Below are 222885 nucleotides of genomic sequence, written 5' to 3' on the forward strand. Positions count from 1 at the left end.
AAATGCTGCAAATATGCAACATTCCCTTGGAATTAACAGACTATAATGATATGCACATTTTCTGTAAATGGGAAACTGTGTGGGACACATTTTTGATCACAAATTGACTTGCTTCCTTCTCTTTGCTGCAGAGTTGAATCAGACTACTTTAAGCAATGAAACCATGAGATTTTCTAATGTCCTTGCAATCTCTTGCAGGTTATGATTACAGCTCCACATAGATCCACATAGTTTCCTGACCACTCTTGTTTTCCAGCAACCATGTGAGGAAATATCACTAGATCATATCACTAGAATTTGGTTTGACTACACCTTGAGATTGCAAGAGCTTCATAGAGTACAATTAATAATATTATGCTAGGCTATTTGGTAAAAACTGTTACTCATTCCTCAATCCTGAATTATATATCATGATTTTGATTCTGACACTGTGCCTAAAAACTATTCAACTCTTATTAACAAAATTTAATTATCGTCACTTAGGGCAAGTAACTTTTCTTCAATATAACTTTTAGACATGGTCAATATAATGTCGATAAAACCCATTCCATCCATGTTTTGGCAGGAAAAGCCAGTGATAATAAGAATAGCGCCACACTAATCCATCATGTGCCTGGAAAAAATACAGCCAAGTTGAGCTAGGTTGGCTTACAAGTGAGGAACAAGGCAAGCAAACAAAATCTAAGTCAAGGAGAAAAAACATCAAAGCAAAGTGCTATCAAAAGTGTTTCTGTTTCAAGAGATGTGAGTACAAGAGAGCAGAAAAGTTTTTTTTGTTGTTGTTTTTTTAAGTGCAAAGGAAGATGCTGAAGAGTTCTGTTTTCAGCAGTTTTTTAAGCATTGCAAGTGAGGTGGCTGAGCGTGCAGGGTTTGGCAGCTCCTGTGGCACATGTGCTAATGTCTTGGCTACTGCAGCCTTGCACAGCAGTACATCAGGAGGAACAGCGCCACAGAAGAAAAAACAAAAAACAAAAGTGCAATGTCTTACAACAAAAAAACAAAAAGACACAGTCAGGTCACACATATGTGATAGCCTAGTTAATTGCAAAAGACAATACTGGTAAGCACGGTACAAAATGATCAATTTAAGTGGCTTTACATCTCATTTAGGAGTAAAAAGGAAGCTTTAAGCTTGATAGCTATAGTGATTCAACTTATATTTAGATATAGATCAATATCAACTGATGTAAAAAAAAAAATATCGTGATAGAATGTTTTTTCTATAGTGCCCAGCCCTATAGTCAATTAAATAGGCCTTTTTGACAATGATTAACAGAACCAGACTCTTCCATGCTAAAGTGCAAAAAAACTCTACAAAGGGTTAAAAATTGGACTATTAAGAATTTAAAGATAAAGATTAAAAATAGTTAAATAGTGCTAATGATAGTTAAAAGAGCCCAAGTTTTGTAAAATCCCCTTTTTTGTACATTTTTGTACACATACACACCCCTCCAAAAGCATTAGAAAATTGAGGCCAGATTTTTTATTTATTTTTTTACTTTAGACTGAAAACATTTGGAGCACAGCGCAGAATGCTGAATGAGGTAAAGAAGAATCCTAGAGTGTCAGTTAAAGACTTACAGAAATCTCTGGCACATGCTAACATTTTTGTTGACACGTCTACAATAAGGAAAACATCAAACAAGAAAGGAGTACATGGGAGGACACCACGGAGGAAGCCATTGCTGTCCAAAAAAATATTGCAGCATGTTTGAAGTTTGCAAAAGAGCACCTGGATGTTCCACAGCACTACTGGCAAAATATTCTGTGGACAGATGAAACCAAAATTGAACTGTTTGGAAAAAACACACAACACTATGTGTGGAGAAAAAAAGGCACAGCACACCAACATCAAAACCTCATCCCCACTGTAAAACATGGCAGAGGGAGCATCATGGTTTGGGGCTGCTTTGCTGCCTCAGGGCCTGGACGGGTTGTTCTCATTGATGGAAAAATGAATTCCAGAGTTTATCAAGACATTGTGTAAGAAAACGTAAGACCATCTGTCCGCCAAGTGAAGCTCCACAGAGGATGGGTGATGCAACAGGACAATGATCCAAAGCATACAAGTAATTCAACAAAAGAATAGCTTCAAAAGAACAAAATACACCTTCTGGAGGGGCCCAGTCAGAGTCCTGACCTCAACCCGATTGAAATGCTGTGGCATGACCTTAAGAGAGCCATTCATACCAGACATCCCAAGAATATTGCTACACTGAAACAGTTTTGTGAAGAGGAGTGGTCCAAAATTACTCCAGATCGTTGTGCAGGTCTGATCTGCAACTACAGGAAACGTTTGGCTGAGGTTATTGCTGCCAAAGACGGGTCAACCAGTTATTAAGTCTTGCCACTGTACTTCACTTGCCTGGGTCTTTGAGGCATTCAGAACTTGTGTTGTGTACTGGAAGTTTTGGAGAAAATATATGATGCTGCTTTATAGAGTAGTTTGACTTATACTTCTTTGACTTATACACAGTTCTGTTCTATGCATAATAAATAAAGGTTTGATTGTGTATGGTTACAAAGAACATGCACAGTTCTGCACATGAACTTTTGAATGGAAAATTACAAAATGGATGTTTACTGATAAAAAATGTCTCTTTAGGTCTACCACACTTAGGCAGTTGGGTGCTGCAGCCTGCTATGGTGATAACAAACACCCACTGCTGATAAAATACACTTTCTGGAGCTGGAGTCACTACTTTCTAATCTGCCAATAACATTGTTCAATGTTACAGTGTACGTCACTTCACATTTATCTGAGGCATCGTTATAAGATAAGGAAGACTTTTTTCCTCCATTCATCATGATGTATGATATAACATGCATTGCTGTTTATCAAATATTAGATCCAGATTGAATCCATAGTTTGTAAAAAGAATGGAATACAAAAGAAAATGTAATAGGCACGTGGTTGCAAACACAGTGGATGAGTACAAAATAAACTGCACCCACCTTGAACCAACAGTGTGGAGCACTGCTGAGCTACCTACAGTGCACCGAGAAAGTGTCTACAGTGCAACTTTTCCTACATTTTGTTATGTTACGGCCTTGTTCCAAAATGGACTAAAATCATTATTTTCCTCAAAATTCAAAAAAAAAAAAATACCCCATAATATCAGTAAAAACTTAAACAAAACTTAAACAACATAAAAAATGAAGAAATTTCATTTACATAAGTATTCACAGCTTCTCTCATGACACTTGAGCTCTGGTGCATCCTGTTTCCACTGATCATCCTAAGATGTTTCTAAAATGTATTTGGAGTCCACATGTGGAAAAGTCTGTTCATTGGACATGATTTGGAATAAGGTGTATAAGGTATAAGGTTCCACAGTTAACATGCATGATAGAGCACAAACCAAGCCATGAAGTCCAAGGAATTGTACATAGACCTCCAAGACAGGATTGTATTGAGGCACAGATCTTGGGAAGGGTACAGGAATAATTCTCTAGCATTAAAGATCCGAATAAGCATAGTGGCCTTCAGCATCTGTAACTGGAAGACATTTGGAACCATCAGGACTCTTCCTGAGTGGGCCACTCAGCCAAACTGAGCGATCGAGATAGAAGGGCCTTAGTCAGGGAGATGACCAAGAGAAAGAGAGAGAGGCTAAGTGGTTGAAATTGGACCCTTTTTCATGCAATATACTGTTGAGATAAGTTTTTCATATTGACTAATAAGCTGTGTGTCAAGGGAGAAAAAATGGTCACTACTAATGTCACACAAAGAGTGGCCAAATCCTGCTGACAGCTGACTGAGGCAACAACAAAACACAAGATGAGTAGTGTTCAGTTGTTCCATGAGAAAGTGAGGAGCAGCCAAAATGTCCCCACTCCTCTGCTAGGGTACACACACACACACACACACACACACACACACACACACACACACACACACACACACACACACACACACGCATAGACTGACTGAGGCAGTAGGGTGGAACAGTGACCAACCAGAGAGTGCAATTTATAGCCTTCCTCAATTCAATTCCACACAGCAGATACTATTTTCCAGAAAGCCTGCTTGTACAGTTGATCATAATTTACAGTAAACACTTGATAAAACACTCCAATGTATAAATTAAAGCTGTAAATGTAATAAAAAAAATCTTTTTTTGAATCTTATGTTATTTTATTTATTTATATTTAAATGTTTTATTTAATCCATTCATTACTGCAGAGGGCCAGCCTGACTTAGATTTTAACTACCATCTTCCACCAGTTAAAAACACACGTGCTCCACACATGTGACTGTGACAAACAGTATGTGTATGTGTGCGTATGAAGCTTTAAGTTTCTTCATTTGAAGAAGCTTAAAGATGGACTGTAAAGATTCTGACTGTATGCGACCCTGGCCATCATCGAGTGTTTGTCTTGTGTTTTTTATAGTTAATACCTTTTTTTTTATTGTGTATTGTGTAAAATTCAACTGTTGGTGGCTGCTGGCTCTACCTCAAAAACCTCTACCTTATTTTTGAGAGGGCCTGTTCACACACATGTTTAGACTGACCTCTCACTATAATCTACAGTATAAACAGTATACAGACACATTTTGGGTACTTCAGGGACCTGTTTTTTAGGCCCCAAATGGGCATGATATAGGCACTTTAAGTATTGACAAAAGTGCCAAACTAGTGTATTCCTACCACATGTCAACAGGTCAAATGTTCTATTTTGAACAATGATCCTGGGCATTTCTCCTCAAAGCAGAAAAAGAAAACAGATGTGTTGTTTTTTACATCTTACCACAAAGTCCTATAATAATATGGGTTTTTGCTAATATATATACTTTATTAGCTCTACCACTACTGGTGTAACAAATACCAATACTATATTTACTATGACTTGTACTAAGGCTATGTCTACTGCTGGACCAATTTTTCAAAATTTTCTAAAACAGCATCAGCCTTTTTAAGAAATGCCCCAAACCTTAATGTTTATTTTCATGGAACAAAGAGCACACTGCAAAACATTATATAGGGATTTACTAGTAGTGGAATAAACACAACACACAAATAAACACAGGGTGTCTGTGGCTCAATAGGTAGAGCAGCTGACTGCCAATCACAGGGTTGGGGGTTAGATTCCCGACTGCCACGTCACATGCCAAAGTGTCCTTGGGCAAGATACTGAACCCCTAGTTGCCCCCGGTGAGTCAGGTCAGCTGCATAGCAGCTCTGCCATCGGTGTGTGAATGTGTGTGTGAATGGGTGAATGAGAAGCAGTGTAAAGCGCTTTGAGTACCAACTAGGTAGAAAAGCGCTATATAAGTGCAGAACCTTTACAACTTTTCTTCTTACCTTGATGTAAATATCCTAGTTTTACTTTAGTCCATTCAACTTAGAATTTTCAATTTTCAGAACATGAGTTGCTCTGACTTGAAAGACTGAACCGCTAAGATTTCACACACACACACACACACGCTAAATTGAGTTTTCAGGAAACAACATTTTTTGACTGCACAACGTGATGATTTCCCAAGTTCAGGTAATTCTGTTTTCCAAAACTTATCAAAAAGTTAAACTAACTAGTCAACCTAAGACCTGTTAACTCACATTTCAAGGCAGCTGGTGAACAATTTTATGTTTTTAAGTTAAACAAACTCAACATGATTTTTGTGTAGAATCTGTTACAAACTGTACCATCAACAGCTGATACTATGTCCTCAAAGTGATATTTTCCAAACAGTAACCAAGTTGTATCCAGCTCAGTATGAAGATATTCAAAGCTGAATTATGGACCAGTGCCCTGGGACCATAAAGGGCCTTCAAAAAATCATGCAATGCTCTTCCTGAGGTTCCAGAAGGTTTCTGGGGTAGGACCTGAGATTCTCTGCAGCGCTTAATGTCTGCCACTTTCAAGCTACTGCCACAGCAGACCACAGCATAGAAGATGACACTGATTACGACACACTGAAAGAACATCCGAAGCATAGTGCTGCAGATAATATTTCAGTGTTTGCAACAAGACATACAGTGCATCCAGAAAGTTTTCAAAGAGCTTAACTTTTCCCCAACTTTGTTATGTGACAGCCTTATTCTTTGCACAATCCTTTGTTGAAGCACCTTTTGCACTAATTACAGCCTCAAGTATTTTTGAGAATGACGGTACAAGCTTGGCACGTCTATTTTTGGGCAGCTTCTCCTATTCTTCTTTGCAGTACCTCTCAAGCTCCATCAGGCTGGATGGGGAGCGTCTGTGCACAGCCATTTTCAGATGTCTACAGAGATTTTAATCAGGTTCAAGTCAGGGCTCTGGCTGTGCAACTCAAGGAAATTTACAGAGTTGTCCCATCGCCACTCCTTTGATATCTTGGCTGTATGTTTAGGGTTGTTGAAAGATAAACAGTTCCCCTAGTCTGAGGTCCAGAGCACTCTGGAACAAGTTGGTGTTCAGGTTTTATATGTCCATGTACATTGCATTCATATTTCCCTCTATCCTGACTAGTCTCCCAGTTCCTGCTGTAATATAATATTTAATATCCCCCAGCATGATGCTGCCACCACCATGGTTCACTGTAGGGATGGAATTGACCAGGTGCTGAGCAGTACCTGGGTTCCTCTAGATGTGACACTGGACATTCAGGCCAAAAAGTTCAATGTTTGTTTCATTAGGTCAGAGAATCTTGTTGCATTGTGGTTTCCATCTGGCCACTCTACCATACAAGCCTAATTGATGAAGTGCTGCAGAGAGGGTTTTTCTTCTAGAATGCTCGTCTCTCTCTACAGAGAAATGTTCTGAGCTGAGAGTGATAATTTGGGTCTTGGGCACTTCCCTGATTAAGGCCCTTTTCTCTTCAATCACTCAATTTTGAGTGTCACGAGAGAAGCTGTGGATACTTCTGTACATGTAATTTTTATATTTTTTTATTTTAAATAAAATTGCAAAAAAAAAAAAAAAGAAATCACTTTGACACAGTGTATTTTTGTAGAATTCTGAGGAAACTCATGAATTGTATCCATTTTGGAATAAAGCTGTCACATAACAAAATGGGGGAAAAGTTAAGCACTGTGAAACCTTTCTGGATGCACTGTATGAAACAATATTTATCTCCATTTATTTTTTCATTCAAGTAAACTGATGATTAAGGTATAGTTATAGCTGTTTCAAAAGTTTATGTAAATCAGTTGCATAAGATGCATTTAACTACTGTGTCTTTGTATCTGTTCAGCTCTGCTGGGGCCTAACTTAGACATACTAAATGTTTACATGCATCTGAAATGCAGAAGAGCGATACCACAAACATGGTTAGATTACAAAAACACTGTGGACACAAGCTTCTGCAAATCAGTCAACTTGACAATGTCAAAATTTTTCATTTAAAAATGATAAATGTACTTAAGAGGAAACACAGAAAGTATCAGACCATTAACTTTTTTCACATACTGTTATAATGATAACATAATGTTTTTGTTAAATGCTGTTCAAATGTCTCCTTGCTGACATTCTTTGGTAAGGCCACTCATTAGGTGACGGGGTTGGAATACTTTTTGAAGTGACTTTCCATTGTGTTCGAGTGAGAATGAAGGTAGTATTACCAATAAATGGTCAGAGAATGACAACAGTTGTTAGTGAAACATTTGTAATGCATTGAAACCAATAATACATATTTCAGTTCCTTTTGCTCTTGCCTTTTGTCTCTTGCTACACTATAACTCCTTAAACCTGCATTGTTTTTTTTTCTAAATGGACAAAGGTTGGTTTTCAAGTTCCTCAAAAATTCTCTGTCATCTTGTCCTGTGTGTTGCTTATTATTGTGTGCTATCCTCTTCCTTCTCTACTGTCCACTTAACCTAACCAGATGAGGCAGATGGCTGCCCACCCCAAGAGTTTTCTCCCATTAAGGGGAGTTTTTTCCTCTCCACTGTCGTCAAGCTCTTGCTCAAAGGGGACTGTTGGGTTTTGTATGAATTTATAAGATTCTCACCTTATTATGTGAAATGCCTTGAGATTATTCTGTTGTGATTTGATACTTTAAAAATAAACTTGAATTGAATATGGAGCATTTTGCTGGATGTTCATCTACAGTCCAATTACATCTTCTTCAAGTGGCATAAATGAAGAGACTGTTGATCAGATTTCCACTGTGACTGAGTAGTTTTTACAACCTCTATTACCATGATATGATTTCCAGACAATACATAGACTAAACTATGGTGTAAATTAATAAATGGATGAATGAATGAATGAATGAATGAATGAAAGTAACTGTCTGATGCAGTTCTTACTGAACCTACAGTATAACATTCTGCATTATGGTTATACAAACTACTTCAGTTTGAGATGTTTGCTGAATGCACCTCCAGTCTTTGAACATTTGGTTAATGTAGTCCACTGTCTCTAGCACAACTAACGTCAAAACAACAACAACTGCCCAGAATAGGAAAATTGACTATACTGTATTTATGACTTCACACTCCACTACCCAAATTTAATAACCTCAGATCACATCCAAACATTATACACATAGATTTCTGCTTGAAAATCCTCACATCGACCATTCAGCACATCACTGATCATTATCATCTAACACAGGCTCCATCACAGCAAGCACATTTACAACTGTTGCCTGTGTAGTCCAGACAAAGAAAGGCAGCCACAGAGAAGAACCTGGGGGCTTCTTACCTGTTTCCCTCACATCCTGCGCCGCTGCTGATGGTAAGACGGCTCCCGGTCTGCACTGAGGAACCGCTTCGAAAGAGAGGGAGGAGAGGGAGAGTGAGGTAGGCAAGGAGGTGGCAAGTTAATGGAAAGACTGTATAGAGGGTGGGCAGAGGAGAGGAAGGGGCCAGATGTATGGAGAGTGGGGGGAAGGAGTCACTGGCTGCTGCTGCATCTCATCTCTGCATACTGAGCCCCACAAACAGAGCAGAACAGAGTGCTGCACACATTCCTGCTCTTACTCCCCTCTCACTCCCTCCAGCTGCCTGTGTGTGTTCAAAAGAAAGATGCAGTGTGTATGGCATCATAGATTGATGAATAGATAGACACTGCCTTATTTATTCTAACTGGAAATTTCAGTGTTACACTGATGATTTTTAAGCAATAGGAACAATGCACAAATCTTATGAGCCAAAAAAATAACATGAAGATGGGATAGATAGCATAAATTTTACTCTCTCTGTAATGCTGATAGTAGCATTCTACTGTATAATACACTGTACATGAGTGTACAAGATTTACAGCAAGTTGCAGGATTGTATATAAAAAGTGTCTCCATATACTGTATGTATGTACACTTTATCAACTACAGAAGTACTTGAAAGTTTGTGAACCTTTTAGAATTTATATCAGTGTCAGTGATCTTCACAGGTCTTAAAAAAAAAACAAACAAATTGAACAGATAAGACATAGAAATTAGACTGCTTTGGAGATTAGTGACTTCCTATTTTTAACCGTGTCATGCACACCATTGTTGTTCAGTGTTCTCCTGATGGTGGACTAGAGAGGCCTTTAGTTTCTTCCACATGGCTTCCTGTGACCTCAGACTATTACTTTACACACACCTTGAACACTTCTTCCTCTCTTCCTCCAGCAAACCTCACCGTCAGGATGTGTTTATGTCAGTCTGTCCTCATACACGTCATGTCATATCCCTCCTACACATTAAAGCTCTAGTGTCATTTCTCAGTACTGTTTTGATTGAACATGTCCATCTGCATGCTTCGTAAGCATGTTCTTGTATACTTTCAACTGATAGCAGTAGCATCTTAAATGAGGAGGAGAAAATCACACTTGGAGGTGGTAAGTAAATCTAAATCTAAATCTAAAGATTAGCCTAAAACTGGATACTTTAGAATAAGGCATTTAATAGCCATCACTGTTATATTATCTGCTCCACTACCTTTTTCTCCACTAGTTGTATTTGACAGCAAGTTGCAAGTTAGCTCATATCAGGATATTAATAAAACATCAGGTTTCTGATTTTATTATGCTCCAGCAGTAATAACAACATTAAAGCACTGCTTACAGGTGAATGCATCAATATGACTATTACATGACATAATAACATTGACAGGGACATTATATATCAGTCCTTTTACTTTTGATTCTTGTAGCTGCTATTGCTTAAGTAACTCTTTTTGTGAAAAACATTTAATAAAGTACTTATAGAGTCTACTAAACTTCTGCAACTTCTGATTCGTAGCCTTTGATTTTCTTCCAGCTAATTTGTTTTTAGCAGGTATAGTTTTTGGCATCTCATAAAAAGGAAGAACAGTAGTGGGCTATACACCGTTTAAAAGAACACATGTGTGTTTTTAACATCTTCTCTTTATTAACGTAGCTTTCTCGTTCCGTGCAGCTCCACATTCATCACTACATTAATTTATTCAAGCCCAAAATCTCGCGGTGCTACCATTCAGACATCTTGCATTTTATTAAGTCTGGTCTTGTGGATTTTTTTCATTCAACGTACACAGTATATCCCCAAAAAGAATCCCGCTTTTGCAGGTTTTTCTTTAATCCAGATCATTTTCCCCCCACGCTAGCGGATGTGAGACGGCTGCACCGAGCCTTGCGTGCCAATCCCGCGGAGTTTAGCCAGTCTCTCACGGGGGCTCTCTAGCCGTATTGTGCGTCATCTCCATCGCTGCCGTTTTGTTATTTTTCTCCGTTGAGGAAACATGGCAACTCCCGCCGCCGTCAACCCGTCCGGTAAGTGAGTATCCAGTGTGTTGGTGGGCACGGAACGGGTGTTTTTATGTGCTGCGGTGCGAACAGTAACAGAAACTGGGTTTAGTTCAGTTGTAGATTAGGGCACAAACACCGACAGGCCGCCGAAGCCTAGCACCAGCATCCATCCCCCTTCCCCCACTGAGGCGCCGTCACAACGCGGCTATTCTTTACAGCTCTGCAGCCAATTAATATGGCCGAATGTCAAAACCACTTGCTGGTTGTGTAATTACGAGATGTATTCATATATTTTCCTATGACTTTGTGTCCGTTCTTTTTGTGAAGCTATCTTAATGTGTTCGCGGGGCGACCACTCAGTGTTCCTCAGTCTGATACAAAAGGTTATTTAGCATAAGGTTAACGCTGCCTTCGTGTTGTGTGATATATGGGACACGTTTTAGCGCTTGTCGTCCTGAAGAGCAGGCGGACTCACTGCTGCACTTAACTTACGATGTGTTGCTTTGTTGCTCGCCTGTTGATTCATTTTTGCTGAGAAAGGGTTCCGATCTAACGCCACCGCTTTCATGTCCGTATCGAAATGACCACATCGCATTTGGCGTTTAAAACAATGTAATAACGTCGTGGCATTTGTAGCTTGATGTGCGTTCCGGTGAGAACATAACACACATTTCACGATAGAGCTCATTTTGGCCGTGCTTACCGAAAATTCCCCTAAACTTTCTAAATGCATAATGCTCCTGCTGTTCACTCACTGCTAACGTTACCTCGGAGGGCAGTAACGTTACGGAATAGCGTGGTTCAGGAATAAAAGTGTGAATTGAAATTATACACGTTGTCTTTGGAACGTTAGATTTTGCCGTTTTACTAGATATCGACTTTATAACGTGTCATAGAAAAAGTGAATATATAGTTGCTACGTACGTTTCAGGGTAAACAAATAAAATATAAATTGTTACATTTTTAAATAGAGTCTGGCGCCCTGTTCTCTCAACGCAGAATCGTTGGGGTTTTTGTTAAAAATTGAACGTATCTAGCTAACTTAACCGAATCGCATTAAAATGTTCTGAATATATAAAAGTAAGTCAAACCAGTATACTTTAATCACTGCTGTATCCAGCTTTTGCTTCATCAATTTAATTTACTTGTATTGAATCAAGGCACAACAAAAATAACATTAAATCGTTTATTACAATAAAGTCATGGGTTTTAGCATTTGTATCTAGGTAAGTGAAAATACCACCTAAAAGGATCCATACCAGTAAAGAAGCAAAGAGTAATCATCCTTTTCCAGGGGACAGTCTCTTTGAGTTTCTAAGACCTGCGTATGAAAACAGGTCAACCTCAGGCTTCCTCACAGTCTGTGTCACTTCATTGGCCATGTAAATGAAGGCGTAAAATAAATAAAGAATTGTCTAGTTATTAGCACCTTGGCTGCATACAGAGTGTTGAGATGAGGTGTTGTTGGAATGAACAATGAACAGATGAAAATAACCCTGTCAGACAGTAGAAGGACAAAAAAAATAAATGAATAAAACACACAGCACAGAGGTTTGTAACATTGACAGCCAGGATTGTACAATTCTGGAAAGTTATTCAGCAGTTGTTGATGTTTTGCAAATTTTAGCATAATGTCTACTGTCAATAGTAGACTTTTTTTAGTCATCTAAAAGGAGAGGGTATGCACTTATGTATTGACGTCATATATCAAATCATCTTCAGATTTTGGAATCTTGAATAATGGGTTGTAGAAGAAGTTGAACTGAGGTGGCACAGTGGTGTAGTGGTTAGCACTGTTGCCTCACAGCAAAAATTGCCATCCATGAGTGCCAACCCATGGATGGCCCTGCCTCTCTCTCAGTGATGGCTGGGATAGGCTCCAGCAGTCCTGTGACCCTCCAGAACACAAATGGTTGAGATAATAGATGGATGGATGGAAAAAGTTAAACCAGAGCCAATCTTTTTCAAGAGATTCAAGATTCAAAATCTTGAGATTCAAGATTCAAAATTGTGAATCTTGAAGAGGACCCCTGCTGTGTAAACACACTTTCCTTGTTTAAAAAATGAGAAGCTAGCTATTGAGAATAGTGTATTTTTCGAGAGGATAGTTCTTTTTTACTTTTTGATCACAAATTCTATTTTTTACAGCCAAAATATATTTTTTGATTAATTTGTCATTAAAAAGAAATAAAATTACAACTATAGTGATTGTTGACCTGTACTATGCACATATGCACCAAAAAAAGAAACACGGGGTTCAGATTCTTGCTTATGAATACTTGAATGTTGGAAGTGCCTAGGGAATACTTGAATGTTGGAAGTGCCTAGGGATCAAACTATTGACCCCACACAGGACAGCTGCTCCAACTCTTCAATTATGGCTGCCTAGTCTTGAATGTGTGTTTGTGTGTGATTGTGTGTGCATTTCTTTTGGAGTATTAATTGTCCTTTATAAATGATAAATGTCCTGAGGCTGTTTGATAGACTTGGCGGTTTGGGAAAAGACATCTTTAGGGAAGAAAGAAAAGATGGCAGAGAAGAGAGAGAGTAGAAGTAACCTTGTCTGATTGAAAAGGAGAAAGTACTCAACATTCCCCTTGGTCTCCCAACAGGCTAATTAATGTGTTTGACCTCAGGGCTTTTTAGCCTTTGGCTGTGGTTTAAGATCTATACTTAATGTGACTGAGTTGAAACCAGGCCTCTGATCAATGGTAGTCTTGTGTCTATAAGACATTGCATGACAGAACACCTAATGTAAAAAAAATGAAACACAGAAAACATGATTGTTTTTTATGTGTAACAATTTAATTAGGTAAACCATCTGAAACTTTAAAAATAACATTTTGCAAAATATTTGCTAATCATTAAATGTTAAATGTGAAGACTTTGCAAAACAATCCAGTTTTTTCCAGAAATCCCACTATGGATGGTCTTAAACATACATGTCTATCACACTATATTTGTCTAATAGAAGTAAAAATGGCCACACAAAAAGTACTTTCCTTAGAAACCTGTCGGTCTATACTTTTCTAGAGAAAGAAAGGTTGTTCTCCTTGAGACATAGCCAAGAAATTAAAGATTTCTTTAAAAGGTTCACACTACAGTCTTTAGAGAGAGAGCTGCAACTGGATCCAATCAGGACAGAAGACACAGTGTAAGGCCCAAGTGCACATCTGTTCAAGAAGACATGTACTTATGAGTGTCCTCCTTGAGAAACAGATGCCTCACTGCTCCTGAATTAGCTGCATTGTTGAGTAAAACAAGAGAGAAACCGGTGTACAGTGGCAAGAAAAAGTGTGTGAAGCCTTTGGGATTACGTGGAGTTTTACATGAATTGATCGTAAAATGTGCTCTGATCTTCATCTAACTCACAACAATACAAAAACACAGTCTGCTGAAAATAATAGTACACAAACATTATGTTTTCATGTTTTTATTGAACATAACATGTAAACATTCACAGTGCAGGGTGGAAAAACGTATGTGAACCCCTAGCCTAATGACTTCTTCAAGAGCTAATTAGAGCCAGTGGTGAGCCAACCTTGAGTCCAATCAGTGTGATGATATAATTTTTTTTAAATATTATTTTTATTCAATAGTCTTAACTTTTTTTACAACACTTTACTGCAGTTAACCAAACAAGCACTGTGTGAAGACACAGGCAGCGAAGATCTAGAATTTCTGCAGATGTGCATTCTTCCTGTAACAACCGGTGTTGTTTATTGCTTGTACTTTCTTCATTAGGCCTGCTTTGTGCTTCGTGTGGAAAATGGTGCATAACCCTGCACCTCCCTGCAATCCTCCACATTATGTTATTGTAGTTGGGGTGTGGCGCAGGTTCAGACTTCTTGATATGTGAAAGTATGTCAAACTAGTACACAGTTGGTGACTGGCCTATTGGTTGGAGGGAACCTTGACCCAACTACTTTCTTTTCCACCTCTTTGCTCAATGCCCCGCTAATTATATAATCAATACATTTTTAAAGAACAGAATCAACCTGAAAGCCATTAGAACCCCAAAAAACATTTACATAACAAGACTGTTTTAACACAGAACCATCATATTCTTCTTTTTCTATAAAGTAGGCAAAGAAGAATATGACTTTGCTGTAGACTGGTTCACAGCGGTCACTAGCATGTACATTGTGTGGGACTCTTGTTGTGAATGTGCACACCCACGTGTAGCGGAACTTGCATGCAGTCTTCCACAGCAAACATGGTGAACCTTTTGCTATTTTATTTGGTTGCATGTATTGAGCATATTGTTTTGAGTAATACAACTTCCTTCTTTCCTTACTACGCTGCACATGCATGTTTTTCTTGCTAATGTTCCTAGAATATATTGTGAACAGTGACCTATGGTTCTCTCTTAAAATCCAACGTATTTCTTTATGATCCAAGTGGTGTCCACCATGGGTTTTACATTGGCCATGGAATAACATGCCTATTTGGACAGTTAGGAGAAGGGCAGCAGTGTGTGTGCTGCTCCTGCCAGACTGATTGAGTGCACTGCTCTTCAACACATTACTCTAGTTTAGAGCTGCATGTTACCTATACCCACTTTATGAATGAATGATGGAAGACTACTTCTTGGAATGCCTTTTACTGCAGTCAGTATGAGTGTTTCCGTTTCTCGGGAAGTGAAATCAGTGTTAGTTGGTGTAAGGGCATGCCGGTGGGTTTGTTTGGCCCATCTATTTCATCTGGCAGAATGAGGCAGGTAGTTAATAGAAGGGAGATGTAGAGGGGAAAACAGTAAGCAAACAGAATAAATTTGTGGATGAGTGGGGAGGACAATAATACACAGAGAGATAAAGAAGAAGAAAAGAGACAAGCTACAGATTTTTATTCAAGTCTCACAGGCAGGATTCTCATTTTTCAAGAGGTTTTTCTTCTTTTGAAATTACATTTAATTTACATTACATTTAGTGATTTGGCAGACACCAAACAAACTTACAAGTGAGGCACAAGATACAGGTATGTGTAAAAAGGGTTATGCCTAAGACCCCTATTAGATGTAGCATGGAGGGCGCTATTCAGCCGACTTTTGATCCAGTATATTAACTTAAAATGGTTTACATTTGGTAATACTGTGAGCAGCCTCTGAACTGCCACAGACTACCTAACTCTGTTGGATTATGTGATTAATATGGAACCTAAACAAAATAAAAATGTTGTTTACCTCTAATGTAAAATAGAGATTGGATGCACTCTGTGTTCTACTGGGAAAATATGGTACTATGAGGTCTTAAATCTGATGGATCTTTGATTTTATTAAGTGCTTTATTGTGTATTATGTATACAACACTTAATAGGGAATAAAGTGTTATCTTAGGAGATGTATTTTAAACTCTATTCTGGATTTTACAGGGAGCCAATAGAGAAAAGCTAATGTGGGAGAATTATGATTTTTCTTGCTAATTTCAGTTAGAACTCTGGCTGCAGCATTTTGGATTAACTGGAGGTTTTTTTAAGGAGTTATTGGGACAAACTATTAATAATGAATTAATAGTCAATTACAGTACATCCATGTTGTTAAAATATGACATGACTTGTGTTGCTGCTGATTGTGCCTGTGCATCCATATCCAGAAGATACAAAACAGATCTCAGATCCAGTGGGGAACATGAGGGTGTCAGTCCACCTTCGGAGTTGATGTTTTAATAGTTCTACAAAACATTGAACGTGTAATAGTAGTCCTACTGAATGTTGTGAATACTTCTGCTAACATACAGTTCTTATGCCTTACTGTTACTGTATTTTCCAGAGATGGGCAGTGAGTTGCCAGGGACAGTAGCGATGCCTGGAGCGGTTGGTGCCAGCCAGGTGAGGATGGGAGGAGCCGTGCCAGGACGTGGGGGCAAGCGGAGATCAGGAGGGTAAGTATCTTCAAAGAGAACAACAACCAGGACTGTTGTTATTGGGTCCTAAAGTGATTATATTCTGAAACATCTGTTTAACTGGTCTGGATTGCAGACACCTTTGAAAACAGTTTTCCATATTAAGATACTATATGTTTAGGATCATACTGTACTATTATCTGTTGTAAGAGCTTTATGTGTTTTAATGCCGGCAGATTATAGTGAGAAGCTAGCGTTAGCTACATTAGCCCATCAGCATTACTGGGCTGCTAATGTGGCTACATTCAATAAGCAAACCCATTAAACAGTGTTTGTAACACTTAGAACTTCAAACTTTGAATGAGACCCAGGTTTAGGTCACAGAGAGTCAGAATGAGTCCATCTTAAAATTAATCTAGCAACGATGAACTGGTTGGAATCTTTCACACAGGAGAGAAACAATAACAGACAATAACAACAGACAAGAAACAAACAAGAAAACATTTGGTGTTTGCAATGATTACAGTGTCAAGCTTTAACTAATCTTTAGGTTTGGGTCTGAAACAGTCTGACTTTGAGCTTCAGTCTTCAAGGGAATCCAGCAGCCATGAATGGTTGGACCTCAAACAACCAATACATCCTCAGTTTGTGCAGATCCTGAGAAGATGGGAGGAAAAAAACCTCTGTGTTAATCTATACATGAAACTTGTGATCATTGTCCTTGCTTTGTGCTCTGCTGCTGCTGTTTTGCTGTTTGCAGAGTGAGTCTGCTGTAGTGAGGACAGTGACAGTGGCAGACTGATAAATGTAAAAAAGGAGGGACTGTACTTCTATCATACTTGCTGTACGTCTACATACACCATGTACAAAAACAACCAATGAGTGGATTTTGCATAATATGGCCACACTAACTGTTTTTCACTGCATATGTAAAGATTTTAAGACCTATATTATGGACATTTGTGTAAAATCAAATAATCTTTTTTAGGAACCACATTAAGCAGTAGTTTTCATTCAGTACTTAGAAAGAGCAGGCTGGCAACCATGCAATGTGATATTAGTAGTCTACTAGTCCACATAAAGGTTGGATGGATTTATGTGGCAGGTGTTAGCTTACAACAAACTGTTGTCCATCTTATTAATGTTTTAGTCAAAACTGCAACAATTAAAAAAATAGATCACAAAATGGTCATCATGACTATGACTGCAACTAATGCTTATTTTCAGTGTCCATGATCAATGTACAACTAGTTGATGAATAATGTGGGCTAATGAACATTATGCTACATTATAATGTAATGTAAATTATCTGGTTTCAGAGCTACAATCCTAAAAGACAAAATAGCCACACAGATATTTCTTTTTCAGGATAATTTTCTTAACAATTATCTAAACTGTTGCCAGTTCACTTAGTGCTGATATATATTGATAAACTGATGAATCATTGCAGATGTAGTCCTGACAGTAGAATGTAAAGATTATCTTAAGAATCTTATTGTGAAATTGAGTCAGTTGAGTCAAATTCTGTATTTATGTTGAAAGAGATACATTAAAGGAATGAAGTAGTACAACAGAGGCTGTTTACACTGGGTATGTGCTTTTGTGTGTGAATTGGTGTAGCTGTACATGACACAGTTCAGTAATGGTCAGACATTTAGTCCGCTCAAAGATAATTTATTAATACACAGGGAGGCAAGAGGGTGCGTGTGTGTGTGTAGATGAGCTGAGATGAGTAGGTATAGTTGAGTAAGAATCCAAGATAACATCAGACACATAACAGTCTCCTCTCTCACCCCCTCATACAGAGAGAAAGATACTGTAGACTGGTCCACAGTGTGCCTTATGTGAGTATGAACATATTGGACATATGAATATGTTGTGGACAGTTACACATCATACAGTGTGTTTACATACACTTACTGTAGGTAAAATTAAGTCTCTGTGTGTCCTCCCTGTACTCTAAGTCTGCTGCGACACATACACATATCATTCTAAGAGCAGTGTGTTTCTGTGTTTCAGAAGATGTTTGGCTTGAGCTGAGCTGTGTGAAGTTATTTTGGTATCTAGTTTCATTTATCCATCTGACGAAATCATTGGGTGACAGGTGCAGTGGTAAAATAATAACTAATCAAAATCCGCACTTATTCATTGACAAATCACTGTTTTGGGCTACCAGTTTGCAGGACTACTCAAAAACAGACACTCATTCTATGTTATCCTCCACGTTATGCACTGCTAATTTCTTTATTGAATTTCCTAATATTTTTCCATGGCTGTACAGTGGATTGTTTACTTACTGCAGGTTCAGCCCTGTGTTTTGATTCCTGGCTCCTTGAGCAACACAAATCCTAAGTTGTCTCAACGCCTGAAATGACAGCGCTGATATGATCAGTGTGTCCTGAATTTCCCCAAAAATCAAAAAGAAGAAGAGTTTTATATATAGATAGACGTAAGATAGATTATGAATCATACATTGATTTCAACAAAAGAGGTAATACTCTTCAGAATACTTGAAGAGGTAAAATTCTATTCTAAAATTTTATTTGTATAGCGCTTTTAACAATTGTCATTGTCGCAAAGCAGAACAAAATGAGGATGAGTCATTGAAACCTCTCAACAAATGGCTTTATAATAGTAATCCAGCTTAGTGTAAAAGGGGGAGAAAGCACTGAAGCCACAAACCTGCATATTATTTTTTATTATTACATGGTTTAACCTAGGGTCTTACATACTGTTTTTTTAGATGTTTGGCAGATAGTTTGGCAAGTTTGATAACTTGACCTGGTGGAAACTGTGTCAGAGTAACAGACAAAATATGACTACTATTTAGGCACTGAAATAAAATATTGCTGTTCATGACGGCCGACACGAGCACAATGCAGAGAAACTCAGAGAGCCATCATCTTCAGCTCTGTAAAGAAGAGCCATCCACTGCTGGTCAAACTAACAAGTCTGTTTTACTTGTCTGCATACAAAGGGTTGTCACTTTGGAACAGCAGCACAGCCAAACGAGAAAGAACTCTCAACTGATGTGTGCTCTGAAGTTAAACCTGTGTAACTCAGTCTGAAAGGGATAACTGTATTTTCTGTGGTTGTTTCTCAGAATGGACTTTGATGATGAAGACGGAGAGGGACCTAGCAAATTTTCAAGGTGAGAACACAGAGCACTGGTCATGTCTAAAATATTTTAGAACAAATTCATAAACTGTTCCCATTTCAGGGTATCTGCTGGTACGTTAAAAAAGTTGTTGACATGAACATATTTAAATAGTTGGATCCTATTTTTGTTTTGTTCTTTGATTAAAAAAAAGTGTAGTGCATGAAGCATGCAAACAACTGAAACCTTACTTTGGTTCTAAACAGGTCTTAGATTTATTAAATGTTGCATTAAAGGTCTTAAAAAGTCCAAAATTTGTCTTCAACAACCCTGCAGATACCCTTTTGTTTGTAACACCTGCTGTTATGTGAACACCTCATGACTTTTCTTTTCCTCATCAAATACATGTGCTCTACTGTTTTTTTTTAAGACACTGTTTCACTGCATCTCAGTCGTCCTCTCAACTTTAATTTGTATCAATTTGTTTTCCCATTCTTCTCAATTTGTTCAGAGTGTAAGTCTGTAATATGTACATTGTGAGGTTTATTTCTGGCTGACAACATGGCAGTGAATTTTCTTCTATAAGCTGAGCGTTGACAGTGGAGCAGGAGAAGCTGCTCTCTGCTGGACACAGGCAGAACTACGGTTTTAATAACTTACCAGCATCACTTCTTTATTTGGCTACAGGAAAATATGAAAACATTTGGCACTGTACATAGATTTTGTAAACATGTAATTCACATAATATAAGTTATTTAGAACTGTCTCTCAAAGCCAGGAGCCTTAATTCACTATGCTTCTCAGTTTGATACATAGCTGTATAGAAACTAACTATATCTATAACTATAGCTATAACTACAATAACTAAAATGTTTTTACATGTTAAGAGGAAGATGACTTTTTAGGCAGTGGCATCAGCCATCAGCAGTATAAGGACAGCTGAGATTGTACATAAAGACTGGCTTGTTTAAGCCAATGTAATCCAGATATATAAATTACATCAACATAGTCAGTTATGCTATAGCCGACCATAATGAAAACTAATAGTGTGTATTTACTTATTGACTTTACTGTTCTAAAACATAATCCAGATCTCAGCTTGTCTCCATATCTCAGCCATTAAGGCAGAATAGAAGTTTTTATCCTGTTCAGTTCTACTCACTCATTGTTATATTAGGAATCTTGCCAGTTGTGACTGTATACCTTTTCTATGTCTCTGCTGTCCAAAGGAAAGTCTCCCCAGTTAAAGACAGTTTCTCATAAAGATGTTACTGGCTGGATCTTTGTAAGCACCTAGATTTCCCACAGGAAAATTCAAGCCCAGACATTCGTCTAAAATTAAAGAAATGAGCATCAACTAGATCAAAAATGTGGTACTATTACAGATTGTAAATTATGCCATTAAAGACTGATCTAATGGTAAAATCAGTCTCTAGCATTTGGACATTATAGGTTGCAGTTTTAAAACACTTGCCAAATCCTGTAATAAAGCCAAAAGAAATAGCACTAAGACTGCAGCCATACTGAGAAATACACAGCTGAACAAACTCATCATAGTAGCTGATAATTCAAAGAGTAGTCTCTAGTGGTAACCTGTCTGTATCCTCCAAGTGTCTAACTGCCCTTTTCTCTGTTTCAGAGAAAACCACAGTGAGATTGAGCGCCGCCGCCGCAATAAAATGACCCAGTACATCACTGAGCTGTCAGACATGGTCCCTACCTGCAGTGCCCTGGCCCGAAAACCTGATAAGCTGACCATCCTACGTATGGCTGTCTCCCACATGAAGTCCATGAGAGGCACTGGCAACACATCAACTGATGGAGCCTATAAGCCCTCCTTTCTGACTGAACAGGTACTGTACTTTAAAGTACTAGAGAGTATCATAGGATTTCATATCAAAGTAAAAACAATTCTTCCAATTCTAATCAGTTCAAAATCTACACAAAGTAATTGTTGAAATGTTGAGTTTGTAAGGCCACCTGGAGAGCCATCATCATCATCCAATGCCTACATCAATGTATAAAATGCTTTCTGTTTTGTTTTTTGAAACAAATAGAGTGTGTCCCACACATAGACTAAAATTCCCCACATACACTGCCCGTCCAAAAAAAAGTCACCACCTTGATTTAACTAAGCAAATAGTAAAGAGCCTCCCCTTGCATAAATACTGCACGAATGATAATGTTTCAGCTGGCAACAAGTTATTTAACCCTAATTAATGCAGTGACTAGCTTCTTGTTTCTTAAACAACCATGTCAGAAGACACTTCTTGTGGTTGTGAAAAAGATATTAATCTATTTCAGAAAGTTTAAGTTATTGACATGAATCAAGCAAAGAAAACATCTGAGATTGATGAAACTACTGAAACTGGCTTAAGAATTGTCCAATGGAAGAAGGTCATGTGGTCTGATGAGTTCAGATTTTTCCCTGTTCCAGAGTGTCACGGTAAGAAGAGAGGCAGGTGAAGTGATGAACCCATCATGCTTAGTGCCTACTGTACAAACCTGTAGGGGCAGTGCTATAATCTGGGGTTTCTGCAGTTGGTCAGGTCTAGGTTCAGCAACATTATGTGCCCAAAGAATGAGGCCAGCTGACTACCTAAATATACTGAATGGAGTTTATTTTTCCTGAAGGCACAAATATATTCCAAGATAACAATGCAAGGATTCATGGGGCTCAAATTGTCAAAGAGTTATTTACGGAGCATGAAACATAATTTTCACATGAGTCTAGACCTTAACAACATTGAGCAGTCCGACTCTCGCATCATCATCAGATAGATAGATAGATACTTTATTCATTCTACTGGGAAATTCACAGTTTCCACCTATTTCCAAAAATTACTACTCAAGGCATGCATTAAATAAAAACATAAATTAGCAGGTTGTAAGAATAAAAGTAGCGACTGTTGTAAGCCTTGACTCTTTCCTCCGCGGGTGGAATAAAAGTGCTGCATGCATGGGCTAGGAAAAACCTCCTCAGTCTGTCTGTGGAGCAGAGCAGTGACAGCAGCCTTGGACACTTAGAACAAGTAGTTGATTTCTCAAATAAACACATTTTGGGGTATTAATATCCATATCCTTAGGCTAGATAGTAGTTTTAAACTCAAAAACACACAGAGCTGCTGGAAAGGCTGCCACTCATGGTGGCACCATCTTACAGTTGTGAGATGGCAATACAAGATCAAGGGAATGAATGTTGAGACATTGCAAAAACTTATTGAAAGGATGCCATGGCGAATGTGTGTTGTAATTCTATTCAATTCAATTTTATTTGTATAACGCTTTTTACAATTGAAATTGGCGCAAAACAGCTGTACACAAGCAAAGAAACTATGGAAGTTTACATGAACAGTGAATGTGTATGAATCATAATAAACAGATTGTCCCTGATGAGCAAGCCGAGGGCGACGGTGGCAAGGAAAAACTCCCTGAGAAGGCAACAGGAAGAAACCTTGATAAGAACCAGACTCAACAGGGAACCCATTCTCATATGGGTGATTACATGCTATGTGTTAGGCAGCAGGCAGTCCAGTATAATAGTTAATGTCTTTAACTTAATGTGGAGTCCAGATAGTTATTGGAGGCTCTGATAGACTTGTAGGAAATTCCAGACCAGGACTATCGAGTGTTAAGTCAAAACCTCAGAGAAACAGCTGCCGATGTCTGCTGAGGCCAGGAATGTCTTCATGGTAGCGTGGAACATACCCAAGTCACCACAAGCATCCCATAGAGACCACACAGGGCATCCAAGCGACAAGATCTCCAACCAGAAGTGGGGCACCAGGACAAGTCAGACAGGTCCAGAGGGCAAAGGGTGGAACGATGTGTAGCCCAACAAAGAGACAGGAAGCGGGAAAGAGAGACAGGAAGAGGGAACGAGAGAGAGGGATAGAGAAAGAGAGAGGAGGAGGAGAGGGGAGAGCAGAAGAGGAGAGACAACAGTTAGGTGCGATCACAGTCAGATAATGTATGAGGTGAATGTATATTTAGTGTAAAGTGCAGCAGGGACTCCGGCAAACTAACTAAGACAGCCTAACTTAAAGGGTGAGCCAGAAGGAAACACAGACATGAAGGCTCCCTGGGATATAGAGCAACCAAACCCTTCACCAATAACAAACCTGAGTGATCAATGAGAGTGGGGGAGACAGCATCTAAACATACCAGTTCACCATAATGCTCTTCGTCCATAAGTCTTTCCCAAAGGCAAATCTATTTATAAAAATGCTTGATTAATTTCCCCCTGTGCTATGCTGTACATGTAGGTCACTCGTTTGCTGCTTAGTGTCAAAAAACTGATTATTTCAGTTACTGAAGTTATTGACATTGTATAATGACAGAATAACAGAAATGAGATGTCAATAAATGTCAATGTCATAAATCAAGAACTACTTTTAGTTTTGAATCAGGACCTTCAGTGTTTAAAGTAAGTAGTTAGTAAGTAGAAAAACAAGCTGTTCAAAGTCAGTAGGCTGTGAATGTGAAAACTTAATCACATACTATACAATCATACTGATATTGCTCTATACCAGGGGTGGGCAAACTTTTTGATTTGTGGGCCACAATGGGTTCTAAATTTTGCCAGAGGGGCCGGACCAGGAGCAGATGGATGGAGTGTTTTGGCAACCCCACCTCATAGGAGAATAAATATATATATCATGGGATACGGCGAAGACATGTGCTTTAATTTTTAAATGAAAATGAACAAAAGTCTTTGAAGTCCCACAGTATTTAGCTATTTATTGAACACTGAAAATTAAATCAATAAAAGAATTACTTTTAGGTTACTAACAATTGCTGTTTAAAGCACTGCAAGTTCTGTTATCTTCAAGAAATCATAATCACTCTCCTCCTGACTGTTTTTATTTCAAAAACAGTAAGAGATGCAGATTTACTTATTCTCCTCTTTCTAGTCAACAACGAGTCACTGTCCTACGTGATAAACTGATTTTTTCAAATTTGTCAAGACACTTGCTGTCTCTACCACACATTCTTTCAAAAACTCGCCTTCAGACAGAGGCTTGCTGGCCTTTGTCAGTATGAATGAAAGCATAAAACTGGCCTTGGTACTTGACTCCTGAATGCCAGTTTGGCAGCGAAAAAAATTTGGTTGAGCCTGTAAATTAGCTGCCAACTTCTGAGCAGTAGCTTTCCGTTCTTTTGTTGATAGCTTGCTAGCATAATTAGCGTGCTTTGTGGTGAAGTGATGGCTAATATTATATTCTTTAAAACCGCCACAGTTTCCTGACATATCAGGCATACAGCAGTCGATTGGTGTTTACTGAAACATAGTCAGTTGTCCACTTCTTATTGAACACTCGACATTCCCTGTCTACTTTCCTTTTCTTAGGTCCGCTCATCTTTACAGAAGGGCTGAGGGAGCAAAAAGCAAACATGGAGTACCCGGAACCTCAATAAAGTCAATTTATCTAAAGTACGCCATCTAATGGGAGCCCATTAGAATCACAGGGAAAATAAAACATTTCCAAAGTTTATTTATTTAATTTTTTCAAGTTCGGCAGGCCGGATAAAAAAGTATAACGGGCCGCATATGGCCCCGGGCCTTAGTTTGCCCATGCGTGCTCTATACTGTTTATACACTCCACTATAAAAGTATTGGAACAGTTAGGCCAGTTCCCTTATTTTTCTGTAGACATTTTAGTTTGACTTCAAAAGATGAATATGAGATAAAATATGAGATAAAAGATCAACATTTCAGCTTTGATTTCCAGGTGTTTACGTCTTGATACAATACACAACTTAGAAGATAGCACCTTTTGTTTGAACCCATCCATTTTTCATGTGAGCAAAAGTATTGGAACATGTGACTGATAGATAGATTACACTGAATAATCGAACAATAGATAGCACTGAATGTCTCAGTGTCAGATTTGAGTTTTGCCTGTTCAATTAAATTCTGTTTTATTTGTAAAGTGCTAAATCACAACAGATCAATGTATAATTGTATGGAAAATTATCTAGAAACCCAACAATCCCATTTGAGAAAGCTTTAGTCAACAGTGGAGAGGAAATCAGACTGCATTTATAGTTAAGAGGTATAACCAACATGAAAACCAGAGAGCTGTCTATGAGCATAAAACAAGCAATTTTTAAGCTGAGAGAAGATGGAAAATAAATCAGAGCCATTGCACAAACATTGGCCAGAGCCAGTAGAACTATTTGGAATGTCCAGAAGAAGAAAGAAACCACTGGTGTGCTAAGCAACAATCTTTAAATGAGTAGATTAAGGAAGACAACAGCAGTTGATGATAGAAACATTGTTAGAGCTGTAAAAGAAGACCCAACAACAAACAAACTAAAGATGCTATCTTCTAAGTTGTATATCAGATCCAGAATTAAACACCTGAAAAGAAAAGCTGAAAAGTTGATCTGGTGTCTTATGTTTATCTCTCTCTCTCTCTCTCTCTCTCTCTCTCTCTCTCTCTCTCTCTCTCTATATATATATATATATATATATATATATATATATATATATATATATATATATACACACTTATATATATATATATAAAGTATGTGAACAAGAAAAACTTTGTGAACACTTTGGGTGGAGTCACAACGATAGAAAACACAGTCTGCTTAAAATAATACTACACAAACATTATAGGTTTTCATGTTTTTTATTGAACATAACATAAAGTGCAGGGTGGAAAAAGTATGTGAACCTTTGGACTTAATAACTGGTTGACCCTCCTTTGGCAGCAATAACCTCAACCAAATATGTATCCTGTAGTTGCAGATCAGACCTGCACAACAATCTGAAGTAATTTTGGACCACTCCTCTTCACAAAACTGTTTCAGTGTAGCAATATTCTTGGGATGTCTGGTATGAATGGCTCTCTTAAGGTCATGCCACAGCATTTCAATCCGGTTCAGGACTGTGACTGGGCCACTCCAGAAGGTGTATTTTGTTCTTTTGAAGCTATTCTGTTGATGAATTACTTGTATGCTTTGGATCATTGTCCTGTTGCATCACCCATCCTCTGTGGAGCTTCAGTTGGCGGACAGGTGGTCTTACGTTTTCCTGCAAAATGTCTTGATAAACTCTGGAATTCATTTTTCCATCAATGACAACAACCCGTCCAGGCCCTGAGGCAGCAAAGCAGCCCCAAACCATGATGCTCCCTTCGCCATGTTTTACAGTGGAGATGAGGTTTTGATGTTGGTTTGCTGTTCCTTTTTTTTCACACATAGTGTTGTGTGTTTTTTCCAATCAACTCAATTTTGGTGTCATCTGTCCACAGAATATTTTGCCAGTAGTGCTGTGGAACATCCAGGTGCTCTTTTGCAAACTTCAAACATGCTGCAATATTTTTTTGGACAGCAATGGCTTCCTCCTTGGTGTCCTCCCATGTACTCCATTCTTGTTTGATGTTTTCCTTATTGTAGACGTGTCAACAAAAATGTTAGCATGTGCCAGAGATTTCTGTAAGTCTTTAACTGACACTCTAGGATTCTTCTTTACCTCATTCAGCATGAGGTAAAGAAGCACGACCACACCTAGGGAGAATAGCAACAGTGCTGAACTTTCTCCATTTGTAGACAGTCTGTCTTACCGTGGATACATGAACATCAAAGCTATTGGAGATACTTTTGTAACCCTTTCCAACTTCATGCAAGTCAACAATTCTTGATCGTAGGTCTTCTGAGAGCTCTTTTCTGCAAGGCATGGTTCACATCAGGCAGTGCTTCTTGAAAAGTAAACCCAAAAATGGTGTGTGTTTTTAAAGGGCAGGACAGCTTTCAGCAACACATCCAATATCATCACACTGATTGGACTCGAGGTTGGCTCACTCCTGGCTCCAATTAGCTCTTGGAGAAGTCATTAGGCTAGGGGTTCACATACTTTTTCCACCCTGCAGTGTGAATGTTTACATGTTATGTTCAATAAAAACATGAAAACATATAATTTTGTATAGTATAATTTTATGACCAATCCATGCAAAACTCCACGAAATCCCAAAGTGTTTACATACTTTTTCTTGCAACTGTATATATACTGTATATACACATATAATACCCTGTATATAATAGTAGATGCACAGGCATGCACAATGCTGGTTGACCTTGTACAAAACAGCAGCAGCTTGTCATGTTCAGCCACTGCTGATGCTTGTTTTAATCAGCTTCACTAATGATATGATAATAATAAATACTAGATTGTTTGTGAGGGAAAATGCTCCACTCTGTAAGGAGATACACCACTCTGTAGGAACCCTGTAAAGCTGCACCAGACTGAGAGTTACTGTGTTTCTACATGTGGTGCATATGTGAATGAGTGATGTCCTTTGCTGCTAGGGACATAAAGCAGACCTGCATACTATTCAATTATTGCACAATAAAAGCACAACAGAAACAAGAGCACAAGTTCAGTGCAGTACCATCTTCTTTCAAAGGTTGGGCTGAATTCAACATTCATTGTCTGTGTTGAAACTGAACTTTGCGTACTGTGAAGCAGTTGATTACTAAAGAGACCAAAACTGCTGGCTGCTTTTTTTGTGCATCATGGAAATTTTCCAAGAAACCTTTGACATTGGGCGACATGTAAAATTACTTATGTTCTCATCATTACCTACTAATCTAGAGAGTGGCTAGAAACACACCCTGGAAAAAATAAGAGGTTGATGTCCTCCTCCTGTTTTGTCACTTAACTCAGTGTCCCTATGTTTTAAGATACTCATTTTGTGAGTTGAAGATAATGAAGGTTCAGTGCTCCCTCACTATTATCTGTTTCAGTTGTTTGTAATTAAGGCTAATTAGTAAATGTAATACAAGAGGCAGCTGATTAAAAATACGCTACCGCCAACATGTAAACTCTGTCTTCATTGAAGTTGACAGTGGAATACTCTCTGATTTTTTTCTTTGTGTGTGTGTGTGCTCATATACCTTTTCTGGTCCCTGTAGGAACTGAAGCATCTGATTCTTGAGGCAGCGGATGGCTTTTTGTTTGTGGTTGCTGCAGAGACTGGTCGGGTGATCTATGTGTCCGACTCTGTGACGCCAGTGCTGAACCACCCGCAGTCTGAATGGTTTGGCAGCACTCTGTATGAACAGGTTCACCCTGACGATGTGGACAAGCTGAGGGAACAGCTGAGCACTTCAGAAAACTCCATGACAGGTAGCGGAAGCACTATCACTAAGAATTGTCTCTGAGCAGTCCATTTAGCTTTTTTTCTGATTTGTTGAACATATGTAAATGTAAACAGATTATATCTATGTCTATCTTCATTCTCTACTTGTTCTGCGGGTGGTTGGGTATCATGCATTGCCACAACAGAAGAAACACACGTAAAATACATTTGGCTCAGTTTCATTAAGTGTAAACTATGTCCATGATCTAGCATGCACAATACCTGCAAATTGTAAGTAGTAGTTAACTAAATGTATGCAGTTCTTTAGAATTGTTTCAGTTTTGCAATTCATTCCCATATTAAGACATAATACAAAAATATCTGGTTGAAAACACTAGTTAGTAGTTTCATTCTCATATGGTTTGCACATAGGTGCAGTTTGCATTGGAAAATATAATTAAGAAACCTGTTTTTCTCCTTCAATTTCTTTAGTTAATAAATAAAAGTAGCTGACTAAAATTATTGTGTCACAAGGCGCTGAGCATGAGACTGACATTTAGGATGTAAGCCTGCTTAGAGTGCTCACTAGAGGGCAACATTGTCGTGTTAATCTCTTCCTGTCTGTGTTACTCTGAATTCTCTACTGTATCACAAGTCTCTGAGTTTGTGTCTGCCAGTCTGTCCATCTGATCCCAGAGACCTTGTCAATTTCAGTATCCAGTAGAGCCAAGTAATCCACATAACACAATAATCTCAATGTAAAACTGTTATAGATGAAAATCCACACATGAGCATGGACAAATACACAAGCATATTCACAGCCTTTGAAGTCTTCTCAGGGTTTGCTTTCATTCTGTGGAACTAAAGCAGTGTGTTTTGGAAGCTCTTTCTCCATCTTGAGCCTGTCACTGTTGTTATGTGCCTTTTGCATGACTGCATGTTTTTCCAACTTGTTGACATGGAAGAACATTAATCAGCCAGAAAGTTATTGTTTTCTGCATGCCAGTTGATTTTGTCAGTAAGTCACTGAGATCCATCCAATCCATTCACACATGACATACATGCTATTTTTGGAGCATATGTTGTTGATATGTGCATTCCTTTAGCTGGTATTTGGAATAAGTTGTTGAAGCACAGTTTTTAGGCTTGTTTTACTGCAGGTTAGCATTGTGTAAAAACTACCAAAAGTCTCTGCACTTGGCTGTTGTTCAAAAAGAAATGGTTCCAGCACATAACTCACCCTAAAACCACATCATTATCATTTTCACATTTCTATGGCTAAAACAAACATGATACAACATGTTATTCATTGCGCTTTAGAAAGGTTACTAGGTGTATTTTGAAACTAGACAGAACCAGCACAGCTGTTTCCCTCTGCTTCGAGTGTTCTTGCTAGGCATGAACAACAAACAAATAGGTTTATTGCCTATAAATAGGACTACTCTGAGTGGATTTACTGATATGTTTTTCACTGATTAAGTTTTTAATATAGGTAAATTTCAGAAGCTATGCTTCAACACACTACTCCATCAATATTGAAGTGGCTTGCTGTGAGACACAGATAGCCAGTTGGAGATGAGTTTAAGATACAGATTACCAATACAATAAGCTCAATCATATGAGCTCTAGCAAAAATTGTAATGTGATTTTTACTGATAGAAATGTTATCTTCACTGTGAGATAAGGGTTTGTTTTGTCACTTCTGTATAGGCATCATACATATAGCCAGTAAACATGTTGATAACTTTAATATATAGCAGATGTTTGATCTGAAATGATCCCCCCCAGATTCCTGCTCAAATGTTGAAGTGTCCCTGGACAAGACACTGAACCCCGAACCCTTTGAGCCTAAAATGCAGCTGCCTGTCTTAATAGATAAGATTAATAAAGTTTTATTTATTTATAAATAAGTAGAAGGGAACAACACTGGTAGCAGGCGAATTCTACGTATGCAGCAGGAGAAAGTATACAGTGGTAATCAGTTGTGTTTTGTTTTCAGTGCATCAGTAGAGCAAGTCATGTAATTAGAAATGATGCTTTATGTACTGGACAGAAGCACGATCCAACAACAGAAAGCTGGTTTTTAACTCCTAAACTTTCTGGTGTTGTGTTATTAATAATAATATTAATTTTGTTATGTGGGTCTTGCTAGCTCCACGTCCAACTCTCCTCTAGGTTTGATTCCCAATGCTTTCTGAATTTCTGAGTGTTCAGTTTAGACTGAGAGATTATTAGCTAACTAACTAGATGTTTAGCATATGTCACAGAGAGGCACATAGAGGGGACAGAGAGGACAAGGTGCTTAAGTGACTGAGGCTGTGAAAGTCAAATGCAGACAGTGATCTGTTTTAGTGTGACAGTGAAGAAACATTTACATTCACATCCTGCGCTGTAAACCAGAGGCAGCAAAAAGAAGAGGATAAACCTCTACTCTTTTCTGCCTTCCTTTTTCCTCCACCTTCTGAAAGCTGCACCTGAGGGCCTGGATGGCCTTTTCATGATGGCAATATCAGTACCAAAAATATGACTTGTTCACATCTGTCATTAGGAATTGCTACCTGGGTTGAGCACTGATAGCTTGTCCCACCCCCCTCTTGCATAGTGCACCGCGCAGGACAGGTTTAGGGCCATGTTCTTTTTCTTTTCTGTTTATTTGGTTCTTTCCTTGTTTCAAGGCAGCATGAGGAAAGGGCACCAGTCAGTTCTGCAAATTATTACTATTATTTATTCTTAATTATTTATTATTCATTTGTTTATCTATAGCGCCCCCTGTAGCACATGCCACTCTAGGCGATTGCCTTTGTTGTTTTTATTGTTTCCACAATAAGTACTCAGTATCTTACCTTAATTTTATATTTTAATATTTAATGCCTTTTTAACATTCTTCAATTCAAATTGAGCCCTGTCAGAAAAGATATTAGCTTATTCGTATATTTGTAGATCATATGATTAATAACATTGACTAGTTTTGCAGTACAGAATTGTCCTACACAATCTCAATATTGTTCACAATTCTTTACAATTGAATTAAAGGATTAAAGCACACTAGGAGTGGATAAATAATGATTTCACATTAATCACAATTTTCATTATGTGTAAGTGTCTGAGTTAGAGCTGTATGTTGTGTTAAAAGACAACATTTAACTTCTTTTGTTTTTGATTAATCTATTGATTATTTTATTTAATAAATAATAATAATAAATAATTATTTAGCAGCAGCAGGAGGTTTGTATTATAACATACAGCCCTTGGGGTTTTCACCATTTTCCAAATCACAGTGGCTACACTGGCTGGTTTTGATTGAAATCAAAAATTATTTATCTGCAAAAGTTTTCCTACATCAACATACAACACAGCCTTAATGGAAATGCTATTTAGATTTACAGGCCTATATGTCCATGAAGAAACTACTTTCTACTTGCAAATGTGCTACAAAGTTGTGTTGGCATATTATCCATTAGCATATGTTCTAGAGAGTCCTTACAGAGATTTTGTCTGAATACAACAGCTAACAATATGAGGCACAGGCACTGATATTAATCAACAATCAGACAAAACTCCTTGAGACTAGAGAGGCCTAGGATGTTTTGTTTTGAGATGATTATACTGACTGTAGTATGTGCTGCTGGGGTCACGTTAGGCCAGTTTAATTTTTCAAGGTGTGCTGAGTGTCATTTTATTAGGTCTCTGTTTAAAAACTCCAACAATTTCAACAATTTTTGACACTCATTCTTTTTGATGTTAAGATGCATTTTGAGCATGCGTGGGATTGGTGGCACTTGGAATGGATGTAAACACTGTGAAGTATTGATGCATTCCATGCAAATAGACATAATCTTGAATGTTAGACACATTCTGTATAAGCCAGCTGCAGTTTAGAGTCATGACCATAGCTAGACATAACACACGAACTGTGGCAGAGTACTGGCTTCCTTCTTGCAACGCTGCCATACTAACCACTGTTGTGCAGTGTTCTCCTGATGGTGATTGATACATTGATACTGGCCACTGCAGAGAGTTCTTGAGTTGTCTAGCTCTTAGCCGGGGATCTCTTATGGCCTTCTTGTGATTACACATCTCCAACTTCCTATAACATGTTTGTCACATGTACATCCTCTGATTTTGATCATGATCAATGATGTAATCATTTACACAATAAATACCTGTTAAGCGCAATCCGGATCCCAGTTTTTCAGTTTGGTTTAATTTATGTAGATTCAGGGGTTGCGTGGAAAAACTGGTGTTTTTTCCCATATTTATTCCGATACTGAGAAAATTCACTAACTAAAACTATGTTCACTAAAATTTTCTTCTGTGTCATACATACTTTTGTGTTTTAGCTAATGTACACCACCATTACATGCCTGTTAATTTGTAGAACATGGTCACAAATTACATAGCAAACACATTATTGTTCAGAACATTTGTTTTTATTTTTCTGAAACCTTTGGCAATACTCATGCATGGTCATGCATACTGAAAATAGTTTGAGTGAAATATTTTTGTTTCCTGTGCTCTTTGAGTGAATAGTTGATTATGTAACCCTGTCTGTTATTTGTTTACCATGGTCATCCACCTTCTCTCATGTATTTGTTTGAAATAGCACTGTCACAGTAGTGGGTTTGCGTGTGAAGTTCCAGTTAGCTTGATATTTGCAAGAAACTGAGAATTATTTTTCCATCTGGAAAGGATCAGTCCTGTCCTGCTGATGATTCAGTAAAAATGCCAAGGTATTTGGTCTCAGTCTCCTTTTCTCCTCCATTCTACACAAACTCAACCTTAGTATAAACCTGATATGCCTGCAAGTTGAGACATGGCAACTGATTTTCTTATTTGTTAGGTTGAAATGTTTCACTAATCTTCCATGTAGCTTTATGAGTTTCAGCAAAGGTGTAGGAGTTTAGGCTGGTGTGGTGGAGCTCAAAAGGAAAAAGGACACATTGCCCCTGAATTTCCCAAAGCAATTTATTCACAAATGGTGTTTGGTATAGTCCCAAAAAATGATTTATTTCATTGTTATCATAGCCAATCGTTGTTAACAGCCATGGTGAATAACTAAACATCAGGGACCAAGAACAAAGTTATTTTAACCTGAGATAATAAAAAAGAATAAATAGACTTTTTATACTTTTTCTGTAGCATTAGTGCTAAATTCAGTTGCAGATTAGAAAAATGCTTTCAATAAAATAACTAAGGTTAGTCTCAGAAATCCCACACATGTCCTTGGACTAAATAAATGAGCAAAGTAAATCAAACTCTGTCTGAAAATGAGTTTTCATAGGCTAACACCTGTTAACTCATCAGATTGAAATACAAGTATGTGGTATTATGATAAGATGGATTATAGATAAGTATGCATGAGTGAAAAATGACAAGGTAAAATCTCAACATATGAGTCATAAGTTGTCTACATGTTGAAGTTCTCTGTTTAATTTAAGCTGCTTTGTGTGTGTGTGTGTGTGTGTGCGCATTAATAGGACGCATTCTGGACCTGAAGACGGGGACAGTGAAGAAGGAGGGACAGCAGTCCTCCATGAGGATGTGCATGGGCTCTCGACGCTCTTTCATCTGCCGTATGAGGTGTGTGTTTTCCTGTCCCTATATGTTTGTTGTCTTGGTGAAAGTGTCTAAAACACCTGAAGCAGTTCATTCAGTGTGACATTATCTTGGTTGTCATGTCACATTGTTAGAGTACTATATTTAATAACTTAACCCTAAAATGTGCTTTTTATCCAAGAAACCTGACATTTTTAAGTCAGGGATTTGTCCATTCACACATTTAATTCCAATAATGTTAGATAGATTTTATTGTAAGACTAGCTTAATTTGTCTTTGTGAATGTTACAGTTTCTTAAAATGCTTATAATGTGTAAAATAGGTGAAGTTGCAAAAAAAAAAATGTAATTAATTAGATATGGCTAAAATGAAGCATGCTGAAAACAAATGGAGCTTCTGATATACTATATGGTCACCTCTCTGGGACACAATGGCAGACAGCAGGGGTTTGTGTAGTATGACAGGTAGGTTACAGTGCGTAGCTCAAAAAGTGAAAGCCTTTACACATTAACAGTGACAGGAATGGCAGTTTTCTTACTTTCAGCCACTGCCTACACAAAACATTCAAGAGTCCTGCTGAGCTGTTTCTAATTAGTCTTACAGACACTTTTACAGCAGTGTTTTATTAGTGATTGATTGTGGTGTTGTGAATATTATTCCCACTATTAATCATAATATGCTGGTCTATGCAGAGTGAGTCAGAGGCAGAGGAGGAAATGAAATGGAAGATACTGTATGAGTGGAGGAGATAACCAAGGTTGAACATTTGAATACTAAAGCACAAAAAGGGTTTGCACACCCACATGAATAATGTTTCATTTCAATTCCTACTTAAACAAATACTTGCATTGCTTTTGGTAGTTAAACTTGGGGGTGATACTCATTTGAATAATAATAATTATAATGATCATTTGTTCACCAACAATTTACACTCATTGTTGAACAGCAGAGAGAGGACTATTGCTCATTAGAGAAAGCATAGCTGGAAGCTCTGGGCATATGCAGATCAAAAACCTCTTTGCCATATAGGGATATTATGCACAAGCATAATAATAATAATAATATATCACAAATTCAAATCTCATATCATAGAAATCCCTACTACAAGTGTCTGCATAGTTTTACATGATCATTCTGTTCATGTATCTTATCATGATCTTTCTGATCATGTAATATGAATTATAGCAGCTTTACACTTGTTTGTGTTAGTCATTCATGGGGGAAAAGTTCTTGAAATGCTCAAATGACCTAGTGAGACAGATTTGTCACCCCCTGTTACAACATTAAAACCAAGGTGGGGTTAATGTTGTGACTGATGAGTATATGATGAATATAAATATCCGATATATTTCAAACATTTGGCACTTTGAAGCCTTTAATTTCCTTAAAGTAAAGGCTTCAGACTCCTCAGGACACTTAACTAAGACCATGGAGGGAGCTCTGGGAGGCAGGGGCTGGAACAGATGGCTTGATCCTAAGAGCCAAACAGCTTTTTAAATGCAAGTTTAAGATACACTATTAGAACTGGAATTACTGTATCTTCTAGAATTTTAAATAAATGTTTGGTTGCACAGTAGAACTTTTTATTCAGTCTGGGTTTTTTTACACATACATGCATTGCATGTAATGATTTTTCAGGTAGTGGAATAATTGTTGTCCTGTAACAGTGACTTTGAACCTAGAGCTAGACAGCTGTGATGGTGCACACACCATGCCCCTTAAAAGCACATTGCAAACATGCAAAATATGAGTCATACCTGCTCTTTAAATTCAGATGTTCACGAGTCCATAGCCTATTTCACACCACAGGAACCTAAAGCCTTTCTATCCTGACACCAGGGTGCTGGTTGACTGATGTTTCCATACTTCATGGATAATAGGTCTTAGAAGGTTTACAGTTTATGTTCAAATAACTGTTGCCTTCTGTTGAACATTGCTCTGCTCCTTAGTTTGTGACCCTTACAAACCCATTTTTTTCTAAATTTGTCTCAGTCCTTGGTCTCTCTGTCTGTGCTTGCCCTACAGCCCTTAATACTCACTGGCTGCAAACTACATCAAAGCAGCTTTGACTGCTTCCAGGGCTTTGGAAAACTCATGTTTAGTTTAACAAAATAACATACCCTTTCCAAATTTTCTTCTGACATGCTGTGTTTGTATTAGGGCCAGAGCGCGTAGAATCATCAGCCTTGTTTTGTCTGGATCTATCACAAAGGCCTGTGAGTTGCACGAGAGCCATTATGGTGTTAGGAATTTGCTGGACTCGCATTGTCTTCTTTTATGATGCTATTCCGGGGTCTACATAATTCAAAAAACATGCTGCTGGGACAGTCTAAAAGAGACACAACTGTTCAAGGAAACAGTGAAACCAGACACTTCTGTGACACGTAAGTAAAGATGGCTGCACAGCATGATGAGCTGGCTGACATTTCAGGGAAGTCTTATTAGATCCAGCCCGGGTTATGTAACACGCAGAAAAACACTGACTGTATAGCCCTGACTTGAAACCCACCTGGGGGCAATAACTGCCCCTACAATTCAAACTGTAGGCTGTAACCTGTACACCTGACTTGGTGTTTGCTCTATACACTGATCAGCAATATTAAGTAATCGGGCCACCTTTTTTACTGTGGTACAGAAAGACCAACTGTGATGCCAGATATTTGCACAGTGGTAAATCACTCATGTATCAAACTGTGGAGCAGACCTTCAGTCAGTCTGACCATGCTTATGCATGTAGAGAGGGAGCTGTTTATGAGGACCTTATTTCACTGAATTACTTGGTTGCAACTGTCACCACTGACATAAACAGTATAAGAGAGAATTAAATTTCAACATTTAGATAAGCTGTTTTCAAACTGAAAAATGTTTTATGTTGCTAATTGAAGTCAGGATATTGCAAAGTAACATACTAAACATTTTTTTCCATCTGGGTAAGGGTTATGTTAGGGTAACCCCAGTCTGTGATCATGCTTTTAAACATTGGGGGAAAATCACTAATAGTTACTACTTTATTGATCCCTTTGGTGAAGTTGGGGTTGGACAGCTGCCAGACAGTACATATCGGCAGTACTACTTGGTTTCTGTGTCTTTACCTAGAAATAATCCTTGCAAAAATTGTAAGGTCTTATTGTCATACACATACCTTTCTTTGTTCTCACTGCATTAAAATGGACTTCCACACACCAATCAAATTAGACCATAAATTAGAAAATGTCCTGAGCTGATGTTAGGGCCTATTTTGTAACTGCTATTGGCTAAAATAAAAAAGTTATTTAGAAGATCAGCAGTGGCTAGTGTCCTGTGGATCTCTACTCTGTCTTGTAGTGTAGTGAAATAATTGATACCTGAATCAATTAACAGACGCTGGTCAATATCATGTACTAAAAGAGTGTAACATATGCTGTTGTCTTTGTTTTTCATTTGTGTGCAGGTGTGGCAGTGCTCCCTTGGATCATATCTCCCTGAACCGACTCTCGAATATGAGGAAGCGATATAGGTACAGAAACTTCTTCTTCTTCTTCTACTTCTTTTTTTTTATATGAATGTATAAGTACTGTTGGGTCAAATAGTTGTCTGTGGGAAATATGTTGAACCTCCTGTGTGCCGACTAGTATTGGTGAAGCATTGTTAAAAGTGCTACATAAGCTGACAACTTTACATTTATCTTTTTTGTTGTTGTTGTTTAATGTCAAAGCCCGCTTATGCTGAGATCTAAGTATATTTTACTTTTTATCAAAATTGTCATTCAGAGGAAATCTATTACGAGCTTGCCCTTGTTTCTTAAATTTCTCCAGGTTCATGGATAATATCTCTTAAATTGATTGTTGCTGTTGGGTTGACATGTCAGAATAAGAAGTAGATTTACCTCTCCTGTGGATTCATTTGGAAGCTCTTCAGTGATAAGGTCCTTATTTCATTGTGATGTCAAATAAGTATAATACCCTATTCAGATTTACACACACTGGAGGCTTTTTTCAAAAAGCTCTGTTTTGAGCGGGAGAAAAACATGGTTTCAACATACAAACAGGTTTGACACATAGAGGAAAAGATGCATTTGCATAGAAGAGGTGTGTTGTTTTTAAGTCAATTCCACACCTGTCTCCTAGTACCTAACATTCTGCTCTGTCTGTGTGTCTGTACTTAATAAACAGAAATGGCCTTGGACCCTCAAAGGAAGGAGAGGCTCAGTATTCTGTGGTGCATTGCACTGGCTACATCAAAGCCTGGCCCCCTGCAGGTTTGTACACATCCTCAACGCAGTGCCCTTATCTCTATCCCTGCTTAACCTAAACCTCACCTCTCTGCACGAGCCTTTACCCAGAGTGAATGTGGCTTGGTCAAACCTAAAGCACCTGTGTAAGTGTTGCACAGCTCTGGATAAGGACCCGGGTTCAAACTCGAATCCACAACAGCCTGTGTAGTTCTGGTGTCCCATCCATCCTATGTGTGAGCAGAACGGCATGTTTCAGTGAAGCTTTTTTAAAAAGTATGTGTTCCCTATATGTAAGCATCCCATGAGTGTTTTAAATATAGTGCAAAGCAAACATTTCATTTTATTAATGTGTGCATGTGCTGGATGGTGTTTGCTGTTTGTCTAGTGGCAGATTCATTTCTGAGACAGATTGATGTTTGCTGTAGCAAGCCTGTGGAGTGTATTTACCCTACCAACTTCTCAGGAAGTGCAGATGTTCTACACCTGTCTTCATAAACACTCAAGAGATGGATTCTATGCTCATCTACTCTGATTTAACAAATTTGCTGGCACCTTTTAAATTATGCTTCCTTTAAATACCATTGTATGACTGACCCTCAGTCAAAAATCTTTGAAGTCTGAACACTTTTTCTCTATAGGTTTAAAGCTCTCCTGTACCCATCCAATGCATTTTACGGGTTTGTTTTACTGACATGCAGTCACACACCAAGTTGAAGTTTAAAAGTTAATTAAATGCCACTATTTAGTATCTAGTACATCAGTAAGATAGCCTCAACTAATATGCAGTCTCACCTACTGATAGGTAGGTGAGACTGTGGTAGACCCCAGTCTCACCTACTGATAGGTAGGTGAGACTGGGGTCTACCACACAAGGGAAGAACCAAGGTGCAGACTGTAAAAAGAGACTCCTGAGACAATCAGCACACAACAGCAGGTTGCAAGATGATAGCAGGCAGTGTATGTGGAATGCCATAACCAAGTGACTGCATAGTGTACAGGGATATCTCTGGTAGCATGCCCAACCCTAAAGGACAAAGACACATCTTACATGTTACCTCTTATACTGTGTATGTAATACATGTACCATCTCAGCCTCAAACTGGTATATCAATGGTTTGTCTGCTATGGATGTGAGGCACACCAGTTCTGAGAGTACATGAACTCTCTGACTTCAACACACACACACACATACACACACACACACATACTGGAGTGTTTATAGAGACAATGATTGTAATTCAACCCCTGTAGATGTCTAGATGGGTAATGTAAAGATGTTAAGTGGGGTGATATAACTTAACAACTTAAAGTAAAAAATAACTAATTCCCCTATTAAAGGTTTGAGAGAATGCTGTAATATTTTGTTTCAACAGAAACACACAAACCATATGTGTTTTGAAATTATGGACACATGGCTTACTTCCTTGCACTAAAAATACTTATTTGGAATGTTCTGGACAAAGTACAGCTGGCAAACACACGCACAAACGCTCATTAATTACAGATGGATAACAGAGAGGCACGCGCTGCAAATAGTGATATGTTGCACATTGATTACAGGAATGTAGCCACAAGTGAGGACAGAGTCATGGTAATCTACATACACACATTCCAAAGTGTGTAAACTGCTGTTGTTGACTGGTTAGGAATGTTTTCTCTGATTAGTAGATATTAAAGATCATCTAGGTCAGTGCTCCCTCTCTTAATATCCTGTTTATACACTCTTCACTGTACAGGCATTTCAGTCCAGGTACATGGTTAACCTTACCTATCCTTTATTGCAATGCTAAATCCCTGAATCGAAGCTATGAAAGGCAAGCTATCCCCTCTTTCAGTCCCTGATGTAGGTTGAGTTTTATGTACAACCCACAGTTCTGTACCTAATCTTTACACCAAGGTGATTTGTAACACATAATAGAGGCATGAAATGCAGATATCATTTGTTAAATCACACCGATGTAGAAGCGTTTCACTTGAATGCTGTTACTTTGATAGTATTTTTCAGTGTTTGCTAGACTATCTGATAAAATTTAACTTCAGTCTTTTTTTAACATGCTTATATTATCCTGTGATCCTGACTTATCGAACAGGACTGACAACAGTACAGAGACATTAGCTTTGTTTTTTTAGTTTTGGTGCCATGCGCTCTCTCTTCTAACCTGTCAGAAATTCCAGTAATTTCGGCTTGATGAAGGAGTTATGGAGTTTTCTTTTGTATTGTGGTTTTATAATGATGACCTCCTGTGAAGTGTATTATGGAGAGTAGGGAGAGGGACAGCTGGATGGAGCTAAGTGAACTATGTTGACATACTCACAGTACTTCTACTGACTTTTACCTTTGTGTTACTTTCTTATGAATACAAAATGGCTGGTTAAAACACCTAATACTTCATTTAGCACAGAGCAACTGTGGAAGAGTTAGAGTGGTAGAAGTGCTATCAATATGTAATTGATATTTATCTTTGTCTGTTTCTCTCTTCCCTTTTTCTGGATTACTTTACAAGACAGAGAGGAGCAAGTGTGAATATTTGTTTGAATGAATTATGTCAGCAGTCTGGTATTATGGCTGAAGTCGATCTTGTGTGGAAGATTAATGGTGAAAAAATGGTTTATAAATCATTGTAGAGGAGCAGTGACTGTGTCAGCTAGTAGATTACCTCTCACTGCTGCAAGGTTCAAGTGGCAAATGGAAAGAAGAAGTGTAGGAGAAACTCTATGAGAAATTTCCATTAAATGGAATTCGTGGGCCTTCTTGGTTTCCCCTCTCTCTATATCTAAAAAAACAGTACATTGAAACCCAATCAATAGATTGATGTTGGTTTTGCCTGAGACACTCTTGTTGACTGTTGACAATGTAGTGGAGTAGCAGAGTAATGAGAAGCTAATGTTAATATGAAATTGAAGTTGAGGTCATTAAAGGACACAACACATGAGAAATCAGCTAGTTTTCATAAACATTTATGCTCAATGTGAAGATTTACATGTTCTTTAAATGAGCTTTTAGTCTTGGAATGAGGTTGTGGCTTGATGATCAGGTTAGGGTCATTTCGATCAGGTTGCCTGGTACTCTGCATCCGGACAGCTGATGGACATGAGCTCATAGATTGTTCTGACATCTTTTTTGAGCTCTACAGTAGTGACACATAAATATGTCTTTTAATTACAGTTGACCCTCTAGAACATGAAGAATAGAATTTACTGGCAGTGATGGTCTTTGTGTTGAATTTTAGCTCATGATTCAGGGCAACCAGTATTAAAAAAGGAATTGAAGACCAGTGAGTTTGTTGTGTGTGGACCATAAAATTCAAATCAAATGTACTGGCAAACAGACTGAAAAGTAATGGACCAAATCATATATTTTGATGAATCTTACTTTCCTGGCAGATGTGATGGGCATAATATATTCCTTATTCGTTATTCCTGGATCTCTGTACTTCATTAGTCTTATTTCTTTGGACAAAGAAAAGGCTTGGCGCGGTGTGGAACACCCATACCTGGAATATATTTTGTGCTTTAGTTGCTAATGTTAAATTTGGATTGAAAAATCCAATTAGTGAAGGAGATGTCTGAACTCTGAAGCATCTTCTAGACTGACATTTTTGCATTATATTGTGTTGCTCTGTTTCTCCAATGACAAACATCAACACACTGAGAATTAAGGATAGTATTTCTACAGTATCCTCCATCATATATGTCATACACATACCTTTACACATAACGCAAACTCAAAATTCTCTTTCTGTCCCTCAGGTATGACCATTCCTGAAGAAGACACAGAGGCTAGTCAGACCGGAAAATACTGCCTAGTGGCCATCGGTAGACTACAGGTGTGTGTTTGGCACAGTCAGTTAAGAACTGAAAAAATCATCACGTTGGATGTCTTCTTCTATCAGAACCTCAGAGAACTTAAGACAGAGATACAGTAGTTAGACAATTTGTGAATTTTAAAGAAATTGAGTTTCTCGACATACAAACACACATCACGTAGAGAAGTGGAACTGCTGTATGTATAGAGACTGACATCAGTGCTACCTCAGGCTATCAAACGCAGACTCTCACTTCATAGAAATGTACTGTTTTTGTGTTGTTGTTTTTTAAATATTTATTCACTCAATTAATTACTCACTTCAATGTCCTCACGTTTCTTTTCATCCTATTTATAGTATATTTTAGTATATACATTTCTTTACTGTATCACTATATTTTGCTGTTTGTTTTTCTTCTCTTAAGTTCCCCTCTTAACTTCATTCTTTAAAAATCACTGTATTTGCTTTCTAGCTCTCCATGTTAACATGTTTAATATGTCTGTGCCTTTCTCAGGTGACCAGCTCTCCAGTCTCTATGGACATGAACGGCCTGTCAGTTCCCACAGAGTTCCTGTCGCGTCACAACTCGGATGGTGTCATCACATTTGTTGATCCACGCTGCATTAATGTCATTGGTTATCAGCCTCAGGTTAGCGATGAGGATTAAAAGTAATAAAAATGGAAGTAGTTTTATCACCTGTTTTTAAGGGAAATTGACAGCATATTCATATTCACAGTATATTTCCAACATTGACAGAGTGAGTGTTAAGTACACTGCAAAAAAAGTCACCCAGGTTTTGATTATGGTATGCATTTGTCGTGACATTGTTTTAAAAAACATCTGAAATGTCACAACCTTTATTTCTGTCCATAGTTGCATTAATTTTTCCCCAAGATCATCATGACTGTGCAGTCTTCTCCAGCATATCCCAAAGATTCTTAGTGGGGTTAAGGTCTGAACTCTGTGGTGGCCAATCCATGTGTGATAACTATGTGTCATGCTCCCTCAACCACTTTATAACAATTTGAGCCCGAAAAAACCTGGCATTGTCATCTTGGAATATGCCCATGCCATCATGGAAGAAAAACTCCATTGATGGAATAACCTGGTCATTCAGTATATTTCGGTGGTCAGCTGGCCTCATTCTTTGGGCACATAATGTTACTGAACCTAGACCTGACCAACTGCAGAAACCCCAGATCATAGCACTGCCCTCACAGATTTGTACAGTAGGCACTAAGCATGATGGGTTCATCACTTCACCTGCCTCTCTTCTTACCGCAATCCGCCCATCACTCTGGAACAGGGTAAATCTGAACTCATCAGACCACATGACTTTCTTCTATTGAACAGTTCTTAACCCAGTTTCAGTAGTTTCATCAATCTCCTTAGATGTTTTCTTGACTTGAATCATGTCAATAATTTGACCCTTCTGAAACCGATTAACATCTTTTCCCCAACCACAGGATGTGTCTTCAGACATGGTTGTTTAAGAAATGAGAAACTACTCACTGCATCGTTTAGGGTTAAATAACTTGTTGCCAGCTGAAACATAATTATTCATGCAGTATTTATTCAATTGGATGCTCTTACCTATTTGCTTATTTAAAATTTTCCAGGTGCTCTTTTTTTTGGATGGGCAGTGTCTATTAGTAGTACATGTTAAATCATTTTATCTGCAGGGACAACTAAGTCCTCATTTCAGGGAGGTTTATAATTTATATTAGTTTCGTCTCCTCTTGCTGTTAATACAAACTCAACGTAATATGTCATATCACTGGAATGAAATTCATTTGTAAATACAAACTTTATTTTTGTGCGAAACAAAAACCACAAGCATCATGGTGATGATTGTATCACTCGGTTGCGCTGTAAAAATATGTATAGGTATGTAAAGTTTAATTTACCTCAAGCCCTCAGTTAAGTACAGGGAATTCTATCCCCCTCAATGTTTCTTACTTGCCATTTCCACAGATAATTTCATCAGCATTTTTTCACTTTTATAAATAACGTCATGATCAACTGAGCGATCTGACTAGCTCCAAAAACATAAAAAATAAATGCGTAAGAGCAGCTGGTCCTTTGAAATGAATATCTGCTGATTGTCAAGGGCTAAATGCGTGCATAACAAATGAGTTTGTCCTCTGACCTAAAGAGAATTCACAGCATGCTCTATGATTAAACTGCTCTGTGGCAATACCCCATCACATCCTCATGTTCTACATTAGGGGCAAATTCCATGACTTGCAGTACTTTTCATTATCAGCTATACACATGAGTTAATGTGAAAATAAACAGATCAGGATGAAAAACACTTGTTACGTTCAGTGGTATGTTAAACACATTTCTCTGCCTAGTCAGTTGGAGCCTTTATTGACTGATTCCCCCCATTACTCACTTAGACAGAATCACTGAATCAAAGAATTGCACCTCTGGTACATTATCACTCATAACAGATACATGTGCCACCTGTTTAGAGGAGGTAGTTAAACCTTACTTTTTGCACACCACTTTTTGACTTTGTTGGTTGCAAACCACTTACTGTATATCAGTTTGCATAGTACAGCCTTATGTCATCCACATTACAGTGCATCCAAAATGAGTTAAATTCATTATTTTCTTCAGAATTCTACAAAATAATACCCCATAATGTCAAAGTGAAAACAAAATTGAAATCCTACAGTTTTATTTAAAAAAAAAAAAAAAAAAAAAAAAAAGTGTTCCGTGACACTCAAACTTGAGCTCTGGTGCATCCTGTTTCCAGTATCCAGTATCATCCCTAAAATGTTTCTACAACTTGAACACATGATTTGGAAAGGCATACACCTGTCTATGTAAGGTCCGACAGTGCATGTCAGAGCACAAACCAAGCCACTAAGTCCGAGGAATTATCTGTAGACCTCCGAGACAGGATTGTATCGAGGCACAGATGTGAGCAATGTGTACAGAAAAATTTCTGCAGCACTGAAGGAAAAAATAAGCATTTAAAAGGGAAGGGCTAAGAACCCAATGGTCACTCTAAAAGAGCTCCAGCATCTCTCTGTGGAGAGAGGAGAATGTTCCAGAAGAACAACCATCTCTGCAGCACTCTACCAATCATGCCCGTGTAGTAGAATGGCCAGACAAAAACCATTCCCCAGTAAAAGTTTGCCAAATTGCACCCCAAGGACTCTCAGACCATGAGAAACAAGATTCTTTGGTCTGATGAAACAAAGCTTGAACTCTTTGGCGTTAATGCCAAGCGTCATGTCTGGGTGACACCAGGCATCACTCAGCACCCTCTGTAATATCTTCATTTCAATTTCATTTTTTTTTTTTTAACTTCTGACATTATGAAATAGAATTTTGAAGAATAACAAATCAAATCCAGACTGTGAATACTTTCTGGATGCACATCTGCAATTACCTCTTAGTTTAAACTAAAAGTTTGCCCTCAGTGTTGCCATCACTTTTGTTTACTTCAGCTAACGCTCCCTTGTACAGTCTCAAGTGTACCCCACCTTTGCTTTATTAACATGCTTGCTATCTCTGTCAGTAGGGTTGAGCTACATAACTGTGGTTGACTACAACTACCACAGATTTGTTTTCTTATTTTTAAAAACATCTGTGGACACAGTTCTTCTATAGGAAAGAATATTTCTAGGAAATATCTTATTCCTTTTTAAATCTTTATTCTTAACTAAATGTTATCCTGTCCTGTAGGACCTGCTGGGGAAAGATATTCTCGAGTTTTGCCATCCTGAGGACCAGAGTCACCTGAGAGAAAGCTTTCAACAGGTACAACTGAAGTTTCATTTTTTTTTAAAGATTTAAAAAAAACTGATCCTAGTGTTAAACTATACTAGAATGTTCATTTCCTAAATATGCAATGTGTGGTTTGCCTGGTTAACTATATTGAGGAACTACGCCATTGAAATTCCGTAGAGCTCGCACAAACATTTTCAACACATTTTCATTATCAATAATAATAATAATAATAATAATAATAATAATACATTTTAAAAAAACATAAAAGCTTAATAATAACAAAAAGTATAATAGTAATAGTAATAATAGTAATTTCCTCAGTAAGCTTGACATTTGAGAAACCATGTTTCTAGCTGTTTGCATTAAGGACTTATTCGCGGACACTTTTTGGTCGACACAAAATCATCTTGAGGCGACTCATCACTCAGCCTTCATCGGTTATACTTTGATGTCAGATTGCTGTGTCTGCACTGGGAATCTTCTACTGTAGGGTAGGTGACTGGGAGTTATCCTGGACCTCAGTTTGCTTGTGTTCACTTTCGTAAGAGTATATGTTTGTACACATATATACTGTATATAGAGCCAAGATAATCTGACCATTCTTTTAGGTTTGGTGCACTGAGAAAATGTGGACTTCTGGAAAACTCCTGTAGAACTCTGCCAGTGGCCGGTGCTCATGGAGACAGAATGAAATCATTGCATAGTTTTACCCTCCCTGGCCTGGTGGGTGTTAGAGAGAGGTGTGTTTCTAAACCCTGTAGTTTGAAAGAACGAGGCACAAACAACTTGCTTTTGGCTTGGCTTCAGGATTTAATTAGCATTTTCACAACAAAATTTTTTTTCACAAAACACAACACTTGGGGCGACATGTAGCTCAGTTGGTAGAGGCAAGACAAGACAACGACACCCCACAGTAGCTTCGTCATCTACTACAGCTGTCCAAATAACAATTTCCCCAGGTGGATTAATAAAATATGTCATTAATATAATTTTATAATTAACTATAAGGCTTATGTAACAACAGGTATGTATCATTTACCAAGAGAACTTATCATTTCCATCAGCTAACAGTCAATTTTCAAGCATTACCAGTGTTATAGCATCGCTAGACAACTGTGACCCCAATATATGTAAAAATAAAAAAGCATAAAAATCATCACATACATTTTTTTAATTGAATTTGAGCACAGGATGTTAAAGTGTACAATTTTTTTGACTTCCTGTTAAGGATAAATGTTTTTATCTTCTTTTTCCATGAATTTTTCATAATATGACTTCGTAACCAGTGAAACGACAAAAATAACCTACATTCTCCACATTTGGCTCAAAGACATTTTCATTACTTCTGCACACATGTTGTCTTCCTATGAAATAGACTGAACACAATAGCTAAACACAATTAACAACCTGTTAAAATATGCAGCAATAGCTCAGGTGGTAGAGCAGTCTTCCACGAAACCCAGGGTTAGTGGTTCGATGCCTGGTTCTTCACAGCTACTTGTCGAGGTGTCCTTGGACAAGATACCGAGATCCCATAGTAGTGCCGGTATGTACTGTCTGGCAGCTTTCCAACCACAATTTCCCCAAGGGGATCAATAAAGTATATCATTATTATTATTACATTTTTTTCACCTGTTTGTAAAACAATGGCTTTCACATTACATATATTACATATATTCAATAAACAAAAATGCTGTTCCATAAACCAGAACAATAGGAGTATAGCCAATTAATATCTCTGGCTCTTACTCTGACAACAACCCTTGGGGGCCTTGCCTTTGACATGTTTTCACTTCACATCACTTTCGTTTGTCTAACTGTAGACATAGATTTTTTGAAAGCTCCTTTTGGCGAGGCCTAGCTCACATAAGCGTATTCTGCGAGTGGCTTTAGTAGTAGCTCTAGTCCTTACCTACAAACTAATTTTTACCTGACTCCAATTAACTTATTCGAGATCATTATTAAAAAAGGCTTACATACTTTTTAAACTTGCACTGTGAGGTTTTTATTGTTTGTCTTAATAAAGACATGAAAGATCAGAATTTCCTTTTGTGTTATTATTTTAGGCACATTATATTTGTTAATATTCTTGACTTGGATGAAGATCATATGATATTTTAGGACAAATTAATGCAGAGGACTATGAAATTCCAAAAGGTTCACATACTTTTTTGCCATTGTAAATAACCTCAAGAACCAAAAGAAAATAGAACAAAATACTGGGCTTTCTTATTTTAACTGTTGTTAACTGTTTAATAATTATGCTTGTTTCATAATTATTGCTCTACCACCTGTCCCATTCGGGACAGGTGCCTTGGTTATAAGACAAATATTAAAAACTAGAGTCGTTATTTAGCAGTTTACGGATAAATGCAGATTATAACAACCCTACTAAGACTTCCAATATGTTTTTGGGTGCATACAATTGAACAGAAGCTCGGAATCCATAAAAACAGAAGTGAGGTCTTCATCCTGTGTATTTAAAAAACCTCCTCACCACTCTCAACAGCTTTATGGAAATTTCACAACATTATGAACATTTTCCCTATCTGCTGACTGGGTAACCTCTGGCTCTTACTGTATCTAGCACATACATACACTTAGAGAGCGTGTGTTTGTACACACACAATCCACAATATTAATTATTTAGTATTTCACCAGTAGTCTCCAAAAAGACTTGGTACCTAAATGATATGCTCATTTTGTTTCAAGTATATACAGTGGCAAGAAAAACTTTGAATTTCATGGTTTTCTGCATTAATTTGTCATAAAATGTGAATAGAAAAACAGTCTGCTTAAAATAATACTACACAAATATTATATGTTTTCATGTTTTTATTGAACATAACATGTAAACATTCACAGTGCAGGATTTTGTTTCCTGATGTATTTAATTTGGTTGTTAGATGATCTGTTAGATACATTCATTTCACACTCAGAAGACATGCAATGTAAGAGGCTGGGACAGAGGAGGAAAATCAGTAGTATAATTTTAGCATTGTATTAGTACCAGCTGCCTGCCACAGAGAGTACACACTACAGACACCGTGACAATATGACAGCTCAACTCAAAACAGACCAGTGTTGTCAAAATGGAACTTCAGCTTACAGCTGCTAATTAAAATGAAGTGGTTAAAATCAATGGTTCCCTGTCTGGTTTAGTGAAGACTGCTTTGATAAAAGATGGCTTAATGTCAACTTGAGAACAACGTGGCTAACTGAATGTTTCGCTCTGCATTTGAAACTCCTCACTCTTAAGAGATGGACTGGAAATTGTCAACACAGTATTTCAGTTCTTGTCTCTTTCTTCACCTCCAGGCTCAGTTCTTTAATAAAGACATATTAAAGCCAGTGTTAATTAGTGATTTTTGTCCCCTTGCAGGTGGTGAAACTGAAGGGTCAGGTTCTGTCGGTGATGTATCGTTTCCGAATGAAGAACAGAGAGTGGATGCTAATCCGAACCAGCAGCTTTACATTCCAGAACCCGTACTCTGATGAGATAGAATACATCATCTGTACCAACACTAACGTCAAGTAGGTTCTTCTTTTACCAGATGTGTGTTAAATAACATATTTGTTTTTATTGAAATATTTAAATGCATCTTCTGTCCTCTAATATAGTCACTTTAAGACACATTGACTGTATTACCACACAATGAGTCCACGGACACAGTGCCAATGAAAGCAGCAGATAAGTGATCAACTCTACAGATAAAGAGCAAAGATTTTCCCAAACACATAGCAAGTGAAAAAGTTAAACAGGGCTGTTTTCACAGTGGCACAAAGCAATGACAGAATATACACTACCTGATTCTACTTGTTACTTATGTCGTATGGGGTTCAGTTTAGACTGATGATGTCCACAAAGTACAAAGTGTTGCATAATGACATTCTTTTAAACCGAACTACATGGCTGAAACTTTCAATTGAAGGTTAAATGCATGTGAAAACTGCTGCAAATGTATCAACCTAAAGTGGAACTGAGAAAAAATTTGATTTTAATCAGATTCTACACAGATGTACATAATTTTCTTTTCCCTGTATATTCCTCTGTCCTTTTCTGACTTCTTCTTAGTTTATTTATTGGGTATTTACTTTCTCCTGCGCCAGTACACACTGATGTAAACATATGGAAGCTTCAGTTCATTTTTAATGTATTTGTTAGTCTGATTTCATATTGTGTTGTGTTTTGCAGGCAGCTACAACAGCAGCAGCAGGCGGAGCTGGAGGTTCACCAGAGAGATGGACTTACTGCCTATGATCTTTCCCAGGTAACGTGCTACCTCCAGGTAGCTGAAAGAAGTGAATATAATTACTACTGCAATGTTTCTTAACACAGAGAAAGTCTGAGCCGGTATTAATTTGCTATTCTTTATAACTGGATGCTTGGATAAAAAGCTAACTATTGCTATTATTCTAATGAATTCCAACTTGTCAGACATCTCTTGCACTTGTGTCCATGTATGTGTGTGTGTGTGTGAGTTGTTTGTGTTATTTATTTGTGACCTAAGTCACCCAAACTTCATCTCTTATGCCCTCCTCCCTCCTACCCCTACATTCACCCTTACCCTCAGGTGCCCGTGGCCAGTGTCAGCAGTGGGGTCCATGAGGCAGGGAAGAACATTGACAAGACAGAGGCCCTGTTCTCCCAGGAGAGAGACCCTCGCTTTGCGGAGATGTACACCAGCATCTCTGGCTGTACGCTGCATATACACACACACACACACAAGCACACACTAGCACACACTTTATACATTTGTCCTGAAAGTGTTGGGTTTAGCTTTGTATTTGTGTTTATTACCTGCCGTCACTGTTATATTTATAATGCTGACACCTATGTTTGTGTATGTGTGCTTAGCGGGAGATAAGAAGATGATGGTTCCCTCCTCCACAGCTGGTGGGCAACAACTCTATTCACAGAGCTCTCCCTTCCAGCAGGGACACTCTGGCAAAAGCTTCAGGTATGTCAGTGAGGTGTGTTACTGCATGTACGTCAAATCTATGCTATAACTTACTGTGTTGGTGCTGCAGTTTGATAGTAGTGTGTCTCACCAAGCTTAATCTTTTATTCTTTTCTTTTTGTTTATTTGTATTTGTGCATGCAGCTCTTCTGTGATCCATGTCCCCAGTGTGAATGACATCCAGCCATCAGGCTCATCCAATCAGAATCTGGCTCAGATCTCCAGACAGCTCAACACAGGCCAGGTGGCATGGTCAGGGAACCGGCCTCCCTTCACTGGACAGGTACCACACACAAAGTGTTTGCCGCTCAAGTGAAACTTTTGGATCATTAATAAAGTCAGCAGTCTCTAGCTCTATTGCCAAACTCATTTTCTCTTCCTCTCCAGTACCCCAGACTCCCATTCTTATTGCATGTTAACAGATGGACTTGTCTTATTTTCCATGCTTTCTGTCTCTCTCTCTCTGTGTGTGTGTGTGTGTGTGTGTGTATGTGTGTGTGTGTGTGTGTGTTTGTGTTTAAATACCCTGCAATAGGGAATTCACGCAGCATATGTTAGTTAACAGGCTCATCCGTCTTGTGCACACGCTGCTGTACTTCAGGTCAGGTCATTTCAATAAACTGAATTCATGTAAAGGAGAAAAGAGTGTTGAGTATGTTTACCAACAATTGTACCATGTTTCCACATGGTTTCCTGGAGAATAGGGATAATCTGCAGTTCTTTGGTTATTATTGGAAAAGCCCATTTGTCTCAGGAACAGTTAGTTGCTTTGAAAGAATTTTTTAAACTGTATAAGCTCCCAGATTATTTATATATGTAATAACACTGTAACAGTGTGTAATAGCACTTAATGATAGTACATTAATTTAGCTAAATGCTTTTTGGATGTTAAGAGGTGTTTATGTAAAAAGTTCTTACAAAAAAATTAAGTCTTTATGTTAAGTTTTTATTCTATTTTTCATCATAGGTCTATTTTTCATTCACATTCTGACCATGGCATGAAACACTGCCTGAAAAAGTGCCGCACCCATACTGGCTCAGCACTGGCTCATTGGGGGTGGCATCACAGGATGCTTTTTCAAAAAATCCAGGTTTGGCCTGTAAAATATTGAGCCCAGCTAAAGTTGTCGACCAGAAGTCGACAAAGTGTCATCCAGCATAATGTAAAAACAAATACAGTACAGTTCTGGCAAAACAAATCAACCATACATCCCTAGTAGATTATTTTTTGCTTACCTTGTAATCACTGTGATGAAAGATAACACAACTGCTGAAGTAACAACTTCACACAGTTATAAAATCAATCCCATAGTTCTAAAAAATGTGTGTGTATGTGTGTGTGTGTGTGTGTGTGTGTGTGTGTGTGTGTGTGTGTGTGTGTGTGTGTGTGTGTGTGTGTGTGTGTGTGTGTGTGTGCACTTCGCATGCACAATCTTTATTGTAGAGAGTCAGGAAATATAGACAAAAACAGAGCAAGCTGCATAAATGGTCTGCACTTATATAGCACTTTTCTATGTTATTGGTAATAAAAGCACTTGTCATTCACCCATTCACACACATAGTCATGCCATGCAGATGACCTGATTCACCAGGGCCAACTTGGTGTGTAATGCCTTGCTTAAGGACACTAAGGACAGGATGCGACAAGAATCAAACCATCAATCACAGAAGTGTTGGACAACAGCTCTGCCTCTTGGACGCCATTCTTGTCATTGTTATATAACCAATTTCAAACTTGTTTTAAGCAACAGTAAGCTACTCCCAGACATTTGTCCCTGGAGTACCGTAGTTATTGTAATTGGGAGACAATTGTTTTCAGTTAAAAAACATTAAAGTAACATTGACCAAGCTCATATGACAGGCCATGGAGCTTCATTTAGTATTTTGGCTACATCACATAGTAATCATGATGTGTTACAATGTTGAAACATTTTTCAATAAAAAAATGGAAATGAGCTTATTTTCCCTAATAGAATTTTCACTTAACAATACATGTACTATACAGTCATAACACTGAGAAGCTGTATGTTTAACCAGCTGTATATTTAATCTTTGCTCTGCAGTCAAGTAAAACACAGTCCAGTCCATTTGGCATTGGTTCTGGGCACAGCTACCAAACCGACCCGGCCTCCTACAGCCCCCTGTCGTCCCCGGCCACTTCTTCACCCAGCGGAAATGCCTACTCAGGACTGACAAACCGCAGCGCAGCTTTTGGTGAGTTTTATTTGTTATTGGGTGGTAGAAACATACTGTACAAACAGTACAGGTTATGTTCTGGACAAGATCTTAAGGTAGTGCTTGGCAATGATGAAATCAATACCACTATGTCTATAGGAATACAAACTAATAATTAAAATTGCATTTTAAGTAATTAAATAATTTTATCTGCTGGCCACAACATTTTAACAAATTAAGAATGTGAGTGACTGATTGGCTTCAATTTTTTATTAGACTTGGAATCATACATTTCCACTCACCACTTTAAACCACTTATCTCTCAGTTCTTTCAGTAAGTTCTGGAAGTGCTTTAATAGTTATATGTGTATATAAATCAGCAAACCTTGGACAGGACTGCTTAACACTGCCACTAATTTACAAACAATATAGAAATCAGAATAATACAGCTGAAATGTGAAACTCTCACAACGTAGCCATGACAGAGGCAGGTCCAAAACTAACTTTTAGCCCACCAACCATGGGGGCTGGTAGAATTGTTACCAGCCAAAATACTAAATTACGTTTTAGTGTAAAAAATACATTCGTCTCAGTATTTTTATTTAGATTTTATTGAAATAATAATAATATAAGATAATATAAATGATAAAATAGAGAACAGAGCAACATAACACCTTCATTAGATTCATATTTGCATTTCAATTTACAAACAAGTATCTGTCATACACCACACAAACACAAAAACCATCCATCCGTCAGTCCATTATCCTAACTGATTGTCCTCTCAAGGGTTGCAAGAGTGCTGGAGCCTATTCCAGCTAACACTGGGTTAAAGGCAGGAGTACACCCTGGACACGTCACCTGTCTGTCACAGGGCAGACATACAGAGAAAGACAAACATTCACACCTATGGGCAATTTAGAATCACCAATTAATCTAACATGCATGTCTTTGAACAGTAGGAGGAAGCTGGAGTAAATGGAGAGAACCCACACAGAGAATGGGAGAACATCACCTGTGCCGTCCACACGCCAACCAGCCAACAGATAGTGGTTGTTGACTGGCAGGTCATGTTGCCAGCTTACTATGTTTACATCAAGCTCCAACACAAACTTAGGACAGAAGCAGAGTGCAGTAGAGACTTTGTCGTACTGTGGTGTTAAATTACACAACTACAAGCTGGCCAGGAGACGAACCTATTCCTACTAGTGACACCACCTCTACTGGCTCAGTTAACAGAGATGTTTGATTTAATCACCAAGAAAAATAAAATAATAACATTAACATTCTGTGCAAATTATTTTGCGCTGAATGTTTTTTATGCCAACCTTAGTTAATTAGATTGATGTGATTGACTGGCAGTCATCTCATGGTCAGAGCTCGATTTCTCAGTACTCTTTCATCTTGTGGTTCTCAGACTTTTCTGCAACCTCTGTTCTGTGACAACAAACAGCCAAATACTGAGAAACAACAACAGCATTCCTTCAATATTCTCCATTGTTCCAGTGTGTGTTCACTGTTCCATGCATCAGTGAGCAGGTACTATATTTGAAACTATTTGACCATCAAATGTTAAAGCAATATAAGTGAATATGTTTGGGTTTGGGAACTGAATGTGTGACAAATCAAGGTGGACACAAGAGTTCAATCCCCTGCAATCAGGGACCAAATGAAATAATTAATGATGACGAGGAGGGCGCCACTCCAGTCGAGAACCAAAACTAGAACCAGAGAAAACAAAAGGTTGACAACAGGTTAATGTGTTCAGTCAGTGATGACTCATCAACCAGCTGCTCAGAACTCAGGCTTTGTTGTCCACATGGCTGTAGAATTAAAGCATGTCCAGCATGCAGCAACTACTTGATGGCCTTTTAATAGACACACATTAACCAAATGGACTGTCTCTCTTTTCTGCCTCCTCTTAAGCTCATTTTCTAACTTATAGTTTAGCATCATTTATTTTCACTTACGACTTCTCTGTCCTCTCTCTCATTTATCAGCAGTTGTTTGTTTTTTTTAACCCGCTTCCTCTCTGTTCAGTTACTTCTGTCCACAGCACTCAAGACAAGTGGTGTCTTGGACCTGGTATTTGCACCAGTTTACACTTGTGTGTAACCCTGTGTGTGTTTCCAGATGTATCGGGGGAGAGCAGTCAGGGCGGGGGCCAGTTCCCGGGTCGTCCCAGTGAGGTCTGGTCCCAGTGGCAGAACCAGCATCACTCCCAGCAGGCCGGGGAACAGCACACACACCCTAACCCCAGCCAAACAGAAGTCTTCCAGGTAACAAAAACAGTTAAAGACTGCTGAACTTTGGCAAAGTGTCTTCCAGCCTCTGGCTGCTGCCCAGTGTACACAGATATGTGATATGTCTGAGAAGAGCTGCTTGTCCTCAAAGCACATCTGACACTTGACCCCCCCATCCCTGTGTCTCTGCAGGACATGTTACCCATGGCTGGAGATCCCACCCAGGGAACTGCCAACTACAACATTGAGGACTTCGCTGATCTTGGCATGTTCCCCCCCTTCTCTGAGTAACACTCCCCCCTCTCTCTCCACATCGCTCCCTGTCAGAACTGGACTTGCATTCATCTCTCATGTTGTATCTCATTTTTCTATGTTGCTGGTTCACAACACACCTCTGATGTGCAGCACAGTGAATGTCTGCAGCTGTCATTCGCACACAGTCAAACACAGTTTACTAAGGTGTGGGCACAAGGGGTTCTACCCTGCGTTTCTGTGAACATACACATACCTCATTGCTGCTAAGAGAAACCTGACTGTCAGAATGAAGGAATGGAAGATTAATCAGCTGTGTGAGCTCTTTGTCCTACCACCCTGGTGGACATTGTCTCAAGCTCTTTGACTCTCTGCAGTCAGCAGCAGGAGCAGAGCAGGCTTTCTCTTCAACATCTGAGAAAACACGTCAGCATTTAGGCATTCTGCTCTCAAGTACAGTTACAGCTTGTTTCTGACAACTGAAAACACTGGAATTTGACCCAAATATTTACAGGAAATATATTCAGATGCTGACATTGAGTTTTGCTGTGCTCTATCTACACATTTCATTGTGGAGAGAAAGAAACAACACGATAATGAATCATTACTTATCAGTTTAGGAATTTAGGCGTTTTCTATTCGAGCCACATTTCCCAAATCTATCAGCGCTCTTGCTCAACTGGGATTGTGACTGAAGAGAAAATGATTGCAGAACATTGGCAGAACATTGTTGTTTGTTTATTTAATAGGAAATGATGATATGTGAATATGTGTTACTGTACGTTTGGTCACATTCTGCTAGTCAGTTACTGTAAAACTGTGAGTGTGACTACAGTATATTGTAGTATGTTGAGAACCCAGGTACATACAGCAGTGTGGCAGTCAGCAGCCTTTAATGTTTAAAGTTCATGTTATCAGCGCCAAATGTTAACTTTCAGCCAGTTAAACACATGCACATCATTTGACAGTGACAAACAGAGTAGAGAGTATAGTAGACACTATTTATTCAACTATATTTCAAGTTCTGCTTTTTTAATCTATTCATGTTGCCCCTGGTGTCAGTGTAGATAGGACATCACTTGCTCATAATAAGTGATCAGTTACCTGCTCTGTCAATACCTGCAGTGACTGTAGAGAACATCAGTCGAGAACACAATTGATGCCAACAAGCCCCAACACTATCTTTTTCCCACAGACACACAGTAAGATTTGTGAGTGTTGAAAGTGGACTCCTCCATCTAGCTTGTGCAGCCTCTTGCAAATCATCACTGACTCCTCCATACAACAACAGGAGAGAAGATGCTGCTCCTCTCCCCCCTCTGTTGACCTCGCTCTCTTAATCCACCTTATTGTGTAAACTATATGTAGTGATATCCGCAAGTCTAGAGAAAAACCTGACGCAAAAAAAGAAGGATTCTATGTATAAATGAAACAAAATTAAAAGGAAAAAAATTATTGTACACAGTTGCTAAGCTATAAGGCTTAAAGTGCACTTCATGGAGCTAACTGCTAATCTCACCAGCCTGCTTTAAAAGGGAGAAACCGCCATACCGTCTAAGCAAAGCGCAGTATTTACTAGTGCATTTGGTGTTCTTCAGCTCTTGCTACTTGACTTTATTATTTTATAATCTTTTCAACTATTAAGAGACTGAATAATACTTTCTAGTGGGGGTGATTTTACATGATAGATTGTATAATGTCTCTGACATGTGGATGGAAGAACCTCGATCAGACATCACAGTCCTTTTGCTAAAGATCTCAAATGGATGTTTTTTGTAAATAATGTGATTTTTATGTCGACTTGTGTTACTTTCACACAGTACATGTTTTTTGTGTAGGTTTTAATGATATTGTGTGCAATGTGAGTACATATTTAACTATTGGTATTTAGTTAGTCTGTTAATTGTACATTGAGTTCTAGACTTGTATAAATAGTGTAAATGTGACCTATTATTTTTGTGTAACTAATTGTGGTTGTGACAATAAATTCTTATTGGTTATGAAGTCTCTATTTAAGATTTTCTGTTGTTTAGACATGAAGGTCTTTTACAGACGTATTAAAGAAATAGTCAAAACCATTACAAATGAAGACGTAAAGTTTACTCAGACACTTAAATAGAATTGTTCTACTTTAAGTGCTTTACACTACCTGTCACCCACAAACTGATGGTGTAGTTGACCCACTGGAAGCCACCCGGGGCTCAGTGCGTTGTCCTAGGACACTTTTGCATACATTATAACAGGAGGAACCATGGATTAAACCACAAACCCCATGACTGGTGGTTGGTCTCAAGTATGGAAATGAGTATGTTCTCAAAATAATCCATCTTAATATTTTAAGCTAATGATTGACTTGTTAGTCAGCTATGGAGCGGCATGAGCCTACATTTGGAGAGATGCTTCTGGCCATCTGACAAATGAAAGTCCAGTATTCTTTTTGATTTTGGTCTCCACCACCTACTGAGGGAAATATCTGCTGTTTAGCTAGTAGATTTTCTACTGTGTCCAGCAGCTGGACTCCTGTGGTGGTGGGAGCTGTGCTATGCGACCGGTGAGAGTGAACTAAAACAGTAAAGTAGGTGTCAGAGTTTAGGTTTGAGTAGGTTTAGGGGTTAGGTAGAGGTTGGAGTTTAGGCATTTAGTTATGATAGATATGCTTGGGTTAGGGATTACAGAATGCCTTATGTTAATGAGGGTTATGAATTATAGAGAGACGTGAAAAATCCCTCCGGTTGTTGTCTATGACAGATATTTTGTCACTTTGCTCCATGAAGACTTGTCAAACAAACCCAAACACATAAATGTAGAATCATAAGGAGTGACAAGTGACTCAGCAGACAGCAGCTTTGTCGATGTCATTGTGCATCATAGTTGTTTGTAAGAAATTCAGGATCTGAAGTGTGGCAGCAGATCAAATCTAAATCCAATGTGTCAATATGAAGAAGAAATTTGAAAGGATAGAGGAGAGGAGCTCAGTGTATCAGTAGAGGTCCCTCAGCACACTAACCTATAGCAGCAAATGGTTCCGAGTCACCTGATCCATCTCTAACTATAAGCTTTATAAAAAAGGAACGTTTTCAGTCAGTGGTTCCACAAGGGAGGAGCTTGGTAGATGAATATGTACCAGTTCATTGACTGTTGCTTGGAGACGCTTGTCAATCTGATACCAAAATACATTCCTCTCATGAGTCTGTGTGCTCGTGTTTAAACAAACTAACGTGGTACCTGCTAATGTGCTGCACTAATCTATCCATGACTGTAGCTACATGGCTGCTGCAGTAACTGTATACACAGGCTTGTTGTCTGCTGGTACTGTGCTCTACAGGACATGTGTTACAAGTGTGCATGGTGTGTGTGGCAGTGGAAATTCTCAAATAAACATCTGATGGAAAGTTCAAGTGCCATGTTATGATAACAGTGAACAGAGCCCTCCAACATACACAGCCATGCTCTAGAAGCCAAACAGATGCAGCTGAATGCTAACATACACTGAAGACGACAAACCGCGCTGTGACGTAGGTTGTTAACTTTCAGTGATGCTCTTCTACTTTGATGTCCTGTAGCAGTTTGACTTCCCACTCAGCCTATATCAGCTCCAGATGAGTCAGGAAACTGTTTCTAGTCTATCAGCTACAGTCTGTGTGCAGTGCCAAAGCCCAGATCTCAGAAACCCAAACTGGCAGATCTTGGCATCTCTCCTTGGCACTTTAACACCTTCCTTCATTCTCTGTTCTTGAACAAACTGGTAGGAGATTTAAAAAGAAATACTTGTCCACGTTCCTTTTCTGGCATGACATGCACTCTGATGAGCCTCTGAAATTCCCCTCTAACATTTGCTAAGCTCTGCAGCATTTGTGATGGACTGGCAGGGAGCGGAGAAAGAGACTTTTTTTTGAGGGGTTGTCTTCATTCTGCATCTACATGCTGCCGTTGCCTGGCTCCGCTCCACGTTTCCTGCCTGATTGTCATTAACTGCAGAGATGGTGTTTATTTGAAAAAAGTCTCCACTCAAGTGTTGTAAACAGCAGTCGAATGGCATCTGGTGTCTTTACTGAGCCTCGCCTCGGGCCCTGGAACCATCACCGAGACGCTCTGCTCTGCTGTGCTGTGTGTATTTGAGTTTGTGTGAGATAGTGCCTCAATTTGCATAAGCCACTGAGATGTTGTGTAGTGTGTGTGCGCGTGTGTGTGTGTGCATTGTGGTTGGTGGAGAATACGTAGCTGCATGCTTGTCTTCAGTCAGCATGTCTCCATGCTGACAGGTCTATCTTAAATCATGCTGCTGTGAATCTCTTCCAACCACAGAGAGAAAAAGCAACTCAATGACACTGCTGCCTGTTTACCTGCAGTTACACAACCAACACAACCTAATTATTCCATGTGCACCTCTGACCTCCTTCATGTGCCCATCAGGTCATGTGGCTATGAGGTCATGTGGTGTAATCTGTGTGACCACAGGGCCTATGGAGACCAGGTGCTGTGAGGAACCGAGCTGTTTTCGAGTTCATGTCTCGTGAAACTGCAGCAGATGGAATGGAACAACACATACAGTATATTCCAGATATAGAATCCGGCTTCTCTCACTGTCTCACACACACCCTTTCAATACAAACTACGCTCCCATCCAAAATCTATCTTCTACTTTAACACTACTGACTAATGAAGCATTAACATACTGTCTAATTGACTCCGTAAGAAAAACTGTTGATCTTTAGTAGGTGACAGGACACTAGAGAGGTATTTGATTTGATTTTAGAGCAAATATTAGACAGTCTTCAATTTATGCTAACTTTCTTAAAATTGCTGTGTCTCTGTTGTTACTTTACTTTATTTGTTTGTGAACATTTCTCTCACTGAGTTAACAGCCATAGGCTGTTTCATTTTATTGCAGCTATTTTATGATCATTGTGTCAGTCCCATCTGTTGACTTGATTGTACGATTCTAAGAAGATATGAGCAATGAACACAGTCCATGTCAGTATGGAAAACTGACTCATGCAGCCATGCAGAAGAACTTTCATGGAAACAGAATGAACCCGACTGATGTGGATTTATGAAACCACCCTCTGGCCCAGGGTAGTAAACATTGTTTAAAGAGTCAAACTTAATCTTTGAAAAGTGATAGTTATTCTGAAAAACCCACAGGGCTCACGGTCAGAAGATGTCAGTACAAAAAGCACTGAAGTCCTCGGTGACGGCACATGCAGGGCTGGACAGGCCTTGACTGACTGATAGCAATTATGCTATTACAAAGTGCAGCTGATGTAGTGCAGCAGCCGTCAGGCTGCAGAATGGAGTCGTCATAAAACAGCAGCAGTTGCTTTTTACTTTTGAAATCCTCGGAGCTCTTGGAGCTAATTGTCTGTGATTAACAAGCCTCCTGTCAGAGCACTGATGGTTTCTGAGAAGAAAAAACCTACAAAACCAAACTTCTCTCACTTTACTCTGATAACTGCTTTAAAGCAGCAAGACTCTTTTGTTCAGCTGACTGCCTCTCAGGCCTCCAATTGCACTCAGTGTTACTGACTGCCATCATCAGCTTCATTATACTATTGCTGTCTGTTGATGTATTTCTCAATACAGAACTCTAACTTGTAAAATAGAAACACTTTTAGCTTTTTACATCAAGTGGAATTGATCTCTGTCTCGTGGCATCAGACAAATCAAGTAATACTTTTAGCTCATCTAGCTATGGACGACACATGAATCCATGAAACCTGGGGGTTTACATTCTGGACTATATATATCTATGATTGAGATCAGTGGAGAGTGCTTTCAAAGGTATGAAAACGGCACACTGGTGAGAGAATAATGCTGCAGACCTGTGTAAAAAGGGAGTGGAACAGTTAGGTCTGATTAGGTTGATTTCTGGGAGGGAGGCACAGACAGAGAGCTTTCTTTCCTGGAACAACCTCCTCAATGTAAATCAGTCTGGCATCCACAGTGCAGGGTGGAAAAAGTATGTGAACCCCTAGCCTAATGACTTGACCAAGAGTTAATTGGAGCCAGGAGTGAGCCAACCTTGAGTACAATCAGTGTGATGATATTGGATGTGTTGCTGAAAGCTGTCCTGCCCTTTAAAAACACACACCAGTTTTGGGTTTACTGGTTTCAAGAAGCACTGCCTGATGTGAACCATGCCTGTAAAACATGACGGAGGCAGCATCATGGTTTGGGGCTGCTTTGCTGCCTCAGGGCCTGGACGGATTGTTGTGATGTCATTGATGGAAAAATGAATTCCAGAGTTCATCGTGCATTTTTGCTGCCAAAGATGGGTCAACCAGTTATTAAGTCCAAAGGTTCACATACTTTTTCCACCCTTCACTGTGAATGTTTACATGTTATGTTCAATAAAAACATGAAAACATATAATGTTTGTGTACTATTATTTTAAGCAGACTGTGTTTTTCTATTGTTGTGACTTAGATGAAGATCAGAGCACATTTTATGACCAATTCATGCAGAAAACCATGAAATTCCAAAAGGTTCACAAAGTTTTTCTTGCCACTGTAGTTAAACTGCATATGGTCAACAGCAACCCTAACAACCTTTTGCAAGACTCTTCTAAAAATAATCTTGATTCCCTGATGAACATAACATAGTTGGCTTCACTTACTCCGGGCCTCCACCTCATGCTTCTGCATGTGGACACTCAGGACAGAGCTACCCCTGACTCTGTTCATGTGGGTTGTACTTCACATTCAAGTCTGACCTTTGATCATCAAATTTGAAGAAATTCAATCAAGGTGATTATGAGATATCATGTTCAAAAGAAAGGGACAGACAGACAACCTGAAAACGTAACATAAAAAATGCCTAATAATTCACTTTTACTGACTATGCATGCAGTCACTGATTGATTCTGAGACAGACCTCATCAGCTTATTATAGTTTGAATATATGGAGATGGAGTGGAGGCAGAAGAAGAGGACAAAAGACAGTAGAGTCAGGTACGTTAGAACTATTACTACTACTACTAATTGCCATTTCAAGGATCTCCTGTGACGTTCTGTGGAGCACTTAATGTTGATCAGTCTCTGGCTGAACATGCTCCTCTGTCCAGGCAACACACTGTGCAGTAGGTGGGAGGGATTGTCCAGGATTGAGAGGAGTTTGGACAGCATCCTCCTCTCAGCTACAACATGTAGAGAGTCCAGCTCCACCTCTAGAACAGAGCCAGCCCTCCTGATCAGAAAATGGGATTGTTGGCTTTTCTGTATAATTTTTTGTATAATTATTCTCTGTAAGGTCTTAAACACTGTAAAGTGCCTTGAGATAACTTCTGTTGTGAATTGGCGCTATACAAATAAAACTGAATTGAATTGAATCAGTTTGTTTAGTCTGTTAGTGTGTGCCACCTTCATGTTGCTGCCCCAGCAGACCACAGCATAGAAGATGACACTGACCACCACAGACTCATAAAACATCCACAACATGGTGCTGCAGACGTTGAAGTACAGCCGGCTCTGAGCCTTTTTGAGTAGTGCTGATGAGTTTTTAGTCCAGTCCAGTTTGTTGTACAAGTACACTCCCAGGTATGTGTACTCAGCATGTTTTTTTATTTCTCTCCCAGCAGTGCAGGCCTGGTGTTGAATGAACTTGAGAAATCAAACTAAGTCAAGGTGATGACAGTAAAACACTGTAGTTTGTGTGTGTGCGACCGTGTGGGTTTCCTATCACACAGCTGCTGACACTGTACATCGCACTGGTTTCATGTTGTTGCTAAGCCTTTTCTAAAGTATGTTGGTGTTCATCGATCTATTGACTCACACTTTCAGTTCAACATTTTCTGCAAAAACTATTATCCAGTAGTTTTTTTATTATGCTTGTTCTCAAACACATTCAAAGAAAATATAGTGCGTTAGCTATAAGAAGGTATTATAAGATCAAACAAATTAAATGTAAACATACAACTCATATGTTGAGTATCAGGATTTTTAAAACATGCCAGATACAGGCACTACATATAGTCTGGATATGATGCCAAACATAACCCAGCTTCTGCAGTGTTGTGAAATACTAATGTCATTTTTGGGGGATAGAGTTGCTTTGTTTTTTTTTTGTAGACATTAAACCAACAACATACACCAAATAATTTTATTCATTGAGCTTTATGTGCTGGTAGGTGAATCTTTCTACAAGTGGAGTGAGTCAGGCCAGTCATTAGCCCCTGTTTCCAGTCTCTTTTGTAATTTATGAATAACGCAAAACCAAAATCAACCTCGGATGTTTCAGCAGATTCAGTCACAGATAATGTAGCCACGTCAATCAATGCTGACTTAAGTGAAACTACTTAATTCAATTTGATCCAATTCAATTTAAATCATTTTATTTGTCCCCAAGGGCCAATTTAAAAGGATATGAACGTAGCTTGAATAAAAAGGAAGAAAAAAAAAAAGACTGAATGAGGAATGATTTTTCCTCATACAGTTCTGCTGAGAACAGGTTAGAACAGGCTAATCAAGATGTGCTTGGCCAAAAGGCAGAAGAGGAAGCTGACCATGTCTCCATCTTTTCTCCCAAGAATTCAAGCACAGGTTTTCACATGCTGTGTCTAACAGACCAGTATGCATCCTGCACTGGATAAGCAGAAGAATGAAGCTGTGGTTGTAAACATACGGACAGGGTACCATTTAATATAACACGACTGTGGAATAGCATTCCCCTATGTCAGTGGGGCATCCTGCCTCCCACATTAGCCATGTTTAAAATAGAGGACACTCAACAAATGCAACACAATTGCAAAAACTTTCACAGCCATGGTTTCAAACTCTAATTTGTCCACACAACTACACAACCACAAAGGATACTGAATTCTAAAGTTGGACTAAATGCATTTCTTCATCTAGGAGGAGTGAAAAATAGGAAACATGTTGTAATGAAATTCTTTAAGGTGACATGGTCTCTCAGTATGTCCAGAATCAAGGACTGTTTGTGGAATGTAAATATATTCTGCTTATCATCAGTATAGCCTGCTTGTTTAGGTTCTTAAAGCTTGTTTAAGATCTCCTGAGTCACAACTAGCAGTACCCATGTCTGTGATAGAGCAGAATTTAAATGTAGTGCTGCCATGTGAAGAGGTTGTGTTGGTATGTTAGAGTTCCAAATGACAGGTTACACCATTAAACTGTAATATGTAATAACTTGTTAGGGGAAGTGTGAACCCAAAATGTTCAACTGTGCAAGTGCATTGTCTCAATTCCTGTAAATTCTGCACACTAGAATGTTTTATTCACAGAAGATGAAACTGGGTTTTTGCCACACATTTTATTAATCATAGCTTGGTATCAGAGCGGTAGCATAAGGAGTGGTTAATCAAATTCTATAATGTTTTAGAGTCTGTTTCTTGGGCCTGGGCTTGTTCCTGGCAGGATCCCAAATTACTGAACTGGAGTACAAGATGGATTTTTTGCCTTCACCTGGTCTTACAAAATTAAAATCAACTCACTGCAGTGGAAACACCCTTGACTTGACTCTATGCAGAAGCATAGTGGTTTCTGATCTGACTGTCTCACCTGTCTCAATATGTAAGATCACTTTCTTATCAAATTTGAAGCATTACTGTCTTGTCCTTTAATCAAAAGTACAAATGCCTTTACCACCTGACACACTGGTGTGTCAGATCCAGACACCAGTCTCTAATCTTTAGTTTTTCTATATAGGAAATGTAGGAAAAGGTTGGAGCTACAGTATACACCTTTCAGCTTACATCTTATTATCTTATTACATTTAGGGGGTGACTGTGGGTCAGTTAGTAGGGCAGTTGTCTACAAACTCCAGCGTTGGTGGTTAGATTCCCACCCTCTCACTCTGACCACTGGCCACATGTCCACCTGTTATTACAAGCTGAATGAAAATTCAAGATAAGATTACCACTAAATGTTGTGTGTTCATGACCCAAAATCTTCCCCAAACTCAAGGTATTGTGCAAGGGGCCAGGTATGGCATATAAAAAGAAGCTCTCCCTGTATTGCAATATAGCATTGGTGTTCAATGTATAGTAGAATGCAGTTTATTACTGTATAGTAATTAAAGTGTTACACAATTATAGTTATATAATAAATAAAATAGACATGGTTAATTCAAAAGACAGCACATTGATACAAGAGTTAGCACTGTCATCTCAAAGTAAAGAGGTTGTGGGTTTGAGCCTGTCAGTCTGCTGAGGTCTTTCTGTGTGGAGTTTGCATGTTCTCCCCATGTTTGTGTGAGAACTCTCAGGGTGCTGGTGTTGCAATTTATGGCTGTCTGTCTCTCTGTATTAGCACTGGCGGGGGTGGCTGTGGCTTAGTAGGTAGAGCAGTTGTCTGCCAATCATAGGATCAGTGGTTTGACTCCTTCTGTCTCATGCCAAAGTGTACTTGCGCAAGATACTGAACCCCAAGTTGCCCCCGGTGAGTCAGATCAGCTTATCAGTTTGTATGTGTGAATGTGTGTGAATGGGTGAATGAGATGCAGTGTAAAAGCTCTTTGAGTACCAGTTAGATAGAAAAGCGCCTTATAAGTGCAGACCAGTTACCATTTCACTGTATTAAACACATGAACCTAGGTCTCACCCATGAAACCTGGGAACAATTCCAATGAACCACAATCGTCTACATGTCATGAGATCTAGGTAGATGGATGCACAAATTTAATGTTAGCAGCAGTTCTCACCTGGTAACAAAGACATGCAAAGAGACCTGATTTTCCCCTTGTTTTTCTTGTGATAGGGAAAAAGCAGTGACCTTTTTTAGATAACCTAACGAAGCTTTTCTTTTCAGCTATACTTGAACAGAAACAAAAGGGAAAAGACTGAGAAAATCATCATTTACATAGTTGGCTCAAGATTTCATTTAATTGGAGTTCCATCTAGCAGGTGTATGATCCCATTTTGTCTTGTTTTCTACTGAACAAATTGTGTAAGGGTTAAGTTAGGTGTCAACTCATAAGTATGCTACCCTGCTTGGTAACACATAACTTTACTTTTATCTCTTCCAAACATCAGACATATGGTGTTGAGCAATTGCCACTGTTTTTTTTTTTTTTTTACTGAATTTGTATTGGAAGCTTGGCTCAGACTTCAGCTCTGCAGTCTGCTAGATTCAAACACATTAGAAAATCTATTAATGGCCTCCTCCTCCAGGCTATGACAATTGCAGCCAACTCCTGTCTCCATATGGTTATTAGTGAAATGCTGATCTTCTTCTCTCTCTCAGATGAGTTTGAAATTCTTCGGCGTCTGTTGCTAAATCTAAATAGTCTGTGCTGGTACTATTAATGCAGCACTCTTCAGATATGATATGTACTGTAGTAATGACGTCTTGCATTCTGCATTGTGAGTGTACCATATGTTAACTGTATGAGTCACGGTATAAGATGGGAGTCCTAAGAAATAGCCAATAAAGACTCGCATAAATAAGTTGTTTTATGCTGCAGAAAGATAAGAAAGAACATTAAAACAGTCAGCCAAAAAATACTTGATAGGATAAAGTAGGGAAACAATAGCACAGAGATTACACATAAAGGAGGAGGATTGATTATTATAGCAGATACAAATAATGACCACGCACCACATGATAGATTTACAAGTATGATGTTGATGGTATGTGTACTTTTAAATTGAGCCTGGCATACAGTACACATATACATGGAGTTCTGCAATTATCTCTTTAATTTCCATTTACATTAAAAGTTGGGAATTAACTGATTCTGTGTCATATCATCTAACGTATTCATTAAATGTAGACCATACAGTGAGTGAAAAAGTATTTGATCCCCTCCTGATTTTGTTATGCCTACTGACAAAAAATGATCCCTCTATAATTTTAATGGTAGGTTTATTTTAACAGTGAGAGACAGAATAACAACAAAAAATTCCAGAAAAATTCTAAATTGGTTTGCATTTTAATGAGTGAAATAAGAATCAATCAGTAAGATTTCTGGCTCCCAGGTGTCTTTTATACAGGTAACGAGCTGAGATTAGGAGCACTCCGTTTAAGAGAGTGCTTACACTGTCTATGAAAAGTATTCACCCCCTTGGATGTTTCATTTTTTTATTCACATTGTAAATCAATAATAGTCAATAAAAGTTTTGTCGACTTTGATAAAAAGAAAATTCTGACAAATCCCTCATTAATTTCGAACTGAAAAAAGGTTTCTACAGAGTAATGTCAATTAAATAAAATTAAATCAGTGGTTGCATTAATAGTCACTCCCTTCAGGTCAGTATTTAGTAGATGCACCTTTGGCTGCAATCACATGGAGTCTATATGGATAGGTCTCAATTAGGCTTGCACATCTGGACACTAGAATTTTATGCCATTTTTTTTTTTCAAAACTGCTCAAACTCTGTCAGGTTGCGTGGGGATCGGGTGTAAACCGCCCTTTTCAATTCCATCCACGAATTCTCTATTGGATTAAGGTCTGGGCTTTGACTCAGTCACTCCAGAACATTTACCTTCTTGTCGGTAAACCATTTATGTGTAGCTTTTGCTTTACAGTTTGGGTCATTGTCTTGCTGGAAAACAAATCTTCTCCCGAGCAGTAGTTGTCTTGCCGAATAATAAATTTGGTCCTACAGAATTAATTATTTTGCTACATTCATCTTACACTCTACCTTAACAAGCCTTCCAGGACTGGCTGCTGAGAAGCTGGTGAAGAACCCCGATACAGAGTAGAACTGGGGCAAGTGTTATGGTCAGATGAGACTAAAATCAAACTCTTTGGAGGAGGAGGAATGCTGCCTATGACACCAAGAACACCATCCACATCATCAAATATGGAATCTGAAATATTATGCTTTTGGGGTGTATTTCTGCTATTTCATTCATTAAAATGCAAATCAATGCAACTGTTTAGAAATGCATTTATCTGGATTTTTTTTGTTGTTTTTTTTTTTAAACAAAACTACCATTAAAATTATAGACTGATCATTTCTTTGTCAGTGGGCAAAAGTATAAAATCAGCAGTTGTTCAAATATTTTTCACTGTACATCGATTAATAAAGTTAGTTGATAAGAAAAACTATTATGTCTACAGATCCTATGTAAGAGCAATAAAATGATAACCTTTTATTTTGAGTAATCAAACAAAAACGAACAAATGATCAAACAGCTTAATATTGCAGTGAATAGAGGTTTTAAACTAACAAACGAGGAGCTCTCTTGCACAATTCGTAAGTATAATAAAAAAAATCAAATCAAATCAACAAACAAAGGCCAAACTGGTCTCTTTGTAAGCTGGAAAAAGCACAGAACACTCACTCAGCTAAGGGTTAGGAATAACTGAGACACTTTAAAAGTTTACTCCATCATAAAGAAAGACAAAAGAGTCAAAATATCTAAAGAATTTCTCTTTGAAGCAGACTTTAATTTAATTACTTAATATTAAATAATATTGATAATACAAAAGCCAAACAGGATATCCGGTTGTGCCGGAAGACCGGTTTGTTCCTAGCTGGAGAAATGGCTGTTCTCTTTCTTACGATAACCTACAATAGCATCAAACATCGACGCATAGCAAGTAATCTGTTATAGGGGCACACTTGTCCATCGAGACTATTCGCTACATTGTGTTTATATCGTAAAATAATATTAATTTAAATGTTGCATTTATTTTTTGTGTAATTTACATGAAGTCTGTCTTTTGTTGTTAGCTACCTGCTAGCTCGCTAGCACGTTAGCTACGAATCCTAAAGTAGAAGCCACCTGTCATCTGACACTGTTCGCTACAGTCTGTTAATGGGTATAAATAGGACCTGAAGCCAGAGGAGCGTCAATATAGGTTATTAGACAGGGTAAAGTTAATCCCTCGCTTAAATGCCCGAGCAAGGCCCGAGGATGAATGGGTTTTCTCTCGGTGAGCTATGCTGGCTGTTCTGTTGTCCGCCTTGTCCCAGTCGCATCGCGGCAAAGCTAGCTTTCCTCCCACCCGAACCCACGTACTCGGTGCACACCGATGCTAACGGGGTAACTAGCATACATTTAACCGAGCGGGCGGACTGGCAGTACTCCCAGCGAGAACTGGATGCAGTGGAAGTATTTACTACCAGAAGTAGCAGGGGTAACAGGATTGGATGCATGTTTGTGCGCTGCGCCCCGAACAGTCGGTATACCCTCCTGTTTTCTCACGGCAATGCCGTGGACCTGGGACAGATGTGCAGTTTTTACATCGGCCTCGGCTCCAGGATCAACTGCAACGTGTTTTCATATGATTACTCAGGCTATGGAGTCAGCAGTGGCAAACCATCTGAGAAGAACCTGTATGCGGACATCGAAGCGGCCTGGCAAGTCTTGAGGACCAAGTGAGTATGATGGAGACAGCTGTTCAGTTGTTTGGTGTACATGTTGTAAGCTAATGCTTGTTTATACTGATCAAGTGCTGCACCAAAGTCAATTATATGACCGGGAATGAAATGTCAGCTTATTACTGAATAAATAGAAAGGGTATCTGCATGTTACTCCACTTAAATAGAACATGGAACAGAAATTCCTATTATGAGAACTGGCCTTGATTACAGTCCATGGTTGACTCAGTCTACTGTAAAAAACGATCCTAATCTGTGTCTTCTGGAGTAATAAGAAAGGAAGGGAAAACATGCTTCCTCACTTCCACCAATCGCATCTTTTCCTTACATCCTTGCTCCTCCCAACAGATGTGTGACAGATGGATGCAAGTCAAGTCAAGAAGCTTTATTGTCATTCCAACCGCATATAGCTGAAGCAGTACATAGTGAAATGAGACAACGTTTCTCCAGAACCATGGTGCTACATAAGACAGTAACAAGACAGAACATGGAGCTGAGGACTGCCCAAAGTTGTCCTAGCCACATAAAGTGCATCCTGTGCAACCTAGTGCAAACAGTGCAAGAACACAAAGAGAAAGAGCAGACAGACATTTGAAGACAACAAGAATACAAAAACAGCAGCGTCCAGTAGCTGAAATGTACAATGTACATCTGATGTACTGTAAAAACGATGGTGAAAATTATGTGCAAGAACAGCAAGTTGAACATGTCAAATCCAGTGTGTGTGTGTGTGTTGAGGAGCCTGATAGCTTGAGGGAAGAAACTGTTCAACAGTCTGGTTGTGAGGGCCCGAATACTCCGGAACCTCTTCCCTGATGGCAGAAGTGTGAAGATTGTGTGTGAGGGTTGGGTGGGGTCGTCCACAATGCAGGTAGCTTTGCGGATGCAGCGTGTTGTGTAAATGTCCGTGATGGAAGGGAGAGAGACTCCAATGATCTTCTCAGCTGTCCTCACAATCCGCTGTAGGGCCTTGCGATCCGAAACGATGCAGTTCCCGAACCAGGCAGTGATGCAGCTGCTCAGGATGCTCTCAATGGTTCCCCTGTAAAATGTAGTTAGGATTGGGGGCGGCAGATGGGCTTTCCTCAGCTTCCTCAGGAAGTAGAGACTCGGCTGGGCCTTTTTGCTGATGGAGCGGGTGTTGAGTGACCAGGTGAGGTTCTCCTCCAGATGAACACCAAGAAATTGGGTGCTCTTGACGATCTCCACTGACGCTCCATCGATGATCAGTGGAGAGTGGTCACTCTGTGCTCTTCTAAAGTCAACAACCATCTCTTTAGTTTTCCCAACGTTCAGAGACAGGTTGTTGGCCTTGCACCAGGCTGAGAGCTGATGTACCTCCTCTCTGTACGCTGACTCGTCGTTCTTGCTGATGAGACCCACCACAGTCGTGTCATCGGCGAGCTTGATGATCTGATTCGAGCTGTGCATCGCTACACAGTCGTGAGTCCTGAGTCCTGCATCCTTTCCTTGCAGGGATAGATCAATGGGATAAGCCTTTTGGTTATTATTACTTGTTAGACCTTACAAGGCTGCAGAATCAGACAAAACATACACAGAAAAACAACAGATGGAGAGAGATAACAAATTTTGGTGCCAAATGTAGCAATGTAGCAAGAGATTTTTTTATTGGGTAGCTTAACAGTAAGAGATACAGACAGGAAACATGGAGAAAGAGAGAGCGAAAGAGAGAGAGTGTGAAATGTGACAGCTGGACTTGAACTGGAGACTTTGCAGTTACGGAGCGTGCACACAAATCAATAGCCTGTCAGTGCGCTCCTTAAACAACTTCTTAATACTTAAATTTCTTTAGCTCGCCATGCTCTACTGGATGGCAGTGCTTCAGGTAGTGAAATGTATTCATAGTATATGTTTATATTACATTACATATTATGCAACATTTTTTTTCCTATGTCATTTTCTTGAGATCCCAAGTTAATTATCTGACTTTCATGAGAAAACAAAACTCATGATCTTGAGAAAATGAAACCTATTTTCAAAAATCAAAATCAGTCTACCTCACAGTTGGCTCATCCTTCAAAGTATGTATTTATAAAAATATAATTTTGCCCTGATTCAACACTGATTATATTTTTATAGAAATCTTTGTGTTGATATCAGTAGTGTTTAAGTTATCAAGCTGCTGAAATAAACATTGGTACCCTACTCCCATTCTTTCTGTACTTTCATGTGTCCACTTCTCTGTGGTGTTTAAAGAGTCCATTTCATGATATTCTGTCTTTCTTATTCTGAATTCCTGGAATAAGTCTATCCAGTAGCCTAGTTAGGTCACACTCTGCCTCTTGTAGCCCAACTACTACTGCTACTTGGTTTACTGTAATTCACCCTTGTAACTCAGACTATTGACATCACCGGTGTGATCCTATCTGAAGATGTAATTTTGCCAGAGAGCAGAGAGTGAGTGTGGGGGACAATCTGTTATGTTGAGCGTCAGAAACAAAACAGAGACCTTTGCCCATGAACTAGGCTATTAAAAGTCTAATTACACTTTAATGCAAATTAGATAGCAGCAGCTCATCTGTACTGTTTGACATTTTAGGCAGCAAACAAGTAACCAATAAGCACACCAGAGTAAGTCAAACTAATTTCGCTATTTTAAAAAATAAAAAAAACAAATACATTGACGAGTTGATAATGACAAGCTGTGAATTAAATAAAAGGTCAGACTCCATTAAGGGTCAGAATAGTAGCTAGACCATAAACTGGCTGAGCAGAAAACAAAAAACAAAAACTGTCAGCATACTCTTTTGTGTTCATAGGTTTTCATTTTAGGTGGTTAAAAAGGTTTGTTGTGTTGCCATCTGACATTAACTGTTTTTGCACCATGTTGATTTTGGAACGTGCAAACCAGTTCCATATTACAGATACGTTCTCTTTCAAGAGGCAAGTGCCATGATGCCTCCTGCTATGTTGCAGAATAGGGAAGTTTGGTTGGTTTGGCGCTGTAGCATGATACTAATGATCCCACTGTAAAGCCAGATTATGAAGACATATCAATCATTCACAAACTAACATCACACCCCCAAAGTCTGTGTGTTGAAAACTCTGCACAGTACCTCTGCTCTGCCTTAGGAGCCTGAACTAATAGGCTACAGGATGGAAATGTTCTACAAGTTTCCTGTTTCCCTGTCCCTCTTGAAGCTTCACAGAGGAATGGACACCTGAAAGTAGAGTTAGAGACATAGAGTACAGACCGCTGTTCGTTTTAGTAGCCCAATAACTTGACCACAATTGAAACATGAACACAAAATAACGTAAAAATCAAACTCATGCTTTGGGGCCTCCATGTCAGTTTCCACCATCCGTTGTTTGAGTCAGCATAGTTTATTAATGAAAACAATAGTGATTCATTTATTGTAGTTATGATTGCATAAGCAGGTGACATTAATAATAGATACGTTACAGCTGTAGTTCTGTGAGTTAATTTGCGGTCTTTGTGTAGCTTGAATATTGTTTTATTATAATTCATAACTGCAGGTATTTCTGGAACATTTTGGTATTTTGGAAATTTACTTTTGTCAGTTTGGAATGTGTAAAAACATTTTCATATGTGCTTGTCTGAGACAAGTATGTGGTGGACTCCTTACACTGCCTGTCTTGTCTAACTTTTTTTTAATTTAAGATATCTGAAGGCATTACAGATAAAATGATAGAAACTCATCAGTGTAATTGTCTTGTTGTTATTCTCACCTTGTATTATAATATAAGCCAAAGGCTGAATATTACTTTGTATAGTAAGATTAAGCAGACCAATGGATTTCTCCTTGTGATCATGCCTCAGATTAATGTCCCATTTGACAGATATCCTAAAGCAAATGAAAGGAAACCAAGAGCATCTCTTCCCACCTATTACTGAAACATTTCATTATTCCCTCACCCTCCAGAGAGTGAACTGCCCAAGCATAAAATAGTGTTAATCATTAGGCTCTCCTTAGGGGAGCTAAGCACCTGAGGAGGAGGTTTATGTTTATTCAATATCTTTTTAATTACATTTTGTGGGAAATCATTAAGACTGTGCCCTTAAACAGCTATTTGATTGTGTAATGGTAGTCAGCCTTTAGGGCTTTGCTGAATTAGAGCAGCTGAAAAGACTTTGAAAATAAAGATTTGTTTGTACGAAGATCAGTTGCCTCAACATTTCGATAATTGTTAAATACGTTTATTGTATTGTATTTGTCTTTGTCTTTGAGATAACTCCACTAGGGTTTAAAGATACAATCTTTCAGTCCACACATTGCAATGTCAGACTGTATCTTTATACTTAGTCTAGTCTATAGTGTAAAAAATGTAAAATATTTTACAGATTATTAGTATACATATTACAATTATATTGCTGTTACCCTCCGTGCTGTAGGCAAAACTTTGTGGAGTTCAAGACAGGTACATGTCTAGGCTAGCTGAGTCGAGTCGGTTTTGATGGAAGGATGAACGATAGAAGGATGAAAGGAAGAAGGAAGGTAATTTCAGAGAAGACAAAAATGCTGGATTTGGTGGAGTTCTATTAAAGCATTTGGCAAGTCTAGTGGCCAAGTCTAAGACAGGTCAGAGAAAAGATAAAAAAATATCTCTAACATCCATTCTTGACAAGGCATGCACAATCTGATATTAATATGGGGCGTCAGCAACGATGTTGTCTAAAGAGTTAAACTGGGTACTGGATCATGGGGCTGATCCAAATTGGCAAATCCCTAGGGCTGTAGTATCTGCACCACAAAAAGGTAGCACTGCAAAATACAACATACTTTCACCTTTGAGACTGTATGAGCAAGCAGTTAACTGGGAAAAAAAACTTTCATTTAATTTCATCTGGTATATAAGAAATAATTTTCACAGATCAATTGCTGTAACCAACCTTTGCTTAATTCCAGCGAGGGACGGAGCACCTATATAGATGGTGCGAGAGGTGTGACATGACACAGCAGACTTTGTATCAGGGTGTTTGTGGAATACAGTCCTGACCTCCACACTGTCTGCCGTGGATAATTGCGTTCTCACATGCAGTTTATCTGGGTAATGTGTTCAGGGTTCCAGTGCATGTGTGATGAGTATACAGAATTTAAAATTCCTGTTTGCACTTAATGTTTACAAAGACACTTTATTCAAATGCTGTACACTTTGGTTAAATGCTAACAAAGTTAGCAAAGGAGTGTTTAAGTCAAGGCTAATGACTTCATTGTAGTCCACCAGACGAGGCATACAGTTTAATAAATCAAAAATCAGCTCTGTATCATGAATCGGCTGATACACAGAGTCCGGGTATCAGTATTAGTAACAGAACTAAAAATGTTCAATTAGTGCATCCCTATTCACATGCTCAGGCTGGAAAATTAATTACTTGAGTCACTCTGATGGTAATATCTATGGTATAAAGGTGGCTGATGCTACCACGTTGTCATAAATCCCACTGCAGATTTGAGGAGTGCCCTATCTACCTTCACAGCTTCTAAAGTACAGACTTTATCTCTCCCTGTGCAGGGCTTCTATGTAAGTCCAGTACATGGTAAAGGTGAACCCCCAGCTATTTGTATGTGTAGATACACTCAGTGTCCATTCACTGAATATGCAGTGGTGAGGTCAAGGATTAAGGGAACCATGTTTTTTGTTTTGTTTTTTGTTTTCATTTTAATTATTTAAAATATCCTGTTAAATCAAGTCAAATTTGTATTTCTTTTTTCTCTTATATTTCTGTCTTTGTATGTATGTACACAAAAATATTTCTCTAATATGGTAAAATATATAAATAAAATATATTTTTCTATGGTATTCATATTTTCTTTGTTTTTAGGTCAGAGTAATGTTTTTTTTTTAACCCCACCAGTTTGTATCTCTTTCTGAAATGACAAGTTGTGACTTCCATACAGACTCAAACATCAAACCATTTTATTTCAGCATTTCATTATTTCTCTGATTTATTAGCAGAGAATCCATTACTGAAAATATTTATTTGTTGCTTAATTTCAGCTGACTCATTTTCTTCTATATTTGGGACATTTAACAACATTTGAGAATCCAGATAATTCTAGCTCTTAAAGCATCCTATCTTATCTTTTGTAGATCCACCTAAGCAATAACTCTCATTTTGTCTTACATACTTACATAGGCAGATATGTAAGATACATTTTTAACCTAAAACTGCTATAGCTTTGACTTCAAGCGTTTTCCAGTCCTGATTCCATGGAATTCCTGCACGGATGGATGGACAAGCAATTTCCATCTTGATCTTCTGAAGATGTGATTACTAAAACTGATCCAGTGTCTGCTATACAACATAACTAGGCCTTGATGCATATGATATTTATAATTCATATTTATTATACATATAGAAGAAGAGCCATAACAGGCAGCTGTTATTGAGAGCAGATAACTTTTATTACTTTAATTATAGGGAACCTTATACTACCCAATCCTATGTAAAATTAATGTCCAACAAAACAAAGTGTACATAAATTGAAGACGTTTGAGCACTGAAGCCACTGTATAGCTATAGTCATCCTCAGAGTTGTGTAGTCTGTTGTCAGAGGCTGTGCAGTGTGTATGAATCAGATGGCTGCCAGTGGGTACTTTGTTCATCCATGTGTGGGGTCATAATCTCCTATTGGGATGGATGCTCAGTTCAGTTGGTGCTTATCAGAGACAGTGTTTGTCTAGGCCAGCAGATTAGTCACACCCAAGTTGTTATCTGTAGAGCTGTTATGATAGCATCACTTCACAGGACATATACAATCTAGCACCTCTTGTCCAAGTCTTTGTCGTGGATGTCTGTTAAGCAAAAGTCTAATCCTTCTGTGTGTGTGTGTTGTAACAGAGGGCTGCTGGATTTTTCTGCTGTGCCTCTCTGCATTCCCAGCACTGTTATGAGGTGGGAGGATTTGCTTCAAGCTTCCTCTCCAGATTATGAGTACTGGCAAGGGAACATGCTGCGCCTGTTCTCCCTCTGCCTCCCCGACAAACTCTAGACAAGACTGTTTTCTGTCAGTGCTGCCTTTCACCCTGCAGTACTTATGAAGAGAAGCTGGGCACAGCCAAACCATTGTCCTGGTTCCAAATGATACAGTTATCTGTCGTATACCTAACAATGCATATCTGTAAGCAGGTGTGCCAGATGAAATAATGCGTTTATTGGACATCCAGGTGTCTATGAACTAACGCTGCACCCAATCAACTCTGCAAATCTGCAGAACTTCCTTTCTCATTTGGTGGTTTCAGTGAATAATTTACACAAGACACACGTATTTGTTACTGCACATAAAGAGTGAAGATGTCACTGACGAAGAAATCCGTAACACAGGGTTGCCATACTATGTTTTTTCCCAAATTTTCAACTTTTTTTTTTAATTTGAAAAAGTATTTTATTCAATTGGCATGGTTCGGTTGTCTGATGAACATATAAAATCTATAAAATATCATAAAAAGGCCAGCTGTTATAAGTGTGTTACTATCCAGTTCTGTCAGTCTGTTAAATATATACAGTTAAACGTGGCTGTGGCTTGCTTCAAATAAAATTTGTATCGGATCAACAAATTGTGTCTGAGAGTTGCATCTAACAGTTTTCGTAAGCTTCCAAAACAGGCAGTCTGACAGTAATGGGAACTTTGCGTCAATCAAATGGAACGCCATAAACGGATTAGATAAGAGGCTGTCCAAAAAGAATCCATCTTCATCCCAGTTTCTTTACTTTTATTGCATTAAGAGTGCAACAACACATACAAGACAAAGAGAAATTTCTCAAAGAGAGTGCTTTGAGAAAGACAGGCAGTGAAAACATACATTTGTGTGTGTGTGTGTGTGTGTGTGTGTGTGTGTGTGTGTGTGTGTGTGTGTGTGTGTGTGTGTGTGTGTGTGTGTGTGTGTGTGCGTGCGCGTGTGCGTGCGTGCGTGTGTGCGTGTGTGTGCGCGCGCGCGCGCGCGTGCGTGCGTGCGTGTTGTTGTTCTAATAGCTACTGTGGTATTTCCACTATCATTCCATTCAAAGCAGTCAATGCATTTCAGTTTGAAATTTAAAACTGAAGATCTCAGTTACCATCTAAATGAGCCTGTTGATGGCTCACTTTGGCAGCTGAGCAGAGGCCATAGTTTCACAGTCTGAAAGAGAAGCTGCTGCTCAGTTCGGACTGATCTGGAGAGCCCAGTAAAGGCGTTTAGTTTAAGAGCTTGATGTGCTTAAATATTTAACTGAAATAATCTGATGATTGTTTACTAAGCATTGGTGTCAGCTGTCATTTGGCACTTTACTGCAGTGTAAGTAGAGCATGCAGGGTGGTTAGAAAATTACCTGGACACTAACCTGAGACTTTATGAGAGCCCTGCTACCATTATTTCTTCTTATGTGTGTGTGGACATGTGCACAGGTGGGCCTAGAGAGGTTGTAGTGCAAAGACATCATATGTTTTACGTGAGTCAATGTAGCGCACATTATTTATTATCTATAATTGCTTTAGCAGCTGTGTTGTCCTTTGTCTTAAATGAATGGATTGTTATAAATGAATCGGGCTTGTCTGTGTGTTATACAGGTATGGCGTAACACCTGAGAACATCATCCTGTATGGTCAGAGCATTGGCACTGTGCCAACCATTGACCTGGCTGCTCGCTATGAATGTGCTGCTGTCATCCTACATTCACCACTCATGTCAGGGCTAAGGGTAGCCTTCCCTGATACACGCAAGACCTACTGCTTCGATGCCTTCCCCAGGTGAGTCACATCTACAAAGGCATACAGAAACACAGACTCACACAAGCAAAAGTTGCCTTAGCAAGAAGCAGTCATATTAGAAAATCAAGCTTCTAATGTTATCAACTGGGTGAAAATGTGGCCACCATTGACAGCTATGGTTGAAATTATCATTCTTGTCTGTTGCAGGGTTAGTGCTACTTCAGATACTGTTTATAAAGTCCATGTCATCTTGCCCTGCCTAACACAGCTCACTCTTTTTAATCATTTCCAAACTCTGGCTGTTTGAACAGAGCACTCACACTCAGCTAGCATTATCATATCTACCTGTGCTGCTCACTGCAGAGCTGTGTTAACTAGCAACATTAATCCTGCAAAACGCAAAAAACTAGAACACTAAATGGAGCAGTAGCAAAGTTACATGATTTTACCTTTTAGAAATTCTGGCATGGTGCCTGACTATTTAACAGTTTGTAACCACACTTTTATTGTTATTATTGAGGTCAGGATTAAGTAACTAAACTAACAATATTTAGAATATATAAAACGCTGGAAGACATTTTACTGATCAGGAGTTGTGTTACATTATATGATTTCTCAGATACATGCACAGCATTAAATAAGACTTTGTATTATTACAGTAATTAGTTGCAAGTGAAAATTATAATGCATTTTTAATATGCATAAAATAAATGTTTCCCTGGTTTATTATCATGTGTGCATTTTTACATAAATAAACTTCTACTTCTACTCTAACTTTGAAAGTGAATTAATTAATTTGTTAGTTTGCAATAAATACAACTCCTTAAAATGCATGTTTTGAATTTGAATGTATTTTTTGCATTTTATCTGTTGAATGTAATCCTACAAGTCTAGTTCAGATTTCTATGACAAACTCTCAAAGGTTAATATTATGGTGAAGTGCTAAAACAAACAAACAAAAACAAACAAAATACTACGGAGCTCTTTTACTTTGAGAGTTAGTGTCGCAGCTGCTGGTAAATGTGATGTGTAAATTTGTTGCTCCAGTGTCACATATGTCACCATGAAAGTTTATATTATTATTATTATTATTTATTATTATTATTATTACTGTTATTATTACTGTTATTATTATTATTATTACTGTTATTATGTGTAAGCAGATCAGACATGTGTGGGTGTTCTCAGCCACAACACATACATTCAGTTTTTAAGCTATTCATAGATATGCACACACCTGCAGATTGTTTGCTGTAAATTTAAGGTTTTTAGTTCTCTCCAGCATTTGTCTTGGTCTTTAAGATGACCTCCACTTTACTTCCAAACTGCTATCTTTTAGTTTTGCATTTGAAAATACTTTGCTGTGCTTTTGTAGCCGCCCTATGCATTGTGGGCATCAATAACTTTATCTTTTATAGTGTTAGATAGGTGCTTAGGCGAACCCATGGTAACTGAGCCTTGACACATGGTTTGAAGGCTAAAAGAATTGAAAAAGCTTTGAAAATACCACTAGCAGACATTTCCTAAAGATCATGGTTAACATTGCTCTAAGAAGCTAATTAAGGTCTAATACCTTGTTAAAGGAAACTTTACAGCTCTTAAATTGTCCACACCTTTGCCCATGTCACATATTTAATTAAATGAATAAATAGTTAAATGTATTTATTTATTTTCAATTTATAGCTGTTTTCACACATGCACTGCAGCCTTAAACTTATCTGGATGTTAACTGCAGGAGATGTGTGTGAATGCAAAGACGAAGACATTAAATTAATTCTATTACTCCACTTAGCTGTCACATTCTCCTCACTTTTCATTACATTCATTTCATGTTTACATCATACCTTGTAGATTTGCACTAAGGATTACTTTATGTACTCCATCTCCCTCTTCATCTCAAGCTTACCATATCTGTGTGTAACCATAGCTTACCGTGTGTGTGTGTGTAAACAAACACACACACATATACAGTCAACATTCCTGTTTTCCGCTACTCATATTACAGGTTGTTTTCGTGACTGGTTGTCAAAATTTATCAGGCTGGCACTAAAAACCACGGTTTTCTCTTTTAAGTCAGCAAAATGTAATTAGTGTACATTGAACCCTTGGGTTTTAGTGATTTATGACCTTATTTACTTGTAAATGTTGAATACTGAATGCTGTTAGTAGATTGTATAAGGGATTCTGATTTTATAAGCACATCAGATACTGCAGTCATTTAAGAAAATGCAATAAACCCCCGCCCTAATAGTTTCTCATCTGTAAACCAAAAACTGTCTGTGTTTTTCACTCCCTTGTCAGTTTGCTGTGTATCTGTGAGCTCACATTCATTCAAATGTCGGGACAGATAATGTGCATGTTTGACAGCCACGTCTGCTATAATTCAGTCTGTATAACCCAGCTGTGAAGTGAACAGGATAATAGTTTTATTCCATCTGGAATGAAATTAGCTCCCAATGATTTGCCTGCGGTAATCCTCCACCTAACCTCCATCTCAACAGCAGGGCACCATGGAGGCTGTGCTGCTACACCTAGTTATGGGTGAGGATGATTAGTAAGGAATTTGTATGCATAGCACGGACTGGAGCTTAGCACAATTTCATCCAGACTATCTGAAACATCTAAATAGGAGCTGAATAAGAGTTTTTAACAAGGACTAACATATTATAGGAGCTCTTGCCCTGTGTCTGGTTTTTGCATGAGCCTCCAAGTATAGAAACTCTTATTTCCATTATGGGCCATCAATGTATTATAGATAACAAATGTGATTTAAAAGTAAATTGGATTTACAATAAGATCATGTTTGGAGCTTAGAATTTGTGGCTTCGATGTGATGGACTGTGATCTGACTGTGACATGCTGGCTAGTGTGGTCTACATGCAGAACTGTAATACATCCCTCTAGTGGTACTCTAAAATCTTGTTTCTGTATTTGTGGAAAGGAACTAACACTGCCAAACTATCATTGATTATACTTAGGGATAAAACCTTTTAGTGTCCAGAGGTGTTAGAGCCGTGTGTTGCCCCTTAGAAACCTTCAGTCCAGCCCTGATGAAGCTCCTCTTTACTAGAGTCACAGTTTGACTCCTGACTTTCACTTGAACTTGAAGGGCAGTCATATTTCCATAGGGTGAACAATGGCTGCAAGTTCAATAGGCCTCTAATGAGTCAGTCCATCTGAGTGTAATGTCTTCTGAGATAGAAATAGTTAAGCTAAAATCACATCTCTAAATTCTCAGACTTTTAAATGATTACTTTCTCATTTCTAATTTCTGTCTATTTCCTCTCTGCAGTATTGACAAGGTATCCAAGGTGGCGTCCCCAGTGCTGGTGATCCATGGTACAGAGGACGAGGTGATTGACTTCTCCCATGGCCTGGCCATGTACGAGCGTTGCCCCCGTGCTGTCGAGCCCCTGTGGGTGGAAGGAGCCGGCCACAACGACATTGAACTGTATGCCCAGTATCTGGAGAGACTCAAGCAGTTTATCTCCTTCGAGCTTCCCTCCTCCTGAGGGCAGCTCAGCTCTTAGGTCAGGGTTCATCTCAACATGCTAAAGAAACCTCCTCCTCATCATCTCCCAAATTCCACTGTTAGCGTAGGTGCAGGACTGGAGTAAACTGGTCAAACCATTCTCCACTGTCCTGGAAGCCATTTCAGGAGGGGACTGTGTCATGGACTGGAAGTGGAGGGGGTTTTAGATTGTTGAGGTGCAGCTGAGCAGAGACCAGTCCCGACAAAACGTGTGGCCTTGGTTTAAAATGTAATGTCTCTAAAACCTAGATGCCGCTCCTACCTTTGGACCCTGTTTGCCAACTAACCAGGGCCTACACAGTGTTTGCACTCGCTGCTCAGTCTGGATTCATTTCCTTCCTTTCCTCTACTGTCTCCCTTACCCTGTCTGTGTTAGTGTATCTCACTCTGAGCTTCAGTCCATCACATTTCCTTGCCCCCCTCTCTGCTTTTCCTGTTGACCTCTCTTTTCTCGACTGAGAGTTTTTGCAATGTTAAAACTTGATTTTTTTGTATTCGTTTTTACCAAGTGAAGTAGTATCAAGTATCAAATTGATAGACAAGTACCAATTTTGCACCTCGAAATACAATTGAAGTTTTTTACTTTTTCTGTATTTTTAAGTTACCATTCAGGGTTGATTACACAATTGCACTTTGAATGTGCAGATATTTTCAGGTAATATGTTTTTGTGTGTTTTATTTTAATTTCTCTTGTTAATGGAATTCCACATTTTTCATAATCTCACATCAGGTAGAACTTTTTTTTTTTACTGGATGTGTGTGATTGAAAGCTGTTAAAGGTCAATTCATGCTTAGTTCTGTGAAAACTGTACATATTGCGAGTGTGCCGACTGCACATGCACCAGACAAGTATACTGGACACCTAGGGATTCAGCATGAATTGACCTTAAACAGAGTGTATCCCTACACATCTGGCCTTTGTAGCTGTATCATTGTCCTGATGCATGCTGCTCTCTCATACTGTAGGAAGCTAGCTCCAAGAAATATAGTCGTTTGCCTTGCTTTTTGGCAGATGCATTTAAGTCCTTGAATAGTTGAGAGCCAAGTAAAGAGAGCCACCAATACATGCAGCACACAAACATTACCTACATTATTTACTTTATTAGAATGCCAACATTTAGAATGAGTTGGCCTATTCAAAATGCAGCATTAAGAGAAGTGTGAACCGGACTTTCCCAGAAGACTCTCTTGAATGGCAGCAAGTTAGAGTGTAAACTGATTTTTTCAGTATGAAGCAGAATAGAAACCACCATCACAGAAATAATCCATAATTCTGTTGCACACACCCCACCTCTCTTGCAGTGTTGCCTGCAAATTTATTGTTGAATGAGGACCTTACACTTTTGTGCTCAGGCTTTCCATTTAAAAAGTAACAATGCATCTGGTGTAGCGTTCAGGCACAGTACAGCACAGTAGAGTGTAGGTCATCATGTTTTGTAGCCTTCAGAGATGTTTTACAGTGTAGGTCATTAATGTTTCCCATAAAATGAACACACAAAAACCAAGATCAACCAAACTGTTTCTCAAATATTGAGCTGTGAACCAAAACATGAATTTGGAGAAATAACCCTCAGTATGTAAGTATCAAAATTCTCATGTCTGCACGTTGTCACACTTTGCCACTTTTGCAACACTGCAGAGAACATCTCAAATATTGGTTAATGTACAAGCTTTAAGGGGCATGGTGAGAGAGCAGCAGGCATCAGGAGCCTGCGTTGTTAACTAGAGGTGAAGTAGAAATAAGACTTGACAGCTGTTTCAAACAGGAACACACTTGACTCAGTACTGTAAACTGAAACCTGCAGACACATGGCTCTGGACTGTGAACTCTGCTCCATGTGAAGGTGTTGAAGGTGGACATGTTGTTGCTGGGTTTGGGCTTGCACTTGTTTATCAGTCATTTCACACTACAGATAAAGCCTTTTCTTGTAAACTTTTCACCCATACATTCCTGTCGACTGAAGTGGGGCTCTCGTGATTTTTCAAAGGGACTGACAGCTGCTGCTATTCATCAGAGGAATCAATTAGTCGATCACTGTGAAAGCCTGACAGTTTGTGGAACACTGGAATGACAACACTGTACTAAAGCCAAATTCAGCCTGCCCAGTTGTATGTTCCTGGGAGACGAGACAGCGAGCCAACACTGTTGTCTTTTAAGCCCGTAATAGTCCAACTCCAAAGACATCTTAAAGAACCGTGAAGGTGACATGGAGCGATGTGGAAATAAGCAGTGCATGCAGATCACCTCTCATAGTGGTGGATGTTTTAACTTGTATTGTATTTAAATCATTTGTTCTTTACCCCCTCCAAATCGGGGGGGGAAAAAAAGATGAAGTAAAACACTAGAACATGAAGTGAATCAGTCACATTGAGGTAAATTAAAAAAAGTAAATCATTATCACATTGAAGTAAATGCTGAAAATGGTTCCAGAGGGTTGTGTTTAAAGGATCTTTGCATAGCAGCTTGTGATGATCATTGATTGATCTGTATTTTGCTGTGAAGTGGTTGGATATTAATGTTTTCTGATTTCTAGCTAAAGTTGGGCCAATGTGGATAAGAGCCCTCAGTTATGGATCATAGTATATTTCCTGTATTTTCTCTTTTTAAAGGAAATGAAGCCCCTGCTTTAGTCCTGATTATTGTTTTGATACTGACATTTTTACAAGGTTTTGCAGACTTAATGTTGATAGATTTCCACCGTCTCTGAAGCTGGTTGGGATAATACTCCTCTGTAAAGCTGTTCTTCAATATTTTCTCTATACATATTACCCTTCACATAGGGCAGTCTGGTCTCTTTGATTTTACCACTGAAATCACAATATGCAAATGAAAAACAATGATGCTAGTAGAATCAGATTTTGAAATGGTGTGTAGAACAGATTAAAGAAGCCTTAAATATGCCGTGAAACAGATTGTCATACATGTGGTGGTTGTTGCCAGACGGAACAATGGATGTTTTAATGCTTATAATGGAATAAAGGATGCATGAAGTGTGTGTCTAACATTACTGTTTCACTGGGAAGAAAGGCCTGTTATGACTGTCATTACTATTGGGCTGCTTTTGAAAGAGCAGGTTCAGCCTCAATTTAAGATCACCTTTTTACTCTAAGTTGGTCCCATGCTGACCCCTGTCCACCACAATGTGAAAACCAGCAGGTGGCAAACAGTACAATAATCACTGCTTTGCTTAAGTAACTATTAACTAACTACTTATTAAGTACATAAGTAAGTACATATTTTATGTAGTATATACTGTATATGGTATATTGGGGGATATTTTAACTTCAATGTATGTTATTAGTCCACTCTGCTCCACTCAACCCTCTCTGTCCTTGCTCTGCTAACACTCTGCTACAGTCAGCTCAGAGCTTCTGTCAGTTGTCAGTATGACATTACAGTCAATGAATACCCAGATGAAAATGTTACTGCTCCAAGCTGCTCTTCTACTGTTCAGAAGTAATATTGCAATTCTCATTTTAGTTTCTATCTTGTCTGATATGGCTCTGAAGAATAGTACTAAAGTTCAGATAGATACAGAGTGGTTTAGAAGTGCCTTGATACTAGGAATGCAACAGTTGTAGCTCATTTCCCGAAGACGTCTGTGTGGTGACTCCTGATGCACGGACTCTAGCTTCACGTTTTGTGAAGATCTCCCAAGTTCTTACATGGGCTTTGCTTCTTAAGGCTGCTGCCAAATGTGTTGCTTGTGCAACTTTTCCTACCACACTTCCATACCATACCATCCTACAATACAAATGCTTCAATACTGCTCTCTGTGAACAGCCAGCCCTTTCAGAGATGGCCTGCAGCTTCTGGAGGGTGTAGATGATCACAAGCATATTTCCAGTAAAATAAATTTAATTTGAGAAAGGTTATATACAAAGTTAAAGTACAAATGTACAAATGTTCCACTAAGACAATAAAACAAATACAAAATAAAACAGCATTTTAAAAAGTATTGAACTTGATGTGGTTGGCCGCAATAGATGGATAGATAAGGTAGGATAAACTATGTAAAGGGAAAGATAGTGAAAGTAGTAAGTAATCATCTGCTGTTGTCTAGGGTGTAGTAGAGCCTGATGGCTGTGGTGATATAGGATCTCCTGTATCTTTCAGTGCTACAACACAGCGAGGTGAGTCGTCCACTGCAGCTACTTCTCTGGTCCATCAGGATGTTGTGTAGGGGATGGTCTCTAGAGAAATGCACACAGAAAAAGATTGAATCTCATTCCAGTCACTGAACAAGCTTTTTGCACCAGTTTGTCTAGCTTCCTTGCAGTTTTACACAGAAGCATACGCTTAAAACAGCACACTGCAACACTTTTTCTGAACAGTAGAAGAGCAGCATCTTCCTGCAGATGTCTAATGACCTAAGCCGCCCTAGAAGGAAAAGACATCTCTGCCCTTTTTTATATTTTCCATCTGTGTGAAGTGACCAGTTCGGGGTGTTAAGAATTTAGAAAATCCATAACCATCTCCTTGGTTTTAGAGGTGTATAGTAGGAGACAGTTCTTGTGAGTCCAGTCACTGGAGGGTTTTATCAGTCCACTGTACTCATCTTCCTTTATAGATTATAGGTAGATAGATAGACTGTTCAGCGGTCTCAACACAGCTTAGAAATTGTCCTATTTGTCTGAGCAAAGAATAAATCAACAAGAATCTGAATCTACACAGGTACAGAATGTGTGACCCCTGGTTTCCATGACAACCTACCTCATTATTTCCATTTTAATTCTGTAAGATCTGAATATAACTGAAGATGGTTTATTCTAAGGAGGAAATATGTGGGAACAGGTCAAAGTGTCTGTTATTATAAGACACGTGCAGCAGAGTTTCACAAGTTGTGGCTTGAACACCGATAAGAAAAATTCCTTCCAGCTCATGGCTGATATCTTAGGTCACTTTCACACTGGTAGCTGAGTTCACCCGGTCTAGAACAGGAAAACATGAAACACTGTTGCTTTTTTCATGATGATGTGATTCACACTCACACCTGCATTTCACAAACACACCAAGAGCTGCGAAGTTAAAATTATACAGTGTTTCTCACTGATTGGACAGCTCTGGTGATGTCAACCTGCTGCTCAGTGCTGCATGGTGTGGGTGGGTGGCGGGTTGGTGGTGTTTATTTACCTTGTCTGATGTTTAAAACAATAATAATAATACTAAAAAAATGACAGTGCATCAGTATGGGGGAGTAGGGCTGTTATAGTGGAGGGCAGTACTGGACCTAAGTTACCAGGGCCCCAACACAGTACAACATATCTGTCATTTCTATTTGACATATTATGATCTGTGAAGTACTCCTGTTGGCTGAATAAATAGCTTGACACACACATATTACTGTATGTACAACTGCACCAGAGCTGCACATCCAACACCATCACCTCATGTTACAGTTGTCTGGTCTGAAGCAAATAAACTCTGCAAGGTGAGTGTGTGAGATCTACAGCATGACCACAATGACTTTTTTTATGTGGAAAGTGGCAAACACCTCCTGATCCTAAATGTAAAACAAATATTTAGCTAATACATTGCATGTCCAAAAAAAAGTCATTTAACTAATCAAATAGGTAAGAGCCTCCCATTGAATAACTACTGGATGATTATGTTTCAGATGCCAACAAGTTATTTAACCCAAACTGATGCTTCTTACTTCTTAAACAACTATGTTGAAATACACATCCTGTGGTCGTAAAAATTTTGTATCTATTTTAGAAGGGTCAAGTTATTATCATGCATGGAACAAAGAAAACATCTGAGGAGATCGATGAAACTACTAAAAGTGGGTTAAGAACTGTTGAATAGAAGAAGGTCAAGTGGTCTGATGAGTCCAGATTTACCCTGTGTCAGAGTGATGGGAGTATCAGGGTAAGAAGTGAGGCAGGTGAAGTGATGAACCCATCATGCTTAGTGGCTACTGTTCAAACCTGTAGGGGCAGTGTTATGATCTGGGGCTACTGCAGTTGGCCAGGTCTAGGTTCAGCAACGTTGCCCAGTCAGCTGACTACCTGAATATACTGAATAACCAGGTATGTCCATCAATGGAGTTTTCCATGTCCAGTCCAGACCTTAACGACATTGGGAATCTTTGGGATGTGCTAGAGAAGACGTTGTGCAGCGGTAACCTCTCATCATCAATACAAGATCTTGGGAAAAAATTAATGCAGGGACAGGAAAAACTGTTCAGACATTGCAGAAGCTTTTTGAAACAATGCCAAAGTAAATCAGTGCCGTAATCAAAGCTAAAGGTGGTTTAAGGAAATATTTATATATGATTTATTTTATGTATTTATAATTATATAATACATATAATTATATATATATATATATATATATATACATACATATATATGTATGTATGTATGTATGTATGTATATATATATATATATATATATATATATATATATATATATATATATATATATATATATATATATATATATATATATATACATACATACATACATATATATGTATGTATGTATATATATATATATCGTTTTCAAGTATTGACAATATGAGTATGAAAAATATGACATCTGTCTTTAGGAACTGCTACCTGGGATGTGCACCAATAGCTTGTCCCGTCCCGCTGTTCCACACTGCACAGTGCAGGACAGGTTCAGGGCCATGTCAATCACATAATGAGAAACAACTAGAGGGAGGTTCCTGTTTATATTTCTGTATTTTTTATTTTTAAGACAGAGCACAAAGAAAGAGCGCCAGTTTTTTACTATTATTTAATCTTATTTATTCAGCAGATGACTATCATTTACTGTAATTCTTTTTTCTCCTTTGATTTCTCATTGTTTTGTAAACTTAGGTCATAGAAGAAATGATTTTATTAGAAATGTCTGAACAACAACAACAACAACAACAATGGTGCCATACACTGTATTGGTTTACCTTCAGTGCTACAGGCTACAGGCTGTAAAACATATGAATGACAGTAGGATGATCTGAAATGATCAGTCGACTCCTCAAACATCAGTCCATCCACACAGGTTGACTTAACTGTAATGTGATGATGGAGGAAATGTAAATCAGCTTGGCATGCGTGGCATTTCTACCACTTCATTGACTCAAGTCTGCCACTGTGACCAAGTTTATTTTGGTGAACTGCCAAACCATGCTGATAATTCCTGTTCTTAATTAGTGAACAATGTCTTTAGCAGAGGTGCAGAGCCCAGCAGCGCCCATACATTTGGGTGGTGGAAGGTAAGATACAGTAGACAACAACATTTGCGAGTCATATATAAAAAAGTCCTCTGTAAAGCTAGAACCTCATATTAATCCTCATTAATTGAGACAAATAAGAACAACCCCAGGTTTCCTTTCAGCACTGTACCCAGGCTGACGAATAGTCTAGTATCCCCTTAACTCTTAGCAGCAATGACTTCATGAATTTCTTTCCAAATAAAATCATAACTATTAAAGAAAACATGTATGAGATCTGCAAACGGCGTGGATGGACTCATGTGTACAACAGCTCTAGATTCATTTGTCAGACCTCACTCGTGCTTAGACTGCTTCTTCCCCATAGATCATTCTGAATAATTTCCATAATTAATTCATCTAAACCGTCAACAAAGAAAGCCTTTATTTGTCATATGTACATGTTACAATGAAATGTGTCCTCTGCATTTAACCCATCCCCCTGGGGGGAGCACCCGGGGAGCTATCATATCAGATAGATTCCAGTTTGTACATGTTAATGATGAGTCTTCCATGCACACAAAAGTTAGTTATGAAGTTCAGCAGGGTTCAGTGCTGGGCCGATTCTTTTTCCTCTATATATGTCTCCCTTATATATTATTAGGAAACACTCTATAAATTTCCATTGTTATACAGATGATACCCAGCTATATTTATCTATGAAACCAGGAGAAACTAATCAATTAGTCAAACTTCAAGAATGCTTAAAAGACACTACAGAGACACTATGTATAATCACATTCTCACTCTTGAGGACTTAGTCTTGGCCTCAAGTAATACTGTAAGAAATCTCAGAGTTATCTTTGACCAGGATATCTCCTTCACTTACACATACATCAAATAAATCTCTAGAACTGTCTTTTTTCCCCTGAGAAACATTGTTAAAATTAGGAGCATCATGTCCCAAAGTGATGCTGAAAAACTAGTCCATGCATTTGTTACTTCCAGACTGGACTATTGTAATTCATTATTAATAGTTTGTCCCAATAACTCATTAAAAAGCCTCCAGTTAATCCAAAATGCTGCAGCCAGAGTTCTGACTGGAATTAGCAGGCTGCAGGTTCACTTGTGGTTCCTAGAGTTTCCAAATGTAGAATGGGAGGCAGAGCCTTTTAGCTACCAAGCCCCTCTCCTGTGGAACCAGCTCCCAGTTCAGGTTCGGGAGGCAGACACCCTCTCTACATTTAAGACTAGACTTAAAACTTTCCTTTTTATAAAGCTTATAGTAAGAGATGGATCAGGTGACTCTGAACCATCCCTTAGTTATGCTGATATAGCTTAGTCTGCTGGGGGACCTCTACTGATAAACTGAGCTCCTCTCCTCTCTCCTTTCTCCTGTATCAATGCAAATGCCACCATTGCATGTCATTTACTTTGTGTCTTCTCTCTCTTTTAGTTGTGTTTCCTCCTCTCTGTCTCCCTCTCTCCGTACTTTTCTGCAGGTATCCTCGGCCTGGAGCTGTACATCTCCAGAATCCAGTTGACCTGCCCAATGTTGCTGTTTTTGTTGCCTGCTGTTCTTTTCTCTCTTCTCTTTCCACTCACCCCAACCAGTCGCGGCAGATGGCCGCCCACTATGAGCCTGGTTCTCATAGAGGTTTCTTCCTCTAAAGGGAGTTTTTGCTTTCTACTGTCTCCTGGTGCTGCTCAGTGGGGTTGTTGGGGTTTCTATACAATTCTGTATACAGTTAAATTTTGTAAGGTCTTAAACCTTAAACACTGTGAAGTGTCTTGAGATGACATCCACTGTGATTTGGCGCTCTAAAAATAAAATTGAATTGAACTTGCAACACACTTAAAACTTTTGTTAGATAATAATTACACTTATTTATTTCACACGTTTAGAAACAATTTAGAATAATTGTTTGGCCTATTTGTTGTTTTCTAAGTGTTTCTGTATTTTTTAACATGATGTAATTTCACTTGTCTAAATATTCAGTAGTGATAGTATTTCCGAAATGTTGGATACACCCCTTCAAATACACAGGTTTTCAAAGAGTCATGCAATTAGGAATACCCCTTCCACCACACACACACACACACACACACACACACACACACACACACACACACACACACACACACACACACACACACACACACACACACACACACACAGTGGGCGTGTCTTTCCTCCTGCTGGAGTAAATAGAGGCGGCGCTGCTCCGCGCGCCACGGACAGAGCCTGACCGTGTCTGTGCGCTCCGACACCGGCTGACACATGAGCAGCGCCTCGCTCCATCACGGCCCTCCTCCGAGCTTCGTGTCTTGCAGGCTTCCGGACTAGACGCCGATTTTAGGCTACAGGTCAGTAGTTCCCGTGGACTCCTTAACACGTTTTACTGGGGGTGAGGGGTGAGGGGTGAGGGCATGCTGTGTTTGTGATGACAGGGTGATGCGGCCACAGTGGCCACTTCGTGGCGAAATTCGCCCGCTGCGAGCCACAGGTGTGGTGGCAGAGCTCACCTTGTTGGTGTACAGGGAAGGGAGCACACTTGATTTTGCAGAGGCTACATGCTGTCACAGCTGACAGGAGGCAGCTGCGCTCCGTGCATCCTGTCAGGGTGCGGGTCCGGGTCGGACTGAGGAACTCAAGCCGCGCGTCCTGCCACGACTTTTGGGGCAAAGGTAAGTGGATTCCCGGTCCGCGCACGATGACAGCGCCGCGCAGACTCCTGCATCCCCGACTGCCTTTACCAGCTGATCCCGAGTGTTTGAGCTGTAGCATCACGTCAGGACTGCTTTTCATTTATGGACCTACTAAATAAGTTGAGCGTTGACTCAGAGGCTGTTTTGTCTTGAACAAAGGTCAACACGTCTTTTCTAGTGAGATCAGAGGACGTGTGACCATCCAGCTGTTACTAACAGCAGCTCTGCAGGTCCCCCCTCTCCTCCACTCCATCAATGATGCGCACTGTCAAGCGCCAGCTCCGCGCCGCCATTCGGCTTCTGTGGAAACAAGTGCAGTGCTCTGTGCCTTTCCCTCCAACAGGTTAGTGGACCATGTTCCTTCTTCACCTGAGCAGCCAAGATGCTTTTCAGCGCAGTTGTCTGCCTCAGCCTGTGAACATGAGAAACGTTTCTTCGCTACACCTACACCCTTATAAGACGGTATCGGTTATTTTATTGTACAACTATTCTGAAAGATACTAATAACAGACTTAAACGCTTAAATCATACAACCTGATGTGATTCCAGTTTAAATACATGGGTTCCTCGTGCTACTTTAAGTACCAATGTACAGACAGAACTGTAATCCCATCTATTAACTTTACATCTGCTCCATTGTGACATTCTGATAGTTGTTGGCTGACATGTGCTTGTGAAGAAGTTTCAGCTCCATCTTTGTCATCTGCAGAGGAACTCATGCATGGTTCAGGCAGCTGATAGGGATTCTGTGTAAGTCACTGGAAGATGTAAGATCAAGTGGAATCTGTGCCAGGGGTGATGATTTGATGATGTCTCTGATCTGTCTGTGCTGGTTGCTGTTTTCTGGTGTCCCTCAGTGTCCTCCTATGGGGGTGGGGGTGGGGGGCAGTGAGAGGGAGGATGCTGGATGGATTCCAACATATGTGAAGAAGGTTACACAACAGTGTGTTAAGCAGCAGAGGTCAACATACGAATCAGCACTAAATTAAAAAAACCAGAGACAGAGAGTCGTCTCTCAGGGTGTGAAGCTGGAGCAGAGACCACGGTTTCCTTTTATCTGCTAGTCCACTTGCAAATGAACAAGCTGCGGGGACTGTTGTGGATACGTGTGCCTGTGGGTGTTAAAGGAGGAGAGATTCCATGTCTCGTTGTACTTGCATCACTTCTCCTCTGATCTGCTTTGAGTCCAGCTGCTCCACATGGACTGTGCAACATTTTACTGCTTATAAAAAAGTGGACTCGCTGCTGACAACGATCACTGACCAGTGTCTGATGATTAGCAGACTCACCCATCCACCCTGATCTCCCCCTGTACGCTTTGTAGACTGCTACCACTTTTGCTCCTGTTGTAGCTCCTGTGGCCACCAGGGGGCTTTGTCGCCTGATCTTCTTTTCTGCAGAACGTTGTTGAAGTGAGCTTTCAAAAAGATGGGTTTTCATAAAGTACATGCTCATATAGTACTGATTGGATTCACACCTGGCACAGACCACCTTCACGTGATGTCTGGCATATCTGATTGGCTCTAGTTCCATCAGCTTTGCACTAAGATGAGCTTTTTCCACTTATCGCTTTGTGCAACCAGGGTTGTAGTCAGACAGCTTAATGGTAGCAGTGAAACAGCTGACAAGGTGAATAATGAATTCTTTCTTATGTGTCCAGTCATGGCCACAGTGGTTGCTGTTCAGCAGAAGTTACAGAATCAATTTAAACATGTAACTGGGAAGATGTTCATATAAATGAATGTCTGCTGTTTTAGTGTTGATGTGAATTAATCTAGTTCATGAAAGCTCTGACATTTGTTGCTCTAAACACTCCCTAGTCCTGCCAGAAATGACTGTTAAGGCCACGTTTAGTGTCTTTGAATCTTTTTTAATTTGGCAGGGCATTAAGTATGAGTGATGATGTAAATGAGCTGAGCTGTGGTTGAGTTAATTTGAATCCACTGCTGCTAATTAAAATCTGATGTCAGGCTGTTAGACATGCATCTCGAACATGTCTGACGGCGAAAGAGAACGAAAGAGTGTGAACATTTTCAGCTGCTGAAGTTGAAACCCTGGTTGAAGAAACAAGGAAGTGCAATTACACAGTTGTATTTGTGCAAGAAGCTTGGGAGGAGCTTATGGAAGAAATATAACGAGTGAAATAATTCTGCTGTGTTCTCACATCGCGCTGCACCCCTGCTGTACAGGAGGTGACTCCTACTTGTTGTATGGAATAATACCAGCATGAGCTGTGCTGGTGACACAGAGAGAACATCACCACCTGAGAAAAAGTAAAACTGCTCCGTTTTTACATGAACACTGGTTCATCTTCCAGCATGATGTTAAAGGTCATGCTCAAAATAGTGAACGCACAGAGATTTAACTGTCCACACTGTTACTGTTTAGGTTAAGTTTCAGTGTTCTTATCTGCCCTGTGTTCAACAGCAGCAGCGGCCGTAGGCTCTGATCAACCCACAGTACTCTGCCTGCCCAGCACCAAGCAGCAGGCACTCACTTACATCAAGCTAAAGAGACAGGTCTGTTTCTCTGTGGAGACCCAGCCAGAGCTGAAGGAGTGAATATTGGACGGCTGTATGTGTGTGAAGACAGCTGTTTGCTAACATACTCCTCATAGCTTAGAAAAAATGTTTTAAGCTTTGTGAGTAAGTAAGACAGAGCTACAGGGGGACGTCTACATATTCTAAAATCTATACGCACGTCTGAATCATGTGGCTTCTGATGCATCATGCCTGATGATCCAATGGGAGAAACACAGCTCTTGGCACAGAGTAAAAATCTTTACTTTCCAGTGCAGGCTGGAGTTTCCGTGCACGCTTCCGCACATCCAGTCAGAGACCTGCAGTCATAGTGGAGAACTGGCAGAAAGCTGCCACCGTGGATGTCTGGGCTGGCAGCCAAAGGCCACAGTTTACTTGAGGAAACTATCAGCTCTCTAGCCTCGATTGAAAAAGGAAAAATTCTCCCCCCTCTGGTCATGTCTGCTTTCTCCTCAGCTCTGCTTTGGAGAATAATAGCCCCACATTCGTAGACATCCAGACTGAATCTAGTATTTTTTTCATTTCACCCATTCATCAACTCTTTAATGGGCTGTGAAATTGTTTAGAACACTTGTCGTCCTGCCTGTACTTGCGGTGCTGCAGACAGAAGTTGCCAGACCTGATTTCAGAACCCCCCCAACCAGTTCACATTTTCATTTAATCAAATAAAACAGCATTGAGGGACCTGCATGGACGGATTCTAGGCCCTGCCCTGGTTCCACCACAGACTGCTGCTTATGCTTTGGGTGTGAGTCTGTTATTTCTATGGATTGATGGGCTGCACAAACACAGTATACAGCCAGATAAGCGCTTCTACCTGCATGTCCACGTGCCACTTAGAGCTTAAATACAACAGCTGACTGAAGCTGGCATTTAAATCACACAACACGGCCACGTCCTTCGGATTGTGTTTTGTTTGGATCCCAAGAGTCCAATTTAGATCAAAGCGCTGGGAAGAGGGGTGTAGCACAGCATCCACCCAGTGGAATTCCTGTTTTTTGATTTGCAGGAATTGACCACCTTAACAGACAAAGTAAAGATCAGACCAGCTGGATGGCAGCTCTGCCATTAATGTGTGTGAATGAGAAGCAGTGGAAAGCACTTTGACTACCAATAAGGTAGACTACTAAGTGGATAATGGATATGACATGTTAATATGATATTCATATTTATAGTTGGGATCAGGGGTAGAAAAAATGACAATGACAAAGCCAGTACTTAATCTAATAGTTAAGAACAGGATTTGGCCAAAATAGCACTCCAGTACAAGCTGTTGTGAATTCCAGCTAGACTCAATTATCAGACCAGACTGAGGGTTTGATACTCAAAAGATCGAGTGAGGCAGTTTTTCTTTTAAGGAGAAAATAGGGATGTTTCTCTTATTCTGAGTAAGGACACTGGCAGTCAGTGATGGAGCATTGATTTCCGTCATCAGGTACACGGAGCTTATTTACAGCAGGATTTCTTCTCCATGAATTATCAACATTTACACAGAGTGCACTCCAACAAAACTCTGATGTAGGTGTCTCGTAGCTTTGAGTGTGTGTGAAGCTGCTGCAGGGCCTTTATGCAACATGCCAAGAATGTCTCAGCAGTGATTAGTAGTTTTTCAGCAGAATCAGAGCAGGCACGGAGCTGTCGACAGAAATAAAGGAGCACGTCTCATGCTCTGTAAAAACAGCAGAACGCAACACAATACCTTTGCACTGACCCTTTATTAATGGTGGTGGAGCACACGCACGGGATACTTGGAAGTCCTGCTTGTTTATCGAGCCTTGCCGCTAATGTGCCAAGATATGTGTTTGGACAGGCAAGCCTCGTTATCCACGTTTGGAAGAACTCAAAGGTGTGTGTGTGTGTGTGTGTTGGGTGTGTATGTGCTTGCTTTTAGTGATGGAGGTGATGAATAATAAAGGTGAAAGTGAGAGCAGTGGTTTTGCCTGCAACTACAGTTGATTGCCTGAGACAGGGAACATTTGGAGTACATATAGTGGCAAGGAAAACTTTGTGAACCTTTTGGAATTTCATGGTTTTCTGAATTAATTGGTCATAAAATGTGCTCTGATCTTCATCTAAGTCACAACAATAGAAAAACACAGTCTGCTTAAAACAATAGTACACAAACATTATATGTTTTCATGTTTTTATTGAACATAACATGTAAACATTCACAGTGCAGTGTGGAAATAGTATGTGAACCTTTGGACTTAATAACTGGTTGACCCGTCTTTAGCAGCAATAACGTCAACCAAACGTTTCTTGTAGTTGCAGATCAGACCTGCACAACGATCTGGAGTAATTTTGGACCACTCCTCTTCACAAAACTGTTTCAGTGTAGCAATATTCTTGGGATGTCTGGTGTGAATGGCTCTCTGAAGGTCATTTCAATCGGGTTAATGTCAGGACTCTGACTGGGCCACTCCAGAAGGTGTATTTTGTTCTGTTGAAGCTATTCTTTTGTTGAATTACTTGCCCTAAGGCAGCAAAGCAGCCCCAAACCATGATTCTCCCTCCGCCATGTTTTACAGTGGGGATGAGGTTTTGATGTTGCTGTGCTGTGCCTTTTTTTCTCCACACATAAAATTTTGGTTTCATCTGTCCACTGAATATTTTGCCAGTAGTGCTGTGGAACATCCAGGTGCTCTTTTGCAAACTTCAAACGTGCTGCAATATTTGTTTTGGACAGCAATGGCTTCCTCCGTGGTGTCCTCCCATGTACTCAATTCTTGTTTGATGTTTTCCTTATTGTAGATGTGTCAACAAAAATGTTAGCATGCGCCAGAGATTTCTGTAAGTCTTTAGCTGACACTCTAGGATTCTTCTTTACCTCATTCGGCATTCTGCGCTGTGCTCTTGCAGTCATCTTTACAGGACGACCACGCCTAGGGAGAGTAGCAACAGTGCTGAACTTTCTCCATTTGTAGACAGTCTGTCTTACCGTGGACACATGAACATCAAGGCTTTTGGAGATACTTTTGTAACCCTTTCCAGCTTCATGCAAGTAAACAGTTCTTGATCGTAGGTCTTCTGAGAGCTCTTTTCTGCGAGGCGTGGTTCACATCAGGCAGTGCTTCTTGAAACCAGTAAACCCAAGATTGGTGTGTGTTTTTAAAGGGCAGGACAGCTTTCAGCAACACATCCAATATCATCACACTGACTGGACTCAAGGTTGGCTCACTCCTGGCTCCAATTAGCTCTTGGAGAAGTCATTAGGCTAGGGGTTCACATACTTTTTCCACCCTGCAGTGTGAATGTTTACATGTTATGTTGAATAAAAACATGAAAACATATAATGTTTGTGAACTATTATTTTAAGCAGACTGTGTTTTTGTATTGTTGTGAGTTAGATGAAGATCAGAGCACATTTTAGGACAAATTAGTGCAGAAAACCATGAAATTCCAAAAGGTTCACAAAGTTTTTCTTGCCACTTTATACTAGAGCACAGCACACAGGTTAACAACAAGAACATCCATGTGTGTAATCAGTATTTTTCCACCTTGTATGTTTTGTGTGTGTTTCTGGAAGGGGAGTAATAACATATACAGTATTAAAGAGTTAGTGAAATCTTCCTTCTAGATGGGGGACAGACAGTAGGTAAAATGGAGAGGAAAAGTTCCACATCCAGCAGACTCTTCATCATCTCATCTTTCATCATCTTTCGGCAGTCTTTGGTCTGATAGTTGATCTCAGGGCCATTTACTTTATGCTTAGTCTGAACAGCTGAACAGGGTCAGGTGGAAGCTCTTGGGACTGGGATGTAATATGAAAGTGAGTGTGGAAAGGTGGACTGTGGTTAACGTCATGTGAATATGGCATCAGTTTGATATCTGCATTAGCTTTAGCTTAGCTTATCCATTAGTGGATATCTGATCTTCATCCTACTAAAGCATAGACAGAAGGCTCGGATGCAGTGACGTTATATATTCAGACCATTTTCCCTGAATTCCATCCCCTGCCTCTGTCTCTCTCTACATTTTCTGGATGTCCTCTTCCTTGTTCAGTCCAGGGCTTCTGTCACCCATCAACAGGAATTATTTTTAGCATATGGTTTTTCACAAATTCCCAGCAGGCTATACATTTAAATATAACAATACCACACACTGTGATATCAGTGTGCTCTGTGTAAAAATGCATCTGCTGTTGATGAGCCTCCTCTGTCTGCTTCCTGTCAATCATTTCATCTGGCTGCAGTCACTGTACCAAGTCCTGTCCGCTTCTCACTAATATGTATTTAAATGGTGATTTATAGACTGAAACTAAAAAAATATACTTTTTGCCATCAAAAGACTTTTGATGTCTGACAAAACAATCCTGATGGTATCAGGTTGCATTATGGGAAATGTAGGATGCAGTGTTTTTAGAGGATGACTCATAATACAGAATCTAAGTGAGTGCTGTCTAAGACAAGCCACATAGCACAGAACAAACAGATGGTAGCTACTGACCACTGGAAATGGCCACTCTCTCTCTGTACACTGCTCATTGCTACCACATGAATACTAGCACAGAGGTTGCAATATTGTCAAAATAACTTGTAAAAGATTAGTCATCTTACCTCTCACAACACAACATGTCTTGACTATGTTGCCTTATGGTCTCTTCCATGTATGCATAGTAATCTAAAACAGCCCACGCACAGGCAGAGATTTCACATCATCATATCTAAGGAGAATTGCCCGGTCTGGCTGATCTGATTATTTGAGAATAAAATATCACACCCACAGGTCCAGGCTTTAACTGCCTCTCTCCTCATATATTCACTGGCACCAACCACGGACTTAACTCTGCGTGTTTTGAATTAATGTTGGTAGGGAAAAAAATTACAAGAATTGATTAAATCACTTCATCTGTTCTCAGGTGGTGGTGTGTAGTCACGTCAAGCTGACTGTGAGGATGCTTGCAGTGCAACATGGTTTTCCTCACAGCTATTCATTATTTAAAACTTCACCAAAAGAAGGGAACGAGTGAGCTGAATATTTCTGTTTCCTGCATTGCTGGCCACTGGCTAATTTGTGTGGACATTCTTTCTTGTTCGATATTATCATTGTGAGGACATTTTGGTCGGTCCGTACGACTTAGGACTTAGTGAGGGTGTTTTGCCATGATTGCAACAGCAAGTACTCACAGGATTTTTTCATATATTGGTATAAATAGTATATTGTAACTAAAGCAGTATCAGTGTTTTTCAGCTTTTCCAAGTAGAGAAATATAGAAAGTAAACAGAACTTAAACTACTTGCACTACTTCTACTATGCCTATGCTCATAGAACTGGGGTTACAGGACATAACCAACATTACGTGTTGTGTTCTTTAGACTTTTTAAAAAATATTTTCATGATCAAAAAGCTCAAACAGAACAATATGGTAACACTATTTCTGTGGGTAGTTGAATGGCAGCTTTCTGTTATCCAGTGTGCTTCTGTAGACTCCTCTGTACTCTTTGTTGACAAAGTGCTTCCACACGCCCAGTACAGACACACATGCTTGTCTTGTGCAAAGTGAATGCTATGCTTCTGGTGTTAGACCTAAACACATGCAGTGTGCAACACAATGTCTGTGTTTATAAAACATTGTGACCTTTCAATTGACACTTTGTGGATGAGAAAAAATGTTTGAAATTAACATAATCTGTCTTAAAAGATTCATTTTAGGAGCAGTTTTTTTCTGCTCAAATTTTGAGTTGAAAGTTGGTCCCTCCTGAATTGTGATGCAAAAGGCGCAGAACCTTTTGAGAAGCATTTTAAAAGTTTTCCTCTGGTCAAACTACAAAATAAATTGTGGGTGTTTTGTTCAATAGCAAATGATACAGTTTGAGGAAAAATATATTCTTCACAGAGATGTTGCAATGTCATTTGTCAGTGATGGAGACATTCCACACATTGTATATTCAGTGGAAGCAGAAATCTCACATTCCCAAATCTCAGAAATACCACCAGAAAGAAAATACGTTTTTGTATGATTTTGGTGAACTGACCCTTTAAAATTCTTTAGTATTCATGCTTGGTTGGGATCCACAGGGTTCTGCAGAGAGTTAGTTTTCTACAGCAGATTGAAAATATTCTGTTTCCTCCAGGTACACACCTTAAACACAGACTGTGTGTGTGTGTGTGTGCTTGAGTGTGTGATTGCCTTCCTAGGGTGAAGGAGATGACAGGCAGCAATCTTTTCAGGTTGCGCTACAAAAAGTACAGCTGTGTGTGGAGGAATATAGAAAGGCCATATTAAGACACAGTGTTTGCTGTAAATTTTTTGCTTCCCCTTGTATTGGGAATTGTCTTGCTTCACACAGGCAAAGCTTCAAGCATAATAGTAAGATTATTGTTGAGGCATGACTTTGAAGTGTCACAGTGACACGCAGTGTTTATTGCAGCTAAACACAACAGAGTTTTAGTTAAGGCATTAACATTTGTCAATAGCTGAGTAGATGATGGCTCTGGCATTTGACAATAATCCACTGAGGAAGAAGCACATGTGATTTTCTTTCTTTGTCTCTGTGGTATATTCCAATTATCTTCTGCTTGTCTGATGCTGATGTTTCCTCATCAAAAGCCAGTAGACAGCTATAGGATAATGGCCAACTCAGTGTGGAGCTGCTGCCACTGCTCCTCTGTGAAAGGTTTTTGTCAATAAACTGAACCATTTAAATGGAGGCCTCTACTCTTCCAGCTCATAATTCATTCTGATATGAAATCAATGGCTTTAATGACGTGTATGCAAGTTGGCATGCATGGATTTATGTGAAATCAAACGCTCGTGTGTTGATAATATTATACAAGATAGCTATAATCCTGTGTGTGTGTATATGTGTGTGTGTGTGTGTACGTGCGTGGGTGACACATAGAAATGTGGAGGTGTGTATTAGCAAATTAGTCAGCTACTTAGATTTTGGGGCAGCTTCTCCAGATACTCATTGCCCAAGGCACAAAAAGAAGGAGAACTGCAGAAAAAGTGTTTATGTCAAATGCTTCCAATTATAAACTTAATAATTAGGTGAGAAAATCTGTGCAGCTCCTCCATCTGATGCTTTCACTGCTTTTTAGTAGTGATTACACACACACACATATATATATATATATATATATATATATATATATATATATATATGTATATATATATATATATATATATATATATATATATATATATATATATATATATATATATATATATGTACAGGGAGTGCAGAATTATTAGGCAAGTTGTATTTTTGAGGATTAATTTTATTATTGAACAACAACCATGTTCTCAATGAACCCAAAAAACTAAGTAATATCAAAGCTGAATATTTTTGGAAGTAGTTTTTAGTTTGTGTGTGCAGGTGACTATTTTTTATTGTGCATAATTATTAGGCAACTTAACAAAAAACAAATATATACCCATTTCAATTATTAATTTTCACCAGTGAAACCAATATAACATCTCAACATTCACAAATATACATTTCTGACATTCAAAAACAAAACAAAAACAAGTCAGTGACCAATATAGCCACCTTTCTTTGCAAGGACACTCAAAAGCCTGCCATCCATGGATTCTGTCAGTGTTGTGATCTGTTCACCATCAACATTGCGTGCAGCAGCAACCACAGCCTCCCAGACACTGTTCAGAGAGGTGTACTGTTTTCCCTCCTTGTAAATCTCACATTTGATGACGGACCACAGGTTCTCTATGGGGTTCAGATCAGGTGAACAAGGAGGCCATGTCATTAGTTTTTCTTCTTTTAGACCCTTTCTTGCCAGCCACGCTGTGGAGTACTTGGACGCGTGTGATGGAGCATTGTCCTGCATGAAAATCATGTTTTTCTTGAAGGATGCAGACTTCTTCCTGTACCACTGCTTGAAGAAGGTGTCTTCCAGAAACTGGCAGTAGGACTGGGAGTTGAGCTTGACTCCATCCTCAACCCGAAAAGGCCCCACAAGCTCATCTTTGATGATACCAGCCCAAACCAGTACTCCACCTCCACGTTGCTGGTGTCTGAGTCGGACTGGAACTCTCTGCCCTTTACCGATCCAGCCACGGGCCCATCCATCTGGCCCATCAAGACTCACTCTCATGTCATCAGTCCATAAAACCTTAGAAAAATCAGTCTTGAGATATTTCTTGGCCCAGTCTTGACGTTTCAGCTTGTGTGTCTTGTTTAGTGGTGGTCATTTTTCAGCCTTTCTTACCTTGACCGTGTCTCTGAGTATTGCACACCTTGTGCTTTTGGGCACTCCAGTGATGTTGTAGCTATGAAATATGGCAAAACTGGTGGCAAGTGGCATCTTGGCAGCTGCACGCTTGACTTTTCTCAGTTCATGGGCAGTTATTTTGCGCCTTGGTTTTTCCACACGCTTCTTGCGACCCTGTTGACTATTCTGAATGAAACACTTGATTGTTCGATGATCATGCTTCAGAGGCTTGGCAATTTTAAGAGTGCTGCATCCCTCTGCAAGATATCTCACTATTTTTGACTTTTCTGAGCCTGTCAAGTCCTTCTTTTGACCCATTTTGCCAAAGGAAAGGAAGTTGCCTAATAATTATGCACACCTGACATAGGGTGTTGATGTCATTAGACCAACCCCTTCTCATTACAGAGATGCACATCACCTAATATGCTTAATTGGTAGTAGGCTTTTGAGCCTATACAGCTTGGAGTAAGACAACATGCATAAAGAGAATGATGTGGTCAAAATACTCATTTATATATATATATATATATATATATATATATATATATATATATATATATATATATATATATATATATATATAGACTGGATAGCGCAGTGGTTAGTGCCACTGACTTTGGTACAGTAGGACAATATCCAGTGTGGGCCCTTGGACAAGGCCCTTAATGCTGCCTGTGTACCTTGTACAATGAGAGTTAGAAACACAAGAGTCAGACCGGCTCGGACACTGGGAGAAGGAGGCATCACATAACAGCAGTGGCTGGTGGACTTGAGAGCAGACCACAGCAACCTTCCTGAACAAGATCCAGTAACCATCACAATGGCAGACATCAAAGAGAGAGTATGAAGAACTGGACAGCACCAGGTCCTGACATGATCCATGACTACTGGCTAAAGAAGCTAACCTCACTCCATGAGGTCACTCCAAATGAACAATCTACTAGCGGATGGAACCCACACTGAATGGCTAACAGTCCTGATCCTGAAGGACTCCCAGAAGGGAGCAGTCCCATCCAACTACCACCCAATAACCTGCTTCTGCACAACATGGAAGTTCCTGTCAGGCATCATAGCAGCTAAGATGAGCAGGCACATGGATCAATACATGAGCAGTGCCCAGAAAGGAATTGGTAGTAGCACTAGCTACTGGTAGACAGTAAGACCAGACACACCAACCTGTGCACTGCCTGGATTGACTACAAGAAAGCCTATGACTCAATGCCTCACACATGGATCATGGAATGCTTGGAACTGTACAAGATCAACAGGACTCTAAGAACCTTCATCCAGAACTCAATGGGAAAGTGGAAAACAACCCTAGAGGCCAACTTCAAGCCGATTGCCCAAGTTAACATCAAGTGCGGCATATACCAAGGAGATGCTCTGTCCCCACTGCTGTTCTGCATAGGCCTGAACCCCCTCAGCCAGATCATCACCAAGACTGGTTACGGATACCGACTACGGAATGCCACAACCATCAGCCACCTCCTCTACATGGATGACATCAAGCTGTATGCCGAATGAGACATTGACTCACTGATACATACCACCAGGATATACAGCCAAGACATCGGAATGTCATTCGGACTGGATAAGTGCGGTCGCATGGTAGCAAGGAGAGGAAAGGTAGTCAGAACTGAGGGGATAGAACTACCAGAAGGCAAGACAGCAGATGTCGAGGATAGGTACAAATACCTTGGAATCCCACAGGCAAATGGTAACAACTCTCTGTCCAGAAGAGTGCAGTCCTAGGAACAGCTAAGATACTGCGCAGAGCCCTCAAGCTCCCAAGCCTCTGGTAGAGGACCCGAGCTTGAAGGAATAAGACCGCTCCAAGGAAGGAGTGAGCGGGGAATTTTTATATATATATAACCAATCCAAAAAGTGGATTGACAGACATTTTCTCATTATTCTGAATAATCTTTTCATACACTTGGGAATTCATCTTCCCCCCAGTAATTGCAGGCTGGCCAGGCCCTGATGCAGCAAAGCAGACCCAAAACATGATTGGTTTCTGATGTTTTTGAGGTTCTCTCCACTATACTTTGGGATTATGTTTTCATGATGATATGCTGTGCCCTTTGCGGTGTCCTGCCATAGACAACCTGCTTGTTCAATATTTTACATACTCCAGACTCATGAACATGGATGTTATCCAGTTCCAATGATGACTTCAAATTTTTGGGCTGTCACTTGAGGTTGCTTCTTGACTTCATTGAAGAGTGTTTGTTGTCTTTCTTTTTTTTTACCTGATTAAAGAATGTTTGTTGTGCTCTTGGGGTCATTTTGATTGGCTGCCCAGTTCTTGGTAGAGTAGCCACAGTTTCAAAATGTTTCTACAATCTACAAAAATTTGTAGATTGTTCGCGAACTGTTGACTCGTGAATTTCTAAAGTCTTTGATATCACTTTGTAATCCTTTCCAGCTTTTTGCACATCAATAATTCTTGATCATATACTCTCTGAAAGCTCCTTTTGGCAAGGCATGCCTCACATAAGCGTATTCCTTTGTGCGGAACACACTCAAAAAGTTAGAGTGGTGTTTGTCAATCAAAATAGCTCTAGTCCACACCTTCAAACATGTATGCTAACACCAGACTCCAATTAGCCTTTTTGAGGTCATTATTCCAAGGGTTCACGTTCTTTTTCCACTAGTAGTTAGAGTTAGTTTTTAGGGTTGTTCTCAATAAAGACATGATATATGATATGATATATAAGTCTTGAAGACTGTCTTGGAGAAGTTGCTCAAAAGTCTAATCTGTTGACAGAATGAACGGCAACGTAGACCCAAAGTATCAATATAGTAATAGTTATGCGTTTCATGATCACTACTAGACTTTTGGTTATTTAGAATTTATTATTTAGAAAACATTCAATAACAGTCTTCACTAGTAAAATATTGCTTAATCTGAATTTTGTCTCATGAAATGATTACTTACAAGGGGGCACTTCTAAAAATGTAAGTCCTCTGTTGACACTGCATGTTCTTGAGTTTCTTCCCCGTGTCCTGTGGGCCATTACAAACAATTTTTCTGCAGTCAGTATTAACTGGTGCCGAGTTTGTTTTTTTATTCAAATAGGATTTTGCAGGACATCCTGTTCCCACATACAGTAGGTTACCTGCTAAAAAAAAGGCCTCATTAAACTTTCTTTTTTATTCCTTTAGCCTAATCAGATGCCTACTATGTAGTATGATTAGCAATTGAGTGCATTGATTGTGATGCATAAGACAGAACTGTTGCCTTGATTTACAAAGTCTTGAACAGCCAAGCTGCTCTTTAAAATGTATGAGGTTCATTTTTAAATATTAATATTATGGAATCTTAACTTTAATTCCAGAGAGCAGTCAGGGTGTGATGAGACTATAAGAGTGGTGGCAGGTCAGTTGGTTGTTGTTGCTGTTAATCTTGGCTGAAGCTAGTTTTTTATGATGAGATGGTTTGGGTTAGGCAAGTACTTAGAGATAACCATTAGTCAAGATAATACACCCCAGAAACAAGATGCATTTCTGCTAAATAAGGTGAAAATGGCTGTTACGTGTGTTGTTTAACTGGTTTTTGATTGATGGATGTTTTTACATGTGGTACAGGTACATGAAATTCTGAGCAGTATCTGTATCTTCATTCATTCATAATTTTAAACTCACCACTGGAGGGAACTCATGTTGTTGATGGAAACATGCAGTGAGAAAGGTCTCAGAGGGAAATGTCAGCAGCCCCTAACACAGCTGCAGCGGCAGACCCTGCCTGAAGATCAGAGGAGGATGACTAGCTCTAAACAGCAGAGTAACTGGTAAAATGCACTCATCAGTCTAGTTTTATTGAGACTGCTATATCAACCAGTGACATGCAGACTCTTAAAGAATTTAATGTTGTACTTGATCAGATACACGGGCAAATAGATTGCACATAGCCAGTAATTAATTACACTGAAGAAGGCAGTGATCTGCTCAGTTTTTTATGTTAAAAACCTTTCATACTGTTGGTGTTGGTGCATAAAGTGGCCTAAAATTTAAATAATCTTGCATTTATGGAAACATTAGTGTGCATGCCATGGGTCTCTCTGTCATAGTTGTGGGTTAGCTATAAGGTAAGCTCATGGTAAGCTGTAAGGAACATTAAATTAAAACCTAAAAAGGTGACACTTTCACACACAACAGATTGATGCTGGCAGAAATGCTACATATTCCTAGTCTGAAAAGAGCTTAAACCAACATCTGGAAGCTCTAAGCTAGTTGCCTGCTTTACCTTCTTGATAATCCAGCCTCACTGACATCTGAGCAGAAGATGAACATATTCTTCACTATCTAGTTTAATAGGGTACAGAAAAACATCTCCCTTGGAGATGTTTCTGATTTTCTGTTAGTACTTAAATCCTAAATGAATCTTCCAGTAAAACATTCTTGACAGTTTTTTCCAGAAGTCCATCTAAGATGTCCTTAGACATCTGAAGCCTGACAGAAGCTATACTCAGTCATAGTTTAACTCTGATCCTCCAACAAACTTGTAATAGGGTCACACGTATGTTGTCATTATGATGCATCTGTGTGAGGTATTTTCAGACATGATTGTGAGTCTTTCTCACACAACCACTAACACACACACAGAACTAACACACTTCAAAAAGAGAATTTATAATCCAAGTTGTCTAGTACCTACTTAGAAACTCTGCCTCTGTAATTACAAATGTACGGTAGCCTGAAATCACATGGTAGGTCTAGGACTGCAGGGAGCATTTCAAGGCTCCTTCTATAGCTATTATACACTATTAGCCTTTGCACACATACGCTAACTGACTGTGGTGTATGCCAGAGAAACGAATATACACCAGAGCACAGAGGAAAAACAGCTGAAATATTCTTGTAATGTGTCCCATATGTCCTAAGTTGCTCAAGTCACTGGCAGTTATCAAACATTATGCTCCGTGAGTTGGACAGATGTGTTTATATTGGCCTTGATGGTTGGCAGCTGTAAGTAATTGCATTCATACAAACTGTATGCAAGTTGCAAGTTCAGAAACATTCTTATCATAGTTTATTATCATGGCAAATACAATTCAATCTGGCGTAAGGGTTCTATTTGAAAACTTTTTTTTTTTTTTCATCTAATCAAAGCCATCACATATTGAGTAAGACTTTAAGTGAACTGATGCTGGGCAGGAAACTATACCCAACAAAATACACCAGCTAATATAATCATATTTAAATACCTGCACCACTTACTCAGCTCAAGAAGTGTTCAGCTACACACACTTTGCTGTGGACTAGCAGGCGAGAGCCAGTCAACAAGGTTCTTGGACACAAAATAGAAAAAGGAGATGTAAATGACCTTATTTAAAGAGAAATGTCTCCCAGGAAAGAATATAAAAGTAACACTGAACCTTAAACTGATGGATGTCATTGTTTGTGTCTGAGTGTGGCAGATACATCAGGAACAAGTGCTCATTTGAAACAGAGGATGTAAATTATATGTTTGACACTGAACTAGAAAGTGATGACAGGCTGCCAACTGCACTGTATCTGCTTACTACACTGTGCATGAACACTCAAGACATCATTTGTTTCAGGTAGTATGATCAGTATAGAAGCTACTATATATTTAGTAGAAGTTGTCATAGAACAAAGTTTTGTCATTTAGGCAACACCTGTGAAGTTCCCTGAGAGAACACCACGGGACAGAAATCATGACAGCAGAGCACTTTTGCATCCCCTGTCTCTGGCTCTGTGTGCTCAACTCCCTTAGCACTGAGCCGAATTTACAGTTCTACTAACAGACAATTATTTTCAAAACCTTGAGGAAAAAGGAACACTTCCAATTAAAGTGAGCTTCTGCCCTGCAGAGGCCTCTAAACAAAGAAAAGAAGCTTTGACTGAGCATTGTCCACAGGTCCCCGCAGACTCTGAATGGTCTTACCTTTAGCTAAATGATTAGTGCGATTGAATCCTTGTCATTGTCTAACGGACACCAAGCCTCTGTGTCCACACTATGACACTGAGAGAAAAAGAGAGAGGTGAGTTGGAGTTAGAGGCCATGTCTGGATTAGAAACAGTGTGTAATATCTCACAAAGGAAAAAACAGGAAGAGGGAGCAAAGAGGGAGCTGGACTGTTTTTTATGTCAGCCGGGTCGAAGAGAAATCTCCATATTCCACTGATAATACAGACTTTGAACAAAACAAGATTTCTTTAATCTTAACTCACTCTGGAGTTGAACTAAGCTCACCTCAAGATGCTGAGTTTTTTTTTATTACAGCCTTCTTTCTGGTAAACACCCGCATCAAATATCACATTCATGTATTCATACAGCTCTTACAGTAGATGTTTGGTTATTACTTTGTAATTGGAAACTTTAATGACACATTGAATGGAAGGCTTGACCAACTCATCTAGAGCCACTATAGATTTCAAATGACAGGTTTCATTTGCTTTATTATATCATCAGGATTATGATGGTGACTGAGCAGAAGATATGTATAAATCTGATAAAACAAAAGTTTTATCTAAATACAATAAAAAAATAGAAAACATGCATTTGTCAGAGCTCTGTGGTTTAGCTCAACATAAGTAGTAAAGTAACGTGTCTGTGTCGACATCTAATTCGTTATCTACTATATGTAGACACTGAGCACACTCTACCTTTCAATGTCCATTTTTAAACAAGTAAGAAAGACAATCTACTCCATCATATGACATTAACACATCACACTGTAGATGACCAAGCATGAGTAAAAGTGAGCAGGAAAGAGGACAGAGCACCACTTATTTTAAGAAAGAATATGCATGAGATTCAGTTCATAAATGAGACAAATCGAAAAATATAACATAGCAAGTCAAAAGAAACACTCAAGAAAGTCTTTGGCACACAAGTCATACTGAAACACTAATTAAATCAGCTCATGCCCACATGCTCATTGTTTTTATGTGCGTAACAGGATATAATAATACAATGTGTCAACCTGATCTCTACATTTATCCCACAGCAGTGGAAACTGACTGTGTCTGAAGGCCTACTGGGAATAAAAGGCAGGGAACAAACACTGCAGCTACAAGTAGTCCCACTAAAATGAAAGACTCAGGGTCAGCGTACAAAAGCTTGAGAGCTGTCTGTGGGAGCAAAGTGTACAATGGGCGAAAGCAACAAAGCCAGCTCATAATGGCTCTGCATTGAAATGGCTGCATGTAGAACCCTTCTAAAGGATATGCATTTGTTTCCAGCTGCAGCACGTCACAGTTCACGCTTCTCACCATGTGGTGGCTTCCATCGCGGTTCCTCTCAGCTGGAGCCAAAGACACTTGCAGATAAGACGGCATGTGGCAGCAAACCCACTCCGTGCTGTGGTGTGTTTGTATACTTATATAAAATAGCAGCATGTGAACACATAGCAGCGAGGCTGACAGAGAGAAAATGAAGACGTCAGGATGATACCAGTGCTCATGATGATAGAGAGCATCTTTTAATGTGATCAACATCCTGATAAGTGAAGAATTGTTTGATGGTCTAAACCACAGAGTCCACAATGTGTAGCTGGTTAAATTAGTAAGAACAGCAGCATAATAATAGAGTAGGTCTTGGATAGAGTCTGTGATCTGGTTAATGAGCTCATCCTGGCATCACATGTCTGGTTTTTCAGAGGCAGACACTGACCTTCAGTGTTGGTCTCTATCTGTTGGTATTTAGCCTAGTTAAATCCTAAGGTGGACAGTTACTATATCTATATAATTAAGTACCGGAATGTGTCCTCTGAGCATTGTTTTTATTCTGTGCTTTATACTTATATGCTTCATGACATGTTCTTTCTACTCCTTTGTTATTACCAGTGCTGATTAAGCTTTACACATATTATGAACTTTATGTAACACACTTGAAATCAGTTCTTCCTCAACTAACTATGTAAAATAGTAAACACGGTTCCCAGTACAGTAAGTACAGCTTAATGCACCGCTTATGATACTTACAGAGGATGTCGCAATGGTGAAGACACTCCTTTAAAAGTAACACCTGACATTGAAAAAGTACATAAAGTACTGTGTTAACAAAGTATTATTAGCAAAAACTACAGAAAGTATCACAAATAGAAGTTCCAAATTAGCAGAAAATGACAAATGATACATTGCTTTTTGTTACTTTATTAATGCTCTATTCACTTTTTCAACGTCATATTTTGTTAAAATTTATTTTTTTGAGCGTTATCTCTGGAAACTCGCTGATTGTTGGATAACATTGTTTTTTTTTTGCCAGCAGGCGTCGTTGATTGTTACAACCTAACTCTATCTTAGTGGTATCCTGGAGGCAGGGTGACTCACATCTGTGATGTTACTAACAGTACTGTACTGCATACCGAGGGCACAACATGATTAGAGATGGGGCTAAATGTAATGACTGGCGTGGAATTATGTTGATGACAGAATAAAACAGCTGCACCTGGAGGGAAGTGAGCAGCATCTTACAGATTTATTTGATAATACAGCTAACCAGTTACAGGGGCATCACAACGTCATGGTGGGTGTGGTAACTTAATTCAAAATAGTTTGACCTGTGAAGGACATGATAGGGATTAAAACAGTTAAATAAAATGCACATGTGAAGGCATCAAGGGCCTCTTGTATGTGTGGCGGTTCAACACATTTAGCCAGTGCAGTGAAAAAAGATTGAATATCCTTGAGATGAAATATTCTTTCTAATCACAAAATGGCTCTGATTGGCCCAGTTGAGCGTGCTAACTTGTCTACTACTGTGGTTCTGGCTCTCTCATGTCCGTCTCCCAGGCCCAGCCAGTCATGTCTGATTACCTGGCTGCTCTGCTTGTGGCTTCATCGTTTTGACTGAAGTACTTTTTAACATCATTTAACACTCACTGAGCCAGCAGTGGACTGCACCTGACTTGTATGCCACAAATCAGGAGTCAGCCAGTCCTTCTGCAGTAAATGATGAAGTAAATAAAGAGACTGTGTTTGCTTAAACAGTATTTCTAATAATGGGTTCCTTACATAGTCACTTACATAATGATTAATATATGATTAATATGTCATGTAAACAATTATTGACTGCTGTGTTTGACTAGTTTGATCAATGTTAGAATCAAGAATTGAACTGAGAACCTGCAGCTTGAACCTAGTGTTGCTAATATAGAGGTGTCATAGTTTCAATCAAAAACATGGACATACCTCTGAAGACTTTCTGAAGATAGAGAGTTGCAGTCTTTATGATGAGAAAAGACTGCTGTGGAAGGATAACTGCTTCCTATGCAGACTACAAATATGTGGCTGTAAGGCATCAGTGATAACACAACAAGCCTCACAAAATAATCTTAAGTTAGAAGGTGTTCTGCAGCTGTAGCTGGTGAACACACACACACGCACACACACACGCACATACACACCATATATAAAACCATTCAGTCTAGTTAAAGTATATGAATAGTTAATTGACACTAACCCTTACTCCAGGCAATACATAATTACTATACCAGGACCTTGTTCTGCAGTTAAATTACATTATAATTAAAATGTTAAGAGAGAAAATATGCTGTGAAATATAACTATTATTATGCATATTCAAAATATAAAGGTGAAGAACCAATGGCAAAAAAGGAGCCCCAGGGTGTGTTCAGTCTAAATAAACACCCTGCATAAATAAGACAGAAGCTTCACACACACAGATCCACATGAACTGTCCTTTTCTTCATTTCAGACTAGCACATTAAACAGGGGAGGGGGAAATACACAAAGGTTTCAGCAAAACATTCAGTGTACATGTTGTTTTACAAGTTATTTAGGAAAGGAGACAAATACAATTTGTCATTTTAATTAGCAGGAGACGTGGCATTCAATATAAAATTAAATAAGCTGTTTTAGTCATCTTTTCTCAGAATACCACCTCTGCGTGGCTGCATCACCAGAATGCTTGTTGTCTTCTAAATAGTGAGCGACAGGAGAGGTAATCTCTATATCTGTACAGTATGTACGGCATGATCTGAAATCCTTGTTTTAGATTGAGAATATCTCATATCTGTATATATATATATACAGTATATATATATAAGATATGACCTTTGTGTGGCAGGTTCTATTGTTGAAATCTTTACCACAGTTGATATTTGCGAGGCTCCCTGTGGTGTCAGAGACCATTTAGTTTCTACAGGGATGCAGATTTCCTCTAACATCATCAATAAGATATACAATAGATTTGAAATTCCTGGTTTGTAAAAACTTGATTTAAAGCTGAGTATGGTTCTGGTTTGGGTGCTAAGTCTTTTTCAGTCTGGGCCAACTGGGCCAACTGGTCTTTACAGGGGGTTGTAGGAAGACTTTCTGATGCACTTGTCATCATCTGTAAAATTTGCATCTTTAAGAAAATAAAACCCAACAAACAGATGTAATGTTGGGATCTTATATTAAAACCATTTTCGTGAGCCAACTTGGTGTTCTGCAGCCTCCGAAACGGTTCTCCACCTTGTAATCTGAATCATAACTTATTATCTCTAATAATACATGCAAAAAGATGGAAAAACATGAGCAAACGCAAATAGTGTGATCTATAAAGTCATGCAAGATAATCTCCAATCTTGACATGTCAGAATTACTGATAAATATCCATCATAAATAATAAATATACATCAACTTATAACATCACTTCATCATTATGCCAGTGTCATTACCAAAAACTCAGTGTGAATACATTTTGGATCAACTGTGAGGACTCTAAAGGCCGTCATAATTAGGTTTGCTGCTCAAATTTTCTGTCTGTAGGCATTTTGCTGTAAAGGATTTAACAGGCAGATGGAGTTCCAAGGAAGTGTTGGAGGAACAGGAGTGAAGAGTGAAAGGGCTGCACTGTGGAGCCGCTTTGAAGGGTGCACTTCACTGCTTTCTGGGAAGCTTCCTGCAGGTGGACCACGGGCCAGTGCACTTCTCCTCAGTGTCCCTGTACTGCTGGTGGGAGTGTAAGGATGGATGGGTGGAATGACTGTGTATCTGTCAGGGCTGCCAGTGCACGCTGTGTGATTAAGTGCATTTATGTGGAGAAAAGTGTGAAAAGTGCAATCAAGTGAGTGCTAACATGCTGGGGAAAGGAAAATGTGAAAAAAAAAAAAAAACGAAATAGAAGAGGTTGTCTTACAAATGTTTACATGGAAAAAGGTATTGCTAAATGGAGTGGGTACAGAGAAACAGCTGCATCCTCCTCCATCATCTTCCCTCTTTCTCTTTGTCAGTCTGTGACGTTTCCATCTGAATATTTAAAACACATCATTCACTCAGGGGTGACCCCACTCTGACTGTTCTCACTCTCCCTCAGCCAGGAAATATTTGGGCCATTTTCTTCAGGAATGTTGGAGTGAGGCTCTCCTTGCAGACTGTGCTAGGGTTCAGCATGGTCGTACTGTGTTGTTTCCAACAAAACTAAGAACTAGCTTCAGGCTGTGGTCCCATTGGCTGGGACAGGGTTATCTGAGGACAACTGGGGTCAAAGGTCTCAACTTACAGGGCTGTTTAGCCTTTATTAGTGTTTTAAAACATTGACATTCTTAACTCAGATACACAGTTCAACAGTTCATCATTTTGTGAAATACACATTCTTCTTTTTGGAGACAGGTATGAATGTCTGTGTGTCGGGTCGGGACATGAATAACTTAGCTTAGCATGACGACTGGGAGCAGGTGAAAACCAGCCAGTCTGTGTCTACTTTAAACAAACACACTCACCAATCTTATTAGTATTCACATTTTTTTAGGGATTTCCAAGGGTTAGACGTAACCTACTGTCAACCTGCTAACACGTGTTCTTGTCTCAATGTAAATTTAAACCACTATATTATTTTTTGAAAAACAACATGTTTATTTAAACACATCAGACACATGACATATTCTTGAAAAAGGCTCTGTTAGGCTGATAGTTTAGTTAGCAATGTTAGAAAGTAACACAACTCAGAAGTCTTGGTTGTGCTTCTTGGTTCTTTGATTTTAATGATTGCCTACGTGAAACCAACGTGAAAGGCTTGTTGCTTTCTATTGTACTGGAGAGTACAACATCTCTATTTTAAGGTCGGGCCACGAGAAAAGCAAAAGCAAGGATCCTAAACTTTTGAACTAAATACAACAGCAGATGGAAAACTCCTTCGGATTGTTGTTTTTGTCTAGATATAGAGAAGCAGAGAGGAAGGATCTTCACTGTAGATACGAACAGCTTCTTTAATCCCTGGATAATGTGCAGTGTTTACAGTCTGCTGCTGTCAGCTTCACTGTGTCTGTGTGTGAAAATTAGACGTTCTCATCCGGCACTGAGGAGTCATTTACATGCAGGAATCCACTTTTCTTCCTCTTCTCTTCTGTCACCTCTCTTTGTTGATACACATTATATTCAAAAGTCAGGCCGGTTCCGATCTTCATTCCAAACGATAGATTTCTTTTCACGCCAAGCACAAGATTGTTTTACAATGAGGAATCTATTTCCCTCTCTCAGTCAGACCTGATGGATTTGGCATGGGATGCCAGAGCTGCTCCTGGCACTTGCTTGCTTGCAGCCTTTATAGCCGTGATTGAAAGTGAATGTTTTAAATCGTGGCACTTCACATCAGTTTGGGCTTAGCAGCTGAACTGTCCCTCCATGTCATTGTCTGTCCTGTTTTTCCCGCCTCTGCCCCTCGTTTCTTCTGTACTAACACATCCACTGTCTGACTCCTCACTTCACCTCCTTTCATTTCCATTCACTGTCACTCGCGTGACTCTTTTATTAATCTGACGTGTGATTCCATGAACTGAAAGCTGAAGGGAGCGAAATGACTAACAAACACCGTAGAACAATAAAAATTAAATAAAATTGGATTCGTTATATGATCATCTATGCTTTGGCTAGACTTCCAGCTGTTCAAAGCGAGATTAGTATTATAGAGGAATTACTCACATCAGCCCTTTTCAGGTGGGATTTATTTCTCTAGCTTATTTGAATACTTGCTGTGCTCTCTAATTTTAATTCCATCCAGAGCACACGTCACTGATTTCTCTTCCCCCGCTCCTGTATTAAAGTGGTCCTAGTCTCAGACCTCACCTTCAGGTTGATTTTTTTAAAAGCAAATTATTAACACTACTGCAAAATTCTCCATTGCTGAAAATGTTTAATTTAGAGTGTTATTAAAAGGTTGATGATGGACAGTAGATGTTCTTAGCTTTTGGACTGGCCAGACGAGCACACTGAAGAGAGACCACATTTCATGTGCCTGTGTGAACATAAAAATACAGTGACAGAGTAAAAGAAGTAATAATGTGCAAATATGATTTTGTGATTAGAAGTGCAAAGTACCTTTCCTACTAGACTCAGAAAAACTCAATGGATTGTTTAAGGCATGAACAATCTCTATCTGAGACATAGGACTAGAGAGACAAATGATTATTCTGCAAGTTCATTATCACCACCAGCTGTTGCCAAGATGATTACAGTACATGGATGATAAGGAGATGTGGGGTTAGATACAGAATATAGTAACATTTACTGCATATTACCACCCCACACACATGCTCAAAACAGGGGAGGGACAGAGCTCCACAGTACTTAGTTGTGTTAGCATCACATTGGCTTGAAAAGCAGCTCCCAGAGTTGTATTCCACAGCACTGATGCACGCACACATTCATCAGCTGCCTTTGTTTGCTCGGTGAATGATGGCTAGAGCCCAGAATATGTCCCAGGGGATGAGGAGCTTGTTCCTGCTGGCAGCTAAAACTGTGCATCTCCAAAATGTCAGCTGCTCTGTGATGACAGAAAAACAGAAGACGACACACTGCTCTTTCATGACTTTGATTAGTGTATAAAAGCTGTTACTGTGATTTCAGAGTGACTGTGTGGTTTTTATGTTATTTGGGGTCAACAGAATGAAGTGTGTTTTAAATGGGTGATAACAAACAAACTGTACATGTGCACATTCTTCCCTAAGGAGGATGTGTGTGGTAGCTGCTGTTTTCCTCCTCAGACACATCAGAGTGGTGGAAAGCTTTTTATGTCAGAGCTTTGTGCAGTCAAAGATACAGCAGCTCAACAAGGTATTCATAACCATTTTCTCTTTTTCTCCCTAAAACACACCCTGTTCCAAACATAAAGCACAATCACAGCCCTGCAGTCTGTCTGTCACAAGTCAGTTAAGAAAACATTTAATACACTGTCTTCACTCTACTTCTTTACACCAATGTCATGTACTCCTGAACACAACTCTACATGTGTCACTTTCAGAGCTAAACACGTGATGATAAATACTGTATAGATGTTAGCTGATAACATCTAAATCGCCATGCCTAGACATCCTGCAGGATAGTTGCTAGATTTGGTAGCTGTAGCTCAGGAGGTAGAGCAGTTATCCACAAATCACGGGATTGGTGGTTCGGTTACCAGCTCCACATGTTGAAGGGTCCTTGGGCAAGATACTAAGTTGCCCCCTGGTGAGTCAGGTGAACGAGTTAATAAGATGCAGTGTAAAGGTGCTTTGAGTACCAGCTATTTAGGAAAGCACTACATATATTTCCTTCTAATGTGATCTTATTGACCAAAACATAGGATTTCGGTTAGGATTCTGTATTGTACCATCTGTGATTGGTATATTGTCCCTTTAATGTTGTGCGATCTTTTGTTGATGCTTCTTCTGGCAGTGCCACAGAAAGGTTAGACAGCTGGGGTTATACAGGAGGTCTCTGAACCAGCTCTGGAAGTACCAGATAAATGTGGATGATTTAATTAAAACATCAGCACTATCATCTCCATATGAGCAAGACCCTCAACCCTTAATAGTATCAGTTTATTTTATTTTCAGTTTTATTTATTCAGTTTATAACACGGTCTATACACAGAAAGGATTGCAGCCTTGGTTTTCAAATAAAAAACAAGACTTTCCTCTTGTAGTTATCTAGCTGTGCAACCATGTACATTTGACCCAAATTATATTTCTACATTTACTTACACATTTTTATATCTATTATCCATGTTGCATGTATTTTGCATGTACAGGTACAATACAACTTGTTCTCAGCCTACAGGTAAGCTGCATAGAGCCATGAGAGTGTAATACAGTGCAAAATGAGCACCATCTGGTTTGGGCTGATAAACAGCATTGTTGCCTAAACTTGCTATATTATTCATGTCACATTGCTAACCATATCCTGCTTTGATTAACTGTGTGTTGAGGTTATACAGGTAGACATCAGCATATATCAGGAACAGAACTAGGTGGGAGCCTCTGTGTGGACATCTGCCTCTGATTCTAAGGACAGGACAGGACAGCTGTTGTGGGGTGGCAGAGAAAGCAGCAACTCTAGGAAATTAACTTAGACATGCATGTCACTATCTCTGTGCTAGAAGTTGCTACAGTGTTGATTCCTTCTTTCAATAAACCTGGTGGTAAAGGCAAATTGGGATAGTAAATTATGTCTAGAAAATGGAAGGGTGGGTACAAATGCATAATGAAATGAGTGAAAACTCTAATCAATTTTCATGAAAGTCTAATAAGCAGGGATGGGTTGCACTAAGTCAATATTAGCAGCTGCTATCAGAGAGGGTCTGAGATGGGAAAAGATGGGGATAGATAGAGCTAATGTGGGAGGAGAAGACTGAGCAGTCTTCCTGTCTGTCTCTGGCACTGCATTTTGAGCAACATTACAGTTTGGAACACTAACTCAGTCTAGTGTTACATTTTTTATTTGCCCCTTATTTGGATCAGTGTACATGAGTCAATGTTCATTAATCAAAAAGATGCTATATTCATTTCTGGGTGGTTATTTGAAGGGCATAGGGATTGTCCTGTCTTGTTGGTTTTGTAAGAAAAGCTCAGGTTCCCCCTCTACTCTATACTTATCTCCTCTTATCAATATCATGCCACAGTTCCGCTGGGAAAACCTTGTTTCATTCTCAGACACACTTTGTTTTCCCTGTCAGACCAGAGTAGGTTAGAGTGTCTCAAAGGTAACACCATGCTGTACTATAATTAAATACAGCACTAGATGTTAGAGCAGTGATTGTTGTTATTTAGCATCGACACAGGCCATCGAGAGACAGCCATACATTCACAGTCATGCGTGACTGTCTTTCAACAGGCCAATCACAGTTTGTTCTACTCTTTTTTTAGCAATATATTTTCCAGCTGGTTTCATCTTGAGGTGAAGCTCTAAATAATTCTATCATGATCACGTTGAAACTCATGTGAGTGCTGTGGGGTTGTGTGGGTCTGTTTGCACGGCAGTACGAGTGTCGACAGGTCAGAGAATTGGGTAATAGACGTGTGAAATGACAACACTGGAGTGGAAGGTATTCAGACACTGATATCCCAGTAGCATGGAAGCAGAGCACTGTTGCATGTGGAGATAGCACTTATTTACCTAGCCATGGGCAAAGCTGCAGGCGCATAATTACCAGTTTAATAGGTGAAATGGTTGTTAAGAAACATCTGGATGCTAGTCCATATATGGAGAGCAACAGGTGTGTATTAGATGGGTTGACAGAGCTGCACAACCCAGTTATTTATGCTCCTTCTAACTTTTCCAGTACATTTTAGAAGTGATTGTAATGTGAAAATTCAGGGAGTATTACAAACAGATATACATTACCAGTCGGTTTGGACACACATAGGGATCACCATGTTTTAATGAAAAGATACATGTCTTAAGCTGTGTTACCATCATTGCAAACGTGTTATTCTTTTAAATTTAATAAACTTGCATTAGCAAACATAACATGCTATTGGAAGACAGATCAGCTGCAGCATTCGATCACTAACAGGTTTCTAATAAAGTGGCTTCTATGAGTGTTCGAGATGGAGGATCAGAATGACTGGGATGCACTCAGTGACAATTATTTTGTTGTTCTTATTTTGTTAAAGCCCATAGATTGTAAAAATTGACTAACTAATAATTTTAATTTGATTCGTTGTTGTTGACATCTGGGAATATCATAAAAAACAAGCAGTCACACTGTCAGGTTTTATAACAGGAACAAATTTATGTTTCGGAGGATAAGATTTAAGAGGGATTGTAGGATACCACATATTGTCTACTGTTAGACTTGCTGTTAAAAAACATAAAATCATAATTTGATTTACCTCGCTGTCTTGGATTATACACGATGCATAATTTTACTCCCTTTCTGCAGCTCCCACACACATACAAATCCAAAGACTGATTGACTATAACAGGTGGACACAGAGGCCAGCATGGGCTCCAATTATATTGTGAAACCAGACCGTAGGTAAACATACTGTGAGGGTGTGTGTTTGTAAGTGAGTGAGCTGGCTTGTCCTAGTTTTGAGAGAAGATGCACCTGAGTACTGCCTCCTCTAGTCTGCTGCTTGGCTCAAAAGCCATAACCCTGTTGAGTCCAGTTGGGGGCACAGAGACAGATAGATGAACAGCTAGATGTGAATTCAAAGGAACACTGATTCAGTATTTATCAATAAAATGGAAATCTTCTGTTTGTAACATGAAAGAGAAACAATTAGCTAAAATGAGATATACACTCAATGAACATTGGTTGCTAATAAAGCATTAATATTCAGTTCCCCCAAACCACATACATCCCCAGTGACCCATACATTTTATTTTCTGGATCCTCAGTCAATCTGTCTCAAGACTAAAGGCTTGGACATGATAACTAGCTAATACCTACAAAACCGTACAGTTCACACCTGAAAATCCAGCAAGAACATAAATTCTGCCATGTTGGATGGATTGCAACTGACAGCTTGCACTGTATAGCGATCCATTCATCTATTAACCTAACCACTTTTTCCTGTTGAAGGGTCACAGGGGTGCAGCATTCCAGCTGTAATTTGGGTGAAAGGTGGGGTACACCCTGGGCAGGTGACCAGACCTGAACCATCTATGTCCAATCAGTTATCATGACCATCTCATGATGTTAAGGCCCTGCCTTAACAGGGCACTCATGTGGACCCAGCTATAACACAGGAGAAAGTTGACTTTACACAAATATCATCTGATGCACTGTGAGAAACAGCCAATCATAATGATTCTTTCCTAAACAGAAGCAGAGAGTTGTTTAATACATAGTAGAGGAAAAGCAGATCATCCTGTTTTTTTTTTTTCACAACAAAACAAACAAAAACATTATTGGTGTGTCTGGCAAGATGTCCCAAGTCTCCCAAAATAGGTTTTTCATGGTGTATGTGTGTGTGTGTAGAGTGAAAGCAGGGTGACCTAGCCAAAGAGTTGAGGTGCTGTGGTTCTTTGCAGCTGTATGGGGCACTTGTATAAATTCCAGTTTAAGAGCATAGGCATCCAATTAGTAAATGGCAGCAAAGTAAACAGCAGACAAAGAGGGTTTTATACAGGTTGGTTGTGTTTCTCTGTGTATGTGTGCGTGTTACTTGTGTTTATGCATGTGTGCTCTAGCTATCCCTGGCATAGACAGTGCAAATAAACCATAGCAAGGTATTCAACCTTTAGCTAATGAGGGAATATCAGGCCTTCTCCTCTAACATTTATAATGTGGGTCAGTGAAACTATGGTGCGGAAAGATTGTCCACACACTCATGCTTGGCTGAATATGATGCCTCTATTCTGAGTCTTTCTAGATATTCTGTGTTGAGGGAAAAGTTGAGCAAGGCTCAGCAGCTACAGCCCGCTCAGAACATCCTGAGTCCTGCAGAAACCAAAACAGTTTGTGACTATGGTCACAAGATGCTCAGCTAAAGCTGATTGCCAGTTGTTCAATACTTTACAATGTGTTTTGGGAAAACAAATTGGCGCCATTGATGGTGTGTCTGACAGTGACCTATAATTCAATTTCAAATCAATTAAATTTCATTTGTATAGCGCCAAATCACAACAGAAGTCACCTTAAGGCACTCTTGGCCTTACAATATTAAATAATAAATAATTTGAATAAAAAAATAAAAGAAGAAAAAACCTCCAGCAGAAACAGGCTCAGCGTGGGGGCGGCCATCTGCCTCGGCTGGATGGGGTGAGTGGAAAGAGGAGAGAGAAAAGAACAATAGAGCAAGCAACAATAAACAACAACAACAAAAGCAAAAACACTGGGCAGGTAGGTAGTGCCAGTAACTGCACTCTGGAGAAAGACAGCTCTGGGGCTGAGGATTCCTGCAGAAAAGTACAGATGATATGCCAAGGTAACATCTGAATAGATAGATGAGAGCATAGGAGGGAGGAGAAGAGGAGCTCAGTGTATCAGTAGAGGTCTCCCAGCAGACTAATCTATAGCAGTTCTAGACATTTCTTTTATGTATAATGTAAAGGAGATATCCTGGTCAAAGATAACTCAGAGTTTCCTCACAGTGTTACCTGAGGCCAATGTTATGTCATCTAGGGTAAGAATATGATTAGACATCATGTTGCTGAGATTTTTAGGACCAGACTAAATTTGTCTAAATTTGTTGAATTTGTCTGAGGACATTCAGGTCTTTATGTCTTTTAAACATGCTTGAAATCTGATTAACCCTCCAGTTGTGTTCATCTCCCGCCCCTTAATTTAGTGTTCCCGGTCAAAATTGACCGGTCTGTTTTACCTGCTCTTAAATTAGCACAAAAAACATTTTTCACAACCAAATTTTTAGTCAACAACAAGCTTTTACATGTTGAAGTGCATAGTGTGGAGGATATCATAAGGCCTTGAGGCAATCAGATGTTAAACACAATATTTATGAGTGTTTTAAGTTGTAATTCAGTCAGATTTGACCTGAACATGACAGAAGGGTTAATTGAATTTAAGTACAAATGAATCTAATCAAGTTTTTTTTTACATACAATTCCATCCATGCCAGACACAGTGATGATCTGATCATTTTTTCTCTAATAGTTATGATTTTATTAGTAAAGAAATTCATGAAGTCATTACTGTTGAGAGTTAAAGGGATATTAGGCTCGACAGAGCTATGACTTTTTGTCAGCCTGGCTACAGTGCTGATAAGAAACCTGGGATTGTTTTTATTTGCCTCTATTAATGATGAATAATATGTGCTTTTAGCTTTAAGGAGGTTTTTTTTATGTATATTATGAAACTGTCTTTGCAGGCTAGGCAAGATTAAAGACTAAATTAGTGTAATGCCAGTTTACACTACTCCTTTCCAGCTTTGGTTATGTCTGCTTTAAGCTACAGATTTGTAAACTGTACCATGGGGCCAGCGTCCTCTGATTCACTACCTTCTTTTTTAGAGGGGTAATGGTATCGAGAATTGTAGGATGTGAGGCTATAGTATTATCAACAAGATAGTCAAATTGTACTGGAGCAATGTTAGGATGACTGCCTTCCTCTGTGTTGGTACATGGCTCTGAAATAAATGGAATCAGTTCCTTAATTTTGTCAAAATCGTTTTCAGATAAGTACAACAAGTATTATAAGCCAGAAAACAACTGTCCATCCACAGTTCATTGTATTGAAGCAGAAACTGATGAAGACACAACAGATTGCAGGTTCCACAGAAAGCAGTGAACAGAGATATGCTCACAAACACACATTTCCACAGGGACCTGTCAATGTGCCAAATTCCATTTTGTGTTAACAGTTGAAGGTGGATGAAAAATGTTAAAATCTAATAATACAAATAGCATGTCAAAACAGAAATAAAAGAATTTCTTATTCTAATAGGAATTCAGTGTAGTCCTCCAAAACAAATCTAAAACCCATCTAATGTGGGTCAGTAAAACTGCTATGTGGAGAGATCAGACTCATGCTTGGATAATCATAACAACTCTATTTTCTATCTGCTGGTAGGATGGGAGTTTGTGATGGCTTGACAAAATAACATATGGATTTGTTAAGGTGATGTTGTTACTGCCCACAGAGGATGGCTTATCATACAGTCTCATGAAGTGTAAAGTGTGTGAGTGACATGTAAGCTGAGATACAGCACCTGTTGGTGTGTGTTGGTGTTACTGTGCTCTGGAATCTGACAGTTATTACAAGATGCTGCTCTCAATTTGCCTTTTTGGGAGCATTTTCACTCCCCATATTCATCTCACAAAAACACCATGGGCTAGATGCTAGATGAAACTGCTCCTCGCTGGAGGCCTACACAAGTCAGGTAGTATATTTAGACCATTAGACCATTAAGCTAGGGAAACTCTGAACCACTGTTTTATATCAAAACATGCCCCCACACCAGCTGTTTCAATCATCAAAATGTCTGTGGAGATTCTCAGTAATCCAGGTCATGTTTATCCCAAAACAATGCTGTTCAGTGGCAACTAGACTTGCTTTAAATGTAATGTTTCACCTTCCAGTTCTTGCAGAACTGATGAAGCTTTCTAGAAACGGCTCCAAGAACTTGAAAGCAATTCCAGGTCATCAAAATGAAAATGGATTTCTCCTCCCATGCATGGAAGACACAGAAAACAAAAAAAAAAAAAAAAAAAGAAAAGAAGAAGAAATGGTAGAATTTAAGAAGAATCTAAGCTGAGTTATGGCTTCATCATAATTGTAAGGAAATTAGTTGAAAAAGTTGAAAAAGAATGTTGATGTAATTGTATTTGTAATTTTGACGGCAATTAAGATTATTACATGGACAGGGACATTTGTTTGTGCTACTTTCTAGACTGTGTTTAATTCTGTTGAGATGCTTATACAGCTGTAGTATTGTAGGAGGAAGTGCCTCAGGAAGTTAGGAAATAAAGGTCTTACTGCAGTTGTGCTTGATCTTCAACTCACAGACGAATGACCTGTAATTTTCCTTCAGGATTCTCTAATAGAGAGAATTCATATTTCCCTCAGTTAAGACAGGTCACTCTGGTCCTGAGGTAGCAAATTATCCCCAGAACATGACACTGCCACCTCCATGTTTGACCAAAGATCTGTCCTTTGTCCTCTGTCCTTCGTAATTCCATTTGGTTTACGACAGACGTAACAGGATACCTGTCATCTGTCCATAGAACATTCTCCCAAAACACTTGAGGGTCACCTACTGTAGGTGTGCTGTAACAGAATTCGGATGAGCCTAATGTTCTTCTGGGTTAGCGACACTTATTGGAAGGTTCACATTGTCTCTGAGTCTTCTCCATTTGTTTTCGTGCATTGTATTTGTCTCTCATTGTGGATCTGTGGGGTCCCACAGCCTTAGAAACAGCTTTGTAACTCTTAATCGACTGATCGAAGCAGTTTGGTATATTTTGATGTAGTAATTCAGTGGATGAATTTTTTTTCCCCACAGGCCTAGATTGTTTTTTTCTTAGCTTTGTACAGGTAGGTTTTGTCTCATGTCTCATGTTTTGATCCCTAACTGTTTAGTATGAGATATACACAAACAGAGATGTGATTTTTGTTCAGTTCTTGCATATAGCCTACATTTAAATGGCCCACTACATCTCTGGCCTGAAAGCCTGATAAGGGTGAGCCAGAAATCCTGTGATGTAAACGAATCTTCAGGTTCCTTTGTGTCATTAGCGACAGCTCATGACCATGGGTGAAGGTCGGAATGTAGAGAGATGGTTCTGTAGATAGGGTTGATAAGCTTGTACACATCTGCCTGATCCAGGCATTTCACTCCCTTAGTTTGGCACAAACAGACATAGAGACACATGTATGTCATTGGTTTTCATACTTCTGCCAAAATGTTCTGGTCTTAGTAGTATTGCATTGTATAATACAAATTGTAATCTGTACATAGTTTGCCAGACATTTAATTTACCACAATATAATTAACTCTCATCTCTTTCTTTTCTTACTCTCTGTCATCTTCAATCTGAACTGATTCTTTCTCAGAGAGAAAGAAACAAAGACAGAACGTTTAGGCCAGAGGAGTCTAATGAGCTATGATTGCCCTCACACTACTGGCATTTCATACCAGCAGTATATATGAGGTGTGTTTCTGAACACAGTGGTTGCTCCAGGGGCGGATGAAGGCACGTTGCAATCAAAGTCAGCTGGATTCTGATGTCTTGGTATTTACATGACATTTACTGGCTGAATTATCAAATAAACCCCCCATTTTCTGTTGTTTCTCTTTGCTGTATTATCTTGCACTGGATCTCCTCTTGTTTTATTGGATTTCCCCTTTGGTTTTTCTTCTCTGATGTCTCTGTCTTTGCTCTCTGTTTGTTAGTTCTTTCCCTCTACTGATATCTAGTGCCATTATTACTTTTTCCTTTATACTGTGAATTTAATCTACTGTATCATCTGATTTGATCTGATTGGCACTTTGCTTTTACATATTGCTTTTGTACTTTTGTGAATTTCTTTCTATAACTATTGTTTTATATGTCACGTTTGTTCATGTGCTTATATTTACAGTGGCTGAGATCTCTATTCAACATCTTAAGAACACACAGAAAATGAAGAAAAACATCTTAACCAATTTGACGACAAATTTATGGTACAAAGAAGTTATGTTAATAATATGGAAATCTGATTGGACTTGCATGAGTAGTGATTTTTTTTCAGTCTTGTGATTTATGCAGTTACCACAGAAGTTGGAAGAAACTCCTGTTTCCCTAACACTGTTAAAATGATTTAGCTTATTCTCGACAGCGAGATGCACACGGTCATTTTCCCATTAAGAACACACACAATAGTCACTCTGCTTCTTAAGAAATTCTGTTCCATTCTGCAATTATGGTCTCACCAATATGCGTGGCAAGACTTTTGTTATTGTGAGCAATAAATTGCCTTGTTTTTTATATAACTTCAGTGGTATGCATAACTTCACTGCTGCAATGTGGTCTCTGGGATGTGACCGTCATGACTGACAGCTGGAGATGTTGAAATGCTGAGCTTCTCTTAGGGCAAGTATCACTTTGAAGCAAAAAGGTCTTAGTTCTCTAGATTGCTATTACACCAGCCTATGATTGAAACTACACTGACACACGCACTGACTTTGTGATGACATGTATAATGACAGCTATAAAAAGAGAATTTTTAATCTTAGAAGAAGACTAAAACTCTTGTCCTCTCCTGCTTTTGGCCACATAGTGTAAAAAGGGTAAAAGTACAAAAAAGGGTAGACTGATGTGACTGCACTTTTACTGCTTACTGTGTGTATAGTGTGTGTGTGTGTGTGTGTGTGTGTGCACCATGAGTGCTATACAGTGGCAAGAAAAACTTTGTGTGAATTTCATGGTTTTCTGCATTCATTTGTCATAAAATGTGCTCTGATCTTCATCTAACTCACAACAATACAAAAACACAGTCTGCTGAAAATAATAGTACACAAACATTATAGGTTTTCATGTTTTTATTGAACATACCATGTCGACATTCAAAGTGCAGGGTGGAAAAAGTATGTAAGTAAGTTTTTCTTGCCACTGTATCTCTGCACCAACACATTTTCCTTTTAGATACTAGTTCAAGTTGTAGCTGCTCATGTGACTTTTTAAAATATCTTTTTAGTTTCTAATTGTATTCATAAGATTTGTCATGGACAGACAAGAACTGCAAGACAAAAATGTCAATATAAGCACTGTGTGCTGAAAAAGCAAAACCATAGTGTAAAGAGAAGGTCTGGACTGTGAACAAACCCAGAGAGGATATTGGATTAAAGTGTTAAACCACAAAGAACCAGAACCTGTGACACTATATTTCACAGTTATATTTCAGTGTCTAACACTGCTCTACGCTGTGCACATTATTACAAAGCAAGTGCATTTTCTCAGGACCATTTTTATTGTTGAGCAGACACAGTATTATCAGAGATTCCAAATCTTTCTTCAGAAAAACTGAGTCATATACCAAGAATTAGTTAAATTTTTCTTTTTCAGATTGAAATACAAGGTGATAATGAACATCATAAACTAACAAAAAATATTTATTTTGCAGCAAATAATAAAATTGCATTGATACTTGTACTGTAGTTCTGGAAGATGAGAGTTTTAAGCTTAATGTTTTGAAAATCTCTTGCATTTATTTTGCAGCATTTTTTTAACCCGTGTACCCCAACTGACAAATTATTTGATTGTGTGATTATCATGCTTTATCACAATTTTTTGTCTTCTCTGTGTCTGTTAGGTCTCTTTTTCTATCAGTTGTGTTTGTAGCAAAAAATCTGTCTAATAGCTATGCACACCAGAATAAAAGACATGTCACTCTAATCCTTTCTTAACCAAGCAGTTCAGATTAGGTTAGATTGGAAATTATTCTACAGAGTGAGTACTGGGGATGACCAAGTTTGATGTTGAATCAATGTTCATGAAAAATAGCATATTCACATCTTGTGAATGTTCTTTAAATCTGTATTTGACACTTTAAAATAACTAATAGTTAAAATAATAGCTGTATTTTAATTCATTTAATGGTGCTTTATTTGTTTAGGAGATGCTTGATCTAAATACGGAAGGCCCTTCTTTAAAACTATAAAGTTTCTAAGCTTATGTTATTGATAATTGATCATATGAATGAACGAATACATATACTAACACTTATATTTTAGCATAACCAATTAGTCCTCTAAAGACTTTGATAGTGCTTTAAAGGGCCAGCAACATCTTAGGCCTTTCTGTTTCGTTCTGAATCTCTATTTTTCAGGATGGCAGTGAGTGCTTTGTGACAGCCTCTGCTCTGATTTTCTAACAGTTGTTTTTGACTCTTACTTTAGCTCCCTAAGTGTGTCTTGTCAGCTGATTGGGGTCATTAAAGTGATGGCTCTGAGACATATGTGAAGGCTGCAGCAGGGACATCAATTAGCAGGACCTGAGAAATGTGAACTAGTTGTCAACATGTGCATTTGAAGAGACCCCCTCTGGTCACTGCTTTGAAATTATAAGTACAGCAAGGTGTGTGTTTATTTTTAAATAATTACAATAGGCAAACTCTGTCTCATTGAACCTGTCCATTGAAGTGCTCACTATGTGACAATCACTATGAAAACAATGAAAAAACACTAAGTTTCATGTGCCATCATGGTCCAATCAGGTTCCAAAAACTTCACTCAGTTCTGAGGAACTGAAAACCAAGGCCCAGGACTTGGGTGGAACCAGCTACTAATTATACTCATTCATTGTGGTTCTGTTGGGGTGTTTTGCTGCTCTGCTTGTCAGTGTGTGTCTGTGGCTCTGAATGGTGGTGGTGGTGGTGTGTGTCAGTGAGCTGCTGATTGGGGCAAAGTGAAGTTAGCTGTGAAACTACAGTTTGAAGTAGAGTATGTGTCATGGTCCAGTTCCTCAAAACCCAAGTCAAGGTTCTGTGGCCCCTGCTGAGCTCAGGTTAATCCAAAGATAGAAATAACTTTAACCCAGGAGTTTCCACTGTGCTCCACCTACCACATTCTGTTTATCTCAGAGAGGAAAAAAAGAAAAACAGTAAGAATAAGAATAAGAATAACAGGAAGTTATTATATCACATTCGTTTTAATTAGATTAGTTTTAAATTGGTCAGAAAATTAATATGATTAAATAAATATTTTAATACTTCTCAATTGTTGAAGCAAGTCTATTGTTAATTTTTGTAATATTTGTTCATTTCACTCTTTTCAACTGCGGTTGTTTATTTATTAAAGTGCATCATCATGCTGCTGCCTATGTTGTTCTGTTCACCTTGACCACATTCTGTATCAGGTATAATTATCCTCTGGTACACCGGCAGATCAAGTCTCTCTCTTCAATTACTGATGCGTCTTGGTTTCATAGCTCTGGATTCATGGGTTAGTAGCAGAAGACTTCCAGTGGATCAGGCAAAAGACATATTGTTTAACCCCACAAATCACTAACAGAGCTACAGAATGATTCTTGTTTCGTCAAATTGAGACTACTTTTGAAATCCCCCTCCCTTCTCTTGTTATTTAGGGTCAGCAGACAGCACTAAGAGACTGTTCAACTGATCAAAAGTATTCCCATCTAACAAGCTTCAACTTTGTCCGGGGTCCTTTTTGTCTCCTAGTGGACATGCATGCATGGCGAGGTGACATTTAAATGGTCATGACTATCCATTCATTGAGCTCTGCACATGACCACTGGCTGTACACTCTTTCCTTCTCATTACACTGATTTAATCATTTAATGAGGGTTCACAGGATGGTGGGGATGCAAAAGGAGAATGACTAATGCTTCACAAAAGAGAGAGGTGAGGAAGCTCTGTGCCTCTCCCTTTCTACTCTGATAGCTTCATTGTCTGTGAATAAGGGGACATTTGAGAGTGATGAACCCATCACAGCCTTACCGTCTCTTCCCACCTCTCCTTATTCTCTTGCATCTTTTCCAGGGTTCAGAGAAGAATGTCTGACAGATTGTGGGTTCTGAGCTCCAGATAGTCAGTGCTGACACCATTAAACCTGGCAGTCTAGATCAAATGGTTGTATTGGTTATATTATGTTGTATTTTCAGTTCAGTATTAATTTAGCCCTTTGAGTGTGTTCAGGGTTTTCAGGGTTCTAGACCAGCACCAATTCTCTCATGTTCTAGAACCAACAACAGCTTAAGTCATCAGCAACAAACAAACGTTTTGTTGCAAACATCAGTGTATCTTTTATTTTGTCTATTTACAGTATCTTGGACCAGTACCATTTGGATGTCGGTGTAGGCTCACTCTTAGGAACGACATTTGTACAGAGGAATCATAGTGCTTGTTGCGTTTGGTGTTAATGTCGCTGTGAAAGCTGAGATATGTGCAGATGAATTTAGTGATGTCTCTCTAGTGGTTCTCTAATCGTGGAAAAGCAAACCAGTTTGCAAGTTGAACCAACTCCATGGGAAATACAGTAAAATTGAGTTATGCCTGACATAAACATTTATAATTTCTCACAAGCAGAAATGTGACAACATATCACCATATAGATTTTTGTCCCATTCCTGGTGTAAATATTCTCATAATTTTCAATAAGAACACAGCAATAGTATTAACATGCAAATATTTAGCTGCTGTAATACTTATAATGGTATGTGCCTTCTTGATCTTAAAACAGAGTCCTGGCCAAATGTCTGCACCAAATCTGTCCAACAGCCGCTGAGACATTTCACTCTGAACCAAAACTACTGGTAGCAGCAAGCAGCGTGGAACTGGAACTAAGCGCACACCAACTTTTCTCTTTACAATAGTCAGGTGATGTCATTATTTCATGTGTGTAACTGTGTGGAAGCATCAAATCTCTGCTCAAACAGGGAAAAAACTGACATTTCAGATGGAAACTACAAACAAATTGCTTGTCAGAGTTGCTCTTCTAGCAGTTGTTTGACACTGCAACGGAGGTAAATTGCTGTTAAACTACTATCCTCTCTAATGCTTCACCACTTCCACCTTCCAACTAGTGCACTTTAACTGAGCCCAGACTGAGTGGAAAAAGCTTTTGATGGCAGAGAATGGAATGAGGCACTAAGTGACGAACGTGCTGACCTTCAAACTGTTTTCAGAGAGCCAAATGTTAACGTTCGCTGTTCCTCTCTTAGTGGACTTATTCAGCACGTACCATTTGTGTGTGTGTGTAATGTTGTTTGTCTGCATTGAAGAATCCTGTTAAACGGCTCAGGATTAAAGCCGACATTTACAGTAAATATTACCTTATATGATATATACAAAAATTATTTACAATGGAGTAAATTGTCAATGGGAGTTTTTGCTATAGTGTTGCCATTAGTATATGTAACATATGTCTCATTTACACGAATCAAAAACTGTTCAACATAATTCTTCCTCGGGATGCGGGATGGATGGGATGATCCAGGGCAAAGCAGTGAGATATATAAAGTTACCACAGAGCATGAGACTAATGGGGTACAAATAGACTCTTTACAATATTCAGGTGATGTCATCAGTTTTCAGTACTAATGGGGAACTTAAATATGTAAAATATGTCCAACAAAAATGTACTAAACAACATGATGCTGGGATAGTATTAGGAATAACACTATATACACTCTGATCAAGCAGAAAGACATGGATTTACAGTGCCTATAAATAGTATTCACCCCTTGGATGTTTTATCCTATCATTAACATTATAAATCCATCATGGTCAAGAAAAGTCCAGAACATTCATCTTGTTATTGTTAAACCATTTCTGTGTAGCTTCATTGTCATTGTCTTGCTGGAAAGCAAATCTTCTCCCGAGCAGTAGTAGTAGTAGTAGCAGTACTGACTAAATAAGATTGTCCTCCAGGATTGATTATTTGGCACATTCATCTTACCCTCTACCTTAACAAGCCTTCCAGGGCCGGCTGCCGAGAAGCATCCCCACAGCATGATGCTGCCAGACCAAAGAATCCTCTTCCACTTGACCTTGGCGTCTTTTACATGCTTATTGGCAAACTCAAGTCGTGATGTAACATGAGTTTTCTTCAACAGTGGCTTTCTCCTTGACACTCTCCCATAAAGCTTTGACTGGTAAAGAACTTGGGCAACAGTTGTTGTATGTACAGTCTCTCCTATCTCAGTTGCTGAAGCTTGTAACTCCCCCAGAGTAGTCATCAGTGTGTTAGTGATCTCTCTCACTAGTCTCCTTCTTGCACGGTCACTCAGTTTGTGTGGACGGTCTGTTCTAGGTAGATTTAGACATGTGCCATATTCCTATCATTTCTTGATGATGGATTTCACTGAACTCTGGGGGATGTTCAGTGCCTTGGAGATTTTTTTGTATCCACCCAACTTTTCAATGACCTGTTCTCTGAGTTGCTGTGAGTGTTCTTTTGTCTTCATGGTGTAATGGAAGCCAGAAATAAAAAATAACCACTGACTGGACCTTCCAGACGCAAGTGTCTTCATAATGCTAGTACCAAATATCTGGACCTCTGTTGGATTAGCTCAGTCATTTTAAAGGGGGTAAATATTAATGCAAACACTGAATTCACCTTACCTTTTATTTAATTGACATTACTCTGTAGAAACCTGTTATCATTTTGACATTAAAGAGGTATTTCTCCATTTTTTTTTTGTCAAAGTTGCCAACTTTTATTGGCCGTGATTGATTTATAATGTGACTAAAAGGAAGAGACATCCAGGGGGTGAATACTTTTTATAGGCAAATATTATCAAGAAAATGTAACACAATGAAAAACTACGACTCTGTACTGCAGCAGTATTACCCAGTATTTAATGATATCGACAATTCGACAATTTGCAAAGCTAAAATAGTAGTAGTTGTAGTAGTAGTTCTTGTCATATCTGCAACTTACATAAACTACATGATTAATATATCCTGGTGTTTTTACTCCAGCATGTGTGCATAGTGGGGTTCAGAACATGTCTTTTTTGCAGCCTGCTCACATTTTCTGCCCTGTCCTCCTGGGGGAGTGCCAGTCTCTCATGCTGTGTTTAAAACAACTTTAGACCCCAGGTGTCCTCAGAGTAACATGATATCAAAGATCCAGAATCACCGTGAAGCTTTCTCATGGCCTGCAGGCAGATTATTGGCATGGCAGAATTGGAAACATTACAGTACAAACCCCCTCATGCTTTCTATTTTTGTATTTCTGCTGTGGAGAAATGATCCACTGGCCGTGGGACCATGTGAACCAAGACACAGTCACAATCATAACACATCAAGTTACATGTAGAGTTATGTAAGACCTTGGTTTTGGATGATAGATTGGTGGACCTTCAAAAAGTCTCAGCTTACATCAACACAATGGTTTAGAATTCTGCTGTTTTTGTGTTAATTGAAACACAGAGTGGACGTCTCTCTGTACTGGACACAGAGATGAAGAAAGACACTGATTATGTGTGTCTGAGTATGGGTGAGGCAGAAGGCAAAAGGTCTTTCAAGGACCACATCTGAAGTGAAGCACATTAGGTAACTACAAATATTCTACAAAGACAGCAAACATGTATTGTGTAGAAGTGTTATAATCGAAGTGTAATGATGACAAAAGTGCATCGCACAAATCCCAGTGTTATGTTTAAAACTTATCGAAGCAGCATCAGTTGCACTGTTAGAACCCTGGTTTTCTGAGGAAGAGTAGTGCAGTACAACAGCAGAAGGCATGGTAAATGTTTCTCTTACCTTCTGGTTATTTGGAGTGGATTGACTGACAGGGAATGTTGTCAGCATTAAAAGAAGCTAAAAACAGAAAAATACATTATTACTAAGGTTGTTCATCTGTTTCAGCACATCTTTAAACAAGCCAGGAGACAAAAGGTATTGGCCACTAGTGACTAGGTGAAAAAGGTGGAAAATCTCAGTAACTACAGTAGAGATGAAGGTTTTCATTCAGCAGAAGAACAGAAAAATGTCACGTCTGCAGTGGAGGTCTTACTTGACAGTCTGAGTTTCCATGTGTTTTTAGGGTGTACTGTAGCTTTGAGCACAAGAAGAGAACAACTGTAAGCTGTAGCAGTGGTTCTTCTGGTTGTGTCTGCTGTGTTCATTTTAACTCCTGCTACCGGTTGGATTTAGATTAGTAATATTTACTTCATGCAAGTGGTCATTTTATGTTGAAACCCAAAAGAAGTAACTCTTTTTCTCCAGTCTTACGTTGTTCCTTGTGTGATAATAAAACTATGAATATAGAGAGTACATCACCAAAATGGTTCAGAGCTGTGATGTATTGTTTAAGGTTGACACAAAGCAGTAGATTTCAGGTCAGTGGGCTATTGATGTATGTGGGCTCATACACACTATGTGTACAGTAGCTACCACTAGATCTTCTTTCTCATGTTTCCCCAGCTACATGGCTGTAAATGTAATGGCACGCAGGTTTTATGGGTGGTGTTTTCTTTAAAAATCCCCTCTGTGCTGCCACCTGCCTCTACCCTGCAGCTGTGATCTGCCTGCCTTTGAAGCAACAGAACCATCTAACCATGGAGCCACACAGGGGAGGTACCTGCTTTCTATAGAGTACATATATCTTCATAAACTGAAGAGCTATTTAGATAATGTAAAATGTTCTATGATGTTAAGATTCCTGCTATGGAATTGAAACGGATGTCTGTTTTTATGTGGTTGTTAATATTTACTATTCACACAGTGACAGTGATAGTGATAGTGACATCTTTGATGTGTGTATGTCATGGTAGGGGGTAAATATTTTTGCTTCTTTAACACTTTCACTTTAGCACGTTTGCTAAAAGTATGTATACTGCATGCATGTCATGTGTCATGCCACGTAGATGTATTATTATTGTTTAATTTCACACTAACACTATCAGTCACACTGGACAAGCAGATTTGTCACAGCAGTTTACTACCAAAAACAAGTGTGACACAAAATGTAAGTCCTCTCACAGGCGGGTTAGTGAACTTCAGACTAGAGATCTTGACTGGCCTGCAACAAGGAAGAACAGTGGACTAGTACTCCAATATAAATGTGACATTTTTACAGTGAAATTGAGAAATATTTTATCAGGGCCTGAATTTCCAGAGAGTGTATCTTTTAGAGCAGTGAGCCATGCGGAAAAGACATAAGAGCTGTTTTATCATTTGCAAACAATAATCAACTTATTATTACTGATCAATTTACAGTCTAGGACTAAACCTGGGGCTGAAACATTGTGCACATTTTAAATAGTGATGAGATTAACTTATCAGGGAAGCTCAGGTTATCTGATGAACACTTGCTGCTGAAATGCTGAAGCTGCAGTAGTTGCATTAGTTTAGTGTCAGCTTGAATCACAGCAGATTTTTTTTTACGGGTGCACACTGTGCTTATAAAGCTGGTGCTATTATGGCTTGGCTGTACAATAGAAAAAGAAGGATTAGTCACAGATCACAAGATACAGGTACTGCTGTATGCTCAACACCAGCTTCAGTCATGCTCTATATCTTCCTGCATTACATCCTATATATCCTTTCATCTCATCTCAAGTACTATAAGTTGTTCTTTGTAATGCACAGAGGTTGTCAATACAGCAGGCGACAAATGCCACACAGGACTTGTGGTAAATTAGACTGAGGAAGTCATTCCCCTGCTTCATGATATGCACTACAGCCAATGCATTTGGTATTTCTGGTTCTTATGGAGTCATGTGACAGATAGAAAGATCGGGGGGACTATTGGTGAGCCATCCTTGAACACTAGTCTTCTGTCATGTGATGAGAAAACTCCACCTTGACAGACACATACACAGTGTGAAGAGGGAGGAAGGTTGGTGTTGCTGAAGTGCCGATAGAGCCCAACAGCAAATTTCTGGCCCCCTCACAGGTTAATATAACCTGCATAGAAACAACTCTGCTTGGTGTGATAACACACCTGTCACTGGTGTCCATCTCTTCTCTAGCCTGTGACAGATGGTACTGTTGCCATGTGATTTCTGCAAATTGCCTCATAATGATTGACAGTTTGATGGGTCAAACTATTGGCTGTCTGGCTAAACAATAATAAAAAATAATAGGCTGAACAATAAGGACAGAGCTAAGGCCCTGTGAGCCCTATTTCTTGAGGGAACAGATTTTAATACTAAGATGCAGCCTCTCTGTGACTCTGTCCTACTTTGAACTGATTGCTCTAATTGTCACAACTTCCACAGTGAAGCCTACACAACAGGTTGGCTCTGTTTAATGACACCCAACAGTGCTCTGTTCTTCTTAATAAGTGACTGAAGCTCATCAGATTAAAGCCTGACATCTTCCTGTCTATATGGCTGATGAACGTCATCTAATTTAAGCCATAACAAACTAATAAACATTTTCTGAGGACTAAATGGGATTAAATTATTACGCTTCCTAAGATCTCCCCCTACATGGCTATTACAGAGTCTTGGATATTACTGAACAAGAGATGCAGCTATGTGCATTATGTATTGATGGTTCCAAATCTGGATTCCTAAGGGACTGATATTTTAGGTAAAGTACATGAATGTCAGCATGTGCAAATGTGTTTGGCTTCATGGCTTCACATTCCTCACTAGTAGCTGTGTGTCAGGTTGTGCAGGCTTCAGGATGCATGCTGCAATATGAATATGTGATAAGCGGAGGCAGTCACATTACAGGTTTAAAGATCAACAAACCTGTCAAGTAGAGGAGATTTCACCAGATTAATAAATGAGAAGAACTGTTCCAGCTCAATGAACCAACCGTTTCATTCCCCACCTTCACATACTGGGCTCACTAATAAAGTGCTGTATAGAATTGCTGACTTTTTAAAGCTCTCCTCTCATCTGGCTTTCAAATGTTGGACCATTTGGAAAGGTTCCTATAGAAGCACAGCACACTAAGATGAGGTGATCTTATTAAAAAACATCCAAAGGAGAGTTATCACACAGCTCCCTGCTGTGTCAGGAGTCATTTATCAGGAAATTGAGATTTGTTAGCTGTTCCGTCGCGCTTCTGATCAAGCATGTAAGAATGAGCGATGTTGCTGTGCTCGCAGGCCGTGGGAAGAATGAAATAAATAAGTCGTCATTTTGTTAAATGTTTTGTTGGTTTAGGCCTGAAACACCTCCACAAAGATCAGCATTTATTTCCACTCTACCTCTAAAATCTGCCTACCTCTACTCACCCACACTCAGTCAAAAAGTACATTTCTGAAGCTGTGTTGCATGTCTTCATTTCCGCAGCTGACGATGCTTCAGGTCTGGAGGAGGTATAGCCAGTTTAGAATGAAGCAAGTGTGTTGGTGTTAATGTCTTCTCGTTTGGTTAGTTGAGGTTTCAAGTTTTATTTAACCTAATGTGTCAAATGTCAGCTGCACTGACGGCATAATAAGATTTATTAGGGTTAGAAAAGTTTTTTTCTTTCTTTAAATGAAAAAACAAAACGAGCCTGTAATAAGTGAGACTGTGATCACTCCATAGCTTAAATCAGGAGTAACCTCAGTATTTTTTCCATCTCAGTTCATCATCTTTATCCCTCCTTATTCTCATTTCATGTGAGAAAGAATAGGAAAAGCAAGAATATTAGAGGTAAGTACTTGTCTGTCATCCAGGGAATAAAGACAATTATGTGACCTCATACAATGATTAGCTTGGGAAATTTAGCTTTAGTCTTTTTCAGACCACTAACAAGGTCTGTGAATAGGCCCTAAGCAACAATTAACTGATCCAAATACAAATATTTGTGAATCCAATGCTTACATGTGTATTATCCTCTCTTCCATAATGCTACTACTACTACTAACACTGTATTGAAACCTGGAAAATACAGGAGCCATGGCAGCAGAACGAAAACAAAATGAAAAGTCAAAAACACCAGAATAATAATGAAGAAAATAAAATAAATCTGCAACCTTGTAGTATAGTATGTAGTATAGTCTGACCTTGAACTTTCATGGTCAGTTCATCTTTGAGTTCAGGTGCCATACAGAAATTTCCTAGGAGTGTTATTGATATTGCACACACAAGAATGTGCTGCATGTGAAGTCAAAGTAACACTGACCTTTGACCTTTGATCATCTTTGACCATTGACCTTAAAATCTGTTCAGTTCACCCTTGATCCCTACACTTATCCCCTCCTCCTCAGTAGAAACACAAGGTAATAATAAGTACTGACTTGTGTTCCACCTCAGTGTTGCTGACAGACAGGCGGACCAGAGGTTGGGAAACATTCATTTTGAGTCAGGGTAAAAAATGGATGTGTAGCTCCAGCAGATTCCACGGGCTGACAGGTCATTGGAATGGGAGTAATTTCGGTGGATAGAGGGCACTGGGCAGGGGGCAGGGCAGAACGCTCCGCAGCGGTTTGTGCTGCGTGTGCATCCAGAGTTACATGAATGTCTGTCACTCGTGATTCAATCCTGACGGCACAGCACTGCTGCTGCTCTGCAGATGTCTTTTCTTTTTGTAACAACAGTCGAAAAAAGGGTTTTGGTCTTTTCAAATATGACTAGCCTGATCATTTAAAGCTATTTCCTTTTTCATCTGAAATGCAGTAAATGCTAAATCATGACCACAGTTGTGCATGTGTATGTACTGAATGTGACAGTCAGCACTTGTTTTTCTGTGTGTGTGTGTGTGTGTGTGTGTGTGTGTGTGTGTGTGTGTGGATGCGCTGCAGCTCCTAGCTCATCAAAGTGAGGTTGTACCCTGGATGCTGTGTTTTGTTGTACCATGAGACTGTCAACTCTCCAATCATTTGCCTCCTCTCTTGCTCTCAGTGGGTGTTTCACCAAACCAGGAGAAAACTGCTAATTGGATGAAATCATTTAAATTTCATATTCAATTCAATTCAATTCAATTTTATTTGTATAGCGCCAATTTACAACAGAAGTTATCTCAAGGCACTTTACAGTGTAAGGTTTAAGACCTTACAGAAAATATTTATACAAAAAATTATAGAGAAAACCCAACAATCCCATTTGAGCAAGCTTTAGGCAACAGTGGAGAGGAAAAACTCCCTTTAGAGGAAGAAACCTCCAGCAGAACCAGGCTCATAGTGGGCGGCCATCTGCCTTGACCGGTTGGGGTGAGTGGAAAGAGAAGAGAGAAAAGAACAGCAGGCAATAAAGACAACAACAAGCATCAAGAACATTGGGCAGGTCAACTGGATTCTGGAGATGTACAGCTCCAGGCCGAGGATACCTGCAGAAAAGTACAGAGAGAGGGAGACAGAGAGGAGGAAACACAACTACAGGAGAGAGAAGACACAAAGTTAATGACATGCAATGGTGGCATTTGCATTGATACAGGAGAAAGGAGAGAGGAGAGGAGCTCAGTTTATCACTAGAGGTCCCCCAGCAGAATAACCTATAGCAGCATAACTAAGAGATGGTTCATATATTGTTATATTTTTATTTAACCATCAGTGGGAACCTGTTATGTGTGTGTGTGTGTGTGTGTGTGTGTGTGTGTGTGTGCTCTGTTGGCCAGGACTGATAATCACTACTGCTAGTGTAGAACCATCTTGGAGGCAGCAGGCAGTGGAACCAGAGCCCAGTCTGCATTTCCATTGAAGCAGTTAGCTCAGTGGATGGTGTCAGTTAATCCTTAACCATCAGACAAAGGCTCCACTTTAGATTCATCCACAAGCCACAGTGGCAGTGGTTCAACTCCTGCTTCGTCTGGGCCATATATTTAAGTGTCCTCAACTTTTCAGTGGTAGAGCTTATTAAATAAAAGTATATTCTAACTTTATTCTGCCATAGTTTGGCAGATGAGAGACTGGGGTTCTTAGTCCTGACTGTATACACAAAAAACAACATTCAGAATGAAGAATTTCAAGTGACAGCATAGCTATCAGAAACATGCCCATTGCCTTTTGACTGTGCCATTTGCTCCATGCTAACACAAAATAGGATTTACCATTAACATCCTAATGGAGGCAACATAGGGTCAGAGTTGGGGTGGCCACTGTGTTAGCAAAGTGCCTGAAGCTTGTTCTTAGGGCCTGAAAACTTACAAGGAAGTTATCTCAATTTCAGCCAGGATGGATTAGGGCTCACCTACCCTCTGGGTATACTTAGAAATTAGGCATGCAATGATTGGGAAATTCTGGTTCAGCTAATATGAAGTCTCTGTATTTATTTTTTGTTGTTATTTATTCTGAGCTTTAAACTCTGAATGAGCACAAATTCAGATGTGCATTATGAAACGACGGCCACAAAACAGAGTAAGAATATGCACTGATCAAAAGCAAGTATACTGAGATGTTAAAGAACACACTGCTGTGCTCAGTGAAATAGTATGGTGCTATTTTAACACTCATCTCCTGGTAAACCTGGTGTGGTCATGTCAGATAGAATGATGGGACTGGGCAGTTCCTCCCCTCTGTTTTAAGTCATGCTCATCAGGACAGTCAGCTTTTTTTGGAACACAGACCAGTGCAGTGTCTCAGTCGTCCATGCTTGTACTGTCCATTCCTGCCTGACTGTGATTATGTCTGTGTTTGTTGTCTTTGATGAGGGCTGGACTGTGATGGACCATAATAGCTGAAATGAAAGGCAAAGTCATTACATCACTCTAAGTGCGTTGTAGACATCACAGAGACGGAAATGAAAAGTATTTGGATGTAAGCTTTTTAAAGATTAAAAAGGTTGCAGATCTGAATCAATTTGAGCCACAGTAATACATTTTGTTTTATCTTCAGAGCTGAATATTTTGCCACTTAATGCCCCCCCCCCTCCTCTTTTGAGTCTATTGTTTTTGATCTTCTTGCATTATCAACTCAGCATTTTGACTGCAGCACCGGCATGGCGGAGGAACCTACCCCAAACCCCAGCACCTTGCCACCCACCCCCAGCCAGTGCTAATGTCAATTAAGTTTCATCACTTGGAGTCTGTGTTTCAGTTTCATCACACTTACAGTACATTTTCACTTGCTGTAATCTCTTGGCTGTGGCAGTGTGACTGCAGGGCTCGCCAAGAATCACACTCCACGCTGTTGTTGATGCTACCGCTAGCTTTAATGAGGGCACTTTTCCCCTTTAATGAACCTCTCGAGACATTTCATCATTTCAGTGCAGTGACAGAAGGATTAGTTGGAGACAGAAAGCTGAAAGGGAGCATGTTGGCCTGTCAGTCAGTATCAGAGCACCTTGATGCTGCTAATATTCTGCTGCATCCAGAAGATGTAAAACTAAGCTTCACATTGTGTTCCAAACGTACAATTCTCATGAATCTCATGTATTTTGATGGACAAAAATCACATAGACAAAAAGGATGCATTTAATCAATGATATCCTTATCAGGAGAAACAGCCAAGCAACAAGTATCAAAGACACAGACACTGCCCTCCAGAGCCTCAGTTGTTTCAGTAAAGGTGACAAACACTGTAGTGGCTGAAGTATTTATGACTCTTCTCTGACAAGAGAAAAGAATAAGTCAGATGACTTTAGTAAGTGAGTGAGGGGCAGCAGAAAGGGGTGGATGTATGAACACCAGCACTTATCCCTCATTTTACCATGTCACCATGACAGAGTTTCCCTATTAATGATAAATTAGTGATGTGTTTTAGACAAAAACTTTAAACAAAAAAAAATGTTTTTTTTTTATCTTTATCTCAAGTTCACAGTTTGTTTCAGTTACTAACAAGCTTTGTCAAAACTCTTTACACAGTCAGCAAAACAGAAGTCCACATGGAGCAAACTGTGAATGACCTTTCATTGCTTTCATACAAAAGTCATTCAGTGGCCACAGTTGCAGTTTGAATGTGTCGTCTTGAACAGCCTGAGTCCTGGATTCATGAGATACAGGTTTGAACACAACACTGTTGCAGTGTTACACTGTTATAATTTTTTTCATTTTGGTTCTGGAAACGAAAATTGAAAGAACAAGTTGTCATTTTTTGATTTTTAATTTTAATTTGAAAAACGAATGAACAAATAATACACGGATTGATTTAGTCCCACTTTTACTTAAAGTTCATATCTAATCACTGTTAACTTATCAACACACAGTCATACAGCACTAAGAGCCCTCCTTCATGTTAAACGATGCATTTGTGTAACTTTAAACCAAATTTGACTATATTTGGATAAACATGCAGAACATGTACAATTGTTAGTTATGGCCTTTTATTTTTCTTTTTGCCTAAGACAAGCTGGGTTTTGTATATGCAAGCCCCATAGCATGATAAGTGGATATTGTTGTGTCTGTAAAACAGCCAGCATAGGCAGTACCTCTACAGAAAGTGTGTGTGTGTGTGTGTGTGTGTGCATTCTTGGGTGACAGAGTGCATTCATTTGTGTCTCACCACATGTTTTCCTGCTCACGCTAACCTTGTTAAATGTACCTGGATCAGGTTGAGGACAGTATGTTCAGTATGTGACCATGCTATTTTCCTGCAACCAAATCCAGACTGCTTTTCAGAAATGACACACACACACACACACACACACACACACACACACACACACACACAAACACACACCATGCTGGTCTTTCTATAGTTGTGAGAACACACATTGACAGTAAACTAATGCATTCCCTAGTCCCATTAGCCCAATCTTAACCATCATAGGTAAATGCCGAACCATAATTACTCAAGTCTTAACTCAAATAGCCTGTAGAAGTTGTATGAGCACTGACCAAAATGTCCTCAAAATGATTGTTTAGAACACTTTGTCCACACAACAATAGAAAGACATGTACGCTCGCACACAGATACCTGCACCACTCCCTCTTGTCTGTAAAAATGTGTGTTGAGGCAGGTCTGTTATTGAGAATAGCTGACTGCTGACTGGCTATTGAGTGAATCATATTACCTATTGTCATTGCAGGCCCTCAGGATAATGCTAATGATATACGTATTTTTATCACTGTGGGGACCAGTGCTGGTTAAAGCCTGTTTGGGGTGTCAAGTAAATCTGAACAAAAGCAAACATGAATGCCTGATAAAAATTAAACAGCGTTGCACTTTCTCAGTGCAAAATAAAAGAAAGTTATGACAAAAACATGATTAGAAATTCTGCTTAGGCCACGTATGCTGTGCTCCAGCAGCAGGGACATAAATAACACTATAACTGAGTGAGATTCATGTGTACAATACGAACAACCAACAAAAAAACAATGAATCAACAATTAATTTTTTGTATAAATATTTTCTGTAAGGTCTTTAACCTTACACTGTAAAGTGCCTTGAGATAACTTCTGTTGTAAATTGGCGCTATACAAATAAAACTAAATTGAATTGAATTGAATTAATCAATATCAATGAATCAATATCCTCCCAACAAAAAGCTACTGGATATATACTGCATATAAAGCTAATAAATGATGGAATCAAGATATTTGTACTTACTGCAATATTGTGTGTGTGTGTGTGTGTGTGTATAAAACTCCACCTGCTTGTTCCTATCGTGTATGATGCAAACATCAGTGAAAACTGAAAAAGCCTTGTGTAGGAGGTGAATTTTCTTCAAGAACCTTAAGAAAGTCAGGTTACCAACATATAACACTTATAATACCATCACCTGGATCACTGAGTGTCACATGACCCCTGTCAGTGATTTTTCAGCCTATTCCACATTTTGAATTGGTGATAGAGACCACTGTAATTCACTGTTCAACTGAGACAATCACTGCACGAGAAGAGAAATAGACCTTAACTCCCTTACTACTTCTGATTAGGCATATCATCAATTAGAAGATAGCTGTAAACTGCCTGTGGTGGGTGATGATGGTGTGAAAAAAGTCTTTGTATATGGAGGATAAATCTGGGTGCCTAACAAGGAATGAACCAAAGTTGTCATGAAGAATTCTATTGAGTTTGTAACACTGTTGTAATACTTCCATGTTTAAGACATGAAGTTAGTTTGGCAACAGAATTATGAATGAACTTGAATGAACTTGAACAAATGCCAATCAAACGTATTTATTTTGGCCTGCAGTACTTGTAGCCATTCTGTGAGTTTGAATGAGTGGCAAATTATTAAGCACTTTAGACTAAAGCATTATTTGAATGGAGTCCAAAAATAACAATTCAGTTTCATTTCATTTCATTTCTATAGTGCAAAATCACAACAACAATTATCTCAAGGCACTTTACAATGTAAGGTTTAAGACCTTAGAAAATATAACTGTACACAAGGCGGGTATCTGCCTCAACTGGTTAGGGTGGGTAAAAAGTGGAGAGAAAAAAAAACAGCAGGCAAAATAAAACAAACCAAGACACACACACACACACACACACACACACACACACACACACACAAAACACACTCACACAGACACACACAAGAAGAAGCAGTAAAAACACTGAGCAGGGCAGAGCTAGTAATATACAGCTCTGAAGCAGGAGATACCTGCAGAAAAGAGAGAGAGAAAGAGGGGAGAGAGAAAACACAAATGTTTGAATCTTTACTACAAAGGGCACATTGTTCACCACCTCCACCATTATTGATTCATTGTTAATGTTAGCATGTTTTTAGATTAAATGTTTTCACAGCAGTGAAGTAGTCTATCTGTACCATTAGAGTTAAAATGAACCAATCAGTTATATGGATATTGTTTACAGTAGGGTTGAAGAAAGTTCCAAAATGTTAAAATCATTACATCCCAAGAATAGGTCACTCTTTTACCATGGTTCACAGAATTTCTCACTATTAGTGAAATGTCATTTAAACCACAAATAATTATAGAACAAGGTTTATTCAGATTTTTCTTGTTTTATTTTCAATAACCTTCCTTCTGTGCTCTCTATGAAGTCAATGAACCAGTTGTGGTGCTGAAATCTGACACAAAGCCTGACATCCGCATACTGTTTATATAACCCTGTATGGCATTAATTTCATAGAGTGGTGGCTTTTTCAGTTCCTCCTATCTGTTTTTACACACAGTAAGACAGTCCAGGGGCACTATTAACAAACCAAAACTGTCAAAGCTAGAGGGGGTGCAGGATTTTGAAGTTGAAATTACAGGGTCCAGCTCTTCCAGTGTAATGATTCGGTTCTACTGAGATAAATAAAACTACTGCAGAAAATAAAGATGACACTTATGCACTTGTTTTGTTGTTGATAATTGCCACCTCTCAAGCCCTTGGTGAGATTTCTGCTCAAGCTCATGCTTATTTTAGCTTTGATTTCATAATTTATGGATCAGTCTCTGTTTGTGTGGCTGTCAGACTCTTGCACAGATCCATCACTGATCACACTGCATCTTCCATTTTAAAAGTTACACTTACTGAGGCCCTGGCAGAACAAGTCAAGTCAAAGTTTCTTTTGTTTGTGGAGTGGTGCCTCTTTAGCAAGAGCAATACATAAAACTGCGTTATTGTAATACACTTGTTTTCTTTTTTATAACTTTTAAAGTTGTGGTTCTTTAGAAATTCTTTATGGCCTATTATAAACACACATTACCATAGCAACAATATTAATGATTGAGGAAAGAGTAGACATTATAAGACCTGTTGGTGCACTGAAACTACTGCCATCTCTCATTTCTTTTTCTGCCGTGCAAGACCACGAGCGCTCCTGTGAATTAACTGTAATTAATAAATTTTTTTAATGTGCTATTTTCACAGTAATGTGATGACTTCTTATGTTGTGCTATCTCAGCGAGCACAAACCCATGGCACAATAAGGCCTTGGCAAAGGTTGACTGAAATTTGAAGTTGAACACAGCAGCAGAACTAAGGAACCATTCCACTGCATTCAAATTCCTTTATGCTCCTGAATACCACACTGCCACCTTCATGTTTCATCATTTTTCACGACAGCATCAAGGTCTTGTCCACTTTAGTTTCTTTTTGTCTTCCGGTGTTTAAATAAGGTTTGAAGAGCTTGCATATCGACCTCCTCTAGGAATAGCAACTTTAACTGATTGGCAGTTAATAATTACTAAGACTTTGCAGAAGTCAACCACCATTAGCAGTCCCAAATTATTATACAGTACATTATCCTGTAATATAATTGGTTTACCAGTAGATTATCCAGCTCATTGGTTCTTAATTTGTGTTGAGTTTTGTTTAACTGATATGTTTATACTAATATCAAACTTACAGTTCACTGAAACTCTCTCCATTTGATGTAATGGACACAATCAATAGAAAATGTCATCTAAAATGAACATGTATTCAGAATTTGTTCAGTGTTCTACTACTGGGTGTCATCCACCTTTCAAGCCATAAGGTCTGATCCACTGGGGACATCTTGGAATTCAGTATCTTGCCCAAGGACACTTTGTGAGGATAGGTAAGAGTCTCACGGTAGAATCACAGTGGAACTATGGTTGTATTATATGCCTGGATTACTTTTCAGGATGAGGTGTTGATGGGGTGAAGGAAAGTTGTGCCAATGTAGGTCTGAAAGGCAGAAGACAGAAACATGATATATAAAGAATGGATGATTCATTTAAGGAATGCAGGGAGAGTAGTTATTGGTTAGGGTAGGAATTTTGAAAGCACAGGGAAGGCAAAGTGGTGGAGTAGATTTAGCACAGAATCTCAGAGCGAGAGAGATCATTACTGAACTTTTACCAAAGATTTATTACCATTATTTATCAATGTAAACTCAATCTGTATTGACCTCGCAACAATACCAGTACAATGGATTTACTCAGTTTGGACTAGCAGTACTCCACAGCAAAACTACACGTGAAAATCTCCACAGGGTACCTGAGACCTCCAGCTTGTCTGAAAGGATGTACAATCCACTTTAGGCAGCTGGAAAGCACTGGTGGACAAACTATATAACTGTGGTACTTCTGTATTCGAGTTTCCTTTAACTTGAAGTATAAAACATTTGTTCATTGCCTTAGAAACTAGGGTTAACCAGGCTCGTCTGTGCAGACACGCTGGCAGGTTGTCAGTTGCAGGTTACACTCTTGTTGCTGCACTATACTTAACCTTAATGGTTGTTTGGGGGACTGTACAGAGTGGTTAGGATGTGTGGGGGATCGTGTGCTGGCTCCACACTTGTGAAGCTTTTTGGCAGGTGAAAGATCTGGACTATTAAAAGACCACAACAATGGCTTTCTTACTTTGAGAGGAATTCAGTATAAGACTATCAAACCGGTCATCACCTTGAGGCTGCAGTGGGTTTGGCTTCCTGTACATGAGACAGGGATCAAAAATGTAAGTGTGAAAAGTAAGTGGGGTTGTGTGTGTAAAGTCAGCAGATTTTCTACACCTCCATATGGCCGGTGTTTAGCTAGACCTGAAATAGAGCTGCTGCTGCTAGAGTTCCACCCAACACTTTGCACTTCCCCAGATGTATACTATTACCCATTTTTCATGGACTTACTGCTTGTTCCTGCAGGAGATTAATTGTAAGTTTTGTTACTGTGAAGTCATAAAAACATCTTTGAAAGTGTCCTCCACCCTCAGTTAGCTCGCTGGCAAATGTGTGTGTGTGTCTGTGTCACAGTGTGGAGCAGGCAGTTCAGTGGGAAAAGTGGCAATTTCTCTGTGAAGTTCATTTTTTAGGAAGTGTGTGTATGTGAGTCTTGTCAGAGCCTTGCCAGCTTGTGTTTGAAATTTCACAGTCACTCTGAGCTCATAAAGTGTCCAATAACCAGCAGGGCCTGGAAACACATGAACTACCGTAAAGCTTCAGCTCTGTGTGTTGCCTCATATAAACCTGAATTTACAACAGATTTCATACTGTTACTATATCTTCTACACCAGTGTAGTGAGAAATTGCACTGTTTTGCAAAGCGACGCCGATATAGATGCAATTTTCTCTTTTTGACATGAACATGTACACTTGTATGTGTGTGCATGTCGCTCTCAACAGCTTCAGTGCTGATGTTGTAGGAACCTGTGTGAATGCAGCTATGAGGGATTATTCATTGTACAGGTAGGAGACCTGAAAGTAACTAAGCTAGTTCCATGATTAAAGACTGTTCACCACTGCCTTTCACGATGTCCACAATAATTTAGATGAATATGCTTTAAACTTAGTTAGGCACTGTAAGGGCAGGTGTAATGCAATATTTTAGTGTTTAAGGCTGTATTTGAATCTATATGGTTTAATTTCCCTGTTATGTTCTGAACTACTTGATTAAACCTTGTGTAAAACAGCTTTCAAAGCCTGAGCTGACATATTAGAACATTCTTGAACTATCTGACCAACAGTCCAAAATAAGCAAGACAACTTCATCATGATTCATCTTCAAATCAGCATGTATTCAAATTCTAGAAACTAGAATCTGTGAACTTTTTTCTCTCTTTTTAGAATAAGTTTAGGAAAATAGTTGCTAAAAATGTCAAGTGGTATTGTTTCAGGTTCACATTTATCATCTGGTTACACACATATGTTGGCTCAGCAGCAGGTCAGCTGGTCCAGCTGGATGGCCATGTCCAAAATGCTGCAGCATAGTCGTGTTTTAATGAAGACAAATAATCCGCAGTTCTTTATTTCACTTTGGGTCCAATGACCCCAAAAGGAAACTGTCAGCTGTAACTGATTTTTTTTCTATTTACTGTTAAGATAATTAATTCATCTTTTCAGATAGTTCACACAATATAACAATTAAACAACTAAATAAAAGTTATTCCAGGCTTTTGTCTGTGTAAATGAACACACAGACAAAAGAGAGGAAAATATTTGATAGACAGTAATGATGATAAAGCCTTAGATAGTAAGAGAAACACATAAATACACAAACGCGCACACACAAAAACACACACGCTTCTTCCTGGCTGTCTTACAGACTTTCTAACTTGCCAGCTGGCTGCTCTGAATCACGTTGACAGCTCTACTCAGACATCATGAACAGCTGAGTTACTGCATGGCTTAATGACTGACTGTGCTAAAGCTATAGCTCAGGAAAGAAAACATTTACAGAACAAGCTTTTATTATCAATAATACACATGCTTTTCACTTTAGTGTCTTCTGATCTGTGTGTGATAGTGAGAATGCATTTGATCTGAAGATAAAACACCTTAATTCTTTTTGAACGCAAGTATGTGCAAACTCCTCTGTGTCATTTGTGAGAACTCTGGACTATATATCACAGAGAATCAGTATGATATCCCTTCTCCACCATAAATCAAATCACATGGCATGGCAGTAAAACAAATTCATTAGCCTCTTATGAAAAGATCGGGTACAGCCAATTTAAACAATGTGGTGAAGGAGGATTTTGGTCAAACATCAACTGAAATAAAAAACATCCTTCCAAGCTAAAATCTCCTGGCATAAGTTTGCAATGGAGCCTGCAAGTGTCTTACTGTCTTCTACCCTGCTTCAATGTGAAACTTCAAAATCAAAAATCTTTTAGGTGATCTCCTCATGGTGTGAGAACATGCAGTGTTTCTCCCATGCAGAGAACATCATTGGCTCTGAGGAAATGCACACTAGTAATCTAGTCATTATGTGATTAAGGCAGAAACCCAAGAATGGTTGGCCTGTGTAAATACCATACCCAGATTAATAGGACTGTGCACATAGCTGCATTAAGCTAACATGTGATTGTTGAGCCACTTCAATCTTTCCACTGCATTTCCACAAGACATGAGTGCAACTGCATGTTGCTGCATACCAAAGACTTCACTGGTAGAATGCTTCTCTTGGCAACTTCCTGCTATACAAGCCCTACACAGGCAGTACTAATGGTCATACTCATTATCACATTCTCAGACTGGGAATGAAAGTAGCAGATATGGCATAAGACTGGGAAATAGCACTAACTTGCTGAAGTATGGTGTCCTTCGGGACATTCTTTACTTCTAATAGTCGGTGGGATATTCCTCATCACACTTCACTAGTTCAGTTTAACAACTTATCTTGTTTTAAAATGTATGTAAACAAAATTGTACTTTATTATTCTGAGGCTTCACTCCAGACTTTGAGCCTGACACACATGCGCTGAACCGGTTTTCACTGCCAAGTCAGGAGCCTTTTGGTCCTGAAGGAAATATGTAAGGCCCCTCATGAGACGATCCCACTCATTCTGCATCAGTGGGAATACAAACACAGGTACTTTGAACAGCCCTCTAATCACCCTCACATTTACCTTCGGACAGCCAGATGTGTGGGTCACTCCAGTTCTTTAAGGAATTGAGAAAATCTCACAGAAAGAAATACAGTCTAACAACCACAGATTGTGTTCAACACAAAAGCCTTCATCAAAGTACAAAATCACAGCTTTTTTAGATACCCAACTGATTTTACTGCAAGAATGTCTACAGTAGATATGAAATTATGTTTAATGACACAGCACAAATGGGACAAGTGTGTTCTTATTTTTGAAGATGACCCTGCAGGACACTTCTCTTTTGTTGTCATACTCATGGCTTTATGATGATGAGTCCGGATGTGACTATAATCATTAATGTCATAAATGCTGTTTTTCATTCAGTGTATAGTGGAAAAACAACCACAGTAGCTAGACTCCAAACTACACACCCCATTGCCTCTAAGCCACCTGTCCCCTTTTATACAGAAGACAGAACAGAAAGACTCATTCCAGAAACTAATACTGCTGTCTGTGGAACTACTGTATAACCAGATGCTATTTAAGTTACAGTACGATATAGTATAATACTAATTTGAACCCTGTGCTTAAAAAGAGTCAAAACTACTACTAAACTAAACTAAATGGCTGTCAAGTCAAAAAAAATGTAGCAGTTTTCTCAAAACTTTATTTCAATTTGGGATGTGAGGATATCCCTCATGCCAAAATCCCATAATGCAACTGAAGGGCAACTTTCACCATTTTCTCTGGGGTTAAAGAAGTTTCACATTCAGTTTTATTTCATTTGATTTACCCCCCTGGACTACTGTGCACAAGGACACAGTATGTCATTTGGTGTTGATATGGAGCCTGATTGTCTTGTCATGACAGTGCTGTGTATAAATCTGTTTTTATTTCTACAATCCATTTGTAATCATTTATGATCAATGAGATTATTGTAAAATTAAACTCATCCTTGTTTTCCTAGAAACTGTGTGAATTCTTGTATGACCTAAATTGCTCCAAACCTCCCAACCACCACCAGGACCACTATTGAAACACACCATTAGAAACCACATTGAATAAGCCCAATGATTTCCACATTGCAATTTTGCTGATTAAGTCATTAAATGTGCAACCACCAGGAGTTAGAATGTTTTGGATTATTTTTGCTACTTCAGCTCAGGGATTATTCTGCAGCTCGAAAACATAATGATATGAGTCCAATATGCAGAGGGGATTACCTGGGAGAAATATTTACCATCGCAGAGCTGTAACGTGGAAGCATAAACACACACACACACACACACACACACACACACACACACACACACACACACACACACACACACACACACACACACACACACACAGCCAGATCTATTGCAGAATATATTTTACATCAGGGCAGAGATGGAGATTTGGCAGGAATTAGAGAGGGACATGGAGCATTAGCAGCAAAAAGTCCAGCAAACAAAACGAATGAAACATACAAGTTTTGCTTGTGAAGTCATTTTTTGTGAACAGTGTGTCTACTTGCATTGTAAATAGGCCGATGTACTACAGCTGACTGCACAGAGAAACTAACTCTTTGTTACTCATACTGAAACAGCAAGCTAATTAAGTGATAAAACAAATTATAATGAATTATTATACCATTCCTTTATGCACAGTCTCTTACTGAACTCCCCATGTGACAGAATGAGCTAATTAAATCTAATCAAAGCCAGCACTGCGATGCTGCATAGTTTAAGAGGCTTGAAGCAATTTTCTGGGGGTCATGCATTGGCAGAAGTGTCTCTGTAGGGCAGAGCTACCTCTCAATTAATTAATCTGAAGCAAACATGGTTAATTCTTTAAATCAGTAATTAAAAATGCAAAATGTCAAGGCAGCACGATAGGGTTAAGGTCAGAGCCACTTTCTGGACAATAGAAAATAACATAATAACTGCTTTCTATTCTGTGACAAAATTGTAGACACAAACGCATTTGTGCTGTTTGTTTATCTGTCAAAAAAACAATGCTTGACTGCATGGCTGCAGTAATCCAGAATATTTTAGAGTTCAAATAAACACTACTTGTATTTTTCCATGATATGAGAGGCATGAATCATATCATGAAGCGACAGCTGACATGACATGATAGCAGTCTCTCCAATCAGTCAGTGAAATGTCAGACAGAGTCCAGTCAAAGTTCATAATAACCATGCTTTGGGTGCAACAGAGGGCTGAAATCAGAACAGCATCTGCAGCATCTCTATCAAAAACAGATGCTCGTGTAGCTCAAAGTGTCCAAACAAACAAATGTAGGTCACATTTCAATTGAATGGAATGTTGGTATTTATCTGTTTTTTACCAAATACTGCTGTCAACAATGCCATGCTGTATGTATTTGTGTAATGTAGTGCAATGTGTGTGTGTGCACCTCAGGTGGTGTCACTGTTTGACATAGCTGTGTAGAAATGTGACAGACCTCCAGTCATGCTTGCACACTAGGATGTTCTATAGAGTCAACTGTTCATACACGTCATGCTGAGTATTCTGCATTTCAATGTGATTTTCCAGGTAACTTTGGTGGCACACCACTGTGAAGTTCCCACTCTGAAACCCCTCTGAAGCCCTCTGGTAGGTCTGAAGCAACCCTTGAAGACCTCAGGTGTGAGGTTGATCATTGGCGGGGTGAGAGAGATGAAGATGTGTGTCATGATTCTGGCAGCTCTGCTGCTTCCCAGCATCCAGGCGGGTAAGTTAAAGACATGTCTTTGTTTTAGTTGATCTCTATTTTCTCAGAGACAGTGGGCTGAGGACACTAACATGACATACAAATACAGTTAATACATCCAGCCCAACTGTTGGCTCTCCACCACACGATGAACCAGTGTAGAAGACTGCAAATGATGGCGCTAAAATGAGAGACGAATGGAGGGGCACCAAAATGAAGAGGAAACACTTGGCAGAACACCGCAGACAGACTTGTACTTTTCTGTCTGCGTCATTCATTCGATTATATTGTTAATGTAAGAGTCAGAGCAGCCAAGTCATATGAGAGTGCTTGACAAGAAAGAGCCCCACACGCTTTGTTGCCATTAACTATACAAACTGCACTGTGGTGCAACATCTCTGCTGATATGACTGCAAACACAGTAGAACCAAATGCAAAGCTATTAGACTGGAGAAAATGCAATCTATCATACAAACTGTAGTGCATCTGGGTAGCCCTGGGGAGTCACTGTAGCACACCCCAGGGCTAGCCCACACTCCCAGGCTGTAGAACGATATTCCAGATCATATGTAATATAAAGACTGATAATAGTAGTATTATCACTACAGAGCATCAAAAGTAATTTGACAGCTTCAACAGCTTAAGCACTTTACAGATCAAGGCCTTACAGAAACATATGGCAAATATATACAACTATTTAGAGTTATGTAGAAGACTATGCAACAGTGGAGAGGAAAAACTACCTTTAATGGCAGAAAGCTCCCTGGCATAACCAGGTTTAGGGTGGACATCTGTCAAAATGTATGCATTGCCACTTATTTCATTTAGGACAAAAATGAATTCAAATAAATTCTTCATATGATCCCTTTTATGGGCTGATGTTTCAATTCAGTCTTCAGTCTCTTTTTCAAGCGCATTGGTTCCAACTGATGTCTTTTACAGTCTAGTCTCTTTTGCTTTTGTCACCTTTTCCTTGTTACTTAGTGTTTGATTCATGACTGGTTATTTCAGTTAAAAATGTGAAGTGTGCCCAGTAGAGAGTCTGTAGATTTTCTCACACTAGGCCATATGTTCATTGTCATCATTGTCAGGATCTAGATCTTACATCAGCTGCCTGTGATTTGATTGATATCATTTTTTAAACAGGTGACTGATTTAATTTTAAGTGATACAGTATAACCCCCTCCACCCACCCACCCACACACACACACACAGACACACACACACAAACACACACACACACACACACACACACACACACACACACACACGTGAGAAATTCTTCTTTTGGCATCCATGCAAACAGGAATCCAGCCAGGAATAGCTCTCCAACCATTACAACAATTCTCCCATGATGAACTTAACATGTCTCTACTTCTTCCTCCCTGGATCATACTGTGACAGCAGCAGAGGCTTTTGGAGCTGTAAGCAAATCTTTCTAATCACAACCACAAGAGCATCTCAATCTGTGGCAGATTGACTTTTTATTTGAGGCTTAGTGACGGGGCTGCATCTCAATGACAGGCTCAAACACAGGGGAATGCAGTGACACCAGTGATGAAGGAGTGGAAGTAATATTATGAAATGTTCTCATTTGAATTAATGGGCATTTTGTTCTTCTCTAACCAACTATAGTATACACAGACTTTGGCCTCTTCAGCTAAATTGGACTACATATTTCTGGATAGGTGTAGGTTTTGTTTTAAATTATGCATTTCCAACATTTACTTTACTTGTTTGTTAGTTACTAAATATCAGATATTTTAGCATGAAGTGAAGTTTTTGTGAGGCCACTCAGGTATGGCTCTTTTGTAGGTAAAGCTGCACAGTAAGTTATGCATTTTTAAGTGAATTAATAGTGTGGAGTTACAACAAGCAGGATTGGCCATAAATGGACAAAAAAGAAAATAGTGCCACCTAAAGACTGGGCATGTAGCATCAGTTTGGGTGATTACAATTGTCTACATTCCTAACTTCACTGAGAGATGTGTCTGACAAGTAGGAGCTTGACCGGGGTTGCAGATGACTTCATGACCTGCAGGGTATGTAGATGTTATCCATCAGGGCTCCATCATCAGGAATGTGAACAATGCTAAAGAATCATATAGTATAAACATTGTCAAACTATTTGAAATTTCTCCATCCATGCCTTGTATAGCTTTAAAGATATAAGATAATTAGTTCTCATCTTTTTAACCATCACCAAATCACATAAGCAAAGGAACCAAAAACAGAAACAAAACTTCACAAATGAACTAAAGCATACCTGCTGAAGAGGTGTAGTGAGAGCAACACTTAAATAGAGCAACAGGATCTGCATTCTGTGTATCTACATTGGATGCATTCAGGCACTGTAGTGATTTTTAGGACTACCAATGTTTTAGCATAAAACTGAAGATAGACTAATGCTGTGTCTAAGGAAGCAAGAGAAGGAGCAAGAAGGAGCATGAGATGATAGAGAAGTACCAAGAGCTGAAAGAAGAGCTTGAAAAGATGTGGAAGGTGAAGGCACAAGTGGTACCCATGGTGATAGGAACACTGGGGGCTGTAACTCCCAAACTGGGAGAGTGGCTCCAACAGATCCCAGGAACAACATCTGAGATCTCTGTCCAGAAGAGTGCAGTCCTAGGAACAGCTAAGATGTTCTGTTCTGCAGGTTTCTACACAGGTAGAAAGGACCTCCTGTGGCGTTCTGTGGAGCACTTAATGTTGATCAGTCTCTGGCCTCTGTGTAGCCAGCACACTGTGTAGTGGGTGGGAGGCATTGTCCAGGATTGAGAGGAGTATGGACAGCATCCTTCTCTCAGCCCTCCGGATCAGTTTGTTCAGCCTGTTATTGTCTGCCACCTTTATGGAGCCACAGCAAACCACAGCATATAAGATGACACTGGCCACCACGCTTGAGCTTTCTCAGGAGGTCCATCTGGCTCTGAGCTTTTTTGTACAGTGGTAATGAGTTTTTTTTTCAGTCCAGACTGTTGTCCAAGTACACTCCCAGGTATTTGTACTCAGATACAACCTCCACCTCGTCCCTCTGTATAAAGAGACGGGTGACAGGACTCCCAGATTTCCTGAAGTCCATCCCCGGCTCCTTTGTTTTACTAATGTTGAGTTGAGGATGGCTGAGTCCACACCAGTCCACAAAACTGTCCAACCACTGACATTCTGTGATGTCTCCACCCTGAACACATCCTAAAACTGCATTGCAAAACTGCTGAGTTATCATATAATTTCTGAAGATGGTAGTACTCTGAGTTGTACCTGAAGTCTGAGGTGTACAGCGAGAGAAATGACAGAGAAATGACAGAACTGTGCCCTGTGGAGCACCTGTACTACAGACCACAGTGTCAGACACACAGTTCTGCAGGTGGATGTACTTGGGGGCAGTTCATAAAGTAGTCTATGATCCAGGTGAGGTGATACACACCCTGAAGAAAGGATCATATTCTGTTTCATTTTAACCCATGTTGATCCATTACAATAAACCTATAAACAGCATGGCCACGATAATCCTCAGGATCAGCTTGAAACACCTAGTTCACTGTTGGTTTTAGCAGCTACAACCAAAGACAGAGCCACATGTAAATATATTGGACTGTTGAAAGTTATAGATATAGTCAGACTACACTAAGTCTGAAAGGAATGCCATTAGTACTACAGGTTTTAAATCGGACAAATTGAAAAATATGTTGGCCCAGTAAGGGCCAATTCTCTCGCTACTGTTGAGTTATTGCAGTTTATTATGTGGGGACCATTACTGTCTCATATATTTCTGTAGATGATGTGATTACAGTCTGGTAAAACCAGGTTAAGAAAATTTGGACCAGCTTATGGTATTAGAAGCAAACTTAAACCTAAAGATTGCCAGTGGATCACTATCGTTAGTACTGTCATGTTTCATGACAATTCATCAATGAGATATTTTACTTTGTATCAACATGGTGGACCAAATTACTGATATAGAGACAATAATATGGTGCACGTCATCACTTTTGTTCACTTGCAATCAGTGCTGTGAGCACTACCAAGACGATTCCTTCTTTGTCTTGAAAGATTCACCTTGGAACTAATATGCTAATCACATGTATATATGATCAAAGCAGGAAAAGCTAAACAAAAATAATGTTTGAAACTCAAAATATGTATTACTTATACACCCTCTGCAGTTCTTTGTCACTCTTCTATCCCCTAAGTCAGTGCAAACAGGTAGATAGGTAAATAAAGAATTATACATACACACTACAATTCAGAGGTTTGGGGTCAGTTATGGTATGGGGTCATTTACAATATTGTCTGAACATGTGTCCCCCAAACTGTTGAACATTAGCTTACATTACTGATTCATAATGACCAAAGATATTCTCTACTGTCATTCCAAAACAATTGCAGTATACAATTACAGTATCTACTCAGAGTTAGAAAATAATTTAACTTCAAATGCAGGTCCAGTCCTTCATCACAAAATGTTATTTATTTCAGTTTTATCTCCTCATCCTCTTAAAAAATACATACAAAAGTATTTGTAATTTCTAATGCTAGTGCTGTCCTAGTGAGGCTTTACATTCTTAAGGATTCAGCAACCAGATAAGTTGATTCCAATTGAGCATGTTGATTTGGTGATGTTTAATTACTCCTGGTAGAGATATTTCTACTTTTCTTAATGCTGTTAAAGCTTTGGTCTGCACTGGTCTGATCTGAACCAAACAAACAATGAAGCCACAGCAAACTATACATGTAATACAGCCACTTCAAACTGTCATGCCTGTGATACAGTCTCGTACACTGTCGTTGCCTGTAATTCAGGCATTTCAAGTATTTCTTGTGATTTATTTGTGTTGTGTAATTCTCCCTGACTCACCTGGGCTGGTCGGTTTCTGATGGAGTTCAGGCACAGTTCATTGTGTTGTTGGATTAAGAAAAGAATTCAAAGCAAAGTAAAGCAGCAGGTTCAGCAGTTTAACTCATGGCTGTCAAACACTTGAGTAACTTGCAGCCATAGATCTCTGAGGACTGACTTCAGACGCTCAGTTGGAATGTGCATGTGTGAAAAGCTGCTGACGAGGATCTTATTACTATATGCAGGGTTTTAGTTATGGTTTTATGATATAAGCATTTCCATTGTTATGTCTGTATCCTTCAGTGCATGGTGGAGGTAAAAAAAAAAACAGCTGTTTCCACAGTTATCACCCCATGAAATGATCATTATCAGTTGTCAGCACTCAAAAAATTATACTTTGAAAGGGTACACTTCTCATACTGTAGGTCACAAGGTACACATGATCAACGCGTGTCCGCAGTATGCTAGACATCCTTCTCACTAATGGTAGCGTCATATAAAGAGCAGCAGTCTGCTAAACCACATCTATGATCCCAATAACAACTAATAATGCTCTAGTAATAACCAATATATATAATAAATAGAGTTGGCATATCTAATTTAGTAGCTGTGAATGAATGCAGAGTCACCAGGCTCAACATACTGCTCAACATGTAGAGAATAGTATCTTACGTTCATAGCAAGGCTGCAGACAAACACCTTTACACACACTCTGAGTCCTCCAGAGCCAAAAGCAGTCACTTGCAGACAGCAGAAACCAGCTGTATGTACATCACCACCTTTCAGTCTATGTTAGCCCTTTGGGAAATCTGCTTGACAATTCAGGTCCCCAGCCATTCAGTACCATTGATGGATCCATTAGTTGGTGAGGCGATGAGGCAACAACCACACACACCAGAGAGCAATAGATTAAAACTGTATTGAACAGACAAGACAGTTACATACGATGTCTCAGTAGTATCCTGATAATAACAGACACAAAGTAAAAGGGTTTATCAGTCACTCTTACCCTTGAGTGAACAATCAAATAACCTTCTGTTATTCCTATTTAGATAGTTTGAAGCTGTGTGAGTTACAGGGTCGGAAGGAATGATCATGCCTGCCTTGGGCCATTTGAATGCTCCTAATTGAAAATCTACTAATTAATTAAATCTGATGAACATAGAGCTTATTGACAAACCTGAGAAACCGAGGCTGTGTTCACACCATTTCACACTGCTGAAAAATGCAGCCCCACTCAATCATTTGAAATGGTGAGGCTGGGGTGCAATCATGCAGTGGGGCAAAAAGGGTCTAAAAAGTAGCAGTGAAACATGGCATCATGTTGGCCAATCAACTGCATGCAAGAATACCTTTTCGGAAAATTACTTCACAATGTGAACACTGTGTACCTCACACAAAAACAGTAAATTTGTCAAACAGCAAAAACATTAGCTACCAGGATAACTTTTCAGAGCTGTACATAGTGTGTACAAACCACAGTTTTCCTAACTTGAAAAATATATTTGACCCACCCACCCACTCTGATAGGACTTTCTGTCTTGTATTTCATTATCATGGAACGATAAAACAACATACCCACACCAAAGCAGTTGTATTGTATAAATGGATTGAATACAGCCTGACTGACTTTCTAATGAGGAGTGCCATTGTGTGTGACAACAGCCCCAACAAAACTTGAACTTACTTTATTGCTTTCAATAAAAGATGCCAGGTTGGTCTATGTACGCTGTATACACATGATTATCAATATCTGGTTGCATCCTGGCAGCACAGGAGGCACTCAAATATCCTCTGTCCCAGCTTTTCTGCCCATTTTGTTTTTGTTTTTTTTTTTATTGTTGAATGTTGGTGCAGAATAGTTACAGAAAAAAAAAGCTTTTCTTTGATTATGATGGATGGACAAAAACCCGCTTTGCCTATTCACAGTTCTTTTCCCCTAAAAACAGTCTTTTGTATTTTAGATTTGTCCTGTAACAACAATGTTCCAGCTATAATAGATTTTGTCAAGGCGGCAATAAATCCTGATAAAAGCTCCAGCAGCTGAAACATGTTTCATTTGCTCTGAAATATTTGAATGGTTTCCATCAAGTTATTTGGATTCATTCACAGTGCAGATATGGCAGTTACTACAAGTTACTTGTTAATGTAATCAGGACTGGGAAGAGACATGAGGAACAGTGATGTAAGGCCACAATTTGTATTTGATTTCCTTTGTTATAAACATAAAGATTCTATGTGTTTGGCATTTTATCCCAGCTCTACCTGCAGTTGTTTATATTACGTCTTTTAAAATCATTTTTTACATTTTATATAGAACTGTAGTCTCGATACATACACACAATACAATAAAATACAAAAAAAAGGGAATAAAATGCATTTTAGTACATGTGCTTTACTTCCCAAGGCTAGTGAGTGGCATGGAACATCTCTGGAAATTAAGTTTTTGTGCATCTTCTGCCTCCTGCAGTCTGTCCAGATAAGGAGGCGGGACTGCAGCCGTGGATGCCGGGACACAGTGAAGATCACCGTGTTACAATTGGTTACGGCAGGAAGGTCCTCCTCACAACTTCAGCTACCGTCCACTCTATTGAGATTGTCAATGGTGGTAAGATGATCAAAGCCCTGTTTGTGTTCATGGTTCTAGCAAATTTTCCTTATAATATAATATAATGCAACATACATGTATTTCTTAGTAAGACAGAGCATGTGGATGGGTAAAGTTATGAGGGGGATTTCCTTTTTTTTCCAAAGTGTGTAAAGTATTTTTTTATTATGTAAAATGGAAGTGACGTAGTATTGCTATAAAAACAGCAGTGAGAACAGTTTACCTGTTAGCTACCACTACACACTGGACTCAGGAGTCAGAACTGTGGTTTGTGAATCTTGCACATTATACACCCACCATCCACCTCAACCTTTAACTGACTCCTTCCAACTCAATTTCTGTTAATCACAGAGAAGTGCTTCCATCATTCATAGGTTGTGTCAGAAAATTACATGATTAACATAATTATATCATTATGTTACAAAAGCAGATCTTCTTTGTTTAGTTTCTCTATGTTCTGCCATACATATATATAATGTTGCTGCAGCTCTCTCAACATTCTCTGTCTGAATGTTAGGAAATTTACATGGGTTTTAATAACAATTAGATAACAAGTACAGTATGAATTGTAATAGGCACGGGCAAATCCAAGAGAAAGGTTAGTCCAGAAGATAACAAGGCTTCAAAAACACGGGGCAAGGCAAGGACAAAGTGAGCAGAGATGTGCTTAGAAAGGGGTTAACGAGACACGGGTGAAAACAATCAGGGTTGTGAGTAAAACGAGGAAACATGGTGCACTTATCTGCAACAGGAAGGTGAACAAAACAAATGCATGAGAAAGGAAATAGAGCAAGGATCATAACAAGTTTTGCATTTTTCAAATTAAAAAAACTATCAAGTATACCAAATAAAATTAAGTTTCATGATTTGTTTGCAGAACTACATTAAGAACATTTTAATAAAAAAAAAACATGGGGCATCCATCACTGCTGCTCTTGCTGACAAATTTACTTGGAACTATTTGCTATAAATGGTTTATTTGAATGTCTTGAAGGCACTGTCTTTTAGAGTGCTAAGATTTCAAGGAGTACAATCCTTCTTGGTGAATATATTGTGCCAAAGACACAAATATGGTGAAAGCAGGTCCTTGGCCATTCAGAGGAAAGAAGCAAACAGAAGATGATGTTTAGTGTTCGGCAAATTTTCACTACTTCCCTACTGAACTGGACCTGGTAATGGAGGTGGTTTGCCAGCAACATCTGCTATGTGTGTTAGTGTGTGTGTGTGTTTGTTTGTGTGTGTGTGTGTGTCTGAGTCTGAGCCCAGGGCCATAAATGGTAGGAAGACAGGAGGTGTCTGAGGGCTCTGGGGTATGAACAGCCCTGCCAGGAAGCCACATCACCCTCTTCTCTCTCCCCTCTAGGTAAGCTGGTAATTGCTGACACCAACCGGCCCATACTGCTACGAACAAAACATATTCTGATTGGTAACAAAGGAGAGCTACACATCGGAAGCCCAAGCTGTCCTTATAAAGGCAATCTGACCATCTCTCTATTTGGAAGGTACAGCTGAGCATGAAAACATAGTGATACTGTGTTCTTAAGTTTGGCTATATGTTTTCACGTGTTGTTCTGACACAAATCAACACGTTAGCATTAGATATAGTCAGTGTGAAAATTAGATCAACATAATGTATATGCATCTATCAAAGATGTAACATCAGCTGATATTTTCATAATATGAGCAAATATATATATATATAAAGAGATCAAACCTGAGTAAAAACTCATCTTGCAAAGAAGCAGTGACTGGAAGAAAGGAAAAAAATGAAATATGATTGTAAAAGTAATCAGTCAATAGTCATATTAACTTATTAAGCGAGAAAGGTGAACCACATGCAAAGTAAAATGATTTACCCAGAGCAAAGTTAGGGACAGGGGAATAAAAGGGAAGCTAAAGGGCAAAGGAGAACTGTCAGGTGGCACAAGTGTGCTTAACTTACTGCTTTTGTGGAGGATCACAGCAGTACTAGAGTCTATCCCAGGTGTCATTGGGCGAGAGGCAGGACCCTGGATAGTAACCAGGTTTATCACAGGGCTGATATATACTGTAGAGACAGACAACAATTCACACCTACTGTGGGAAGAAGCTGGAGTACCTTGGGAAAACCCATACAGACATGGGGAGAAGATACAAACTCTACACAGACCCTACCGGACCAACCTGTATCACTAAATAGCACACAGTGACTAAATAGTCAAACCAGTGTTTCTTCAGCCACAGACTGGGTAGGGAAGAATCTTTGAGAGTAAAACGGATACAGTGGATCTGCTGCACGGACAAGTTGACATTTTGTCTCTATGGGGTTTGTTAATGTAAGTGTTACCAATTAGATTCAACAAGTTCTCTTAACTTCACAAGATAAGAAGCCACTGAAAAACAAGCAACAAATGTCACTTATAGAAAGACATGCTACACTGTATCTCATTAAAACATTTGTATTTCTCTCTCATTCTGTCAGACTGGATGACAGTGATGAAGAGCACAGCTACTTTGGGAGGAAGTACATTGGTGTGGGGACTGGAGGAAAGCTCGAGATCCACGGACAAAAGAAGCTGTCATGGACATTCCTCAACAAGACCCTTCACCCTGGAGAGAGCAACCAAAACAACTACTTGTTTCAGAGAAGCTGGGGGAACCGAGGCATCATAATCCACATCATCGATCCCAAGACAGGAGAGGTGCTGCACGATGACAGGTGAAGGTCCCCTCGAAGCCCAGGCGGCGTCTCGGCTGCCGAACAATCATGAGACTCTTAATTAGAGCTGAAATGATGTGGTGGTTGTCATCTCATGAGCTGTCTGAAGAGCTGTAATGAAAAATATTCTTGTAATGGCTTTGGCATAGCAGGGATATTAAATTTAGAAATCAATGCCATCCTTAATATTCTCTCATGATTAATTATCCATTACATTCTTTATATCAAATGGGTGTTAGATCAATGGATATACAAGTTTTATTGTGATTGGGTCATTTTTAGAAGTATTGGACTGCATCCAATCTTCTCTAATTTACTGTTGTTAGACTTTGTCTGATTTTAAAGGTAACACCCATAAAATTCATTTAGTAAATGCCTGTTATGACACATTTAATATGCAGGCTGAGGACAATTAAACGATAACTATGAATGGATTTCAAAGCAAAAAATATTGCTTTGAAATGGGAAAATGTTTTATTAGTGGCTATCTTTGGTTGTTATTGAACTTATTTCTGATCTTGGTTTTTGCTGTTGTTCTCATGAGGGATTATTTGTGTGCTTTGAAGTGGTGCATACATATTACAGTCTTTGCCAATTTTTAGGCTTCACACAGATGTTAGTCAGAGTGTTTGCAGACTGGGTAGGTAACAAAATGTATGTTATATATACTGTAAATGGCCAAATAGCCTTATGTGGGTTTGTTAATCTGCTCTTTCTATTTAAACAGAGAAACAAAAGTGGGGGTAGTAGGAGCTTTCATAAAACTTTGAAAATATTAATGAAAATTCAATAAAAATTTAAAGAATACTGATAACTGGTTTAGTTTAAAGTGAACATTAGATGTGTCAATTAAAAAGCAGACATTTAACAAACATCTAATTTGACTTTAGCTGAACAAAATAAGGAGATTTTTTTTTAAGGAATATTAAGTAATATCTTATCACATGCAGCACTGGGCCTTTTGCCTTCACTCCCACAGATTTGACACATACCGTAGTAAGGATGAGAGTCATCGCCTTGCAAAGTATGTAGATGGTGTGGAAGAAGGACTCATACTGGCCATGGTGGTCAACGACGAGGGCTCCAACAACTTGGAAGACGCCGCTAAGAAGGTCCTCTCCAGGCTGGGCAGCCAGCATATCAGCAGTCTGGGATTTCGGTGAGCTACTGAAATATTGCTTTGGAAGTTGAGTCACATCACTGTGATGAGAAACTTTCACTTTGATTTAAAGAAACATAGACAAAACTAAAATAGTCAGAGTCATCAAGAAGCAGTAGCTTAATAGATGAATGAAAATTATTGTTAGTTACTGTAGATCAGTTCTGTGTTCACAGCATCTGTCACCAGCTCTGAGGTATTAAAGAAAGAGAGGCTGTTTCGACTGTCTGAAGCTGAATCTTTTTATTGATCGCTGTGAAATAATGAGGATATGTTACAACATTAACTACATGATTCACAGTGGATAATTAATCCATGCAGCTTTTTAGGACCTTTGTAGTACTACTAGTAGATGCTTTAAAACTTACTTCAAATGCAAAAGTTCTCCTTTCAGAAAGGGATTTCTCTGGGCATCAATATTTCTGAGTCACTGATAGAAACACAAAAAAAGTGCTTGAAACACTGTTGAACTCGATGCTAAATGTTCACATGTTCAGTTCTTCTTCAGTTGTATTCATGTACAGAATCAAGGAGAGAACCACTTCAAAAACCTGGTTTCTGAGAATTCAGTTATCGACATTAATTTAATTTTTTTAATTCACAAACTCAGCCTTTAGTTAGTAGTAATAATAAGATACACTCAACTTTTACAAGGAGAAAATATTTATTGTCAATTATTTTCACATTTGTGCTGTAAACTTAAAACAAATCTTCAAGGTTGAATAATATGCTTAAGAATATGCATATTAAAGTAAATAACATTTCTAGTAATGAAGAAAAAAATAAAAAAAGAATAAAGAAGTGTGTTACTATAGAGGCACTAACTCCATCCACAATAAGAGGGGATTTTTATCATTTATTAGCTGCTTATATTTTATAGTTGGAATCTAAATTCGCAAAGTAACTGAAGAGTAGTGAAGTAAGGAGTGAAACAGTTCCCTATGGATTATTTTGGAGAAAACACAAGTAACAGGAGTAATATACTGTAAATCAATAATTATTGATTAAATTATTTTTAGACACTTTGTTGCAGCAAAACCAAATGCAAGTACAACATTGACATATTAGGTTAAAGGTCAGTAAACAGTTGTTTATGTACACAGTAATCAAAGATGTACAATAGATCAACATTCATCTGGACTTGTGTATGTCTCCACCTGATGATTCCTCTGTCAGTCTATTATTCCCGCCATACCTCTAGCTTTGTCCCTGCTCTTAAGATAAATATCAATAGTAATACAACACGCTTTGCTAACTTTGTACTTAGGTGCTAAAGTCAACAAAGTGAAAAAAAAGCTTGTTTTATCCAATCTAGCAGAATAAACAGATTATAAAAATAAAGGCCTTCACACTCACTTAAAGACATACAGTACGTGTGAGCATGTTCATGTGCTTGTACACATAGACACACAGTTGTTGTGAGGACTCTCATATACATAATGCATTCCACACACAGGGTACATGGCCATACACAAACAAACACACACATACCAACACACACACGTTATGGAATGCTGCAGCTAATCCGTGTGCTTTGGGTACTCTCTGTTGTGCTGCACAGACATTGTTTAGGGAGAAAAGCTTAGCCTGTCACGGCGTGTGTATGTGTTAGTGTGTCAGGAATGCCTGGGATATGAAAAATGACAACAAAACCCCTGGAGATTCTGAATTAAGGTTATCGAAGTTGATATGAATGTGTCCACACATTCATCAAACAAACCCAACTGTGCACGTTATTCAGAATAAAGCTAAAGGACTGTTGAACAGGTGACTTTGCATTGTAAACCATAAACTTGCATGAATGTACTCTGCTATGCCAACTGCAAAGCCTGAGACCTTTGAGAAGATGCTGGTGAATGTCAGCAGTGTAGGCCCTGTGGTTAGTCTGAGCCAGGCGGTGTTATGAAACTTAATGCTGCCGAGGAGACCGCAAGAAACGCTGAGAGGGTTTCATAAATGATACAAATTCAGAGCACAACATTCCCTTTTCCAATTTGCACTTTGCTCCATGGTTGTGGATGCTGTGGAGGACAGAGTAAATGGATGGGAGTGATGGTGAGGCGACAGAGGAATTCCTGCCTAATGACTCTTGTCGCCTTCTCCCCTCACACTGTTGCCAAATAGGCCAACGCTGGTGTCATCAGGAGAGAGAGGCTGTGTAATTTGTGGCTCACCCAGAGACATTTTAATAAGCTAAAATTTATGAGACAGTGTAGACTCTGCAATACATTCTCACTTATGTAATTTGCATATGTTTACTGCGGCTGCCACAGTGGTGCTAGTGGCAGTGTAGAGAAATACAGCAACACACCTCAGCAGAAATTAATTTTCAATCTGTCGGGAATGGGACAGATGTGGTTTAAAGTTGTTGGCTATTGTTTGGACACCAACCAAATTGTGCTGGCATGCCATAGGTTGGAAGTTGGATTGTCAGTCTACTTTATTTACTCTCTCATCATACATATATTTGACTGATCCAATGTTTAGAATGGGCATAATAAATCAGCAGCAATTGAAGTAAGTGTTACTGATCAGTGTCAGTCACTGCTCTGCGAACTCAATAACCTCCATAACTGCAGAAGATTTAAAGTTATTTGCTGCAAGTCTGGCTTTGCAGGATGTATTGAGTGTAGAGGGTGGAAACCCAAACCAAACCCAACAGGCCCAGTCAGTATAGGGTTAAGAAATATAGAAATCATGTCAGGGAAGGGGAAGCGTCATTGCACAAACCGCATTGAGATCGAGTTGAGATGTGAAATACAATATGGTTGTTTAATTTCCAAGTCCACCAACTACCTGTGATGTTTTAACAACTTAAAGTTTAAAAGTGAGCTCTGGAGTTTTCTTGTAATACAACAAAAGTTATGTTTATATATTCATATTCCTATGTGCAAAATGCATTTTCTTTGTAAGGGTTTTATACCTTGCATGTGTGAATGTTTAGGAGAACCTGGTGAGATGAGACAGAGATAAGTTTGGGGTTTACTCACTTGCTGACCTTGCACACACATTGCTGCATTTCTTTTTTTTTTTTCTTTTTTTCTATGACTGGTTTCTACAAAACCAGAAAATGTACAAAAAGAACGGAGTGCTTCTAATATACTTGGTTTGTGTCTACATGCACCATTAAGCAAAAATTAAAGTAAGGAGAACTATGATCTCGCTTGCTAATTCCAGTCAGAACTCTGGCTGCAGCATTTTGGATTAACTGGAGGTTTTTGAAGGAGTTATTGTGACATCCTAATAATAATGAATTACAATAGTCCAGTCTGGAAGTAACTAATGCAGGGACTAGTTTTTCAGCATCACTTTGAGACATGATGCTTCTAATTTTAGCAATATTCCTTAGGTGGAAAAAGACAGTTCTAGATATTTCTTTTATATATGAAGTAAAGGAAATATCCTCTCTCCCTGAGATTTCTCACAGTATTACTTGAGGCCAATGCTAAGTGATCTAGACTAAGAATGTGATTAGACATAGTGTCTCTAAGATTTTTAGGACCAAACAAAATAGCCTCTGTCTTGTCTCAATTTAGGAGAAGAAAATTGGAGGAGGGGGGCATATATACAGTAGAGAGTAAAAATAATCGCTCCAAGCACAGATCCCTGTGGAACTCCATAGCAAACCTTTCTGTGCATGGAAGATTCATCATTAACATGTACAAACTGAAATCTATCTGATAGATACGATTTAAACCACTCTAGTGCTGTTCCTTTGATTCCAATGACATGTTCCAGTCTGTGTAATAAAATGTTGAGATCTAACCTGACGAGTGTAGAGAGAAGTACATTGTCTGATGCTAATAGAAGATCATTAGTAACCTTTACCAGTGCTGTTTCTGTACTATGATGTACTCTAAATCCTGACTGGAAATCTTCATACAAGTTATTGCTACGCAGGTGGTCGTACAATTGCTTAGAAACTATCTTTTCAAGAATTTTAGAGATAAAGGGCGGATTGGATATTGGTCTATAATTCCCTAAGACCCCTGAGTCCAGAGTAGGCTTTTTGAGTAGGGGCTTGACTACAGCAACCTTAAAAGCCTGTGGTACGTAACCTATTTGTTAAGATAGATTGATCTGAACTAATATGGACGTGCTGGTCAAAGGTTGAACAGGCTATTCAGGATGGGGTCTAAGGGACATGTTGATGGTTTAGAGGAATGAATTACTGAAATTAATTCAGAATGATCTATGGGGAAGAAGTAGTCTAAGCACAAGTGAGGTCTGAAAAAATGAATCTAGAGCTGTTGTACATACGATTCCATCCATGCCGTTTGCAGGGAGAATCTGATCATCTTTTTCTCTAATAGTTTTGATTTTATTTGTAAAGAAATTAATGAAGCCATTACTACTGAGAGTTAATGGGATACTAGGCTCGACAGAGCTATGACTCTTTGTCAGCCTGGATACAGTGCTGAAAAGAAACCTAGGAATGTTCTATTTACTTCTATTAATGAGGAATAATATGTGGTTCTAGCTTTACAGAGAGCTTTTTTATATATTATTAAACTATCTTTCCAGGTTAGGCAAGATTCATCTAAATTGGTGGAAGGCCATCTCCTTTCCAGCTTACGTGATTTCTGCTTTAGGCTATGAAAGCTATAGAATATGATACTTCAGGCCTAACAACAACATTTCAGCTTTGATTTCAAGGTGTATACGTTTAGATCTGATACACAACTTAGAAGATAGCACTTTTTGTTTAAATCAACCCATTTTTCATGTGAGCAAAAATATTAGAAAATGTAAACTTAAAATAGATTAAAGTGAATAAGACTTAATATTTAGTTGCAAATACTTTGCTTGCAATAACTGCATCAACCCTGTGACCCACTAACATCACCAAACATTTGTGATGCTTTCCCAGGCTCTCACTGCAGCCTCTTCCAGTTGTTTTTTGTTTTGGGTGGTGCCTTTAATTGTTTCATATTGTTGTCCTATAAATAGGATTTCTTTTGAATGTGACTTTTGAGATGGGGCCTTTGGCACTAAATGTGATGGCCATTCATTATTAAGATAGAGTAGTAATTAGTACATACACAAAACCTCAGGGATGAAGCTTTTCTATCAAATCTACACTGTAGGTATAAACTGATGTGCACCTCTCAGGAAATGTAACTCAGACTGCAACATGTGATGGTCCACAGCATTACAGTGGTCATACATACTATATCCTCTGGCAAGAAATCAGTGAGGAGTGTTACAGTCATTTTATTGGAAGTAACTGCTGTTCAACATCTAGTAATAATATTGTTTGTGGTTCACCAAAATAACTCAACACAGTGGTAAAGAAGCTCAACACAATGCCATAGAAACCCCACTGCCAAATAATGTTTATATAGTGTAAATGCAGATTGACACCAACACGCCAACGCAGAAGTATAAATGCTCACAACGGCATAGGCCACTGTAGATTCAACACATACGCATGAATCAAGCTTCAGTTTGTACAGTGCACTCTCAAAGTCTCCACAACAGCACATATACAACCTCTTACGTTTATTCACACACACTGTACATGGTGACAACTTAAACATAGACACTGAGTCACACACATGCACAGAACTTTCCCTGTTATTCCCTGACAGCCACCATGTCATTACCTGACTGATGCATGCTGGGATAGCTCATTTAATTACTGAGACATCATGTCAGCTACTTGTTCTTTATGTCAACATTATTAGAAATGTAATGCCACCATCTGTGTAGGTGTGTGTGTGTGTGTGTGTGTGTGTACGTTTGTGTGCTGACAAGTGTCTGTGTAGTCAAAAGTACTTGTTCTCACTTTTCACCTGCACCTCAGCTGCTTCTATCTGTGAGTCCTATTCATGCCTTTTCTGGATTCTTTTCTTATTTACTTATTCTATGTCTTTCCATTTTTGTCTCTCTGTCTCTTTCTGTCCATTCTATCACCTATTTTCTCTATTATTATTGTTATAATAATAATAATAATAATAATAATAATAATTATTATTATTATTATTATTATTATTATTATTATTCCTCCTATTTAATCTTTCTTTCTTCTCTACAGACACTCCTGGACTTTTATAGTGACAAAGGGTGACCCTTCTTCTTCTGTTGAGGACCACGCTGTCTATCTAGGTAGGAGTCCATGTTTTTTGCTTTTTTATGCATGTAGAAGAATAAGCACCTATGTTGTAATAGTGTAATAATGCACAATAACTAACATGACAACAGCATCTACATCATTTTTTTTGTGTGTGTGTTGTCAGGCACCAAAGCCTCATCAGAAGCTCGAAGCTCTCGTGTTTTTCAGTCGAGCTATGGGGAGCAGTTCACCATCACTACCAGCAGCCAGTGGGTGCAAGGTACAGTAACGTTTTCTCATATACAACAATGTGTCAACATTGTGTTGTACAACATGCAGTTGCCCTATACTTGTTGATGACTCCGAGGGTTAGGCTTATTAAGACTCAAATTTGGCTCCATATATGACAATGATTTTGTTTAGGTCATGGTAACTGGTTGGGGACAGGGCTGGAGTAAATAAGTCAGATTAAGGTGAGGGGAAACACATATTGCTGAGGAAACAGACATACTGATCTGTGTATTGTATGATGCAAAGTAGCACAGCCTTGTGTTTTCTTACCTATCTATCCACCTCAACCTCCTATTAACCAGACATTTCTTGCTCCTGCTTCAAGTCACCAACTTTGTCCTTTGTTGTGTCATAATTCCTACAAATGCTTAACTGTACCACATTACTGTTGGTGGTAATAACCGACTTTCAGAGACACCTTACAGTATGGACTAATTTCTTACAAGAGCACTGTCTTTCCCCTTCTTCTATTCAGTAAACTATGTAATAGCAACAAACTGACCTATTGTTATGTATATTACCTCCTAGGTTTTGTTAATGGGCCATGACAGACAACAATAGCTTTGGTAATATTATCACCACCATTGTCATCTTTTTGTCAATACGTCTCATACTCAGCTCGCCGGTGCATAGCCGTTATTTACCACTTACACACCATCAGTTCAAAGTAGCTTCAAATTAGATGCTTCTCATCTCTAATCAGTTGGCGACTCTTTTCATGAAAATGCCACACTCCGGCATGCAGACATGGACACATGCACACATGCCTGCTACACACACAGCGAAAGAAGTTGAAAACCTGAGACATTTTCAGGAACACTAAATGCGTGTCAAGCTCAAGATAGAAATTGGGGCCTGCAGTCAAATGCTCATCTCCTGCTGTGGTAGCTGGACAGAGAACATAATGGGAGGAGAAAACCCTTCAGTTACTTTGCTACACTTCTGACAGACTAAATGGACTACAAGTCAAAGCTTTGATGTACAATAGATTAGTCTAATATATTCCACCATGCTATCTGATCACTGAATTGCTGTGTGTGTGTGTGTGTGTGTCTCGCACAGAGGCAGAATGGACAGAATGGTTTGACAGGGACGATGAGAGAGGATCTGGAGACTGGGAAAAACTGTCTGACCTGCACGAGGCCTATCCAGACCGACTGTGTAGCAGCCCACTAGACATCCAGGTAATCAAACAAATAGGTCACACATACATCATCCTTTAGTGCTAGGGTGGCGATCCCTGGTCCTCCAGGCCCACTGTCCTGCTTGTTTTCCAACTATCTAGCTGGGTCAGGCGTGTTTAGCCAATCAAAGTTTAAAGTGTGGGGAGGGTTGGAAAACAAGCAGGGATGTGGCTCTTTAGGACCACAGTTGGTGTAGTGATGCAAATGCAATCAGCAAGTCAAAGAGATTAGAATTGCTGGTGCAGACACCTCTGTTGTTAACATATTCTTCTGAAACAACATGAAAACCAAATAAAACTTTAATATTGTACCAAGGTAATATTCCAAAGCCCCCATCTCCACGTGTGTAAATGCTTGGCTGCCTGAGGTGGCATCTGCTTCCGGCAAATTGCACTTTTTAAATATTTGAGAAATATTTCTGTTGAATCTGTAGATGACTATAATTGTCTGGGGCTTTTAGATGTCTTCACAAAATCCACCTGTCTATGTAATAGCTCAGTATACAAGCCTACACTAACAGGAACACTCCAACATTTTGTTTGTTGCATAGTCAGAAACAAATTGAAACATTCATATCACTTTGTGTCCAGTTTTTTATTTATTTTTTATTTGCTTCTTGCCTCTCTCGTCATTTAGAACAGAAAAAAATAGCTTTGGATTTGTTATCAATGGATCTTAACATGTCCACTGTCCCTTCAATAGCTCTTAATCTGGTTGGAGTTATACTAGCAATATCATTCAGGTTACTGATTGTCTGTGTGTCTTCAATTCCTCAAGAAAGGATGGTATATATCATTTCTATACTGAGATGTTGGACTGGTGGTGACCCCTTCAGTCCTTCAGTGATGCCATTATATATATGTAAAGAACAATCTGAACATCTGAGGCCTGCATGGTGTGCAACTAGATATGAGAACACAACAAACGGCATTAATAAGGGTTTAACCAACAGGTAAGGAGAATCTTTAAGAACTTCCATTTAGGGTTCATAATGTAGAAAAGAATCCAGCAATTATGTGGAGCGTAATCCAGTTTTGTATAATTACGGATGCATGTCACAATTACATAAATTAACTTATTTCTATCAAGTTGAAAAAATGTCCCTAAAAAGTGTAAAGATTTACATAATAGGAAGCAGGCAAACAGAAATTATCACAGCCCTAATCTTTCAGTGTAGATGGCGACTGTCTGGAGAAAGTCATTGTTTGTTGTAATGACGGACTGTAGAAGACATGCTGGCCTCTGGTTTAAGTGAAGTACACTAACAAGTTTCTGCTATTTACTCAATCAAAAATGTGTGCTGACCCAAGTGGAATCAAAGATAAGAGGAATGTTTTTGTCATACCTCACTGACATAGTCATTATAATAAATTGGGGCATTATCTGACAAAACATAAAGCAGATAATTTTTGGGAGTAAAGTCTAAGTCATCAGATTAATTCCTCAAGTCTGACTTGGCCCTTGCCCCAGCAGTGAGGATTTCTAAATAGATGTCTTCATATTCATGCTGGATAAAAGAATCTTGAATGTATCAAGTACACAGTACAGAGAGAAGTCCCTGGTGTGTTTCTCCAAGCTCTAAACAGACAAAGTCTCATCCTAGGCCCATTAGATATAAAAAATATGTCAACACCAAAGTGGTATTACTTAGTGACAGTACATGTGGTCCATGTTGAGATGGATGAGAGGGGGGTGTTATTACAAAGCGCAGCTGGAGAAATTCTTAAACAACAATACTGACTTTCCCACCTTTCTTTTTATTAAATCATACTTTGCACAACCCAGAACTCCATTAACATGTAAGACCTTCACTGGCTAATTAATTCTCTTGTCCTTTGAACCTTGGGGCAATGCTCAAAAACCATTGGCTCCTCTAAAGAACTGACTGCAGATCTAAAAATGACTACAAAGCAGAGGAAACTATAAAAGTTTACTCTTTAGAAGCTAAAGAGTTAAATTCCCACTGTCCACAATGTCACTGCTAAATGTCAGTTTAGGTAAAGATCAAGACAACTTTCACATAAAACTGGAATGGAAACCAAAACCACAGAGTGACAGCAGAGGACTGGCAGGAGGATTTAGCTGACACAGGCAGGTGACTAACACCACTATGCAGCATTGGTGCACAAACAGGGCCTATATTCTAAAGTTATCATAGGGAACTTCTGTGTAACCTTATCACAAAAGTCAATGATTTTGAGTGCTGTGGACAGACAAAGTGGAGCTTGGACAGTTTAGACAGAGTCGTTCCTTGCTGCTATGAAAAGCATTTGCACCCAGTCTTTTCCATACAGCTGTGTGTTGTTCCTCTGAGCTACAGGGCTCATTCTGTTATTCTGTTTCTCCTAAAAAATATTAAAAGTAATAAAAACACATAACGCTGCAGCACTGGGTGGTTTTGATGATCGCATTAGAACTTTAAACACATTCCATGTAGCCCATGTAGCTACAGTGTCATATTAATGGCGTCCCAAAGAGAAATTGCTACATGGACTTCAGCAGCAGCTGCTCCTGAGTCCAGTTTTGCTGGGGGTCGGTCTGTCCATCAACAAGCCGCTCTGTCATTATGCGCTGCTGGGACTTGACATGGCTGCAGCCAGAGAATGTGGATTCAGCCTGGCACCATAAAACAGCAGCTGTTAGTCTTCTGTGCAGATAAGCATTTGTGCCAGGTCTACCCACACCACCTCCAACACCCATACCATTAACATAGTAAATAACTACTGAAGCCCCAGCTGGTCTTTTTTATGGCTGATGTGCAAATTGCTACTTTCATTTCATTATTTCATCTTTCTCTTTTTTGTTCTCTCACAAAAAAAAAGATTCAAACATTGGTCACGTAATTAAGTTTAGTATTTTCCTGTTATTTTTCTTTTACCATGTGGTAAGGAGCCGCAATTTTATTCTGTTTTCATAAACATTTAGGAAAAACTGCCATGTCCTTGCTAGGTTGCCGGCTGTGTATGTTGTTTTTCCACAAAAAGTCTGGCCACAGTCAAAGTTTTCCTCTGTTTGCACTTTTCACTGTCTAATTTTCCTCTGTGGGATCTCTATTTTTAGCAGCCAAATGTTTTTGTTGTTTTGTTCCAATATGTTACGTAATATGGTTATGATTTCTTTTGGATTATCTGAGCATCCTAAAGAAATATGGATAACAGGGAGAATATATCTGCACGTAATGGTTAAATTGAGGCTCACTGGAGTTCATGAGGTCATACTTTCACACATTCATTTTTTCTGAATGAATCTTTCTGAATCTTTTTTTTTTCATCATTAACTAAACAAAACCGCAAGAGAACTGGCAACTTCTCCTGGCCTCTTCGGTATGTTATGCCACCAGCACTGTTCTGAAGGGAAATCTACTGGATTGCACAAGAGCACGCTACACATGTTAAACCTACCAGAGTTCCCATGTCAAAGGCAATTTTGATGTTGGCAGTGAATTCACAGAAGTGAAAATGGTATAAATTATTTGGCTTTGGAACTTTCATCCTTTGCTTTCAATATCTTTATTACAATAAGCCAGATGTTGATAGATTGTTGGGGACTTGCTAGCCAGCTAATGGTGTGGCACACATGGGATTTTGGTAAAATGTGGCAGAGAGGAGTGTTAGCACTAAACTTTATGCTGTATACCAGTAACCAACATTAGTTTTGATCACAGAAAAGTTTTTGCTGCAGAACCCCACGCAGCACATGCATGTGGGAGTGAATGTGTACAACTACTTTATGTAACATTTACTGTGACTTACAAGACAACGAAAAACAGCAGGAGATGCAAGCAATCTAGGTAGAAAACTGGACCCCCGGTGATGCATATGTCTGTGACTGTATCAATCTTAACAGAGAAATGAAAACATGATAGCATCTCTTTCCCAGTGCCTAGAAAATCACGCACTAGAAAGTGACGTGCTGTTAATTACCCATACCTTGTCAGAAGATTGAATGAATAGCTAATAGCTGATAGCTAATGAAGACTCATGCTAATGCCAGCTTGGTGGTTATTACAGAGCTTTGGATTAAATTGTTGCTATGCAGGAGTAGTCCAGATGAAATGTACTGTACTAAAAAATTGTTTACTTTCAGATACCTGCACACAAGGAATGTTGTAATATATTTCTTTGTCTTTTGCAAGATGTAGGAAAACTTACTTCACATATTGAAATTTCCTTTGGTCTTGAGGAACTCAGCCATCTACTATAACACTGATGTGCCTCACAATTCAATATTTTGGTGCTGGTCACATTTTTTCATTGGTATTTCCCTTGTCCAGGCTGAAACCCATGATGGCATAAAGTCCGACCATACAGGAGATGTGATCCACAAGAATGACAAGGACTATGGTTTTGTCTGTCTCAACAAGGACCAGTCTCATGGCCTATGTCACAACTACAGGGTTCGCTTTCTCTGTGGAAAACTGGGTATGTTTATCACATGCTGTCTTGTCCTGTCACATGTAAATTCATGTTTCTTCATGTTTTTTACCTTGTATTTGTAGATCCAACCTTAGATTTTGACTGCTTTAATTTTTCTAGAGATGAGCCTAGAACTGGAGCCTATAGCAAATTGAACTGACATGGTCTAGTAAGACACAAACTCATGTATAAAATGTCCACGCTTCAATTCAGTTCAGTTCAGTTTATTTATATAGCGCCAAGTCATTTCACTTTACATTGTAAGGTTTAAAACCTTACAAAATATAACTGTATAGAACTACAGTGCATCCAGAAAGTTTTCACAGTGCCTAACTTTAACCCCATTTTATGTTACAGCCTTATACCAAAATGAATTCATAAAAAATACCACATAATGTCAAAGTGAAAACATTTATTTTTATTTTTGCCTTTTTATTTAAATTAAAAAGCAAGTAACCAAAAAAAATTACATTAACATAAATATTCACAGCCTTTCTCATGAGACTCAAATTTAAGCTCTGAATGCATCATGTTTCCACTGATCATCCTTGAAATGTTTCTACAAGCTTCCCAAAAATAGTTGTGCCAAGCTTGTAGCATCATACTCAAAAAGAGGCTGTAATTGGTGATAAATGTGTTTCAACAAAGGACTGAGCAAAGACTGTGAATACTTATGTACATGTGATTTTTTTCATTTTTAATTTTTTTAAAAAATTGCTAAAATTTCTAACATGTTCTTTTTTTTCGCTTTGACATTTTTGCAGTATGTTTTGTAGAATGTTGAGGAAACAATGAATTTATCAATTTTGGCATAATGCTGTCACGTAACAAAATGGGAAATAAGTTAAGTGCTTTTTGGATGCACTGTATATAGAAAACCTGACAATCCTTCGTGACAAACCAAGACATGAAGTTCAATAAACTCTGGGCAGACCTCCACAGTACACAATGTTCCCAGGAGCATAGTGGCCTTGATCATTGTGAAATGGAGGAAGTCTAGAACCACCAGGACTCCTGGCTATCCAGATAGACTCATTAACCCGACAGCTTTGACTCTTTATGGGTACACACTTGTATTTGGACAGTTCATCCCATTCTTTCTGATTCTTTCAAGCTCCATCAGATTGGATGGAAATTGTATGTGAACTGTCATTTTCAGGTCTCTCAGCAGATGGTCTGTGGGGTGTTAGTTTTCACCACCATTGCTTGATGCAACCACCACATTACATAGTGCTTGGAGTTCTGCCTAAAGAATTTAATTTTTTGTCATCACACCAGAGAACTTTTGTTCTCACACACCCAGTGGAGTCCTGTAAATGCAGTTTAACTCTAAGTGGACTGTGGTTTCTTAACTAGCCACTCTATGAAACATAGTCCTTTTTTAAATTATTAAGGTCACTGTGCTCCTGGGGATACTCAGAGCTTTAGAAATGACATTATCCCCTTTATCTACTGTATTCCTCACAACAAAATGTTATTATATAGGTCTTCAGTGAATTCTTAGGACTTCATGTCTTGGTTTTAACTTGACCTTATACAGTGGCAAGAAAAACATTGTGAACCCTTTGGAATTTTGTGGTTGTCTGCATTAATTTGTCATAAAATGTGTAAAATGTAAAATCTTTATCTGCGTCAAGAATATTAACAAATAAATTGTGCCTAAAATAATAACACAAAAAAAATTCTGATCTTTTATGTCTAGATTAAGAACAACCATAAAAACATCATAGTGCTAGTGAAAAAAGTATGTGAACTATTGGAAGGGTTACAGAGTGATTTCAAAAACGTTTCCAATCAAAGTGAGCCTAATAGCACAACAAACACTCATCAGTGAAGTAAAGCAACAACCTCGAGTGACAGCCGAAAATTTGAAGGCATCATTGGAACTGGCTAACATCTGTTCAGAATCTATGTAGGTAAAACACTGAACAAGCCTGGTGTCTATGGCAGGACACCACGAAGGATGCTGCTACTTATTGAAATGAACACATTTCAAGTCTACCAAGGTGCATCAAGACAATGAACGAAAACACAGGAGCATTTCCACAACAGAATGGCTTCAGAAAAACAAAATTTGCATTTTGGAGTCGCCATGTCAAAGCCTGGGACCGCAACCTAAAAGAGATACTATGGAACGACCATAAGAGAGCCACACACATGAGATGTCCAAAGATTATGACTGCGGTAAAGCTGTTCTGCCTGGAAGAATGATCTAAAATTCTTCCTGAACAATTTGCAAGTCTGATCCACAGCTACAGGAAGCACCTGGTTGAGATTATTGCTTCTTCCACTATCACTATGATGTTTTTATAGTTGTTCTCAATATAGACATAAAAGATCAGAATTTTTTTGTGTTATTATTTTAGGCACAATATACTTAATACTCTTGACTTAGATGAGGATCAGATCACACTTTATGACAGATTAATGCAGAAGACAATGAAATTCTAAAAGGTTTGCATACTTTTTCCTTGCCACTGTACACTGTATTCTAACCATATCCAGTCAATTTAATTTGACACAGGGTCCTAAGTACATCTTAAAAAATGTTATTCTATTTCATAGGATGAGATGATATGATTTAAACAGGTTTTTGATTTGATTTGACCAAAATGGAAATATCTGTTTTATTTAAAAATTAATCTACACAACATAAAGTATGAAAAATTATATATATGTGTGTGCTCTCAATGCTCTATAGGGTTTGAGTCTGGAGATTGACTTCCAGTCTAAAACTTCACTTCTTCCACTTCTTGCCTCTGATGAACTCCTTTTTTGTTTGGCAGTGTGTTTCACTGTGTTTTGGGTCATTATTTTGCTGCATGATGAAGCATCTCCCAACCAGATTGATTGCATCTTTCTTTAAATTACAGACAAAATCTTTTACAGAGATATCTGAGTTCATTTAGCTGGTGCCATCATGTTTTACATCATCAATGAACATTATTGAGCCTGTCCCAGAATTAGTCATGCAGCCCAAGTCATGACATCACCTCCACTGTGTTTAACTAATGAGGTTGTATGTTTGGGATCATAAGCAGCATCCTTTCTTTCTCCAAACTTTAGCCTTTCCATTTTGGTTAATGTTAGGGTTAGTCCATAAAATGTCCTTTACAGCTCTCACAATGTTTCTGTTGTGAACTGCTGTTGTCTACCTTAGTCTATCCATTCAACTTCTGTTACTTAGTACACCAGTGGTTTCTTTCTTCTTCAGGACATTCCAAATTATTGTACAGACTATATCCAACATTTGTGCAATGGCTGTGATTGATTTTCCATCTTCTATCAGCTTCACACTTGCTTGTTTTTTACCCATAGACAGCCCTCTGGTTTTCATGTTGGTTTGTAAATGCAGTCTAAACAGGCAAAACCCAAATCAGACGCTGAGCATAGACAGTCAGTGCTATTTATTGTTTGAATAATCAGTGTAATAGGACTAGGTACTAGGGCAACAAAACACACCTGTCAGTAACATTTCCGATACTTTTGCTCACATGAAAAATACATGGTGCAAAAGGTGCTATCTTCTAGGTTGTATATTAGATCCAGACATAAAAGCTGAAATGTTGATCTTCTGTCTCATATTCATTTCTTGATGTCAGCAGTCTACAGCTGTAAAGGAACTGTTGTCACCTTTCCAAAACCTTTGTATTGTATACTTACAGCATATAGTTAAATCAAAACACATACTTAGCCCTGTTACTCAAAAACATCTGCTTTCTTGCAAATGTGATCCAGAAGCATAAATTTAACACATGCACTTTGGACATACCCAATTTTGACAGACAGTTCTTTCAGCATGTGACTGTTAGGGCCTGTAAGAATGTTGCAGCATTCTTTGCAGTTAAACTTTTGCTATTTCCCTGTATAGTTCGTCCACAGGCCTCCATTTCCATTGATGTGTTGTCCGACAGCAGCATCCTGGAACTTGCTGACCAACCAGATGGCTGGGGAACCGGGGATAAGGTGGTGGTGGCCAGTACAGATTACTCCATGCACCAGGTTGAAGAGTTTACCCTGTTGCCATGTCCTACCTGCACATCCAACCAGGTCAAAGTCCAAGGTGAGAGAACCAGTAACTTACACAGCATGCAGCCATGGAATGAATGATGCTTGAAATGGTGTGTAAGGGTCCTCGCCCATATACTTTCACATCTGGGCTGAAGCTGACTGTTGTCTGTACATGTCGCTCAAATGCATTTAACTCAAATGCACTCTGCCAGTGAGACTATGATAGCAGTTTATCAAACACGTTACATGTAACGTCTTACATACTTTGGACTGGGACTGAATTTCACACCAACCTTTATCAAGGTCCACATAGTTTATGCTGGTGTAAAAATAAGTTATCATGATCTAATGTATATATGTATTTAAGAAACATATCAAATTTCTACAATGACTATTTTCGTTTAAGTTATAAAGAGAGCAATCTTTTGAAAGCATTAACTCATCAAATACATGCTGGGAAGTCTTTTAATACGCTAATTTGCTTTGTATTTTATGAACTTAATGAGTGAGTAACTTTTAAGAAACTTTTTTTGTTTTTGTTTATGGGTTTTATCAACGTAAACTCAAAATTGTAAAGTAAATTAGCTTGAAAATATAAAACTTAATTATTTTTGTTAAGGTAATTAAAAATGCTAGCTGATTCCACAAAATCACACAATGAGAATTTACAGTGAGTTGACTTCTTTCTTTGGAAAGTCATTGTTTCAGTAAGTACTGTAATTTACTTTGTGTTCTGTAGGAATTAATGTGGCCATTGAGTCAGTGCACTATGCTTCAACTGCCACTATTTCTCGAGAAAACTGATTTCTTGTCAGTGTAAATGTAAACGGGAAACCTCGTTACCATAATCAGGGCAGGGTATTAGAGAAACCTGATTTCCCAAGGTAGATTTCTCCCACAGCACACTGGTTACTCTGCCATGTAAACTTAATAAGGTTTCTAATCTGCTTTTTACAAGAGTTCATGTGCATAACAAAGGCTGCTGAAAGTAACTAATATCAGCTGAGAGGAGCATCTAGATGAAACGAGAGCTTATTACACAAAGCCTTTTTTTAAAGTCCACCCAATATCCAACTCAACTGAAACCAACACAAAGTGCCCTGTAGATGTCTAAATAAGTTTATTTAAAATGTTCACACTGTATTCCTTTAATAAAGGAGTGCTGTCACTGTCTTTCGCTTTATGTGTGTCTCTCTCTCACAGTGCTGTTACTCACCTACCCCGGCATGCTGCACGTATACTGGGATTTCCAGTAACCAGGTTTTTGAAGTGTATGTAAACTCACTTTAACTAAAAGCTGATTCATTAGCTCAGTTGCATTCGACTAATGCAGCGAGAACTATTTGAAAACTGAACAATTTGGAGTTTTAAGGGGACTTCAGTCTGAATGCAAATATGTTGTATCATAAACGGAACAATGCAATTTTGAATAGTTGAAATTTCACTCATTGCTCCAACAATGAATTTTCTGGATCAAAAAGTTCTAAATGCTAAAAGCAATTAGCAGTAGCAGCCTAACAGCCTAGCTGTAGTAGATACCAGAAGACCCCGTGTCACAAAGCGGGCACAGTGTGCCACCACTAAGCTGCTGATCATTAACAGTGAGGTGAGGACATTTTAAGCCACTAATTGAGATTGTAGTAAAAATCTTTTAAAAGACCACAGCCAACCCAAACACACATTGTCCACTTCATTTTAAGGACTTAAATTGAAATGGTAAGGTGCATAACGCCTGCTTTACTTTTATAGCATTTATTTTGCAAGCCACTTTGTTTCACAAGGTTAAAAACAAAAGGTGAGAGAAGCAGTGAAAAGAAACAACCTTGCATTAAATTAGTTTCTTACTTCTTCTTTGAGAATGCATTTAAGTAACTATTATTGCAATCTCAGTTTAGGAGCTGGAAGGCTCAAGAGCTAATCACATTTAGCTTGAGACTTGGATTACTATAATGCATGTGAATCAGATAACACACAAACAGTTGAATTAAAAGAGTGTTTTATTGCAAAGAGATGACGATTCCTTCTGTTTTTCATTATGTCAGATCCAATTACAGACACTGTCAATGGATTTTAATTCTGTAATTACTTTTCTGTATACCACTTGCAGTTATTACCTCCATTCCTGTGTGGCATTCAAATTGTGCACCAAAACACTAGGGATTCACAAGGATTATTATCAGCATTATGAATGCTAACTTTCACTCTGACCTCCAGAAGACATGGTAGCTAATATGGCAAAAAGTGTCAGCTTGTTTACCCCTATAAAAACTAAGCAAGTTATGTTTTATTTATATATTCCAATATCAGTATTGCACATGGTAAATCCTTTTGGTGTGTGTATAGAAAAAGGGAACATTATCATTAAGACAATGAGAACAAAGCTGGAGGCCCACAACATGGCGTATACTGTACCTAATAGAACTGACCCACTAGTGGTAAAAATAGCAAGAGGTACAATAAACCCCTAACTGTAGTTTGAATTTAAAAGCTTTGACAGAGTCTGAGCTAATGGCAGAGAGAGGTTGTTCCAGATAGAGGAGCCTCATTAGGACAAGACCCTGCAGAGAGCAGAGCTTGGGATGGAAGTAAATAACAGGCCTGAAAACAAAACACTGCAATATTAAAGTCCGAATGACACAAATGTATGAGTCAGCCATATTACATAGGTGAGAGAAGGCTGTCTTAGTGAAATCTGTAACGTGCTGGTTCAAATAAGATGGCAGGATGAAATGTGACAACGTTTTTTGCTGTCAGAAAAAAGCTGGTGTCTGTGTCGGTCCAGGGTTAATAACCAACTTAAACATTTCACAGCGGACAAGCAGGATTTCAATGCAATATTTTACGAATGGTCATCAGCCTTTCAGTGGTATCAAAAGCTCCACTAAGATCAATTCATTAAGAGAAGCAGTGAGGAGAAAATCATTTATCACTTAGGCAGGTGCAGTTTCAGTGGAGTGCCAGGCTCTGAATGCAGGCTGACTTAGATTGTTGGTTTAGATTGTTAAAAGATTATTAAAAGACTCAAGGATCAAAGTGTGGTTCATAAGTATAGACTGAACCACAGCAGCTTTAAAACTAGTGAGGACAGTGTCAGATTTAAATGACAAATGAATGTTAATCAGCAATGCGGGCCCCAAACTGTGATTCTGCAAAGGATGGTCGAGAGGTCAGAGAGTGCGTGTGTATTGAGTTAGTGAGGTGCCATTTTAGACCTCTTTAAGATTTAGGGAATACGTATGTCACTGAATGTCTTTACTGAGTAAGTAGTATAAAAGTGCGTGTGTGTGTAGGTTTGTGTGTGCAAACATGCAGTCTGATAGAGTCCAGATTGAGACATCGTAGAGCAGCGTGTGGAGGGTGTTTGAACTGACTTAGGGTCAAGGGAAAGTTTCAACCTGCAAGCTGGAGAACTGTGTGTTCCTGACTTGGCCATTTACACTGACGCACATACATAGACACACAGCACATTACTATGAATACATACATGTACAGACATTATTTTTTTCTTTCTTTTTGCATCACGCACACATTCAGCAGAATTCTTTGGGCCAGCCTTGTCAGCTCTCACTATCCTGTTGTATGATACAAATGTCCTTTGTCTGTGTCTCTTGGAAAAAACACCCCAAGCACTGACTGGCTAAAAGTCTGCAGTAATGTGACATGACGTGTCCTCTTATAGCTTTCGCTTCCTGTCACTGATTCACACACCAAGATAGCCAAGTTTGCATTTCTTTCACTGTGGATTTAGGAGTCCAGGATTTATTTTCTGCCTGAACTGCTGGAGTTTACTTTACTTTGCCCGGCTGCATCAGATGATCATGATATTAAAGCCTCCAACTCCTTCCTCTCTGTTTTTCCTTGGCTCTATGACGCCACTGGGTGATTGGCCATCCAAAGTGAAAATCCAGTTTTTGTGAGCTCCACAGAGCTCCTGTCCTGACATTCTCCTCCTGTAATCCCTGTCATTAATTCCTGTTTGTTTGCCACTTAGCAGCACTGTTTTTGAACATGCAATGATAATTAAGTCTATTCCCCAGCCCCTGAGGTTATGCACAAACAGGGAGGGTGTGTTGTTTTTGTTTTTGGCAGCTGGGATCCGGGAGATGGCTGAGAGAGACACTGAAACAGATAGCCTAGGGCTATTTATCAGTTTGAGTCCAATAACTTGTCAGTTTTACATGTTGAACTTTTGAGAGTTCTAAATGGCATAAATGATGATGAGTGTTGGAAATAAATTTTGTGGAATGGATCAATGGCCTGGAGCAGTGCAGGATTTAACATTATTCTATTTCTATCCTGACATTTGCCTAAACTTGTGAAGTTAGACTGTGAATCTCCAGATTAGTTTGCACCATAACAAAAATAATCTGCGAACTCTGGGAAGTGACTCATCATTAACATCCAGTGGGCCAGTGCATAAATGAAGCCATCAAAAATATGTGCACGCTCAAAGCAAGCCATATGTGATTTGAATCATTTGATATCATAGTTTGATAAATGCATTTATCTGCTTTTATAGCATCTCTGGATCGAGAGGTGCAACAGCGACGTTGGGCTCATTGTTGAGGATGAAAAAGGTTGTAGTTGTAATCACATTTTTCACTCTAATGTCTTTGTATAATGTCATGGCAGTGCCTAGATTCATTTACAGCAGGCAACCTTAATAAATTCTGAGTAAAGAAGGATGTGAAAATGGATTTTAATCCTGGGCTACTGATTTAAGTCGGAGCTGGTATGAAAGTGTTGGTTTGTACTTCTTGAGTCCTGGCTGTGCTGCTGGAGAGAGTGGGAAGAGAAAGGAGATTAAGCATGTGGGTGTGTGATCTTCTGTCTCTCCGATTACACACTTGAACATTTCTTTGATTTCATTTCTTTTTCTGGCATCACTTTGTTTCCCCTAATCAGCACATTTGGATTGTTCAGAATGTGAATGTGTAGGAGTAGCAGACACAGAGCTGTTAGCATTTCTGCAACATTCTTCCACTTAGCTATTGTGCTGCCCGTTTCCTTCTCATGCCTGCCTTTCATTGGACTCTCTTTGTTCTCCCCAGCCTCACTATCATTTATTGAGGTGTAAATTGACCTCCCACGGAGCTGCACTGTGCAAAATGCATAGTGTTATAGCTTTCCCATGAGTGCGGGAGGACTGAGAACGGCATTCTTAAATGTCTTGGTCTCCCTTATCTGTAAAACACATTTCAAGATTTGTGCCAGTTGTGAATGACTGAGACTTCTGCTGTGTTTGTGTCCTGCTCTGTATACTTTGGAATTTCAATAATTATGTGACATATCCATCCCACAGTCATATTCATATTCATACTGTAACAGGTGGTCAATATGCAGTCTCCTGTTATTAATGTTTTTTTCCTAAAATATTTACAGTTACAGTGGTGATGCTATTAAAAACTAAGTTCTGAAAAGAACACTGAATGCATTGTTCCAAATTATCATTATGCTTTTTTCTTCTTTTATTCCTGTGGTGCACTATCCTGCATAAAAAAAATGTATTCTGGAAGAGATAATTATTTTCTTGGCAGGACATAGTCAGCTCGATGTATCCTGCAGGAAATGCTGGAGGATCCTGCATCAGAAGTTCTTGGGACTCCAGAGACATCAGCATTTACCCTTTAATACTATTCATGTTTTTATGGTAGACTTTCAAATCAATTCAATTGTATTTGTATAGCGACTAATCACTGACACAACAGAATTCATGTCAATGAACTTTACAGTGTTTAAGGTTTAAGACCATAAGGAGAGAGAAGACACAAAGTTAATGACATGCAATGGTGGAGAGGAGCTCAAGGGGGTCCTCCAGCAGACTAATCTAGAGCAGCATAACTCATTTAATTCAGTTCAATTCAATTTTATTTGTAGCACCAAATCGCAACAAATAACATTTTAAGGCACTTCAGTACCTTCAACACTACAGTGTTAAAGGTATAATACCTTACACAATATAACTGTAAACAGAATGGATATAGAATGTGAGATATAGTATTTTTTAATTATATTCTGAATTAAAAAATACTACTGTAAAAGGCCACAGATGTTTGTTTAGTTTAGTTTTTTTAAGTTAACTGACAATAACACTCCTCTACCATCATCTTCTGTGAGTGGGATCATAAAGTTTCACCTGGGAAGGGGTGAAGAAGTGGTTGGGTTTCTGTCTCCTCCCTTCTTGCTGCAACCAACAGCAGCAAGAAGGGAGGGAAAAGGAGGTGGTAGAGATTTAATGTGTGTGTTTGTGTGCAATGTGCCTCTGTCTGTTCACCATAATTACCACTGCTGCCTGCCTATTCTCCTTTAAAAAGAAAGAGTGGTGCTAAAAACTATGATTCAGCTTAACCATTATGTCCTCTATCATATGTATCTGACACACACACACACACACACACACAAATAACAAACTGCACTTTTCATGCTCCCTAATGAAAATGGACAGTTGATGTTTCAATGTTTAGCTCTTGAGCTGAGGACTGTGTGTGTGTGTGTGTGTGTGTGTGTGTGTGTGTGTGTGTGTGTGTGTGTGTGTGTGTGTGTGTGTGTGTGTGTGCCTTCAGGTAAGGCCCAGTTCATCCACATGGGTGAGGAGGTGGATGGTGTTGATATGAGAGCGGAGGTGGGCCTGCTGAGTCGGAACATCCTGCTCCGAGGTGAGATGGAGCCCGGCTGCTACGCCAATGAGGCCTGCAAATTCTTCAGCTTCGACACTTTTGGTGGACATATAAAGGTACACTGGTGCCTGTACCTGTATGGTTTGTGACAGTTACTGTATCTGTAAAAAATGAGTCCACGTGTTGTTTGTGGCAGCATGACAACAAAAGCCCGTTGTTTTGGTCCAGAATCCTTCTTGCTTTGAGGCTTCACTACTGTGCTACTGTCACATTATGAACATAGTTGTAATTTAAGGATTACAACAGTAACTGTGACTGCTTTGGTAAATCAGTGCAAAAATTTTTACAGACTATGTAGATGGAATTTGACAGTACTGAATAGCACTGTTTTGGTCTTTATCAGCAGATGATGGATGATGAACTGAGCCAACTCTGTGGGAGCTGGCCAAACCTCATCTGCTGATAAAGGAATATTGAATTCAGTGGAGCATTAGTTGAGATTGTTTAATCAAACAACAAACCAGTGTAATAATTAAAAACCACAGTGTAATCTGGCTGGCCAGTCCGAATGGACTGCACTGATGTTTGATTATAATAATAACTAGAGAAAGTTGAGATACTCCGTGGTGTATGTATGATCCTGTCTGCCAGTAAAAAGAGAATAGAAGAGACTCTAAGAGACAGGCAAGGACAGAAGATCACACGAAAGAGAGGTACAAACACAGCCTGTAGACGTGTTCTCTCTGTAGAGCAAGCTATCATATCCTATTATACATTCCCATCACATCACATATTTTTTAATGTGTGTGTGTGTGTGTGTGTGTGTACATCGTACAAAGATAAGCCTCGGTGAGATTTCAGTGAAGCCTTTCAGAATGCTCCAGTTCTGATGTTACTGGTGTGTTTCCATTTCCACTGTTGTCAGCAGGATGAGCTGAGAGGAGCAGCCTGAATTTCAGCTTGTATTTTTTTTAATTGTTCCTCAAACAGCAGGGGTTTGTAAGATTGTTTTAAAGGCCACAGTCTATCGACTGAAGTTCCAAAGAATCATCCAAAGTGTAAGTCTGGAGGTTTTCTCATGATGCCGTGCAATAGGGGGCTTTTTAGTGAAAGAGAGCTGTTTGTCATCCGTGTGTCACTCTGCTCTCTAACATTCTTTATTCAGTCAATCTCCACCTGCTCTGCTTCTTCAGTCTCCACACTGACTGCTCTGTTATGTTACGTGCCTCCAACACGTCCCTCATCCTCTCTTTTTTTATTCATCTCTTCATTGTATTTTCACCTTTGTTACATCATTTTTCTATCCCTGGTTTCTTTCTTCTTCTCGATGGCCTTCGCCATGTCTTTTCTTTGTTTTCTCCTGCATTCTGCTTTTCCATCTTGTTTCCCCGTTTTGTACATCCTTCATGTATTCATTTCATCTTTCCTTTTCGACCTCCTAAACCTCTTCTCTCCTTTTCTCCACTTCTCACCTTCATTTATTTCTCTGCAGGTCTAGGTCTCCTTCTTCAACTCCCTTTCTTGTATCTGCTTCTTCTCTTTGCCATTTCTTCCTTTTCTTAGTATCCCTCATTCACCATCACACCTTTCCTCCTTTTCTTATAGATATTTCTCATGAACAAATACCTACAGTTGCAATGGTCTTCATCATGTATCATTGCATGTAAAACGTTTATTTACTTTTGTTTGCAACAACCACATGTTTCTGCATGACTGTATGACATGCACCTGTGTCTTTATCAGATGGAACGGGGCTTCAGGGCGGTCCATATATCTGGAGTGGAGCTACAGCACATGGGGCAGCAGACACTGGGACACTATCCCGTCCACTTCCACATGAACGGAGATGTGGATGAGAGGGGAGGCTATGATCCCCCCACCTCTGTCAGCAATCTGTCCATCCACCACTCCTTCTCCCGCTGCGTAACCATCCACGGCTCCAACGGACTCCTGGTCAGTTTCGTGTTTTTTGTTTTGTTTTGTTTTTCTATGATGTGTTTGGGAATTTTTCATGCCATGTGTTTAAGGGGAAGATTTATATCAATCTCATTACTGTATGGTAAATGTGAAGCAACAGCCACTAGCCAGTTAGCTTCACAAAGTGTGAAAGCAGGAGGACACGGCTTCCTTCTTTTTAAAGGTAACACAAGCCATAACACAAGCCAACTACAAACCCTGAACAGGTGTGGTTTTACTGATCAGGCATTCTGTGCTGGATGTCTTGGATACTCACATTGACTTCATGAAGCCTCTACTGGTTGTCTGACAGCTTCACAGTTGTTACATGTTGGTATTGATCCTCGACTGGCAGCGACGTCCAGTAACCAGACACTTCCAAGCCTCACATTAGGAAGGTCATTTTTCTAAAGTCTACAGAAAAACTATGGAATCTAAGCCACCAGGTGTCTTAAGACACATAACACACACTGGCCTGAAATGTGGTCCCATACACAGTAATTACAAAAGCAAACTGCTAAAAACACAGTGAAAACATTTTAGAGTGCCCCAAAATGACTTCTTGACAGTTTCAGCAGGAGGTCAGCCAACACAGCCAAGTAAGGGTGTTATTGTTCATCACTGTGGAAAGACTAAAATCATTCTCTGGAAATGCTCGTGGTGAGAGACCCTTTTGAATTATTGGGCTCCAGTCTCAGAAAAGTTCTCACAGTACGTTCATGATGGAGTCTATTCCTTGCTACTGTGAACTGCTGATATGCAGACAACAATCAGTCTTCCTCATCTTAATGCTCAGTTATTTGACAGAGTCTATTTCCCTCAATGTTTTTTTTCTTCCCTTGTGCTAAATAACTGTGCATGAATCAGCAAAAGGTATAAAAATGAGGACTTGGCCTTGTTGTTACTTTCACAGCTGATTGCACTCATCCTCTTCAAATATCTTTCAAGAGTAGTGACATAAGCCTTGCACTAGTGTGCCATACTATCAGCCTATAAATGTAATTTGATATGTGTGCACCCTCCCAGGTAAAAGATGTGGTAGGATATGACGTTCTAGGACACTGTTACTTCACGGAGGATGGTCCAGAAGAGCGCAACACTTTTGACCACTGTTTGGGACTGATGGTACGAGCAGGAACCCTGCTGCCCTCCGATAGAGACAGCAAAATGTGCCGTGACATCACTGAGGGAGCTTACCCAGGTTATGTTGCCAACCCGCGCCAAGACTGCAGGTAAGACACATGCTCAAACTGCATGCAGTCTTTAATCCTCCTCAGTCCCACTGTAAGCATGCTGTGGATATGTCATATAGAGATTGCAAAGTTTCCAAAGATACTGAGCATGTCAGGCGGAATTTCTACTTACTGTAACACATCTAGAGTATTTCCACTTGATGGAACAGTGCAGCCAAAATAAATATGTCGTGTCAGAGGTGAATTTTAGTGAAGCATTACAATGTAAAACTAGAGGCTGGCTTGTATGTGTGCCAAACTGTGGTTACTTATTTTCACACACTGAAACCTTTCAAGGTAAACTAATAATGGGAAAGGCTGATATTCAGAAAAGGCAGCAATGAATTCATCTCCCACTAACTCAACTTAAAATTTAGTATGAAAGTGGAAGCACAGAGCCAAAGAAACTCTATGATGTGTTTTACATGTTTCAGTGTGGATATAACAGTTGTACAACACAGTACAGTAATAGACAAAACAGCAAAACAGGAATGATGCAGTTTAACTTGGTGCAGCCTGTGGTTTTTGACACACTTCCATCTCATGATCAACTTCTTCTTGGCATGTGACCTGCAACACAAATACCACTGACCTGGCCTGATCTGCTGGTTTGCAGGATTATATTCATAAGGCTGATATTATTAGTAATTGTAGTGTAATTAAAAGTAATTAACAGAAAATTGACGACCTAGGAAAACTGTGTTGGCAGGAATCCTGGCATTGCACCTGCAGCAAGATAGAGCCCTGTTCTGAGAAAGTTATTGTCACATAGTACACAATAATAGCAGCTGGATAATGTAGTGGTAAGATTGCTGCTCTCCGTGCAGTAGACTGGGGTTTCCTTAGGCAAGACCCCCTTACGCTTACCCTGCCTTTGCCTTGTTGCTTTGCATCTGCCAAATGACTAAATGCAATAATACAATTTCTCAGTTCTTTTCACAGTCAAACCTTTAAACAAGTTGGGAAGGCAGTTACCAACAATTACTAACATCACGAGTACTGGGGGGATGTAATGAGCTGGAAACGGTGTGGAAAACAGGCACAAGGCTTTGGCAAACATGTTTATTGATTGTGCACATCTGTTTATTTCCCTCATCTAAAGTTATAACATGAGTCTGAAACAAGACACTCTTACAGTGATCATTCAGTTTGCACTTACGAGATGGACACGATGAACAAATGCAATACAATAAAATACACAAAAGATGTACACAAGATACAGCAAGACATATAATGAACAGTACCAGAATGGATATGTGGAAAAATACACACTTTTCACAACACAAACAGACAATAGCTAAGGATAAGTAGCTAAAGCTCTCTCTCTCTCTCTCTCTCTCTTGCTCTCTCGCTCTTTCTCACACACAAACACACACTTTTATTTGACTGTTGTGCCATTTTGTTACAGTCTGTCTAGGTTTGTAGGTTACATAAAGTGAGCATTGCAGCACCTGCAATTACTTTTCATCCATCAAAGTGATGGCATTTTCAGTTATCTGTCAACGTTTTAAAGGTCAGCAAATGATCTATTACACAACTCACCATCAAATGTGTTACAAAAAAAAAAAAACACAAATAAGTAAAAAAAGGATAGTATTTGACTTTTATTATCTGATGTTGGTTAAGGATAAACATTTAAGAAATGTAAATATAAAAAATAACATAAATTATAAACTTCACTACTACTACTATTGATAGTAAATCGGGTTATGCCATCTTTATGTCCATAACTGAAGAGCGAACAGGAGCTGATCTTTTACCAGGTTTACTGTGCAGAGCAGGATAAAGCTTAATATTTACATCATGAACCAACACTGAAGCTTTTCACTCTTATAATCTGCCTTTGAACATGCCTCACTTGTCAGTAAAATGAGAAAGTGACGGGTGAGAGACACACAGACTACCAATCTACTGAATACACAACCTCCGGTTTTTGAAGGTTGTGCATTAATGGCCAGTGAGTCATTCTAATTTGAAACTTCCCAACATTATGTCTGCTAATCATTTTAACCTGAAGCATTAACAGCTTTTAATCAGACACTATCATTTATTTAGGTACATGGTCCAAATATTGTCTTTGTGAGCAGTTATCAAGACCACTGATTGCATCAATAAGGGCAGCTCTGCCAGCTGGCCATCTGAATCCTTTCTGCTCCATGCACTGGTGTGTATATGTCCAAACAATTCAGTTTGCCACAAGTGGACTCATCAATCATGTTGTAGTTACAGCTCAAGGAAAATGAAAGCAAACTGGATCCAGCTGAGCACTTTAGCCTGGTGTTTGTCCTGCAGTCGACTTGCTGCTTCTGTTCATGCTCTAACACATCAGGACTGTCACTCACTGTGCTGTACTTCCCTGGGTTTTTTTCCTCAGCAGCTATTCACCCCTATGCTTTTGCACTCCACTGATTAATTACACAAAAGTAAAGTGTGACTGATCATTTAGTGCCACCTGATGAGATCAGTCAATATTACTGACTTTAAATATTAATGTTGCTGCTAAATGAGACTTTAAACAGCTCAGTACCTGATACATCACACTAAACCTGCTGAAGCGCCACCAACTGGCGTCTCACCAGCAGAGTCCAGCATGGGTCCAACTTTGTAAATCTGGCCAGCACTTGCAAAGCTCAGTACCAGATCTGACCCATTGCCCACACTTATGCCTGTACCTGTGATATAATATTACGATTATTTTACCCATTACCAATCATTTTAGAGGGTTAGCCACCAGCTAACTGTGGGTACACTGGTACAGGACTCCATGGCACAACCAGCTGTCAGCTTGGTGCATTATGGCCCTGAGCTAAATCAGATTCTACCCTGAATCCTAAAAACAAACAACCATGCACAGGGGCGAATGGCCAGCCAGAATTTTCTCACTTTCAAATATGTCTGCACTCACTGTCTACAGAACTCAAAGGGGTCCTCACAAACATAGCCATGCACAGACACACATACATAAGCTCTGTTTATGAATAGAGGTAGCCACTTTTGCTCCCTGCACCCTCACTTTGTTTGCAAGGCATTATATTTAAAGCAGAAAGATGCAGCTCAGAATATAAAGTACTTTAATCCAGGTCACATGACTTTTTATCTCTCCATGCTGCCTCTGCCTTCAGCTGCAGAGCATAAAGGCCAAGGTTAGGGATGCTTTTGCTTTCACTCACATGGAGTCATCCACCTGCTCTCGATCATCAGGGAAGTAGAAGGAATTAGCTGCTTCGAACGCTGTGTAGTGACTTCTCTCAGCTTTCATTCTCCTCTCTTGTCTTCTCTTTTAATTTATCCAATTCTAACAGCCTGCTGATACACAATGCACTACACTTCAAATGAGGCTTTTTCTCCAATTTGCCTGGATCATTGTATTCTGTAATCATTTTCAAATCCCAGTGTGTTTATTACTTTGGTTCAAAATTTCCAATTTAATAAAACAGGATTGCACTAACAACACCCCCCACTGCAAGATTTATGATGATTAATTTCCAGTCAGCTTCTCATGCTCCCACGTGGCTTCTTCTGTCTCTTCCCCCGTCATTGTTGAGTTGTGTATGTGTTGAATTTAAATGCTCAGATGAAAACAATAAATTTTAGTCAGATTTGCCAGGAACAGGAGACATGTGGGCTGCATGAGGGGGATGAGAACTGTCATTTATACTGATCAGATGAATGTGCCGGGTTAAAGCACTGCTATTTAAAGATAAAACGTGTGCATGTGCGTGTAGGTACATCTCTTATTGCGTTTTTGTGAACACAGTTTAGCTCTAAACTGATGACATTTCACCATTATGAGGACATCTTTGCCAGCCCCCCTCATCTTGAAGAACTTTTTGAGGGTCAGGATTTTTAACATTAAGTTTGAGAATAGGAATGTCATTGTGCTCTGACACATCAACGTACCTACCTGAGCAAACAGCGTGTCAGGCCACAGCTTTCCAACTAAGAAAGAGAATTTCAGTCAAACAGGCATATATTATTTTTAAGTTAAAGACCATCTTGTCCAGCCTTCATACCTTGAACTGAATCAGCTTAAACTACTATTGCAGAGTCCTCAACAACTATTTGCCACTTATGATATGATTTAAGCCTGAAATTTTAGGATGTACCCACTGCCAAACCAACCATTCTCCACACAGAGCATTGGTTTTAGACAGTTTTGCAAAAGCACAGTCAATCAATCGGGACGTGTGCTAGCAGCATTGTTCCGCTAGCCACTTAGTCCCTTGGCTCAATAGTTTTGGTGACTATTGGCTGGTGCTACAGATATTCAGTAGAACATTTGTGATCCCCTAGTGGCATCAGCAGGCCAAAACTTTCACATATTCAGTAATAAAGGTACTTAATGAATTAGCACAATGGTTTGTACAGATATTCATTTACATTTAGTCATTTGTCAGACGCTCTTATCCAAAGCAACTTACAATGGTAGGCAGGGTAAGCGTGTGGAGGTCTTGCCTAAGGACCCCTACTGGTTGTAGGCCACAGCTGGGATTTGAACTCCTAGTCTCCCACATGGAAGGCTGTGATCTTACCACTACACTAAACCACCCAAATAATTAATCCATCATTTACAGCTAATTTCAGTATGACACTGGTGATGTCCTCACTTCTTATGGTCCCCCATGTTTCCTGTCTAAATATTAACAACTATTAGATGAATTTCTGTGACTTTCGTTCACACACTCACAGTCCCAGAAGAGAATCTGTAATCGCTTTGATTCTGAATCCTTTAAGTTTAGCTGACCGTTCATCTTCAAGGTGGTCAGATCAATACAGTGCTTTTATAAGTAACCAGGTTAAAATAAAAAGACACCTCATTTCGAACTTGAATATTTTCTAATCAGCTTTTTACACGAGCTGATTTACCACTATATATTAAATGTTAGCATGCTACCCAGCCACACTAGTAATACAGTTAGGAAAGGTTTAATAGAGGGTGAAAGGGAAACAAATACCAATAGAACAGCCAAACAGTGGGTAACGTTAAGAAAGGAGGAAGTTTAAGGTGTAGTGCTGCCATGTGCTGAGCTGTTGTGGAGCTAAACTGCATTTCTGCCATTTCTATTCACATTTCTTACCCTAAGCTGCCTTTTCTCACACTGCTGCAAATAGAACTATAATCGGTTTCTCATTATGCCTGGTGCATGTGCGAAAGGTGCTTTCAGAGGCATTAACTTGCATACAGAAAAGAAACAGAGGAATGCACACAAAAAAAAAGACATTTGAGAATGACATTGTTGCTGTAAGATAGAATCCTGTAGTGTAAAAAGGAGCCACCAATAACTCACTTCTTTAAAAATCTAGAAATCAAAGAGAAAAGTGCTGAATTGAACAAAAAGCACAAAGAAGAATGTAATAGTGTAATAGTATGAAGATTAGAATGAATTATATCTGCATGAATGTAAAACACAAATTATGTTCTGTCGCTGTTTTTGTACAACCTGCAGGTGTTTGTACAACCAACACTGTCAAAGCATGCAGCTTTCTGCACATTTAATAATTTATTAACAAATCCATATGAAGCAGATGCAAGCATCCAGTATTTGTAGTATACCAGGTTTTTGAAAAGATTATTTTTGAGCATTTTACCTTTTATTTCCTAGCTGATGGTAAAAAAGTAGACTGGAAATGTAAAAAAGGTAGACATCACGTGTGTGTCCTCACACACCTCACACACCAGGGATGTTACTAGATTGTGGCATGTGTGGCTTCAATGCAGTTAATCCATCACTTTTCAATTAGTTGATTATACATAATAATATCTATATGTACATAAACTAAAAAAAACTTACAACTTGCACTAAATGCTGTGTTGGTATGGCTGACATCTGCTCCGAGGAGTCATCAGACAGAACTCACTTTAATAAATGCTGATGCTGGGCTCTTATTATTTTGAGTTCAGAGAGCTCCATGATGGTTTGTTTTGTGTTGTGCTGGTAATGTCAGAACATGTCAGTTTTATAAATTGTGCAGAGCACTGCTTTTTACTATTAGCAGTCAATTACATCAGCACATTGTTGCAGATCTGCAGGCATTTAGTTACCAGTGAACTCCTGCATGTTTGTTAAAGAGTCACCTAAATAACATAACATCTATTTTAGTGGGATCTCTCCATGCAGATCAATCTGTTCTTAGTTGTCTTGATACAGACATATGACATAAGTGTCTGACGTTCCTAATTCCTACTCCTACTCAATTTTATTAAACAAGAATGTCATTATTTACTGTTCACTCTGACCTTCAGACCCCCGTACGTTTACAATATATGACCTAAAATGCTTGTACACAATGTTAAAATAAGCCTGTGTCTGCACTGTCCTCGTGTGTTGGACCTCGTCTTTCTCTCTGTGAAAACACATCAAGGAGCCTGGGGTGACTGAACCTTAATTGGGGCTGGCTGAGACCTTGATTACACTGAGCTAATTTCTTTGTCATCCAAACAGAGTTGCTGCAGGGAGCAATGGGTAGAGGACTATATATCCTTGTTACGGATGCATAATTGAGAGGACAAAGAGCAGACAGGTTAGGATGAGGGTTATAGTAGAGAGCAAACCCACTTTGCCACAATTTGCTGAGTCCAAATGAGTTTGTAATTTATCTGGGTTGAAATGATATAATTTGTTCTAAATGCTAGAAGCTTGCTTAGATTTACAAACAGTTTAACTTAAGGGTTGGATCTTTTAAATAATTCAACTGCATTGTCTAAGGAAGAATTTTGGGGAAAGAAGCAATGTTTCATCTTACGGTGGTGAGAAAAAGTATTAACATTTTTGGAATGATCTGTTTTTATGTATTAATTGGTGATAAAATGTGATTCGGGTAAAATAAAAAAAAGAAAAACACACTGCATGAAGTCTCAGCGCCTTGTTTACCAGCGTTTTGCACCAGAGGAAACTATGTCTGAAAATAAATGAGTGGCAAACAGGGTATAATTTAGAAACAAGCCAGGAAAAACTTGGGAGATCACTTTAGAGTATAATAGATGTTGCAGATCTTTAATGTTGTTAGCAGGCTTTACCCTAGAGGTCCAATGAATGTACTGTACATTTCAGCATGAAGCAAGAACAAAGAAGGAAGAAGAAATGGCCATGACAGGAAAGATAAGAGTACATAATGTGGTACATTCATTACAATAAGTGCAGCCACAAAGCATCTGTTACCACATCAGTCATAAATGGGCTGCTGATGTGTTTTCTATATGCTTGTAAATCACTGAACACATCAGCAATGCAGCTAGAAACATTTTGACTTATTTTTCAATTCGGTGCTCATTTTTAAACTTTGAACAGCATCTTGATCTGGAAATGGAGAACCAGAGAACAGAGTAATCTGAAACTGATCCAGCAGCTCAATTCACGTAAATAGCTTAATAGACTATTGGGAAATTTTTTTGTTTAACCAAACTATTTATTCACAAAGATGCAATATGCTGAAAACGTAACAATATAAGAAATGACGTATAAAGGACCTGACACATGCCAACTCGTGTGCCAACACTGCTGATGTCCCTCAGTTACTGTGTTTTGAGAGGCAGTGTCTCATCACTTCTTCACACTATTTGTGTGAAATCCAATAACCAAACTTTTTTCTCTCTATTTTTCTCCTCCAACTTTCTCCCTCCGTACAGCGCCACTTCAACTTTCTGGATCGCCAACCCCAATAACAACCTCATCAACTGTGCTGCTGCAGGCTCAGAGGTGAGTTCCTCACGCTGCCGTTTCACTTTCTCCTCTCCCTTCCTTCACCAACCCCCTCTGCCCCCATTTCCTCCTTCCACCCCAGCCTCTCATCTCTCTCCAGGTGGAAGTCTGTCTCATTACCACATTGCCAGGTCAGATTAATGGCTGTATACTCCTATTAACTTGAGAATCAAGCAGACAACGGACAGAGGCACTGGTGCACTTTCACTATGATGGAGTGCCAATTATGATCATACTGGATTTCATGAGGACATGCTGGGTGGAGTGGACTCTCATTTATGCTCACCAGTGTAATGACTTTTCTCATTTGCATACCTGCGAAGAACAACACAAAAACAGACAGGCAGACATGTGGAGTGGCAAAGTCGAGGCTGCATGTGGGAATGTGCATGAGTCAATAAGTAAAAAGACATCTACTTAATCTAACAGTAACAGTAATAGCAGTTATTTTTAAAGAAACTACCATTTGTTGTGACAGCTTCTTTTTCTGTGTGTATGTGTTTGTTCGTGTTTGTGATATCTCAGGAAACTGGGTTCTGGTTTATCTTCCACCATGTGCCCACTGGCCCCTCAGAGGGTTTGTACTCCCCTGGAAAGACTGAACACACACCCATGGGCCAATTCGTCAACAACAGGGCCCATTCCAACTACAGGGTGAGTCTGAGGATCCTCTGTGCTCCAACACCTGTTGATCATTCCTAGCATTCAGGCTTTTTTCATACTGACCTTGGTCCACCGCAGGAAATGCATAAACATAAAATACACCAGAAAATTACATTAACATGGGGGAGACCACTTTAAACTGAACAAAAAAAAGATAATAAAATATTAAACTGATGATGACAAAATGAAAACTCGTTTTTTTGGTGGCAACAATAGTCTCTGGATTGCTGAAGTGATAAGCTGACCTCTTCCCTTGACTTAATACTGTTCCTTAATTGATTTGCTATTTTGAATATTAAAAGCATCACGTCACTCTGAGCTGTGGAGAAAAACAGGATTACAGATGTGATCTGCTGTTTAAAAGAAAGAGGAAGAGCAATAGGTGAATAGCAAGAACAGCGAAATCAACAGACAGAGGAAAGTGAGCCAGAGGAGAGGGATGAGATGGAGAGGACGGGAGAGAGTTTAGAGGCGCCCGCGGCATCGAGCACAGCACAGCTCCAGCTAAGAGAGATTTATGAGGCGCTGGTGGAGAGGAAGTGTTATTGTTATTTCCCTCCATTCTCTGCCCCCAACAGTGATCTCTTTCTCACTCCTTCCTTCTTTCTTCACTTTTAATTTAGATCATCCTAATGGGAGCATAACTCACGTCGGGCTGCCACCCCGGGGTGTTTGTGAGAGAAAAGGTTGCATCGTGTCAGTGGTGTCTTTGTTTTGAAGCAGCAAATGGCTGGAGATGGGTTTTATCATTATTAATATTTTATTTTGTGTAAGGAACAGTTAGAGAATTGTGCTTTAAGGGCTCTGAAACAACAGGGGGTAGTTTGTTCTTTGCTACTTTGATGGAAGTCGCTTTGAATGTTTCCAGCCTGGTCGTAGAATTTATAGCTTCACCACATGTTTCTGAGACACAAACGCATCCCAGTCCCAGTGATCTCTAAATGGAGTGTGCCAGCCTATTATAGAGCAGTTTTACACAATATTACCAATATTTGATGCTTTGCCAGTGATGCCAAACTGAGAACCACTGAGAATCATATGCAACTTTGAATCTTTTTGCAGTCTGAAGTGTTTTAGCTCTATACTCAGCGTGTGATTTTGTTGCCTCTCAACAAATAAACTGTATTATATTTAAAACAGATAAGACAAATGTGCACTAGGAAGAGTGTTACGTATGAAAGTCAAGTAAGTCACATGTGGAGCAGCTAAAGAGCTGGTAGAGATGAAGTAGAGCTAAAAGAAGAGCACTGGACTCATGAGATCAGAATAGTGTCCTACAAATGACATTACTATACAACTCGACTGCTAACTGAAATATTTGTGGGAATGCAATGAGCATATGTTCACTTGGGCTGCAATAAAGACTAGAGGTAACGTTAATGGAAAGACAAATACACCGAAGAACAACTCAATTAAATGTGCAGAGACTTTAATTTAAGATTTAACTGGAATTTGGACTTTTTTTATCAATAGATAACGATTTCAGACAGAAGTAAGTTTCTCAGTTTTAGGCAGTGTTTAACTGCCAACTTCAAGTCTTGCTGGCAGATTTTATCAATAGCACCAAGTAAAAACTAACCCCAGTGAGTTGTTACTGATTGCAGGTAGGGCGGTCTTTGCATTTGATGGGTACTTACATCAATGATGTAAGTAAATATATGCTACTGCATACCTTTAACATCTCACTGCAGGTGTGAGAGTGAGATGATGATGTCAAAGTTAGTAGGCAATTTTATGAAATGCACCACAAGCACCGTCAGGGCCACAGAACTTAGCAGGACAAAATGACTGCAGCTGCAGCTGATTTAATCTGTAATCTATGCCTGTTAATGAAGACCTGATGGCGACTGTTCAACCTGTGTCTGGAAAGGAGCATTAAAAGAAAAGTGTACACCTTCAGCTACTGAGCCTGACATATTGGTTGAATAAGCCAGTAACATTTTTCACATGCACCCTCCCTGCATGAGAAAATGACACTCTTTGTGTTTGATGTCTCATACTGCTTCAGATATAGTTTATCTTCTTTTCATTTCAGGCTGGAATGATCCTTGATAACGGAGTAAAGACTACCCAGGCCAACGACAAGGACAAGAGACCTTTCTTGTCTCTGATTGGAGCCAGGTCAGACTCCTCAGTTCTGTAAATGTACACTTAACACTTTAAGACTTACTCATACCAAAGGGAGATTTCTGGCGTGGAAATTAACATAAGTAAAAGTACAAGAGTACAAGAATAAGAAAGAAAATACCATCGTGTGACTACAGTCAAAAGTAGTCAGTGTGAAAGAACCAATGTGTCATCTTGATCTCACCACTTCAGTATGAATACACCCTTCTCACCACTCCCTTCCAGCTAAGTGATGCTATTTAAAGTGGGCACATCTTTTTTCTCACAAACCTTTTTCACAGATTGTGTCGCCTTAAAAAAACTAAAAGCAACCTGACTGTGCAGGACCAGCAGAACTAGGATTTGTTATTTTGTGCTACTGAAAAGTTTGTGAATCAGACAGTTCACAGAAAACAAACTAAGGATATAAACCTTAAGATGTTCATAATCTCAAATTCCATTTAGTAAACAGTTTGTGTTGAACATGTTTCAGTAACTGTTCAGTGTCTTTGCATTATGCCATTTTCACTGGTACCAGTAGAGACATTTTGTAGCTCAAGCACCTGCTCCAAAAATGTTAGATTAAAGCTATTTGATAGGAGCAATTCATGTTGATGATTATATATGGGACATTAATGTTATTAATATATGAGGACATTCTTTGAGCATCAGCTTTATATAGCTTATCTAACAGCCATTAGGAAACACCTAGCCATCACCACAATATCAGCCACTCATCACTGCACTGTTACAAGAGCAGCCAAAACCACACTGCAGAAAAGGGGAAAGTGATGAGGTCATGAGGTCAACAAATTGATCTGGGCTCAGCACCCAGCATACAGAGACCCAAGGCTTGGATCAGACAGGAGTATTGCTAGCAGACCCAGTTAGGGTCAGAAGTGGGTTTATGTGCTTTTGTGAACAAAGAACTAGCTGCCTTCTGTTGCATGAACGTGGCTTATATGTGGAATGTGGACTATGCAACATGAGGCAACAGGAGACAGAACGTAGCTGGAAGTAGGTTGGGAACTGACTGACAGGCGGCTGGCAAGAGCAATGCAGAGCCACTGATTCTGTAAAAGACATTTACATGAGATATTGCTGTACATTACTGTAAATACTGGAAAATGTTAATAGCTTTGAGTGAGAATAGACTGTTACAGTCTAGTTACAGTCTAGGTCTAGGTCTAGTCTAGGAACTTAGGATTGCTGCTCCTAATCAAAAGCTAGCCAACTCCCAGCCAACTTTCAGCTCCCTTCCACTGTTGTCTGGTTTGGTGTCTAGATTCCACAGATTTGTAGGACCAGATTTTGCAACCCTGACTATACTTTGTCTCTGTGGGGCTGTGGGTGCTTTTCATTTGTTTAGGTATGGCCCCCACCAGGATGCTGACCCCTTCAAACCCAGAATCCCTGCTCTCATCCACCACTTTGTAGCCTATAAGAACCAGGACCATGGAGCCTGGCTGAGAGGAGGGGATGTGTGGCTGGATGACTGCCAGTAAGTACTTCATGGATCCCATATGAAAAATTCTCTGACCAAGGAAAGTGTGAGGGAGGAAATACATGTTAGTTGACAAACACACAAACAAACAAACACTATCAGTGCAGCGGAAGGAGTTAATCAAATCATCATTATGAGTTTACAGGTTGTTTCAGCATGTTTGAGATAAAAATTAAAACTCATCCCTATTTTATAATATTTAATGTCATTTAGACTACATCTGTGTGTGTGTGTGTGTGTGTGTGTGTGTGTGTGTGTGTGTGTGTGTGTGTGTGTGTGTGTGTGTGTGTGTGTGTGTGTGTGCTGTCCTCAGGAGACCTCATATTACTGTGCTCACAGTGATAATATTCCCTTTCTTGTTTAGATTTGCTGATAATGGCATTGGCCTCACTCTGGCAAGGTAAGACCCCCCTCTGCCACTCATACCCCCTGCTATTAAATCAAGGTTCATATTTCTAATAAAGGGCTGCTGTTTGCATTTACTTGTGTTGATGCAGGACTACCTCTCTCTCTCTCTCTCTCTCTCTCTCTCTCTCTCTCTCTCTCTCTCTCTCTCTCTCTCTCTCTCTCTCTCTCTGTGAGTAATTGAAAAAGAGCTTATAAGGAGTCTGCTTAGGATGCACTGGGAATCACTGTGCTTTGATTCAGTGTGGAAAGTAATTTAGGGGTGTGATGGTCACAGAGGTATGAATTGGGAAGACATTTTCAACTGACTTTACAAAGCAGCGGGCTTGCAGGTGAATACGGTTTGTCCACAATAAGCAGAGCTTTTCAGACACAGTCTCCAGGGTGTATACACTTTAAAATTAGATTTTTAACTTGCTTTGGCAAAAATGATTGACCATTAAACCACTGTTTCAGACTCAATGTGTTGTCGGGCAAAAGAAACAGAACACTGCATAGTCAGTAACAGGGACTGTCAAACTTTAAACGATAACCGTCTAACTTTCCTTGTGATTTTTGATGTTGACATAGCAGGCGAGACAGCAAAGGTGCTGTCATTAACCTGTGTTTATATATATATATATCAGTGATTTGGTCAGGCGGCCTGACTGTTTCACTCTCTTTCACATCCTTACCAGATGTTGGCTCTGGCACTGTTTTGTTGTTTGCGAAAGAAGAAGCTTTGTCTTCTTCAGCTGTTTGTTAGCTAAAGACGCCGTGCTGTAGCACGTGTGGATACACTTCATTACCACACAAAAAGTCAATTAAACTTTACTACGAGGATTATACAAGACAAGTACAAGATCTGTTGTTCTTCCTCAGCTTGCATTTGATTTGTTGGTTAAGAAAAACACACGTGATATTAATTATATAAGCCCTGATTTACCAAAGGTTTGTGAGTACTAAATTGAGTTTAAATTTAAATTTGATAGCCCCTCTAAAAAAAAGAAAAAACTAAATGCAAAGTGAAGCATTTTTGCCCAAGTGTGCAAAAAATGCAAATAGATGCAAATAAATGGGATTTAAAGCGTGAAAGTGATTTGCGGTTGCTGTTATTGCTTGTGTCATAAGACAGCTTTAGTTGCAGGTTGGCAGATTGTAGATTATCAATACAAAATCTAAAGAAATAATAAATGCTGATGTATTGTTATGGATGAAGCAGCTCTAAGAACAATTAAAATCAGCTTCACTTTCACCAGCTGCTTTTTTCACACCCAGTCTCCACAGTATCACTTCATTTTTTACCATATTTTTTACCTTTGAAAGTTTGCAGTTGACGGTAAACACCCCAAAAATGTAAGTCGAATTTCTTTGGTGTGTATCTGCGACATTTTTTTTTTTACTGTTACTAACAAAAGGGTCAATTTGTAAAGAGAAGAAATTAAATGAATGTTGATACATTTTCTATTGAGAAAATGCTTCGTTAACTTTGTTCTCTCCTTGAATCTGTACATGAATTACACTTAACAAGGCCTGAGCATTTTAGATTTCTGCAGAAACCTAATTCACAAGGTATATGAAGGAAAAATCAGCATCAAGTTCAATGATGATTTAAAGAAGGTCTGACTTTTTTATTAGTTTAAAACAAAATAAAAAAAATCTGTTAGCATTGTTTTTGCTTATTTATTGTCCTGTTTCTATTCGTACAACGACCACTGATGCTTTAAGTGAAACATGAATTTACACCAAACTAATACTAGTATTTACAAGGAATTACCACCGTGGGATCAATAAAAATTTTTACAGGACTTATACTACTACTTAAATATGTACTACTGTCTTTACACATAGTGCTACGGGTTTTTGCACTTCCAGACTCTAACTCCCACTTTGTGTGTATTTGTGTGCAGTGGGGGGACGTTTCCAGATGATGACGGTTCTCGTCAACAGGTGAAGAACTCGCTGTTTGTGGGGGAAAGTGACAATCGCGGGATGCCCTTCCCTGACAACCAGATCTGGGGAGTCGGGGGTTCAGATCTCACAGGCAGGAGCCTGCCACGTGGCATGTAAGTGACAGTTATAGCTCATTGTTTTGGTCTTAAAGCTCACAGTCTTGTTTTAGATTGTTTGGAACATACTCAGCATATATGGTAGGAGAGGAGAGAAATGCTGCATGATTTGACATCTCTCTGTCATGATGTGTCACCGCTGTGATCTTTTTTAACTCCTATTCATTAAACTGACCCCAGCTGCTGTTGTTCATGAAGGAATGATGAGAACTTAAAACTTTTACTTTTCACGCCAAAGGTTCTGTAATACCCCAAAGACAGATTTTGGGTGGAGTTCCAGTTAAATAAAGGCTGGTATGTGTGAGAGCCAGACTTGGAATGCTAGAAATCAGTCCCGTGCCCCGGCCCACTTGGCAGCGCACAGAAGGAATGTCTCAACAGCAGTATTATTAGTGATTCCTTTGTTGTGTGGGAAAATGAGAACTCAACATGAAGCGCTACTGTCTAGATGCTTCAGATTCAGCCTGACATCCTTTGATGCAACCAGATTAACTCAGACACGCCGTTGCGTGAGCACTCTCACACTGTGCTGAACATTTGCTAGAAAAGATACACACACACACACACACACACACACACTGCTTTTGCCACTCCAGTTAGACCAAAATGGGAACTGTGGTCTTGACCTTTGTCACCGCTTGAAGGCATCAGCTAGTACGTTCACATTTTGGCACAAAATTGGCACTGTTTTAATTAGAGAACAACCAGACATGGGATCTAAAGTAACGTATAGCTAAAATGGCTTAAAATAATTTTAGACTGATGATGGCTCGAATGGCTGAAAACAACCAGAACACCCAAAAGCTGTGGGCAGAAAATCAAAACAAAGAGCAGAAATGTCATTTAAAAATTGTGGTACATTGAGAAACATTGATAAATTAATTAAAACTAACCTTTACCTTAGTGTCTCTTTGTCTTTCTGTACTTGACGAGTGATGAAACTCTTTTGTCCCTTTCTGTCTGACTTTGAAATAGTTTCATCACTCTCTTGAAGTAAATAAATGCTTGAGTGATGAAAGTCTGTTCTGCACAGCAGGGAACACAGTATTTTAACTTTAGCCACATTTACTGTCCAAACTTCTCAGTCTGCTCCTTTCTGTTCACACAAGTTGTAGGACTGTCCATCCTGGAAGAGGGAACCTTCCTCAGTTGTATGCTTGTTACCTTGTAATGCCTGCTGAGAAAAGTTTGTGATTGATCAAATTTGATGTCAGCTTGACAACAGTTTTTGTGTGTGTGTGTTTCTGTTTCCCTGCAGTGATTTTCCTATCCGGGGCATGCAGATCTATGACGGGCCTATCAATGTGCAGAACTGTACATTTCGTAAATACACAGCGCTGGATGGACGGCACACCAGTGCCTTTGGTTTCAGGCTTAACAACTCGTGGCAGAGCTGCCCAAATAATAACGTCACTGGCATCACCTTCGACCACGTACCTGTGAGTCTGAGATATCTGAGGGCCAAAGTTTCTTTAAGGCTAAAAGAATATGCAGAATAAAATCTCACTGGTGACTGTGCTTCAGTCTCAGACCATAGATAGATTTGTTCAGATTAGCAAACAGGCAACAAGGAACACATTCCCGCCACAGATTTCAAACTAAGATTAAGAAACTTGATCTAATGTAAGAACGTCATCATATGATGTAACAAATAGATGACATGAGGAGAAATGATGATATTCTCTGAATACACATTGTGTGTTTTAGCAGAAAACACTAAATACTAGTTCAAATAAATGTTTCCCAACACGTAATGTAACGTTACATTATGAAATTCAGAGTTTTGCCATAGCACTGTCATCAGGAAAATGGATTCTATTGTTAAGACAGCTCCATTTTCAGCTGTGGAGACTGGACGTGTTGCAATTCCGTTAACTGGAAAGTAGCCTTTTTTGATAGTCACACAAATCTGTGGCTGTGGCTCAATAGGTAGAGCAGTTGACTGTCAATCGCAGGATTGGTGGTTCAATTCCTGGCTGCCACGTCACATGCCAAAGTGTCCTTGGCCAAGATACTGAACCCCTAGTTGCCCCCGGTGAATCAGGTCAGCTGCATAGCAGCTCTGCCATCGGTGTGTGAATGAGATGCAGTGTAAAGTGCTTTGAGTACCAGCTAGGTAGAAAAGCGCTATATAAGTGCAGAACATTTACCATTTACTCTGTCCCTTTATTGTAGATCACATCTCGAGTGTTTTTTGGGGAACCGGGTCCCTGGTTTAATAATATGCAGATGGACGGAGACAAGACAACCGTCTTCCACGATATAGACGGCTCAGTCAGTGAGTATCCCGGGGCTTTCCTGGTTAAAGAGGACAACTGGCTGCTCCGTCACCCCGACTGCATTGACGTGCCTGACTGGAAGGCTGCTATCTGCAGCGGCCACTATGCACAGGTGGGCCTCTGTTGAATTTTTTATTTCACAGTCAAGGTTCTCTGAAATTATAAACAAGTACAAAGTGGGTATTCTGTGTGAGGAAATTATTCATCCATCGTATTCATCTGAGCTGTTCACAAGTGGTTCCTTCATTAGTTCGAGCTATTGTAGTAATTATATTAATGGTGGGAATACTACAAGAGTGTGAAAGAGGAGCACTTGTAGGTTTTCCTGATAATAACAAATTATCTTAATAACTTAAATAGTTAATTTTGCACTAGCAAAAATGACAATAAGGGTCAATGTAGCCATAGACATGAGGCTGTCCAGTCATAAAGTCATCTCACACTGTGCTACCTTTCTGGTCAACTTAGACCAAAGAAGACAGACCACACAGTGTATTATACTGCTATGGGGTGTGGTGTAATGTTTATGAATGTAGGTGTTCACGTGTACCTTACTTATTTCAGTTAAACATCACACTTTGGTTAAATGAGCAGGACGCCAACAAATTAGAGTCATCTGCTTAATTTCCAGTTGTGCACGTGCCAAACTTTACAGGTAGCAAAAAATGTATGAATATTAATACATATAAGGTCGTTATTTGAAGGCACAGACACGTAGTTGTTATTATTATTGATGTGTGTAAAGGTGTTTTGTTGTTTTTCAGTGAACAGCTGACAATTCAAGCCTTGTTCTCTTCAGATCTATGTCCAGACACGTCACCCTGCCAACCTGAACATGAACATAGTAAGGGATGAGTATCCTGATCGGCCCCTGTTCCTAGAGGGGGCCCTGGGGAAGAGGAAACACTACCAGCAGTTCCAGCCAGTGATCACACTGGCCAAAGGCTACAGCATCCACTGGGACCAGGCGGCACCATCTGAGGTCACCATCTGGCTCATCAACTTCAGCAAGTCAGTAGACACGCAACACACAAACAGCTAACAGTTATTAGAGGGAGAAATAAACTACATAGTCTATACACGGTAATAATCATGCACCGAGTAATGCTAATTCATATATGCACTTCTGTGCCTGAGATCATTTTATGTATCTCAGGTACTGAGGTTATTAAGTTTGACTCTACTTTGTTTGTGTGTGTTAACAAATGCTCATCTATTTTCCTATCTTGTAATCTCTACATATGGAGCTACATAGCTACAAGTAATAATGATTTTAACATTGCGAGGACTTGGTTTAAATTTTTCTCTTAGCATGGATGAATAAAGATGTTCTGTTGAAGTTTCTTAGACTGTCTCGTAACCTTCAAAACCTGACAGTCCATGAAGCCGTGCATTTGTCATTCTTTGGACTTTTCATGTGTGTGACTGAGAGCAACAAAATGACTGTTGTTGAGGAGAGAAAGAACATGTCTATACAGTAGTCACCCCCCTGGGATGTTTTCACCTTTTAATTAAAAACACATCCACCTTTTTCACGTCAGTATTTAGTCGAAGCTCCTTTGGCAGCAGTCCCAGCACCAAGCCTGTGTGGATAGATCTCCATCAGCTTTGCACATGTCTCTCACATGTCTTCTGGCAAACTCAAATGAGCTGTTTTCTCTTTGTCACTCTCACATAAAGCTTAGCTGGTGAAGAACCAAGACAGTAGCTGTTATATATACAGTCCTGCTGTAGGCAGATGTATGCCTGTGCCACATTTCCATGCACTAACTTGTGCTTTTCGATAATAATAAGTGAGGGCATGCTGAGTGTTCTTCTGCCCTCATTATATAGTTTTTGAGCAGGATACTGATACATCCTTTCTTTAAAGAGTGTGAATAATTCTATGTGAATTTAGATAAGTTTTTTGTTTGTGTCAATTAAATTGACCATGATTTTACGTTGTAATAACCTAAAAGGTTTTTATAGGTACATAGGCAGGAGGAGGCTTTTCATCACAACTTTGAGTAGGATCACTTTAGTTTTTAGATGTGGTTAGATGGCTCATCATATGATTGAGTTCTTTGAAGAACACTGAGACCTTAAAGGGGAACTTTACCGATTTTACACATCAAAGACTGTTTCCACTTGTTGTGCAGGACTGCTGCAAATGTGAAAAAGGTTGTGTGAGGCAGTTGTAGTGTCTCCAGAGGGAACTGTGTGAAATTTGATAAACTTTTCAAAGTGGCAGAACATTATTTGGGGCTGAAATTCTTGAGAAAAAAAGCCTAAATGTATACAACGAAGACCCCAGTAGCTTGGTCCTCATTTCTGGTTTTGGCACACAGCACACATACTTGAACCCAACTGTCTCCACTTGATGATACTTGATAACTGAATATTGCATGGCATCTGTTCACTTCATGGTCATACATAACCAGAACTACCGGAAGCAGTTAAGATTAGAAAAAGAGATGCTGACGGAGAAGATCAAAGCTTGCCTTTTCTTCAGGGCTTACTGTAACTGTTCTGACATTCTCAATTTTGACTTAATCCTTCGCAAAGTGGTTAAATGTCTATCCAGTCAGAATGAACTTAGAAGACATTTTATTCACAGTTCATGTGAAAATGTGGGTGATGACATGGAAAGTTAGGTGATTAATTTTGTTTTCAGCACCAATCCCTCCTTAAAGGCTTTATGTAAATGGCAGCTCAGCTCCTGAGGTCACTCGGATAATTCATGGCGAGAGAAGTAAACTAATGGAGGCTGTCGGCTCAGTCCTCGCACTGCTGTTATTTATGAGGATTCACCACAGACATGGGAGAGCCTGACTTGGTGCTCCTCCCTTCAGATAGTGTTTACAGTGTGGCCTTCAGTCATTTAAACTGCATAAAGGCTTCTCGTCATTTCAAGCATGTCAGCTATTCCCTGTGGCCCGAGTCCACCCTGACATGGACAGCGTAGAGTCATGATATATAGTCATGGTATGTTTCCACTGGTGGTGCATAAACTAATGGCGCCATCTACAGTTCACAAATTAAAATAGGAAACGAGAACCAGCTGAAAAATGACTTGTTTAATATTGTCTTTAAAAAACAGCTGCTGTCTTCAGGGTAAACGAACTGATCCTAGTTTAATTAGACATCCTGTCGTTGTTTAGTGTGATGCACTGAAATAAACAGACGGTACCTCCTCCTGATTTTTTTGTTTTGCTGATAAATGTGTTTATCATCTATCTAGCATCTCAACCAGTAATGGATTCAGCTGGTGCTGGTGGTTTCAGACTAGTAGTCCTGATAAATAGTACACTGTCTTTAAGTACTGTACTCAAGTGTAGTTTTAAGGTATTTCTACTTTGAGTTTTTCATTTTCTGCCATCTCATACTTTAGCTTCACTACATTTTAGAGCCAACTATCATACTGTTATTTCATTACATGTGTTTGTTGCTAGTTACTGTTCACAATCTGACTACTAATACATACAGTAGACTATAATCAAGACTTGATTAACAATGGATGGACGAATGGAGCAGTACATAGGATATTTAAAGTCAAAAAGATGTACAGGTTTAAATAAAGGTTTCCTTTTATGAATGGCTTAAGCTTGTCTAAATTGTTGACACATTCTTGTTGTATTTAGAAATGACTGGATAAACGTGGGCCTCTGCTACCCACAAAACACCACCTTCACCGTCATCTCCGACATCCACAACCGCCTGACTAAACAGACCCGCAAGACCGGTGTGTTCATGAGGACGGCGCAGAGGGACAAGATCAACCACTCCCGTCAGACCAGAGGATACTACTACTGGGAGGAAGATACCGGGTCAGACACACTCAAAGACTCTTTTCTTTGTTAAGCACTACTTTTCTGTACTAGTGTCAGTGGAAGTGTGCACTGTCTAAAACTTCACTGTGTTTACTGCAGCCTGCTCTTCCTGAAAGTACAGGCCCATAATGACAGGGAGCAGTTTGCCTTCTGCTCCGTCAAGGGTTGTGAGAGGGTGAAGATTACCGCCGTCATCCCTAAAGACAGTACGCCCAGTAACTGCATGGCCCAGGCCTACCCCAGACATGCTGAGCTGCCCGTTGTCGACGTGCCTTTGCCCAGAAAGATACCTAATGCCAGGATGGTATGGGGAATACTTTGTTTTTTATACAGTCTGCGTCTTAAGCTTCCCAATGTTTTACTCATCCAGGTCTGCAATCCCTCCCGTCTGCTGCGCTCTGCCAGCAGACGACGTCCTGAGGTCCCCTCACCTCACCTCAAACTTTTCAACTCAGTGGTTCCAAAATGTTGAAAGGGTTAGGGTTAGGGTTAGGGTTACCTACACACCTTTACATGCTCAGCAGCCTCTCTTCCAGTTTTCAAAACCCTGCTGAAAACAGAAGTCTTTCACTACTTTCTCTGCACTTAAATATAAAATATATATATAAATAAATAAAAAATAAGGTCAGACACAGATAATGCTAACACAGCTAGCACAATGTCAGCAGCCAATCTTATCAGACATCCAAACCCAAAGTGCTGTGTGACCCCTGGTGATGTTCTCCTTCTATAACAAGCCACACATGTTTCTGTTCATAAGGTGTGCTTTTCATATTTCTTTATTTGTACACTCTGACCTCTAGAATTCATGTAACAACCTATTATACATATATTTATAACAAATGCTCTGCTCACTTATCCTGCTGCTTATCTCAGCTTCCCCACAACAATGTTCAGAAATGCAATCTTGCTCTTATAATGAAGTGGCATTTTCAGCTGTGATGAGCTCATATCATTGGTTTAGTGTAAATTGCTCCTGTGAAATGTCAAATCTTGTGTATTAATTCCAGCTCTGTTCCTTTGCTTATTTCAGCACTCACCAGAACATTTCCTGGAGGTCAAACTGGAGTCCTACAACACCCGCTTCTTCCACATCAAGGAGGACTTTGCCTTCACCGAGGTATATGTTTGTCTCATACAGACAGGGGAGTAGTAGGAAAGTTAAGATGACTTCGGTAGAACAGCTTTGGGCAGAGGCACATCCAGTGTCACCTCATGTCACCTTCATCTGAGCCAAAAAAAAGGCACTAGCAAAAGACTGTCCATACCAACAGGCGGTGGTCGTCTGTCTTTGTCGTTTAAGTAAGGAAAGCAGAAATAGACTCACATATATGAAATAATGAACAAAGGAGCACTAGTGCCAACGGTGCAGGACGCACAAGGTGACCGTCGGTTTGGTTTGTCTCAGCCTTTAGATCACTGATTCTGGTTTATTATACTGAAACAATGAAAACACACACACAGTTTCACCTTCACTGCCCCAAAAAGACTGTCACTGTCACTTTGAACTGGACATTGGTTTAAATAAATCAAACTTAAATAACTGTAGTTCATAACACACGTAAGTAAACACACCAGAGTAGATTTACTGCGGTCAAACTGCTAAAGTAAAAGACGAACGTAAATGTTCTCACTTCCACTCCCAAAGTTAGAAATTTAAACCATTTATCACATCTCTTTTGACTTGAAAGTTCTGTTACTGTATTTGTGTTTCCTATGAATATAGATCATAAGAATGCAGCTGGCACTAATTGCATTTTTCTTATTTGAATTAATTTTCTATGCATCATATTGTCAGTTTGCTGAAACTGCTTATTAATCTTGGATGTACCTCCTACACCGTCAGCAGAATCTTCTCCCTTCTGCGGCATGGTTTCACACAAATGAACAGAAAATTAGCATCACATATGCTTAAGCAGCATCACTGAAAATGGAAAATGTTGTTAGGAATGAACATCGGGGCAGATGTTAGGTAAACGTGTGTGTCTGATGGCACCTGAATGCAGAGTACCTACATATGTGAAAAAAACAAAAAAATGTTTCCACATGAACACGTGTTCTAGTTCTAATAAACTAAAATTGTTTGTTATAAATGTCAGAATATGTTGAACTCAGTTTAGACCATAGTTTCATCTTTGTGGAAGAGCAAAACTAAAGTTGTTGTGTCATTTTTACAACTTTGGACTGAACCTCGTACAAGCCCATCTGTTGACTGAGTGAGAATATAACTAGATTATACTAAAATATAAAGTCTCCCATCCCATCAACAAGCACACTGCTCTTCTTTTGCTTGCTTTAGCTCACCATTTATTTGTACTTATATATACAGTTTTCATTTTAATGAAGCACTTTTTATGTATGTGTTTTTTATTTTTTATTTTGATGTGACAGGTAAATGGAAAGAAGTTGTACCAGCCAGAAGATGGCGTACAGCTGACAGTAATTGATGGGCACAATGGGAAAGTAGTGGAGAGCAAAGGCTTTAGGAATTCTATCCTACAGGGCATCCCTACACAGATAGACAACTACATCAGTGGACTGGCAGATGGGTAAAAACACACACACACACAATACTGGGTGATGCTGAATCCTCCAAATGTAAAAGCTCTGCTATGTAGAACACTGTCTGTTGGAATTCAAGTAATTTTAATCATAAAATAATGTTTCAGGCTCCAATGTAAAATACACACTGGAGCTTAAAAGACACATGCAGCTACTATCAGCTGAATTTGAAAATGATGAGCTGTCCTTCACTCTTGCTCTAGTTCCATCATCCTCATGACGTCTAAGGGACGTCTGGCTACCAGAGGTCCCTGGACTAAAGTCCTGGAGAGACTTGGGGCAGACAAAAGCATCAAATTGAAAGGTAACTCAGTATAGTGTACCAGGGTCTGTTGAGAGAAATGTGCTCACAGAGCATTTCAGCATAATGTTGAATGTTCCTGGAAATCACTGGATCAAACAGCTGATGGTGCTGTTGCTTCATGGGCTGCTTTTACCCAGTGATTCACACTATTCACTTCATCTCCATCATCCCCTCATGTGAATAGTTTGAAATCTGCAAAAACAAAACATTATTTTTAATTTATCATGGTTATGAAAGATGGTATGAATGTATCCCATCACCAGCTATAAGCAGCTGAATGGGGGGAGTGATGATAGTACTGTTACTTCTCTGCTGTTTAGAACCACATGTGAGGCAGGGAGTTACTGAAAGTAAGTCTATTTCTCACATGATTCCTCTTGCTTTAATGCAATTTTCCCTTCCTGCAGATAAGTTGGCATTTGTGGGGTTTAAGGGCTCCTTCCACCCCGACTGGGTCCGTCTGGAGGTAAACTCTGAGCGAGCCAAGATCCATCAGGTCCTGCCTGTTCCTGTGGTGCACAAGTTGAAGCTATGAGTGGCAGGTAGGGTGGGGATGACGGCCAAGAGACTATGTAGCCCCCAAGATATTTACGCACATACATCCTAAAAAATCTACATACACACACACATACACACTGCCAGCACTGCAGAGTTAGCCGCTCCAACCCATTGGTCCAGGATCAATTGGTGGTTTCTTTTGGAGATTCGGCGAAGAGAAAGAATGAATAAAGTCTAATGTGAAAAGGAGGAAGACCTCTCCCAGATCCAGCGCCACAAATGATGAACTGTACCCTCTAGTGGCCATATCAACTCTCTGATGACAGAGGCATGGAGCAGCAAGTGGCTGTCTGCACAGACATGGACAGATTACTGATATATGTTTCTGATTGAACAATGTCATTGTGTCACTGGCATCATTGCTATTTTCACATACAGTAATGCAGTAGCTTGTTGGCTTAAGTAATATTTGGGTTTGGTCAGTGTACCATAACTGTTGTGCTGTAATAACTGTTTTGTGCACCAGCTAAAGCTAAGAAGGATGTTCACATTAGCATTGACCTGATAATCATCAAAAGGCCTGTTAGCTCTCTGACAAAGTCAAAAGCCATAACTGACGTTTCCAAGACTACATCCTGTAAAGGTTTACCCCATCGTTCTGACATCTAAAATAATAGCTGTGTCAGTTAGAACGCACAAGCTCCTTCCACTTCCTAAGACTGTACAATGTGCTGCATTCATGAGTTTTACGGCTCCTGTAAGCAGGACAGTGATCTGGTTGGCTGTGACATCTGTTACCACCACAGAGCGATGTGCATCCAGCTAGTTTGGAGGTTTCTGCAGTGGACTCAGGAAGAGAGGTCCTCCTGCTCGTCCACTACAAACTGTTCTCCATAGGTAGCCCAACTATTAGTTAAGTACATTACAGATCTACAGAGACGCTCACAGAACCGGTATTCTAAGTAAATCCAATTAACCTCCTGCAAAAGACAATCATATGCACGCATTTTGTATTAGCAGTAAACACTGAGAAGAAAATATGCAACCATCCAGATTATTACTAACAAATCTGGAAAATGTGCTATGCCAGTGTTTTTGAAGATGATGGTCATAGTTGCATCACTAAAGACACAGGCCCAGAGATCCAAGTGGTCAGGGAGCTCCAGGGCCAAAGCCAGGTACACAAATGCACCAGGGTTTATTTGAAATGTAAGCCTTCTCTCACATAACCTGCTATTACAAAGAGTTGTGTATGATCGTATTGTGTAGGAGCTGGTGTGTTCACAATAACCAACATTTGGAAAGAAACCTGGGATTTCCGATTAATTTTTGCATCAATAACTAAAGCCCAGTTCTTTTCCATGATGTCAGCCATGGTTTGCAGAGCTTGGCATATTTGCAGAGGGAGAATTTAGTAAGAAAGTGTGAGCCAGCTCAAACACATATACCATGTAATGTACAGGTGTTACTAAGCAAACAGGTCTCTGTGATATGTGACACAAACTAAGTGGTTTTACCGTCCTGCTTTGTTTGACAGTTAAAAGACAGAAAACAGAGAAGAAAGAAGAAACATTCCTAGTTTTACATCCAGACTTGGTTGTTCCATTCTGAGCACTTGCGCATTTGATATTGTGATGTTTTCCCTCCAAGTTTTAAGTTGTTTTTTTTTTTTCATAGCAGTGTATGTGGTCCATCCATCTGTGTTTTTAGAGTGAACCAGCAAGAAGCACACAACAATATAAAAGATGAAATAAAATGATCAACTCACTGTAAGGGGGTTTGTTTTGAAATAGAGAAGGAAACGTTCCCCTCCTCCAACACACACACCGTTCGCCGAAATAGCTGGTCTTTTTTCGGAGGTTGTAGCAGTATCTTAGTGTTTTGTATGTTAAATGTGTTTTAAAAAAATCCACAGATTGATAAGAGATATATTTTATACTTATTTATTGTACAGGAACCATTGATTTGATTCAAATCTACAAAGGACATCCTTTGAGTTGTAATGGTTTTACTGTCCTGTATGTAAGAAACATTAATGCTTCATTTTACCAGATTTGTACCAGACACTCACTGCATACTGTACATGCATATGACTCTTGGTATAAGTGGCTTGTTTTAACTGTAAACTAATGGATGTGTTGTATATGTGGCTTGGGCTTGTAAAGTGATGAAGCTAAATGACTTTGAATTTGAACTTTTGTACAGAAATAAATGATAATTAACAGTTTGTCTGTGTGTTGCTGTGTGTTGTATGATGATGTTTGAGTCACGTGCTCGTGTGTCTATATTCCCAGTGCCAGGTGGAGCTCGTTCATTGATGGGCATGATCAGGGTTGATTTGTTATTGCACATATAACATAGTTATTCATGTATAATTCAATGGAGCGAGGTCAAAAACAGTCCTACATCTGCAGCAGCCCTCCTATCTTATTCATTCAATTGTCATTCACCTCCTCCTCCTCTCTCCTCTGGCCTCCTATCTCTCTCATTTCCTTGGTTTCTACAAAGGCTATTTTAAGAAGTACATGTAGTTCACTGAGAACATTTCTCTGGGCATCAATCCAACTGATTTACTGATTAAAAAGTATTTGAAACACAGATAACATTAATGGACTAGTCCAATCTAGATTTATCCCACGTGCTTCATAAATAAGATTTCCGCAGAAAGCATCATGATTTGTGGAATGACATGAAGAAAAGTGTTCACACCAGAATATGTCTGACCTTAAAGAGTTGTGTGAGGAAAAAAAATTCCTCCCTGATGCCTGCCTGAGAGGACACGAGAGATCATATTTTATCAACAAATTGCACATACACTGGTCAGCTGCGACATTTAATCCATCTGGTGGCTTTAATGTGCAGTGTACAAGGATCACCATGTGCAAAATGTAATGCCCGCCTGGTCATGATTTACAGTTGTCATAACACACAGTGTGTTGCTTGTGGAGTATGCAGCTGTATAGGTGCCCAGTTCTCAAGTGATAAAATTATTATTAAAGTTGTTAGTGAGACCTGTTCATATGAATGAGGGAATGATTTCATTCATTTAATAAAGACATTTAATTTGAGAATCGTAGTTTGCATGATGCAAATCTGGACCAGCGTCTGTTCTACTTCATCCCCAATGTGTTGAATGTTCCTTGGAAGTCAGGATTGTGTCCCAGCCACACTGAGACAACACAGAGGCTTTGTTGTCATATTGAAACAGGAAGGAGACAGGTGTTTACACTATGCTGCGTGTTAACCATTACACTTCTTACACCTCACATATTTATATAAAAATGTTTATTTTCATATTCCAAGAAAAGTCAAACACAACATGTGTGGCTCTAATAACTGGCTTCATGTCTGTACCAGAAAAAACATTCCCGTACCTGTCATGAGGCTTGGCACAGAGCACCAAAAGTGAAAGTTTAATAGCACATAAGTTTTAAACAATATGTGCATGTATTATGATCATTTGGTGATAACATAAACTACTAAACCAGACCACATTGACATAACAAGTGATTTTTATATGATTTCAACAACAGTCGTTGCAACATGTTCTACTGAAGGACAGGAGGGAAGACAAAACTGAGTAATGACTCCAGATCAGCGGTCCAGACTTATTAGTACCCATAGCACCAAATCTAACCCACTGCATCTTCATGTGTTCCTGCCGCCCCTCATCAGTTTAATACTCACTGAATGGCAGTGAAAGTAAGCAATGTCTCAGCCTAGAAGACAACGGACCTGTGGCTTCCCACTAATCCATCACAGCTCCTGTTTAAGGTGGCTGGCACTGTTCCCCTCCAAGTCGGGGTTCTTGCTCTCGGCCTTCTTCTTGCTCTTCTTCTTGGCATTGACCTCATTCTGCTGCTTATTTTTAGCATTGTCCTTCTTGGCAGCCTTCCCTGGGAACACCTGTCCTTCTACAGTGACGTCCACGCAGCGTTCCTGGGCCACAAGGAAGTCTTTGACCTCCCAGGCCAGACTGCCGTCCCGCAGCATGAAGATGACCCTGTTGGAACCCACCACGAACCTGCAGGAGAACAGGCAGATCACACCAGGCACTGGTGGTTATCACAGACTATCCTCCACTGGGGTGGATTTGTATTAACCGTAAAACAGCTTAATTAATAAGCAACTAAACTAAGCTATAATTCATGATGATACAGTGACATGCTATTTGAAAAAGAAGAGAGGAGAACAGTTAAAAGTTACTTCATCAAAGAAAATAAAGGGGAAATTATTATCACTACATTTTATTGCATACTACATGTAAAACTACCTTTAGTATACCAAAGTGATTCAGCAACACTACAGTGGTTTTAGCCAAAGCCTTTTTCTTTAACTAGTTTGAAAAACAAATGTTTGACTAATTAGACTGTAATGAAATGCAGCACAGTGACATCATACCCTTTCATTTGAGTTTTTTTTTTAACGATGCCTTTATTTTCTGTGTCCTACTGGACATGGTTGACACCAGTCTTTCACAAATCTGTGGAGAGATATTCTGCCAGTTTGGGAGATGGCTCTTTTTACAATCAAATTATTGAACTGGATTCAAATCAGGGGACATACTTGGCAGTATTATAGTCTTCACTATGTTCTTCTTCAGAGACTTGTGTGCTTATAATCACTGCCACCTGTCAAGTAATCAGAGACTGGGAGTCTTTTCATTTAGTGCAAATAAAAACTTAGATTCAAGGCTCCACTGTAAATGTCATCTCCATCTAGTTCCATATTCATATTCCTCCCAGACACTGCGATTCAGCTTATACACCTGTCAGTCAACAACACTGAAACCACTGACAGATAAATAACACAGATTATATTGTTTTAATGGCACCCGTCAAGGGCTGGGATATATTAAGCAGCAATGAACAGTCAGTCCTGAAATGCTGTGTCAGAAGCAGAAAAATTACAAATTTAAGGATCCGTGTAACTCTGACAAAGTTGAACTTCTGATGTCTAAACAACTGGGTCAGAGTGTTCCCAGTTATCCAAGGAAAGACAACCAAATAACGAGCTTGTTCTTACTTGTTCGTCTCGAGTCAGCTTGTGTCAGTGTTCTGGCTCTGGTACTGGAAAGCCACTGTAGTTTCTACTAACCACAAGATGTCACTGTGCTCAACGTGTTTAATGCTCCACAGCTTCCTAACTTTTTTTTTTTTTAAATGGAAAATACCCTGAAACTTTACCAGGCCAACAAACAAGCAGCCAAACAAAGTTTGGTTGTTGGTAATGTTTAACAGCGTCAGTGAGAAACTACCTCTGAATATCATAGTTGGCGTTGAAGAGGCTGCCCTGCCACAGCCCAGTGATCTCCTCCGTCTCTTTTTCAGTTGGGTTTCCTGACACTGTGGCAAAAACCATAAGGGTCCTGCCCTTCTTTGACATCTTGAGTAGCTCCTCTGGCTTAGAGGCATCCACCTTAGAGAAATCCACCGGGGGAGGTGACCTTTTGTGCTCTGGAAGGTCACCTTCCTCAATGTCATCATCTTCCTGCAAAACCCAGAGGAGAAAGTCGTCAGAGGTTAAAATGGCCATGACACAATCAAAGACTGGACATAGTGTAAGTGCCTGGTTGTTAGTGTCTCACTCTTCATATAGCTGAAGCACTGAGCCTAACATATATAAATGTACTGTTATATTGGGGAATTCACTCAGCAACCTTTCCACCTTTTACTGTGTCACTTCAATTACAGTTTTTACTGTGAGATGTAGATAGTAAAATATACTAAATTAATGATGTATCAGTGAGAACGTTTCCACTGTTTACTCAGCAGAAAGTGCTATAGTTTGAATAGAAAAAAAGTGTTTGAATGCTGCTCACTCACTTTTTAATCTGCAATTAAAAGCCAAGCCTAGATGAAATATGTAATGATGGAACAAATCTCCATTTTATTTTTTTTTTTACAAAATTAATTTTAGTACTGGAGTGTTTAGTAGATTCAACAACTTTAATGGCATGTACTTGTTTTGTTGTAGATTACCCCACATTGTGTCCTCAAAAATATAACTGACTCTCCTTCGATACATTTCCATCCGTGTAATTCTTTCACTCTTTGACTTCTCATGTTAGTGTAACGCTAACGTTTTAGGTCAATCACTTCTGAATGTAACAGAGCACTCTACTTTCCGTTTAAATATTGCTACGTGTTCTTATATAGGCGAAATTTCTTCCTCCACAAATGAACCAGAGAGCAAAACGGAACAGTAAAGTAACAGAAGCGTTAAACTGTCGGTAACGAACAACATTCGCTCCATGTTACTGGTGATGACGAGGTTTCAGGTTAATGACGAGTAACGGCGAAGCTAGTAAGTTAGCTAACGTCTGCAGTCTGACTGAATGAAAACCAACACAAACCCGTACCTCCCATTGTTCCAAAAGCCGTGCCATATCTGCGTCATTGTAGTCTCGAATGTCTTTCTTTTTCTTGGGTTTATCTTTAGTGTCTGCCGCTAAAACACAAAACAAATACGTGCAGAGAAGCAGCACCGCACATCTCCACCTGAAGTCGGACGCCATGTTTACAGATGGAGTATTCTGATTGGCTCTGACGTCTGCCGGTCACAAGACGGGAGAGGCGCGTCACAGCGGTGAAAAGCTGCCCGGTGGCACGCACGTGATAGGGAGCAATTTCAAAATAAAATAAAAACTATTCATCTATTAAAATGTGTCGTTTAGTTGAAGTGGTTATGTTTAATGTCATAACAACAATCAAAATGTCACAAATGAATTTTTGCCCTTCTATTCTTTTTCATTTTCTGTTCCTCTGATGTTCCACACACATAACAGCAAAGATCTTTTTTTTTCAAAACTGTTCACTTGGATTTAGAAATCAGAACCATCACCAGAATGGTTACAACAATAAACTGAGATCATCTCAGATTTGGTCATAAAAATTACTTGGTTGGGCACAAAATACACCTTATTGCAGACTAGTCTAGAAGCATATGGAAGTGATAACAGTCCATACGTGTCTTCTGAAGAGATAATAAATAATTTAGGGTAAGGGGTTAGGGTTATCTAAAATTTATGTCAAAACAGGCTATCAATTAGGTGGTGCATTTTGAATTTGCTGCATTTGCAGGATGGTGTATGTGGAGCCGGGCTAACATAAACTGTGTGTGTGTGTGTTTGTGTGTGTGTGTGTGTGTGTGTGTCCACTGTAATGAAGAAACATTCTTTCACTGCAACAGCAATGACATATGTTTGTGGACAACAGTTACGCTCTAAGGCACAGAAGAACAATAAACTGTTTATGGGAACAGAAAATGTTTGTTAGAGGGATAAATTCATCATTGGTTTGGGATGACATAAAATGGGATCAACTGACAATAAGTAAAAGATATATAACCATGTACTTCATGTACTTTTTCGGCATATAGTGAATAGCTGTGCTGAAGTATTAGATCGTTTATTTGCAATTTCATGCGAATTTGGTTTAAAAGCATAATAATAGAAATAGTGTATGACCACTAGTTGTCGTCAAAGAGGAGCCTCCATCATGTTCACAGGCAGGAAACATGGTGAGCAATAAAGGTCAGTTAGACTATCACATTCTTACTGCAACCTTAGTAATACAATCATGAACTGAATGCTAGTAAATCAGAATTTTCTCACAGTGACTACATGACATCATTATGGAACATAATGGATAATGGATATATACAGTGGCAGAAAAAGGATGTGAACCTCATGGAATTTTGTGATTGTCTGCTTTATTTGTCATAAAAACGTCATCAGATCTTTATCTAAGTCAAGAGTATTAACAAATATAATGTGACTAAAATGATAACACAAAACAATTCTAACAACCATAAACACCTCATGGTGCTGGTGAAAAAAGAGTGTGAACCCTTGGAAGTAATAAACTCAACCAGGTGCTTCCTGTAGCTGTGGATCAGACTTGCACATCGTTCAGGAGGAATTTTAGCCTATTCTTCCAGGTAGTCATATGCTTTGGATGTCTCATGTGTGGCTCTCTTAAAGTCATTCCATAGCATCTCTATAGGGTTGAGATCTGGGCTCTGATTTGGCCACTCAAAAAGGCAAATTATGTTGATTATGTTTTTCTGAAGCCACTCTGTTGTGGACATCACCCAGCTTCTACAAAGTTTCAGCTGACGTACAGACAATATCATATTATCTTGAATTTTTTGATACACTTGGGAATTCATCTTCCCCCCAATCACTGCAAGTTAGCCAGGCCATGAAGCAGCAAAGCAGGCTCAAGTCATGATGTTTCCTCCACCTTACTTAACAATTAGGATGGTGTTTTCATGATGATATGCAGTGCCGTTTTTCCGCCAGACTTACTGCTGTGTGTTCCTTCCAAATAGTTGGATAGTAGGAGGTTCTTTGTTTGTTCTCAATAAAGATATGAAAAATCTGAATTTTTTTGTTTTATTTTAGGCACATTATATTGGTTAATACTACTTGACTCAGATGTAGATCAGATCACTTTTTATGAAAAACTAATGCAGAAAACCTCAATATCCCAAAATGTTCACATAGTCTCTAACCGTACATATATATGTGTGTGCGTGCGTGTGAAAACCAGCTGAGTTCATGGGGGCGTAGAGATCGGAGATCAGTCTAGCTGACACAAACTGTAGAGCAGTTTCCTCTTTGCCGACTCCACCCAATGGCACCATGCCCTGTGCAGCTGCATGTCCCACGCGCTCACAATCCCTTGCAGTGTGTTCATCACAACCTCTTACTGAGAAGAAGAGAAGCTTTGTATTGCATACCTGAACCTCTTAATTCCTTATGTAAAGTTAGAATCTCTATGAGAAAAATGCGTAGTTTGATATTAAAAATATATTTTGTAAAGAGACTGAATCTAATATATATTCATAACCAATAACCAATAGTTGCTTTATAATATATAATTCTGTGAAAAATGCACAAGATATTCAGTGAATTGCACACAGATATTATTCCCAGAGACACACAACATTCCAATAATGCTCCCCAAAAGTTGAGTAACATCTTTCTGTATATCTATGTATTAGTCCATCCACCCAGCATAATCTATGATGTAATAAATCCCTGATGAATGCTTTCATATCATCCTTTGAAATTAACCAATTGGTGTTTTAGCCAATTATAGACCAATATCCAAACTGCCTTTTAGTAGTAGTAGTTGTTGTAGCAGGTTCAAAGCAAATATGTGACCACCTGTGCAAGAAAAACCTGTATGAAGATTTCCAGTGAGTACATCATAGTACAGAAACAGCACTGATAATGGTTGCTAATGATCTTTTACTAGGATCAAATTATTTGTTTTGCTAGATCTTAGTGCTGCATTCGACACAACATTTTCTAAAACTGACTGGAACATGTCATTGGGGTTAAACTTTAACCCCAATGACATTTAACTATCAGATAGATAAGAGTTTTCCAGTTTGTGAGGGAAACATAATGCAGCTGTGTGCCTCCTCCCTGACACCTGGACAATGCCCGACTCCTTCAGCCTTTGACTC

General features: G+C 39.2%; 4 protein-coding genes across 5 annotated transcripts; 3 read left to right on the forward strand and 1 right to left on the reverse strand.

Moving 5' to 3' along the window:
- Positions 1 to 10290: 10290 nt before the first annotated feature.
- Positions 10291 to 57621, forward strand: arnt2 (aryl-hydrocarbon receptor nuclear translocator 2). Of its 2 annotated transcripts, XM_026378163.1 has the most exons (20): positions 10291 to 10662; positions 16406 to 16517; positions 18284 to 18322; positions 19582 to 19629; positions 21215 to 21428; positions 28501 to 28714; positions 34145 to 34247; positions 37654 to 37719; positions 38375 to 38460; positions 42187 to 42263; positions 42757 to 42891; positions 45946 to 46020; positions 49373 to 49524; positions 50186 to 50261; positions 50565 to 50688; positions 50849 to 50951; positions 51096 to 51234; positions 53015 to 53165; positions 55260 to 55405; positions 55562 to 57621. In XM_026378163.1, the coding sequence occupies exons 1-20, from the start codon at positions 10632 to 10634 to the stop codon at positions 55658 to 55660; spliced, it is 2190 nt and encodes a 729-aa protein (XP_026233948.1). In that variant the 5' UTR covers positions 10291 to 10631; the 3' UTR covers positions 55661 to 57621. The 2 variants fall into 2 exon arrangements, with proteins under 2 accessions (XP_026233948.1, XP_026233949.1); XM_026378164.1 differs by lacking the exon at positions 18284 to 18322 and having other exon boundaries at positions 10294 to 10662.
- Positions 57622 to 69049: 11428 nt separating this feature from the next.
- Positions 69050 to 85104, forward strand: abhd17c (abhydrolase domain containing 17C, depalmitoylase). Its single transcript, XM_026378673.1, has 3 exons — positions 69050 to 69905; positions 78440 to 78619; positions 81873 to 85104. Exons 1-3 carry the CDS (start codon positions 69421 to 69423, stop codon positions 82090 to 82092), a joined length of 885 nt encoding a protein of 294 aa, XP_026234458.1. The 5' UTR covers positions 69050 to 69420; the 3' UTR covers positions 82093 to 85104.
- A 6421-nt stretch (positions 85105 to 91525) lies between these two features.
- On the forward strand, positions 91526 to 216752 carry cemip (cell migration inducing hyaluronidase 1). The gene is made up of 29 exons (XM_026378053.1): positions 91526 to 91639; positions 152308 to 152485; positions 159772 to 159909; positions 161273 to 161411; positions 162371 to 162607; positions 163587 to 163766; positions 169804 to 169874; positions 170006 to 170101; positions 171175 to 171296; positions 175570 to 175717; positions 179583 to 179774; positions 186286 to 186455; positions 188083 to 188292; positions 189322 to 189527; positions 197155 to 197224; positions 197753 to 197881; positions 199926 to 200011; positions 201366 to 201497; positions 201865 to 201900; positions 203795 to 203950; positions 205212 to 205392; positions 206129 to 206344; positions 207032 to 207243; positions 209853 to 210038; positions 210141 to 210345; positions 211075 to 211161; positions 212433 to 212590; positions 212807 to 212907; positions 213315 to 216752. Exons 2-29 carry the CDS (start codon positions 152431 to 152433, stop codon positions 213440 to 213442), a joined length of 4047 nt encoding a protein of 1348 aa, XP_026233838.1. The 5' UTR covers positions 91526 to 91639; positions 152308 to 152430; the 3' UTR covers positions 213443 to 216752.
- Positions 216234 to 219961, reverse strand: mesd (mesoderm development LRP chaperone). Its single transcript, XM_026378054.1, has 3 exons — positions 219767 to 219961; positions 218663 to 218895; positions 216234 to 217429 (listed from the first exon to the last, which is right to left on the reverse strand). The coding sequence occupies exons 1-3, from the start codon at positions 219920 to 219922 to the stop codon at positions 217162 to 217164; spliced, it is 657 nt and encodes a 218-aa protein (XP_026233839.1). The 5' UTR covers positions 219923 to 219961; the 3' UTR covers positions 216234 to 217161.
- Between the last annotated feature and the right edge of the window lie 2924 nt (positions 219962 to 222885).

The sequence above is a fragment of the Anabas testudineus genome, chromosome 3, assembly GCF_900324465.2.
Source record: "Anabas testudineus chromosome 3, fAnaTes1.2, whole genome shotgun sequence".
In the NCBI taxonomy this organism is placed as follows: Eukaryota; Metazoa; Chordata; class Actinopteri; order Anabantiformes; family Anabantidae; genus Anabas; species Anabas testudineus.

Coding starts and splice junctions, on each gene's coding strand:
- cemip (XM_026378053.1), top strand. CDS start 152,431: ATGAAGATGTGTGTCATGATTCTGGCAGCTCTGCTGCTTCCCAGCATC. Junction 161,412..162,370: donor ACCATCTCTCTATTTGGAAG/GTACAGCTGAGC, acceptor TCATTCTGTCAG/ACTGGATGACAGTGATGAAG. Junction 211,162..212,432: donor AGGACTTTGCCTTCACCGAG/GTATATGTTTGT, acceptor TTGATGTGACAG/GTAAATGGAAAGAAGTTGTA.
- mesd (XM_026378054.1), bottom strand. CDS start 219,922: ATGGCGTCCGACTTCAGGTGGAGATGTGCGGTGCTGCTTCTCTGCACG. Junction 218,896..219,766: donor GGCTTTTGGAACAATGGGAG/GTACGGGTTTGT, acceptor TGGGTTTTGCAG/GAAGATGATGACATTGAGGA. Junction 217,430..218,662: donor GCCAACTATGATATTCAGAG/GTAGTTTCTCAC, acceptor GTTCTCCTGCAG/GTTCGTGGTGGGTTCCAACA.
- arnt2 (XM_026378163.1), top strand. CDS start 10,632: ATGGCAACTCCCGCCGCCGTCAACCCGTCCG. Junction 34,248..37,653: donor TCTTTCATCTGCCGTATGAG/GTGTGTGTTTTC, acceptor ATTTGTGTGCAG/GTGTGGCAGTGCTCCCTTGG. Junction 37,720..38,374: donor AATATGAGGAAGCGATATAG/GTACAGAAACTT, acceptor CTTAATAAACAG/AAATGGCCTTGGACCCTCAA.
- abhd17c (XM_026378673.1), top strand. CDS start 69,421: ATGCCCGAGCAAGGCCCGAGGATGAATGGGTTTTCTCTCGGTGAGCTA. Junction 69,906..78,439: donor TGGCAAGTCTTGAGGACCAA/GTGAGTATGATG, acceptor TGTGTTATACAG/GTATGGCGTAACACCTGAGA. Junction 78,620..81,872: donor TGCTTCGATGCCTTCCCCAG/GTGAGTCACATC, acceptor TCCTCTCTGCAG/TATTGACAAGGTATCCAAGG.